This window comes from Agelaius phoeniceus, chromosome 5 (genome assembly GCF_051311805.1).
Source record: "Agelaius phoeniceus isolate bAgePho1 chromosome 5, bAgePho1.hap1, whole genome shotgun sequence".
NCBI classification, from domain to species: Eukaryota; Metazoa; Chordata; class Aves; order Passeriformes; family Icteridae; genus Agelaius; species Agelaius phoeniceus.
Window position 1 is genome coordinate 18,220,589 of NC_135269.1, and position 276,738 is coordinate 18,497,326.

The 276,738-nt window shown below is 42.7% G+C and overlaps 4 protein-coding genes and 2 long non-coding RNA genes across 21 annotated transcripts; 3 read left to right on the forward strand and 3 right to left on the reverse strand.

Annotated features, from left to right (window-relative positions):
* Nucleotides 1-5,567: 5,567 nt before the first annotated feature.
* VWF (von Willebrand factor) lies at nt 5,568-123,435 on the reverse strand. The gene is made up of 52 exons (XM_077178437.1): nt 123,308-123,435; nt 121,746-121,800; nt 121,063-121,221; nt 120,342-120,444; nt 120,045-120,253; nt 112,797-112,921; nt 105,508-105,724; nt 103,358-103,480; nt 100,693-100,804; nt 98,854-98,900; nt 95,816-95,952; nt 94,351-94,489; nt 93,653-93,753; nt 91,047-91,242; nt 90,255-90,470; nt 84,186-84,426; nt 83,299-83,393; nt 81,462-81,622; nt 74,663-74,766; nt 71,305-71,443; nt 69,680-69,814; nt 66,247-66,396; nt 65,449-65,589; nt 63,727-63,846; nt 63,025-63,181; nt 62,305-62,463; nt 61,260-61,395; nt 56,847-58,192; nt 56,270-56,389; nt 54,893-55,036; nt 47,228-47,371; nt 45,913-46,077; nt 43,595-43,638; nt 39,204-39,381; nt 36,076-36,296; nt 34,963-35,155; nt 33,972-34,313; nt 31,592-31,797; nt 29,000-29,102; nt 28,793-28,867; nt 28,162-28,266; nt 27,489-27,694; nt 26,087-26,236; nt 23,108-23,218; nt 21,621-21,804; nt 20,565-20,605; nt 15,857-15,967; nt 12,886-12,984; nt 11,359-11,487; nt 9,744-9,783; nt 7,310-7,407; nt 5,568-5,907 (listed from the first exon to the last, which is right to left on the reverse strand). Exons 1-52 carry the CDS (start codon nt 123,335-123,337, stop codon nt 5,719-5,721), a joined length of 8,451 nt encoding a protein of 2,816 aa, XP_077034552.1. The 5' UTR covers nt 123,338-123,435; the 3' UTR covers nt 5,568-5,718.
* Nucleotides 123,436-151,254: 27,819 nt separating this feature from the next.
* On the forward strand, nt 151,255-171,795 carry CD9 (CD9 molecule). Its single transcript, XM_054631622.2, has 8 exons — nt 151,255-151,426; nt 161,603-161,702; nt 164,517-164,614; nt 166,226-166,300; nt 167,267-167,359; nt 167,848-167,937; nt 169,529-169,612; nt 170,345-171,795. The coding sequence occupies exons 1-8, from the start codon at nt 151,361-151,363 to the stop codon at nt 170,408-170,410; spliced, it is 672 nt and encodes a 223-aa protein (XP_054487597.1). The 5' UTR covers nt 151,255-151,360; the 3' UTR covers nt 170,411-171,795.
* Nucleotides 171,796-186,000: 14,205 nt separating this feature from the next.
* NOBOX (NOBOX oogenesis homeobox) lies at nt 186,001-201,774 on the reverse strand. The gene is made up of 9 exons (XM_054632171.2): nt 201,708-201,774; nt 198,694-199,317; nt 198,202-198,308; nt 197,949-198,067; nt 196,903-197,036; nt 190,750-191,014; nt 189,949-190,256; nt 187,599-187,901; nt 186,001-187,069 (listed from the first exon to the last, which is right to left on the reverse strand). Exons 1-9 carry the CDS (start codon nt 201,772-201,774, stop codon nt 187,044-187,046), a joined length of 1,953 nt encoding a protein of 650 aa, XP_054488146.2. The 3' UTR covers nt 186,001-187,043.
* A 3,332-nt stretch (nt 201,775-205,106) lies between these two features.
* Nucleotides 205,107-238,427, reverse strand: ARHGEF5 (Rho guanine nucleotide exchange factor 5). 8 transcript variants are annotated; one of them, XM_077178444.1, is made up of 16 exons: nt 238,298-238,418; nt 220,138-220,221; nt 216,161-219,704; nt 214,695-214,776; nt 214,263-214,327; nt 213,718-213,977; nt 212,700-212,860; nt 211,712-211,864; nt 210,950-211,079; nt 209,923-209,997; nt 209,035-209,124; nt 208,566-208,720; nt 207,736-207,897; nt 207,290-207,360; nt 206,855-206,959; nt 205,107-206,658 (listed from the first exon to the last, which is right to left on the reverse strand). In XM_077178444.1, exons 3-16 carry the CDS (start codon nt 219,690-219,692, stop codon nt 206,504-206,506), a joined length of 5,196 nt encoding a protein of 1,731 aa, XP_077034559.1. In that variant the 5' UTR covers nt 219,693-219,704; nt 220,138-220,221; nt 238,298-238,418; the 3' UTR covers nt 205,107-206,503. The 8 variants fall into 8 exon arrangements, with proteins under 8 accessions (XP_077034559.1, XP_077034558.1, XP_077034557.1 ...); XM_077178443.1 differs by lacking the exon at nt 238,298-238,418 and adding an exon at nt 236,677-237,245; XM_077178442.1 differs by lacking the exon at nt 220,138-220,221 and having other exon boundaries at nt 216,161-219,707; nt 238,298-238,427.
* Nucleotides 237,304-262,158, forward strand: LOC143694102 (uncharacterized). 9 transcript variants are annotated; one of them, XR_013182321.1, is made up of 7 exons: nt 237,304-238,392; nt 250,450-250,529; nt 251,711-251,809; nt 252,759-252,850; nt 256,654-256,772; nt 259,133-261,149; nt 261,897-262,158. It is a non-coding gene; the product is annotated as an uncharacterized LOC143694102 (long non-coding RNA). The 9 variants fall into 9 exon arrangements; XR_013182318.1 differs by having other exon boundaries at nt 259,133-262,158; XR_013182322.1 differs by having other exon boundaries at nt 260,965-262,158.
* LOC143694103 (uncharacterized) lies at nt 238,399-242,725 on the forward strand. Its single transcript, XR_013182327.1, has 2 exons — nt 238,399-238,623; nt 239,755-242,725. It is a non-coding gene; the product is annotated as an uncharacterized LOC143694103 (long non-coding RNA).
* Nucleotides 262,159-276,738: the final 14,580 nt, after the last annotated feature.

The following is a 276,738-nucleotide window of genomic DNA, read 5'->3' on the forward strand; positions in this document are numbered from 1 at the left end:
GATGAAAAAAAACCTACTTGAACTTACTGTTTCCTTGTAGCTTTACTCAAACATCTTTCAAAGGACATATATATATATATATATATATATATATATATATATATATATATATATATATATATATATATATATATGAAGAGATGGTTATACACATGCTCTTTGGGTTCTCAGTAAATCATGAATTTTCAGGTCTGAATGTAGATGTAGAAGTTCAGCTCATGCCAAAATTAGTTCTTGTGCACATCTCCACCAAACTCAAATATAATAAAGCATGATTTCCTCCACTGTGTCTTCAAAACCACCATTTTAGTGCTTTTTAAGAATATATGAATTAGACAGACAAGGCTGTTTGGGTTGTCTCTAATGCCATCTAATTTGCAGCCTCTGTGTTCAGGGCTCACACAGTACCTCTCAGACTGCAGGTGGAAAGGATAAAACAACAAACCCTGACTAATGCCAAACTAATCTGGACAGTCTGAGTGCATCTGTTTGTCTGAACCCCATGCTAACACTCAGTTTGAAATGTCCTGAGCCTCCAGGACACCCAGCAGGAGAATCTCTTAGGTAGAACTCAATATCTCAGTTGTATTTCTCTACATTTGTCTGTACATAACGCAGATATCCTTTGTCTTTCCACCTCCAAACACGATTGGAGAAGAAATACTCTTTATAAAGAGAACCATCCAATTCTGAGTTTACTTATAGGACTGATTTTAATAGAAGCAGTTAAGCAGCAAGGGACTAAACACCTAAGTAGTTCTTGAACCATTCTAAAGAGAGAAATACAAGAGATAGCTAAAGAGCATTCTAAAGAGAGAAATAAAAGAGATAGCTAAAATTTAAAGGTCAAATTCTATTCTTCTATTATTCAAATAAGGAATTCGAAGTTCACAGGAGAGATACAGCCCCAGAAACAATGAGATAACATGAAAACAACCACAGAGCTTTTGACTGTGACAGCAAAAGAACAATGACTCAACATCAGCACTGAAAGTTATTCTAAACTCGTATACTGGGAACTCCAGCATGAAGGTTTTATGCAAATAAAAGACTCAGCAGATTTGCTCCTTTTGTATGGGAATTTAGAGCTCAAGGCTGCCCATTTTCTCCTGGAAAAGGATTTTGCTTACTCCCTACAGCTGCAATGCAATAAGGCAAATGCAGGGGGAAACAGCAGAAGACCAGCACAAGGCATTTGCCTAGTGATTGTCTTTTCCACGTGGATCACAACACTGACCCACAGCTGCTCTTCTGAGGCTTTAGGAGAAGTGAACTCTGCATATTTTATCTCTGAGCTCTCTGTGTGTAACTAGGCTGTGGCTGCAGATTTCTCTTTATTTTTTTTTTTTTTCCCTAAAAGAAGACAGAGAAGTCCTTCCAAAGTACTCCTTTCTTTGTTCTCCACCCCATCTTGGCCTATCCCTCTTCATAGGCAGCAATAAGAATGAAACAGAAAATAAACTTACCAGGCATATGTGCTTCCATGTTGCCTGGAGGTTTGGCTGGAAATTGCGTCAGTGCTAAAATAGGATGTGGCTATGCTGTGCACAATCTGCTTCTGCACTGGCTTAAGGAGAGAACAGCACCAGCAGCTATTTCCATCCTGCCTTGATCCTGCTTTAAGCAAACCACAAACTGAAGCTAATTAGTGAGATCTTCTGGTTTGGTGATTACCAACCATCATGGAGGGAAGAGAAGGAGAAAAGACCAAACTTCCATGACCTGAGAGGCCATGGCAATTCTCTGCTGGAGAATTTCAGCACTTTGTCCTCATGTTCCATAGCACCTCAAGAAACAAGGTATCAACAGACATACTTTGTCCAGAAGGCAGTGGAGAGGGAGGAAAAAGGCTAATGCAGATCCAGGGCTCTACAGCAGAGCCAGTTCTGTGCAAAGAATCAGCGCTCAAGGATCAGATTGTCTTGGAGGTGGTTTCTGTGGGGAGGTGTGTCTTTGTATCTACAGAGCTTCCCAGTGCTTCCAGGTAGGAGGTAAGTGCAGAAGGCTTTTTATAAGGCTGTTTCAAGTACTCAAGTTACTTCAGTGCCTGCATGCACTGTCATTCCTGCATGAAATATTCAGGGGATTATCTTGAAATCAATGGTCTAATCAGAACAGGTGATGGATCCTGCTCAGCCTTCAACCTTGCAATTTAAGCAACTATAGGGAAGAAAAGTTATTGATGACCAATGCTATCTGAGAAAGGACTCTTATTTGCTAATGATAACTGAAGAGAGATGTAACTAATTCGAGTCCAAATCTTTTTTCTTTAAGCCTGTTTATGACACTATGATGGTTTTTCTAATGTGACAGGGAGAAATGGATTTATTCAATGCCTGAATAAAGTCCAGTGATTCTGCGATCTTGTAAATCAGGGTAGTGCACTGTGTCATGGCTGGCAAGGGTAGAAGTTGTCTCTGTCACAACAGGGTTTGATGCACCCTGGTTGTGCTATCAAACCTGCTGAGTACATAAAAGGAGCAGTGCAGCTGTTGTTTCCCAAAACTTGGGCTGGGTGATGTAGAATGTTCCCAGCAAGACTAAGAAATTTGTATGGGATTTTAAATTCATTAAACCCCTCCACTCTTCTTGGTCCCTACTTTGAAATGGCATTTATTATCTTCTAACCAAAATATCAACAGGTATCAAATACTTTCTCCTTTTTTTAGCACTATCTTATAGTACTCTCATAACTTCTTTCAGAAGTTTTAAAAAACAATTAATCTGTTTCCTAGACAGGCAACAAATCTCCTGCTTTCTACACCTATCTCAGGGAGAAGGAAATGAAAATGTTCTGAAACTTTTGCTATTTTCCATCCACAGTCTATGCTCCTCCAACTAAGCTCAAAACCAGAAAGGCAAATCCTGGCTAATTCTGGAATAGTATAGGAATGTAGATCCAGGTCCTGCTGGGATCCCTGTCAACTTATAGCTCTGCCTGCACAAGTTCCAATTACCAGCTTCTATAAGCCATAAGGATGGGTGTGTTACAGGTAATACACTTATCTCAGGTAATAATATACACAGCAATATGAGAGGAAGCAACATCCAGGTGCTTAGAATGGAAGTAGTCTATTTTTAAGACTTTCCAGCAGAAAAAATGTGGAAATCATCTTTCCTGAGGTACTTGGGTATGGTGCAAATTGATAATGCAGAGCTGTGACAAATAATACCAATATACCTGCTCGTGTTTCACCTGCTGTAGGGGAGTGGTGCTTGCAAGTCTGTAAATTTAGCAGAGAGATTAGATGTTTTGAATTATTAAGGAGTTATATAAAACTCCTCCCCAAATCCATTCAGCATTCCTGTAAATCTATCCTATGGCAACACTCAACAACCCAGCTGGTGGTCTGAAGCAGTGGGATGTGCTCCTAATCATTGGTGGAAAGATAAAGGCCAAGGTTGTTCAAACCCATCAAGGCTCACAAACAGTATGTATGGACTTGAGAAACAACATTCTTCAAAGCCTGGCTTCTGCTGGAGAATGCAAATGGAGCAGGGAGATGTAGAGTACTGTGTGATGTGCTGGCACACTTGATCATACGCAGGACTGTGCTCTTCACTCCTGCCAGGGAGAAATGCTGATGAAAGTATTGGAATTGCGCTAATTGCAGTTGCCTGTGTGAAAGGCAATGAAACCTGCACAGAACAGGTCTGAGCCCACTGGCTCCTTGGGCAAAAGCCAGACAGTTCTTTTGGGGCAGACTGCCTGAAAATGTTTGATTCTCACGCAGGCAAGTAAAAGTTACAAATGTATTTACCTCCTCAGCCTGTTAAAGAAGATGGTATAACATTCCCTTCTGCTTTTTCTTCCTTGCCAGTTTTTTTCTACAAAAGGATTTTCAAAGAAGATTCTTCTGGTCTTGCTCATGACGGGGGGGTTGGAATACACAGGTCTGAGTAACAATATGTAGACCACACCAAAGTCCCCAGAAATTCCAGCTGTAAGTAAAGCCAGTAAGTGCTCTTCTCATGGGCTGCATTGTACTGACTCAGACAGTTAATTATCTAATTAGAAGACCAGTCTGCAGCCATGAAACCTTAGGCTGCAATCCTGTCAGCAGCTTTCATGAGCTAAGAAGGGTCAGTCTGGGTGAGGGCACAGGCTGAAACAAAGGGACATCCCAGCCATGGTAAGTGGAAGAGGATGACATTTGCCTTTTACTCCCTTCTCTCTTGCTCCTCTCTGATGTTGCAGGTTGCTATTCCAGGAATTGCTGATCTTCAGCTTCAGATGAACTGTTGACTACCTGGGTGATCCAAATGCATCTGTCAGGGAGCTTAATATCTAGAGGCAGCTAGAGGAAGGAACTGGTGTAAGGGTTGAGGTAAATTGGTGACAAATCTACTCCAGCAAGTGGGGCTGGTGCCAATTAAAACCGGGTTTCTCTCTCTGGTATTACTGTGGACTATAGCAGAAGACACAGATGCATGGAAGGCCTGCACTTCTACCACTGTGCAGCAATAAAGGTTGTCTTGAAAGAATATTAAAAACAAAAAGGGCTCACAATTCAGGGTGTGTTGAATCCACAACTGACTGACAAGAGAGAAGCAGCAGGGATCTGCCTGGTTCCTCTAAAAAAGAAATACAACTTAGCTTTTTAGTAGAAAGCACAGGAGTTTTTGTTTGCTCCCAAAGGGAGCTTTCCTTGCAGTTCGGGAGATGCTTTCACCCATTTAATCATGTCAAAGTGCCATTCATTATTTTAAAATTGTTAGTTAGAAGCTTAAATAATTCTTGTCTTTCAAAAACACATGTGGCAATAACAGTCCTCCCTCTCTCATATTTTTGAGAAATTAGTACTTCCCAGTGAAATTGCTTCACTGACACAAGATTCCTCCAGGACCAACAACACTCTGCAAGATCTTTTGTGTTCCATGGCTCAACTAGACAAAGTAAAATTTAAATCCTTGTAAATATATACCTGGCAGCAATAACTAAATTACACCTGCCACTGCAAATTCTGCATCTAAATTAATTCCAACTTTTGGAACAAATGCAACAGGTGAAGTCCAGGCACCTGGAAATAGGTGAGATAGCCACGGAGCTTTCTCCTCGAGTTGGTCTGGGCAAGGGCTGAAGTAAGAGCTGTCCTTAAACCTGTACGCATGTCTTGAGGATGTGCAGAATTTACACAGTCTGTCCTCAACACACAGTTTCTTTTCATTCAGCTTCAGGAGAAACATGTATATGCATTGCAGAAAGATATTTGGTTGTCTGAGCCACAACCAGTATTGTGTGTGTACTATGAACATCCTATTCTTACTCTGAAGTCTTATCCCATAATTACTGTACTCCCTGAAAAGAATGGGAGGAAAAAGAGCAAAAAATTATAAGTCCACTGTGTGTCACTAAGGACTGAAGTGGGGAATGAAAGTGTAATGTCTCTGCAGACAACATCAAATGATTTGGGAAATATTCTTTAAGTGTAAGCAACTGCTTCTGAGCATGATTTATTTGTGGTTGTCCTTTTGGGATTTTTATCAATAATGTGAATTAATTTCCACAGTGAAATGAAGATAATCTCTTTCCTACAGTCCACCCCAAGATGAATCAGACCGCGATCTGTTGTGCTGGTAAGCTTTATTGTTTGCTGTGTCTATACAATTTTTCAGGATTCAAATGGATAAGGCAGTGTACAGAGAATATTAGGCTTGCATTGTGAAGTTCCTCCATCATAAAACTTCAGATTAAGCAGCTGGGCTTCAGGGCAATATTCATGGTGTGCACGCGCGAGCATGGCATTCGCACAGCGAGGCAGAGGGGATGTAGAGTTGCACCATGGTCCCATTGGGACAGCGCAGTGGGATCGTCACCGTGGTGGTCTGAGTGGCTGTACAGCAGCTGCAGTGGTCTTCCCACTGTCCTGTATGAGCAGAGTACCTGGTGGTGCTTCTGCACTTGCCCTAAGTGGAAAAAGAAGAGAGCTGAAGTTTGAACAGAACCTCATGATACTCAGAATCCTGGTTCCTTCCTTCAAAATATCCATGGGTGACTTTGTCCGGCTTCCATGCTCTGCTGAAAACATGAACTCAGAAACAGGTGCCTGGGTCCAGAATGCAGGGTGCTGTACAAAGAGTAACTTCTTATGAGCATAATCAGAGCAAAGGAGAGGTGAAGAAACTGCTCACACACACAAAAGAGCCCGGAATTTAAAATCTTATAGGGAATGTCCAGAGCTATGGTGTTGGCTTCTGAGTAAATGTGGTTATCATGCATTCAGAAAGTGCTTTAGCCCAAATGCTGCAATCCACACACCCACTATTGTCCTGCTGGTGCTATTATTTCTTGTTCTGCTTGTCTGGCCACTTAACTAAATTAGACCAAGCTGTCAGTGCCTGTAGCTATAAGCCTTCATGATGTCAAAATAAGTAGCCTCACATAACACTCTCTCAGAGTCCATTTCCTTTGGTGGCTTTGTGCTCTTATTTCCCAGTCTAATTAAATTAAAATATCTTACCATTATCAGGGACGACTTTAGAAAAAATGTACTTAATATTGTTTATTCCCAATGTAAAATCTGGACTTCTGCAGGAGAAAAATCAATACTTATGACTTTATGGCTAAGGACCATTTACTTTGTAGACAGGACAAGAGGTTAAGAATTATTAGTTATGCCATAACTTGGATTGCATACAAGGGTGATTAAAATCCTTGTATGGGGCTTTGTTATCTTGGAAAAAGCAGAGATGGGAACACCCAGAAGGGAAGTTATGCTCCTGTCTTAAAAGGAAGTTGCCATATAAGGTGTAAGCAGTGATGGGCTAGAAATTAAACTTTTAATCTGATTTGGAGGATACAAGACATGTAGAACACAAGAGCTTGGTGCCAAGGCTAACTGAGGAATCCCGGAGGTTTTAAGGCATACAAGTCAAATCTTGGCACTTGGGTTTAAAGGTCTTTTAAAATGCCATTTATCTAAATACTTATTTAAATTCCCCTAATCAACCTAGAGGCTCAGTGCTTAACTACATACTCAGAACTGAAAACAAGCTTCACAAATGTGAAGATAAATATTCCTCTTTTTAAGTAGAAAGTCCTAACAGAGCTACTTCAGAGTCATTAATTTCTGATGGAAGCAAGAGAGTGGGATGAACAAAGCCTTTGTGTCTAACATGTGCCATTTTTCATGCTGGTTTGACTAGGGAAAATTCAGCATCAGCAAATTACTTCAGGAAATAAGTGCCAGTGAGGTTAACACTAAGCTAATCAATGAGAAACTGATGCTCCACTTACTGAAGTGAAACCATGGTGGAAGAAATGGTTTCATTTAGGGAAAGAAAAAGGGGGTTGATTTTTGTTATTTACCTCACAATGAGAAATGGGCACCTCCTTTTCAGCCACACATCCATTGATATTCCCATACTGCAGTCTGGTACTTACTGGATGGCATTCCACCTCCACACCTACCAAGTAAAAAAAAAAAAAAGAAAAAAAAAAAAAAAGAAAAATATAAAAAGTGTTTGACACTGCTGGCAATTGCTTGTTATAACTTATATCCCTTTACTCCTGAAACTGTCGTCAGTGAAATGTTCTTCCTGGTAAAATCTCTAACTGGGTGTGTCTCAGAGTAATTCATGCAGAGCTGTGTGACTATTTCACACTACAGCCCTAAAATTCCACTAGAGAAGGGTTTCCCTCATGTTTATTTTCAATTGACTGCTTTGTTCCAAAGTCACCTTGGCCATCGAACACCAGCCTCTCCCCTGGTCTTAAACGATTCTCCTAATTGGTTACTGGTTACTGGGACTCTGTTCCCCCCCCCTTTCAAAGAGAACCTCATCATTAATATGCTCAAATATAAACTAAGCCAGAACATTTTCTCTTGAACACTTGCATGTTTTGGTCCTGCATCTAAAGACTTGTGAAGGAGTCAATGCTTTTTTCAGTGGGTATTTTGTGCATAGACAACAGCAGCTCTGTGTAGTGTTACTGTAGTTTTATGTCGCTGTGAAGACAGACGCCTACTCATACCCATTTCTAACTAACCAACGAAATTTCTGTTTAACAGACTGATTTTTTAGTACTACCCCAGAACACTTCAGAAAGTTTAAGGAATTCAGCAGGGCAACTGCACAACTAAGTACATACACAAAGGGAAGAGAAAGGTATCCATCTTCCTACCAGCAAACACAACTTTCCGTCAGCATGTTGGTACCAAATTGACTCTGTGCCTTGCTAAAACCTTAAATTTCATTAAAAAAAATACAGCTCATGTCTGGTTCCGGGGCTGAACTGCCCTTTCTCTTTTAATGATTTCATCACTCCTTTATAAAAATTGTCCACCTGAAAGTTGGACAAGTTGTGCTCACACACTTGAAAAGCACAAAAAAAAAGAAGTCATCAGCCTCACACAGATCCATTCTGTTTTTGATCCTGACTTATCAACTTGTTTTCTAGTTACTTTACCTCTGTTATTTACTTTTTTTGTTGACTGCGCCTCCTCTGCAAAGCTAGTGCTTGTAACTTAACAAGACATGTGAGATTGAGATCAACAGAGAAAAGAGATGCAACTTCTTTGTTAAGTGGGAAAATAAAAATCTCATGAGAAAATAGGAGCTGTTCCCTTGTGTGCTTCCACAAACCTAAAAGCTGGAACAATGCCCTCAGACACGCTAAAAAAAAGTCCAGTTGTGAAGGCATAACATAGGAAGGGAAACTGACTCCTCAACCAGCTCCTTTGCCCAAGGACTTGTTGGACTCTGCTGAGCCAAAGGCATCAGCCTGGACTTCAGGGAACAAGTTCTTTGGCCAATTCTTTATGACACAGAGACATCTGAAAGACAGACTCTCTCAAGACGCTGGAAAATAATGTAATCTATGTCCATGAGAAACTGAGAACTGAGCTACATCCAGGCAAAACACCATTGGGAAGAAGGATCTGAAGGTCCATTCAGTATGGGAGGTTTTAGGCAGGCAGCACATCACTTAGATCAGCTTGCCTTTGCAGCTGCAGGGAGGTATTGCTTTTAAATGATTCTGTTAAATAAATCTATGCATTGATCTCTGCTCATTTGGAACTAGTTTCTCCTAAATTACAGTGATTGGCACTAGCTGCCCACCACCCTGTCTTTTAAATCTCAAAATCTGTTTTTGTTAATAAATAATTTTGAGTATTCCTTACTTGTAGCCTGGTAGATTAAAGCTCCTTTAACCAAATTACCTCTTTGATCCATTTGATGACAGTCTCTCAATAGCTTTCTGACTTCTATCTCTCAAGCCAGAGTTCAGTGATTATCCAGACAGGTAAAGGCTGCAAACTCTCAGTCAGGCTGTTCCATAAGAATGCATTTCCCCCACTATTTTTGGTTAATATGTTATCAAAAAACATTACTGCCACCAGGGTTGGGCTTTTTTGATTAATTAATTTAAAGTTGATCTTTTATTCATTAAGTGTTTTCCTCACACATTCAGCAGTATCAGGTTATGTGACTTGACAGGCTGTCTGTGCAGGACTATTCCTGTTATCACCAGATGAACAATAAAATAAAACATTCATAATTAACATCTGCATGAAATATGGAGAGTATCTATTTCATTCTAAGCACTTGGGAATACTGTCAAAACACGTGTTCTAGATGACAAAACATGACAGACAGCAGCATGTCAGAGGGTGGGCTTCTTTGATGGTTTATTATAACCACATTGCTAAGCTCTGGTTCATTACCCTGCATATTATGGAAAATGTAGGTACTTACACACTCTGTCTTTTCCATACAAGATTTCTGGATTATTTACTTACACGTGTCACAGCAAGTGTTGCCAATTTTTGCTATTCTGCCCTAAAATTATAAAAAAAAAGAAAACTCAGATGTTGACATAAGTGATACACTTCGGATCTGCTGGAAGAAGATGTATAAAGCAGGATACTAGGCAAAAAAAAACCAAACTGAATTTCTATATTATACAAAATCATAAATCTACATTAATAATTTTCTCTTTATCACCTTTAAGATTTTGAACTTGTGATGATATTTGCTGGTCGCTAACTGGAAGTAATTGACTTATTAGCACATTCAACACCTGAAAATATTGCTCTCACCTGCTATTAGGAGCTTTCTAAAATAAAGACATTAAATACAAATAAATTCCTGAAAACCAGAAGGATACAACCAGTAGCATTCAGCTTTCATTCTGTTTAAGAAATATCACATCTGTCAAGTAAATTTTAAAAGCCATAAAACTTTATGTTTTGTTTCATTGCTATCATCCAGAATAAATTCTCAGAAATATATGTATAGTGCAAATTATTGAAAAACTATAGTAAAAGGCAAAATGGAGAAATATTTACACTGCAGGGTGATGCCATTGTTGCACTCAACCCCTGAGCTTACATGCAAAAGTTTGGAGACTTTGTTAATTAAAAACCCTAAAATTTTGATCTGCAACAAGATGAAAATCACTAATTTTATAGCTGAAATAGTTCTGTTTGTGGGGGATCGGAGAAGAATAAATGCAGTTTGTGAAGTTCTGTTTAAAAAGTAAACTATTTTTCACTGATTTTCCATTAACATCACTTGAATATGATAATAACCCAAAGCCCATAATGTAACGCAGCATTCTTTTCTAAATCTTTGTTTATACAACAAAACCATGTATTACAATTACACAAGTGAGAAATGCCCTGTAGAAGTTTTATTTTTCCCACATTATACATAAATTCTCCATTTGTTTCATGTGTATGAGCAGACTGGTTTGACCACAAGCTTTACTAAAGGTTCCCTGCTTCCTGCCATGCCCAAGAAAATTGGAGCAGGTGGATATAAACACCTGTAAGATGTGTAAAACCTGACAGATAAGCAAAAACAGGGCCCCATGTGCTACACTCACACCTCACTCTGCTCCTCAGTGTCTAATTAACCTCAAATCACAAGAAAGATGGATCAGTACTTTGTGCAGGGCTTTTTATCCTGCTACACAACTGCAGTTGTGGAAGTTTGATCTTTCTACGGCAGTGTGAAAATTCCTTTCCCTAACATCATATAATGGCAGAGAAAAAATACCATAGCATTTCATATGCATATTTCTCAGTTTGTGTCATCGTCCACACAGTTTTGCTCTGGATCTCAAACTGAGAACATTGTTAGAAGAACCACTTGCAAATGTTTGATACTTCAAATATTCAGCTTCATATTCATAATAGAATTAGGGTCAGCAGTCAACACAGTCCCACAAAAAAAACAGCTTATATTTTCAAACAGAGAAAACCTACATCTTTCTGAATTTCAAAGTTCAAATTCAGTTTAGCCAAGGTGTTGAGAGAGGGTTGGGGTTTCCCAGCCCAGCACACAGAAGGTACCAGAAACATGGCAGAGTCCATTAGGAAATCTGGGAAGAGGACCTGTTTCACTACTTACTCCTTCAGCCAAGCATCTTTTGGCATCAAATGGAGGACAGCCAGTGATTCTCCTTTCCCAGATAAATTCCCCTCTCTCATTTACTCTGCAGGAGTGACTGTCACAGCCATCCTGAAGGGATGCGTTTGCCTGGAAATATTGAAGGGCTGTTAGCTTTACACAGAAACAACAGAGACAGGAAATTTTCAGGATATTACTTTGCTCATGTCTCAATTAAAGTACCATGGTGGTGACAGTTATAAAACATAGAAATCTTTGCCTATCCACAAACTTGTTTTATTCTGTTTAATTCCATGGCCATATTGATCATAGCTCTGCCCAGACTGCGAAAACCTGACTTTTTCAGCTCTTAACAGGGAAGAAATTTCCATTAACTTAGGAAAAAGCCTTCTCTAAGTGAGAGATCTGGGGGTCTGGCCTATGATCTGTCTTTCAAAGAGATATAGATAAAATTATTTACCTTCTGGAAGAGTTGGAAACTTCTTTAGAAAACATATATACTACCATACCCCCATCCCCCCACCAAATCATTTAGTTTGAAATAAACCCTTAAGAGCAAGTCCAGCTGTTAACCTCCCACTGCCAACCAAGTCCACCAGAAAACCACATCTCTAAGATCCACATCCACACATTTTTAAAATCCCTCCAGGGCTGGTGACTCAACGACTGCCCTGGGCAGCTTGTGCCAAAGCTGGACAATCCTTCCAGCGGAAAAAAAATCCAATCTAAACCTCCCCTGGTGCAACTTGAGGCTGTTTCCTCTTGTTCTGTCCCTTGTTCCCTGAGAGTGGAGCCTGACCCTGAGAGTGGAGCCTGACCCCCCCCTGGCTGTCAGGGAGTTGTGCAGAGCCAGGAAGTCCCCCCGAGCCTCCTTTTCTCAAGGCTGAGCTCCTCCCAGCTGCTCCTGGTGCTCCAGACCCTTCCTCAGCTTCGTGGCTCTTCCCATACTCTCCTCATTTAAGATTTTTCATACGAATGGAATAAAAGAAAACTTTAGATCCTGTCTCTGGTGACAGAGGATGGGGTTTAACCAGAAAAATATCCACTCCTGTTTAAGAACATATCCTGCACTGCCAGGTTGGAGGTGGCTCTGGGCAACCTGCTCTACTGGAAGGTGTCCCTGCCCATGGTAGGGCATTGAGACAAGATTATCTTTGAGGTCCCTTCCAATCCAATCCATTCTATCATTCTGTGCTGGAGAAGTTTCTCAAAATTCACATTCTTAATTTAACTATTTCACATCTTAAATGAGGGTTTTCATTTCCTCTGTTTGAGGTCATATTCCAGTTGAAGTTCTGTGGTAACATTCCTGAATCTAGAATGCCCCTCTAGGATTTTGCACTGGGGTGTGTAGTCACCCATTTTTTATTTACGAACAAATTAACTTCCTTGATAAATTATTCTAAGATACAAAAAACACTGGTAATACCACGTTACCTAATCAAAAACATGATGATACATTTGATTTATATTTGATGATACATTTACATTTACTCATAAATAAAATAAAGAGTGCTTAAAACTTACCTGAAGATATTGAACCCTTCCATCTCTCAGCCTGATGCTACATGAAGTTGGCACACATTTTCCACAGCAAGAGCCAGGGATTTCCTGCCTTCTGTAGTTCTAGAAGGTGAAGGACATTTTTCTGGATTTATTTTGTTTTAAGCATGCATCCTGTATTCATTTTAAGAAGCTTTTTTTTAAAAAATAAGATTCAGAGGACAAAATGACAGCCAGGAAAATGCTTCTAAGTAAAACCAATGGATTCTATACAAGTGCAACATGGAAAAGCAGTTGGAAGTGCTGAAACTGGAGAGAAAAGGGCAAAGTATCCAGTAAGCATTAGGCAGGGAAAGGGCAGAATAAGGAAAAAGGAGAGCAAGAAAGAAAAGGGGAATAATGGAGCCTCACAAACAGCACTGAAGGGAAAATCAGTGGCAGGAAAAAGAGCATGGGAGAATGAGCAGCACTAAGTGGAGAGGCAGAAAGGTATAGAGTGAATAATGATAAGGAAGAAAATCAAACCAAGCAGAAAGCAACTGAGCTAACACATGAAGTGTCCCACAGTAACGTCCCCAGCTGCTCCAGATAACCAACAGCTGCTTATGATGACATGAACATTTTTAAAAAAATAAACACTTTCTGGTTCAGTTAAGGCATGCATGTTATCCATATGGTTTTTATTGAAGAGAATTTGGGGAGGGAGAGTTACGATTAAATCAGTGGGGGAAAACATAGTTTATTGTTACTTAGGCGAACTTTCCCTACTAGCAAAAATATAAGCACCTAAAGCAGGTCATAAAATGACCCAAAAAATGACCCTCCTGAGCAGAATATGCTGGAGTTGGCTGCACTTCAATTGCCAGTGCTTTTCCTTACACAACTTCAGCATCCAGGAGAACGCAGGTGTTCCTGAGAGAATTGGTACTCTTAACCCATTTGTACTCTTAAATTTTATCCATTAGCAAGGAATTGCTTTTAATCTAGGTATAACATGAAGTCAAAGGCTTTGAGACAGGAAAGATCCTGTGAATTGTGTGAATCCCACTGGCCTTTAGGGAGATGAAGACATTCTGTATCTTATTTGATTTTTTTTTCCCCTCAAGCTCCACAAATTCATTACAATGGCTAGGAAGGGATATATACTCCTAGACCTGCAACTTCCCTCGTGTAGCTTTCATAGTTCAAGTTCACAGTCCTTAATAAGCCCAACTGAAAATGGCCCTTTCTTCAGGGTTTTCTGCCTAGTCTGTACTTTCGTGTTACATGGGGAAAAGGAACTGGTTAAGTAATGTGTGGGTGGTGAAAGAAGCAGAAGAGGAATGTTCCCCCCCAACCTTTTTTTTTTATCATGTATTATATTGATTCCTCTACCATTAATTTCTACAGCTGGATCCTTGCATTCAGCAGCGAGAATGGATGCTCGTGTATCTTTGTGTGAGAACATACACATGCACACATGTCTCTGGCCACAAATTCAATCTGGTGTATCTGTTTGGGTTTTCTTTCATGGATCTGCCAGGTTATATTTTGAGAAAGATGCTCAGCACTGAGCTTGGCCATTTGTTTTCCCTTCAAAAGCCTATGTCTATAATCAAACCTTACAGAAGGGGTGATATTAGGGTCTATAACCACAAACGGTATTCCAGATTGTCCTCTTTGTCAGAGGCTATATCCACACCACCAAATAAAAGGGATCAAAGCCAGTTTGATGGCCTAATGGGCAAGTGGAACACTTATGAATTATCTGAGCTGCATTCTCCACATAAAACTGGCTGGCCTTGTGTTGCCCTAACCACTGACCTGTCCCTGGACATCATTTGAAAGTCATATCATCATTTTTCTACTCACAACAGGCCTGCTGGGACACTGTTGACAATTCTTCAAGAAAAAGAGTTGCAGGAAATAATTTGAGTCTGCAGTTTTGCTCTATTTTTTTATTGGTAGAGATTCTCTCTACAGAAACTTAACTACATTTCCAGTCCTTTCCAGTTCTACTTCAGGATGGGAGATTGGACTCATCAAAAACTCTGCCCCTCTCTGTTCCAAGGACCCTATCAGTGTATGTCCCTTCTGGACATCAGCCAGAAATCCCACATGATCATGTTAGAGATGTGGATCTTGGGTGCCAGGGCCACCACTTGCACACACACTGGGTTTGGCTGGGGCCATTGTGCTCCATCCACTATCCAGGGAAAGGATGAAGAAGAGGAAGAGGCATATAAGTTTTGGGGTTTTTTTCTGTGAAACTTAGCTTCTGGTCTGTGCTCTTTGGACACAGGGCAATCAAACCAGCCTCTGCACCTCACTTAGATCTCCTTCTACTTGAGGTATTGGTGCTAAGAGAAAAAACTACAGAACTGAGCAGAGCTAATCAGGCAATCCTGTCACACTGTTGGTCAGTAGAGCAGAAATGGAAGATATATCTCTCCAGCTTTCTCAGCCAAAGTCATTCCTTGCAGGTGAGGGCACCAAAGCAGCAGCAAAGACTTCAAAAACCAGTGGTAACTGATGGGGACCATCACTTCAAATCACCAAAGGAAAGGGCTGAGAACCAAACAAATGCTACTGAGCCCAGCTTTTAGACAATTTGGAAAATTGTCATAGGAAAGGCCTGAAGCATGGAGATCTGCCTGAGCTGCCAGTCCCTGGAGGGACAGGTAACACTGTAGGAAAGAGGACTCAGCAGTTCGTCTTGCAAATGATTTGCCAAACCTTATATTGCCCTAAGGGTAAGTAATCTAAAATAAACAATAAAATATGCCTGTGGAGCTGAGTACCATCTAAAGTTATCTTTGCTACCCTGAGGATTTAGATCAGATTTAATGCATATCATCTACTTCATGGAAAGAACACAGAGCAAGACTTCTCAGAAGAACCTGAAGAAAGGCCAAAGGCCCCAGAGCTGTACCAGGCATAAAGTGGTGTGTACAGTGAAGAACATAACTCTCATCAGACACATTCCTAGCAGAACCCCCAGGCTGCTCCCACTCACCACTGGGCAGGCCTGGCAGTTGAGTTTGGTGCACCTCAGGGTATACTTCCGAGGTGCTGATTGGAAGCACTCACACGTTGTGCACTGATCCACCATCAGGCGCCTCCCGTGCTGAAACATCAGAATCAGTTTGTCAATGACCATCTCACCAGCAAAATCCAGACAAACAAGTGATTTCAGGTTAAATCTCTTTCATTAAATCTTGTACTGTAGTTCTTTGCTAGAGAAACAAGAAACCCATGCCGCCAAGTTTCCAGAGACCTTGATATTTTTCATCTCTAATTCCAGAACAAGCAGCATGAGGCTTCCTTTTTCTAGGAAGCCCTTCAGAAGTCCTTAATCTGAGAAATGTCATTGGCATTTCTTTGTTGCTTAAATATCTAGCAAGCAAGAAAGGGATTCTTGAAAGTTATGAAGATTTTTTTTTACTCTGTCTACATGGTTGCCAAGAGTTTTTTGAGTGCAATGAATTTATTTTGCAACAAGTTTTTAATCTAGAGCCATGACAACCCACAGATTATGGGCAGAAATTATATTCTTTTTGTAACAATTCTGCATGGAATTTCTAAAGGACTAAAAGCTTAAAATTAAGAAAATACAAAATTTTAAAAAGCAGAATTAGTGATTGAAGAACTCCACTTTGTCCATAGTTACAAGCAAATCAGGCTGAACACGATTCAAATGCCCTGAGCTCTTGCCCAGCACCTTGTTTTCTGGATCCCATCACCTTTTCAAAGGAAGCAAAAATGACATTTAAAATGCAGAGCAAAAATGCCAAACCATTAAGAAACAAAAGTATCTGGAGTCAGTAATTGGTTACCCTACTCTGAAAGGAATCCTAAGACAAACTCTTTCTTCCTCCCAGGTGCAAAGGCCTTCATTTCAACCTCAAAATAACAAACCACAAAGGTTGAAAGGACAAAGTGGGAGTAGCCTACTCAAGATTTGCACAAACTTCTAAAAACTAATAAAGAAGGAAAATAAATAAGGTAAATAGACCATTTTGCTAGATTATGAAAGGTTTGAATTGTGCTTCAGATATTAGTGGAATGCCACCATTGATTTCACTTGGTACTGTGCATATCCTCAGATTCCATTTTGAATTGTCAAATGCTCAGGAAACAAGTGGATCAAAAAACAAATAGCTGGCCAGAGTAACAGTGTAAAAGCAATGCATTTATAGGTAGTTTCTACTGTGAAGTAGAAATGTTCTGAGCACAGAATTTTAACTACATTCTTATTCTGTGCCCCAGGACAACAGAGGTGCTCAGGTCTCTATAACCAGTAACAACAATGACTCTCTCCTGAGGTCTAGAAAAAAGATCCTCTACATAAAACATGATGAAAGAGGAAATACCAAGGGGGAGATTCCTGTCTTTTAACAGCTTAGCTTGAGACCTGTACATGGGATTCCTCAGCTTTCCAGGTTTAACCTTTTGTAGTGACTATCATTAATCTGGAGGGTTAAAAAACCTCAATGGAGGCAGGTATGGTGATACACTCAAAATTTTGCTCCTGGAGAGGGAGGGCGTGATGATTTTGCCTGGGGTACAATTTCCTTCCCAGTGGCTGAAATGGGGCTGTGGTTTGGATTTGTGCTGCACACAGAGTTGATAATACAGAATGCTGTTATTGCTGAGCAGGGATTGCACAGAGCCAAAGCCTTTTCTGCTTTTCCTACTGCCAGACTGCAGAGGAGACTGGGGGTGCCTCATAGGGTTGGGAGGAGACAGAGCCAGGACAGGTGACCCCAGCTGACCAAAGGGATATACCAGACCTTATGGCATCAGGATCAGAATATACAATGGGGAAAAGAAGGAGCACCATTCTGCTTGTCTGGGAAGGCTGAACACCTGCCCAACCATGGCAAGTAGTAAATTAATTCCTTTATTTGCTTGGCTTGCACAGCTTTTACTTTTACCCTCTTTATCCCAACCCAGAAGTTTTCTCACTTTTACCCTTCCCGTTCTCTCCTCGATCCTGCTGGTGGGGAGGGAGTGAGTGGCTGCTGGCTGGGGTTACACCACAACAGATGGAGAGCAAATATCTTATGAAAATTCATATTTCTTGTTTGATCTCAACACTGGAAAGCAGTCAGACACCAGAGTGACAGTTCTAGTGCAAACCACATGACATTCTTTATCAGAGAACGCCTCAGTGGCTCTAGGCTACAACATCATAAAGAAAAGGTCTACAAAGCCACAACTGATGTCACTGATATCCTCATGGATTCTTCTAATAGTTCTAACATTCCAATTAAACACAAAATAGATAACTCACATGATTATCACTCTGAGAGGCAGGAACATAGGGATTTACTAGACATGAGTTGAAATTAAATCTTCACACACAAGTGCCTTGAGCTTTTGGGGGAAGATCTAGCCCTGATCACAGATTTGCTTAGCATGACAGAACTGAACAAAATAATGGATTGATACAGATTTTTCCCTTTATATAACACACCTATCATGTGCTTTCTTGGCTACCTTGGAACAACATGTCAACACCAAAATAACCCAGAGCCACCAAAATAACCTGCATAAAGCTCAAATCTACTCAGATCACCTTCAAAAATGCCAGTCAGTAAAAGCCTGAGAAAACAGATGAGAGATACAGATAATCCTTTTGGTAAATACAGCCACCTGCTTGGAAACTTGCAGTTAAAATCCACAGCATTGTTAAGAACAGCAGAGTAGATACAGTACACCAAATTACTGGAATATCATATTGATAACCAAATACAATATAAAAATGCGAAGGGATTAAGGACACGACTAGTCAATCACCAGAAATGCAGTAAAATCTCAAAACTTGGAACTATTCAGGGAAGGAGTTAATGAAAGAAAGTTTTCCCTTGACATAAAATGAAACTTGAAGCTTATTCTTAAAGGACCCAACATAAAAGGTTTGAAATCCAGGAAGTATAAACTTCTGTGGACACCACATCTTCCTTCCTGACCAGGACTCTGGAACCAGTCACCGAAGCAGAGAATAGTACAAAACAAAGCTGTGGTGACACCAGGTGCTCAAAATATTTCAGACAGGCAGCTAATTAACTTATAGTAAGTCATTAAATGAAGCTAGTTTAAGAAATTTTAGGATTGTTTTTTCAATATTGCAGAAGCTGAGACATTTTATTTTGAAGTTTTCAAAACACAGACACTTCTCATTTTGGTTTCAATGTGACATTTTGTTTCAAAATTTCCTTATGTTTAATTTTAAATTATTTGTAAATATTTTCAAATGCTTGAAGAAAGAAAAGTACTTTACTTGACAGATCAGGTGAACATTTTTTTGGAGGAGAAAAAAATTAGTTGGTCATGGCAGAACAGCACACAAGTGGAAACACCTTTGGTTTGCAATATATACATATATGGAATATATAATCCTGTATAAGAGAAAGTGGCAAGAGCTGCTAATTACTGTCCTGCTTGACATTCCCTACTAATATTGTCTTTATAGGATGCTAACTAGTTCTGACAACATACAAAAGAGGAAAGAAGTAGAGGGATCAAAGAGAAAGTAGATTATTCCAGAATTTATCACTTTTAAAACCAGTGTTCTGACAAGAAAGCTTTTCTTTTCTGACAAGAAAAACAAGAATTTTTCCTTTGATTTAATTCTACAGGGAAGTCATCTCTACACAGAATGATGGATGTTTGATGACATGGCTTTAGCTCTAAAAAACTTATAAACTTGTGCCTTTGGACTATACAAAAAAAAATCCAAACCACAAGAAATAGATAGAGAAAGGTTCTCTCTGCCACACCACTAAAATATAAATATAAATGTTGAGTACATTTACTTTTAAATAAATGAAAAAGGAAGGCACGTGTTGACAAAGCAGGAATGAGTAGGTTAAAGTTAGGTTAAATTACTAAAGAGAACCTGTTTCCCTGGGGGATGGTGAGAATATTTAGAGCTCTTTGACACCAGAGGTGCTGCCAGAATATGGATTTAGGGAAACAATGGACAATTGACAGAGCTTTCCAAAGATAAATTCGGCATAAATGAGATCAGATGCTTAACATCATTCCCACTACCGCAGGCTGGGTTAAACATGTCTTAATCTATCTATTAAATACGCAGTGGAGAAAAAATTTCCTCACAGGGCATATCAGCAGGGATCTTGAAAGAGAAAAGAGGTCAAACAGGGAGGAAGCTCAAGAACAGGAAGCTTTCCTGTTCTTGCTAATAGCCAAGGAGGGATACCTCTCCTTCCACACAGGTGGAGGAAGTCTCCATCCTTGCTTTAATATGCCTTATCCTCTAAGCAGAATATGGGAAGGTTTTGCTTCCCCAAAGTGGGCAAGGATCGCTAGGGAGATTAACCCTCATAGAGAGTTTCCTGTGTGTTTGGTACTCTGCAAACCACTACAAAATGCAGATTATCACAGTTTTTAAGCACTAAGATTATCACTCTTTTCAAGCATCCTTCAAGATAAGGAAACTTTGCTATCCCCATTTTGCAGAGATGTTCATTGTCATATAGGAAGACCCTGGCAGAGTCAGGAGCTGGACATAGACATACTGAGCCCCCTGGCACTGCTTTTACTCCAAGGTCTTCCTTGCAGAGATTCTATCTGGAAAAAAAAAGCTGCCCTGTATTCTGTGTGTGACTATTCTGACAAGTGTGTGTCTTTCAAAAGCTCATTCATATATTTAAATATCTAGCCATCTCAAAAGGTAAAAGGAATTTGTGTCTTACCCCAATAACAGTGCCATTCAATGGACAACCATTCAGGGGCACTGAAAAAGAACAAAGTATTCCTCTTAGCATTACCATTATAATGACAATTCCAAGATTTAATCAACCACAGCTATGCTCTTTTGACTCAGTACAGTTCCAGCTTGAAGAAATTTGTATGCAGTTTCACTGTAAAGAGGCATAACTGAGCCCTCTTACATTACACACTGACAGGCAACAACTTGTCAGAGCTATACTTGATGCTACATAAAATTATCTCTGGCTGAGCTCTTTTTGAACAAGTACATGGCAGAACATAATAAACTTTCCCTTCCAGTTCAAGCCTCACACTTTCAGAAGATGAACTCCAATTTTCTGTAACTTAGAGAGCATATATCCTTTCCTCCTCCTACTGTTCCCTCCTCACCCTGTGGTTGCACACATGCGTGTCAACTAAACACCACTGTGAGTCTTCCCAGAGTGAGGCCAATTAACCAAACGTTTAGCTTTAGACTTTTGAGTCAAGACTATGTTAGGAGTTACAGAATCATAGGCTTGGCTTGGAAAGGACCTTAAAGATCATCCAGTCCCAACCCCCTGCCATGAGCAGGGACACCTTCCACTAGCCCAGGTTGCTCAGAGCCCCATCCAACCTAGCCTTGGACACTTCCAGGGATGGGGCAGCCACAGCTTCTCTGGCAACCTGTGTCAGGGCCTCACCACTCTCACGGGGAAGAATTTCTTCCTAATATCCAAGCTAAACTTGCTCTCTGTCAGTGTGAAGCCATTCCCCCTTGTCCTGTCACTCCAGGCCCTTGTCAGTAGTCTCTCTCCATCTTTCCTGTGGGCTCCCTTCAAGCACTGGAAGGCAGAATCTCCCCCTCCCCTTTTGTCCACAGGGCTTTGGATGCAGCAGCAGGTACTTCTGTACTCAGTGTCTGAATTACATGGGAGCCCTTCAAAGTGGGGCTATGCTTCCAGAACACACACTTTTAAAATTGTTGTTGAGAACCAGATAGTCACCCCATGAAAGAATTCATGCTGGAGTGATCCCATTTGCCATGCCCCAAACATTACCACATCTGCAGGAAGGACAACAGTCGATCACTTCGTCACAACGCAGCTCAGTTCCCTCTGGACAGGAAGGCACATCCATTTGGGAGCAAGAAACATTCTTCTGCTGCACAAAAACCTCATTGTTCACCCGGACACACTCGTTGACAATGCAGTGGTTCCAGGGGGATCGCCACTCCGTTCCAACCTGAGGGGAAGTTGAGAGTGGATTAAACACAATCAGCCCTCGGATAGAGGGATATTTGTGCCCCTGGACAGTGGGAAGGCCACCCCAGACAGATGCTGGCTTGCCAAAAGCACATTTACTACATCAGGAACAGTGTCACTCAACAGGTCTCCACAAACCCTTTCCGTGACAATCAGTTTATAAAGTATGCTGAGTTTGTAGAGAATAAGAATTAGAGAAGTATCCTTCAAAAAGGACAGGTCAAATAACATGTGAAGAAGGAAAAGTACTCCTAACTGGAGTTAAATCTGCTTTTATTCCCTGGTGACCGGCTGCACTGCACTGCACTGCAGCTGAGCAGCCCCTTTTTCTGCTGCAATCTGCTGCAAATCTGCTCTGCTAAGCCCAAAGGAGGCTTTAGCAACAGGCTCTGGACCTGAAACTTGCAAATGCAGAAAAGACAAGATCCTGTTGATAGATCTCTTATTATCATCACCCACAGACCAGACGAAGCAGGAACTTCAAGTGCTGTTTGTGGGAACAGACAGGGAACAGCAGCCAGGAGGAAGATGCTGCCACAGTTCAGTGCTGGGAGAAACTCTCACTGCTTTTTAGTTTAATTCCTTCACTGATACAACTCTGAAAACACTTTAGGAACAGCAAAACTCAAGATTAGATCCCCAACTGCAGTCAAACATCTTTGCTCAGAAAGTTTGGAAACACATTCTTCTAGGGGGTTAAATGCTTAATTCTTCACTAATGACAGAAGAGTTACAAGAGAACATAGCACGGAAAAGACTGCAGAGTATAATTATTAATGTGGTAGGACAAAAAAAAAGTCAGTGAGAGACAGTGGGACACAAAAAATAGGCCTTCCAAAGGCTTGTTTGATGAAGCAGAGAAGCATAGTGATCCACATTAAGAAATCCTCATGCTAAAACAAGGAAAAAGGCAGGTTGCAAAACAGCACTTTAACAAGATTCTTTCTTTAAGACAGCAGCAGATTGTAATACAAATTAACTGGGATAATTTAAACAAATAGCTGACAGCTGGGGAGGCATTATACCCAATGAACATTCTTTCAAGCTACCATGGCTGAAATTAGTGATTGCACACAAAATATCTGGCCCAGACAAGGGTGGGGAGGATTCGCACATGGGAATTGACTGCGTAGGTCACAAGAATACCCAAAACATTGTCTCTCAGTGCTGCTTGATGTGTAGAAGAAAAAGCTGATATCATCTTCATCTCCTTCCATGGAACACAAAATAACTCCAGGGGGCTTTTGTGAGGAGGGAAAGTGTCCATCCCACTGGCACCTCACCTCATGCAAAGGAGGATCTTCATCACCCCGAGGCCAAAAGTGCAGCTCCTCACAGGCAGTTTTCTGACATCTCCCACAGCACTCCCCTTCTGGCACAATGTACTTGTAGCCCTGGGGGAGGAAAGAAAATAAAAGAACTTCCTTATCCAGGAAGAGGAGGCAAACAAGAACATCAATCCCAGCATTTTCTTTTAGGATCCATGTTTAATGTTAGCAACCTTTTATGAAAAGGAGAGTTTGAAAAAGGACAGATAGAATTATGAGGGGGTTTAAATATTTTTTTAAAACCCTTTTTCATATAGAAGTATTTTACAAAGGCAAATTAAAGGTAAAAATTGCTCTTGGGGCATCTTGGAGGTTAACCAGCACTCGCAACTGCCCTTCCCATTCCAGAAAATTCAAGGGTATGATTCAGTCTGAGCACACTCAGACATCTGTGTTTAAGCAGAGAGAGGATGCAGGTTTCTTAGACATGTAATCCAGGGACTGGTTTTGACTGATCATTTTATCTTTTCTTTATAGAATCATTTACATTAAAAAAACCCTTTAAGACCAAGTTGAACCATTAACCCAACACTGTCAAGTCCAACACAGTTACAGGCAACAGTTTACCTGCAAAAGGCATTTGAAAAAAATTCTACAAAGATAACAAAATGAAACTACTATGCAACACTAGAGATTATGTATCTCATCAAAGTCTAACACCTACTTATGGAAAACTAATTAAGAAGCATGAAAATTTAACAGTAGGCCCTCTGTTACTAAAGAAAAATCTTACAAATCCAGCAAAATAGGTCAAAAAAAACCCGACCCACAGAAACAACAGGAATCCCAATTCTCACTTTTAATATATAATAATCTCCAAAAGCAAGCAGCAAAATACTGAAACAGTAAAATATCTAAGTGCAAGAAAGCAAAAAGCTTTAATCTAATTAGAAATAAAATATTCTATATGTAATAGCCAGGCAGTGTCCAAGGGGCAAAACATAACTCTGATCTCAGCACAGAGTTCAAGGAGAGATGTACTGTCACATAATATTGTTCATTGAAAAATGCCTGTAAAATATAAGCATAATTTTATTTTGGTCAAACTGAATTACTCAGGGATTCCCAACTGCTCCCTCCCTTCATGAACAATCCCTGATTTGCAATCTGAAGCACATTAGCAAACCTTGATAATCAATGGTCTTTGATATGGAAGTTTATTTCATATAACATCATAAAATGTGATGCCAGACATTGACCCAGCTTTGTGAGAGAAGTTGTGCTGTTGAGCAATTTGGTTTTACATTACTTTTATCTGCTAAATACATGTCTGAAGCATCTGAAGTATCAGATGCCTCTTTCTGCATGGCAAACACAAGAGAAGTAAAAATCCAAGAGCTAATACATGTTATGGAGTTGGGGTTTTTTTGGGTTTTTTTTTCTTTTCCTTTTTTTTTTTTTTCGTGTAACAAGACTTAAAAAACTCCAAGATGACACTGTCAAAAATGATACAGCACAACTTTAACACCTGGCAATGAAATTAATAACCAGGAGCAGCAGAGAGTCTAAATATCATCCTAATAATGATTCATGATTGAAGTAAGTATTTGATATCAATAAAACTTTTAATGCCATCTAATCTGAACTGAAAAATAATTTTAAGGTCATTTCAAACTGGATGACAGCACCACTGACGTCCTTGATATGTATATCCACTGAATCAGGAGTAAGCAAAGGAAAAAAATCTGAGGTATCCAGGTAGTCTATCAATAACAATTTTGGTTGTACAGCCTTGATAACCATTAAGGGAGCTGAAGAAATGACAAATTCCCATAAAGAACTGGCATTGTTTCCACCAAGTCTTTTTATGTGTTTTTAACCAGATTTTTTTGATGCTGCAATGTCAAGGACCTGTAGCTCTGCATTGATGAGATTTTATTGGAATAAAAAATTATTGATAAATTATTGCTGTGAGCTGAAACACAGCTAGATACTTTAAACCTAATATTTCATTAAAATTGCCATAATATAGAAAAGTCTTTTCTACACAAGGAAACTGAAGGGATTGTATTGCAACAGGTAAATCTGCCACATCTATTCTCATGGTTTTTCCTGCATTTGGCATCCTCAAACTTACTCATCAAACTCTGCACTTGCTTTGCTGGTTTTTTCCTAGTGGATTAGGGGTTTTTGGTTGGTCCTAGAGAATGATGCAGTATTTAAGATCCAACAGGATCATCGAGTCCTGCTCCTGGCCCTGCACAGGACACCCCAACAAGCCCACCATGTCCCAACACTTCTTGAGCTCTTCCAGGCTTTGGGCCATGACCATTCCCTGGGGACGGTGTCAGTGCCCGACCAGCCTCTTGGAGAAGAACTTTTTCCTAATATCTGGCTTAAATCACATTTCTCTACCAACTCTTTGTACCAATTATCTGTCTATTCCTGTTTGACCATCTAAGTCAATATAACAAAGTGGCTCACACTTCCTTTGCAGGCTTCCAAAAGGAAACCACAGGGTTTTATAGGATTTAGCAGATGTCTGAGCACAATAAAGGTCCCAGCATGAAGCGTTATTACTGCTACAATAGGCAGAGCTTAGCAATAGACAGAGCTGAAATGGGAACTTCAGAAAGTGAACTTGAGCTAGAACAGACATCTGCAATTGAACTTCAGACATCATGAACACTTATTGTGCAAGTGGTGTAAGTGACATACACTTCAGGATACAGTTTTTCTTCTATCAAAACATAAAATAAATTTGTCACTGATTTTCTTGGCAGCAGGATGCAATCCTAAAACAATTACCCTAAAATGAAGTCAATAATGCCCAGACTCATGCTCTTAGGCTCTGCTCCCAAGATAATCCATTGCTACAACACCTATTTTTCTAATTTTCTCTGGTTACTTTCTAAACAAGGAGGCTTAAAAGGGATCATTGCAGGTCCCCACCAGGGCTCTGCTGGGCAGTGCATTGGTTTATGTGTTACTTACCTGAGAGCAGAACGTGTCACATTCTTTGTCATGACACTCTGTCATCTGAAGTCCTGTAACATCATCCCTCAGACTGCTGCAAGAGCACTCCCTGCATCCATCTTCCCAGGTTGTCCCAACAGGATAGACTATATTGTTGTGCACACACACCTATTAAATGCAATAGTTCATACATAAAAGAGCACACTGCTGCTGTCAGGGTACACTGTTGGTTCCAAAGGGCTGCATTTTAAGGTGTGAAATCAATCATAAATTCTATGGAGTATTTTTAATCCCTTAGAAATGCTACAGGTCTTAAAATTGTGGTCAGCCTGTTGAGGAAACAAAAATAAGTACAAATAAAGCTACTGTTTTACAGAAAATAAATTGGAGAGTTTTATCTGCAGTCAGTGGAGTTGCCCAGGGTCTCAGTTTCCCTGTAAGTATAATGTGACAATATTTAGGGATAATAAACAGTAAGTCCTCTAGAAGGAGCCTTGAAGACAAAATTTCTTCCAGCTAAACCATCTGATCTGAAGAGATCCTACTTGGAGCTAAAAGCTTTCATCCTCTTGTATCATCTGGCCACCACAGCTACCCCTAAAAAGCAGAGCCATCCCTTATATTGAACTTCCTATTAATAAAATTACAGCTTGGTATTAAAGAGAGAACATTTATTTTTATAGCTAGAGCAAGTAAGTCTCAGAGACATAAAATGAATTATGAAAGGTCATGAACTACTTAGAAATGGACAATAAAAGGTAGATGTCCTGTTCTGCAAGATAAGGTAACCCTATGTTCAGGTTTAATGAAAAAATTACATTGCCCTGCAACATCTTCCCTAAGCAACTTTATCTTAAAGGTTAACATAATATAACAACTTAATAAAAGGTTGGCAAAATAAGAAAAATATACCCCAGTGAAGCTTTTGCAGAATAATATTTTGGCAAAAACTTAAAAGTGGTGATATAGTTCTTAAAAAACACAACACCTTCTCAGACGGAGACAAAGGTAATCAATGAGCCCAAGGAAGTTTAGATCTAAGGTGTACCAAATATGTCAACAAATTTAGTATGGGATTGGAAGAATATATAGTAATGGTAGTGGTCCCAAAGTATGTGTATGTGTTACCTGAAAACAAAAATCACCTCAGAAATTCCTGATGTTTGAGTAACCTTTAAGTTTCAAATGGTTTTTAATATTATCTCAAAGTTACAAAAATTGACTGGTTATGTCAAAATAAATTACTGTAATAAAAGTAACAGTATGAAGTAATAGTGTGTTTCTTTCAGGCACTTGTAAATTAAAACTGCCCTGGCATCATTTTCCAGCAGTCTCATTGGGGGTTTACTCATATCTAGCTGTCTGCCTGCTTGCTCTGGTACTGCCACTCGCTGTGGAAAAGACATTTCACTTCCCTTACCTGGTCTGGAATGCAGGTGGTTGACACACAGCCACAGTCATTGGTGAGAGACTGGGAGAGATACCCCAGAGGGCAGCTCACTGTGGAGTTCCTACAGCTGCAGGTACACTCATATTTGTCACAGCACTCGGTCTTGACAACAGTCAGCATCCGGTGTGATGGGCAGGAAAGGCTTGAGGTGGAGCTGCACATTTCCCTGTTGCAGGCTGGCAGGAAAAGGTGGGCACCATGTCAAGCTCATAAATTTTCAGAGTGCTGCCAGTGAACAGAACAGTTCACTGGCAGCAAGGCATTAATCAGGATCTCAAACTGTTATAAACATGTTTAAAGCCTGAGTAACACAGATATAAAAGGCTCTGGTTTGGGAACTCAGAAAAGTTTCTGCCCTGCCAAAAAAATTCTTGTGCCATTAACAAACAAGAAGATTTATAAAATAAGCACCAGGGTCAGAGAACACATGCCCAAGAGTAAAGTTTTTCTCTTGTCCTTAATTTGAAAGTGTACTCCAAGTGCCAGCAATATACTTCTGCCAAGTCTGGGAAATCGTTACACATCCATTGGCACCAAAATTAAACCTTTCAGAGGGGGGAAAAAATAATGCCTAAAGGAAGTCGTCAGTGTTGCTCAAATGCAGTGCTCCAGAGTCACTCCCTGCTAGGAAAAATTATCTTACCACACGTGTAATTTGGTCTGCATTCTCCAGGGTTAGTTAGGGCAAGCTGCAGGCCAAACTCACAAACAGGGGCAGGAGGCAAATCACAGGAAACCAGGTCACAAACTAAGAGCAGAATTTTAGAGAGCGGTTAAAACCATGTCTACTTAGTCCCTGAGAAAACACACACACACACACATGCACATCCCCATTAAACTCACACTCAATTGCTGTCTTAAAATATGAAGTATATTAAAGTTCAACAGGTCAGAGTTTGTTTTCAAAATAGCTCAGAGAAGTGTTCAAGCTCTGGCTAGGCGGATTAAGGTTTCTAATGTTATATTTAATGGGCAAATATAGATGATGCAAAAATAAATGCTTGAGAAAAAACCATCCTAATGTCATTTAGACAAAAAAATTTGCTCCATTCGCTTCCTCATCTACTACAGAAAGAGATACAAAGTTGGAAGTGAATGGAGACTCATATCCTTAGGAGCTGTTTGGTTTTTCACATGGATGATTGTACAACAATTCAGTGGTATCAAAAGTGAAGCACTGAATAATTTTATTTTTTTTTAAAGGGACTGTATACCTTAGAAATATCTGGAAAAAGTACAGACCAAGAAGATTCCAAAAGTGTACAAGAACCTACCACACTCGTACTCAGGACAGCACTGGCCAGGGCCCCTGCGCAGGCGAGCGACTTCACATGGACCACACTGGACAGCTGGAGAAAACATCCATAAAACAAGTTTGAACAAAAACTAGGAAGCCAGGAACCAGAGCATCAATTCAAGTCCAGTCACAGAGCTAAATTTAAATAATATTAATTAATAATATTGAATAATATTGAATTTACATTGGATAGTCGGGCAGGGTCGGACTGTACAGTTGATCCTCTTGTTATCGAGACACGTGCAGATCTTGCAAGGCTCATTCTCAGGAATCCATGTTTCCATGTGCTGAAGGAAAAAACCCCAACAGAGTGTTACATAGAAATCCCATGCTCTGGTATGATGGGATGGGAGGATGGAGGTGGGTGAGGATGAGTAACATTAACCTGGAAAATCAGAAGATTCATGAAGATTAATCTATGAAGAGTTGGTTGCTCTGTTAACAGTAAAAAACTATGGGGACACATAATTCTGCAATGACTGTCATGTGCCAATTTAGCAAAAGATGTAAAGAATGCGTGGATGGGATGAGGAATTACCATTGTTTTAAGCATCAAAAATGCTCAGGTATAAATGCAATTGCAGGCTATTGTGAGTAACAGTGGACTGGTTCTACTACATACCATGATTGCATGTTCAGTGGTAAAAAGGGAAACAGCATTATTTTGGGAAATACAGAGAAGTGTCCGCTTTCCCTAATTAGTAAAACAGAGAAGAATTTCCTATGCACATAAAAATATGCACTATTTATTTCTCTGTGTTTAGTTTCCCTAATTCTTCAACACAGAAAAATATATTGTGCATATTTTTATATTAAGACTATTTGGAGTGTCACTTGATTCTGCAGTGGACTGAAGACTGGAAAAGCACTATTACACCTCTAACACCAAAATCATCACTGTGGAGACTACCTGGGGTTAATGAGCACATTCAGAAACCACCAGTAAAGATAATTTCTCAGTCACTGCTCCTTCCCACGAGATTGGAAATTATTGATATTAAAGCTTCAGTCAAAGTTACCCACACATTTAACACCCATGTGAATAGGGAGGTAAGAGTGGAAAGATGCATTATGAGACATTTTAATTTGCACAACCAATCCAGGTTCTGGATGACAACATGTAGAGGAGGTCAGGATGCCACAAAAAAAAATGCTGTCATCTAGAAAACTCTGGAGCTTGGTTTAAAACTAACACTCTGCTGAGGTCATTAGAGATAGGAAGAAAAAAAAAAAAAAAGGACAAATCTAAGCATACTGCATCTATACTCAGAGACAGTTACAGGTTTTAAGCCACCCTGTTTGAGTGTTGGGACTAAAATCCCATAAGCCCAAACACAATCTAGGGTAGAAAAGAACAGAGGAATGAACACCAGAAGAAAAGAAGGAGTTTAAGGAAATCCTGACCCAAGTGCCTATTATATTGCTCATAAAGCTAAGCCTGCAATGATGGAGAGGCAAAACGGGTACATGAGCTGATCCTCCCCAAAAATCTCATTACGGATCAAAAGCCCATAAAACACTGCAATTAAAGTCCCTTCTCTTTCAAATCCCATAACAAAAACGTGGATTGAAGAGGACTGGCTGATGCATGTGCAAACTCTAAGAGCTGAGTAGCTGGGAGAGAAGAGAAACCACCCCTGCACTTGGAACAGGGAACACACCCACTGTGTGATGCTGAAATCAACAGCGTCTTTCACTGCAGCTGTGGAAAACCATCCACACCTTTTCCCAATCTCATACTGCCACAGAGAGGGCTGCCTTAAGTAAGCAAAGTGGATTTTCAGTAAAACCAAAATTAATAATTTCATCGAAGGAATAATTCTCCTCAAAAAAATAAAATATATAGATAGATATAGATATAGATATAAATAGATATACACAAATCACCACTTGATAAAAAGTTGACTTGGTCTCACCATTCCCCATTAACCACTGGAAATATTTCATACACGAATTGGAAAGGACCCACAAGGCTCCGACCACCTACACAACTTCAACCTCCTACAATGCTAAAAATTATCATCCCAACTCCTCCCCTTAACCCTCCTCTCCTCACGCAAGCATCTATGAACTAACATTACATTATACAGCCTACTAATCGCCACCATCAGTCTCCAATGACTTACACCAAGGTTCATCAAGTCCAGCTCCTGGCCCTGCAAAGACACACCAACAATCTCACCCTGTGCCTGAGACCATTGTCCAAACGCTCCTGGAGCTCTGGCAGCCTTGGGGCTGTGACCATTCCCTGGGGAGCCTGTTCAGTGCCTGATACCCTTTTGGGAGAAGAATCTTTTCTGATATCCAGCTTAAACCTCCTCTGACACAGCTCCAGCCATTCCCTGCATCCTGTTCCTGATCACACAGAGAAGAGTTTGACACCTGTCTCTCCACTGCCCCTCATAACGATTTCAGTGAGCTTTGCAAAGACAAGACATTTTAAGTAAAGGATTTATGATTAAATTGTCATTACTCATAAAATTCTGCTGAATGAAGATGTTTATCTTGGTAAATATTCACTTATGCCATCACTCTTCCTCTCTTTCCTCTAAACACCCCTCCACATGGAATTGTCATGCCTTTCCAGGTCTGTACAGTCCCATCTGTGATCTTTATATCCAGTCCCAGCCAATTTCACACTAGGGGAACTAAATAGGGCTGACAGCCAGCAGATTAGGAGGAACTGAGCTAGAAAATAAAGTATCCAAAGGGAAAACAGATTTACTTTCAAAGCTGAACTCCAACCACTGCCAGAGTTTGCTGTGCTCGCAGTTACCTGGTGGTGTGTGCCATCCTCACTGACACACTGAGTGCAGACTTCTTCACTAACACAGCTGTCACCAAAAATCACCTTTCCCTCTGGGCAGAAGCAGCCTTCCATGGGATAATCCTTGCAGACACTGACTTTGGTATTATTCTCACAGCTCTTCACACAGGACATGTGGCAGTGGTTGTACATCAGATGTGGAGCACATTTCATTGCTGAGCAAGACAGAAGAAAACATCAGCTTTATTTACGAGATCTAAAGAAATGAAAATCAATCTTTCCTATCTAGCCTTCTTCAGCATTTTTTCCATTTTAGAAAGCCATCACCCAAAGAATGGATCTGATCCCTTGCAGCACAAATCAGCGAACGCTATTTTCAGGCCACATGAATCAGCAGCAACATATGACTCACCAATACGTTGGTTTGGGTGAGCATTCACTTGTCAAAATTTGTTTCCAATACTGGGCCACAGACAAGAATTTAGAACCTTATCTGTATGGTAACAGTGCATGGTTAAGAGATAGTCAGGACAGAGTAAAGAGAGTAAAGCATTGAAGAAAGTTTTCTTTTTTTTCTTTTTTTTTTTTTAATTGATAGGCTGCAGTGTTCCCACACAACTAAAGAAAGCTAACAAACAGAACATTTTGGTACTTCAAAACTGAACCTGCTGGATCTCTGCATATTTTTAACTAAATTGTCTTATTAACAGAATTAATTGAATCAAGTAGCTGTACAGCCCTGTAAGCTAAGAAAGTTTTTACTGATGTATTCACAAACCTGAGGATATTGTCTCTGAAAGCAAACACAAAATTAGGGCTACAGCTATTCAAAAAACCTATGGACACAGCTTCCATACTGTGTGTTCCCTTAAGTCTATTTTTCTCTACAGCTTCAATTAGAAAAAGTGTTTCTTATTTCCCAGCCTGTGACTGCTGTGAGGTTTTTAAAACTTTCTTTCAGTCCCCTGACAAAAAACATTGAGACAAAACCCAAGCTCCCAAACAAACGAACAAGAAAACATTCATCAGCTAAACTGTCTACACGTAGTCTTCTAGCAGCCAATGGTGACAGAAAAAAAAGTCTTTAGCATTAACCCTTTCCATGTTAAAGCATGACTTCCTATCCCATCATTCCTTCAGTCTGAGTTTAAAACATGAAAAAAAGCAAAAAGCATTTGTTTTACACTTTCTTTTTTTTTATCATACCTTTAGGATACTGGTTCTTCAGTTCTGAAATGAAAAGTATCCAGGGAAAGAAGGCAAAGCAACAATAAAAAACTCAACTAGAGAGGCAGGAGGTGAGAAAACCAACTGGAACATCAAGACACTCTGTAAGGAGGTAGCTGGGAAAGAAAATTCCTACACACATCCACATCTAAGGCACTTGACTAAACAGACATGCTGAGGGACTATCTGAAGGTCTGCAACCATCACTGCAGAAAGGTTAACAGGAGAAGGTGGAGAATAAGCCACCTCAAGAGTTATTTACTTGTATTTAATGATACCTTGCATTTTTGGCAGATCTTTAGGTATGCCTCACAACAGGAACAAAAAAAAAAAAAAAGAAAAAAAAAAAGGAAAAGAAAGCAGAACTACTTGTCTATGAGCATTTAGAAGAGAAGGTATACAAAGTCTGAGTTTGGGTCTAGCATGGGTGTCTTGCTTGCCTTGGTTGGGTTCTGGTAATGTGCAATACTCACATCCTGCTACATAGCACAAACTTTTCACCTCCAAAACACAAGCAAAATCCAGGCAAAAGAACCAGATTTGCAAAGCAAATTACAGCTGGTTCAGTCAGCCTAACAGGCATGTTCTGGCAAGAAATGACACCACAAAGACAGGCTATTTCCCCAATTTTCCCTGCAGCAGAAACTTAAAATCACACTGGCTTTTCCACCACATTCTCAAAAGTTTCAGCTTTTATGGAAATTGAAGGATTTGGGAAAACTGTTACAAAGAAAAGTCTTATTTTGTGCCAGGTGTGACAGTGACAGGCTGGGAAGCAATTCCACTAGTCCAAATTATGAGTTTCTCTGTCCACCTCAGACCATCCAAAGTCTGTATCAAAAGCAATGATATCTGCTGCTAAAAGAGCCTAGCAGACTCTCAGCCCAAACCTGGTGCCACAAAGGTTTGGTGGCTGCAGAGCCAGGTACTGTGGTTATCTGTTCACAGTTTATTTCCCCTAGCCTGGAATTTTATCAGTTTACCAAGAAACACTTATTTCATAACATTCAGCTTAGTAGGTGATCAACCAGTTACAAGATCTGCAATACCACTTGTACAATAAACTTGATCTGGAACATTCAAAAACTTAATATTACACTGATGAGATGTCCCAAAGCAGGGAAATTTCTCTATCAGTTTTAGCACAGAGTAAAACTCTTACGGCAAAGATCAGGTGTTCTCCAGTCTACACAGACGCCATACTCCTGGCAGATGTGAGCGTAGGAAGTGATCATCTCACAGGCCTCCTCCTCATAGCAGCTGCTTTCCATGCAGGCCTCGTAGAAGATGTTGGGGGTGATGATCCTGTGGCACTCCGCAAAGCGGTCCGAGAGCAGCAGGTGGCAGTGGTCGGGCGCGCGCTCAGAGCACCTGTCCTCCCTCCGGCTGTCACAGACCTTGCCCAGCTCTGCCACCGTCCAGTCTTGGATAAATACACTGCTGTCAGCAGTGGCAGAGCCATTGCGCAGCGTGAAGTCATTGACGTGGTTCTGGTCACACAGCCCTGGCAGGGAGAGTAACGGGAAAAGAAAAATCTCTGAATAATCAGCACTAAAATAAACCTAGAAAAAAACAGGGATGGGGTGGATGACGCTGGTTGGAGTGGCTCAAGGAATTAATGATATTCCTTATAGCTGTTGTCAACAGAGGCCTAAACACCCGGGGTCTTGTTTCTCATTTCCTCACTAAAGGAGGTACAGGTCAAGCCACAGAGGTACAATCTCTGTATAGATTACATCACTAAGGATACTGTAGAATTAACTCACCCAGATAGCAGTTGCCCTCTCAAATTTTTCACCTTCACTGCAAGCACTGGTCAGATTTCTCACAGAACTGAATTCATAAGTATCTAAAACTAAACCCATATCCAAAAAAAAGCACAAATCTCCTTGAAAAGATAACTTGAAGCAAGAAAAAACAGAAAGTTGTCTCTGCTGTTCTTTCTAAAGTATTACTGGGCATCAGTGAGCTGTTACATTGGGGATGAAAGTAGAAAAACCTACACAGACATCCAGTATTCCCCCAAAAGTGTGGGACCAGTTCACCCAGAGAGTTTATGGATTTGGAGATTCACATATTTCAATAAATAAATAGAAATTCAAGCCCAAATAGGAAGTTGTTAAAAGTACTAACTTACTAACTTTCAAACTTACCACAAAGCCCTTTTGTTCCTGAAGAAAAGCTCTTTGAATTAAGTCTAAGAATAAATTCATTGTTTCTTGGAGTAAATGTGAGATTATGTCCAAGAAGCGAGAACTTGATTTCGTGCATTATTTCTCCATAGGCAGTGATTTCAAACAAGCTGCTGGAATAGGGGATAAAAACCCTTTCACCATTAACAGTCACCTGTTTAAAAAAAAAAAGGTGAGGTCATCACATCAGGTCTAGCAAGCCATTACAAATCAACCCAATTTTACAGTTGAACCACATTTTGACTTGACAAATACCTGAAGATCCAACTAAATCTGGACATAAAAAACAATTTTGCCAGCTGGAGGTTTCTATTGAGTCTAAAAATATACAGAAATACTTGACCTGCATCCTGTGAATTACATGAACTCTTCCAACATTTTCCTATATAAGCACACTCTCTGAGTGCCTCATGTCTACAGACTAACAACCTCATACTACAAGGTTCAAATGATGTCTCAGTGGAAGTCAAGGCTGTCCAGCACCATGCAGAACTTGCTGTAGGTGCTTTGGTCCACTCTGTTTTGCTGCATGAGTCAGGAGAGATAGTTTTGGCAAGTTGGCCAACACCTGTATGTCTGAGCAGCCGGAGGTTGAAACATGGGTTGAGTTTGAATATTCTCTGCCTATGAAACAGATGTAATGCATACCCCTTCTTCCAATGCTGAGGTCCATTTGCACACAAGGTGAGAAGCAACTCCCTAGACCTTCAGCTGGCCAGTCAGGCGCAGCTCTGTGAGGGACAGAGCACTCTCCCATGGACTAAACATAGTGTGAGGGACCAAAAGAGGGAAATCAGTGTGCAGTATGTCCTGTCTGTAATCCTGCCTTTCTGGCAGAAGTGTCAGGGACACATTGCCAAATCCCATGTTCTTGACATTGGCACACCAGTACAACAGGGAGAACAAGAGGGGAAACTTGTCTGGCTCATTAAGCAAACACTGATTGTATCATGAAATGGAGAAGAGATGTTAAAAATAGGCTGAAATAGGATCAAGAGATGAAATTTGTCCCCATAACCTGAATTCTGCAGCATGAGCAGACAATACACAGATGAATTCATGGTGTTTGCTTACTGCCATGTCACTGAAGAGCTGCGCTCCTACACCATGATGCTTCACTTCGATGGAGTCCATGCAGTTCATCCTGGGTGCTGCTCTGCAGGGCCCCTCATGGAGCAGGACTTCAACATCATGGTGCAAGTCTTGAAATAAGGTGTAAGAGCAGTTGCCAGTCAGCTTAAAATTCAGCCCATCAAAAGTGACAATATGTTGAGATGAACTTCCTATACAGACACCTGAAAATAAACAACAACAACAAAAAAAACATGTAAAAACATTTTTAATTTCACTGTTTCTTCACAACTGTTATGGGCATGGGGAACCAACTAATTGGGAAAGAGGGGAAGGTAATGAATTGCAAATTCATTGACAAGAAACTTTGGTAAATACTTCATCACACATGGAGGTTTTTTGCAATATCTTTGTCTGAGAACAGTATTAAAACCGATTTGGATAAACTTTTAAAAAATCCCTTTGCCTAAAACTTTTTCACATTCAATATGATTTAGTAACAGATTTTATGTAAAAATTAAACAGGGAAAACTCCTTTACTGTTTGTAGAAAGACTGTAACACTCTGTTCAACCTTTGCATTGCATGATATTCAGTACAGTGTTACATCTGATTCCAAATGACACTATTTCACCCTTATCAGACATGTCACAAGTTGACACCCAGGGACTGTTTTTCAGACAGGAAACAGGAAAACTGCGGAGAAATAATATGCACAGGATAAACCATTGGCCAGCTGATAGTTGCTCAGTGTCCTGGTCATTGGGTTATAAACACTTTCTTGTCTTCAAAAACTGGAAAACAAGGAAGATTATAACCCCAGAAGAACCAAAACAAAACCTGATGCTCCTGGTTCATATATTTTCAAATCTCTTGCTTAAAGGATAATAAGGACAATAAAATCAATGCCAGCAAAACATGGAAGGGGGGGAAATTACCATTGTTAATAATTCAGTACTTTGCTTCTAGCTGAGAATAATCTTTTTCCTAATCAATGACCTTCAAATTTAATTTCTAAGGAAAAACAGCATGGGAGGGAGGGAGAGAGGGAGGGAGAGAAGGAGGGAGGGAGAGAGGGAGGGAGAGAGGGTGGGAGCCTGCCCCTTGGAGTACTGGGGGATCTTCAGATATTTTATCATAAATGCTTATAAAGTTTATACATAAATAACAATGAAATGAGTTAGCAATAAAACCACATTTCTCAATCTTCTGTGAACATTAAAAAAAAAATTAAGGATACTGGGAATCCTTTTAAATTTCTCATAGGTTTCTGTAGCACAAAATGCACTAATGTGATCCATTTCAAAATAGTCTAAGAGCACACTGCAAATCATGCTGCAAATCACATTGTAAATCATGCTGCTGTAAAATTGGTAACTAGTTCAGCAAGCAAGCACCTTTGCACTGTAACTCCTGAACTATCCTCAGAACTCAGATGACCTAAGAACACTTTTTCAAGGACTTCCTCTTTGCAGGAGCATTTGTCACATCATCCACACTGTCAAGCCATGGCTGGAAATTGTGTTATAGCTCTCTAAATGAGTGAATCATGAGTCAATTTAGCAGCATTTTCATGGGTGCCTAACCAGCCTCCTTCCATAACAACAGAGGTGTTGCCTCACACAGAGCTCCTACTCAGCACCTCCTCTGCTATGCCCATCCCTGCTTCTCTGATTGCTGAGAGTTTTGTTTCACACAGCAACAGAATCAACCTTTCCAGCTGCTATGGATGTTGCTCTAGTTGGCACAGAATCACCATGTTTGCACTGAGCAGTCATTAAAAGAGGACTTGACCCATGGGGGTTTTTAATCAGCTGGGGGTGGGGGGAGGGTTGTTCCCTCCTTCTGCAACATGAAAGCTACCTACTTTTCCCTCACAAGTTTGACAACCTCAGGAAAAAAAAAATTGGAGTACCATGGCTCATTAAATTCATAAAGAGACAAACAATTCTTAGCTCATCTTAACTTGAGTGACCTATAGGGCTTTTCCTGATAATCAGCTAACAGTATGAAAGGTTATTTTCATTTACTCCTTTCAGAAGGTTTTTTATGAAGGTGTATCTTGCATGCCAAAAGTAATGCCCTCATGTTGCTAGCTTTGTGTTTAGGATCAAGAAATTTAATAAAGATGCACTCCTTCAGGGTAGGTATCACTAAGACTATCTTTTAAACATCTTCAGATGGATAGTTATAAGTATTTTAGATATTTCCACTTCTTCAAAATTCTTGTAGCAAATCAGAAATGGTAGATTTCAAGTGTTAAGCGTTTAGATCATCAAATACACTTTTAGGAAATGACAAAACAATGGGTGTAAAAAATTTTGTATGTCTAAGAGTTCAGGGATCAAAATCCAGCTATCAGCTTTGGTATTTCATGCACTGTCTGGAAGAAATTGTACTTAAATCAGCCAGCTCAGCAGAGGACATTTTAAATTGACATTATATGTTGTGAATAGGAGGTGTGTGTATATATAGAGAGTTCAGATCTACTTCTAAGAAGTAAGCATATTAATTTAGATTTAAAACCACTTATGTTTTGATAAATAGATCACCAGCCTTAGGGCTGCATCCCTCTAATCCTGTAAATGTGAGTGGGTACACTTAATTCCTGTTCCTGTCATCCCAGCCCAGGCGCCAATCACACATCCTTTCTGCTCAGATACTCCGTGTGAGGTTATCTGGTGGCACAGAGAATTTCTTGCTGATCTCTTTGTACTACACCTCCTTGATTGAGGGAAAGCCAAACCCTTAAGCCCCAAGATGGACCAAGAATCCATTGCTAGCTTTCAGCTTGCTGAGATAAATTCCTGGTTTCTCCTGTACTTCTTCCTTCCCAGCTCACACAGCTTTGGAAATGGAGTGTGAGATTCCCTGATAAAACACTGTCATTCTGCTAATGCAAAAAAATCATTGGCCCTGAACTTCAAGTAGCATTAGGCATTCCAGCATCAGTTAGGCTCTTACACTCCCAATTATTTGCTTAAACAGCTGTATAACAATTAAATGGCAATTCCCGCCACCCTGGTCACCTTTGAAGTGTCCAGTGGCTGAGAAGCTCCATTCAGCATTACACTTGTGGTCGAAACATTTCAGGTGATAGGGAGGGAGAGGCACCCACAGACAGATACTCACATGGGCACATCCATCGGCAGCCGCAAGTTTCCTCCACCTTAACAGCAGGAAGGCTGCTGTGACACACAGGCTTTGGCATCCTCTCACAGTTGATATGGTGGCTCTCCAGAACTGTGTAATCTCCTGGGAAGCAGGTCACAGTGTGGCACTGGTCTGGTAATGTCCATTTATCACCAGGCTAGGGAGGGAAACACAGATATGGAACAATTGAAACCATTTCAAATGCAAAGTTTGGCTGGTATCATGGAACTACAGCCAGAAAGTGAAGTGACCCTGACAGCAGTGCTACTCATATTAGCCTTGGGAAAATAAATGGAATGTACTGTATTAAGGACTTCATGAGGATGAGAAAGTTTAAATTAGAAACAGTAAGAAGCAGGCTGAAATTCCAAGCTAAAGATAACAGTCTACAATAGGAGACTTTTTATTCCAACCACCTATAGTTAGAGCGTAGCCACCCTACAACACACATGGAGAGCAAAGTAACAAAGACTTCCCCTCAGCTTTACTTTAAATTTCAAATCCTTTACTTTTCATAAGCCACAGATGGTCAGAGCACAGCAGGAATTACTATTTGTTCCAAACTAGGAAAGCGTGGAATATCGTATTTTGTCAACTCTGAAACTTTAAAACAGCTCCTTTCTTCCCAAAGGGAAATTGTTCCTATACCAGATCACTGTTATTACACGTACATAGTGGATTTCTAGAGCTAAAGAATTAAATGTAAAATATATTCGTGTTTTCTAAAGGACAGTCTGAATTTTAAGGCACTGGGATTATGTACTAATAAATGACAGAGAAATAGAGGTGCAATGTCTCAAGATTCCTATCTGCAGAAAGCTAAGCTCTCTGGCTCCAATCCTACAGAGCTCTAAAGTCCATAAGCAGGCTGAATGAGTTTTAAAACAGCATTCATCCCTGAAGTGGGCATTCCCAGGAATACCCCCAAATGTGGGAAACAGCACTTCCCAGAGTTCTCTCCAGAGGTGAGTCCAGAAACACCAGTACAAGTGAATTGGTGCTTCTGTGAGCTGGGTAACATTCCTTCATATTCACAAGCAGAAATGTGGAGAAGAAAAGAGAATTGATACTGGATATGGACATCTTCCATCCTGTTCTTCACAGTTTAACCATCACTCCCATAGAAGAGAAGAAAAAAAGGACAAAAATACCTAGGTAACAACATCATTCACAGATAATTCTTCTAATTATGAAAGTATTTCTCTGTATCTCTGAGCTAGAGGATGCCATCAAGTCTAAACAAGAGCTGCCAGATTTGCGGCAACAAAAAATTACATATTAAATGCAGGTTAATTTACTGGACTTGTTTTATATATTTCAGGACTTTGAGAAGGTAACTGAAAGTTGCTTAATATTTTTTTACGGCTTGTGAGCCTAGAGAAGGCTGTGAAAAAGTAATAGGAGGAGCTTTAAGGACAGCAAAAGTATTTCTACAGAAAGAGATAGAATGCTTTTTAATTACAGTTGTCCCTCCTACAGCTCACTGAAAGTGGAAGCACCTGGAAGGGTACATATACAGCTGTGCAAGTCTGGCTTCCATACATACTTAATTGGTTTTAATCACTCTTTAATAGGACATTTACTAGAAAACGTCTAAGATCTGGACAAGAAAAGCACAAGACATTTAAAAAAAATAAAAATTGAGGGATAAAAAAACCCCAAGAATCTTAGTGCAGAGAAAAACACAGGGACTCTGAAGACAAAGAGAGCCTAAATCCCAATTGATATGAAACTGTAGGAGCAAAAGCAGGACAGAAAGGAAAGCAAAATCAGGATTTCTAAGCTGTGAAGGACAAGTCTGCCAGAACACTGCAGGAAGCCCCAGACTTCCTCTCTGAGGGAGCTCTGAACCTACAGACCTGGACGTGCACACTGTGTCTTGCTGTGCATCTGCAGGAGGGAGACCCACACACCTCAGCAGTTCCCTTGGCTGTCATCTCTTAGATTAGATGAGGTTATTTGTTTGTTTGTCTCTTCTTTAAGCCAAGAGCTGAACAATACTAGAAAAGTCACGGTAATAGTTCAGGAACATGGGGTTTGCCACCTTAAACAGCCTAGAAATGCAAATTGCTCTACAGATCACTTCATGAGGAGATAGCACTATTATAAAACAAATACCTACACTTCTTTACCACCTTTATGCCTGCTTCTAAATTTCAAAACAAGACTAACAATGAAAATTAACTATGTAAAAAAAGTATCCAAAACCAAAACCTAATTTATCATACTTGTCCTGATATTCTGCCAACTGTCAAATTAAAACATTAAACCAGTGGTTCTTTACACAGCCTATGTTTGGCACTCCTGCAACCCCTTGCCACTGGACCTGATGAGTACTAAAGACTTCCAAGGATTCAAAGAACAGCTGAACAAACTCACAAACCCAAACATTAGCAAATACAAAAAGGTGCCACTTGCAGCTCAGAGTAACAAATTGTTTATGGCTAGGACAGTTCAGGGAATTTTTATACGTATTTATTAACACTGCTTCCCTGGCTCCTATTTTTGGCCACACAATAGAGGGGATTGGATGGATTTTTGGCCCGATCCAGCACATTTGATCTGCTACTAACAATGACCTTAATCAAGAATATTCCTTCCACAGTCACTTCCAGGGTAAGGGTAATAACAGAACAAAACATTAAAAAGTAACAAATCATAATATTCCAAACACTTATAGGATTTAGGCTGAGATTTTTGATCCTGAGAACTCAGATTTCCTCGCACACTGCAGGAGATTCCCACAATCTCCAGGTGCGTGACAGACATCCCAGTTGGGGAGCTGAGCCTCCTGGAAGAATTCTCTGAGCAACGCCTGAAAGATTATGAAGCCGATATAAAAGCCTGTGTTTTCTGACTCAGGGAAGGAAGAGCCTTGATTCTTCCTTCCTGTGAATTTGTGGGATGTGCTGGAAGAGGGGAGCAGAACAGTGGCACCTTAGGGCCAGTGAGGCACAGCAGAGGATGCTGCACCACAGAGGCAGGAACTTCCACAGTGGGCTGTAGGCTCCATGGGATGGATGCTCCAGAAGGCTGTGGCCTCACAGTGCCTTCCAACACCTATTTTTCCTGGCTGACAGAAGAGGCAACTCAAAATGCCCCTAAAGGCTGTCATTTGAAAGTGTGGTTCATATGGACTGGAGCCCGGTCCACTTCCTTCTAAAAGCATGTCAGCCAGAACAGAAATTCTGCTTTAAGTTTATCACCCCCAAAAATGAAACCTGACATGTCTGAAGTTCAAGTTTAGCCTTCCCAGCACTTATCTATACATACCCGTGTCTGCTTCTAAGAGCCCAGAGGCTTGGTCACATTCAGTTCAAACAAAATCTGATTTTTTTTTTTTGTCTTAATAAAGAAGTATTTCAAGTTTAGTTTTTGTTTGTCGAGTTGTTTTTTTCTTAATTAAGCTGTCAGCCTCAAAGATTATACTTTGTGTCCGATTTAGCTAAAGCCTTCCTGTATTCTGATCAGCTGATTAGGGCCAACTACATAAAGCAGCTTTGATATATTTCCCGTGTTTAGGTAATTCATATTCACTTATTAGCCACACCCTTCCTTCACAGTCATGTCTTCACAAGGGAAAAACCAAAGGAATATTTTTTATGTATTGGAAATTCAAGATGAATCCTAGAGAAGAATTCATAACTGATCCCTACTAGAAAACATGGCACAAGTGTACGCTAATATTTTTAAATGCATGTAGTACAATATACTCTGAAAAATCTTGGCATTTCACCTGAGATGAAGAATCTAAACCATTTATAACATCTGGAACACCAATTTCTTAGAATGGGATCACTTTTGAGAGATCAGACAAGCTTACTTACACTTCTGAGCATTTTCTCAGGATTAATGAGAACTTTTGCACAAACAAACTCCAAGAAATTTGATTTCCTTGCTAAAGAGATGATTTTACCTAGAGACATAACTATCACACAATAATTATCTTCCTGTAAAATTGCCATAGGGACAAGGTATTTGTAATTTCAGCAGAAGGACAGTGGCTGGACAATGAGGTTGTCCCTGCACATGCACCTTTATTTGGCCACTTCTGTCCCAGAAGTCCTCTCACCAAGAAATGAAAATGCATTTTTTGCTGTCAGGGAAGACAAACATTGTCACTGTTCTGCAGTGGTTCTGCACTGACTTCAATAACATTCAACACTCTGCAAGATGAAATAATGTTAGAGGAAGCCTCCTCTGTATGCAAAGTTATCCCACCAGTTCAAAATCCAACATTTTCTTCTTCCAAAATCATTCTTGATATTGTCTCATGCTTTTTTGTTTTAGGTTAACTGTGAAGATATTCATGTTCTTGTACAAACTTTGCAACTTAAAAGTCAGATGGCCAAACCAGGCAATGCACTTACTCTCCTTTTGTTTCCATCCTCATCTATGCATTCTCTGACTGGGTCTGAAAGAGAAGCAGACATCTTTTAGTCATCCTGTTCCCTTATCAAGCCTTTTAAGTGATGATCACCAAAATACAGATTGCTTACTTAAAAGCTTGATTTAAATTGTGAGAAGTTTGGGGGTTTTGTGCTTGTGTGTGTGAATCCCTACCTGAAGACTGCAGGCATTTGTCCAAAGAGCATAAGAATAAGTCACAGAAGGCATAAACAATGTCCGTGGTCCCAAAATACTTCATGAGCAAAAACTAGGCTGCAATTCTACAGCACTTCTTGTACAGCCACAGCTCTGCCCAGATGGTGCTTAAAGGATGACCACAGCTTTGGCTCTGAGGCACCGTCCAGCCTTACCTCAGAGTCTTGTGATCCATTGAGGACATTCCTGGGAATTAGCAGGTAATGACAATTTCCACACTCACATTTACTAAAGGCAGGTAGATCAATACAGCATAACTACACAAATAGCTGTAATAAGAACACCCAAATTCAGTTTCCTTACATTTAGTCATGACTGTGATGAGCATTTTTTTCACATAATCAGTTAAACAGCCACAGGGCACACACTGAATTGCAGCTTCTATGTTTGTATGCTTTCACTACACACCTAAAGATATTTTGGAAGCAATTTCATTTTTGTACTATGGCATGACAAAATCTCTAGGATATTAAGACACTGACTAGCAAATCTTTTGTAGAATACTAGACTATGCTAGCCCTATATACACACTCTGCTCTGTCTTTTCCAGGATAAGTAATGTATTTTGAAATCATTTAGGAACTCTTTAAAACCTTTTTTTAATGGTATTATTTTTGGTACACTTCCATACAAAAGGCAAGACTCCATCTGCATGAGAAATCTAACTGTATGAGTCAAGAGGGGAAAATTATGCTTTACAGATTGTATGAAATTTATGTAAAACAAAACAAACAGGAAAAAAATCCAAACAAAAAATAAATCCCCACAAAAAAAAATATTGTTTTTCGCCCCCTAGCAAAGTCTTCAGCATCAGCAAGAGAGCTAAATTTCTCAGATCTTAAGTGTTGAATATGTCTATAGTTCAAGTTTGTCTATAGTTCAACAGCTTTTTGAGCTGTTGGAAAAGCTTTCATAAAAAATACAAAGCTTTCACCTCTAGTACTGATAGGTTATAGCACAGATTGCAATAAGAAAATAATTATTGGTTTCAAATTCCTGCTCCCCATTCTAAATCTTGCATCAATGTAATTTACAGCAAGAAAAATCACATTTTACAGTGTGAAGAGAATAAATGCATCTTTAAAAATTTATTTTAAAAGACAGGAAAGAAAATGGCAGCTGTTTAAATCTAGAAAATGGCAGCTGTTTGATTCTCTGGAGAGATTTTAAAACGCCAGAAGTGATCCCAGCAGAGGCTGATCGGATATCTCCAAGCTGGACTGTGAACACTCTGCAACTTCCTCATTCTCAGAGCTCCTTGGCTCCACAAAAAAAAGTCCATTTATTGTAGTGGAGATGTAACTAAGCCCTAGTAATGCTGGCAAAAACCTGTGCAATGACTAACACCACGAGGCAGTGGCTTGTGGTGAGAACATGTGGATGTTATTGGAACAGGAATAACTACAACAAGATGAGGGATAAATATCTATATCCAGATCAAGGAGGTAAAGAAGTAAAATCCTGGTCAGTGTTGAAGCAAGGTTCCTTAGAGAAGAAGCGTTGTCATCTATAAATAAGTAAATGCTTGTTTAAAACATTTCACGCTTTTTTTTCCAGTATCTGTTTCCCTGGGAAAGGAAATTCTTTATTATTTTTCTTTTTGCCTTCTATTTTGGCTGAATTTTCTGTAGACATGCACATAACAATGTCTGAAAAACACATAACTTGAAATCTTTGCTCACAGCATTTCTGAAAGTTCTGAAACATGCCCCATTCATTCATGACAGCTTCAACTTTCCTGGTGTCCTTCAGTTATTGACCAGTCCTGAGTACTGATTATCAAGATTTTTACTAAGATTGATTTTTATTAAGACAGAAGCTTGAAAGTTCAGGCCTAATCAGTTCTAAAAACTTTGCTGGAATTGGGCTAATTGGAATAGCAGCTGGATACATATTTAAAGGGCTGAAATTTGGTTTCACACCTAAGTTATGAAGGTGGTCTAGGTCAGCATGTGATGGTTGTGAGTGGAACACTCACAATAGATCATCTGATTGCCTTCTCGTATCAAGAAAAATCATCCTGGTTTGGCATTTCAATTTTTGTGTTTTGCTCCAGACACAAGGTCATGACTTTTTGACTCACCCATGCACACTTTTTTGATAAATTCACTGTTCAATGTGATCATAGTGGATAAATCTTCAAAATTCTGGAGCTTCATGATTCTGTTAGCAGCAGATGGCCCAGCCAAAGTCCTTAGCTGCCCTTCATCATATCTGTTTCCAACACCAACTGGGAACAGGGATACTCCTAGGAAAAGAGAAGGAAGGGTTTGAAATAGGCAAGGCACAGGAGAAAATCATTGCTTATGGACATGGAGTGTTCATTCCTGCAACTATTTAAAGAATGTGGCACTTGGCAGTGCTGGGTTAATGGTTGGACATGATAATCTTAAAGGTCTTTTCCAACCTAAAGATGATATCACTTTCATTTTTTCATTTGTTTCTAAAAAAAAATAGAACTGGGAAAAGTTTTTCTCTCAACACTTAATTTTCATGTGTTACTTGCATCATTTCCCCCATACTGGCAAAAGGCAACTAAGGGCTGAAATGCTGCTGTAATAATCACTCTGTTAGCTAAGATGAGCTCTATTAGTCCCAAGTATAATAAGATCATTCATGATCTTATTATGAAATTAAACAAAACAAAACGCAGCTGCAGACTTAATGACATCTTCACTCTTTTTTAATGAAAAAAAAAGAATCTCAATATGCTGTTTTCTTTCTTCAGTTACACAGCAATTGGATTATTTTCAAACCATTTAATTAAAAATAACAGTTGATAGTTGTAATACAGTCCATGCCTTATTCAATACCTCCCAGAGCAACCTTCAAACAAAATCAAAGTTCCTCAGCTGAACACCTGAGGAACCTGAGGTACTGAAAAAACAGCCAGAAAACTTGAAAAATCATCAGGCAGCACACTGATAGTAAAAGTATATTCCTGTAGAGGTCAGTGAAGAATCTGATAAAAACCTCTAATTATTATTATAACTATTTTCTTTATGATGATTATTTTTATTTATCATTATTGATATTACTAGAGTGAACCTTTCAAGTTTCACTGTACTGCAACAATACTGAATTTATGATATTAGATCCCATTTCTGTTATCCCTGTCAACCCACAAGATCTCAGAAAACGAGACGCTACTAATTTGTAAGTCCTGGGGAAGTTGTCAGCCTTAATTGCAGATGGGTCCTCAATTTCCAAGTACCTCAAAGGCATCTTCACAGGCCATGTTTTTTTCAGGTCTGCTTCTTACCACAACACTATGCACAGTAATTCCAGAACTTACATGAACACACCAGTGTCTTGTTTTTCCATCTTTTGTTCTAGCTCATTACTTAAAAAGTAATAACAACTCTACTGATAAATAGTGACAGTGAAACGAGGTTTACTGTTCACTCTTGCAGAAAGGGCAGCAGCCTCCACAGCATCTTGTGAGCTCCCTGACATGATGACAATCACAACCTTTGATGCGCTGGGTCTGCCCCCGTAGGATTCTGACATTGCATTCTGGACCACAAAATCAATGGCATTTCCTAGGAAGAAATGAAGAGAGAAATGAGAGATATAATAGAAAATTCACAGGAGACCATAGAACTAAATTTTATATTGCTTTCGTGTGTTACACTGTTAGGTAATGAAAAATATTTATTTTTAAAAGAATCTTAATGTCTGATTTATTGCAGATTCATAAAAGATCACAGCTATTAAAAACCTTCCAGTATTTATTAAGACATCCAAACACAAGAGGACCATCCTTAACTCCATCTGTAGACTATCCCAGTCTCTGCAGTGATAGGAATTTTTTTCTCTTTCCTTAGCCATGATAACAAAGTCACGCTCCCCACTTAAGTAGTTACCTTTCCCAGAAGTATTCCCAGCCCTAAAGAATAGAAGACATTGTGGGGATTATATTCCTGCTTCAAACGGCTGAGCAACACTGACATCCAGTGGCGAGCTGATCCACAGCTTGGCATCATCCTGAGTTATTCACACAAGTTGTTCTGACTCCCATAAAAGATCTAGTGCTTCCTTAATTTCATCAACTTTCCCTACGGGTGTGAAAAGCCTATCTTGCCTCCACACTACCAGCAACCTTTCTGAAATTTAAACTCTGTAAAATCCATGATACAACCAGGTGATCCTAATTAAAATAAAAACAAAAAAAAAAACAGACCAAACCTCACAAAACTCACAAAGAAATTCTACCTGAGCTACCAAATCACAAACTAGCTTAAATGGGAAGCTGCTGCCCATTCATTTTACATCTGTGAACACTCAGGCAAATTTTGTTGATAATTATGACCTCAGCAAGAAAGCACTTTGTTAGCACTTGCATTTAGACATGTACTTGCACAAATATTTACACTGGGACTCATGATATGCAGCTTTCTTAAAAGCTCCTTTGGGCCTGGAAGTTATCAGGTCAGGAAGTAGAAATGAAACCGGGTGACTGATGTGACGTTCAGGGAAAACAGTGACTGGTGAACAATAAACACTTGAAAGAGTATTTCCTCTGAGTAATCTGCAATAACTGTGGAGCAAAAATGTTTGCCTGAGGAATTCACTGTAACAGGTTTGCCTGAGGAATTTATAATAACAAATGCATTTGTAAAACACTGGAAGTCAACCTGTAGATAATTCACCAGCACAGCCCCAGTACATCTTAGCGCACCTGAACACTTTGTACTTGATGTACTTGATGATTCTTGCACTTGCAAACTCACACCTGTTTAGTGATAGAAGCAAAAACCCTTTTCCCAAGCTGCTGCAAGCATGGACAAACTTTAGGAATCTCACTCAGCACATTGATTATTGATAAGGCTTGGAGAGCTGGGATTGTTCAGCTTGGAGAAGGCTCCAGGGAGACTTCACTGCAGCCTACAGTATTTAAAGAGAGCTTATAAAAAAGAATGAGAGCAACTTATTTTAGTGGTAGGTAGGGATAGGACCAGGGGAAGAGTTTTAAAGTAAAAGAGTGGAGATTTAGATTTGATGTGATGAAGAACTTTTTTACTCAGAGGGTCCTGAGGCAGCAGTGGAACAGGCTGCCCTGGGAAGTTGTGGCTGCCCCAACCCTGGAAGTGTCCAAGGCCAGGTTGGATGGGGCTCTGAGCAACCTGGGATAGTGCAAGGTGTCCCTACCTATGGCAGGGGGCTTCAACGATACAACCTTTGAGGTCTCTTCCAAAACAACCCTTCAGTGATTCTATACCATGGCAACAGCAGGTGGATATTCAGTGAAAACCTTGACATTTTGGATGTTTTTCTACTTGCAACAAAACACATTTTAAAACACCATTATTTGTTAGGTGATGATTGCATTTCACAAGCTACTGTTCCTGACCACAAAAAAATAACTAACCTCAGGCATTACCTCATGTCCTACACAGCTTTCCCACAATCCTTTCTACAAATGGTTTAGTGTCTGTCAAGGTAAATATTAGATATAGAATGGCACATTAGCTAGAAATAACTAAGGATAAAACAAAATACAGCAAATAAATCTCACTATATTCAATATCCCTGAGATTACTTCTGGATGGTCACTGTGCCAGAAGATTGACTCATTCCCCTTTGGTCCTACAATTACCAAAAAAAAGTATTTAATTTTCAAACATATTTTAGGTTAAACTTTTCTGCAGTAAGAATCACAAATTATTTTTCATTCATTTGTGAAAAGTACTCGAAATTTCTTGGTTTTTTTAATGACCCTTTAACTTTTGTGTGGTTGGTGTGGTCGGCAGCCAGTCCAGCTCCATTTTTCTTCTTCTCACATTAATTTTAAAAATGTTCCAAAACTCCATACATATTTGCAAATGGAAAGAAAAAATACATTCTTTTTATAATTTCTCATCATGAAATCAAGTACTGTCGTATAGAATCAGTGACTATTTCAAAGGCCCCAAAAGCAGTTACTCCATGCAGTTAATTTAATGCATGGAAAATTGGATTTAGCATAGTAAAAACTCTTTGGATTTCTCCCTTTATTTTTAAGCCAGCACTGGAGAAAAGAGCCAGGTGTCTGAAGACATCATCAAATGAATGCTTTCGTCCTGCTAGAGGGATTCAGAAAGTCATCATATCCCAACTGGAAGCTGTCACTTCTCAGCTTTTCGTCTCTCCATATCACCACTGAGGGAAATAACAAATCCCTCAGAGGCCACAATAAAACCTATTCATAGCTAAAATCAACCAACTTCAACATTTCCCTACTGAGAGACCACAACACAACAAAGACCTGACATTTTCATATCAGTAAAGCAAATATGAGTATTTACACTGAATTAAACAACACCGTGCACAAGGCTTTATTAAGACTGGAAAGAGTTTTCACAGCATGGAAACATTAAAAAAACCTCAGAATGGTTTGGGTTGGAAGGGACCATAGAGATCATCCAGTTCCAGCTCCCCTGCCATGGACAGGAACATATTCCTCTATCCCCAGTTGTTTTCAGTCATTTTAGCCCTTCCTTCAGCCCATGAAAAGTGGTGAGCCCCCAGCAGCCTTCCAGCTCAGTCAGTAGGATATGACTGCCACTCACTGGGCATGTCCAGGGAAAAAATGCAAATAAATAAAAAGGGAAAGCAAAAATCCAATTGAACCATACAAGCTCCTTTAGAAAGGACAGACCAATCAATCCAAGCACAGAACAGCACCTTCTCCCCATCCTTCAGTGCTCATTAATTAATGACTATGAACATTTGATGCTGAAATTCTAAGAGTCAGAAAAGGCTTCTTAAGAGCCTTTTCCTGGTTGACTTGACACGTGATAGATTTTAAATTTAGACTTGTATTCTGAAGTTACAACTCAGAATGGTTCACACACTGGCTCCTGCAAGGACTAAACGGACATAAACAAGTTTTAAGGACAAAAGTCCATCTGTTGAATAGGTTTGGAGGGGTTTACTATGAGTCTGCAGGGAATTACACTAGATTCTACCTTATGAAATAGTTTCATTAATGATTTAGATGGAAGAGTTAAAATGTATAAAAAGGCATGTTAATCTGAATCACGAATATTGGATTGGGAGCAATCATGGACATCATGGAACTAACTGAATGATCACAAAGTGCCCTAGAAATATTTAAAATATATCCAAGAAATAAAAATGAAGATTCATCCCAGAATTAGCCAATCTGGAACACGCAGACATTTAATGTTTTGGTGGATGCCTCAGGGAAAGCAAAAACTTCCTAACAGAAACATTTGCAATTATTTTCTTTGGGTCTGTAGGGTTGTGACAGACAAGGGATTTCAATTAGATTGAGGTTCCTGCTGGGAACTCATAATCTGTGCCTTAAAGTGGCCTCAGTGGTTTTTTCTAACATTTCTGCAACATCTTGACCAAAAAAAAAGTACCACAAGAGATCTTAATCTCCCACAAATCCTGAAAGCAGCCTGGGAAAGGAACGATATAGGAATGGTCCCTCAGAACCTGAAGTGATACAGAAGCAGCCAACACTGTCTGGATGGTGTAAGTATTCCAGACTGCAACTACTTAACCAAGGACTTGTCTAACCAGGAACAACTCTCTACAATGATAATCACAGAATCATAAAATCACAGAATGGTTTGGGATGGAAGGGACCTTAAAGATTATTTCATTCTAACCCCCCCTGCCATGAGCAAGGACACCCTCCCACTAGACCAGGTCCATAATCCTGAAGCTGGTCTTTTTATCTTAATTTAGGCTCTTCACTTGGCACCTAATTGGGATTTTTCACTGAAAATAGCAGATTATTTTCATTTTGAAATAAAGTTCAACATATTGAAAACTGATCCTACAGTGCTTTAAGTGGTCAGTTCTTGGCACATGAATATTGACATTTTGGCATTAACACACATAAATTAACGTGTGCTGAACTTTTCATGACCAGCACAAACCTATCAGTCCCACATCACTACAGGCCCCAAAAACATCTCCTCTACAGGTCACAAATCCTGCATTTCTCTTACCACCAAGGGCTTCTGATGAAGCCAGACTCCACCAGAAGCTCATTTAACTCACAAACCTTGTAAGAAATGAACTAGAAAAAAAAAGCAAACAAAAAAATCCCCTGAAGGGCAGTTAATTAAAACAGCTTAAGGAAGATACTAGTGGTACCTAAAAATGGCTTCAAAAAGGAGCTGGCACCACCAGTTCAGCAATATTTGCGGGGAACAAGTGAAGGCCTCTGTCAGTGGGTGGGAGCCTTCTGATCAGGACAGCTGCTGGCCTTGGGTGACAGGGGGCAAGATTTTGGAAATTTGATATAGAGTGCAACATTTGGGGAGAGATATGAATAAGGAAAAGTGTTATGGGGTGTCGCAGACATTTTTTATGAAAAGTCCTTTCCTTAGGATTTTTCCTCCTGAGAAGCTGAGAGGCCTCAGGAACAAAATGTAAACATTGATTATCTGCTGCTGTGGAATGCAACAGGTGGATCTTTGATTGGCCCATGTTGGTTCTTTCTAATTAATGACCAATCACAGCCCAGCTGGCTTGGACAGAGTCCAAGCCACAGGCCTTTGTTATCATTCCTTCTTATTCTATTCTTAGCTAGCCTTCTGATGAAATCCTTTCTTCTATTCTTTTAGTATAGTTTTAATGTAATATATATCATAAAATAATAAATCAGGCCTTCTGAAACATGGAGTCAAATCCTCGTCTCTTCCCTCAAACTAAGACCCCTGTGAATACGGTCACAATGGGGAGCCTTTGCTTCCAAAACCAGAGGGGAGGTTTAGGAAAAAGACATTCATACCTTCTGAATCCTGACAGCAAAGCTGAATGCTACTAATAAAATATATTAATAATGATGGAAAGTTGGAGGAAGAATATAAATTTAAGGTAGTTTTTTTTTTTTTTTCTTGGAGGGGGGAAATATTTCTTTCCCTAAAGATGCTTTTGTACACTGAGCCACATAGAGCATACTTCCTCCAAATTTTGAGGCTGAGGCAGGAAAATGTCAGCTTAAAAGAGCAACTTTTACAAGGGCTATAAGGAAGCAAAAGAATGTTTTTATAAAGTGTTAAGCAGTATTTACTGTAGGGATTGCTCAATCTGCTCCCTGTGACTCTCCTAAACACCCACAAATGCTGAACAGAGACACATTTATGTGATTCTCAGTTGTCTTGCACACATCACTTTAGCGTTTAATTAGTTTCCTTTTTTTTTTTTTATGGTTGTTTCTTATGTGAAGTTGTACACTATTTCATGATGTCTGAATAGCCCCAGAGGTGCTTCTTGATAGGTTACTTGAGCCAAGATTCGCCTGATGTTATTGAATGGCCCCACTGCACAAGCATGGGAAAGATTTGTAGTATAAGCTGCTTTTTCTTGTTCTTTTTATGCCCTCACATACTCAGTAGTTTTTCATAATTTCTTTTTACTAAAATCTCTCCTGGAGTTTCCTTATGGCTAAATAATGCAGGAAAGGGAATGCTTTCTACAGTAAGATTTTTGCAGTGGTAGCAACAATTGGCCTCTGCACACAGAGCTTTTTGAACCAAAAAAGCACGATTTGGATCAACAAAGATGGAATAAAGATTTCACTGAATTGTTCTTCTATCATCAGGCAGCCAGTGCAAATAAGAAGAAACAGCTCTGGTCTGATAGCAATGGTATTTTTTGCTGGGTAAATTCAGATCAAGCAAAGGCTAGAAAAGATCTCCTAAGAAAATGAAGCATCCAGACTGGGCCATCTACATTTGTCAAGCAGCCTCTGCATTTCCAGAGGCCCGAGCACAGACAGAAGGGCCTGAGTGACCATGCACTTCCTGGGAATGCTGTCTCCTGCACAGCCAGCCACATTCACACACATCACAAGGTGCAACACAACACCATATTTTCATGACTTCATTTGAGAGGAACTACTTCTACTCTATTTCACTTTCATTCATTATACCACATCCTCGATCATGGTCTCTGAGCATTTTCCAATGAGACATAAACAAATCACTAATGAGGATGTCATGTGGCTGCCTGTCCCATTTCATTTCCCAAAGGCAGTGTTTGCTCTGTTTATCCTGCAGTTCCATGAGGCTTTCTCTACACATTACACGGAAGGCTTCACAAAACTTATCTATTTATATGCAACAATTCATCCCACAATGAGCCTGTAGAAGTCTCATCAGCCATCTGGTATTTTTTATTTCTCCAGGTTGAGAAAGCAATCAGAGCTAATCCTCCTGTGAACTATGGAAGTCAGGTTTTATTTCACACTTCTCTGTACAAATAACTTTTTGTAGTCCAAAGACTCCAAAAATCTAGATATTCCTCAACCCTTAAAGGACCCTGATGCTAGGTGGCTGCCAGAGTAAATGTGGTTCCAATCCAGAAGAACAAATTTCTCAGGGTAGCTGGTGTAAGATGCTGTAGGAGAATAGTTTTTTGCTGAACCCTGCAACTGATATTTGTGTGTGCACCAAGTTTCCACAGACCAGTGGGAAAGCTGATGTTTTCGCACATGAAAATGGAAGTGGACCTGTCTGTCTGGAACAGAAGATAGTATTTCACAAGTAACTCTTCAGCTGAGATGTTGCCTCAAGCAATCCTTGTTCTCTGCTCCCTGGCACCATCCCCAGTCTTCTGTCAGCCCAAGTCCCTGTGGAACTAGCATGGCAACTTGGGTAAAGGAAGTGAACCATACAGAATATAACTCTTGTTTTGCTATTTTTCAACGAGATGGGTTACACTGGCTCAGCACAAACATCTGGTAAGGGCAGCTCATGAAGCCAGTATGAGCAGCTCTGCTCCTAAATGTCTAATCAACTAAACAGCACTGAAAGGTTAACGATCAAAGTCCTTCTTCATTATGCTTTGCTTGCTTGAAAGATATCCTGAGCATTACTTCAAGGCTTCTTTCCAAAATACATTAAAGACAAACCATAATTTGTGTAACCTACGAATACATTTTAATAGAGAAAACTGAACCATAACAAGAGGTTGAACCTTAACAGGAAATGCCACCACAATGACACAATATATGCTTGTAGCCAGCCTGTATTTAGCATTCCATGTGGTTTTGTTCCTCCTCTTGTTTAAACACCAATGTTCACAAAATCACTCACCTAATCTGGTAGGACCTTGCTCCCTTTGTTGAATAGACTGCACCATCTCTACAAGCCTGTCAGTCTCTTGAGGCATGTTCCATGAAATTTCTAGATTATTTTCCCTGGCATACTGAAGAACTGACACATGAATTGAAGAATTGCCTGAAGCAGAAAATAAACACTTTAGGCAGTGCATGTGAATGTCTTAAAATAAATCTAAAGAAACGTTGGCATTGTGATTTACATTAGGCACAACTGGACAATGGTTTTCCATCAGAGTGTGAAAAGACCAAAACTGAACTATTCCCTGATGAAAAAACATCCAAGTACCGCTGGAAACAGTTGCTTTTCTGTCAGGAGTCAGCATGCAGTATTTTAGCCCAGATCAATATGACAGTAACTGGAGAATTTTGTTTTCTTGATCTCCATTCAGGATTATTTCTTTTCCATTTTAAAATTATCTAAACACCCCCACTTTTTTTTTTCTCTTAACATGCACCTTGTTTTGCACAAGCAGTAGATTGATGCTCCATTTGTCAGATGGGCCAAGCTCCCTGGATTGTTTCATGCGCAATTCCCTCTTTCATACAGCACTGGAGTGATGTGCATGGAACAAAGTCGAATCCAGGGAGCTTGACCTGTGAAGGGGAATGAAGATAAATTCCAAATTATTGTCCTCTCTAACACCCTGATTATACATTATGTAAGAAGTACAAATAAAACTATTAACAGAGCATTTATATAGACAGTTTGAAATACCAGATTTGCAAAATTAAACCAGGCAAAATGTTGTCTATAGTGATTGGCTATACTTCTCTTCATGGCCTCCTACTGAAGGTATTTATGTATAGAGCACAATGAGTCTTTATCAATGCTTTGTAAGACATATATGAACACTACCAATAACAGCAGTTGCTCCATGGAAATGGTTTAATGCTGGATCAGAAAAATATAATTCTGACTAAAAAAAAAATCCATGTTTGTTAAATACAACTGGGAAAACAAAGGATGCAGATGAACTTGGTACAACCCATACAATGTCTTAAACTGCTCCCTGTGCTACATGATCCCTTCATGTATGTGCAGGATACAATGCATTCTGCCAGGGGGGCTGCACTGATAATGAAAGATAAGGAATGGCCTGACCAGAGGTGTACCCCCCTATCAGTACACACTCTACAAGCACAGTGAGCTTAGCACACCCAGAAAGTGTCAGCCATCCCACAGGGCTCTGGAAATAAACATTGAGCGGTCAGTGCTTTGAGGGATTAGAATGAGAAATTTAAAATTAAGAATTGAAAAACCTCTAATGAGAAGCTGGTTTGTACCCTACAAGCAATTTCTTTTGTTTTACAAAACATATTTCTGTGTTTGAGCTGAAAGGCAGATACATACCAATCACAACACTTTCAATAAATGTCTGCACAAAGTTTTTCATTTCCTCAAACTCTGATGCTCCAATATTCAAACTTCCATCCAGAAGAAACATGATGTCCATGGGTTTGTTGCACAACTCTGAGGGTGAGAGGGGGAGAGAAAAAAGTTATTTTATATATATAATAACCAAAATTAATATCTGCTAGTGTGGTAGAAGGAGAAAGGGTAGGTACAGTTGCATTTTGGGAAAACAGAACAGGATAATGACCATTTGAAGTAATTAGTGATGCCCCTTGAATGAAAGCCTTGAGATTCATATCCAGTGGGATACATGGATATTTCAATTCCTGCTGTTCTACTGATTCTGTTCTAGTCCCAGTGGACTAAAACAAAAAACAAACAGCAGATGACAACAACAACAAAAAAACTCAACTCAAACCAACAACAAAACAAAAACAAACAAAAAACAAGGAATATGAGAGCAAGACACCAAACCAGATAAGGGAACCCTTCAAATTTCAGTGATGCACAGGGTAAACACAAGAGACCCAACAGAAGAAAGAAGAAATCACACAGAAAATTCATCCAATCTTACCTGTGATTTCAGTCCACAATCTCATCCCATGAGTGCAGCACGACTGCAGTACTAATTCAGGTGCCTCTTCAATAAGACTGTTATAACTATTCAAGATAATTGGGTCATTAGGCTGACTGATCTTTCTGAGCTCTTGGATATTAGCACTGGGGGTTATGCCTATGGGAATAACATTTATGCTCCTGGGAGGTCGTGTAATAACATCAGTGGAAGGACTGGATGACACCATATATACCAAGTGAGGAACATCTTGCCTGCCTCCATTCACTGATGTAAATGTATGTTTGGAAATATAATCAAGGGCATTGCCAGTGTTGGTAGCCCTCCCTCCCTGGAAGGGTATACTCCTCACTTTCTCGATAATATTTTCCTTTGACTGTATTTCCCTAAAGGAATACTCCAGACTGACAGTCTCTGAATACTGCATGACTGTAACGTGAATATTTTCCTGTCCCACATTCATCCCTGTGACAACCTTCTCAATGAATTTCTTGACCTTATTGAAGTTTTCCTCCCCAACATTGTCAGATCCTTCCACAATAAAAGCAATATCCAGCCTGTTGGGATGGGACTTTTCTGAAAGAGGTGGTAAGGCTGTGAGTCCCAAAGGGGGGAATAGGACACTGGACGTGGTTGGAGCAGATGTAGCTGGTAACACAAGATTTTCTTGAGGTCCCAGATCGCACAGGTGATCAATGAGGAAGTCTCTATGATCCATTAGCTCCAACACATTGCTCACTAGGAAGGCTCTGCTACCTGGAAACATTTTTGCCATGAATTTGACTTGCTCCACATTGATATGTGGCCCAATCCCCACGGGTATTACTGTGATGTCTCTATTCTTCAAAAACCCAAGCATGTCGCGGATTTTTTTTTGAGACCTGCTTGCTATAAATATCACTGCAATTTTGGCAGCATTGGTCCTCTCTGCTTTTCCAAACACATGCAATGCAGTGTATTTAAAGACTTCATATGCAGATGCTTCTTTATCACCTGTGTATTTTATGTTCTGGACAATTCTTCTCATCTGGGAATTTGTTTTGATATCTTTAAGATTAAGATAGATGGTGGGACCAGCCCTATACACCAGAATTGACACTCGGATTTTTTTCTGAGAGATGTGGAGTTTTTTCATCACACCAATTATGAAAGTCTTCAGCTGTTCAAAGTCATCCTCTGAGAGTTTATTGGAGCCATCGATCAGGAAGGCCAAGTCCATCATCTTGCTGCATGAGTATGCACTGGCTGGTAGCTCAATGTCCTCCTCTGGAATAGGTGTTGTCAGAGTTAGGATGTCCTCCATGGGCTCACAGTCCACACAGGTTAAGTTCTTCCCTTCACACAGACTACAAAAATCATCAAATCAGAAAAACATCAAATTTAACTGTAAAAAGCAATGCTTATACCAACAAGTCATCCACACAAGTCATCCACACATTATAAAAGAACACCAATGCAAAACCAAACATCTCAAAACCACAATGAAACCAAAACATGATGTGAATAATTTTTCCCCCCACCCCAATTCCCCACTACTTTCCACATGATATTGTACACCTAAATCCCCTGCGTTCATGGATGTTTGTTTAGATCCCGGAAACATGACCAACTATGGTGTGTTTGTCTGAAGAAACTCCTTAGAACAGTCTTTGGCAGAAGGGGTAAAATTCTGGGTCTGGAAACTGTTTAGGAACCACTGAGTATCAGCAGTACAGAAACCAACTGGTTGGACTGAACTGGCTGATCAGGTCTGCTTCACAAGGAACCAAAACATGAGGAAAACTGCAGGCAGCGAATGCCAAGTAAAATCCTAGAGTAGGAGAGATGTTTTACCTTTGATATGACTCAGCGAACTCTGTGCAGGGGCCAGGTTTACACAGATTTTAACCTTACTGAAATTAACAATCTTTTTTCTACCTCTAAAGTGCTTTACTTTCCTGGTGGTTTTTTTCCTGACTTCATTTTAGTTTGGATACAGCTTTGGCACATGTTCATCCTCTACTCCTTCTCTTATCTCTTTTACCTTCCAATTGTTTACCATGATTTCTTCTTCAGTCCAGTTTCTCACATTAAATGCTTTATTTCAACCATAGATGTTATCTCTTTTTAGTCCTATGTCTTCCCTCACCATTTCTACTCACCTCCAGTAGTACATTTTCCCCTTTCCACCTCAGCTCCCAATTTTCTTTCCCTCCCTTATTCATCTTTTCCACTATTCGTCCTTCTGCACCACCATGAGCTTTTTCACCTCTGTCACCCTCCACCTTTTATGAACTCATTTAAAATTCATCCATCTTTAGCAAGGCTTTAACACTTCTGCCCATCTAATTCCTGGCTGCATATTTCTCTTTACTTCCTAGAATCACAGAGGGGTTTGGGCAGGAAGAAATCTTTAAAGTGTATCCTGTCCAACTCTCCTTCAATGAGCAGAGACATCTTCAACTAGATCATGTTGCTTAGAGCCATGTCCAGCCTGACCTTAAATATTTCCAGAGATGGGACATCCACCACCTCTCTGGGCAACCTGTGCCAGGGTTTTACCAATCCCTTTGGTAACTTCTTCCTTATGTCTCATATAAATTGAACATCCTTCAGCTTAAAACCATCACCCATTGTTCTGCCCCAAATGGCCCTGCTAAAAATTTTGTACCCATCTTCCTCATAGGCTGAAGCACTTAAAGGTCACATTAAGATGCTCCCAGACCCTTCTCTTCTCCATCCTGAACAATCCCATCTCTCTCTCTGCCTTTCCTCACAGGAGGTGTTCCAGCCCTCTGACCACCTTCGCTTCTCAGAGAAAAGAACATTCCGGCACTGAGGCAGGTGGAACAGAACTAGTCCATATATTCTCCTTATCTTACTGGACAGTCCAAGGAACAGAGTAGGAAAAAGAGTTACAAACGAGTAACCACCAAAAAACATTTGCTTGCACTGCCAGAGAAAACCCAGGGTGTACAAACTACATGTGTCAGTTCTGGAAGAAGGTGCCATTTTCCAGGAAAAGACTTAATTTTACATGTGGCACTTTCATTTAAGTTCTCTTAACAGAAGTGTTTTGCTCTTTTCGAGCTCATTTTAGTGTTTTCCTAATTGCAGAATGCACAGCTACTTTTGGCATTAACATACAGCAACAGAAGATTATTCTAATCCTCGTATGAACAAGACTCTTCTAGTTTGCAATTTCTTTTGGATGTTTGCTATGAAATTCATTTTTGTGCAATATTTTCTGTTGTTTGTACAGATGGTGTAGGCATCTAAATTAGGTGACAGCTATGCAAACGGATGTTTCTCTAGTGAGATAAGTTTTCCTAATGTCCTGAAATCTTTTGTGAGCAGCAGCCAGTGTATCAACATTTAAGATAAATTATTATTAAGAATTACAGAAATTAGAGAACAGAGACCCATTTAAGAAGACTCTTTTTTGACCTTTTGCTCTTCAGGGCTCATCATATATACTGTCTAAAAGTATGTATTTAATTGATGAGCCTAACAGTCTCATGCCCTGTGTTTATAGCTCAGTTGCACACCAGCCCTGGGTAGAGAGCAGGAATTGTAAGCTTTTACCTATTCTGAGCTTCTGTGAGGTTCAGAGCACTTGGAGGTACAGTGCTGGTTTGTGATAATAGCTGCTGCAGTTTTACAACTCAGTTTCCATTAAATCTGATCAGTTTACAAGTTGGAAAACTCTCTTTTATTCACAGCATTATAAATCACTAGTGAAAATATCCATCCATGGTCGTCCAGACATCCAGAGAATGACAAATTTTCATAATATGCCACAGGGCATTCAACAAAATGCAAACAGTCTCTGCTGCATTGCAGCTGAAGGCCCTCATCCTGCACAGTGCACAGTAGTGCACATTCTCTGCTATTCATTTCATCCTATTAGGAAACACCTGTATGCAGGATCAGACCATGAGTATCACCTTAATATCTCATGGAAATTGGTTTTCCAGTAATGGGACACAATTCCAACTGCTAATAATCTCAGCAAGTTCTAGACTGAGTGCACATTCAGACCTTGCACCTCACATAGGAATTTTCTAGCACTGGCAGATGGAAGGAGTCTAACAGCTTTATTGATGTTGAATCACACATTGCACATAAAGAAGTTGAACATCTGAAGCCAGTAGGGCCACCAACACAGGGAAAAGGCCTTTTTTTAGAAAGGAATTTCTAGATTTTACTTGCTTCAATTAGGTTGACATCCTATAATCCCTACTGCTGTCATTGAAAAACTTCAGCCCTGGGTTCTCTGTGAAGGGGTATTGACATAAAAGATGGTTTTCAAGCTTCTTTTTGAGTGATATATTTAAAGTTACATCCATTTACTTATTCATGAGGATGTACTTCATCCCTGACCCTTCATCCTACACAAGAGGGATGCTGGTTCCCTGCACAAGCCCATCATACCAAGACTGACAGTGCTGTGGATCATCTCTGTTCAAAACCACTCTCTTTCCATGTGGGATACTGTCACCTCCAACTGCACACACGGGACAGTCTTCTGGACTGACACAATCCAGGGACAGCTCATCAAGGATTTTCCCTGTTTCAAAACAGCAGAGCAATGTAAAGATGCCAGTTGTCATGAACTGTAAAACTAATCATGGGGTTAAAAACAAAACAGTGCTTCTGAGGTGGGCTCAAACCTCCTGAATACTCTGCTTGGTGTTGTGGCCACTGCCAATTTGACATAGAGAACTATCTCCTTCCCTCATAATGGCTTTTATTTAGATATTGAAACCACCTAACCCAGTGTATACTTTCAACAGCCACACAGAAGGTAAATATATCTTCAGAACAAAACATGGAAGATGTCAGGGTATCAGTAACATCAGGGGAAAATGGCATTTTCCATTATACATGTATATTATTTATTCCTCCTCCTATCCTCTACCTTGTTCTGATCAGAAATAGCAGGGCCCAGAATAGCTACTCGAGATCTTAAAATACTTTATTGCTTCCCTTCTTCATTTTCTTCTCCCTGTCCCATGTTTCCTGTACTTTTTCCTTTCCCTTTTCCACAAGGTAGTTGTTGGAATAGTTCATCTGGAAGCTCATGCTCATGGGAGGATGACAGCTGGGCACTCTCAGGAGCATCTTGGAGGTAATAAGCAGGTAAAGGCAATGGGTTTCACTACTGTAGGTGCTCTCGAGCAGAGCATTTTATCAATTTTCAGCACAAATTCATGCTCTACTTTAACCACAAAGTCAACAATCCCACACAGCCCCTAATCCTCCAGTCTCATCAAGCTGATCCCATCCTCTCTCATCCTTGCTGGCAGGGGTTCACACTCCTCTTCTGGGCACCACTTCATGCCCATTTCACAAATCCAAACTGAGATTTTGCCCAATCACCTCCCTCCTCAGGCTGTAAGGAATTGTGGTGAAAACACATCACTGAACCTGTTAAGAAGAAGAAAAGCTGTTTAAATAAATCAAAATATGCACTTACCTGCAGGACAGTGCACGTGGCATCCTTCCACACACTGCAGAGGACACTCTAAAGCCTGGGGGTGTTGGCATGTGACAGGACAAGCAGGTCCACAGCTGTTATATCTCCATTCACACTGATAATCTAATTCCTGTTTATTCAAGTCCTCACAGCTTTGTGCTATGCAGGGACAGAATCAGAGGCAAAAAAAAAACCAGAAAAGTCAAACCAGAGTGTATATCCACCATGCCTCTCAGAACTATGGCACCAAACATTGTACAAAGTGGACCACATATATCTAAAAAAATAAAGATTTCCACTTTTAAATAAAGATTATTGTTTTATTATTGTTTGACTACAGTCAGGGCAGACCACCTTTTCACACTTACATCTTTTTTCACACAATGAACTACATGCTTTAGACCAGAAATTCTTAGGTTTGATAACAGCAAGTGCAACACAAACTGCAAACTTTAATTGATGCACATGTACATATATATTACTGAAACTATTTCTTCATCTAGACTTTGTACCACAGGCTACTATATCCCCTGATTGATGGAACAGGTTTGCCAGGTACAGAAATAGAACAGGGAATGGGAGTGTCAGAGAGAGCTGCTAGCCCAGCCCCATTAACGTGAAATTCTCTGCATGTCAGTGGGAACAGAGCTAAATCTGACCAGTCTGAGCCAAAACCTTGCACGTTTGCACCCAGTTCTGCCTCATGTTTTCTGTACTTACGGCACAGAGTTGGTGACCTCCAGTGAACAGCCACCCCTTTCTGTGCGCAGGCATGCGCGTAGGCCGCAACAGTGTCACAGAAACATGCGCAGTCCCCAACAGACTCACAAGCACAGGTGTCATACAGGCAAATGTCAATGTAGGGCTCTGGATTCACCTACAGGAGAGAAGGGCAAAGGACACTCCAAGTCCTTCATCTCCTCCCTATACATATTAACCTTCAGATGGTTTGGCTGCTCCACTTGCCAAGGGTCAAGGCGCCACATAAATCAGTGCAAATCTTTCTGCTGATGTCAGCAAGGACTGCAGTTTGCAATCACTTAATATTTTTAAGCCTTGTCCCCATCCCTCTCATGCAGCAGCTTGGGTATAACACAGCCTGAAAGGCATTGCATTGGCTCAACTCCCCCTTCCCTCAAATCTCAACCCCTAGGCTTCACTTCATGTGCAGTCCCTGGACCATACAGTAAAATTTCCCTTGGGAAGATGTTACTTCATAGCTTAATAGGTGTGTTTTCCCATAAAGGTGCATTTTCCCTTAAAGCCTCCACTACAGGACAAGGTGAGAGATGAGAACACCAGCCAGCCTTCACCAAGTCCTATGTGCTGTCAGCACAACCACACTTTTTCCCTCATCTGTAATCAATGCCAGCACAGATCATGCAGAATTGAAGAATGTGAAACACATGACCCAATACTCACCAATTTCGTGCATTCTTCAAAGACACTTCCAGACAAAATGTTGCATGATGATTCTACCATCATCTGTTTCACTATGTTTCCACCACACAGTGGAGACATCAAGGTCTGTTCCAAGCTGGGCTTAATATTGTAAAAGACAAGCAGAGATTGTTTTAGCCTTGTCTTCAGGACCTTGGGACTCTTGAAATTGAAGTAAGAGACCCACTACCAAAGGAAATTGTTTCTCTGAGTAAAGTTTCAACCTATTGCACAACACACACAGATCCTGCTGCAGCAGAGCAGATCACCTCCTTGATTTTCTCCAGCTCCTACTTGTACCCTGAAATTTTAACTCAGATTTAGATGACAGGAAGACCCACTGTACCAAACACCAATCTGACAAATGATCATCCACAACTCCTCAGCAGGTCCACGAGGCTTAAAAATATTATCAGATTTCAGCAGACAATACCCAAGGCAGCTGCTGAATAAAAATAGCTCAGTAACCTTCCCTCCTCCCATTTAATTTATCTAAGAACAAGGAGCACTAGTATTGACACAGAATTTAAGACACCAACACCCTGCAGGTCCCGTCCTGTGCCTATGACACTGAAATGAGAAGCTGCTCCTTTTCAGTCTGACGCTGTGGCCTCACTCCACAGCACTGCAACTTTTTATTGCATTTCAGTCAAATGAAAAAAGTTACCTTCAGAAATGTAATATTGTGGCTATGTCACGCTTGCACATAATTAGCAACTAACCCAGAAGATTTCACGTGATCACAAACAAATGCTTCAGTGTGTTTGTCTGGGAATTCAAATCTTGTAAGAAAATATCTAGAAAAGGCTTTTTCCACCCCCTGCCCTGATCACTTGGACAAATTTTCAAAAGAAAAGCATTAGCTGAATGAAATGCTTTGTTTTACAAATGTCAAAACAAGTTGTTTTCAAGGTATTTTCTCGCACATTTCATTTAGAAATACGTTAGGCTTTATTTGTCAGCTACTTACAAATTTCTTATTCAATTTCATTCTTTCAAAACTCTGTATTTGGAAAATAGGAAGTAGACTCTTATGTGTAATATACTTAGAACCCCAAGAAATTTCCAGCACTGGGACATAGATAACACTTTCAGAAAGCAGCTACCCTCCCCAAGATTCACATGCAATGATGGATAGCAATAAGCTCTCCCATCCCCTCCTTTATCCTGTTTTTTTTTGATCAAGCCTTTCCAACCTGAAAATAAAAGCAGAATTAAACTTAAAAAAAAAAAAAAAGAGAGAGAGAGAGAATCATATAGAAAGAAGTTAAAGAAATTAACCTGTGCATTCCACTGTTTGTAATGGACAGACTAAGATTTGGGATATAGAAATTTGAATAGGGAGAAACAAAATTTTTATTTGAACCCACCCTGACCGAAAATTACAGTGATTTTTTTTAAGATTAAACTCTAAAATGAGATTTCCAGTGATAGCTGGATTTCAAACATCTGGGCTGGATAACTCTAGGAACAGTCTCAGCTAAACAAACTGGCTACCTTAACATTCCACTGAAGCCAGGCAGCCCAGAAGCCTTACATAAGTTAATTGGCCTTTTACCAGATTTAAAAAAGTAATATTTTTTGGCAAAAACATGGAGGAAGGAGTTAATTTCTACTTATTTTAATCCTTCCAAAGCTCTTTGTCCACTCTTCACTGATAGTGTAACCCACACTAATTAGTTTTCACAGTTCATTCACAATTACCTTTGCAACATCAGCACAGTGGGAATTAACTTTCCAAGAATTCCCAAAGTCAACTGGATCTACTTCAAGATGTTCACTGCTGCTGGTCAAATCATTGTTTTGAATTCCATCAAAATTTCCACACAGACCACACACTCGATCCTTGCAGGGAAAGAAATATAGAAAGCATTAATCTTACAATTGTAGACCAGCTTAGGGTTTTGTTAAGAAGTCTTTTTAGCCTGGTGCTTTAATGCCATGAGGTTCAAAAACTGAATTACCCATGGCCTTGCCAAGGCCACTCAGACAGACACAGTCTCTCTCAGAGAATGTGTAGCTCCCATTCCCACTCTGCTTTGCTAAAAACAGGACCACGCTGTCCCCAGGGACTCCCAGAAAGAAGGACTCCTCTAATCAGCAGTGCCCAGTGGCTCTGTTTGGAGTGTGTCCCTACAACCCCATTTCATTTTTGGAGATTGCTGTCCTATCACCATCACCAGTAAATCTGGCTCTTATGCTGCTCTTCTTGAATTCAGAAGAAATCACTCCTGGTTATTCTGAGGTCCCACAACACTCATCCTTTTCTGTCGTAACTCATTTCCAATGATCCAGGATTTGACCCTTATAGCTGAACAACCAGGAAAATAAGGCAATTCTACAGTACTACCAAACAACCCCTCAATTTTTGAACAAGTGCCTAACATACCATGAAAATCTACATTAAAAAAAAAAAAAAAAAAAAAAAAAAAATGCCATTCCCCAGGGACAGGTTAAGTGCATTCTTTAGTGAGAATAAGAGGTGGAGCAAATACCACTTACTTTGAAATTGCCTTTTAAGATAATGGAGACCCCCATGGCCAGGTCCCAGGTCACACTGATGCTTTTACCCAGTAAAATGATGTAATAACGGCCAGACTTGATGACATCTAAATTATAATTTTCACCCTTAGGAGGTACCCTGATGTTTACCTGAAGGAGAGAAACACATTGTACTATCAGCAGTGTCTCTAATTATTATTTAAGGTAGGTGATTTTCTCAGTGGGACATGTTAACAGGTGCTTCCATTCATGCTGTTCTCCAGAGAGTTTCCATATACTATCCAGATGCTCCAGAGAAAACCAGAAACTTGGGATACAAGTACAGACTTTCAATCTCATCCCATTTCCAAAGTCTTTGAATGTGGTCCCAGGGTATAACACACAATGCCAATATATGAAGCAGGGCTGATAAAGACAGGGTATACTCAATTAATCACCAGTTTAGTATTGGTCACTGGTTCACTGAATAATTACTTGTTGGTTTGGGCTTTTTTTATTTCAGCTTTTTAGGAAACTTAAGAATTCTGTCCTTCTGCTGTAGTAAGAACTGGCAGAACCACACATATCAGTGGCCTCTGAAAGACCAGTCTTATTCTGGAGTCAGGAATTTTCTTCTCAACTAATTACACCTACAGAAAAAATGCAGAGAGGTTCCTTTTGGTATCTATTCTTTTTTTCCACCACTTTCCCTTCCCCTGTGTGCCTCTTTCATTTTCCATTTGGCTGCAAATTCACTGCCTCCAGCTACTAAGAATTTAAGAGATTAATTTAAAATGCTCTCTTTCACACCACAATTCCCTTTCAATGGGAACTCTAAGAGGAATATTAAACACATTTGAAAAGAAAAGTCTGGCATGGCTGTTACTTTAAGCACCATATTAATGCATTAACTGCTTAGTTCTGGAAGTTCTTTTAATCAGTAGAAATAGCAATTAATGTAAGGGAGAAAGAAAAGCCCAGAAACCATTTACCCACTCTCTTACTTTGAGGGCAAAATACTTCCTTATCCCACTATTCTTTCTTGCTCAATTCAGTAAAAGCTCAGCACAGTAATTAAATTCTTTTAATCTCTGAGCTATCATCAGAAACATTTATCCCAGGAAAGAAAGTTTACATCTTCCATGGATTTCCTAAAGAAGGTCTTCATTGTCTTTAGGGAAGATATTAAAAGATATTTTAGGTACCAAAAGAGCTAACTTTTTAATTTTCTCCCATGCCCAACATATTACTACACTTGACCACTTAAAATTCTTCAACAGTCTTGGTCTTTCCAAATTCAGAGGGTTCCAAACCACCAAAGAGGACAAAGTTGAGCTGGGAGGTTGACTTAAATTACAGAATTTTTATGTTTACGGAGGCTTTTTGCCCAACCACGAAGTCATAAACTTTTGACCTTGCAAACTTGCAGATTTGTTTCAGAAAATAAAAAATTATTTCATTTTGTTTTAAATGTCAGCCAGAACTGTAGCATGTCAATTAAACCCTCATTTACCAGCAGCAGTAGAAGCTGCTCTCAAAACATATAATCTTAAAACAATGTTAATTGGAAACATTAAAATGGCTAAAAGAATACCTGATTCTTCTGCTTGCTTCTAAGGATTCTTGCAGAAAAAGAGTGTAGAAAGTCATTACTGAATAAGAATTTGCCTAGGAGTCTCCATATCCATTGGTTTTCTTTAATGTCTCTTTTAGTTGTTGTTTCTAAGAAAACTTGCTCTGTATATTATTACACTGAGCCCTAAACTCTCCAAAAAGACAACTGAAAATTCACTCAGGGTCATGTGGACAGTGCTGTAATACAGACCCAGGTCTCACAAGGACAGGCTCTCTCAAGAACATCCTCTCATGCTGGAGCTCCTGGATGCCTAAATCACCTGCTGTTATCTTCTGGCCCTTTCTTACATATCCAAATGGAATCAGAGCTTTTCTGAAAATCTGTCATCTAAAGAAGCTTTCAGTCAAAGTCCAGCTAGATGGAATGATCCCTGCACTGCTATTTACCCTCAGCCAAGTCAAGGATTCTTTAGCAGTAGAAATTAAAAACTGGACAACCAATATGGCTTGTGTTCATTTCTGCAGCACCCAAAAGCCTCTATGGATCCTATCCTGTCACGGTGCACTGCACAGACACCTTTAATAAAGGTCATGTTTTTGTGTTCCTGCCAAGGCATGGTGGCAATTTGCAGGCAATTCCAAACCTGGTACAGCTTTGTCTGTTAACCCAAAACCAGGCAAATGTAGAGTGGTTTCACTGGGAACATTTTTGCAAATGTCTGGTCCAGACACCAGCTCAGAGCACAGGACTTCTGAAAAGGCAGTGACTGAAACAATAATCCACTACACCCCTGCAATGGCTAAGCTCACAGGCAGTGAAAATTGTTACAGTGCTCGAGGCAAAGGGCTGAACCCTGCCCTCTGGAAAGGTCATTTCCTGCTGGGAAGGGACATGGGAGATGGAAGAGATTCTTGGTCAATTCTTCCATGTTTGTTGGTAGCAAAAAGGAGGAAAAAGAAGAATATAGCCAGGTGGATATTCCATCCAGCAATTTAACAGGACAAAGGACAGCTAACATTCCAGTATCAACTTGTTGGAGCAGTGACTCTTTTTTTTTGTTCACGTGTGTGTTCAGTCTTTCAGCTTGCTAAATTAGTTCTGATGTTTTATTAGCCACAGGTCAGTCGTCTCTTAGCCCTTCCTTGCACTAAAGTTGCTGGAAACAGGCTTTGACAAACCATGTTTAGAAAGGATCTGAAGCACCCAATACATGAGGGATGTGGAGCTGTTGGAATGAGTCCAGAGGAGGCCATCAAGATATCAGAAGGCTGGAGCATCTCTGTCATGAAAAAAGACTGAAAAAGTAAGAATTGTTCAGCCTGAAGAAGAGAAGGTTGCAGGGAGACTTCATTGCAGTCTTTCAATAGCTAAAAGGGCTACAAAAGAGCTGGAGAGAGACTCTTTACAAGGGTCTGGAGTGGGACAAGGGGAATGGCCTCACACTAATAGAGAGCAGGGTTAGATTGGATATGAGGAAGAGATCCTTCCCTGTCAGGGTGGGGAGGCCCTGGCATAGGTTGCCCAATCCCTGGCAGTGTTCCAGGCCAGGTTGGATGGGGCTCTGAGCAACCTGGGATAGTGGAAGGTGCCCTGCCCATGGAAGGGGAGTAGAACTGAGTAATCTTTCAGGTCCCTTCCAACCCAAACCATTCTATGATTATCTGAGATGAACTGATTGGCATCAAGAAACAGCAGAAATACCAAAAAAGCATTATACCTCTGGAAGCAAAATGGATAAATATAATCCTGCTAACCTGATCGTTTTATGATCAAGAACCCCTGAGTGTGAGGTCATTCCTGCTTCAGCTTACTGAACAATCTGAAATTATTTTCCCAAATGAAAAAACAGGAAGGAAAGAGAAAAGAAAGTGTACATACGTTTCCACTGAACAGCTCTATTTCCCCTCCTTCATACACAATGATAACCCTTTTGGTGCACTTTTCTCCAGTGAAGCCACAACCTTCATTTGAAATGAATATCTGAAATGTTCCAGAGTCACCCTTGCAGAAATCCTATCAGATAAGAAAATAAATGAGTCAGTAATGAAAAACACACACAGGGAAAAACACAGAGAAAAAAGAAGCCTCAAACAACACTGTAATCTGTGGTCAATAGGATATATATTGTCATGCTAACTCTTCCCATGTTCATTTAGTTTATTCTTAGCACTGATATTCATGTCTTAAAGAGTGAGGCACACTCTGCCAGTGACACAGATATGCATAATTTGGAGAGTATTTTTTTGGCAGGGAGAATCCACCATGTTACAGTATCTGTGATATTTAAAAATGTATGATGGGCACAGGGTACATCTGAATACACAGATAGCCTAATGTATTGATTTTCTTCTAAATCCAGAATTTCTGAGATCCTTGGAGAGTTCCTATGACATTTACATAATAATTCACATCTCTCTGGCCTTTTAGATTTTATTTTTTGGTTGTGTTCATTTTTTTCAATACACACCTTTTCAGAAAAAGGCCCTGTGTGGAGCTCTCTGTGTCTGTCATTTAAGGAAAACCAATCTGAATTCCATTTTCAGTGGTTTTGTAGTAGCCTATGGTATTGCTGCCCATAAGACCTTTACACAGAGCTCTCAGTGGTGGCAAAGCAATCACTCCTCAAACGTAATCCAGCTGGAATCAAGGTGGGAGCATATTTCAAAGACCTAGGCAGAGGCAGGTTGATCACACCTTCCTCCCTAAGGAGAACTGCAAGGACGAATGTGCCTCATAAGGACTCTGTGGGAAAAATAGTAACCCACCCAAGAAACACATCCAACTGTAACTGCAGAATATTGTTGTCATCAATCAGCAGTGAATCCATCTAGTTTTGGAACAAATTTTCAGATAAATCCTTGTTTGCACAGACATTTCTAAATACATGATGATCTGCATGTAGATGAGTCTTTATCTTAGTTAACTCTACATTCTGGCTGATTCTGCAAATAAAAAGTTGGGTTTAGTGTGCTCTGCATTTATCCCCCTCTCCTCCTTGCTGTGAGGAAAATGGATATTGTCAGGGGACTCCAAGCAGGTGGTGCATGGAACAAGACAGGGATCATGCTGAAAGGAATGAGAAGAGCCTGTGCTCTGGATGCATTTAGGGAAGGTTCATTGAGCATTCCTTGTCTCACTCAGCCAGACAGCAAGCTACCACTTCTGGATAAAAAGCAAAAGAAAAAAACATTGATTTATGGATAGCCAGAATTCCATTTGGGAGATGAGATTCAGACAGCTCTGCTCTGTACCAAAGTGCTCTCATAAGGTTCATGATGGCCAGCTGGACACATGACAGCCTGATTTCTATAGAACAAAATTCACTTTTCAAAATTCTCAAGACATCTCTTAAAACATAAATAAGCTCTATTTTTCTCTACTATACATCTGGCTTAGTAATTAGAAATAGTTAACTGTGATTTATCCAAACACTGGGCTTCTCACCTGGGGTAAAACTGTTTTTATATATCAGGCAGCTTTAGTATTTGACATGCTCTTCTTACCTGAGCTAGCACATACTGGCAGTTTCCTGGAAACTTATATTTCAATCCATCAAATGTCAAGTAATGAGCTGTACCAATAGCAGTGCAGGTGCCATCACACAGATTTTTGGTGCACTCCCACTTCCTCCCCTGGCACACACTGTAACAGAGAAAAGGGGGCAATGACAGTTGTCCTTATGTCAATGTAAATTACAAGCAAGAGAACGCAAAGTGCTTTAGGCAAATGAAAGTGCCACAGTCTCTGCCTCCAGGAGCTCTCTACCACCAGATGAGAGGCTCTCTCATCAACATAAATCAGCATATGTTAGCAGTGGGTGCATAAATCCAAAGAGTGCAAAGATTAAATGAATAAGGGATGTGTTTCTCTGCTTCTTACAAGCTGCAGTGTAGGACTCTGGGTGGTTTGAATTTCCCTGTTACAAAATAGGTCAGGACAGAGTCTGCTGGAATATTCTTTTATACTAGAATTTGCTGGAATATACTTTTATACTAGAATTTTATTTAGGATATGCTGCTCTGCTCCAAGTGCCCTTGCTGCAAAACAGAGCATCCACCACTCTTGCCCTTTTCCAGAAGTATCCTGGAGGAGCACAACCTTGCTACAGAAGCTGCAAATATGAAAGGGGAACTCTCCCTTGACATCCACAGGCTTTTGATTAGTGAAATAAATTGATTTGCTAACTAGCAAAAGGCTGAGCAAATAAAGTAAAATCATTTGATTTGCTAACTAGCAAAAGGCTGAGCAAATAAAGTAAAACTCATAATCAGTGGAGAGTTAGAATACCATTTCACACAATATCTAATAATAAATATTTAATAATTAATAAGCAATATATTGCTGAAGGATGGCAAAACATTCACCCACTAAATGCTCCATGAATACAGATGGACATCATCACTGCCCCAGGAATTTTCTAACCAAGCTCTGTGAGGGCAGGGAAAGAGGAATTATATCCATACTTTACAGACATAAAAACTCAGGGATAAAAAATGTGAAGTACTTTCCCAAGATCAAATTGCTACCTGAAGGAAAAACTGTGCACTGAACTGAGTTCTCTAATAATGCCTTAACCTGAGCACAGATATTATTTAATCTTGTTAACATTTTGCATCATAATAAATATTGGGCAAGAAATTTTCTTCAAAGAAGAAACTTCAGTAACATGAAACCTCTTTCCCCCTCTCCTCTGCTAACAGTTAGACAAGAGCAAAATTTTGTAAATACGCGCATGGACAGTTTATAAGAGACGTGGGGTGGTTAAATTCAGATTAGCAAATTTCTGCAGTGCACTGCTGCACAAGTGTGACTTCAAAATTTTCATTGAGCTCCACAATGAATTCCCAATACATTGCATAACAGAAGGTTTGCCACTGGCTTAGGCTTGGAGACATTCCGGTGTTCATGAATTAGGGTGTCCCATATGTCAAGTCAGATGTAAATGCCAAATCTGACACCTCTCACTCATATATTGCCTTTGCAGGTGTTCACATCTGGCTAAGAACAAGTGAGAATGAGAACTCCTGCAACAGCAGTACAAAAGGCAAAAACAAAAGAAAAGGAAGATCTCAACCTCCAAAATGCAGACTCTCAATTCTTATTAATTCTCAAAGCAATAGTAATTTCCTATACGACTTTCTATATTACATTTTCAAAGTCACATAGTGCAAAAAAGCCCTAGTGACATTTTTGAAGGGACCTTATCTCCAATTTTACTTCCATTCATGAAAAACACCTAAAACTTGAGGAAGAGCTTTATATCAGTGAGAAAAAGCCTGATTTCTAACATTTCCTTGACCCTAATATTGAAGGAAATTCTATGTATTTGATGAAATATAATTTACAATGATATTGCCAGAATTGTGGGCAGTTACAGCAATGAAGCAACATCATTATGATTACCTTAAGGTCAAAGATTATATGAATACTTGACAATAAAAAGGCTGATCATGATTATTGTGAGGAATCTTGCAAACTTTTTAACACTTGGAAGTTTCACACTGTACTCTTCTTGTTTCAATAAAATTTTCATGGTGCCTGTTTTTCAGCTGAGTCACTTTTACCTAAATGCAATGTAAGCACATTACAGAGTATGTACCTAGACAAAAACATCAAATTCTCTTCCATCTTTTTCCCTTTCAAACCTATTTTTCCCCAGATTTAATTACAGTACATGGATTCACAATGTTATATGTAGCTGCAAAGGAAAGAAATTAAACAAAGCACTGGGAGATTAATATTTCCATACAAAACCTTCATCCAAGACTAACTCGTGCTATTTAGGAGTGGTCCCACTAGTTAAAAAATCTTGAAATCACTGTTATTCAAAGAGCAGTGTACCAAACAAAAATCAAGCAGTGGACTCTCTAGTGGTGCTGATTCTCTGACACAGCTCCAGCCAGTCATACAGAGGATGACAAACATTGTTCCTGGGGTTGCCACAGAGCTGGGCAGGAACATTTACGGTAGAATGCATAACAGATTCTCAAGTCTGAGTTCAAAAAACCCCCAGGATTTTCACAGTGCTGGTAGCTGAATGTCCTACACCCTGGACTCTTGGAGCTCTGAAGGAAAAGAGCACCATTCCCCCCCACCACACACATGGAAAAAAAGTACCTCAGTGCAGCCAGTGTGCTGTGCAGGAGAAGGAAAAAGTGGCCCACTGTACTTTACCAAAGGCTGTGCTGAGGGCTTCCCTCCATGCAAATTGAGCAGCCCAGAACTCCCCTTTGAAACTATAAATCCTTTTCTAGCAACCAAGCAGGAAAATGGTGAAAGACATGGAGCACTCACTCTTTTCTTCTAAGAAAGTAACAGTTTTCCATCTATTTTCATCTTTTTTAATATATCAATAGATAGAGCACTCTTTTGAGATATAAGAGGTTGACCCTGTCTCTTCCTAGTTCTTTATCATTTCCCTGAAGAGCTCCTATCACATTACAGCTGGTGCATCATGCCCCTTCTGGCTGAAAAGTTCTGATTTGACGGGCCTCAGACAGCCAACAAAAAGGGAAACACAACTGCAAAGCTTAGTGAAAAAGCCCAGGCTCCATTCCTCCCACCCCAGAGCATATAGGTCCTAAATTGTTATCTTGTGTTGCAAAATCCACTATCTAGTGCCTACAGAAGAGTTGAACAGACACACAACTATTTGTAGGGCACAAGGCAGAGGTTGCCAGGCATTGCAAGGAATTTTATTGGATCTTTATGCAACATGCAAAGGGAATGTGCTGTCTGTGCAATTATTAGGCTGCAAAAACTAGCTTTTGCTAAAAGAGATCTGTTAAATAAACAATATTTGGTGTTACCAGAAACACAGCAGACCCCCTAAAGAGAAAAAACATTCTTCCAGTGGCTCACCAGGTGTTGCAGTCCTTAGTCACTGTTTCTCCTTTGGAATACTCTCTTCCATTGTGGAAGCACGGGCACCTCTCAGGAGCAACACACTTGTTTTCATGTCGTACCTAAGCAGAACACACAGTTTGTCACCACCTGGGGTTGCTGGGACATGGTCACGTGCAGGGCAAGCAAGCAGCCAGGAACAAGCACAGAACGTGTGGATGGAAAATAAAAGAAAGGTTGAACAGAATAAAAGAAAGGATGAAGGCTATCCAAGGTGAGAAAGGTACAGTACTACTAATACTTTTAGCCATTAACATAAATAGAGCTGTAGATATATAAATCACAACTCGCTCCCACCATCTCAAGCTACTGGGAGAAGAGATGACATTATAGAAAAATGGCACAATGAGAAAGTCCAGGATGCAGTGGACCAGGCTAACGTGAGTATGGAGAGCAGGTGAATAGCTTCTCACACACAACAAACTGGAAAAGGGCCTACTATAAAAGCAAACAAAGGGCCCAGATGGACTAAAAATGGAAATAGGAACATCAAGGAGACCAGAAGCCGCAGTGCCTGACCCACCCATGTGCAAATGCAGGTTCTGTTGTTACAGACAACAGCCCCTTGACAAAGCCAACCCTCTATCAACTCTCCTCTGAAAATTGCAGTAATTACTCATTTTCTTTCAAATCCCTATTTATTTCCTGGAAGGCTGCATAAATATCAGTCCACTTGAGGCATTACTCTGCTCTCTCTGCAACAGGTCCTGTTGCTAGGATATAGGACATTATCTTCTATCCAAATTCTAATTTTCACCCTTCTGATCCGAGTTTCTCTTCATATAAGAAAAAATCATTTATGCTACTTAAACAAAAAAAAAAAAACAAAAACAAAAACAAACAAAAAAAACTACAGCCAAAGAAAAACAAGTAATGCCTTTAGACTATTCCGTTTTTTAATTCATTTTCTGTTTTTGGGGGGTTTTTTTTGTGATTACTTTCCATTTTTAAGACCCCTAGTTTGCAAGAATCAAACATAACCAAAGCTGGCTATCCTGACTTTTCACTCAATAGCAGTTCTGGCAAAGCCAGGATAGGTTTGGCTCTGGTTTCATGGAATACCTAAATGGAGAGTCCTTCCCCTTCTTCGCATTCAAAAGTCACAAAATATCACCTTCCCACTTTAAACTCTTTCTGCAAAATCATTAAAATAGTTTCTTTTTTACCATTAAATATGGGCCAATGAGATCAATGTAGTCTGAATGCCAGGTTAATAAAGAAGAACACCTTTGCCTCTTCCCATGGGGACCTAGAACTGCCACATGGAACAACTCACAAAAAAAGATTGCACAGCGCAGAGACCCTTCCTTCATATGCAGCCCCACATGCTCTGTGGCTTATGGAGAGCTGCATTATGCCAAATAAAATCACCTTAATAGAAGCAAGATGGAAACAAATAAATGCTTTTCTAGACAATGGAGCTACAGCTCTGCCTTCACCTTTACAAAGGATGATGGGAAAGTCCAGAGAAGAACAGAAAGAACAGTTCAATACCTTCTTTCCTTCCTTCCTGGTGGTATTTAGGAAAAAAGCAGGACTATGACCTCATATTCGTGGCTACATTTCTGAATTTTTGCAGAGTGTTCAGCAACACAGTTCACAATACACTTGAGGGCTTGCCTCTGGATTAAAAACTAGGGATTAGACATTTGGTTAGTAAAAAGAGAATCAGAATCTCTTCTCCTTGCTCCATAAAAACTGGTAGAGACTGGTATTAGCATTTTTATCACAACCAGCGCAGCAGCCATAAAGCCACCAACAGAGGGAAGAGCACCTTGTCTTGAACACTGACAGAGTAGGTGGGTGGGATTCAGCAAGCAGGACACAAAAACCCCAAGTGGACTTTGACCAGAAGAATGCTCATTTTTTTCTGCAAAACTCAATGAGTTATGATTTTGTTAACAGTAACAGACAATCTATTGGGCCGATTAACACCCCATCCAAAATCTGGGGCATATCTGGCAGCCTGCTGCCATGGTGCACTACAAGGACCATGTGGTACTACAGTACAAGGACAGGAGTACTATTCATAAGCAGCTGGATTTTCTCTGGAAGTCTCTCAATCCATCAATAGACCGCAGTTAATACAGGAGATTTAGCAGTCCTGAGTGCTTGAGATGACAGGAGGCAGCAGCACTGGGGAGGCAACTATACAAAAAGACGGAGGTTTGTAATGAAAACAACAGCTGTTTGCACCATTTAATGTCCTTAGGATGATGCTCCGCATCCATGGGATTACAAGTGGTTGACTAACAACTCTCCCATTACTTGGGGATCAAACAGAAATGTCTGTAATTTCCTTGCTCTGTGTTTTTAATTGCTAAACCTTGAAAAATCTTGCAAAAGGAAGGACAATATCACAGGTTTCAGAACCTTTAAGATTCTCCTTACCCACACTCATAGGAGGTGATTGTTCTGCTCCGCTCTGCATGGTGCAGCCTCACTTTGAGTCCTGGGGGCAATTTTGGGCACCACAATATAAGAATCTAAAGCTATGAGAGGGTGTCCAAAGGAGGCTGTAAAGATGGTGAAGGGTCTGGAGGGGAAGACACATGAGGAGTGGCTGAGGGCACTTGGTCTGTTGAGCTGGAGAAGAGGAAACTGAGGTCAGAGCTCAGAGCAGTTCTGCAGATTCCTCACAATGGGAAGAGGAGGGGCAGGCCCTGATCTCTGCTCTGATGGACGAGGGACAGGACCTAAGGGAATGGCTGGAACCGTGTCAGGGTAGGGTTAGGCTGTTTAGGAAATTTTCTTCCCCCAGAGGGTGGTGAGGCACAGAACAGGCTCCCCAGGGAATAGTCACGGCCCCAAGGCTGCCAGAGCTCCAGGAGCGTTTGGACAATGCTCTCAGGCACAGGGTGGGATTGTTGGGGTGTCTGTGCAGGGCCAGAAGTTGGGCTGGACAATCCTTGTGAGTTCCTTCCAAGTCAGGAGATCCCATAGTCCTGAAATCCAACTCAACCTAAACTTTGAACTCTCTTGGTCAACACAATTTGATGAGTATCCCTCTGTCAAGGGAAGCTCAGACATTGCTCTGTTCCTCCTGACACATGCGTGGATTTCAGTGGAAAGTCAGCCAAATATATGAAGAAGCATGGGATTAAATAAAGTAGGTCAGATGAGAACCCAATAGTTAATAGGCTTTAGAATAAGAAATTGGTTTGGGGAACAAGGGACCTTAAAGATCACCCAGTTTCATCAGCAGGAACAACTTCCACTATCCCACGTTGCCCAGGCCCCATTCTACCTGGCCTTGGACACTTCCAGGGATGAAGCAGCCACAGCTTCTCTGGGCAGCCTGTGCCAGGGCCTCAGCACCCTCACAGGGAAGAATTTCTTCCATAATTTTTTTTTTTTTAACTAAAACAGCCTCTCACTCTTACTGTGCAAACAAAGAGAAATTAACAACATGTCAGAAGATCGAAATGTGTTTACACTTGACTTCTCTTTCTTAGGTTAGCTGCATGTCTCTAATATTTATTTGACATGTCCATCTCCTCATGAAGACATTGCAACATAGGATAGGCCCACACTAAAAAATATACAATAGAGAAATCAAAATAGTCAGGTAAATTTCAGTTTAACAGTTAGAAAGAAAAAAAAAAAAAAGCCTTCCAAACTTTCCTGGTTAAGATGTTTAAGATTTGTAGGGTTTTTTCCCTTTTGATACTAATGTATCAAAGTTTTAGAAATAGTTTTATTTCAGCAGTCAGAATGCAATAAAATATTTCATTTAAATTTTAAACCGTAGTTTTTTGTCAGTTGTTGGGAATAGAAAGAAAGTAATTTTCTACTTTTGGAATGTCTGGATTTTATGCTCTGTGATTGTTCTGTTCCTCTCTTTCCCCAGAAAGGTGGTTAACACTCAATTCGTATATTTATTAATATTTTCCAATGGGAAAAACTGAAGTGCAGTAAACTAATCTGAGAAAGCCTATTTTCCCCCACACTTCTGCACATATGTTATGATCTCTCTTTTCTGCTGTGCAAGAGGGTGACAAGTATGGAGAATTTCCCACCTTCCAGATGATCAAAGACAGAAGAATTATTTTTATGACATATTGAACATTTTTTATTTGTTAGAAATCAAAGCAATATAAAATTCTAAGTCAAGATGAACCAGAAAACTTTATTTGAAAGAAATTGAAAGAAAGTTTGAAGCTGAAAGTTTGGAAGAAGTTAAAAGAAATTGTGTTTTGTCTTCAAGCTAATAAGTTACCTGTGAGCATTGATAACTTTCATATGCTACTGTATCACAAAAGAAAAGAAAAATCTTCAGTAAGAGGGCACAATTTCTTCCAGCATGATAATATGTGCAAATATTTATGGGAACACGTGTTAAGTAGCCTGTTACTTCCCACAGACTTTCCTGCAAACAGCAGCTCACCTCTGTGAGTTGCTTGTAAATTAGGCAGGATTACAGCAGACTGACAAGTAAAATAGTAATTCCTTTTTCCAGTCCCTTTATTGCTCACCTCTGTTGTACAAGCCTGGAAAACACAGACTTTGATTTGACTCTGAAGAGCTTTGTCTCTGTGCTCCCAGAGGCTCTGTGTTAGAAAAGGACAGGATGGAAAGGAGATCCTGGTCACCAACCAAATCCTTCTCTAGTGGGGGAGCACAAAGCCTGATTGCAGAGCACAGAAATAAGAAAAAAGGCTCTCCCAAACCTCATCCCATTGGGTGAGGAGAAGGAAACTGCTCTTTGAGAATGAGCCGGCAGCTCCTGTGAAGCCAGGAGTCAAAGACAGGGCAAACAAGACAGACCTGAATGGGGACTGGGCTTGATCCTGACTTTGCATGGCAGTGGTTACAAGACCATTTCTACATGGGCTTCTCCCATTGTGGCTTGGATGCAGCTCGTGATTTTTATTCTCTGCCACAAGGGAAGCCAATGAGAACAAGTAATTCCAGACTGAGTTTAGTGAAGATTAAACCATACTGTCATCTAGTGGACAGAGAATTTATTTTACTTTTTTTTTTTTTTTAATAGTGAGCCTGATTCTTCAATTCAAAACCTGACAAACCACCTTGTTGAACTCAGGTGTGTTTCACATCATTGCAAAGTCAGCTGGAGTCTCCAATTCCAAAAGGCCAAAGACTGCTCTCTTGGCAACAATTTTATGAAGAAATTATTTGTTTTAACTCACTGAAAAAAATGCAAAATACTGTACCAAACATTAAAGTTAGTTACTATGGGGGTTGGGGTTTTTTTCCTGTGGAGTAATTGTCATAATTTGTTTTCCACAGTTATGTCAAAAGTGTACTATTACCATGTCCCAGAACTGAAACCAAAAATCTCAAGCTCCTTTACCAAATCAGCTGAATGTTAGATGCAAAGAAAAGCCTGTTCATCCTGCAGCTCTGGGAACTTTAAAGTGGAGAAGCTTTTCTAAGTTTTCTTATCTCACTACTATTTAGGAATATTTTTCACTTAAAGGATAGGCATTTACAGACTGAAATGTGAAAAGAAGCAAAACTTGTTTTTAAAATCATGGCGAAAATTTATGGGTGACTTCAGATTCTGTTCTTTTTCACCTCCAAGACATTTCACAAGCCTTAGCTTTTTTCCTAGAGCTGGCATTTTATTCTAGAGTAGAATCTATTTATATAAATGGGTGTTTATCAGCAAAATACAGTAGCAACGTTCAAAATATATGTTTATATTATTGCTAAAAATGATTGCATAATTTGGGAAGAGCTGTTTTTCTAGAAAGATAATTGAAGGAATTCGGAATTTAATTAAACTTATTCTTATATTTGAGGGCTGCAGTGGGATATAACCCTGGACCCCAGAGAGCCTCTTTTCAGTGGAAAAAAAAAAAGGTGTGCTTAGTACAACACCTGCAACTTTGAGACACACTCTGACATCATCTTAGCAAATTTCATATCCCACATTCCTTCTCACAGGGTTGTTCAATTTGGTACAACCCACAGGAGGGCAGCTGAAGGGATGGAGACTTGACAAGGAGGAACCAATATCAGCAGGAAGGATGGCTGGATCAGAGAAACCCAAGAATGGGTTGGGTTGGAAGGAACCTTAAAGATCATCTTGCTCCAACCTCCTGCCAGAGGCAGGGACACCTTCCACTAGCCCAGGTTGCTCAGAGCCTCATCCAACCTGGCCTTGGGCACTTCCACGGATGGGGCAGCCACAGCCTCTCTGGGCAACCTGTGCCAGGGCCTCACCACCCTCACAAATAAAGACTTTTTACCTCACACCCAATCCAAATCTGCTTTCTGTCAGTGTGAAGCAATTCCCCCTTGTCCTGTCACTCTACGACCTTGTCAAGAGTCTCTCTCCATCTTTCCTGTGGGCTCCCTTCAGGCATCAGAAGGCCACAATGAGGTCACCCCCAACACTTTCTCTTTGCCAGGCTTAACAATCCCAATTCTCTCAGCCTTTTTTTGGAGGAGAGATCCTCCATCCCTATGATCAACCTGAATATGGGTGTCTCTCTCCTGTCTCTCTGGCTGACAAAGTTCAACAAGACTGAGAAGGACTTTAGGAGCAGAGCTGAAGGAAGACATAAAACTGGTCTTCAAGGCAGGCTTTGGAATTTTGATTAATAATTATTTTTGCAAGCTAAAGTTCATCTTCAATGCTTGTACATGTTCTTTAAGCCAGCCACAACTTGACAGTCAGTACTTCACAACCACTTATTTCCAAGCTGCAAGAAGACAGAGATGGTAGCAGAGAATGAAGGCAAGAAACAAACAGGACCTGCTTCTTGCTGCTGTATTGAAAGATGCTTACCATCCCTTTTGGACAGAGGCATCCAGATATGCAGCCATGGCTGATGCACTCCAGGTCATAGTTTTGGCAGGTCTTGGTACATTCCACTCCTTCTGCTCTTGGGTTGTTGGCAGGACAGATAATTTTTTCCATGGGGAATCTGCATGTCAAGCTCCTTTTTACTTTTAAAAAAATGAGTTCACAAAAAGTGCAATTAGAACTCAAGTACTCATTGTTGGCACAGTATTTTTCTAAAAGGTGGATCTTTGATTTGAAAATTAATTTCATTAATTAGAAAATTAATTTAGAATATAGCCTGAAGTAACATCACTACACATGACATAGCAAAGGAAACAGCCCCTACTTCCCCTGGAGTCACCTCAGTTAGGCTGTCATGAAAGCAGCTATTTAATACTGAAGCAAAAAAGCTGCACTAAACATATAAGTGCAATTCCAGACTGCACTGGGGCTATGCAAACACCCCTAAGCACTGTACAAAGTTAGCAGAAAATTGATATTCTGAGAAGCAACAGCATCTCATATTATTGCATTTAGACCCATTTCTCACACTGAATATAGCTACATTGGTGACTGTAAAAGCAGTGCCCTGAGCTTTGATAAAAACTGTTTGAGACTTCAGGATCTGACAGAAGATCAGAATGTCCCAAGAAACTCCAGGGTGCTATTTCAAGTGGTACTAGCAATATGCCTCTCTGAGGTTTTGTAATTCTTGACATCCTATTATCAGGAAAATTATGTCTTAGGAGCATTAAGGGAAGAGTTTGGTGAGATATTCACCTGGAAGGCTTCACCTGAAGAACAGGTGACCCAACCAGTGACACTGTCACTGGTGTCCTAGCAAGCAACATTAAGCAGGTCACTGCCCTGTACCTACAGAGGCATTTACAGTGTTTTCCTCTAGAAGTTGATTTACCCTGAGAAGGTGCAAAGACAAACAATTACCCTTTGTCTCCAATGCACTGGCAAATATCAACCAGAAATTTCCTCCAGACCCTATGTACAGGTGCATTTGTCAGAGTGCCATGGAAGTCACTGTGGTTAGCTCTACTGGTGTTCCCATAGGGATCATAGGTTATCCTGAGCTGGAAGGCACCCACAAGGATCACGAAGTCCAACTCCTGGATATTCTCAGGCCTCCCCAAAGCCCCACTAGCCCTTTCCCCTCTGAGATGCATCCAGTCTCAAACCCCCTATGCCATGAAAATCCCATAAGCTCCATCCATGTATTAGTGGAAAACCCCAAAAGATCCCAGAGCACTGCTGGCCTTTCTCCAATACTACAAACCCCAGTTAGATGCTAGAAGTGTTTCCATGCACCTTTCACAGCCAAATGTTAGATAAACCTGTCCACTGATGGGAAACATGGTAGCTGTCAGTCTCCAGGAGGTTTCATGGAGATTCCTGCTGGCTGGAAGGCACACTGGAAACCTGGCAGCAGTGTAACCTTCAGGCCACTAAAAGCCTCATTAACACCAGGAAAGAGTTTGCATCCCACTAGTGAGAAACAGAAGGTATAAAACTGATGAGTTACTGATGTCTTGTGATCCTCAAATAGCAACTGGGGACCTCAGATCACTGGCATAGGTGATCCTTTAACCTTTTCAGCTCAAGAGAGACTGCAGTGGCTATTTATAATTTTGAGAGGTGAGATTCAGTGAGCCCTGCACCCTCCCATACATCCCTATTGTTTCTATCCCATAAAAAAAAAAATTGGAAAAAATCTCACAATATCACAGCTGTTGCAACCTCTGAAATTTCTTCTCCAATCAAAACTACCAAGAGACTGAATAGAAAAAAAAAATCAAAATAAAATATTGAGATTTTAAGGCATACTAACTTCTGGGAGATGGCCTCTCATCAGCAAAAACATCAGCCAGGAAGGCACCAGGAGCTCTGTTTGTACTGCAGTGCATAAATCCATTCTCACAATAGCTGAGAAAAACAAACAGAGCTTATATTTAATGAAACAGCATTCAGCTTTCACTCACACTGACTTTTAGTCAACAGGGAACTTGTCAGAATACAAAACTACACCTCAGCGGGGCTGAGCTGTTGCTCTCCATCCACTGTGTCTACCAACATTAAAGGCAAAATTTCCTTAAGGGAGTTGATGCCATACAGTGGCATGGAAACCCAGCTGCCTGCTGGCCCTGACATGCTGGATCCAGTGCAGCTGCACAGGGATAAAGCTAAGCAAGACAATAGTCAGCTTTGCTGAGGAAAAGAGGTAAGGGACCATCTAGTTCCTGAAACTTGGGATTTTTGTGGTAGAGAGGAAAAGAAGACACTGTTCCCAAAACTGAGCCTGTCCAGAGATTGCATTCCCACTCCAAGTGTACTGCTACTCAATTTAACAATTAGAAATGCTTTTTAATACTTGTATCTTTGACAAGAGGTAATTAGGTTTTAACAGTTAAGAATTATAGCACAGTACATTAAAGTGACATTTTAAAAGCCCACAAAGTAGCTACTGTCAGTAATTAAGCTCCATTTCAAACTCGCAGGAACTGTTCATAGGACAGGGCTTAATACTGAGTAAGGTGGTATTTGAAATTAATCAGAGCGCGATACAATAGCAAAACTCACCGTTTGGCTTCTTGGAGGCAAAATCTTGCCTTTTCTTTAACTAGTTTCAGTGGAGGCACCGGAACTGACACAACAACTCAAGCCCTCCAAGAAGTGAAGCGATGGTGTGTAGGGAAGGGTTAGGAATAGTGCGCTTACCACATGGAGTAATGGTTCGAGAAGACATCCTCTGGCTGGAAGATCTCCCCATCATAGTAACAGGAGCACTGGGATTTGGGCACACACTGCTCATGCTCATCCAGGTAGTGCCCGGGGGGACAGTAGCACCCCTCCAGGCACAGCTGCTCACAGTCCTCCTCCGGGTAGGACAGAGACTGGCACGTCTGGTTGCACGGCGTCCCACATTGTTGGTACACCTGGCCTTCAGGACAGGCCATTGCTGGTGAAACACATGAGGGAGAAGAGCATTTGATTCAAATCCAGCTAAAGGAACAGCTGCCTAAAACAGACTGGGAAGCTTGGGATTAAAAGGTGTTTGCTCAATTTACTTGTCAATGGAGTGTAACACCATCCCTCCTTAACTGCAGCACTGGTGTAGCCTAAGGCACTGCTTATATATACACACAAACAAAACCTTACTAAAAGAAATTCCCCATAAATGTCAGGACTGGACTACCCTGCACTGTGATGGAAATTTAGCCACAGAATTTTGCCCAGAACATGAAACACACACTCTGTCCAACCTCTATTATTATCTGGATCACAGTCAGGATAACCTAACTGAAGCTCCCCTGAAGGGAACCTACAAAAAAGATGGAGAGACACTCTTGGCAAGGGCCTGGAGTGACAGGACAAGGGGGAATGGCTTCACACTGACAGAGAGCAGGTTTAGATTGGATCGTAGGAAGGAATTCTTCCCAGTGAAGGTGCTGAGGCCCTGGCACAGGTTGCCCAGAGAAGCTGTGGCTGTCCCATCCCTGGAAGTGTCCAAGGCCAGGCTGGATGGGCCTTGGAAAAACCTGGGCTAGTGGAAAGTGTCCCCGCCCATGGCAGGGGGTTGGAATGACATGTTTGGGTCCCTTCCAACCCAAACTATTCCATGATCCCATGCATTAAGAGCATTACAAGTGTCATGTACACATTCACACCTCTCTTCCTTTGCAACATATTTAGGGACTATTTGGTCAAAATAAGTAGAAAAGTATTTTTCTGCTTTGGTAAACAGGAGTGCAGCAATACACAACAGCCTCACATCCCAGAAGAACCCTGTGATTTCTATGGAAACAAGTGCAAATAATGAAGGAATTTAGCAATCATGGAGCCAAACCTTGATACTAACAATTTTTGATTATTAATTCTTTCATATGGAGACTAATTATGGCCTTTGTAGCCATTTTGGCTTCTTTGTTTTTAAAACCACCATTTCTACAGGGCCGATTTTGAGGCATTCTCCTCTGCACACATCAGCATCAGCACTAGGTGGCAGTTATGACAACACATTGCAGAAGATGGGAAACAAGCTTGTTTTATCAAGAGTTAGAATTTAACAGGCCTCCTGATAACCAGGGGTTACACAGTCGTTTGTAGCAACCTTCCACAGCAAACAGTTGTAAGGTTATGAGGAACGATGTTGGCACATTTGTACCTTGCTGAAACCAAGATCAAAGGGTTAGAGAGAAGGCCCTTCCCCTTGTCATTCCTGCAGAATGATGTGATAATCCCTACTCTCTTCTAGCTCACATCCCTGGGAACTCTGGCAGGCATGAAATAACAGGATAGTCCTGCAGCTTCAGCCAGGTGTTCGCTGGACTAGCAAAGCAAGGCCTATGTGCTGACCAGTGACTCATGGTCACCTTCACAAAACTCTTCTGAAATGAAGAATTATTCCTGCCTACTGGAGAGAGACGTGGTTGCACTAGCTTCTCTTGAGGCTCCTGCAGCCCCATACATGGGAGTATAACACCCTAAACTGAAAATCCAGCCCAAAAACATCTAAGGTGCCCAAACTACTTAATGTACCTTTCAGAGCACAGTCCAAGAAATGTGTGCTCATCAATACAGCAAATGCTTCCTAATTCGGGACTAAGCAGAAGATAAACTCATTCACTGTTACAGGAATTTTTGGCAGCATTCACAAAAATGTGCTTCTGACTTACACAAACCTGATCTTTGCAGTAAATCAAACCCTGAACAGGCACAGCCCAGGGTTGAGGACCATTTTAAAAATAACTCTCATTATTAAAGGCAAATCCCAGCAGGCGAACCATGGGGCCTCAGCCAAAAGTACAATTTGTTACACATGAACCTCTGGAAACATGGAACTGGTTTGGCAGGTTCCAGATGGGTACATCAGTTTATGAATTTCAAGATTCAAAAAAAGGATGTGATAACTGAGCCCAGCATTCTGCCCTACTTTCTAGTCAGTTGTAACACTCCCTATCCACGGGACAACTTTGCAGTAGATTCGTTTCTTAGATAAACCATTGTAATCCATGTGTGGGAATGGCTTCAAAGTGAAAGAGGGCAAGTTTCAATTAGATATTAGGAAGAAATTTATCCTTTTGAGGGTGCTGAGGCTCTGGCAGCAGTTCTCCAGAGAAGCTGGAGCTGACCCATCCCTGGAAGTGTTCAGGGACACGCTGAAAGGGACTTGGAAAAACCTGGTCTAGTGGAAGGTGTCCCTCGGAACAAGATGATCTTTAAGGTCCCTTTCAACCAAAACCATTCTATGATTTTCCTTGTCCATGTACCTCCTAAAATTTTTTGAACATCCCCTGTTTTTCCAGTTATGCTTCTAAATGCCATTCTTACACTCCACATCCCAATACACTGCTCTATCCCTTACCAGCAACATTTGTTTTTAACAACAAAAAGGCAAAACAAGTGACCTGGGAAAGGCCTGATGTCTGTACACTGTGTAATACACTGCCACTAAAAAAAAACCCATCCCATTATTGACAGGAAAATTAGAGAAAAAGGCAAGATGCCTCTAGTCCCTGTGGATGGCTTCTATAAAACCGAAACAGCTTAATGCTGTGCTCAAAGCACAGCCTATCCCAGGAATAAGATGAGAAACAGTGGGAAAGCATTGGAAAAAATGTCTTTGCATTGAACAGCTCATGCAGCTCATAGGGGCAGGTTTTGAAATCAGAGTGAAAGAGACAAACCATGGCCAGTTCCTCAAGTAACACAAGGTGAAAACGTTGCCACCTCTGAGTGAAGGTGGACCCTGCCAGAACTAGATTTAACACAGCTTCTCTGCCATGCTGAGGCCCAGCATGCCCTGTAGCCATTCTCATATGCTGCTCAGAGCCTGTCCTTAATTCCCTCCTCCAGCACTCTTAGATTTATCCTATACAAATCCTCTTACAGAAAGTATGCAAAGCCACCAACTGCCCCAGCACTACCACATTAAGGAACATAATGGGATTAGCAACATGTCCTAAAATCTGAAGGAAGATCTAGGGACCTGCTGATGGATTCCCCTGTGCCACAGAACAATACACACATGGGACAGGTGAACATAGAAATATATGGGTTGGAAAAGACCATAAGATAACTGAATACAGTCATTAACCTCACACTGCCAAGTCCACCACTAAAGCATGTCCCTAAGTGCCACATCCATGTGGCTTTTAAATACCTCAAGGCATGGTGACTCAACAACTTCTCTGGGTGGTCTGTGTCAGTGCTTGATAACAATTTCCATGAAGAAAGTTACATAAAACCTAATCTGTACTCTCTGTGAAACCTGAGGCCATTTCCTCTCCTCTTGTCCCTTGTTCCCTGGGAGCAGACCCCAATCCCCACCTGGCTGCACACTCCTGTCAGAGTTCTAAAGAGTGAGGTCTCCCATGAGTCTCCTTTTCTCCAGGCTTAGCCCCACCTCAGCTCCTCCTCATCATATTTGTGCTCCAGAACCTTCTTCAGCTCCGTCCCCTTCTCTGGACAGGCTCCATCCCCTCAATGTCTTTCTTGTAGTGACAGGCCCAGAACTACCCCAGGATCTGAGGTGTGGCCCCAGCAGTGCCAGCCCAGGGGACAGTCACTGCCCTGCCCCTGCTGCCACACCATGGCTGGCACAGCCCAGGTGCCATTGGCCTCCTGCCCCCCTGGGCACACCTGGCTCCTGTCCAGCCGCTGTCCCCAGCACCCCCAGGGCCTTTCCCAGCTTTCCAGTCCCTCTGCCCCAGCCTGGAGCTGTAGGGGGTTGGTGTGACCCAAAGCAGGACCAGGCCCTTGGCCTTGTGGAATCTCAGAGCACTTGCCTGGGCCCATGGATCCAGCCTGTTCAGATGCCTCTGCAGAGCCTTCCTGCCCTCCAGCAGATCCACACTCCCACCCAGCTGGGTGCTGGACATGAACTTACTGAGGACGCACTCAATCCCCTCACCTAGATCCTTGATTAAAATATTAAATAAAACTGGCCCAACTACTGAGCCCTGGGGAACACCACTGGTGACCAGCCCCCAGCTGGGTTTAACTCCATTCACCACCACTCTCTCAGCCCAGCCATTCAGACTGGGTTTTAACCAATTTTTTACATGCAGCTGCATGAGAGACACAGCCCTTCACAGTGTGGCCTGTCTGCTCCTCCCTTCCAGCATGAAGGGATTGGCTTAGTGCTTATTCATGGAGGTTACAGGGGTATGAGTCAGGTCTTAAATAATCAAACTGCAACTAAAATAATGTCAACGATAGGGGAGCTGAAGGCACTTCTTAGCTTGACACAGAGCAGAAATGTTGTGCTACACTAATGACTTTGCTTCCTGATACTTATCCACTCCAAATCAAGCAAACTGGCTCTGTCAAGTCATTTCCCAAGAAACCAAATCTCTAGGGATGAAGGTAGGAGTGCAAGACATATTCAGTGCTTTGGGCCACCAGCACAAATTACACAACCTGCACATTCACATCTCAAACCCATTAAGAAAGAGGGATTGCTCTCCCTCATGTGTCAGGAGATGTCTAGGGCATTAGGATTATTTAATGAGGGCTGATGGATCTGCAATCAGGGAAATTGTCACTTTGTGCAAGTACAAAGCTCTCTGTAATGTACAGAAAGGAAGAAGCAGCTCTGCACTATTAAAGATTAATTGTGAAAATTGACTTGTTCAATTACAGAAAGAGCAATGGGGCATTATCGCTCCTCTTTCTTTCAGCCTCCAGACCTGCAGAGTTCTGAAAGGATTTTTATTACATTACTGTTCCACTACCTGAACATTTACATAAACTAGGTAAAATATTATAAAACCATGCAGCAGTTTAATATAAACTGAGTTTGTTCTCATTCGCAGCAAGCACTCTACAGCCTGAAAAAGTTGTGGTTACTGACCTTGCAGACCCTACCAGGTCAAAGGCCAGAGACGTCTCTCTTTTCCACTTTCTGCACACTCAGTTTATAAATGTTTTTCCCACTCTCTGCTTGGGTAAATGTAAGAGAACAAATCTGGAGAGCTGCCAAGCACACATGCTTTCCCCCAAATTTTTCAATTGTCTTCTTTCCTTTATAACGAAGTTGCTCAGGAAAATGGAAAAATATTCACTTCACAAATATTTATGGGAAAAGTATGTCTGTGCTCAATCGAAATTACATGACAATGGATTTTTTCCTACCTCACTGACCTAAGAGAGAAATAAAAGAAATGAAAGGTGTTGGACTGTTCTGCTCCAGCCTCTTGGCAGTTTGGTTATTAATCTGGTCCTGGATAAGAGAGAGACAGATGTTGGAGAGGCTGTGGTACCTCAATTTTTTGGAGATATTCAAAATTTTTCTGGCCAAAACCTCAGGCAATCAACAGTAATTTAGCCTTGCTGTGAGCAGGGGTGATGCCACAAGACTGCCAAAATTCTCTTCTGATACAAGTTTGTCTTGCCCTTTTGTGCTTCCTCCATAACCCCACGTTCAGGAGTCATTGATGAGGTCAGGACCTGGGAAGCTTGGGCCTCAAAAAAAGGCAGTTCATGGATTACTACAAATCACTTGGGAGATTCCCACCCTAGGACATTCAGAAAGTTTCCAGGTGAGTAGCTGAAAATGGAAACCAAGGGAAAAGTTCTGTGGAGCTGTGTCAGATCAACGCTTCTCTCCCCCAGTGCTGAGCAGTCCCTGGGAACACCTTTTGCATCCTTATCAGTGTGAAGGAAAGATTTACTCTCATCGTTTGCCATAAGGAAAATCTGGCATCTCATTCTTTCACACAATGTTGCTAGAAAAATTCCTTCAGGAGGACGACAATAAGTGGGTTTGAGTAGCAGTGCACTTACGGCAGAAATCAGGTTGTCTCCACTCCACCAGGATGCTTTTCCTGGCACAGGCTGCTGCATAATTAGCAATGGCAGAGCACAGGCAATCCTTGCCACTGGAGCAGGAGCAAACATCAAAGCGGCAGTTCTTAATATACGGAGTGGGACTCACTACATGGTGACAAGGTTCAAAGGCAGGAGACATCAGAACTGAGCAGGAATCCTCAGCATATTTGGCTAAAAAGAGAAAAATTACATGCTCATACTGAATCAGTCAATCAACGTGGCTTTCAAGGAAAGCCAGAGGAGCCACAGTAAGCATTTTCTCTTCCTTTTAAAAAAGAAAATATAACCAAACAAATCCCACAAGAATAAAACAGGATCAGGCAGGCACAGATAGCACCATAGTTCATACATCATGAGCTCTACTGAAAGAATAATGTCTCAATAGTAAAACAAATCAAGGAAAAGCAATGCTTTTATATTCCGTTAGCACTATTTTTGGTGCTGTAATTCCCTTTACAGGGCCTTTGCTTTCTGCTACCTTTTTAAATTTGCAAAATTAAACTAGTTTTTGTTTTCAATTTTCACAAAATATTATGTTTTCCTTATGAGGCTGCATCAATACAAGTCTCTGTGTGTGTGTGTGGTTTTTTTTTTGTTGCTATTGTTTATTGGGTTTTTAAAAATATATATTACAGCCACCCTGGTGGCAATGTTAGCAACATTAGGTTCTTCTCTTTATTTTCCTTTTTTGTGTAAATGGAAGATCACCATTTGCTGCACATATTAATTTTGAATAGAGTTCAGTACCTAAATGAGGATTGAGATTGCAGGGGTCACTGTCTTGTTTTAACAAGTCCTGGCAGTCTGCATTGAGCTTCCAGGAGTTTCCGAAGTCCTCCAGAAGAGATTCCACCATGCCAGAAGGTGTAAGAAAATCATCCCCTTGGTTCCCATCATAATTTCCACACAGTCCGCACATCCTTTCAGAGTAGACTGGGGACACCTAAGGAACACAACATCTGCCTGGTCATCTTCTAGAACAGGTTACCACTGTAGAGGAAGATTTTTTTAAGGAATGAGCCATACACAACTGAATAGTCCAGAAAATTCTCGAACACAAAGCAAAGTGCTGCAGACACAATGCCATTGTACTGTATTTTCAAACTTCTAACAAAATTGCTACTGTTAGTAGCTGCAGGACAATTTTTGCACACTACAATGAATTTCAGAGGGTGACTAAGAGAAAAATAGCTTATTTTTATGCCTTGATCAGCAGTCCAGTTTTGTCTTTCGTTGTTCTCACCGTTCATTCATATAAATGAGCAGGGTAACAGTGGGGGTTGCATTTTTTTTTAAATGCAATTCCAATAGCACCTGGGAGCATTTCACATTTTAAAGGAAGATTGGATGATGAAGGAAAGATAAACTAATACTCCCTAAAGCTACTTCATATTAGATATTCCTGCTGCCCAGAGGAACTTCAAGCAGACTAAAAGCAGAATTTCCAACAATCCACAGAGAAGGTGCACTTTTCACCTGTTTTATTCCTGCTGCAAATCAAGGAGCATCTGAAAGATGACCCTAAACCTAGAGGTAAACAGGGAGAAATCTTCTAAGCAACACTTGCATCACAAAGGCACCAATACCTTTTCTTTTAGTAGGAACTGTCAGTTTCTGTTAGAAGTAAAGCTCAGGTACATTACAAACACCACATTACAGGTACATTACAAACACAGGAGCTCTGACGCTACATCAGCCCTCTCTATTCATGTAGCTGAGTGCTAGTTTAGGCAGGCTTGCAGGAGTAACCAGTGAAACAAACAAAAAAAAAAGTTATAAAAATCCACATTTTTCAAAGAAAACAGTTTTTCTGTATAAATAAAAATAAAAAGCATCCTCCAAAATATAACCTAATACTACCCAGCATTCAAACATGGGGGTCAGAGAATAAATATGGAGCATCAAAAAGAACAATTAGAGAATAAATATTCTTACTATTAAGAGTATTACTGCTCCTTCGCGTACTCTGCAGATGGAGCAGTGATTCACACAAGTCCAAATTGTGCAGTATTTTGGAGTGGAAGCTCAAATCACAAATATCAGGCAGTCACAGAAAGGAGAGCCTTCTTGAGGAACACAGGAAGAATTTTTGCCAGAACAAGGTAATGGAAGTGTATCACTTCCTCCAATTATTATCAGCAATACTTGGCAAGAGGTCAGTCTCCAAATCCCGTATAAAATAACTCTCCAAAAGCAATTAAAGAGATGCTTTAGATGCCCAGCAAGGGAAGGAGCAGACAACTGGAGAAACTGCCACTGCTTTTATGGGTAGATGATCTGGAGCAGAAAATTAGGTTTGTTTTCAATGGGACAAAAAATTTGCCCAGTTGTATGGGTCTCTGACCAGGGAGAAAAATATTTTGAATACTGAGGAAAGCCAAAACTCCTCAGATGTGCTAAGGGCTGAAGTGAATTATTCTAAGCCCCAAAAGAACTTTTAGGACCCTCAGAGCACAGAGATACAGGTTAAATCAAAACAACAACCACAAACCCACAGATGCTTTCTAAAATTATTCCAGACTTTTCTTATCTGTTTTCTTTTCAACTCTTGAACTCCGTTCTGAACTGGCTTTCATAACCCTTGGTGCTGTGCCAGACATGACATTTAAGCCAGATTTTGGGGCAGGGAAGAAGAATGCAAAAGCAACACCATGGTTCAAGGAGGACAGCATTTACCACTCGGCAGAAAATCCCAGGAAAACTGGTTTTCTTGGCAAGACTCCTCTCAGTGAGCAGACTCCTACTAAAAGGGGGATTCAAAGGCAACAGGGCTGTGGTTACACTCCCTTACAGATCATTTCTGTTAAACCTAGCTCAAGTTTTCTACACTTTGCTGTGTCTGCAGCACCAACAAAACCTAATTGTTAATCAAGGCTGACTTAAAATATTCCTCACAGTAGAAGGAGCCCACAACACATCTATGAGCTGATTTCTATTTCCTGGAAAATATGAGTAACTGTGTCTCTGGGGGCCTTTCCTTCCCTTTTTTTAAGTCATTCACATCTGTTGGTTTAGACAAGGCAGTCAAAGCAAACAAAAACAAAACTCCAGTTTGGAGGATATCTGCTGAACAAAACACAAAACTGTTCATGGTTAATAACGGCTGTCATTACACACACATCCAAAAAAAAAAAGAGGGGGAGGAGAAAAAAGCTACCAAGCTGCTCTAAGATGAAGTGTTTGTTTCTGGAATACAAAAGAACCTGTATATTACTCTGGGAGTAGCAAAAGAGAAAGGAATTCCTAACATGCAACAAAAAGCAATTTCTGACTTCAGATAAGAAAATCTTTGTACATATATGGGTGGAAGGAGAGAGGGGGCAAACAGGCAGAAAAAAAACCAGAAAAACTACCTTCACTAGGAGTTGTCCATGACCATCCCAGTCAATCTGCAGATCATCCCCATAGGTGAGGCGAACTGAACTCCTCACCACACGCTGGACACGGAGAGCACCTGAAGGCAACCACAGGGTGCCAGTAAGCTTTTACAAGATGTAGTGACAGGACAAGAGGGAATGGCTTTACATTGACAGAGGGCAGGTTTAGATTGGATATCGGGAGGAAATTGTTCCCTGTGAGGGTGCTGAGGCCCTGGCACAGGTTGCCCAGAGCAGCTGTGGCTGCCCCATCCCTGGAAGCAGCCAAGGCCAGGTTGGATGGGGCTCAGAGCAACCTGGAGTAGTGGAAAGTGTCTTGCCCAAGGCAGGGTGGTTGAACCAGATGATCTTTAAGGTCCAAACCAAATCACTCTGTGATTCCATGATTTCAAGCTTCTGTTGAAAAACAGTAATTTCAAAAAAGAATAGACCAACAGTGATTTTCACAAATCTCACAAGTGCAGACCAGCTTAATTCTTCTGATTTTAGAGGAGCCAAGTCAAGATCCGTCTGCTGCATGGAGAGAAGCTGAAATGACAGAGCTTCTAGAAGACACTGCAAGAGAGTTTGGCATTGAAAACACTCTTTGATTAAGCTGGGCTAAGGCATGTCTAAAACCACTACTAAGCAGGAGGCTTTCAGTGGCTGGCCAGAGTCAGCCCATGTGAACACACCTTGCAGTGAAGGGATCTGTATGTCCTGTCCATTCAGCGAAACTCCTCCTCCGTGTTTCATTTTAATGATGCTGTTGTCCATATCCCGGATCCGGACAGAAGCTGAGCGAGTGCACACGGCATCAGGATCATCTGCACACTGTGGAGAAGGGAAAATCTGCCTTGAACATCAGGTTTTCATTTTCTTGGTGACTTAGTCCCAGAAGGCACTTTCAAAAAATTTGAAAGGTGTTGAGTGTCACACTGTTTTTATAGATCTGGTTTCTGCCTCCCACAAACAGCAGGATGACAGCCCTCCCCCCACTATCCCACTAATCATGCACCAGGGCTGAGCTCCCCATCTCAGAACTTGGAAAAGGATCTGTGGGTGTTCCACCAGACCCCTGGCAGTGACCAGCCCCAGAGCTGTGGCAGGAGCAGGAAGGACACCTGACCCATATAGCCTGGGAAAAAAGCCACGCAATTCACATTACCCAAGACTCCTGAGGTGTTTGTTTTCCCGGCTTTGGGATACCTAGATGAGGAACAAGGATTGCAGGGGCCCCATGTCTCCTCCCTGGTTTCAAAAGGGAAGTTTCAGTGGAAACCTGTCCTGCAGCTTCCCAAGCACTGATGGCTATCAGAGCTCTCTAGTGCAGGAGAGAGACACAGATGGTATGGAGAACTGTCACAGCCCATTTCTCCAAAGCCTGCAACTTCCCTGGTGCTGCTGGATACTGATACTGATCTCCCCTTCCCTCCTGTCAGTGTCCTGTCTCCATTGCACCTCTCCCTGCCTTCAGTTCCACTGTCCCCGTCACCTTTCTTCCCCTCTCCTTGCCTCAGGGTCCTTTTCAGTCTCTAGGTTTGTTCACCTTTTCCCAAGAACAACTGGTCGATTTATTTCACAACTGTGTAAACCTCCCTGTGACATCCCCCTTCAGGGTCTCCATCCCTCCCTGCACTGGTCTGGCTCCCTTTCCTGCCTCTCTGCAGCTGTCTCTCACCCATCCATCGGGGGGGCAGCAAAGAGAGTCAGAAGCTGCTGTCTAAGTAAAAAAAAAAAAAATCACCAGCCAATCGGACTAAATGGGAAACAAAGCAAGGTACTTCTCCGCCAGTGCACCCTGCTTGGTGTCCAAGGAAATGTCCTTTCCCCACAGGCATTAGGGAGGCACCAGCAGCCAGGGTGTTTGGCAAGGAGTGCACCCTCGCCTCTGTTTGTTTGTTCAGCTGGCAAAGAGTGAAGGCCCATTCTCCAAACATCATCATGAGTCTCCATCCCCAGACAGGCTCCTGGCAATGGTGGTGAGGAGAAGCAAAACAGTTATTAACTAAGGAGAAAGACTGCATCTGTTATTTAAACTATTTATCTCATAGGGAAATTACTTCCGTTGGCCTGCGCATCTGCAATTCATGTCATAGTCCCACAGCCCCGCCCACTCTCAAGAGCATGCGCAGAGGCACCAGCCGAGGCTGCTGCTACCTGCACCGTCTCGATGATCACAGAGAAGGAATTTTCCACACAATCCTTGGCAAATAAGTACTGGCAAATCCCACTGAAGGTGAAATACTTGTTGTCAAAGCTTTTGAAATGGGACTGGCCGGTGACAGAGCATTCCCCTAGAAAAAGCAAAAAGCCATTAATCATCCCAGTGCCAGATTCAAGCAAAATCCTGCTCAGCCCCCACAAGTCTCTGAGGGGGAAGAGCAGCCCTGGTGGAACAGGTTGTACAAGGCCTGAACTCCCCACAGACCAGAAAGCACCAGCAAGATCCTTATCTCACTGTTTATTTCTGTAAGACATTACCAGTAGTAACAGAGGAACCAACAACAGCTGGGGAACACAGAATAAACCACAGCCAAGAGCTGAAATTTGTGCCTATGGAAAAGCCTATATTCTTTTCTTGGGATGCCTTAAATACCAATATGTTATTTTAGTATAAAATATTTTATGAGAATGAAGAGCTGGAAGATAATGTCTGTGTGAGTCCTTCCAAGGGTAGAATTTATGTTGGACTTTACCCTGAACCATCATATCAACAAACAGAAAGTTAAAAATCATTCTATAGTTACAATAGCTACATCTAAAGTCCTCACAGAATAATGTGAAAGATGGCCTGGCTGGACCATCTTTCTACTAGAAAAAGGAGCTATTTAAACATATCAACATTTGAAGGTGTTTTGTTAAGTTGTGGCTTTTCAATTCCAGGAAGGCAGTATCCCAATACCACAGCTGGGATTTAGTATCCTGTCATGCAAACACATGGAAAGGCTCCAACTCCACAGAGCTTGCAAAGAAAATCTTCCATATGAGAAGACCATCACACTTACAGATGATCCCATGGCAAATAAGGTGGGCAGCCACTTCCTCACCCAGAACAAAATACAAGCGCTGGGCCTATACTGGCCATCACCAGCCAAACGTTGGAGAAGGCTTAAATGTTACAAGTTGGCAGGTGAGCTCCATGAGTTATTCTCTCTTTGCTGCCTTTGAGTCCCACAGAAGATCTGTCTAATGAACATCATGTGGAAATTTCCCTCTTCAGCATATTATTTAGTGTTTACTATCTTAAACCAGCTGATGCTAAAGTACAGATCCTGAGGATTCCCAGCCTTACACAGCTCTGATTCACCCTAAGAGAAGTCTAGCATCTCCTGGATATTTGTCATCCCTTGGAGTTTGATTCTCTGCAACAAGGAAATGAGGACAGGTTTGAAGCAGAGAACTGAGGACTGCTATCTAAGACAAGTCCCAGCCTTTGGCACTGCTTCTGAAAGGGAATTTACTTTTCTGTGGCCAAGTCTTTACTAAGGATCCCTCTGTCTACACCATTTGATATAATGCATCCCATAAAATTTCCTGAAACCTTCTGCCTTCATAATTATTTCCGTTATGATATCAGCTTGAAAGCCTCTTGGTAGTGCCAGCCAGCTCCAGCTTTGGATTCACCTTATCACCAACTTTAAAGCTGGGCAATTCACTCCCACAATATGAAAGCAATCTTTCCTGACAACAAAAAGTTGGTCAAAAGAAAAACAGAACTACCTAAAGTTTATACAAGTAACTACATAAATTTTCTGGACATATGATTTTAGAAATATTTGTGGTAACTAATCAACAATGAAAGTATGCTGCAATATTACTTCAAGTAGAGACAAACAGCACAGGTAACAATATAAATTTGGCTACTCTGGGAGGCTTTGCTACCCTCCCATACTGTCTCAGTACAGTTTATAGAGTTTTTAGCAGGCACATGTACAACAGCTGCAGGTATACAACATTCAGTCTTGAACAAGCCTAGTAGAAAACTGATTTAGATATATTGGCAGAAGGTACAAAAATAAGCTGCTTTTCTTTTCCACTTCTGCTCATTTGGGACAGCTTCCCAATTCAGGAAAAGGCTGCAATGCTATATTGCCTCTTGCACAGAGCTGGAGATCAACATCGGTTTGCAAGCCTCAATACCAAATCTATCTTCACTTCTATAATCACTATGAAGAAAATGTGGAGTTACGGATAAAAATTTGGCCCACAGAGTATTCATCACAGCCCAGAGAGCAAGGACATTAAAAGCTATAATCTAAGGAAAAACTGAAGTTAGAAAAGCACCTATTTCTTGTTTGTAATCATGCTGCTGGCCATTAGCTAAAAGATGTCATGAATCAGCCTGGGCTGTGTCCTTGAAGCTGTGTTTTAGACAGTGAGATTCTCTGCACTTGAAGAGATCCTTAATAAACAAGCACAGGGGACAGCTCACTAAAAATGTCATCTCCATTTTGAATATTTGCATACACCACCCCCCATCCTCTTCCTTAAGTGTTGATACTTTGGGGGAAGTGCTCTTTTGTTCTAAAGCAGGAGGAAAAGGACCATTGATGGGTTAGGCAAGTTTCATGTTACCAAAAAAAGACAGACTTTTTTGATAGAACACCTTAGGATTGTTGCAATTTCCCTAACCTGTGAAGGTTGCACAGTCTCATCTCAACAAAAAACCACTAAAGCCCACAAATCTGCTGTTTTCCTGTCCAGCCATAACCCCAGTCTGCATCTGCAGAGCTGCCTCTCCAATCTGCCAGCACCCATGGAAGGCAGGGCAGCCACTTTCTCCCTGAGACTGTGGCTCCTTCACCCACAACATGACCATGAGGGAATTGTGGTCGGTAAGGTACAATGAGAAATTGTACGTGGTCAAAGAAAGCCAGGAGTGTTCCTCTACCTGCAAGCCAATCCTCTGAACATACAGACCCTTATAACTGGCAAACTAAGTAATCAAAGCAGGAACCGGCCTTCCCACCAAACAGGATTTTACGTTGCTACACATAAACCACACAGAGCAATGTCTGACTTGTCTCAAGAGAAGAACTTAAAAGTAGGATCCCAACTGGACTGTACTGGATCGAGCAAGGAAGAACAAAGATTTGCTTTTTTGAGTAAAAAAAAAATACATAAGTGGGGCATGAGTGGGAGGGACGTAGGCAAGGCTTATTTGTCAAAACCTGAAAAGAGTGAAGCCAACATACCTGGGCATTCCCCATTGCTGCAGATCCACATGCCATGTCGACAAATGCTAGGAAAGAGATAGTAGCAAGTTAAGTAAGAGTACATGAATATAAATTTTCTGTTGCACATTTTTCCCAAAAACCTGAAAATGGTCATCTGTCCCAGGGAAGTTAGATCAGTCCCCAACATTCCTTCCATCTCCCATAACTTCATTTTTTAATGTATTCATCCCTTCTTCTCATCATATGACAGCAACTGCTGATAATATGAATGGGTATGGTGGCAGAACTCAAGGATTTCTGGGTTTCCCTGTCAAATCTCTGTGTTTAATGGAATTTTCAGCTATATTCCACTAATGTGGAATGAGTTCAATGCAGTTCTCAAGGTATATCTATCAAAACAACAGAATCACAGGGGAAAAAATGTTTGAAGGGACTTCTAGGAAAATAATTTTACTACAATCCCCAACTCAGAGAAAGCAATGTCAAAGCTAGATCAGGTGGGTGAGGACCTTGCCCATTTGAGTTTAGAAATATCCAACATGAGGTCCCACAACCTCATTGAGCAGCTGTCCCAGTACAGCACTGGAAAAGGGAGAAGAATTTTTCTTTGTGCCAAAACAGAATTTCCTTTTCAGCTTATCTCCATTGCTTCACAGCCTTTTGCTGTTTGCCTCTGAGAAGAGTTTGACCCCATCCTCTTCACAGCCTATCTTTATTAGGCAGTGAAAATTGCCTCTCTAGCCCTTAAACAAATCTATTCTCCTTTACTTCTTCTTACATCAAACTCCCTTGCTGTGATCAACTCCAGTGTCTTCCACAACCCCCTCTGCACTCCTTGGTTCAAGAGCTACTATATTCTTCTCATTCCTTTAATTATCCCAGCCCCTGAAAACCATTTGTGGGGAGGTAGATTATTGAGGATGTTAAATGCAGAGTCAACGGAATGACGTTCTCCACAGCAGCATCAATTTTGAATAATAGGAAGCAGTAACAAAACACAAGCAATAAAAAACCCAGCCTGTCAGGCTACACTCATATCCCAAGAGCACTAAGACTGAACAATGTGGCCAAGCTCAAAGCTGCAGAGGACTGCACAGAAAAAGATAAAATGCTAATGTCGTGGTTATGGCTTTTGTTCTGGGACATGTGGTGCAGGTAATGAATAGCTGCTGATTAACAGGGATGATGCACAGACCACCTTTCTTCTGCATGTCATGGCCTTCATTGAGTTCCCCTCCTTCTGTGCTCCAATTGGAAACTTCTGAGTAAACAGTTGTCCAAACTCCTTGCACAAATATGTCCACACTGAAGACAAAACCAGATCAGGAATATGTGACTAATTCCTCTTCCTTTCTTTAAAGTGCTGTTTTTTCCCTCCAGTCTGGTACTCAGGAGTGAAAGAAAAATTGTGGGCCATGCTAGGAAGACTCATTAGCCCTGTAACAATTTCCAAGGACGTGCCTTAGGCTAACTCCTCTTGGAAAGAAATGGGGTTTAGAGGTTAAATACACTTAGGAAGTCAAAACAAAGACACCACTGCTGACACTACCCAGACATGGGAACCTGCTGGTCTGTCTTATCCACAGGAAACAGGTAGTTCTCTGCTCTTTGAAGGAGTGTGACCTTCATGTTGTTCTATCAGATCAAATCTCCCTTTGAAAATAGAGCTGATTTTGCCTTTGTGAACAGCTCACTTCTTGGAAGGGGCTGGGAATTCCAGTAAGAGAGCAAGCCCTTTGCCAGTGAAAGGAAATTTTTTAAAGGTAGAGAGATTTCTAGCAAGATAATGCAAAGCAGTCACTGACCGGTGTGCAGTACTTATCTACAGCAACCACACCAGAGCAGCACAGGGTTTACCATGAGTTGCAGTCCTGGGAGATGGTGAAGCCAGGAGGATAATGTTTTCCAGAGTGGATGCAGGAGCAGTCAGAGCTTTCAATGCAGTGGTCACCATCAAGGAGCAGCCCCTCTGGATAGGTCAGGTAGCATCAGACACCCATATCACACACACAGGGACAGAAACATAAATACAATTAGATTTTGTTGTTCTTCATGGACTTTGCCAAGACTTCATATGCATTATTATCCATACTTAATCATAGACAACAATAAAAAGGAATGAGGCTTGCCAAAAAGCCTCACACGGGCAGGTGTCTGCTTCCCTTCTGGTGCTGCCTCTCCCTCAGACCTGCTGAACAAAGCATTCCTGGTGCTGCCAGAAAAGCTCCTTGCTTAGCACATCCTCAGGTCTAGAACACATGTTGGGACATAGACAAATTAAACACAAGGAGCACAATCAAATTTGATAAAAGTTGGCCTGGGACTTGACTGTTGGAAAAACCATGAACTTCACTGGCTGCAGTAAAGGGTGGCCACAGAAGGTCTTGTATTCTAAGAGAACCAAAGATGAGGCAAAGTGAGGAATGAAGAAACAAATTTGGACACCATTTAAGTCCAGCAGAGACTTAAAGTCTCAGACTCTTAGCAGAGTCTGAGAGAAAGAAGCCACTTCTGAACATCTGCAGAGGCAAAAAGCAAAAGGGCCAGCTTCCCAACTTGAGTCCAGCTGCTGAGGTTTCTATATTACACAGCTATAATTACCTGTTCTATAGAGAGAGCTCTTTGTACTCTAAGGATAAACAGAGGCACAAAGGAGTTAAAAGGTTATTCTAAGGTAGAAACTTGTCCTTGCTTCTATTGCTAGTTTATAGTGCTTTCTATTCAACCCCCATATTGAGAGAGAGTTGATATTCTGCCATTTTCAAAAGAGCTGCTGTGGCAAAACATTTGTTTTCTTGAACACCCCTGTCCCTTCTCTTTGAGTGACTCCTTCCAATCGCCTGCAGAGATTTTGGCTCTTTTCCCTGGAAGCAGCAGTCATCACTGATCCCAAGACCCAGATAAGTCTCCTTTCTCTTATTCTTCCTATAAATCTGCCTGGAAAGATCTTGGCTGTTGAGAAAATCCTTCCAGTGAGAGAATCACAACAAGGTCTGAGCATTTAAGAGTACTGTGACTCTCCAGAGAACACAAGAAAACAGAATGCCTGTCTTTTTTTCCTGGCATGAGTAATTCCATTTACAGCAATTAATGTAACCATGAGGGGCATTTAACAGAGGAAAAAAAAAAAAAAAAAAAAGACGACATTGGTCAAACATACTTCAGATCCTGTTTGCCCTTGGAGCACTGGAAGCTAAGTGAAGGTAGAATCCTCATCAAAAATCCCTCTAGTCATCTGTCAGATCCTCCTGGTTTCCTCCAGGTTCTACTTTTCTGGCTGTACAACAAATAGCAGTAAAAGTTTTGAACTGCTGATTGTTATTCTCATGCCCTTTACCCTTTCTGTGGAGCTCCTACTTCTCCACCTCTCAGTTCCTCTCTCCTTAGACCTTTCCCATGCTGAACAGACCAATGCATCTACCAAAGGAAAAGTACAGCAAGAGCCCTTGTGCAGCCAGAGGATTAATTAAGCTCCTTCAGCTTTCTCCAACACTTCCAGGACTGCACAAATACAGTAGCTGGATCCTTCACAAATACAGTAGCTGGATCCTTCACAGCAAAATAATCTCCAGAGTCTGGTTACATCACCTGTCTGTCACCTTTGCAGATCCTGCCACACTTCTGAACCTCCAGTAAGGAAGAGACTGGCAGCTGAATGGGAAACTAGCAAACTCTGAATGTAGTGACTCCTCAAACAAGGCTGACATTGTCATTATTGCCTTGTTTTGGAAAGCAAAGCTCTGCAAACCTCCGTCACACTTGGCATCTTGTACAAGGCGACCCTAAACACCTGTGTGCATTTACAAAGCCCAGACAGGCTGAAATGCAGAGACAGTCCTATTCAAAACAAACAAAGCACCCAGTGAACAACAACAACAACAAAAAAAAAAAAAAAAACAAACAAAAAAACAAAACAAAAAAAAACCACCAAACCAGCTATAAATGGAAGCAAATGGAGCTTTGGAGCCAGGAACCAAGCTCTCCTCCTGCAGTTAAGTACAACAGACAGAAGTAGAAAATGGGTGTGGCTGGGCTGTTCCCTTTAATCCAATCAAATCTCCTGTATGGAAGATTCAATAATAAATTAAATTATTCACCCAAATGATGAAGAACTTTGAATTTGCAGTGCAAGCTTTACATGTACTGTTTTTCTGCAAGAAATTCCTTCAGTGCATTCTCTGCTGTTTCTTCCCCTAACTGTATTTGCCTCTAACCCAAGCAATTCAGGAGTACATCAAAGGCAAGCAGTCTCTCACCAAGAAATAAAGGCAATCTTGGAATATTAGTTGGTACTGATTTTCACAGAAACATTTATTTTTTAGTTGGCCCTGAAAAATGGCCCTTTTGTGGAGTGAGCATACAGGTGCTACAGAAACTGGATTATTCTAGGGCATGGTCCCAGAAAAAAGAAGTGTTCCTGATTTCAAGAAAATTTAAGGGAAGACACAGCTTTCTTTCTTCTAATAAAATAGTAGCTTGACTGCCAAATTTTTCTCTGTAAATAACCCAGTAAATAAATTACCAGGGCAGCTGCAGCCATCAACACATTGTCCATGACACACTTCATTGATATTCAGACTCTGGCAGGTTTTGGCACATGGGGATACACACTCCTTATATTCCATGCCAACTGGACACCTTGGCCCTGAAACAATTAAAAGAAATTAGAAATGCAAATTCCTCAGTAACTCTTAAACCAAAAAATCCTTTCATTATCAAGGGCTGAACTACAGAGACAAAAAAAATTCATGTCAGTTTCCAAATGATTATTTCTTTTTTAGAAGCAGAACATTTTAGAAATATTTGATTTTCAATTTGATGCAATATCATCTGTCAGGTAGCATAGTAAATACTCAGAGGTTAAAGCCAATTTGCTTTCTAATAAAATGAATCTTAATAACTAAACCCAAGTGCATAAAGAATAATAAACCTAGGGAGAAGTTTTGCAATAATATCTAAGCAATTTGGACAGACATGGTTGTTTTGCACCTTTAAGCCATGCACTTACTCCACTCATTTGTGAAATTATCCTGTTTGGTGTTTCTCCTGGGAGAACCAGGAGACAGTTAAAACTCTGAAATCCCATCCTCCTTCTTCCAGAGAACCACCAGTTCAGGATAACACCCATGCCTGGTATCTCCACTGCTGCCATTATCTAGGTCAGGCCACTACGCAAACACATTATTGCAGGCATTCCTTCTCTTCAGTGCATACACACACCATGTCCTACAATACTGCGGGGGCATGAAGTGGGAAGAAAAAGTTAGAGACTGCCCTTTCCAAGCCAATCCTCTGCTGAAGTGGTGGGAGGGTAACGAAGGAGTGATCTTGCCCTGGGTGCCCTCGGCTCGGGCACCAACTCACACTTGCACAGTGTGCCCAGCACTAGAGCCCTTCCCACACAGCAGAGTATTCCATACTTTCATCATCATCATCATCTCCTAAGAAAGCACCATAGCACAGATGAAGGGTGATAGAAAATTAAGCTCCCGCTGTGGCAGTGGGACACTTCCCTCTTTCCTGACTCAGGAGAAAAAAACCAAACTGCAGCTCGTGAATTCAAGGGTTAGAAATGAGCTCCAAAGCTCCTGGGATTACAGAAAGGCTCATTTAACTCGTGGCTTTTAATCTGACTTACAAAGAGCCCCAGCAAAAATGGGTTACCTGGCTCACACCCTGAGCAAGGAGATGAGCTTTAATAGATCCCTTAAATGTCCCAATGGAAAGGTAATAAATTACTGCTAGAACTCAGACTGTACAATCCCTAGAACAAGTGGCTGGCAGCATCTTGCTGCCCTAACCACAGTCTGAAGGCACAGATTTCTTCAGTGGCCAATAGCAGAATATCTTTACCAGAGAACAAAGTGTTATCAGTACAAATCAGACAGTTTACCCCATGTAGTCAATTTACACAAACATCCCAAGGAAAATGTCCTTTCTCATAACAAAAAACCATGAGAAAAAGCACTGAGAACATGACATTAGTGGATTTTTTAAATTATTTATTTAATGCTCTCTATTAAACCACAGTTCTCAGCAGTAGGTGGAAACATGACTTTTCCTCTATAAATACAATCCATCTCAGTCAGTCTTAGCACTTCCTTGTTGCAAAACCTCAGCACAGATGCAATCAGGACCTCTGAATTCAGCAAAATTGGGCTAATAAAGGCAGCAGTTCAAGATGCAATCAGGATCTCTAAACTAGACAAAAATTAGATTAGAAAAGGCAACATCTCAATTTCAAGGCAATTGATTCAAGCAAATAAAGGGTGAAACAATTATCTTTATGCAAAAATGTTAGAGAGCATTTCACAAAGATGCTGACTTAAAATACAGGCTGGAAAATGCCATGCGTAAAATAGCACCTAAACATCCTAGTCTATACGTGTGTGTATCAAATAAGTCTTCACTGACTGTGTACACTGCGGTGGGACATGTAACAGCTCAGGATCTTCTTTGTAAACAGTTCAAAAAATACTGCATTAGGGACAAGAACTTCTAGTAAAAGATGGGTGATGGAGAGCTGAAAGGGGGAAGTGAGCAAAGGCACTTCCTATAAATGAACCAACCTCCTAAAATACACCATCTGCTTTTAGCTGCAGGACAAAAATCTGCAAGACAGGCACAATCCTATTGGGGACGAGCAGCCTAGGAATAAATCTGCCAGCTTACTGCACGAGCTCTCTTCAGGCCACCCCTCCAAAATGACTCCTTCATGAGCGCAGCTCCTGGCATACTCTTGGAAGGCAGGGCAGTGACAGTCCACACCCTGGGGACAGACACAGATGTCTCTTTCACAGAGGCTGATGTATGGCTCAGGATCCACTCGATGGTGGCACCGGGAGAAAGTCAGCGATGTGCTCAGCAGCTGGCAGGTTTCCAGGACGCCCTGCACAAGAAGTGAGGAGCAAAGGGACAGAGAGAGAGAAAAGGAGACAAAATTATCTCCTGTAGTCTCAGGAAGACGGGAAAACTCAACTTTTCCAAACACATCATCACCACTGTTGTTAACAACATCACAGCTCTTATTTAAGAGCGAGCTCTACCCATTTATTCACTACATGCATGGATACATTAATATACTGATTATTATAAAATGGAGCATCACATAAGGGATGCTTCACAAAGAAACACATCAGTCAGTCAGTCAGCAAAAGGATGGAGGCATTCTACTTCCTTTGGCTTCCCAGAAAAGAACTGGATTGTGCCTGGATTCCCAGGAAAGTCACACAGCAACAGAGGGGAACTAAGGCAGGTAGGAAGAAAAACAACCAGACAATCTTTTGGATAACAAGTGGCCAGAGCAGGTGTCAGAGGGAAAGATTGAGTCTGACTGAAATCCCAGGAATGAAATTTGTTTTCCACTTCTGGCCACACATTCCCATTGCTCCTGCTGGAACAGGATAAATAGGAGAACAATAGCCCAGGGAAGAAAAGCAATTTGTTCTGCTCTTCTCCTGAGTTAAATCAGCGTGGTGAGAGCCAGTGAGGGAAGGACACAGGGAGATAGGAGGAGGTATCAAGACCTCTTCTTTCAGACAGCAGAAACCTGAGAGGAAACTTAACTGTATGTAGAACAAAACTTAAGGAAAACGTAGAGTATGATTAAATTCCCCAGGGGAGGCTCCCACATAAACTCTTTTGTGCACATTATGTCACAGTTCAATGAGTCTGAGGCCCTCAGCACAACTTTCTGAAAGGATGGCACTGAGTTTAGCTAAGTGAAAAAACAATTTTCTGATACAACCCCAGCACAACAAAGAGTTGGAACACAACTTTCTTCTACTTATTTGTCAGTGTTTTATGTAAGCAAATGTAAACCATGGTGTATTTTTTAGGTGTTATACTCAGTGGTTAGAGGGGAGGGCATATTCTTCATAGTGGTTCACAGTTACAATTCATTACTTCTAAAAAACTTAACATGTACCTGGGGTGACAGCACATACAAGCTGCTGTGTAAAAAAAATTAATAATAATTATATTATAATTTGCATATAATTATAATAATTATATGTAATTTAAAAGCATCTCATTTTCTGGGAGATGAAAAATGTAGATCAAAAAAAACCCCTAAAATAAAAAATCAAGATGTTTTCTCTGAATGGCAGCTATGGTGCCTGTATAGGAAAACTGCTGAATAGAAAATACCTTTTTATTTTGTCTAAAAGGTGTTTTGTTCAGGTGATCAACTCAAGCTAGTACATGTCTGAGCCTAGATAGAATTTCTTGCTTACAAAAACAAACCAACCAGAAATGTCTACTCTGTTGGGAATGTATTCCAAGTTTAGCAAAGGACTCAGGGAACAACCACATGTGCAAAGAGGTTTTGAGCTTTCTGAGAAAGGACTCAGGGAACTTAAAACATGACAGCTGGACATGGTGAAAATCAGAAATTCAGCTCCAGCCTGGGATAATTCTGATCCCCAGACAGCACCCACCATGATGAACCAGATGGGAAAAGATAAAAAGACACTAGAAGCAGGGGGGAGCAGGAACTACATAAATGGTGGTTGGTGCTGCTCTAAGACTCACAGAAGTACAGAAAAGCTGAAAAGATGCCCTAAGGGTGGAAGTAACAACAACAGAAGCAGCCAAGAAAGCTATTAAAGCAGGGCTTGGAGATGAAACTGATAAAACCAAAAGTGAGCTCAGAGCCATTCAGAGGATGAGCAGTACAGCAACTCCTGGATCAAAGCCTTGATCCACATGGTATCAAGTGCAGTAGAAAACCAGTATATGCAACAATCCTGTTTAGGGGCTGAGCTAATGAAGTTTCTCAAGGTAATACAACTCCAACAGCAAAACTCAGACTGTATATTCCACTAAAAGGAACATTTTAGATAGAAAAGTGACTTAAAAAACAAAGGAAATTACACACCAAAAAAACTAACCCATTTTTCTTTTCCTCTAGTTCTTTGGTCTTGGATTTGTTCACTAACAGCATAGCTAAAGGCTGTGCTGAGCCCCAGCTGATTATCTAGAAACCAAGTGATATATGTTGAAAAGCAATAAACAGTTCCTTTTCTCTGTGTAAAGGTTTTCTTGCCGTTCAAATTTCATCAGATTTCCAGTGACTTTAGGCAAAAAGTTATAGCAGAAATTTTCCCATCTTTCAGACATATCTCAATTATCATGATAAATAAGCTGAAATATGGGTAAATCTGAATAGATACAAAACCAAAAACTTTCCTCGTGAGGGTGGTCAAAAAAAGGGTATGGAACCATCACCCTGGAGATATTCAAAATGTGAGTGGACAAGGACCTGAGCAGCCTTACCTAGGATGGCCCTGTTGGAACCAGGGAATTTGACTCAATGACCCCTTCCAACTCTAACCATTCTGCAAATTATTTTTATTTTCATTCCTTCCTTTCTTTAAAACTCACTGGCCAGGCTGGACTAAGAGAGGTCCTTATTCTTTAGTTTAGAGGACAGTGGTATTAGATATTTGGCAGCCTCAGCCACTGCTGTAACACTCCTGCTCATGGAAGCTGCTCTACACAAAGTATTTAAACCCAACAGACTGGAGAGTGAAGCCTCAGGCTGAAACAGTGCTTAGGCCAAAGGTAGCTGTAAGATTAAAATTGGCAGGACTGACTGCAGTATCTGAAATGCAGGTGAAGGTTGTAAAATTCCTCCCTTCCCTTCTGCACTCGTCCTATTTTAAATGTTTCTTTAAATAGGTTGGCGGGGTCCTGGCACTGGCAATCCTCAGTAACCGCAAAACTTGCTGACCTTCCTTCTGTCCCAGGCCCACCGCACAGAGCTGGAGGTGGAATTTTGTACATTCTTCCCATTTCTGTGGCATTTCCTTCTGCTGCTGCATGAACTGCATTTGTCCACAGCTTAACAATTACCATTAAAGAGAGAGAACCTAACAACAGAAGCAATCAAAGACACCCTCTTGTTCCCTTGAATTTAAAACCAATGGTATGCAGATACACATATGGATTCTCCAGAACACTCAGGAAGGGTATATTTTGGTGCCATTAACTGATTATAGTTTTTCAGAAAATATATTTCATGGAGAAAGATTTAGCCTCCCACCTTTTCACATTAAAAGTATCCAAATCCAGTATGTTTAATACACCAAACAGTGGCTGTATGTTTGAGCAGACTAGGTAAAAACTGAAAGAAATCACTTCCCTTGAATGCTGATTAATCTGATGAAGAAAAATGAGATTTTAGATATATTGGGCCTCATTTTCACCCATGTAGTATATTATTATATTGTATAGAATGATTTGGGTTGGAAGGGACATTAAAGATCCTCTAGTCCAATCCCCTGCCATGGGCAGGAACATCCACCACTAGACCAGGTTGCTCCATCCAGGGACAGGGCTGGACCTGTGGACCTTTGCTGGACCTGCCTCTGACCCCAGCCATGATGAATTATGGTCCAAAGCTGAATATTTCTACTTGTTTTCAGATCTGGGAATAATGCTATTTCTTTATTACATATGGAAGTATTCCATGGGATAATGGGGGACCTGTTTTTTACCAACTGCAGTAAGAGCTGAATTTCAGCAAAAGCAGAAATTAGATTAATTTTAATTTCAATAATTTTCACATCTAACATACAAGAGGTATAATTTCCTAATTAGAGAAGAAAAAAGGAAATAATACAGTGACCTCTGGCCACCACACACCATTTCTATTAGAGGTGAAATCTACAAAATAAAGGTAACGTATAAGAACACCATAATTAATTGCAATGCTTTAAACCCTACACATTTTTGTTTTCAAAGCTGCCTTGTTGCTATCCTTTTCCAGATCACCCATTTATACTTTCAGATCCATGTTACCCATACTGTTGGTCATCTTAGAGCCTGTTAAATTGCAGTACTTTGTTGAACAGCCTAAACCAGTGAAAAAAGGATAAGACAATACAGTGAGTCTCCTTTTGGGTAACTAAACATCAGCTGCAGATGGTAGGAAGGCTTTATTCCTCCCTCCACCACTGCCCAGTTTGGAATAGTCTCTGGATCCTGAGGCAAGGCAGCTAATCACACTAAGTGTATGTGTGTTTTAGAGGTGGAAGGCAGAGAAAGGCCCTAGCAGCAGTGGGATAAGAATGTGAGGTGGTTCAAGACTTCTCAGCTGACACACAGAGATGTGTCAAAACAGAAAGATGATAGAAACTTCCAAACAAGAAACAAGACAGAAACTTCCAAAAAATATTTAACATTTTTAGGATTTAAAGATAAAGGAACAGCAGGGCTTTCTGTTTAGGTTTAAAGAATCATGATTCCACTGCACAGAATCATACAATGGTTTGGGTTAGAAACAATCTTAAAGATCATCTCATTCCAACCCCCTGCCATGGGCAGGGACACCTTCCACTATCCCAGGTTGCTCAGAGCTCCATTCAACTTGGCCTTGAACACTGCCAAGGATGGGGCAGCCACAGCTTCTCTGGGCAACTTTTGCTACGGCCTCACCACCCTCACTGGAAAGAATTTCTTCTTAATATCCAGTCTAAACCTGCTCTCTGTCAGTGTGAATCCATTGTCCCTCATAGTGTCATTATAATTCCTGCTGAAAGAAGCCAGAAGCCATCTCTCCAAGGATGCTATTGGCCAGGGAGGGGGGAAACAGAGAGGGTAAAGAAAACCACAGACCCACCCAGTGTGGGGGCACTGGGGTGGGAGGAGTGTCTTGAAGCAGAGCTTTTGTTTCCCTCACCTAACAGCTGACTGCCTGGCAGGGAGGGAGGCAGAGAGACCAAGGAGATTTACATTCCTGAAGCTGAGGCAAGCAAACAAAGCACACGATTAAAAAGCCCTACATTCTTCAGCAGGCACTTGTTTGGCTGGCCTTCTGTTAATAGTGCTGTGTTTATTCTTGCACAATGAATAAATTAAGGCAATGTTTAATGCTGTGAGCTTATGAACTCACATTAGAGAAAATATATTTTCATTCAGTTTGTGGGAAAGAAAACTTTATCAACAAAGCATCAATATTTAATAGCATCTGTATAAAATCCAAATTAGTTGTACGTGACCAATGGACTGAAATTCACCCTACATGCCACTCCCCAGCCTCAGCTGCAATGTTGACACTTTCTAAACTTGCCTGAACAGATTAAATTCCAGGGACCACAACCAGTCACAAGAACTACCCTTTCTCTAGAGCTGTAACCAGGTTTAAAGAATCATAAAATGGTTTGGGTTGGAAGGGACCTTAAAGATCACATAGGTCCACACCTCTGCCATGGGCAGGGACAACTTCCACTATTCCAGGTTGCTCAGAGCCCCATCCAACCTGGCCTTGGACACTGCCAAGGATGGGGCAGCTCCAGCTGCTCTGAGAAACCTGTGCCAAGGCCTCTCCACCCTCACAGGGAAGAATTTCTTCCTGATATCCAATCTAAACCTGCTCTGTCAGTGTGAAGCCATTCCCCCTCGTCCTGTCATTCCAGGCCCTTGTCAAGAGTCTCTCTTCATCTTTCCTGTAGGTTCCCTTCAGGCACTGGAAGGCCACAATGAGGTGACCCCAAAGCCTTCTCTTCTCCAGGCAGAACAATCCCAATTGTTCACACCTCCACACACCATCTCTGCCCAAGCAAGAAACATCAGCTGGAGATTTCCAACCTGAAATAACTGCCATAATTCCTCAGCCAGTTTTGCAGGTAGTGAGGCTTAAGTGCTGAGGAGCACAAGCATCCTTCACTGAATTTCACAACACATCTGAAGCATCCCCATCCAAAAGCTTAATGGAAGTATAGAGTCAGAAATTTGCAACTTGTCCAACTCTTAGTTAGCCTTTTTCAGGTAGGTAGGAAACCAGCACGCAGGTTAGCTGGAGAGCAGATATATTCCAGGAAGTGCTACTACACTTGAGAAGCTGTTTGTGTCTAGTTTAGCAAATACCCGTCTGCAGGAATTGAATAGTGAGAAACTCACAACTACATTTCGGCCTCAATTACTCTGGTATAAATCCAAACCTGCCACCCAGGAAATCGTTCTGATTTACAACAAAGTACATGGAATCAGTTGTAACCCCTCAAGGGATGAAGTCTCAATTTACCACAACAGCCATAATATTCAGTAAATATTCAAAGGTACTTTCTTCCCTGAGCTGGTGACCATCTGCCTGCATCCACACCCTGTCTAAGGGAAACAAGAAGCATGTTTGTACTTATAAAAGAAGAAAAAGGTTGATGCAGCAAAGGGGGTCACAGAGGTGGCCAAGGCAAACAGTTCTGTGTTTCTTCACTAAATCAGCACTATTATGTGTACACATAGCTGAAAGAACTTCCTCCTGGGAAGGGAAATAGCCTGGTGACACAGAGTTTTTGGAACACCAACAGAAAACATATCCTGTATCAAAAACAGCCTGGCTGGAGCATCTCCCTCCTCTGCTGACTCCCAAGTATATAAACTGCAACAAGTTCCATTGGGGGAGGCAGTGCCCACAGAGGCTTCAGAACTGATGCTTCCCTGCTGGCACAATCAGAAAGGGAATTAACTAATTCCTCATTTTGCAGGAATCACTGAAACACACCTTTCCCAAGTAACATCATAATTTCTTTGGCAGTAATTCACACTTCAGCCTCAAACAAGCTGATGTTTTCTTTGTTTGTCTATTTAGTGTTTGGGCTGGGGGAAAGGGCAAGGTGGTTATAGGTAGGTAGGTAGATTAGATAGACAGATAACAGGTTTAGGTCGAATATCATTAAGGGTCCCTCCCCCAGAGGGTGCTGGGGCACTGAACAGGCTCTCCAGAGAATGGTCACAGCCCCAAGGCTGCCAGAGCTCCAGGAGCATTTGGACAATGCTCTCAGGCACAGGGTGGGATTTTGGGGCTGTCCTGTGCAGGGCCAGGAGTTGGATTCAGTGATCTTTTTGGGTCCCTTCCAAATCAGAATATTCTGTGATTTCTGTTCTTCTGCCAAAGGGCAGGGAAGTTGCCTTTCAGGTAGGGGAGGACTGAAACCAGAATGCCATCTTGCAGCACCAACCTTCTCTGCCATATCAGATGAAATGTTGCAGGTGTTGCTCGGAGTCTGCACTCTCTTGCAGTGCTTCTTTTCACTGTGCAAAGCCCAGGAGTTGGCAAAATCATAACTGTTCCCCACCAGGGTCCCTGGGAATGAAGAAGAGGAGAAGCAGCATGCTGTTTGAAGGGTTTTAGCAACAAATGGGCATCAATGACTGCTATTAAGGTGATAGTCTGCTGAAAGCTCTCTTTAAAAATATAAACTGTTGTATCAAATAGATTTTTATTCCAAACAGATTGACTGTAGGAAAGCCATGATCAGTGATACGGATTTTGTTCTGCTAAGGATGTCTCTATGCTCAAGGACAGACTAAAGCCTGCAGAAGGCAGCTCCCACCTCCCTCACACCTGCATGAACATGGTAGGAGTTGCTGCTGGTCAGCTACAATCTGCAGGAGCCAAAGCATGCCTGCACATCTTCTTACCACTTAAAAGTTGTCAATAAAACACAAAACATATTAGACAAACAAACCCATCTGCCTTCCCTAACTGAATAAATCATTAGAACTCTTGATCCCAGCTAGCCTTGATTTTTCTTCTGTCCAAAACTAAACCTTGTATGCAAAGAAGCTTAACATGCACCACCATTGTTTGGGCCCATCGTCTTCCTGGGTAAGATGTCCTGAAACATGCTCCTCTGTCCAGGACAAGCATCTCCTGGCCCAGGCTTACCAAAATTTGCATCAATTTTGCATAAAAGCAAAGCTGAATGAGTTAGTATGACTGTGACTTCCCAGGAGATGCAAACCACTTCTCTGCTGCTCTTGCTCCATCCTTCTGAGAAGGGGAACCCTCCCAGAGAGGGAATGCTTCCTCCAGCCTCTTTTGCCACCCATGACCTTGCTGGTTCCAGGACTATCTCTGGCTTCCTATTATGGGTACCTGCTACTAAAAAATTTTGTGACCCTTTTTAAATTTTTTTTTAATTTTTTTTAAAATTCTTTTAAACCCTGTGAGACTATCAACTGCCAGTGTTAATGCATTCCCAAGACCTTATGCAGAGGATATATTGAAATACAAACCTGGCTGTATCTGAAAACCAAAAGAAACCAAAAGAAATTCTTCCCAAGTATACTATAGACTATTTAATAATATACACGTAGAGATAATAAAGATTCCATTGATCTCCCTGTTTAGTACAAACACAAGGAATATACAGACCACTCTTCCTAAACTATGGTAGTCATGAAAACTGCACTGAGAATGCTAAGGCAGAGGTATTAAGACCTGTAGACTTTTTGTAAACTAGAAATTAGGGGCTTTTAGAGGTAGCATGTATCAGGCCCACAGCAGAGAGCAAAGAACTCCCAGGGAAAGGGGATAAAAGACACAAAATTGTCATCTATGCAGCCAGGACTTGGAACAAGGAAAGAAATGCAGCAATAAGAAGAACACAACCCTTTAGTTTACCATGTATTATAAACATTAAAGCAGCAATGCAAGCTGGCCTGAGGAGAAGCAAGGTGCCAGATTCCCTATTGTTTGCAGTAAGGCAGCCTTTCCCTAGCAGGTGTGTAACAGGAGCTGGGTTCTGCTCTGAAGCAGTGTTTCTCCAGCCCTGGACACACATCCATGCCAGGATTCCTGCTGGCAGCTACCCCCAGGGGCTCCATCACCCACAGGTTAATATTTGAAGGTCGGGACAACTGTTGGCTCTAAAATACTGGTCACTTGTTTTTTCATTTCTCTCCTTCCATTAATTTTTCTTTTCTTTCTTTCTTTCTTTCTTTCTTTCCTTCCTTCTTTCCTTCCTTCTTTCTTTCCTTCTTTTCCTTCTTGCAATGCTTGTAAATTTATACCTCTTATGCGGTTCTTTTACACAACATTTGCATTATGTGATTATACTTCTTTGTTTGCTGTATTCTATGACTCACATTTCAAGTAAATGAAGGGTTTGGAGAGGCAGTCACGTGAGGAGCAGCTGAGGGGCTCAGCCTGGAGAAAAGGAGGCTCAGGGGGGACCTTCTGGCTCTGCACAACTCCCTGACAGGAGGGGGCAGCCAGCTGGGAATCAGGCTCTTCCCTTGCTCCCAGGGAACAAGGGACATGATGAGAAGAAATGGCCTCAAGCTCTACCAGGGGAGGTTCAGGTTGGACACCAGGAAGAATTTCTTCATGGAGAGGATTGTCAAGCATTGGAACAGGCTGCTGAGCAGGGTGGTGGAGTCACCACCCCTGTAAGTGCTCAAGAAATGACTGGACGGGGCACTCAGTGCTGTGGTTTAGTTGACAAGGTGGTGATCTCTCAAAAGTTGGAGTCAATAATCCTGAATGTCTTTTCCAACCTAAATACTTCACTTATTTGAAGAGGCTTCAGGAAGAAAAATGGGGAGGGAGAAATATCCCTAGCACATCTTACTGCTATGGGTAGAGGGAAGAGCAGCTGCCAACACCCCTGGCCTTTCCCACCTGACACCTCCCTTTCCTTCTGCTGAACAACTTGAGAAGGGAGAAGAGGAAAGGCAGTGGAAGGGACAAGACAAAAGCCTAAAAAATAACCTGGGGGTTAAGTGGGCAGGTGATGCTGTCAACATAATCTGCACTGCAATCCCACCACACAGCAGGACTACCCTCATCTCTTGCACAGCAGAGTTTTGTTTTGCCTCCTGTCCTTTCTGTGGTCACATCTTCCTGGAAGCACCCAAGACTCTGCAGAAACAGCTAAACAACTCCCTCATAGGGCTCGTCAGAGCTCTACACCCAGAAGCCCTCCATGCAGCCTGGGTGGGACTCTGGCTGAAGCACTGGTTTTGCCTAAGACTTGCAGGAAATGTGTTGAAAACAGATGTTGTCACAAAACATAATGAAAACAAAGGATTTGGACAGAAGTGCTTCAAGAAGGGATGATCAGATGCCTGATATGGATCACAGTACACATCCCAGCAGGTAAACTTGCTGCTCAAAAGCCAAGACCCCCAGGCAGCCAGCTAGGGTGGAATCTCCTTTTAGCATGCAAGATGGGCTCAGGAGGCAGATATTAAAGATAACACAAATCCCACCTGCTCCTAACATCCCAGACACATCACGACACTATGACCTTGCAGAGTCTTTGAAGAGAGGGCCACTCCCCCACCGCCTGAGCAGCAGGCAGGGTCTCCAAGATTGTCCTGCTGGACTATGCCTTTAGTGCTCCGATTGCTGCCCTCATGTCTGTCTCCCTTCAGAACGATTTTCAGATGGCCACTCTTCGCAGCAAAATCCTTGTTCACTATGATTATCTGAGCCTCCAATCACCAACTCTTTCTGAAATCTGAAACTGGCACCACCTTGTTTACTTTGACACTGATGATCAGGCAAGCAAAGCATCAGGAATAATCACCTCATGCTCCAGGCACGGAACCCTGATCTCCTTCCCTGGACCTCCTGAAGATTTTCCAAATGGCCACAAGCCCATCAGATAACTCTCTCAGGCTCTGTTAATTCATCCATAAAAATAAATGCAGAAATTTGGTCAAGACACTACAGTCCTGTGAGTCTTAATTGATAAATAGAGTCTCAGTTGGTAAATAATCAACTTTCACATGTTGGTTATTTATCAAGCAATTCCAGGGGAGGAATGAGGGTGGGGTTTTTTGTTTGTTGTTTTGGGGGCTTTTTTAACACAGTTTTACATTATTCCGACAGGCAAAACTATTGGTAAGGCTGCCCAAAAATTGATTCATACTTTGCCTCAAATTAATGACATGAAATAACAAAGTCATGGACTATAAAATCTTTCCTGCCCTCTCCAGTTTGTTACAATGAATGTAAAATCAGTAATACTGAACAGGAGAGGGAAAGAACCCCCTCCAGAACTCTACAGCCTAGTGATGCAGCCACACTCCTCACAACAGAAAGGTCTAACTTCAATCCCAGACCCTGAATCAAGCACATGGGCTAAAGGTGGCCAAATAGATATCTGAGCATCTAGAAAGAACTCAGCTTCATTTTTTTGATATGAGCAAAGGCTGGCAACCAGTTAGAAGTGCATGCTGAGGTCAGAAAGCAGAACCTGATCAACTGGCAAGTCTTAGAAGCCTTCACAGAATGGCCATAAAGGACCAGACCTTATCTGTCAAGAAAGAGCAGAGAGGAAAGCTTTCATTAGGGTCTAGGAGAAAAAACAGACAAAAGACCAAACAAAGACCCTAGAAAGCTTCTGAGACATTTCTTTTTATATTTTAGTTATGCTTAAATTGTGAAAACAAAGTCTCAAGGTTAGGCTTGGTTTTGTCTCCTTATCCAATAAACAAGCAAGCCCATAGAATAAAATCAATGTTGTTTGCCAGTCTGGACAGGACATGAGCACTTCTCCACAGGACGAGCTATTGTAGGAACCATGTCAGTGGCAGTGACTCAGCACCCCAACCTGTCTGAAGGACAGTGAGTCTGCAACTTTGAGAAAAGGTTCTTCCCCTGCAGGGTGGTGGGTCACTGAACAGGTTCCCCTGGGAAATCATCACAGCCAGAGCTCAAGATGCATTTGGACAACACAGTGGGATTGTTGGGGTGTCCTGTACACGGCCAGGACTTGCTGATCCTTTCAACTTGCTAAGTCCCTTTCAACTCAGGATATTCTATGAACTCCAAAACCTACTGGAGAGGCTTTTTTGGGGAATTCAAGAACTAACACCTGAGGCCTTCAAAGCTCAGTCCTACCAGTATTACTTTAGCAGGGTATCAATTTTATTCTCATCTTTCAGAGCTCCAGACCTCAATAGCTGAGCATCCAAAGTGTACACAGAAACAATGTGTGCTATTCTTTCATCAGATTCTCATCAGTTCTCCACTTCCACACTAAAAACACAGCAAGGAGTCATAAGAGCATCATGACAACGCCACATTTAAATAGATTATAGAACAGGAATATAAACATATCAAGAGAAAAGAAAACCCATTAGAGTGTTCATTAAGTTTTAAACACCCTTCTGTTACTGCCTCCTTTACTTGCTATAAGTGGTAATATCCACTCACAGAACAGGTGCTTTGCCTCTTCTTTCACCACCACCCTAAAAACAATTCAGATATAATCAGTGAAGTTCCATATCATTTTCCACTTTCTTAAGTGAAAAATCAGATTAACTGTGTTCTTAAACCACAATAATTTCTTTCCCTAAAACAGGGAAAAATCAAATTTTCATTTGTTTCCACTGCATGTTATTCTGAAGCTCAAGGATCTTAACACATCTCTTACCAATAAAAATCCATCCCAGAAATGTGATTTATTAGAACTGAGACCCCAGTCTGATAAATTCCAGGTTTTAACAGGAAGCAATGGACACACCAACAGGACAGTTCAGCCTGCTGGCAACCTTAAGGTAACCCTTCACTGCCCTCAGATCACTAAGTCCTTACACCAAGCTCACATCCTGGGATAGGCTGACCTTTGGAAGAACTAATCAGCCTGAAAGGAGAACAACTAAAAGCTTTAGTGAAAAGAAAAAGATGAAATGCTTCACAGGCTCCCAAGAGGCTGCCTACTTTTTCTGTTTAAAAAATACTACTTCTCCCAGCTGTTTGCGTTGCCCCCTACCTGGAAGCTAGATTCAAAGGTGTATGACAAAGCAAACAAAAAAAAAGTGATCTGAATTATTCCATGACTGATTTGCTTGAAGCAAGTTAAGAAACGCTCCAGTGAACCAGCAGAGCTGACAAGGAAACAAGCAGTGCATGGGTGTAGTGACATCCCTCACTGATACAACAAATTCAAACATAAATTTAGCCTAATTCCTTCTAAATTGGTTTAAATGAAAGGTCTTTTGTATCACTGGAAAAACTGTCAGAATTGCTGACACACAGTTCTATTCTTCAGGCTAAAATCACAGATCTGTGTATCCACACAGGTGGATAAACATGAGGAGATCCCTGACTTTTCTCCCTGACAGAGAAAACACATTTTCTCTGTCACCTCTATTATTTTACGGCTCCTCCAAGCAGAAACCCTGTCATGGACTTTATTACATTCCAAAATCTGTGGCTGTGAATGGACTGGTTTTTTTAAGAGGGAAGATACAGCCTCCAGCATGTAAAACAAATACAGCATGAAACACATTTAAACATGAGCAGCAGAGGGGCCTTTTCTACATTTGAAAAATCCAAAGCATTACAGTCTCCTTTTTTACTTCTGCTTTTTCTAGGGGCCTTACTACTACTTCCTGTCTCAAGAAAAAGCCATAAACTTCCTATCTCATCTCATTCAGACATCAAGGGATCCAAGCCATGGCAAGCAGTTTTGTGACCAGAGTTTGTTTCTTATTATTTACATTGCTGAAGGACAGATTAATCATTTTAAAACACCATCTCTTTTTATCATTTTAACACACCATCTCTTTTTATCATTTAACACACATCTCTTTTTTTTTCTGTACACTGAAGTTATGCTTATGTAGCCTGAGTGCCAGTAGGACACATCTCTGGAGCACTGCCAGGCTCCTTTCCAAGCTGCTTTGTCTCCCTATCACTATCATTTATTTTTAATACACACTTCATGTTATCAATCTAATATATCAATGTATTAACTAACTTCAAACGTCTCCTCTTCAGGTAAGCATTCAGAATTAAAAGACACTCTGAAATACCACAAATCAAGACCAATCCTTCAAAGTCTCATTCAGGGCTTTCCAGAAACTGAGTCTTCACACAAAGGTGTACTGAGCAGCAAAGGTGTGTCCTTTGCTCCTCATTCTCACCAGGAACTGCTGTGATACAAGGTGTACCCCCCCATCCAACAGCCCTTATAGGTGGCGAAATGTCATTAAAAGGTAACACCTTTATAGAACAGCATCCCAGGCCAAACCTGCAAGCAGCAGGAATTTAATCTTCTGCTATTGTATCTTTCTATTCTTACACTATCTATTCTTACTACCTCTTGGCTAATTCATGAAAAATTAGATGTTGAATCAATGGGTATTTCACACTGCTTTTTTATTGGGTCTTCTTCTAGCCAGTCTCCACACATGAATTAACCTGTAGCTTTATCTTTGCATTTGAAAGTTTCCAGGTTTCTAAACATGCTACATTCAGATGCCTGGTCTTTTCTCAGGAATGAGATGTGACTGCCATTTCCTTTCAGGAGAAAGGAAGATGAACGGACTTAGCTTTTCAACACACCAGCTTGAGGTATCTGACAGGTTCTGTAGAAACATTTTTGCTGGATCAGCAACATCTTTGTTGAATCGGGAAAAGTGTGCAGAGCTTCCATTAACATACAATCAGTTAGTGGTAACCTTACCTTCCCGAGTTCTGAAGTCATCCTCAAGGAATTTATTAAAATTGCCACACAACCCACAGGTCTTATTATAGTGCTTTTCTTGAAGGAGTATCTGAATGTTTCCACTGGCATCAGTCTTCACCACAAAGCCATGCTCATCACTGGATATTTTATAATATCCTGCCTCCTTCTCTATAAATATACCATTGGAGGCAAAAGGTATGGAAACCCTGGGGAGAAAAAACAGGAAATTCTCAGCATGTGATACACAAAACCCATCAGGTTGTTTTCTGCTAGAATAATAGTTCCTAGAGGTACCTTTTTTCTTCCTGCATCACAACTCCATCTAAAGAGAGGCGAAGACTGAAATATTCTCCAAGATACATAGATAAACCAATTTTGTCCCCATCCTGGTAATCACCTGAGGAGATGAAACACAACCAAATACTCTTAGTTCTGGGACTCAGGAAGACAATTTGTGGCCAGCAAAAACCTATTTTAAACTATGACCAACACAGAACAGTTATTACTGAATATAAAAACATCTACCAAAGCAGTTGGTATGAAAGTCACATACAGTTTTGGTACATATATCATCACTTCTATGCCCAAGAATAACTCTGCAGAGGCCTATGCTAATTCCAAGGCCTGTCCTAGAAGGTGGGATTTTTCTTACTGGTGTGGTTTAGAATACAGATAAAATTCGTTCTAAAGGGTTATATAGCTCTTATTCCTGGACTCAGCTCAGCCACATCCCCCTGAAAAATACAAAATTAGTAAAGGTCTTCTTTTTAGTAGGAGTAGTAAGAAAATCTCTGCTTCTCAGCAGCTTATTTATGTATGAGCTACATTACCAAAGGACAACAGAAGCCCGGGAAGTAATCCCACTTTTCAAAACAAGCCCAAAATACCCCAATACAACCCACAGACAAACAAAAAACCCCCAACCAAGACCACTTTTTATGCAGTGGTCCATCCTATCTGACAAAGGGGAACTATTTGTCTTTTATTCCAGTGATGGAACCCAGTTCAGACTCACCTAAGAGGGTGAAGGAGTGCTTGTGACAGTCCCCAGCAAGGAGGTAGCTGCAGTACCCAGCAAAATTGTACAAGGAACCATCAAACGTTTTGATGTGATCATTCCCAAAAAGGCTGCAACGGGCAACTGATGACTCCTGAGGTGAAGCCCCTGATGACCCTGAGTATCAAAACACAACATTAACCTGCAATTTAAAGCAATCATTTTGCAGTTCAGGAATTTCTCTGCAGGAATTTATCCCCACTGGTGTCCTGGTGGCTTCTAAGCAGACCGTAAGCCTGGCATGGCAGTCCACATGATCACAGGTTTTTTTTGTTATTATTATATGCATTACTGAAATGCCTTTTGTTTTTTATTTCCACCAGCCCAAACATTGCATGAGTAATTTAAGTTCTGATCCTTTGAGGAATGCCATGTGTTCATTTGTGCGTGCCTACAATCCCACTAAAGCCTATAGGACACTAGGAAAGCCCTATTTCTTGTTCAGTCAAACCTTCCTGACTTCAGGGAATGTTTGGGACTCAACACAGTGCCTGTTTCGAGGTAAACAGACAAAAGGAATGACTACTGATGCCTTCAGCATGGTGAGAAAAATCCCTGAGTCAGTACAAAAAGGGGAAGGGGGGCTCGTATCTCACAAAAAAATTGTGAAAATATATTCTAGTCCAAACCTGTTTTCTTACCTGTGATTACAGTGCCCAGCAGTAGGCTTGTTTGCAGCACTGTCAAGAGGAGCATCTGTTAAAAATCAAAGAGCTTAGAATATTCTTTGTTTGAGACATAGTCTGTTTCACAACTCCTCATCACTTTCTATCCTTTCTTTATAAGGAAAACTATTGTTGAGGCTCTGCAACATTTCAGCAAGCCATAATCCATGCAGACAGTTGTGATAATTCAGCTGCCCTGCATCCTGCTTTAACTAGATAATCTAGCAGAGTTATCAATTACTCTTTGTCTGCATTTTCACTTCTCATAGCATGGAAGTCAGCTACCTCCATGGGAAATGCAACCCAACACAGACACATATCCCAATTCCCCTCAGCTAACACTCTGCACACAAAGCCCTTCAACACACAACATTATTTCTCAGTCAGCCTGATGTGAAGATGCACCCCAGACTGGCTCAGCCAAGCTGGCTCCAGTGGAAGTCCCCTCTGCAGCACAAACATCCACAAAGGGAAAGAAAGAACATAGAAGTTTTGCACCAGCCAGCAGGTTTGTTGGCAGACCATTGTAACCACATAATCCACTGATTTCAGGGTGATAACAGGCTTGAGATAAGGGGCAAGAAGGAAAGGGAGGAAATTGTGCCGAGATTAGAGACCCAGGGTGAAAATTTTCATTCAATAAAATCAGTTTTAGCATTGTCTCCTCCTATGTTCTAGCACCACAACATCAGTCTTTGTTTTCCGTATGTCTATAAACTACCTCCAGGATGACCAGGCCTTTAAAAATAATAATTAATAATAGGATAGGAGGGTCATGCAGATTGTGAACTACATGGGTTCAGTGGCAAAACATCAACTGTTAAGTATGAAAGCTGCACGGAGCTCTATCTAAGGGAATTAATTTCAGTAATCATATAAGCAACTAGAGAAGCTTAAATATACTAAAGTTAAAATATCAATGCCAGAAGACCAGACACACCTTTTCCTAAAGGAACCATCCAATTAAAGACTAAAATGCATTTTGCAAAGACAAATTGAGATATCAGTATAGACATACACTTCTTATTGCTGTTAGTTATGTAGGTCCAACTCTCAGTCAGATAAACACTGAGTTTGACTCATACACAAGACAGAAAAAGAAAGATCTATTCTATAACTCATAATGCTGCAAATCCCAAACTGACATAAGGCTGCAAGACAGCTCAGAAGTACCACCTGTGTGGGAAAACCACTACAAAGAATGGTGAAGGAAACGGTAAGCATCATTATTCTCAGAATACACACTTGCTACTGTATTTTTGGTGCATGCACAGTGCATGCAGGTATTGTGGTGAATCAGATATTACTGACCTTTGTCAACCCTTTTGTTTTACAAAGCAGGCAGAGAAAAAAGGCAAGTTATAAATCCCTTCCCATCAGTCCCCATCCACCTCCCACTCTGTTCTGAACTGCAGATGGAGTTTCCCCCAGTTCTAATGGAGCAGGTGCCACTAACAAATCAGAATACAATCCAGTAAGATCTGCCGGTATAAAACCATCTACAGTTTTATCACTGGCTTAATTAGAAACTAATGTACCTTCTTCTGCACGAGACTCCTCTTGCACATGAGCAAAAAACTCCTCCGGTTTCCACCTCAAGCCTACAACATCATTGTTCCCCTGGTGCTTCAGAAGTCAAGACTGGAATGACTTTGGTCTGAAATCTCTTGTTTTGTACAAGCCAGGAACTCTTGTTCATTTAAGAGGAAAGATAAAAATGCAGACGTCACATCCGCCTGATTCTCAAGACAATAGATGAAATTGCTATCGTGGAAATCAGGCACTCTTAATTGCCAGGAAGGTACAATGAGGGGAAATAGTTTTAAAAACTGACAGATAAAGTCTTTGAAATACATTTCACATGTGTATGTGTGACAAATCTCACTGGTTGAGCCAACAGGCAGCATATTTATTTGACAGAACATTATTCAAAGGGAATAGTTGGATCCTCCCCACCTCAAAGGCCGCAGAACCATTAAGGCTTTTTTCCTAAACAACTGCCTTAAAGGAGAAAGAAAAATTCAGAGCTAGTAATGCCCTGAATTTATTGTCTAGGTGAAAAAATACTCGAATTTTGCCACCTTCTATCAGAGCAATACATTTGCTCCTTGAAAAGTTCCTCTGGAACAGCACACCCTGCTCTGACTTGTTTGCAGAGTAGGCACCAAATCTATGGGCATATGTACAGCACTGAGCAAAAAACACACAAAAACCAGAGTTTGTCAAGTCTTACTTGACTTTCCATGTCCCATTCCTCACATTTTCAATAACTTCTAGGATTAACAAAGGCCTTAGGAGGCAACACATTGCACTGACTGGGAATTGTTTTCTCCTCTTGGATCCAGCTGCCACATCTCAGCAGGTCCTTCCTAGCCCTGAGAGCCTGAACATGAGTGATCACAGACAGATGTTCCCTAAACCGTTCCTTATGGGAATGCCAGCACTACTTAGGATAGGGGAATTAGATCTTCTATGACCATGGTCTCTTAACATCTTCTCAGTTCTAATCCTTTCATTTCCTGAGCCCCAGATAAGTAATTTCATTTAGCAACTTCCTCTTGCAGATCTAAATCCAGCAGGGCTTTTTTTGTTTGGCACATAAGGAAGGTAGAGTGAGATTGCCTGGGAAAATTCCTTAAAAATAAGAACAGTGGTCAGATAACTCAGACCTTGTGACACTTCTTAAGTGTGTTAATGACCTTGGGGAACATAACAAACAGAATTAATTGAGATAGACACACAAGGAATAAACTTCCCTTTTTCATCCTGGCTCTTTTTTCTCCCCCCAAAAATAAGGAAATGGTAATTAAAGAGTGCATTTATTGACTGATATTGTACAATGTTCAAACACAAAGCTTAGTGATGCTTGGGTATTTCTGACATGCAATTTTCCAAACAATACACCTGAGACACAGGAGAAAATATAGAAACAGCTATGAAGTGTTGCCAAAAAACATCTATAGTCCATTCTCATAAACGGCACAGGAAGGACTTCTGAGAAAAATTATCCATAATACTGTTTTTCATTGGTTTGTTCAAATACCAGGCTGCATGCAACAAGTCCTCGCCCCGCTACAAGTATGTTTAAATTGAAGGATTCTATCCTGGGCAAAGTCAGTTTGCATGAGAATCACTTAATTTCTGCAGGCAACTGCACTAATTGATTTTATGGGATCTAACAAAAGTCTTCCCAGCATCTGGAGTAAACAGAAACCCCAAATGCCACATCCTCTGATGCCACACAAAAAGTCAAATGAAGGAAGGTGCACACAGAAATGTAGGAAAGGACAGAAGGAGAAAAGATAAAATTATGATTAGAGGTAGGAAGCAACTTCTCTGTGAGCAGAGGAAATTTCCAGTCTTGGAAGATGAGAGGAATTATAGAAGGTCCTTGTGTGTCCTATTACAAGTAGTACAGAGAAGGTAAGAAATCAGTGCTCCTCTCTTCTCCCAGGGTAAAAGCTGGGAGCAAGCAATGAAATCCTCGGGGGTTGCTGCCTTTAAAGCACATAACTGGAAGGTATCAGCACAGGTCACTGTGTCAAGGAGTCAGACAAACTAACAAAGGGCCCCTGCATCACAGGGATCAAATCTCAAGGATCAAGTGCTGAATCAAAGACAGCTTTTGGCTTAGAAAGTCTTTACCCTACTGTGTGTTAGAAGCAGAAATCCCATCCTTTAATGTTACACTTCATTTCTGCCTTCTCCTTTCCTAAGCAACTGCTGCTAGCCACCAGAATCCTACTTTTTGGTCAAAAAGAAGCCCAAAAAACAAACCAACAAAAAACACCGAAATAAAATAAAATCAACTAGACAGCGTTCTTTATCCTGTCCCAGTCTGCAAGAAGATATGTTCCAGTGTTTTTCCACAAGTGAGATTCAAATTAACTTCCCGTTACAGATCCAACAGTGAAACAAAGCAAAAAGCTCAGGAGAGGGGCAAAAGAAAACCCCCCAAAAAATAAAAACAAAAACCAAAAAACCCCAAAACAGGAAAGGGGGGGAAAACCCCAAAAAACAAAAAACAAACCAGGAAAGGAAAAGGGGGGGGGGGGGGGGCGCTACTAAAGCTCTAGGGGTCATCAGCGCTCAGTTCCTTTTCCTGGCACAGCTAACGATCATAGTTTAAAGGAGGACACCCCTCAGAGAGGATGGGAGGCAATAACGACCCTCACTTTGCATTTGAAAGCCCCCAACCTCCGGACATCCTTCCACAGTTTGGGAAGTTCACTCGGGAAAGCCAACACTTGAACACTCTCCCTCCTGACTGGGCAGGGAAGGGCTGTATCCGAGATAATCCTTTTTACCAGTTTAAGTCCTTTCCTGGTGGTAAACTCACGGGATTTCCAATTTCACAGCCCTTCCTGAGGTTGTGACTGGAGTCAGCCGAGCCGTAAGGACCACAGGCTGCAGCGGGTGAAGCGATACTCTTGGCTGCTGCTCTTCAGGCTCCAAACCTGCCAGGTGGCATCCCGACCTGGAGTTTATGAGCCAAGGTGCATCCTGCAAGCCCTGCGGTCTGCAGCATCACATCAAAGCAAAATACCCCGCCTCTATATGCAGGGAATAAGGACACTAGAGCTGCACAACATAATTTTCAGCTGGTGCCAGCTAGTACTGCTCTGCTGAAGTCGGCTGCATTACTCTACTCTGTGCTGGCTGAAGAGCCAAAAGCCTCACACATTTGCATTACATTACAAAGAGCCGCCAGAAATTAAACAGAAGGGCAGGGGGTGACGATGATTTTTCGCCTGGTCTGTGGGCGATTTCTTCCTTATTTGAGGTATCACCGCGCTGAGACGCGCCCGACTTCTACACGGCAACTATGCAGCATTCCCGGGAAGGGCGTGTGCTCCTAGGGCAGAACAGCATCGGCCACTTCCAGCCGTCTCCTGGAAGAGCTTGAAGACAGGCGGTCACTTCTCTCTCTCTTTTGCTTGTTAATGTCTTGTACCTCCACCCCGGGCTGAAATTCCTTGCATACAGAGAGCCAGCCAAGGCCAGTTCAACGATTTCCTCCCCCACCCCTGGAATGGTGTTTTTCCTATTCCCCACCCCACCCCCCCCCCCCCACCCCCAACTAGTTAAAAGTCTATAATCTTATCCGTTTACACGGTGTATAAAACGCAGCTGTTATAAAACGCCCAACTCAGGAGCCAGGTGGAACTTCTGTGTTCAAGGCTGACCCCTGTAGGTTTGTCCCAAATTAATTATTTTTCAAACAAGAATAGCACCAGGAGTTCACTTAAAAATTCAACACAACTGTTAAGCAAACTGTTCTGATAATTAAAGCCACACCATGTTAAAAACACTCACTCTAACTCGGTTTTCTGCTAGCCTAAGCTTTAGACAGCAACTTAATAGAAATTTAAGAAACATCTATTACCATGTTTTCTCTGCATCCCTTCCTGGATAATGAGTTCAAGACAATTCTCCACCACCCCCTGTTTAAGTTCAATGAACTGAGCTTCCAGGTTGCCTCTCTAAAGTGCATTTCTCTCCACTTTTTGTGGTTTTCACGGCTCATCTCTAACTCCAGTTACCAGAGCTAGGGCCAGGTTTAAATATTTAACACTGTTGCTATTCCTAGAATGCAGCATCATCCATATCCCTTCCTCCCTTCACCAGCATCTCCTACCACTTCAGCAGTTTAAATAGCACAAGAAAGAGATGGATACTATCAATAATCAGAAACAAAACAGAAGCGTAAATTATCATTTGGGAACATATAATCAATGTGATGAGCGCTCCATTGTTGGTGTGTTTTCTACTCACCTAAATGATGGTATGTCAAATTTTAAATCTCAAATCTTTAAGCACCTAATGCATGCATGATTGCATCAATACAATTTGCCAAAGTTGTGATTTCACTAAAGAGCTGTAAGGTTTGTTATACACTGTGTTTTTCATAAACCCATCAAAATTAATTAAAAAAACATCAAGCAGCATAAAATAAATACTAATCTATCAAACAAAACAGTCAAAAAAACTCAGGAACAGTGCTAGGAATTCTACTGAACTACTGAGAGATGCCAGTTCCTGTTGAATAATAGGGTGTTTCTGAAAGTCTTCGTCAGGAAGAATGATCTTGGTCCCTTAAGATTGAAATTTGGCCTATGGAAATTCCTTGCATTTATAGCATTATCTGAATCACTTTTGAAAAGGAAAGAAGTCATATCCATACAAAATCTATTTCACTCATTTTTATAGTGCCAAGGAAGAACCAACTCCAAGAAAAAGCTGATCACTAAGACAAAAATCACATGTTTCTCCTTCTGAAAGGCTGATTTACCCCAGTACAAGACAGAGCATGTTACTCATTGTGGAGGACAATTAAGTCCCAGAAACATTTACTGCTCTGCTGGGAACAATTGACACCATTATGTGATCAACAAATCTGTGTCTTGTGTGCATTCTCCACCACCACCCTTTTTTTCCTGCAGTCATCCAATATAAGCACAAGGAGTAGGGGGGGAAAAAAGCAAAAAGCTCAGATAGTGAAATTTTCCTCATGCATTGGTATACAGTACATACCCTAAAATCACAAGAGAAGATATCAATCATAAGACATCAACCACAATACAAGGACTCTGAAATTCTACAATATAAATTGTCTCTCTCATATGCCTTTTGATTCTTTTCTACCATCAAAGATTAGCACTTATAAGATTTTTCTCCTGAAATGTGAAGGGTAGAGGCTTCAAGATGAAAAACAAAGCTGAGACATTCACAAGAATTCCCAATCTCCACATTTAACATCCAAATAAAAGATAAAATTCTCCAAATACTCTACAATTTCAAAACATCATCAAGCAAGTTGACAATAGAGATAATACAGGGATTGGAGTCATAGAATATCCTGAGCTGGAAGGGACCAAGGATCATGGAATCAGCCTGATGTCACCCTAATTCCCTATAACTCTTCATGCCCAACCCATCAGACAGGTACTCACCCCTCACAGACTGGAGGTAATGGACACTGAGTGTGTGTTTCTCCACTGGACTGTTCCTAAAACTATGGAACTTTATAGAAATGGCATTAAAAATACCCTCCAAGTTTGACTTAAAAAAATGTACCAAGTAGTCCAATCTTTTTCCATTTGCTATGGGACAAGAACTGTACAAAACTGCATCCTAATCAAGATTTAGTTTTTTAACATCGCAAAGCTGAGAGATGCCTTGAACTCACTATTTTATGAGCCCATGGCCAAAGATTTTATTTTTAGAAGCACTATAAAAAGACAGGATCTTGTGTGTTTGAGTAACAAAATCATGGCCATAAATTGTTCAGAAAAGACAGTTAAAAATTAGGCTTCCTTTCTTTGTCAAACAAAAGTAATTGGAATATATTCCTTTCTCCTTCTCTTGTTTAGCAGAAAAATTCATGGCATTCAGAGGGACAGTGCCTGAGGGTATTTTCAAGCATGAATATATCTGTATATTTTATTGGCTTTTTATTTCTGTTCACATCCTTCTGGTTCAAACAGTTCCAGAAATCCTCAGGCCCCAAGGCACCTACACACCTGAGCTATGAATCCCAGCAGTCTGCCAGGCTTTCTGGAAGGACAGATTCACACATGGATATGGAGAGATCTCAGGAACATTAAGGCAGATTTTACAGAATACACAGAATAGCAAAAGTCAGGTTTAATTTGAAGCTGGTGGGATGTGAGGAGAATGCACCCACCCTTGGGATTTGGTATTCTGGTAGATTACCATGGTGGCTGCAGTGCCTTTCCTGCTCTTTCCTATCCCATCTTCCAACACTGGGAATGAAAATCATCTTCCCTCAAATTTCCTTCAGAAAATGAAGGTTTCCAAAAGTCATCTTCAGCCATTTTACTTTGTAATACAGACTGTTTAATTAACATGCTGTGACACCCATGCATTCATCATTCCATATATTACTCTCTTTTTTTCCTCTCCTGGTCCCCTGGTTTAGGAATCACATCCTAGGTCACATCATCACTTTCAGGTGGCAGGAGGCAGAGATGCACAGTAGGTGCCACACTCGTTGCATAAAGACAGTTTTATAGCCATTACAGTGATAGAAGTGCCTAAACTGCTTCCTAACCTTTTACTCACAAGTAATAAGCAGCCACTAGTTTAATTACAACTGTAAGCCATAAACTAAAACAAGTTTCACCTCAGCATGAGGGAGAATTTCTTTATCTTGGAGGTGGCAGAGCACTAGAACAGCTGTCCAGGGAGGGTGTGGAGTCTTCCTCTCTGGAGACATTCCAAACCTACCTGGATGCATTGCTGTATCACTTGCTCCAGGTGATCCTGTCTGGGCAGGGGGGTTGGACCAGGTGATCTCCTGAGGTCCCTTCCAGCCCTAATTATCCTGTAATTCTGTAAATAAACTACTTCTTTAAGATATAGAGCCATCAATTCCTCTATACAGGATGGTGGCAAAAATAGAACAACTTCCCTGCAAATAAAAAACATTGAAAATACTTTATAGCCATTATAAACACTATAGTATAGTCATTTCTTTGGGAAAACAGAAAAAGAAAGAATAATATCTTCTCATTCTCTAAATCAGGACCACAGTCACATCTTGTTTATTGAAAGACAACATGGAACTTAGTTCTCATAAACACACACTGATTTTCCTCCAGATTCAAAAGCATGGAGCCAATTGCATAAATCTCAAAATGAAAACACTTTCCACATTACATTTTATTTATAGAGAGGAAAGAAAAGGAGTTTTATTAATTTTTTTTTAATTAAAGAGTTTCATTTATAAAGAGGAAATAAAAATACCTTAATTTTAGACCCCAGGAACACCTACAAGACCCACAGCCCAGTGCCCCACTGTGTTAAGTGCTGCACAAACAGGACAAAAAAACTGTCCAAACCAAAGCATCAGTAGGAGCACCACAGAAAGAAGGCTTGAGAGAGGAAGTCATGCTAAAAAAATTACACAGATCATTGAGCAGACCTCAGCATGGTGTGGGAATCTACTGGCTTTACAAATAAATTAAGCTTTAAATATTTTAACACTACTTTCAGCTATTTGTAGCTTCACAGTCTAAAATGTGTAACTTGAGTTAAAGTAAAAAGGACTGTTCAGAGAAGGCAAAGCAAAGAAAGCATTCCTCAAGGAAAAGCTGAAAAGCACTGGAGCCTGAATTTCCAGTAACTAGAACCAACGAGAATCAGCCTAGTGTTGGGAGCAACAAAATTACTAAATCACGGATTTAAAAGAGACTCCAGAGACTTAAAAGCATCCAGGTGTCATATTTGTTAAGCAGCAGAAAACATCTGATATGACATTTTGTTATGCCCAAAGCTCTGTGTGCCACTACACTATGGAAGAGCTTAGACATGAAGGTGGTTCTGGGGCAGTGAACTCAAATTCATGCTGAGCTCTTTATGTGGGACCCGGTTCTTTCAAATCTCTTTCAAATCTCCTGACAGACAGGAATTAATAGCACTGGAAAGTAAAATTCAAAATATCCTAAAGATATGTACTTAAAGCCTAATTTAAACTTTATTTATGTACACATTTTATTATATATTAATTCTTCAGCCACTTTTGACCATATCATGGGGGTTTATATACTCTCTCAGAAACCCTGGGGGAAGAGGGAATCTTGTTCCCAGAAAAGGAAAACTGAAGCACCCACTCAGCAGTTACCACAGGATTGCCTCACTACAAACCAGTCCATGTTTGGGTTTTTCCCCAACTGTAGTTTGTAAACAAAGAAGGGATATATAACTCTGCTACTATTTCAAAAAATATTTTTATATGAACAGACATTTTTTTTTTAGTGCTTCACCTGGAAAATCTGACATGGGATTTGCAAAGTTCCTGTCCTGCCTCCTGATCAAAGAGACAGAAGCACAAGTCTGGAAATTCCCATTAGACCTGCAAATCTCCACAGTCTGGTGATAACTGAGCTAAGTGGGGGGAGGTGGGGGGGCGGGGATTAGATAATTTTGCATTTCCAGAAAGTTTTCATCCCAGTTTTGGAGGCCTCCTGAGATCCCTAGGAGTCTGATCAACCAGTGTGCTGAAAAATAAGGGAACTGGGCAATTATACCTGAACCAAAAGTGCCACAGGCACGTTGTACCCTCTGAAAATCTAGAATTTTCCAGTGATAATGCTAGAAAGCCTCTGACCAACTCAGGAACCACAGCTCCTGTCAAACAGTGTCCCTTCTGATCAATTAATTTGCGTAACAAGTAATGCACTAGGAGAACAAGGAGGCCATTTGAAGGACTCATGGTGGGGACAAAGGAAGGCTTGTGAACTTCCCTAGAAATGCCACTCAACCATGCAGGAAGATAACTCTGATATGGATGTTCTGCACAGAATAATGCTTCCAGCTGTTCTCAGTCTGGTTTTATCTGGTCACTGCTGAATTGTACCAGAGCTGAGCAGTTGAGTGGCACCAAAAAATACAAATACTACTCACAACAAGGATCCTGACAAAGATTAAAATGTGTCACGGCAGGGTGATCTGCTCAGACCATCACCTCATCAGGGCAAAAGGACAAAACAGGACTGCAAGGACTGCCAAAGACATGTACAGTAGTGGTTCACTAATTTCTGTGGTCCTCCTGGCTACCAGGAATTTTTGTTTCATGGTTTTCATACACTGCAAATGATTTGGAGCTGGTGCCTTGGTGCTGTTTTCAGTTTGTGCAGCACTTGAAGTGGGGACTGGGTCCACAACTCTGCCTTACAAATAGCATCAGCACCATACTAAATAAGGAATAAAAAAAAAAGCCATCTAGAACAAAACAAAGTCAAAACTGAGCTCTGCCACACACATTGAACCTGTCAAGTTTAATCCCCTGGAATGGAGGGAAGGTAAAGCCTTTGCAAGTGATGAAAGACAAATTCATGCCTAGGCTAGACTTTACAGACACCAAGGAGCTAATCACACAAATGACATAAATCCTTGTTTAGATAAAGCATTGTACACTGAAAGGAGTAAAAATACAGTACCATAGACTGAAATACAGCTTCACACCCTTCAATAACAAAAGCTGGGACTATTTCAGAGAAGATTTTAAGCACCAGAGGTTCATGCTGGCTTCCCTCCTCCTTGTCAACACACCAAGAGCCCCTCAGATAAGAGTCTACCAACGCCACCTCAGTTATTTACAAATAGGTCATTTTGCATATTTGGGGCCCAACATTTTGGGACACTGCATTTGTTAGCTATTGCAGTGAAAACATGATGGTCCTCAAACATATTTTCTAGAAGTCCTTACTGGATTCATCACCAGACCAGCCAAGGCCCCTGATTCTTGCTCTCTTTGACCATTTTAACCAATTAACACATCCTAGGATGCCCCGTGTGGGAAATAACAGAAACTGTTGCACTAAGCCAGAAGAGGGAGTGTAACAGATCAAGAAACAGGAAAAGAAGGAGCACAAAGACAAAGTACTGTGTGTCCCACACAGTCACTGCCAGGAAGCCAGAGACTCCAGAATAGTCAGCCTGGGTTAAAGAAGTATTTTGAAAACTCCCTTCAAAAAATGCACATCTGTACAAAACAGCAATTTTCAAAAATCCTTGTTCACGGAAAGGTAAGGATGGGCAGCAGTAAGTTTTTCCCTGTGTTAAAGAAATCTCCAAACCCAGGGCCTAACAAGGTGCTCTAAATGCCATCTGCTGAGAAGCAAAAAATATTGAGTAGAGATTGCTTTTTGGGGAGATGGGTACTTTAAATCCATCCTGCTCTATGGGAAGCAGGAATAAATTTAAACTTCTCTTGCTGGTGTTAGAGAGGCTGCCAGGTCGTTTCTGACCTTAATAAACCATTTCTACCAGAGTAAGAGCAGAGACAGAGCAGGAGAAGCCCAGCCCCAAGCACCCTGAGCTTTCCAGCCCAGCTGTGTTCACTGACAGAGAGAGGAGGGACAAGTTCTGAGGGCTTTCCCTTGCCAGGTGCCAGGACTTTTCTCCGACTCCTCACTTTTCCTACTCCTCAGCAAGTCTGTTGTTACCCTTCTGCAGCTCCTGCTGCCACAGAACCAGTCTTGCTGTGAGCAGTATCTTGGCACATCTTCAGATACAAGGAAAACTCCCCTTCTGACAGGCACAAGCCCCTGGAGCATCATGAGACCAAGTCCAGCAAGAACCAGATTAAACCTGAGGTTTATTAATACCGATTTTGAGCAGAAGCTTTGCTCACTAGACAGCACTAAATTTGCCAGCCCAGGATGTGTCAGGGTGAGGTTGCTCTGAAGCACAACTGTATTTGCTATAATCCCAGATCACATGCTGATGTATTAAGATAAAAAATGTCTTTGAACTTTTAAATTTATTTCCCTGGATTTCTTTTTGGTACTGATTCAACACCAATACTAGGATCACTGTGATAAGAGAAGGCAAGTTACATTATTCTAACTGTGCAAATACAATTCCAGCTGGTTTGGGGGAATATTTTCTCTGCAATTTTAACTGTGAAGTTTTAAAATTACAAGAGCACACCTGGATTTGGAACCAGTGAAAAAGTACCTATTGGGCTGCTGCTAGCTGTGCTGAGGAGCCCTTGAAATGAAAACAAACCAACCACAAATCACACTAATGGGAAAGCTGTCACTTCTGGATTCAACCCTAAGAATGAAATATAACAGGAGAAAAGAAATATTTGCTTTAGTCCCAGACACAGAAAGTAAATAATCTGCAGAGAGACTGATATTCCCCTCCTCCCCTTTATCCCAGACTAGACATCAGATCTATTGATGTTAATAAAAGGAAGAAGAAAAGAAGGAAAAGACAAACCCATAACACAACAAATAGAACAGCTGTATATTCCTTGCAGACTATACATATCCATTATACCTATTAAATACACCTATTTAATACAGTTAACCAGAAAATCAGATACCTCAGTCTATCCAGTGTGCCTGGCAGTGTTTGATGGCATTGGCGACTCTCTCCAAAGCCTCACAGGCTTCCGGCGGTAACGAGCATGGGGAAGCTAGGTCGCCATCTCCTCGTAGAAGGTCAAAGAGCGGTGCCAGTACTTCTGTGGTGAGGCCCAGGAGAAGTCTGATCCACGTGATGATGCTGTACAGCTGTTGCATGTCTCTTAAATGTATGGGGGTGCTCGCTGATGGATAGAGTTTGAGGCGCGATGGTCCTTCCTGTTACTAAAAACCTGAGGAACTTCCATGGGCTTGATAGCTGGATTTTCTCCTGAGCTATCTGAAACCCTGCGCTTTCAACAGCTGCAACAGTCTTGGAAAGTGCTGCATCTAAGTCTTGGTGGAAGCACAGATTAGTACGTCGTCCATGTAATGTAGGATTATAGCTTTGGGAAGCATTTTATGCATCAGAGATAGTACTTGTGCAACAAAAGTCTGGCAGAGCACGAGGGAATTTTTCATTCCCTGAGGCAAAGTGACCCAATAGTACCTTTTGAAGGGTTCTCCACAGTTGACAGATGGGACGGAGAACACGAACCTGGGAGCATCTCTGGGGTACAATGGGATGTTAAAAAAGCAATCCTTGATATCAAGGAGCTGCCAACCCTGGGGAAGCACGGAGGGACAGGGGAGGCCAGGTAGGGGGCCCTTGTCCTTGATAACCTCATTGACCTTACATAGGTCTTTGAGCAGGCACCACTTGTCTTTGCTGGGTTTTTTAATAACAAAGAAGGGGGTGTTCCTAGGACGAGCAGATGGTACAAGGTGTCCCGGGCACACTTGCTCTTCTACTAATTCATGGAGCGCTGTCAATTTTTCTTCTGGGAGGGGCCACTGGTCCACCCACACTGGCATGTTGGTCTTCCAATTCAGAGGTGGGGTGGTGCGCTCTGCAGTGGCCCATACTAAAATCCCATTGAGGGCTGGGGATATCAAGGTGGGCTCCCCACTGGGACAAAACATCCCTACCGAGCAATTTAATGTCAGAGGAAACAACAAAAGGCCGAGTGGTGGCAATCTGCCCCTCGGGCCCCTCCACGCATACCAGGTGTTTGCTTCTCAAAGAATTGACAGCTCCCCCAATGCCAGAAATTGTGCCACAAGGGGGCACCAACTCCCAGTCGCGAGGCCCCTCTGCCTTGGGAAGGACGGTGACGTCCGTGCCAGCGTCTGCCATCATGTTCAGTTCAATGGATCTTCCCTTTTGGGAAATAAGAAAAGAAATGAGTGGTCTCTCTTACTTAAACTCTTAGACAAATAAACATTAAAGTCAATATAATCATCTAAATCATCATGTCCAGATAGGATATACATTAGGGCAAAGGGGGACCCTTTGAACAGGGTATAGGAGGAGTCATAACATTTTATTGTAACCGTGATTTCATTCCCAGGATTGATAATTACCACTTCAGGGAGGATGGCAAGTTTTTCCGGTGTATGGCAAGTGTCTCTGAGGTGGAGCACAGTGGTGATGCGATCGGGGTGAGGGGGACCCAAGTATCCTGCAGAGACCCTTACCAGGTCCTCGTCTGCAAACAGTAGATGGATGGAGCTATATAAAATCCAACAAGTGTCTTGGTTCAGGTTGTGGGTTCTCCTGAAGAACCTGAGTCCCTCTTCATGGCTCTGATGCTGGGAAAATGAGCTGTATGGGAATTGGGTGTCCTGGATGGTCGGGAGACTTTGGTGATACATCTTGCTATTTGGTATCTCTGCATGGGGCCGCCTCGCACTCTGACATCCATTTCTCGGGGTGGGTGTGGGTGCTGGTAATTTCCAGACATTCTTGGAGAAGGCATATATGTTTGATTAAAGCATCTGGGGGGCAAATGAGGGCAGTGAGCTTGGAAGTGGCCTAATTGGCCACAGTTAAAACACTTCACATTGTTTATGTTCACCATTGCCTCCCCCACTCCTTTACTGACAACCAATGCCAAAGTGTGTTCAGGAGAGGAGGCCTTAGTGCAACCATCGACCATCTGGGGGATGGTTGGCTCGGGCTCTTGAGGAAGAGCTCTGAGGATCTTTTTCATTTCTACACTGGCATTGGTCACGACCGTTTTCCTCAAGAGCTCATCCCTGGCCTCAACATTATCAATTTGGCGCTCAATGGTCTCTCAGAAGCGGTTTCTCCAATCCCCTGGTAGATTGAAGAAAAGTTCTGGAGGGGGATAGTTCCATCAGAGATCTCTAAAAGAGCAGCTTTGATATCATCTAGAACACCTGTGGGTAGCATGACCTAGTCTTCTGGTCTGGAGAACTCTCCCTCCCCCACTAAGGCCTCAAGGTCTTCTTCCCCTTCTCCTAGCACAACACTTATATCATATTTAGAAAGAATGGGCTTTAAGAACTTTTTCCATTGCATCTCCCATCATAAAATTTCAGTGGGAGAGAGTAATGCAGTGGCAATTTATCATAAGTCATGAGAGAATAAGACGTGTCTAGTAAAAGTCAGAACATTTTTAAAAGAAGGTGAGTTGTGGTCATAATCTTTGGCCGCCTTTCTCAACTCTTTCACCTCGGCGTAAGGAATTTGCTCCCATCGCAGTTCCCTACCTCGTTTTACAATGACTGGCACCGCAAAACAATCAAGATCCCGCACCAAGCCCAAATCACCCTCCCGTAAGGCTTCCTCCCTGATTCACGTCCAGCTTCCTCTCAGTTTGATGGTGCTGCCGGGGCTGCTACCATTCTCATCCTCCTCAGAGGATGGGACCAGGCAAGCTAGGGCACAGAGTCTCCAACTGACCGGCGGGACCTGGTGACTTGGGTCCTGGCAGGCCAAGATGGCCTGCTTCCAGCCAGGCCTACTTCCAGTTCCAGTGGCATGGGAACCAGAAGAGGCTGGAGAGGGAAGAGGAGGGCCTGGGGGTAGGCCTGACTCACCTACTGGGGTGTGGCCTTTCTGGAAGCCAGCACAACCTATAGGAGGCTCATCTGAGGGTGTGGTGGAAGGAACAGAAGGGGTGGGTCCCGACAGTGACACCATCAATGCATTCACAACCAAAGGGGAGGGACCCAATTGAGGGGTGGGGCTTGGTGCATGATGGATGGGAGGTGGAGGGGCAGGGACACAAGGGGGCGAAGGAGGAGAGACACCATTTTGTGGAGGATAATCTGGGCGCCCGACCACGTGGCTGGCACTGTTTTGTACTCCACTATTAACATTTTTAGAACTGGGGATCAAACTGGGAATCAGGGAGTTATGGAAAAGGGAGTGGACAGGGCTCAGGCTGGAGTGTCCAGGTCCAGCACGAGAGAGGGACTGAGTGGGGCAGGAGGCAGCAGGGAGTAGGTGACAACCCTGTGCCTGTGAGCAGGTTCTGGCTCCCATCCCACTCACAGGGGAAATGGGGTTAGAATCGGGGAGGGAGGAACATGGGAGAGGAGAACCCGGGACCCTGTGCTCCCGCTTAGATTTTACTAACTTAAGAATTGAATCTAAAATAGTATAAACTTGCCCACTTATAATTCCCCTTAACTTGTATATAATAAATGCTTCACCCAACTTTACCCCAAAATGAAACCGAAGAAATTACATCCCGAGTAATATCAGGAAAATGTTCAAACAAAAGGAAAGCAAAAGATTTGAGGTCCCTCTTTAAAAAAGAAACATTTCCCAAAACAAGGGTAGCTTTAACTTGGACATAAAACTCTCACTGGGCCAGGGACAGACAATTACCCATCTTTCCCCAAAACCCAAAATCTTTCCCCCACGAGACAAAAGAAATAACTTAAAAGGATGAGCCTGTGTGTGGTGCCCTCCCCCAGGCATCTGGCAGCCTTCACTGCAAGCACTCACCAATCGAAGACACACAGGTGAAAAGAAGATGCCTCGGAGGGGCTGGTTGGCTCCTGTCAGTCCTTTGGCTTCTGGAAGCTTCCCCCGAAGCTGCAGTCTTCACTCAAAAAAACTAAAGGGGCGCTGACAGGCCAGGAGCAACAGTCCTCACAAAACAAAGGAAAAAACTCCTCCTGGAGCTGGTCCCTTGGCGCTTTTTTCCTGACAACTTGAAATCACAGATCCGTGGACTCTCAGGATATGCTCTGCAGGACTAGACAACTGCCCAGGGTCTCTGTTCGGGCGCCAGCTGTGGGTGGCCAGAGTAGCTTCCCCAGGCAGGTACTGTCGGGGTGCCTGCAGCACCGAGAGCATCTCCACTTCGGGCTGCCTGGACAACTCCCTCAGCCCACCAGACACCTGAGGCTGGATGGTGTAATCAAAGCCTCACCAAAGAAAACTAGAACACTCCTCGCATGGCAGATCCAGCAGGGTTTATTGAGGGAAGATCCAGAGGTCCAGGTGGTTAGGTAAGGGTGAGGAGAGAAGCAGAAGCAAGCAGGAACACAACCCCTGCTAAAGGGAAACCAGGGGCAAAGCACCAGGAGCAGGGGTGAGGCCCGGCTATATAACTGAGGGAAGGTAGGAGGGGTCAGGGTACAAATTATCCAATGGGGAAGGGAGTCAGGGGTGGAGTTAAGGTGGGGTGACATGGGACATGCCAATGGGGGAGCAGAATGGGAGGAGTCTCTCAGGGAAAGGCAATGGAGGAACGGGAGTACAGAACTTTCTGGAACTGGGGGACAAACAGCAGTCAATAGACACAGCACATTAACAAGCAAAGAACCATGGGAAATTGTACCAGTCTTTTGCCCTAACTTAAACAGTGGTGTCCTCCCATGGCATTCCAGGTTCATCTTCTCCATGGCTGTCTCCCACACCTCAGTTTAGCTGCAAGTTTTCCACAAATTCCTTGGAGAAACTGGAGTGGGGGTGTTCCATATAGAAGGCACTTTGTGAAATTACATACATAAACATCTGAGGATTGAAATAGCCTCGTTTTCTTAACCAATTATCTCAAGCTGGACACCTAAGAAATAGAAAGCCACCCACCCTGGGCTTGAAGCTCCTCAGTGTTGTGTCCTGTTTTTGGTTTGCCCCAGTTCCTCCCCATTCATCTGCCAGTGGTCCTGCCCGGAATTCCCCTATCCCAGATCGTTGTCTGCCAATCTCCTAGTCCCTCCCCTGTTGCTATGGTTTCGAAAATGTATCTTTGCTTTCTCCACCCCAGGCCCCCTTTCCATCACCCGGCTTCCCTTCCCCTTCTTCTAGATTCTTCTTCCCAGAGCGTCGGGTAATTGGTCAGGGGTCAGAGGCCCCTCCCCAGAGCTAGCTTCATTTGATGATTTTGCCTGCCATTCAGAAATGTATCTATTTCTTCTGTACTTTAATTGGTTGCTGTAAGTCTCCACCTGTGCCCACCCCCCTGCATTTATAAGTGAAGGGCATCCACATTTTTCTCGTCTCCGAGGCACCCCTCCTCACCTGTTTGCACCCGTTCCTGTCTCGCCCGGTTGGGCTCAATAAACCCAACCTTGTTCCAACTGACCTCGGAGTCCTCCCTTCTTTTCTCCGTGCACTTCGCCGTTGTGCCCGTGGAGCGGCCAAGATCCACGAAGGCGCAGACTGGACTTCGAGTCCGGCAGGCGCCCCTCCACTGCGAGCTAGGCTGGTGAGCTTGCCAGGCGCTCTTTCGACACCCAGAGACCAGCGCAGCCGCACCTCAGAAAGCACAATTCCCCCTCTCCATTCCCCACCAATTCCTGACCCATTACACAGCAGCCAGGGCAAGGCAAAGAGCTGCCCCCATTTAGGTGCATGGCCCCTGACTTTGAAAGGACCAGAACATATCAAATGGCAAAAAAAAAACTACTAATAAAATCCTTCACAAATATCACATCATTGGCAGTGGGTTTTTTAGATCATCTAACTCCAGGCTTGAGCCCAGTTGGATCAAGCACTTGAACAACATACATTTAGATGCAAAAATAACAAATTACCTTACATTTGAATTACACGTGGCGACTTTTTGAAATATGCATTTCTAATCCAGGTACTCAAATAGGATGTGGGACTTTCCTAAAGGTTTGCTTCCAAGTGGCAGCTGAGAGTGGAAAACCCAGCTTTGACATAATTGTTAGTTCTGGGGTTAGAAAAGAATAGCTGTGTAGTCAGATCTCACAGCCTTCTGAAGAATATATTCCAGTCATCCAGAGCTCTAGTATCTGGCAAATCTTCAATATCACATACTTGCTGACTATCCTAGTGTGCTCCAGGATAATGCTGAATTATGAACCCAGCCTTTTGCACAAAGTGTTCCTGTATTCTTTTCAAAAGACTTCCCTCCTCCACCCAGAAAGTTAAAGAACCAATTAAAGCCCTGCTGTGGAAATACAAAGTTTGTGGTTTGGCTAAGAGGAGTGTAAAGCAGGGACAACAGAATTTCACAGAGAAAAGGGGGATAAACCAGCAGCTCTGATGAGAAATTAGAGCAAGGAGGATGCTGAGGCTACATGGCAAAAAAAGCTATGTCTCTCATCCTTTCCATTCAAAGAATTGAGAGTGAAATGCTCAGGAAATGACAGTTTCAGGCAGAGTGTCAATTGCTATGCCCTAAACTGCAACCTTAAGCCATACCCGCAGGGAATATGCCTACTTCTGGCATGTGACAGGCATCAGGATATTCATGCCAGGTAAAAGGGTCCCATTCTGCAGGTCTCTTAATTTCAAGGTGGAGCCACAGTAAATCCATCGTTACAACTCATGCTGCACTCCATTGGTTTCTGATCTATTCCCATTCCTGTCTCTCCTCTACCTTTTATGATTGCTAAATTCACAAAAGTAATCTTTAAGAAAATCAAACACCTTTTTCAGATTATTTTCTGTCATTTGCTTCTGAATAAAGATACTTGGCAGAATCTTCAAGCTTAGCAATTCCAGTTAAGCCCTTAATTCCAAGTATAGAAATTTAAATTCAGATATCCACACACCTGAGTCATTGCTAAACATTGTTAAGAGACCCTTATTTTTAATGAGAGCAAAGCCCTGTGATTTGAGGACATCTGAGCACTACAGCCTAAAGTCAATACCAAACTCTGCAACTGAACAAAATATATCCTTTCTTGTTTTATATAGAGCTGGCAGGTTAGAAATTCCAGCCAAATACTCCCTCAAGTTTCTGTGATGAGTCACAGCAAACACTGGTTACCTTCATGGCAACAAGTTTTCATGCAAGTAATGGAAGGTAAAAATTAAATCACTAAAAAAAAAAAAAAAAAAATCACAAATCCACAGTATTTATACAAGACCTGTATCCAGACTTAATTTCAACTAGACATATCAGGTTTTACACCATATTAAAGACCATACCTAGACAGGCAGAACTGAGGTTTGTTTTGTGTACAGGTGTGTCCAGCTTCAGATATACAATAGGTTACTTTCAATTTTCAGGAGCAAGTTGATTTGTTTTATGAAAATCTAATATCAATGTACTCACAAGGAACCACACAAAGCCCCCAGACAAGTAGGATCACAGTATTCTATTAGAAAGGTGACTTATTACTCGGTATTTCTTGAAGTTTTGGAGCCATTAATAGACTAAAACCACATGCCAGTTTTGAGACACACCTTTCAATCTGCCTCTGTCTACTAGCATTTGAAGACTTGTTTGTTAAAAATTCCACTCCTTTTTTTCCCAAGACTCTCTGAAAGATCTACTGCTCCTATATTTTTCTTTTTCCTCAGGTCTGGGTCTACTTTATTTCAAACCTGTATCCCCTCTGTGATCTGATGAGGCTATCCCTCCTTCCTCCAGAAGGTGTTTTCACAGATTTTATCAAAGCCGCTAAAATATTTTTAGAAAATAAGAATACCTAGTCTACTCTGAGAAAGCACACCTTCAGCTATTTCAAAGGATTTCTGAAGAGGAAATTAATCCCCCCTGCATCAGTTACACTAATTATTAACATCTTTCCCCCTCAATATTATAGTTACGCACAGTATAAATATAATTTCAAATTTAGTAGCGAGCTGAACAAGATGACTTCTTAAATCAAACCCAAAGGATTTTAACTCAATGCAAAAATAACCAAAATAATATAATCATGCTTATTTACAACCTCTAACTTCTCAGGTGATGATTCATATCAGAAAATATTTTTTAAAATATTTAAAATAAGAAAATAAACAAAACTTCAGACTTAGAGAACGCAAGGCTGCTTCCTTGCAAAAGTGAAAACAAAATCCAAAAATGCTTATAGCATTTCTAAGGAGGCTTTTTGCCCTTACTTCATTTGATAGTCATAAAAGGGATGATCTTCAATTAAGCCTTATCTTGAGCCTTATTTTTATCCACTAGTTTCATCAGAGGTTTAATAAAGGAGGTTGTGGCACTGCAGTTATTAGTACCAAATTTAAACATGCCTATGGGTTCACCAAACAATCAAAAGTCCAATAGTTTTACTCCTCAATAAGAAAGTTACTCATGCTATGCCAGCATAGAACATAAGTAGAGCAATAGCCTTTACAGGAAGATTTTCAGTTTAACATAACTCAAGCTGAAGTTGAGAGAGGAAGAAGCACAATGCCAAAGCTTTAAAAATATCCCTTAGTCTCTGAAAACCTTCCCATGAAAACAAACCTCCCTAAGGCATACCACAGAGTATGTACAGTCCCAGCTCCCTTCAGGAGGGTTTAACTAATCATCAGTTAATTAATGGTGATTTGAAGCACTTGGAGAAGTGTGTCCATCATTTCAAGGCAGTGTGATTCATAATAAGAAACACATGAGAATAATTGTAAGCTATAGTAAACATGTTTATAAATATGTAAATATTGTAAGTAGTAAATATGTTTACTTTCCTATAAACATGTTTACTATAAATATATTTACTTTACCCACCACATCTTGTCTTTGAGGAGGGGATATTACCTCGCCCCTGAAGGTATCACATGGAAAAGGGAAAGCATGTTCAGCAACCTGTGCCTTCTTGAATATCATGCTTAGTTGCTGGATTTAATGAAAATACATTCACTGACAGAACACTGAGCAATCAGCTCAAATTTGGTGTGACCTCCCTTGTCTTAACTGAATCACAACATCCAAAATTTCCTCATCTTGGCTTTTACACCTTTTACCTATTCTAAAGAGCAGCCCCAGTACATGATGTATTCCTTTTCCATGTTATTTGCTGAACTCTTAAGATTTTTACAGGAAAGGTGGGAGTTGTTTCCATTTTACAATACTTCTAAAGTATTGTAAATCACAATCACAGATTGATTGTAGCAGCCTTATTTCTCCCTTATGCTCTGGAAGACATAGATTGGTTTGCCTCAAGCAGGTCTTGATGATCTATGCTTCTCGATTTCCATCACTGAAATAAAAAAATAAATGCCCAAGGAAGCACAGGCAGCAAAAGAATCAAAGCAGATGGATTTCAGCTGGCAAGATCACATCCATCACCTGTACAAAGTCTCCTTCAAGAACTTCCCATCTGATTTACATTTGACAACAGCAATTCTGATTGCTCAAAGGCTCCAAAGTGCTGAGAGCAGCAAAGGCACCATGTTTTTCATAGCAGCTGGGGTGAAATAAATTACATAACATGTTGCATATACTCACTGGAGGCCTGCCCACTACACTTTGCCCTCCTGACAGCATTAGAAACAAACAAATATAAAGATGGCAACACTGTATGACATTGGCATTATTCACCAAAGCTTGAGAAGATACTCAAGTACCTCCTGGTAATTTCAGAGATGAATGCTCACCTGCAGTTTAAAAGATGGGCCCACAAAAAGCACACTTTGTCAGCTGATTTTCAGCATGTAAAATAGGTGAGATGGTTAGAAGCCTCCCTTCATTAAAAGATAAGATGCAGCCCAATACCAGTGGCAATTAAAGCTCTGTTACCAGTTTTCTTATGGATAACAACAACAGGCCTCCTGTGACACCAGCTGAGATGACCCATCCACTGTGATCTAAAGCAACAGCTCCCATCTGCAAACCCTGAACATCGTTCCAGGTCTGCAGGAAAAATTTTATGAAGTAAAAAAAGAGAACCTGGTGGAAAGGGGAAGTGATTTTTCACAGGCTTCCCAAGCTATGGAGCAATCTCTGGTGTGATCAGCAGGAAATGACCAGAGACCTCACGAGGACACAAAGAGTCTGTAACCAGAAATACGTGGAAACTCTATTCTTGCTCATTTGACCATCTCACAGAAGCTATTAATGTCAATGACCTCACTAGAATGGCAAAAAATAGACAGTTCATTTTGAAATATTGTTCCATACCACTTTTTTTTCTCAGAGACCTCACATGACATCCTAAGAACTGACAGCTTCAAAGGAGCAATATTCAATACTGCAAGTTCTATTCAGCAATATTTCCTCCTCAGTTCTCAAAACAGTGAGAAGAAACTGAAGGGAGAAAAGGAAAACCACCAAGAAGAATTTAAGAACTAAATTGGAGTGGGGAGGGTAAGGAATAAGAAAGAAAATTCAATAGAATAAAACACAAAGTTCAATCCTACAAGCAGCTATTTTTTAATCCACACACTTTAGACCATGCATAGCTGCTTTAATTACCAAAGAGTGAAATGCAAGTTTTAAACCAAATCCATGTTTGGAAAATGAAGTTGAAAACAAACCCAGAAAGCAAAATCAACCTTATCTAGTCCAACATAATTAGACCTGTGTTGGAATATATGTTTAGATCAGCTCCCTCAGATGAGTGCTGGTTCAGAATTAAAAATTATTTGACTTCACCTGCAAGTGCTGTGTGGTTACCCAGAAATAAAATCCTCTCCCTTGCAGACAGGGAGGAGGTTACTCCGTGACAGCTTATCTAAAATAGCCACTAAATAATAAAGTCATGCTAATTTTCAGAAAGGACAGAGTTAAGGAGCTTTTTTGTGTACCAAAACAGATCCTAATATTAAACCATTACTGCTAAAATTGAAAAGCATTTTGTGGTTGTGGTTTTTGGTTTTTTTTTATTTTCATGTATGACTATTTGGGGTTTTGGATAATTTTTTAGTTCTTGGCACTTGCATAAAGAAAGCTTATTTTCACTCTGAGAGGACAGGAGGAAAAATGTCCTGAAACACTTTTGGATAACTGAAAAACGGAGGGAAACATTCCCCCTTTCTCCATTGTTGAACATCATTACTTTTCCTGCTTTCTTAAATTGACTGAAAGGTAACTCCCCAGAATTTCAAAGCTCAGTTCCATAACTAATGTTTCTAGCTAGGTATGAAAAATATTTCTACTTATACATACAGAAGGATTTATAATACAGTTAATTGAGACTCTGCCAGAGTGTTCAGATTACTTTGCACCAGAAATTTAAATTGTAAAATTCTTAATGGAACCATGAATCTAATTATAAATAATATCTTGACAACTTCCTAGTCATCCACCTGACAGCACTGGGAAGAACAGCCTAACCTGTGGTCTAGGGATCCATGAAACTGGGACTGCCAGGGGAATTTGAGGAAAACACCTGGAAATCTACCTCTGGCTGGAACAGAACAAAGACTAGAAATATTTTCAGATTTGAGACTATTGTTACTAATCATGTTTAGGAGGCATTTGTACAGCACCCTTAATACCATGCTTTAATTTTTGGTTAGCCCTCAAGTGCTCAGACCAGATGGATGTTGTATGTCCCTTGTAAATGAAATATTCTATTCTATTCTATTCTATTCTATTCTATTCTATTCTATTCCTTTGAAGAGGGAAATAAAAGCATCTAGAGAGACTATTAAGACTGTTGCCTGTGGCTTTCTTGTCTGTTAGACACAGACCTAAAGCCATCTCACTCTCTTCTGATGCTCCCTGTATTTCTCTCTCACATGTGCTAGAAAAACCAGCATTTTTCCACAACAATATTTTTCCACAACAATCATAGCTGAGCCTCACATACCTGATTTTTAATCTGCCACATAAAAAGGTTTGCCCTAAGTCCCCACACACATCAGAGTGCTGTATTGTGGCAAGGGAGATGTGTTACATCATGGGGCCCAGTGCACAAGAACCTGCCTAACCTGCCAGCACCTCCCTCGACAGCAGCCACAGCCCGTGGCCCCACTCCTGTCCCCTGCTCCTAAAATAACTTCACCCACACAGAAAGGTCTGACACATGCAGACATCAACATAGCAGTTAGATGAATCACCCTTGGAGCTGCACATATGTTACAGCCATGATTTCCAAAGAGGCATTTTGATATCTTCCAGAGTCGCAGCATTTGTTTGGTAAAGCTTTGGTCCCCTGTCCTCCAGTCACAAGCTTGCTCTCACACTGACCCCAGGTACTAATGCTATGCATGAGGGGCTTGAATAGTAATTTAACTTGAAAAGGAGTTAAACCATTGGCTACACTTCCAGTGATGTCAAACTGCTGCTGTGAAAATTTAAGGGGCATCCAGGCTATTTTTTGGATTTCACAACAATTAAAAAAGCAAGTGTGTTTCCTTCTCTCTAAGTAATGATGAGATATCCCACATCCCAGAATGGGCCAGGCTAGAAGGGACCACAGTGACTTATCTGGCCTCACCTCCCTGTTCCAGCAGGGCCATCCCAGAGCACAGGGCACAGGATTGTGTCCAGAGGGGTCTGGAATATCTCCAGTGAGGAGACTCCACACTCCACTCTCTGGACAATCTGTTCAGTGCTTGGTCACAGCACAGAGAAGAAGTCCTCCTGTTCCTCCTGTCCCGGTGGAACTTCCTGGGCATCAATTCCTGACCATTCCCTCTTGTCCTATTGTCCAGCACCACCAAGCAGAGCCTGGTTCCATCCTTTTATCACCCTTCCTTCCTGAAGGAGTCTACTTTCATCATTGGTAATAGTAAGAACGTCTGAATTATTTTGACTGGATGCTCTGTGGAATTTTTGGAATTTTTGCTTTTTATCCCATGCTTTTTATCTCAAAATTTGAAAATTATAACTGATTACAAAGCAATTTCATAAAGGTTCTTAACTTCACATTGAGATTTTCCAGTAAAATGATAAGTGATTATGAAACAATTTTGTACGGGTTCCTAAATTCATATTGAGATTTTCCAGTTGCTCTCTTGACGTTATCACTACTCATGCATCATACATAAATGTCTTATGCCAAATATTTGCAAGGATGTGCCCAAATCACTTCTTAACTTATTCAAATCTCAGTTAAAAAACCAAAAAGGTGTTTTAAAAACAAGGATAATTATGAAGTCTGGCTTTGGGTTTTCACTTCAGTTATAGCAGAAGACCTAATTTCTCGTAAAGTCCCCCAGGGTTTTGTGATTTCTTCATAGCCTTTCTCTCGTGGCAGAAAGCAGACATACTTCCGGCATGAGTTCTTCCAGAATCTATCTGCTATGGATACCAAACACCAAACACATTTCTACCAGCACTGGAAAAAAGGCCAGTGCTTTCCACATAGTGTTATCAGCATAAGTGACCGTGTAAGTCATTTTTGCAGTGACTCATTCCATTTTGCAATGGAATGCCAGTCTTGACTCTCCAGCTTCAAGACCAGCCTCTCCCTCACAGACCCAGATGTGGAAGGAACCACTCACCCATCACCATTCCAAAATATTGCTGTGTTGAAATAAACCAAAGTACCTTAAAATTTGTTTGGAAAGGTGAGACCAGAAGTAAGGCACTTTGTGTTATGTTCCATGGACAAACTCAAGAGTTTAGAATGACCCAGATGACATCAGCATAGGGTCTGCAACTTCCTATTCTTCTTTCCTCTAAAAAGCCATCCCCAACTCCCTAACAGCAGAGAAGTGATGTGTTTGTACGGCCCCACCAGATAGACAGATACAGCCCAGCATCACAGTCACTGCTAAAAAAACAATCACTGAAGCTAAAATGCAAGCAAAACAACCTTTAGGTTTTTTCTCGTGTCTGGCTTGTACAGTCAAAGATGTTATTTCTCTACAAAAAACAAAATGTTGTTATTATATTTCTCCATTAACTGACACTCAAGAAATCTATTAATCCCTGTCCTTTGGTGGGGAAAGCTTTGTACTTTATCTCTCTGCAGTTCCAACCATTTATGCCTGGCTTTTTAAGGGAGCTGAAACCTTTTAAAAGACTTGGAATTGTTTATGCAAAGAAGGCTGAAGGTCTCAAGCCAGCTGACACTAGTCCTTCCACATGTTCTAAAGGTAGTAATATGGGGAAAACAGGTCAAGGAGACAAGAAATTCTGCTGTTCTTACCAGAGAATCCCACCATCCTTTAATACAGTCAGGAGAGAAACCCCTACTCTCCTTTGCCTTCCTATATAAATCAAAGGATCAGGGTCCTTTGGATTGTGCAGTCTGAGAAGAAAATCTTTCCTGGTGAGAAGCAAATGCTTCTCCTCTTCACTATTGGCCAAACAAGACATTTAGTTTCACATTTAAACAAGATAAAATAACTCAGCCTACCTGTAGAGAAAAGCTCTACAGATAGTTAGTGCTGTGTCTTGATTATTAAAAGTGTAATTTTAAAAGGGTTCTGGTAAACGCTGATTTCTTTTTATCAGCAATATCCTGAATTTGCTTTTCTTTGTGCCAGTAGGACAAAATAACACTTTAGCCACACAGGGCAATTTTAAGTGCAGATAATAAATATTTCATGCAAAATGCCTATTATCCCATGCAAATACAAAGTTTCAAAATAATAAATCAGTTTGAAGTACTTCTACAAGGGTCATGAATTTCCATTAGTGATTTCTATTATGCAAAAATTCAGTTGATTACTATCTCATTCCACTAGTCAGAGAAGTTCAGGTGTGGTCAGAGAATTGCATCTATCAGATTGTCACACCCTGGAAGAGTGAAACATAAATGTTCTCTCCAGATCCTTTGTATGCAATGAAAAAAAAAAAAAGTCACAGCATTATTTTCCTTCCATATTCTCAAGAATACTAAAGATGTACAAACGCATTTCACTTCCTCATAACTTAATTTGCCAGGTGAATGGGGAGTGTTTAATTTTTTACAAACTCACTGGAGGTTTTTATTGAGCAGGTCCATTTCTTGCCTCTGATCAAAAGGTTACTGCCCATGAATTTTAATGAGAGTTGCTTTAATGCAGTATCAGCATAAAATGGTTAATAATACTAAGGTGGGAGGGGAGTTATCCAAAGTTCTTCTGTGATCCTTAATTTTCAAAACTTAAGGGAAGCCATAATACTGATGCTGACTAACAGCATAAATTCCTAATGGCAAAGTGACAAAAGAAAACCAACCCAAAAGTCACACAGAAAACCAGTCCAAGCTCAAGACTGAGACATAGGACCTCCCCTTGCTCGGTTTCCAGTTACCACAAGAATGTAGTCACATGCATTTGTTAATTCCATCCTTGCTGGATCTATATTGGTGGCCAGCCTCCACCCCTCTACTTCCCTTTATTTTATAGGAAAGGTATTCTTGTTTTGTAACCTCCTCTGGGAAGCCGCTGCCCAAGCCAGCAGCTCCCCCTCCATATTGCCTATGGAATGTGCTGCATCTTATAATTTATTTTGGGAAGAAAAACTCCAATATGTTTTTATTCGTATTTCAGCATGGCTTGTCTGTTTTTACTGTTCTGCTTGGGTGTGTTTTTGACTCTTGATACCTGATTAATTTCGAATCCCACAGTAGGAAATTAAGGTACAAGCCCTCAATTTTCATCCCTGAGCTAAAAGGCTCAGAAGCTGAGTGCTGAACGCCCTGTTACGATGAAAGGGAAATTCTTAGTTGAAATTTAACATGTTTTTTCTCACAACTGGGGTGACCTAAGGGCATGTGCATAAACAGTTACCATGGATCAGCTGGTGGGCTGAAATTTATCCCACCTTATTTTCCTAAAGTTGATGTTTGTAACTTCCTACAGACATATTTGAAAGATTACAGGAATTAAACTATGCTGTAAGTTTATCTTGTATGAGAAAACAACTATTTAAGCCAGACTGATGTATTCATTTTAAACTAAACATCCAGCAGAGGCAACGAAGGTGATGAGAGTTTTGGAGCATCTCTGTGGGAGCTGGGCCTGATTAATTAGAAGAGCCAGAAAGGGGATCTCATTAACGCATATAAATATCTCAAAGCAGGTGTCAAGAGGATGGTGCTGCAGATGATGATTCTCTTCTGTGGTGCCCAGCTACAGGACAGGGAGCAATGGCCATAAGCCAAAACTAGAAGTTTCACCACAACACAAGGAAGAATTTCTATATGGTAAGGATGGCAGAGCACTGCAACAGGCTGCCCAAGGGAGGTTGTGTGGATTCTACCTCTCTGGAGACATTCCAAACCCACCTGGAAACATTCCTGTGTCACCTGCTCTTGGTGACCCTGCCATGGCAGGTGGGTTGGACTGGATGATCTCCAGTGATTCCTTCCAATCCTAAGGATTCTGAGATCTGTGCAAGAGCAGGTCGGGTTGGGATGAGGGGGTTGATCAGATATTAGGACAAAGTTTTTCACTCAGAGGGTGGTCGGGCACTGAACAGGCTTCCCAGGGAAGCAGTCACAACCCCAACCCTGCCAGAGCTCCAAGAGTGTTTGGGCAACGCTCCAGGCACAGGGTGGGATTGCTGGGGCGGCGCCGTGCAGGGCAGGTAGCAGGATTCTGAAATTCCTCGTGCTGCCCCTCCGTGCCGGGACACTCCAAACCCCAAGGATGGCCGTGCCCGGCCCCGTGAGGCGCTGCTGGAGCGCTGGGAGCCCGCCCGGCCTGGGGCGGAGCAGGGCGGCCGCAGGTGCGGGGCGGGGCCGGGGGCGGCCCCGGGGGCGAAAGGGGGGAGTCCCCGAGCACCCGGGCAGGGCCGCATTTGAGGAGCGGCGTCGGAGCTCGGGAGCCTGGTTACTGTGTCTATAGCCGCCACCATGCCCGTCAAAGGAGGCACCAAGTGCATCAAGTACCTTCTCTTCGGCTTCAACTTCATCTTCTGGGTAAGGCTCCCTGGGCTGTGTCCCCCGCGCTGCCCGGCGGGGAGCCCGCGGGACGGGGATGGAGGGGAGGGGAGGGGAAGCGCTGGGAGCCGCATTTTGTTAGCTTTTCTGATGCCTGGTTTTGGCTGTTTTCTCCACTAGCTGCCCCTCCCCCCCACCCCCCCCAGAAGGAGAGAGGCGTGTGCCCGGGCGCTCACCGCTTTATTTTTCACGTTTTTGGGGTTTATCGTCAGGCGGGCAGGGGGTGTTGGGTTTGTGGATAGCCCGCCCCCACTGAGCATCCCCCAGCACTTCACACAATCCTCGCCCTAAAACTCTGCGTAGGTCGGGTTCCCTGCTGGCTTTCCCGGTGCTGGGGCTGTGCCCGGGGTGAGCCGGTTCCTTGCAAGCCTGTGGTTGTCGTGTGTGTGAACTCCTCGTGTTGGTGGGAGCTGTGGCTTCCCTTCGGGTTTAATCTGTCGGAGCAGACCGGCACCCCTTGAGATCACGTCTCCGGTGTGCTCACTGGCCCTACTACGCCTTGTTGGATAGGCGCCATGAGAAAGTATGGCTGAGCCGAGAGGTTTGGGCTGTCCTCCAGCACTCGGGGCGTGGGCACCTGGATTTAGCGCTGGCTCATGCATAGAAAAGTACTATGGGAGCTGTTTGTGTGCCTGATGGATAGGAGCAAAGTGTATGGTTCAAAAAGCTGGGTTTTCTCTGGGCTGTTTGCCACGGTGGAGGAGTGCGTGTGTGACTGTGATGTGGCGGTATGAAGTTGGAGTGGCGGGAAGGAGCCGCGTCTGGAGTTAGTCGCAGCGCTGCCCGTGGGACAGTGGAAGTTGCCATGTTAATGGGTAAAGTGCTCGGGATGTCTCGATGTCGAAATGGGTTGCAGCAGAGTTGAGAATACACAGCTGGGTTCTAGTTGAGGAACGTTGTGCAGAACTTGACCCAGGAAAGCTATGTTGCCACTCGGGACTCGCCGGACCGTGAGCAGGGCTGTCGCATTTGCAGGGTTAGAGCTGATCAAAAGGAAAAGCCTAATAAAGCACTGCCTGAAAGTTATAGTGAGAGAGTTTCTAAACTTCTTGTTAAAAGAGACTGAAGTACTCATGGTTTGCCTTGTGCTTGTTTTGTTTGTTTATTTCAAAGCTACAGACTTTCTGCAGAGTATTTTATGGGACAAAAATTCTTGTGACAACAGCATTGCCTCAAAGAAGCTCCTAACCTGAGCTTCACCACCTTGTTGTCTGCAGATAGGCTAAGAATAGGGAGAGGAGTTTTGTTTAGCTGGGGATGTACCTGTTGCTTGGGAGTGTCATGGTTATAAAGTGCTGAGGCTCCTACCTTTAGGGGTGCTCATGAGTACAGAATTGTACTGATGACAGAGTGGATGGAAGAGTGGTGCTGCTGTCCAGAGGAGATGAGAGATGATGGCTTTTCAAGTTGGCTTCTTGAGGCTGGCAGTATCAAGCTAGGATGTGGGAAAGAGAAGAGGAAGAAAAAAGAATTAAAGGGAGACAAATATATGCATTTTGGAGATCCCAGTAAGTGCCTGGAGGCCCCAAGAGGCAGTGAAATGCAAGCAGCTTGGCTCAGCCAGAGATAAATGTGTTTGACCAGCTGGAGTGGTCCTTGGCTCAGGCGGGCCACCACATGTCATTGTGGCCTGCTGAAAACAGTTGGAGGGGCGTTTAGGGGGTACAGTGTTAGCAAACCTTGTGTCATCTATGGAGAAATAAAGTAGCTGGGTCTTGGGTTATTCCACACTGAACAGCATAAAAAGAAAAGTGTTCTGGGTCTGCCAGCATTAAAAGGCAAGAACCACCCTAATAAGAAAACAGGTTCGAATGGTTTTTTAATGGCTTTGCCGATGTGAAAAGTCTGTGAAGTAATGGAAGTATGTTGACAAAATTTGCTGTGTCCAAGTGCAATTCTGTACCTCCTTTTTTTTTGAAATAAGTTGCCTCAAAAATATAGGTCAGGAATTTCAGGTCTGCACCAAACCTGCAGATGGCTGTGGATGCCGCATTAGGTGGAATGTATTTGCTTCCATCAAGGCTTGAACAAGGGTAAGAGGAAGCAAAAGGCTCATACAGTTTGGTAAAGGAAGTTACTGAAATAAAAAGAGAAACCCTCAAAGTTGAAGCTGTATCCAAAGGAAGGAAATAAAAGTTCATAAATGCTGGTGAGCCTAATAAAATAACAGTAACATTAGCCAAAGGAAAGCTTTAGGAGTTATTTGCAAAAGCAAACCTAAGTAACATACCCCTCTTCAGACACATGATGAAAAGGGAGTTTCTCAGGGAGTCCTTCCAGGCAGTAATAGCTCCAGGTATAAAAGTTTTGGGAGCCAAGTTCGGCAGGACTTTTTTTACTGGGGAAGCCTTTGACATAACCTGTCTTTGACTCTGAATTCTGCACAGGCTTGAACTGACCTCTTGATGCAAAGGAGGTGGAACAAGAGGAGCAGCAAATGTTTGATTAACAATTCCCGAAAGTCACAAAACACTTCAGAACTCTTAAGTGAGTTGTGATTAGGTAACTCCCCTCACCATCCCTTCTCTGTGCTGGAGGGCTGGAATGCAGTGAATTGGAGGCTGGGCTTTTGCTTTATGGTAGTCTGGGATACCCAGAGAGTAGCACATATGGAGTATCTGGAAAGAGCCAAGGAGAAGATTCTTTAAAAGCTGGTGTACATGTATAGGAGGGACATTGGCTACTGCACGGGGAAGTCAGACTTCATGAAGCTGCTGCCTCGGAGCCTTTAAAAGCCTGAATGCTGGAGAAGGCAAGGACTGGTTGGTGTTGGTTCACTTGTTCAATGTCATCTGGAAATCTCAGGCCTCTTGTGAAAACCAGGCAGTCCTGGAGTAAGATCCTGGCAAGAATGAGATGGCTGTTGGAGTGGAGGCAGGGCTGTGGTGAGATGCAGCTCTGCTGTTGCAGAGAGAAGTAGTGCTGGTACAAACTCTGTGATGGTCAGTATAGCCCCACCTCATCTGGAGGAGCACAGGGGGTGCTGGCTGGCATCCATTGTACAGGGTGATGGAGGTGATGGCTGCCTGCTGACACAGCAGGGTGTTTGACACAGCACGCTGAGACTCTCTCCAAAGTCAGGCATCAGGTAATTCCCATGGGAGGCACCAGCAGAAAGCTGCCTGGAGATAGGAATTAAATGATTCAGGGGCAGCTGCTGCCATGGAGCAGTGAAGCCTTGGGAGAAAAGAATCTATAATGGCTTTACAAAAGCACCAGGTGAGTGCTCAGTGTCAACAGAGGGAAACCAGCTTCAGAAATGAAGGACTGAGAGAAAATGGAATATGGTGTGTAAAACTCACAAAATCTATGGCATCCTGGTGTCCCACAGTGCTGCAGGCTGCTCTAGTCATCTGCCTGTCTTGAGAGGATCATAGTGGAACTTGGTAATGTTTGGGAAAGAAAGAGGAGGGTTTCTGTCATCAGCAACTCTTATCTTCAGCATGGAAATGTGCTAGAGATCCTTAGAATCATGATTGTCCAGGCAGTAGGTAGGGCTTGACTGTATTGAAAGAGGCAGTGAGCAAGAGCTGTGGAATATTTAGCCAGGAAAGAGGACCTTTTCAGAAGAAAAGTGGGTACAGTGGTGATACCTTCTCCTTAGCAGATGATGACAAATAGGTTGGTCAAGGGATAACTGGCTAATCACAGAATGAATTAGGTTAGAAAACACCTTTAAGATAATCTAGTCCAACCTGCTAACGTGGAGTTCAGCAGCCGTTTGTTAATTTTTCTTCTCTCAAGGTGCTGTGTCTTGGCATAAGTGCTCGACATGTAGCCCAGGAGGTTGGTCCTGGGAAATGCTACCTTCTGTCCTGTTCTCTTAACCCTTCCTGAGGATCTTGTGTTTGATTAATCTGATGGCCTTTCTCCAGCCAGGAAGGCTGGATACTAACGTGGTATTATCTGAAACGTTTGGGGCTTCAGAGTTTGGCTTAAAACATGCTTGTGGCCCTAATGGAAGGAAGGGGACACTTTTGGATGTTTGCACCAAGTCCAGTTAAGCATGGATCTGTAAGTTTTGGGGTTCATTCCCCTCTCTGAGGTGTAGGAAGTAGGGATGGCTGTGTTTTCTCTTGGGATGGAGTACTGCAGCAGGCACCAGGCTCCTTGCTGCTATTGCGCTGTTCTTTCTGGGGCTGATGTTCTCCCACATAGGTTTGCAGATGGCTCTGCTGTCTTGGCATGGCTAGTGCTGGCCCTGGCATCCCTGACAGTCTGCCTTCTAATAATACAAGTTTTGGGGCTGTTTGAGGGTGTGGGAGGGAGGTGTCAACAAAATTTTGAACTAATTTTTTTTTTCCACCGGGCTGGCTTGAGCTTGGCAAGAAGTCAATGGACACAACACATTTTGTTCCTTAAACCTGAGCAGTGGAGGTGTCTTAGCAGAGTTGGACCAACCTTAGTGTGAGCAATGCTGGATTGCCTTGAGTTGTGTAATGAGTGACTGCCTTTAGCTGTGCTCCTTTAGCTCCCTGGGTTTGCTCAGGCTTGTTGGTCCTGGTCATGAAGTCTTTTCCTAGGCAAACTGTGGGCTTCTGAGCAACTTGGATCACACAGGCAAGTGCCTGCCTGTTCTCCCACTGGCTTCCTGCTGCTGAACAAAAGCAAGGCCTTGCGTTAAATTTCAATGCTGGGTTTTCTCCTTGTAGATTTTGTGGAATCTGCTGCTAATATTTATGGTTTCATGTATTTTAGGCAAGCAAGTGTTGTAGCACAGAGGCAGAGTTCATGTTGAAGTTTTGAGCAGTCATTTTCTTGCTCCTTTCCAATATTGGGCAGTTCTCTTGTCCTGACTTTCCACTCTCCGGAGTGCCGTGTTTTATGAATAAATGCATTTTTGTGTGATAGTAGCTGCTAAAGTAAGATGAGCAGAATTAGGCCTGGAGTGCCCTTTTCCTTCTGTAGCTTCTGTGACTTTGTTCTGAGCCATAATCTCAGCTGCTTTTGTGCACCAAGAACAGCAATTCAGAGGGTCTTTCCTCCTCCAGCAGAGGATTTGCAGGATGGGCAGGGAAATATGCATGTGTCTGTTAGTATGTATATATGCAGGCACATATGAAAAACTCAGAAATTAGTTGCTTTTGCTTTCTGTAATGAACTGATGCAGTTGCTGGGTTCAGTGTGAGAATCTAATGCTGCTTGGGCTCAGCTCAGTGTATATTGACTCTGGTAAGTTCTGTGAGGTCAGGAATGGAGTTTGGAGTTTGTTGCCTTGAGAAATCTGATGTGAAGCTACTTAGAGTTCCACCAGTTCTGGCTCCTATTTGTAATTCTAATTGCAAATATAGTAGACTAGCCTCTGAATAGGAACTTGTATGAAATGGGCACTAGTCTTGGCAGTGATTCAGGAATTTTGTAATGCTTCTCGTACTGTACTGGAGCACCATTTTATTGCAAAAGGTGCTGTGGCATTAACATAGGCCACAACATTTTTGAAACTTGCTAAGCAGAAAGAAAATACTTCCTTTCCAATCCACTATTTTCCAAACTAGTTTGAAAATAGCTGCAGTTTCTTGTATAACTGCAAGCCCACATAGCAGAAGTGTTAGGGGAGCTGTTTCAAAACTCTGAAAACCTGTGCTGTTGTGGATAACACTAATTCTGTAATTGAGGGTTTAGAGTGGCATCGAGCCTCACTTGTAGTTACTGTTTATGGGGTTTTATTTATGGAGTACTAGCCAGTAAAAGGATAGAAATGGTTCATTACTACTCATAATGTTCTCAATTTCTTTGGCTGTACTTTGCACCGTTATAGATCTAGTTCTGGCTTTCTTAGTCAGTCTAAAACAGTGAGAAGTAAATTCTTATGCAATCAGATTTTTAGCTAAAAGTTCAAGTGTTTATGAAGTGAAGGTGGTGACTTTTTAATGCCTTCTTGTCACATCCGGGTGTAAACCTAAATATGGAACAGTAGTGTTGAGCCTGACATACCTTCTTACTTCAAGAAAAAGTGTTCTGTTAGATACCATACTTAGCTGACAACACTGAAAGTAGTATTTCTTTTTGACTGATTTCTTTATTTTCACATAATGACATACCTTCTTCTGCTGGAGGTAATGCCATAAGCTTGGTAGAAGTTGTATGTAAACTTGGCCTAAAGGTGTCAAAAATGGAAAAATGGCAAAACCCACTTGCTTCCCTTCGCCGCTTCCCTTCGCCGCTTCCCGCTTCCCTTCGCCCCTTCACCGCTTGCCTTCGCCCCTTCACCGCTTGCCTTCGCCGCTTCCCGCTTGCCTTCGCCGCTTCCTTCCTTCTTTTGCCCCTTCTTTTCCTCTTTCCCCCCCACATTGTGCTGCTATGGGATGTGTTAACACAAATGGTGTTTTGGGGTTTTTTTTTTGTTTAAAACTCAAGTTTTTAACACATGTTTATGACATTGTCATTAAATCTAAGGGTATCCTGTGCAAGCCTTCTGCTGGGGGGCCGTATCTGCAAAACCTCAGGAGTCAGAGCGGGGCAGAAATCCTCTGGGAATTGTTTGGTAGTGTTCAGTGCTGTGGCACACTCCAAACTCATGCTCAGTTTAGCCAGGAATGATGAGGGGAGGAAGGCAGAGTGTTCTGTGGCTGCTGCCTCCAGGATACACAGGTTTTCTCATCTCAAGTGTATCCTGACTGGTTCAGGTCCTTTCTCAATTATCTCTTCTCACAGGGAAGGCTGGGACACACCCTTTGATTTACCCAGAGGCCAAGCAAGGGGGATGCCCCAGAGTAGTGGAATGGATGAGAGGAGGGAAGTCCTGCACAGAAGGCTCACTAGGGAACGTGCAGGGCTATGTCAGTAAGGAAGATGGACCAAAAAAGCTGGTTTTCCTGTTGCAACAGGCAGAAAGCTGTATGCAGGAGTGAGCTTTAGGAGCAAAGGGGGTGTGTTTGCATGTAATGAAAAAAAAAAAACAACCTGACAAGCTTCCACAGGGGTAGGAGAGGAGTGGCCAGGTAGTTTTATCATTGTTGCAGCCGTGGAACATCCAAGCAGAGCAGGAAGGAGCTGGGAGTAGTGGTTAGCGAAAACAAGGAAGCCTGGTTTGCTGGAGCGGGGAAGTCAGTAGTGTAATTGTGCCAGGACATGCCATTACTGGAAGATCACTGCCACAAACTTCTCCAAAACAGCGAGTGAGCAGTATCCCTTTAACTTCACATTTTGGCCAGATTGGGGAAAAAACCCAACTCTGTCTTCTGAGCTCTTTTTGCTGTAGTTGTCACTATAAAAACATACTACTTACCTGTCTGATAAGCACACGAACCTACTCTCTTCTTTGTGTGTGTGAAACCAGACAAAATTGATTACTTTCAGGAATACAGTGTTGTTCTTTTCCTACTAAATTTCTCTTTCAGCGCAGGATAGAGCTACTTAGAAATGCACAGTATTGCTCAACTCCTGTGACAAAATAGATCTGTTAGATGGGGAATCCCCTTGGATTACCAAACAAAAACCCAGCAATTAGATTATCTGGTGATCTGCTTCCACGCAGCCGAGGTTGGGGGCTTTGCACCCCTTTCCCAGGAAGGAAAAACACAGCTCCCAAACCATCCCAGCACAGATCCCATCTTGCTGGCATAGTGTGGGTGAGCAGGGAGGTGACAGTGCCTCAGCCTCTAGTGTGCCACACTGGCCAGCGGTGCTGGCAAGTGCCCGTGGGGCTGTGCTTTTCTCTTCCTCAGAGGCTGGTGTTGCTGTGTCCTCGTTTCTCCCTTGTTTTGATGGAAACTTGAAGCTTCAAGTTTCTTGCCTTCTGCTCCAAAACTGCCTTTTTTTTAGTTCAGTGGTCAGTCTGAGTAGGAAGAGCACAATCTGAGAACATAAGTCTCCTTTCCTTAAGAAACTGAGACAGAAAGTCTCTTATTCTTGCATGAAGAAGCTGCATTTTATTTCTAATCCACCATGCAGAGAATTATCAATCTGTTTAATTCTACCCCTTTTTTTAGTGCTGTGCAGCAGTTCACTGGCATAAAGTGTTATCACTGTTCTGTGATCCCGTAAGTCTCAGGTCTCCTTGGCACATTCTTAATCTTTCTGTGATTAAGTGACTGCTTTTTCAAGGAGAAAACATGCCATGTACCTATGTGTGGTGGTGGGGAAGAGTTAAAATTGTGTTTTGAAAGGAGCTATATTAGGTACATTATCTCTGCCCAATGTGAACAGACGAGTTTTTTTTTCTGGAGGGCATTAACTGAACCTTCTGCTTTGCTTGGAATTTTAAGACTATCTGCATGGCTACATTATGGTTTAAGAGTTTCTTTAGTTTTACAGTCCTTTTCTGTGCCCTGCTCCATTTGCAGAGCTCTCTATTCAAGCACTTGTCAAGCTGTAAATAAATTTGGTAGGTGAGAAGAGCTGGGTATTCAGGCTTGTGGCCTCACAATTTAGGAGTTCCTAGCAAAACCAGCAGAGGCTCTAGGCTTCTTCTAATGATGGGGGGATCTGGATCTGCTATAAAAGCCGACAGCTGCTGGACGACCAAGAAAGGGAGCCTCAAGCAGAGTGTTACTAAATACTGGGTGACTTAACAGCAGTCTCAAAGAGTTCTTTCCATCACTAAGCCTTTCTGATGTTTGAACTGAAGCACTGGGGTGAGATGAGGGTGGCAGAAGCTTTTTGAAGTGATGCTGCAGCCAGGAGGGCAGCAACCCTTCTCTCTGCACCTCCCCTTTGCACCTCTCCCTCCCCTTGGGGTACAGCTGTGGCACAAGAAATTGAAATAATGATGCTGTTGTGGCATTCTGTGTTGTACAAAGGTGCTCCAGCATAACTTAATCATATTGTCAGGGTAGCCCTAGCAAGGCAAGCAGGAGGTATGTGCAGGTGTGCCTTTGGAGTAAGCACCAGAAACACCAACAAAGGCCTTTTGCTTAGGTCTGGAATCCTTCAGGTGGGTTTGGCTCTTTGAGTTGTGTGTTACTTGATCTGTTTTCCCAGTTACAGCCCTGCAGCTCCTCTTGGAGGCAGGCCTGGCACTTGGGTTCCTGCTGTACAGGAAAAGCTGGTTTAGGAAAGCTGGGGCTGCCTGTGAGCAGGAACTCTTCCACAGCAGGGAGAAGGGGCTTTTGGGCTCCCACCTCTCAGGTGGGCTTGGTGTGGAAGGGTTGTCATATTCTTGGGTGCTCACCAAGGGAGCACTGCCCATATTCCCACTAAAAATTGCCATTATTAAACAATTCCCAGTTTCTTAGAGGTAAATCAGGAATGTTGTTTCTTTCCGCAAGGGCCTTGTTGGGATTTTATTTTTGCTTTTGATGTGTGTTTTTAATAGTTCAGTGGTCTTCAAAGGAAGAGCTGAGAAGCACACTCCAGCTTTATACTTTGTCCTGGTTTCTTCATTTTTTTACATGCAAGAAAACCCCATTTCTTTTCTTTTTAAAGGAGGATTCAGTCTCTTCCAGGCAAACTGTTGCCATTGGCCTTACCAGAGTGCCATGCCCTCTTTCTTGCAACACTTCCTGTGGCTTTTGCCAGATGTTTCATCCAGAGTGACTTGCTGCAAACACAGGCACCAATATTAAGAGGAACCTGAAGGCATACAGGCAGACATGATAATGAAATAAAACTAAATATTAACTAAAATTCTATTGTATTGCTCCCGATCAGCAACATTCTACTGCTGCAGCTGGTATTTTCTTATTCCTGTCAGTGTGGTCACTTAATGGGTTGGTTTTATCATGTTTGGCAAGAATGGCACTCTTCTTTAACTCCCTTCCATGGTAGACTGAACTCTCAGCAGTCTGTTTAATACACTAAAACTTCCGGCTGGCCTTACAAGGCACTTTTCCTTGTAATACACTTGCTCTTCAGTATGAAGCTTTAAGGTCACTAAGCCATGCAATGTCTGCATCCACCCAGAATAAAACAATGTGTGTAAGGATCAGTGAAAATACTGACACTTGGCTAAACCATGGATATTTTCAGAAAGGAACAAGAATGGCATTGATCTCCTGTGGCATTGGAGTTTATATTATGTAAATGCCTCTGTCAACAAGGTGCCTCATGTCTGGGACTTTGTTCATGCGTTGGTATCCCCATCCTTTTATGCTTGTCCTTTGTTACCATCTCTTAAATAAAAGCTGTATCCTGTGTTTGTTTCTGATTTTGTTACTAATGCAAGGCCGGGTGAATTAGTTGGTATCATTTAACAAGCCTTCCTTGTTCTTACAGCTTGCAGGAACAGCAGTGCTTGCAATTGGACTATGGCTTCACTTTGATTCACAGACCAAAAGCGTCTTTGAACTGGAATCTGACACAAAGTTTTACACAGGTGAGCTGGGGGATCACTCAGGGGATAGGTCACACTTTTGTGTCCTGATTTCCAGGCTGCTCAGAAACCTTGGCTTTTCTTAAAGGGTAAAAAGGCAAAACAGCCCTAAACACCCCAAGAGCAGCTTCCCTTGGCTGGTGTTGGGGGCAGCTTCCCCTGTGAGCTCTTGTGCAGACAGCAGTGCTGCCGTGTGAGTGGTTTCTTGGCTCTTCAGCCTTTTTCCCACAGTAGTTTGTCTCTGTTGCTGTCAGTAAACATTTTGTAATCCCAGGGGCTCCTGGAGGACACAGAGGATGTTTTTTCCTGATGCTCATCACCATATGCATCAGCAAAGTTTCATGCTAAACTGAGTAATTAATATTTTTTTCTCCAGAGTGACCAACCTGAGCTACCCAAAACACAATTCCTGTTGCCTCATCTCTCAGAAGGAGCACTGATAAGAAATGTCAGGCTTAATCCCTTAATCACTGTTGTCGAACTCTTAAAACCCCACATCTCCTAATTCATCCTGAACTGAATGCACAAACATCTTGGTACATATGAGAATTATTCCAGCCAGTGTGGATCAATGTAGCTTTAGCTGTACTATGTGGAAGGCATTTGTAAGGTCGTTAATTAGGGGACACACACATTTTTAGTTTGTTAATGTCATGGGAATTCCTAAATGAACTGGATTTTATCTGAACTTTGATTTTGGTCTCTACAGTTGCTTTTAAGCTTGGGCAGGGGAACACACATAACTTGGTTATTGTCACCTGTAGGTGCTCAGACCCTTGGAGCACCTCTGCTATGAGGAAAGGCTGAGAGAATTGGGATTGGTCAGCCTGGGGAACAGAAGGCTTTGGAGGTAACCTAACTGTGGCCTTTCAGTACCTGAAGGGGAGCCCACAGGAAAGATGGAAATCTAAACTTGGCTGTTAAGCTGAATATTTAACAAGTCTTATTTTGGGTCATCTAAAACAATTCTTTCATCTCCTAAAACATAAAAGTTTTCTGATGTGATGCTTAAGCTACTGGCTGGATGCAGCCAGTGGAACCTGCTTGAAATCTTCGTAGGTTGAACTGAGTTTTAAAAAGAAGCTCAATAGGAATTTCTGCTTTAACATAATTTTCTGAGAGTAGTTACTGACTGCAGTAAGTTACAAAGCAAGTTACCTCAAAGGCTTTCTGTACAACTCAGTCTGGAATAAGTGTTACTGATGGACTCTTTTTCTTGTTTTTCAAAATGGAAAAAGGTTAAGCTGAGGTTTAAAAGTCCATATTGGAATTTCCTCCTGATAAGAAATGTCAGGCTTAATCCCTTACAAATGCTGCATCAAGGAGCTGTTTATTTTGGCAGCTGATCTTATTGGTTTGCGTCTAGAATATATAATTTGCAAAAGCTTACATCTAGCTCCCTTTAATTAGTATTGAACTGGTTTTATGTCCCTGTTGATAGAAGTGTCCTGCTTGTTCCACGTGCTTTGTGCTGATTCTTTGATGCTTCACCACCCCTCTAATATTCTTTGCCATCCTTTGGGAGTTTTCTTGCTCACCACATCTTGGTGTGGTCTCCAGCTCACAGCTATTATGATTAGGCTGGTTGTTCCCAAGTTCAGGAGCCAGAGGATTTGGCATAAATGGAGCCTTATACTTCAGAAATGCTTATTCTTTCTGCTTCAACATACTCACTACCTTATTTCTGGGCAGAATAGTTTACAAGCTCTGACAGTTTTTATAATCTGAAGAATTATAAAATCATCTGCTTCAAGACTTTGCAGTTGTTGATAAATCATTCTTTCAGTTGTTTCTAATTCCAGTTGTCTCTATCTTCACCTGAGAAGAAGTTGATAAGTCTTGGCTCTGAGCCTGTTGTAAAAAGTGTCTTACAGGTTGTATTAGATGGATTTATCCTGCCCATTTTCTAAAGCTTGTGAGTTTGTGTGCAGTAGGGATACACATTAATTGTGTCAAAATGAAGGTTTTATATATCAATTTTTATTTATCAGATGCATTTGCTTTGAAAATTAGGCACACCCCCTTTTTCTTTTTTTCTTTTTTTCTTTTTTTCTTTTTTTCTTTTTTTCTTTTTTTCTTTTTTTCTTTTTTTCTTTTTTTCTTTTTTTCTTTTTTTCTTTTTTTCTTTTTTTCTTTTTTCTTTTTTTCTTTTTTTCTTTTTTTCTTTTTTTCTTTTTTTCTTTTTTTCTTTTTTTCTTTTTTTCTTTTTTCTTTTTTCTTTTTTTTTTTCTTTTTTTCTTTTTTCTTTTTTCTTTTTTTCTTTTTTCTTTTTTTCTTTTTTCTTTTTTTCTTTTTTTCTTTTTTTCTTTTTTCTTTTTTCTTTTTTTCTTTTTTCTTTTTTCTTTTTTCTTTTTTCTTTTTTCTTTTTTCTTTTTTCTTTTTTTCTTTTTTTCTTTTTTTCTTTTTTTTCTTTTTTTTCTTTTTTTTCTTTTTTTCTTTTTTTCTTTTTTTTCTTTTTTTTCTTTTTTCTTTTTTTTTCTTTTTTCTTTTTTTCTTTTTTTTCTTTTTTCTTTTTTCTTTTTTTCTTTTTTTCTTTTTTTTCTTTTTTTTCTTTTTTCTTTTTTTCTTTTTTTCTTTTTTTCTTTTTTTCTTTTTTTTCTTTTTTTTCTTTTTTTTCTTTTTTTCTTCTTCTGCTCTTCTTCTGCTCCTCCTCTTCTTTTTCCCTTCTCCTCCCTTTTTTTTTTTTACTTGAAACACCTCAGTAAAGCAGCTTAAACCTTGGCAAAAGCTACCAATGCTGTCTGTGGAGCAATTAATTTCATACCTTGCTGCTGAGGTCTCAATTGACCTGCACATCTTTGTTTTTCTCCTCCCTAGGTGTTTACATCCTTATTGGAGCTGGTGCCCTTATGATGCTGGTTGGTTTCTTGGGATGCTGTGGTGCATCACAGGAATCTCAGTGTATGCTTGGCCTGGTAAGTGCTCAGGGTAATACTTAAATTTTTGAGCAACATGATGAGAAATGAAGGAAAATATTACTGTGTAATTCAAGGGCAGCAGATTGTGGACCCAGAACAATCAGAGTGTTTAAACTCATGGTCACCTACGTAATACTAAACTGTTAAATATAGTTCTAATTTCTGGCCTGAAATCCAGATGCTCCTGCTGCATTTGAACAGAGGATGATATCAAGAGGCTGGATGTGTCTGACATACACTGAAGTGTCAAGGCTGGGAGTGTCATGAACACAACGAAAATATTGATAAGAGCAGTGCTATCATTGCTAGGCAGTTCATCCTGGACTCTGAATGTGGTGCAATCTTTAATCTCTGATACCAAAACTGTGGTATTTGGTGCTTGAAACAGCAAGGCTCTACTGTTCATTATCACAGGATGAGCTCTTCTAGTTGACAGCTGCTCTGCAAGCCAATTACTGGAGAGCAAGTTCATTGTTTTCAGACTGGGGGTGGGCAGTAGAGCTTACTGGGTTAGTGCACATCTGTATGCTTGCAAAACTAGTCATCCAAATAACCAGAAGACTTAGTTAATAAAAGTCAACTACTATATGTAAAGGCTGCTCTCCTGGGGTGTTCGGGTCCAATCCAGCAAGCTCTGACCCTTGGCCCCTCAGAGCCTTTACAAGGACAAAAGTAAAAGACTGGAGGCGTTCTTCTCCTTGGGACCAAAGTCCTGTTTCATTCCTTGATAGGAGTCACCTCAGGATGCAGGTGACCTCCCAGGAGAAAAAGAGGCTTGGGGATCTCCTCCCAAGAAATTTTAAGCTCAAGGGAAGGGGGTGGAGGAAGGGGGCCACAGCCAATGCGATACAAGTGAGGAAGGGGTGAGGGGAGGAGTACACCTGGAACAAACCATTTCCTTACCACTGGGGTTTGGGGGGGGGGGCACGGAATGGGACAAACCATGTGATCAGTGCAAAAACAGCAGCTAGATAAACTATTTACTATTTAGTGCAATACAGCAACTATAGCCACTGAAAGAACAATTCCCCTTCTATGTCACAGAAGAACCTAAATTCACTTATTTGTTGCAAAATTATACCTCTAGCCCTTTCTAATTCTGAGTATCTCTTTAAAGTGCTCCTAAATTATAGTGGTGTTTTGGGTCTGGTAGTCAATGAAAGACAGAAAACTTTCATTTGTGTTCTGTGGGATATACAACAAAATAATGATTAGTTCTCTGGGAGTTGGTGGCAAGCTAGGAATCAAGTAATGACTCCTAAAGCAACAGGAGTGACAAACCAGAGTAAAGAATTGGTGCCAACTGTTGTGATGTGTCTGAATGGCTCAGACAGCTTCCAAGTTGGAGTTAACAGATGATTGGCTTTAATTAACACTGATCAAAAAAAAGGGACTGGTGCTTGGAGAGCACTGCCAGACTTTCCAATGCTTCTGGGAAGAAGTGCTAACCCAGTCTCCTTTTTCCTGGTGTTACCAATGTCTCAGACCTCCAACTGCAACCTGGTTGAGTGACAGCTCCCACAAGTCTGGACAAACTTGCAGTGTACATGTGTGATGCTGGTTTGTGCTGCTCTGGCCTTCATGAATAATACGGTCTTTCTTTTCTAGTTCTTCTTCTTCCTTTTTGTGATTTTTGCCCTTGAAATTGCTGCTGGGATCTGGGGATTTTCAAATAAAGAAAAGGTAGGTTGCTTTTAAAAGTTGGGAGTGGTGGGATGCTGGAACAGGTTTCCCAGAGAATCTGTGGCTGTTCCATTCCTGGAAGTGTCCAAGGCCAGGTTGGCTGGGGCTCTGAGCAGCCTGGTCTAGTGGAAGGTGTCCCTGCCCATGGCAGAGGGGCAGGACTTAGGTGATCTTGAAAGTTCCTTTCTGACCCCAAACACTCCATGATTCTATGAATGTGCCTACAGTCAGCAATCTGCTGACATCTATACCAGTACAAGTCAAATCCTTATTACCCAGAGAATTTGGGGGAGAGGGGAAAAGGCTGATTCAAGCAAAACAACACAAAAAAAATCTAACTGTAATATTCAAAAATGAGTGTAGCAGGGAAGCCAGAGTCAAGAGGCTGTTGCCTGCTAGAGGTGCCTTCCAGAGAGTACCTGACTGAGTTGTGAGTTGAAGCAGGCTGGCTGGGAGGCTTTACCACTTCCAGAGAGGAGCTGGGTCATCTGACAGCTGAGTGTATCTGCACCTGAAGCATGACTGATATGGCCTCTCCCTCCCAAGCAGTCAAGATTCTGTCTTGTTTCAAAATCACATACTTAGTGACCAGGGTTGTTTTTCTGCTCACATTGTGTTATTCATTGGGGAAATATAGAAACTTTTGTGGTACAGTAGAATAGGGAATATTTTTGGGCAGTCAGTGGGCAAAGAGTTGGTTCTCTAGCTCCTCTTAGAAGGTCAGCGATTTGGAAGGGGAAGCAGTCTTACCTGTTTAGGTGTCGCTATTAAAGTGAGTGTACAGTTATTTCTCACCTGAAACAGGTGAGCCTTCCATCCACCCTCTGTTTGTACATGGCAGAAGAATGGGTGTTGTAGGCTACAGGAGTTTTGATGACTGACTTGCTGAAAGCAAGTTTTTCATAATTAATACAAGATATGACACTAACACACCATTAATAGACAACTCTTTTTGCTTTCCCTTAGATTATTGATGAGTTAAAGGAGTTCTACATGGACACCTACAGAAAGAGAACTCAGACAAGTGCCAGAGACACCCTGAAAGCATTTCAGTTCACTGTAAGTATATGGTTCTGCTTAACCTGGACAGTAATGCAGTAATGCAACTGCTCCTCACATGTTCTTCATCCTACCTAGTCCCCTGTACAAATTTTTTACCAGTTAGAAGAAACCAAAGATTGCAGAGATGATTTTGTGTAGTATAAATGAATTCAGGATGCTTTTTTTTTTTTTTTGTCTCTCTGCAGAACTAGTTCTTGTTTTTCTTGTTTTTTCTTGTTTTTCAGTTAGGGGTTCAGCCTTGTGTCTGTAAGGAGCACAGGCAGTTGCCAAAATGATTTTGTGTGTACTTAAAGAGATCTTCCTTTCAGAACCTTGTCCTTTAATTTAATAAAGGCTTGTTAAAATTAGGTTTATAGCAGTCATGTTGACAGGACTTGGTCTGTAATAAAAACTAATGTAAATTATTTCCCCTTTTTTTTTTTTTACCAGATTACTGAACAAAAAGATTGTTTAACCTGGGTCTCTTTCTATGTTTTCTGTTGTAGCTAAACTGCTGTGGCCTTACTGGAGCTGTGGAGCAGCAGTACATGGACACCTGTCCAGCAAAGACACTGTCTGAGTCATTCTCTATCAAGGTAAAGCTTGATGTAATTCATCATCAGCTCTGCTCAGTGGGTAGAGTGAGAAAGACACTTCAGGAAACCCTCCCAGTCTGTGGGAAAAGCCCATGCCAAACTGGTGTGTCCGTCTGTGTCTGTGATCAGACTGGTTGTGGAAAACAAATCCACTGTTACTGTGGAAAGAACAAGCAGGAAGTCTGACCTTGCTCAGGAAATGTGCGGTCTGTGTGTCACAGAATCACTGGTGGGGTGGGCAGTGGAAGATCAAAAGTTTGCCTAAAAAAACCCCTCACAGTGCCTTGAGAGCTCTCTTCTCAGTGCATCTTCCTGGTGCTTGCTCGGAGCTGTCAGCTCCCTCTTTGTTAGGGAGAAGTAGAGTCTGGGGTGGGAGCAAGTCTGAAGCTTCAGCAAGGTCAGGGAGGGGTAAGGCGTTGGTAGCCTGCTCAGGTGAGTTGGTGACTGTGAAGGCAATTCTGTAAATCAGGTTTCTCTGTTGGAGTACTGCTGCAGAGGTGCCTGTATACCACAAATAACAGGAGAAAACAGCTTTTGTAGTTTTTAACCACCTCTCTTCCTCTTTTCCTTACAAACATCCTGTGCTCTTGCTTTATGCTCCAAGACAGTTTGTATGAGTCTGTCTATGGTTCTTACCATGCAGGAATTCAGGTAATGACTTGGGTTTTTTCAATTTAATTGACAGTTCACATATCTGCCCACATGAGATTGTTCAGTCTGTATCTTTAGTCCTGTCCATGCAGTCTGAGTTGGAGTGTGTGGGAGTAGCTGAGACTGCACACAGGTTTTGTTTGTTTTTATTCTGCTGTGTGTTTTAGCTTCATCTTGTGATGCCCATTCCCAATTTTAGAAAAACAGTGGATAGATTACAAGATCAAAGAAATGTAATGGAGTGTACCTCTAAGAAGCAGTGCTGTGTTGGTATTCTGATTGAACTGACTCATTCTTACTAGTATATCCCTTTAATCTCAGATTCAGTCTTTCTTTCTAGACTGGATAAGGAACGGCAACAAAAAAGGTAGCTTTCAGCAGCTCACTGATGTTTGCTGCTGGAACAAGCAGGACAGAAGCTGGGATGAGACTTCAACCAGCTACCAGGCTCTTAAAGATTTATACCTCTGTAAAAGTGCCTTGTTCTTTTTACTGGCCAGCATGTGTCTGTTCTGGGAAAAGGACTATACTTTTTTTTTTTTTTTTTTTTTTTAGTCGCAAGGGTTTGTTCTGGCAACATTAAACTGGCTCCTCTATGAATTACAGTAGCAATTAGCAATATCAAGAGCAGCTTTAAATATCTTTTGATAAGGGATGAGCATCATCTGAAGTGCTGACAGCAATTAGTAACAAGCCAAGCCTGATAAACTGCATGTTCAGATTGAGAGGGGAATCCTGCTGTAGTCAAGGTGCTGTTAACAATTCTAAGGTACTTGAAGAGTAGATTTAAATTTTTCCACCAACTCGTGTGTGTAGGACCATCCCTGGCTCTCTTTAAGGATGTCACAGTAAAGGCCAGATCAAAGCAGCTTTTAAAAGATGAGTCTTCAAATTAACCTTGTGTGTGTAAAACACAAATGAGCCATCTGTTCCATTTCAGTCCTGCCCTGATGCCATTGATGACGTCTTCAAATCCAAATTCAACGTCATTGGAGCAGTTGGCCTTGGCATTGCTGTAATGATGGTGAGTTTCCAGATTATTTAGAGGGTGGTCAGAGGATACACAGAGCAGAAGTCTTGTAGAGCAGTGCCTGGCCCCACAGCTCACAAGGCCATTCCACTGAGGACAAGTCCCAGCAGGATCTGGGTGTGTGCTGCAGGGCCCTGAGGCAGTGCAGAAGCTGGGATGTCTCTGGCCTTCCTGCTTCTGCTTTGGATTAGGATCTGCCTCCTTGCACTTTCAGCAGTGGTGAAATCTTATCAGTGATGTGTGTATATATGGAGTGAAAATGTATTGGTCATGTTGCTGGCCCACATCTTTATCCTAATATCTGTTGGGGATTCTTCTTCTCTTTCCTTTATAACAATTACAGGCTCTGATAGAGGGCTGAAATAACAGGGCTGCTAAAAAACTTGCACTTTTGTTTGACCTCTCTGGAAAAAAGCACATGCTGGGATGATCAAAGCTTTCTTAGGAGATATGGCAGTGGTTTATAGCTGCTGGTGCTGTGCCAGGGCTTGAAGATCTTTGTGGGTCCCTTCCAACTTGACATATTCTGTGATCAGTTTTCAAGTACTGAGGTGAATGGGATTCCTGGGAATGAACTTTGGGGATTGGGGGGTGGGGAATGGCAGAGTAAAGTGTAAAAATACAGAATAAATGTGACCTCTGGGCTGTGAAGAGCAGCTTGTTCTCATGCTGATAAAAGCACATGCTTTGCTTTTCTGATTTCTAATCTGTTTGCTTTTTTTCCAGATTGTTGGCATGATATTCAGTATGGTTCTGTGCTGTGCCATCCGCAGGGAAAGAGAGATGGTCTAAGAGCTGCAAACTCAAGATTCCTGCACTATACAAATCCTCACCATTAACTTCCATGTTCTGAGAGCATTTCTAAAATGTTACATATTTGTTACCTCTTTAATGCTTTATTTGGTACTGATGTAGGTTCGCTTTTTATGTTACAGGTTAAAACGATAAAGGTTTATCTGACTCAAGACAAACATTGTACATAAAATATCTGACTTTCTTGAAACTTACATAATTTGGTTGTAATTTATGTGGAGACAATTTGATACTTAATAAAGAGTAAGATGTATTGTCTGTGGGGGAGAGGAAATGTTGCTATGTTGATTAATCCCACTGTTTGATGCATAGCAAGGAGTTGAAGTTGCATAACGTGTTAAGTGTTTGGGATAACACAGGAAAGCACTCCTATGCCAGTGCCCCATGTTGGACGGGAATGGGAGATGCTGTCAGAGCATGTCAGGGAAGGTGTGGTCATTCCTCTTTCCTTGGTGTGTGTGAATGAAAGCATGTCTTAAGTACATTCCTAAAATGTCACTGCTGTACCACTTTTTCTGTCACTTCCCTGGAGGGTGGCGAAGGCTGGCTGTCACACAGGTGATGCGTAGGCAGTGATAGCTGGATGCAGCCAGGCTGGGCTCTGCCTTGGGGGCCAGCTGGGCTTCCATGCCACAGTTGTCCCCTGACACCTGGCATGGCCTTGGGTCCTTGGCAGGACACATTGCCTAGTCTGTGCTCAGGATTTTTTCACTGGCTGGCTTCAGGCTTTGTTTCCCTAAAGCCAGTGAGGTGCAGTCTCAAGGGCTTACAACACGTGTGCCAAATCTCAGGTTTCCAAGTGGAATAAACATAAGTTGCATGAGCAGTTAAGTGAGTTAAGTGTCCAGCTCTGCAGTTGCAGAGTTGAGGCTGTCCTGTTTCAGTTTATGGGAGAGAACAGAGACACCAGTGTGGAACCCTTAGCCTAAAGAACTACCAAGTTGTCCAGCATTTCTACTCTTAAAAAGCTTTTAAGTGTTTTTTTTTGTCTCTAAAATATTTCCTGGTGGGGGCTACCTATGGGCTTACCAGCAGGTTGATGTGCTGTTACTGTACCTGGTGCTCGCTTACTGTACAATCTCATCTGTGTTCTTGGAAGCTTCTGGTCTCTGTCCTCTGGGTAATACAAATGTCTCTGAGTAGTCCTTGCTTGTTCCCCCTCTTTCTCCTGCAAGGAGGTTGGTATTTATTATGGGAAATACCAGAATTGGTGGGTGTCAGGCTCTGCTGATGCATGAATGTATTGTCACTTTTGTGTTACCCACTGTCACTTGTCTGAGGGAACCATACAGCTCTCCTCTGTAACACCTTGCACTGTTCTGTGTTCACAGGCCTTCTTGAAAAAAAAAAATCAAAAAAGTCAAGTGGTAATCATGCTTTTGTGTGTCTTGCAGAGACTGAAATTACTCCAGAAAGGAGTTATCTTAATTTCTTTTGTGGCTATATGTGACAGTCTGGAGGGGAAAATCTCTCATGGGAATTTGAGAGCAGCCATGTCCCCACTGAGTTCTTGCAGAACTGAGAAGTAGCATTTTTGTCAGCTGGGTAATTCTGGAGATGCAAATGAACCTGGCACCTGGAAGAGCTGGAGTGAATCACTGTCAACCATCAGGAAAGTTTACTGCTGACTTTTTACTTCTTTTTCACAGAATCATTTAGGTTGGAAAAGACCTCCAAGATCATAGAGACCAACCTTTGACCAATCACCCCCTTGTTAACCATACTGGAGCACTGAGTGTTGTGTCCAGTTGTTCCTTGGACACCTCCAGGGGATGGAAACACCACTTCTCCCTGGATAGGCCCTTCCAGTCCAGCAGCTCTTGGCAGAGTCCAAGAAATTCCAGTAGGTTGTAACTAGGGGGAAGAGAACTCAGCTGTAGGCTCAGTACCCCAGATCATGAGGTTTGGGCGGTAACTGCAGAGGCAGCTCTTGATCTGGCATCCAGGTGATCCAGAAGTGAATACCTGCCCCTGTTCTTGGATTCCACAGAAGCTGGGGAGGGGTTTCCTGGGATTTAGTCTTTAGCTTGCATTGCTGCTGCCTTCCCCACACTGTTTATGCCACATTCTGCCTCTCTGATATCCACCCTCAATGCACATGTGGTTTATAAGTGCTATAGCCCAATCTTTTACCCTTTTGAGCATCTCCTGCATGTGGGTTGGTGTTGTCTGAGGAATCAACAGATAGGTAATTCTTACTTTATGTGAGAGGGAAGAGCTGATCTTTATTACTCATGTATTACTTTCCTTTAGGCAAGGACATGGATTACAGATGCAAAACCTGGATTTCCTTTAAGCAAATCATGGATTATAGAGGCAAAAACTCAGCCTCAGACTTGCAGGCTAGTCTGGAATGAGTACTGCTTCAGTAATGAATATTGATGATGTCAAGTTTCACCTTACTGTGAGCAATTGTGATGAAATTTCCTGAAGAATTGGGATCTAAGGAATGGTAGCCCTAAAAATCTAAGTGTGTGGCACTGACTGTCTAAGCAGGGAGCAAGTTCCTGTCTTTGAGTTAAGTCAGGAATAGAATGTGACTTGTGAGGTTAATACAGAGAGACAAAAGGGGCAAAAATAGATTGTTCTGGAAAACAGGAATGGGGGATTACAATATTGAATGGGAAACAGTGCTTAAGACAGTGTCAGAGCTGTGGCAGGAGTGACTGACACCAGTGAAATGCTTGTGGAGGGAGGGAGAGAAGGATCCCTCTGAGGAATACATCTGCTTGGATTCAGAGGGTCAGCAGAGAAGCAAGTATTGATGCTGGGAAAAATTATTCTAGAGATGGCATGTCTATTGGGAGGAAAAAATAGGATGGAGGAAAACATAGAAAAGTAAAACACTGTCTTTTCCATGTCATCCTTCCCTATCAGTAAACAAAGGTGCAGCTATGTCAAGACCTTGAAGTCTATCTGGAATGTGAGGAACCACTCTAGAAAGAAAAAGCAGCTTTGTTTCTAAACAAAAGCAGATTTCTCCTTTACATATAGGTGCTGCTAATTCTTTGTTGTAAATGTGCTTAAAATAGCTGTGGTTTATGGCCAGATGTGACACTGTATATATTACAGTATCTATGGGATGTGTTTGTGGATAGCAAAGAGCTGTGGGATATGAGCAATCCTGGTCTAGATATTTTCTTGGATTTGGATGGTAGAAGAGGTAACTGGTAATGTAAATCCTGTAAAGGACTAACATAAAACACTGCCTGTAAGTCTGTTAAATCATGAAATTACAGAATGGTTTGGAGTGGAAGGGACCTTAAACATCTCCTTCCAACCACTTGCCATGGGCAGGGACAGCTTCTGCCATCCCAAGTTCCTCAGAGCCCCATCCAACCTGGCCTTGGACACTTCCAGGGATGGGAATTGCTCTGGAGCTGCTCTCAGCTGTGCCCCTTGGCTGCTGGGAGGAAAATAAGAACAGATAAAACCAAACCAGTAAAAGATGTGGCTATTCATTTGTTGTAACAGAGCACCATGCTCTGTTCCCATCAGAATATGGGAGTTTGTACTGGGAAACAGCTGGAAAAAGCTTAAGAAAATAAGTGTTTGACTAAAGGGAAGGATGTAGCAGTGAAGTCCTGCGGAAGGCTGTATTTTGTTATCTACAAGGTAATTTTTCCAGAAGATTTTTAGACTTACTTTGGAAAACTGGAGCTAGCCTGCCTCAGGAATGGAGGGAGTCTCAAGTTTGCTGTGTGGTCAGCTCTGTGAGAAGTGTACCAAGGCAGGGAGAGACTGGTTTTCCAGGGAGACAGAGTTTATTGCTGGGAAATGTCTTCCTCCTTTACAATGGAGCTAAGTCATCTGTGGTACAGCATGTTGTCATTTTACAGCAGCCCTGGCGCATGAGCATCATAATTGAGTACAGGGAAAAATTACAGTGGGCCCATGAAGTGGGGAAAGGGTGTGGGAAGCAGCTGGCTACAGTGGAAAGAGAGAGGTGGGCCTGAAACATTGGGAGGGTTGGAATAAATGCTTTCCTCTTGTACACTTCAAAGACTTAAATCCCTATGTTTCAGCATTTAATAGTCTTACTCAGAGAGGGTGTAGAGATGTTTGCAGAAGGGCAGGATGCCATTACCTACAGGGTGACTTCCAAAAGAGCTCCTAAAGGAATTGCTCCAGCTAGAAAAAGCCTGGATTTATTTGACAAGCTCTCTAAGTCATGACTACACTTCTCCCTCTCCACCCACCAAAAGAAAAGAATAGCAAGTGCTTGCAGACAGTTTTTTAGGAACTGCCAGTACCTCTCCACTATTTTTCTTCAGATAAATCTCCAAGCCCAAGCAAGCCTTGCAGAAGGTGGGTTCAAAGCAATTGTCCTGGAGGGGGGGAAAGCAGTTGAGGCCTAAAATCACAGTGATAGATGTGAGTCAGGCACCATTTCCATGGGGGATGTGCCTGAAATTCAGGCTGAGCCCTGCCCTGTTCTCTTGCAGGCATTTGCAAGCCTCTGTTGCCCAGCCGGCCTCCATCTGCAGGCAGTGATTAACACATTGCAAAGGCTCCCTCTGACTGCTCCAGCATCTTTTTCATCCTGAAGTGTCTGAGAGGGACCTGAGAGTCCCATGAGGGATGTCCCATGGGGACCAGGGCCTGCTGTCCCTGGGTGAGAGATGCTGCTCCAGCTGCGGAGTGCAAGCACAGCCCAAGCTGGGGTTTGTTGGGTTTCTATGTTTAGGGGGTGGTTTATGCTTATGGCCGCTGTATAATTATGATTATAAAATAGCCACCTCTTCAGTTCCTGCCTCTTGGCAGCTCTCAGGAAATTACCTAATTTGAACTGCCAGCAGTGAGGACCTTGAACCCTATCAAAAGTCAGTCTTTTAACTGAACCTAGAACCTCTAGACATTTGCCAGACTCTGCTGGCTGTGACAAAGACAGTTAAGTGAGATTTTTCCACTGCTGGACACAGGCTTCCATATGCAGGGCTCCCACAAAATGAATCCACAAGGCAGCTATTCATGGCATGCTGAATGCCTCCTCTTCTCTCACTGCCAATTTTGGGATCAATAGAAATTCAGGCTGGGGCTGAGAACTGACCTTTTATGCCTTGTTCTAATGCTGGCCTTCAGTCCTTGCCTTGCCATGAACGAGGCAGCTGCGCTTCTGCTCTGCCTGACCAACACCACCCCTCCCTTTCCAACACCAGCGGGGCAGGTCCTGCTGGTTGAAAGGAACTGCCATCTCCAGCTGCTGCTTCGTGGCTGTGTGTGAGGAAAGAGCAGGGTGGAGAAGAGCTGAGGAAGCTGCACCTTGGGACAGGTTTTTCGGCTTTGGACTGGCTGCACCTCCAGCTTACACCAGCATTGCCTCTGCTTATGGAGAGCTGGGGGAGCCCTCAGCAGCCCTTTCCAGACCCACAGGCTCACCTCAGCTGCAGGTCTGTAATTAAAAAAAAAGCAGCTTTAAATATCCTGGCAGTGGAGATGCAGGGCAGAGCGAGTTCTCAGCAGGCACTTTGACATGGCTATAGCTCAGGTCCCACCATCATCAGCAGCCCAGCAGAGTAGAGGTGGGGCCAGTGTTCAGCAGGCCAGAATTCATGGCTTGGTCCACTTGCACAGTGTGAGTTCAAACGGATGGGGAAGGCTGCAGTGGGTGTTCAAAAAAGCTCCTCTTCTTTTGTGGGGTTAGCCACTCCTTTGCAGCTCTCTGTGACTATTCTGTGTGGGAGTGAATGCAGAAAAATTAGGGGTGCCATGGTGTCTGTCACTGTTTCCAGGTAGAAGCTACATAGCTGTGCTGTGCCATTGGGGTGGGGTGGCTGCTCCACAGGTGGGGAATGGCTTTATTTGCAGTGTGAGTTTGAGGGGCAGCTGCTTATCCTGATTTTTAATACAAGGGGATCCTGCCATTACAGGGTGGCTGCTTTGTAGCATGGGGCCATTCTGATTTGTACACCCTCAATCATTAACATCACTAGAACACCAAGTAAAGAAAACTATTTTCATTGTGGTTTTACTCCTATTTTCCTTCTTTTTAAAAGTTTCCTGGAAGACCTATAAACATTCAGCTGTTTGGTGAGGCGCAGAAATGGACTTTTTCCCCTCACACACAGTCTGTGGCTGTAGCCTTTGTCCTCAGCGCTGAGCTGAAGGTAGTGCATGGTATGTGCATCAAAAATGCTCTAGAAGAGAAATCAGAGTTGCAAATATGATGTAAATAGATGGAAGAGGGAAGACTAGGTCAAGTCACCCCCCTCCTGATTGTGCAGATCATGTTTTAATGGCAAGTGTGTGAGGTGAATGAGTGAGGCCTTTCCTCCTGTTCATAGCAGGGTCAGCCAAGTCAGAGCAGGTTACTCAGGGCTGCACCTAACTCAAACTAGAAAACCACTGAGGATGGAAACTGCACAAGCTCCTGGTCCCCTGCTGAGCTCGTGTCCTGATGAGAAAGCTTCTCCTCATGAGTTTGACCTTCTCTAGTTTCAACCCATGCCTGTTGTCTCACCTAGCTCTTTTTGGTTGTCTCCCCACAGCTACTGCAAGACTGCCCCTCCCAGCCAAACCCCCTCTTTTCCAGGCTGGACAAACCCTGTAGCCTGACCATGGTAATGCAGCCCAGATTCATCATTGCCTGGTGGCCCATTAGTAGCCAAGGCCAGAAGAACTTTATCAGGGGAAAACAATACACAGTTCCTTTGGTGTTTGATGGCTTGTTGAAGGAGAGTGTGTCATCTTCCAGGACTTAATTGTGGAAAAAGAAACAAAACTAAAGGTAAAAATGGGGCAGAAAAGCTGAGCAACCAACAAACACCACTTGTCAGGTTGTTCCCATCAAGGATTGTTAATCCCACATGCCAAGGTCCCCTACACAGAGTGAACTGCTTCTTCTTGTGAGGGCCAACCTTGCTCCACCCTTGGCTTGGCACTGCAATTAGGAAAAGCTGATTTTGCCGCCACCAGTTCCCCTTCCTGAGCCTGTTAGTGTATCTCATGAGCTGCCATCTCTGTTCTTGCAGCCCTGTACACACAAGTGACCACATCCCTTCCCAGAACAGTGAGCCCCTTGTTCACTGCTGGGTCTGCTGGCAAAGCTCTCATCTCACTCCTGGGGAAGGTTTCTATTAAACAGTGTAGATTTTCCTTCTATAAGTGGTTTGTTTTACAAACTAAGTCACATTTATCTGTAAAATTTGTCTTGCAGCTGGTCCTAGCAGTTCCTCCCTGCTTTTTGTGATGGGACTCTGTTGTCAGCACCTCATTGTTTCCAGAGTTCAAGTATCTGGGCTAAGACTTTCTCTGCTGCCTTCCTCGAAGTGAGTGGAGAACTTTTTGATATGTACTGAAGTATCTTTGGCTACTGCCTAAAATTATTTTATCAGAAAAATGTTGTTTTGCCTGTACTTAAATAAAAGCACATCAGCCATTTAACTTGAAGCTCAGCCTGTGTTTTGGAAGCAGTGCCTGAGAATTGTGGACGGTTTCTGCCTTCTGTTAGAGAGGTGCCTATGGCTTTTTAGAAAGGAAAAGTCCTGGAAGTGTGAGCTTCTGTGAGACACTTTCATCCATACAGTCCTCATAGACCAGGAGGGGAAGTCTGGGCATCTAGGCACCTAAACTTGTCCTGAAGAGCTTCTCCTATACTCAGCCTCCAGGCCCTGGAATGTGCAGATAGTCATCAGGTTCTGCCTGGGAACAGGAGCTGTTCCCTAATGCAAAACAACTTTCCTGAGCCTGCTCAGAGCTGAGTGGCTCTTGCCTCAGACTTGCCCCCAGGGAGGAGGGGCAAGGTGAGGCTTGCCCTCACCTGCCTCCCTGGGAAGGTCTCCCTGTGTAGGAAGGTGCTTCCTAGATGCTTATGGGCAGCTATGGACTTGCCTGGAGGATGGGATGTGGTGTAGATGCTCCAGAGGCAGATTTGCTCAAGGACATGGCAGGAGGAAGTACATTTTATAGAGCAGATTCCCCTTGTCTGCCCAGGGAATGCATCCCCCTCACCTCTCTCTACATGAGCACCCAAATTCCTTCTCCATGTGCAATCAGTAGAGGACACCAGGCTTTTTTTCCTTTTTCACAAGGCTCTGGTTCACCCAGGTGCCCTGCACACCTCTGCTATCAGCTTTGTGGGGGAACACAAACTCTTCTGGAGGGACGCTGTGATGAGCAACAACCTGAAAGTACCACACCTGCCACAGCCCAACAAGCAGCTGGCCTTCTGACACATATCATGAAGTGCCAGTCTCTCAGGCACACCTGGAAATAGCCCTCTGCCCTGGTACAACACCCTGTGGATTTGCTGGTTTCATTTGGATTTGCCTGTTTTTTCCCTCTGCCACCCCCGGGCTTGTGGAACACAAACAGAATGGATGTAGCAAGACTTAAAGCAGGGTTTTGTCCTTAGGAAGAGGAGTTTGGGAATGTGAGGTTTCAAAAAAGACAGTCCTGGCTGGTCACTAACCTTTTACCTCTCCTGGCTGGGAGTCACCTGGTGCCAGGCATTGCCCCAGCCCTGGATGCCTCACTCTGGAGTTTTTGGAGCTAAGGCCATTGAGGAATACGGGCTTTGGGGATCCTCATTGGTATCCCAAGTGCTCAGCTCTCCATCTCAGAAGGTGCATCTGCTGTGCCAAACCTACTGATCTGGTTTCAGGTGACCTGGTAAGGCAGCCTGGAAGCTCTCTCTGCAGTCAGGCCTCCTGGTTAACTGGTTCATATCAGTTCTCTCAGCTTGATACCAAACACTCCACGGCAGCTTCCCAGACAGGTCTGCTTTCCACACATTGTTTTTCCACAGAAAAATACAAAATCCCATGGTAACCAGTGACCCCTTTCTTTGTGCCAGTCCCTAGAGCTATCAAGCTGTGACAGAGCCATCCCAAAAATCCTGGGAGAGAGCCACTATAACTGAAAGAGGACGAATAGGGGCTGAGGGCAGCACATTCTCCTTTCACTTCTACTCCCCTTTCTGGAACAATTTTAAAATATAGCAATACATCATTCCCTGGTTTTGCTAGGAGAAGCATGAAAAGCTTCCCTCAGGTGTCCTGCTGGGACCTGGAGCAGGATGTTGGGAACAAGATGGGACTTAGGGGAAAAGAAGCTGAAGACAGGGGCTTGGAAAGGGAAGGGAGAAAATAGGAGAGGGTCAGTGCTAGAAACAGAGCAGGGAAGGCAAATGCAGATCACAGATATGAGGATAAAAGTGAGGGAAACCACTAAGTTGTGGGGAATAACAGGAACAGGTAATATTTAGGAGAAAATGTAATGGCCTGGTAATACAGGAGGTCAAAGTGTAAAATACAAGGGCACTTCCATCTTGAAAGGCTGGCAGCACAACAGGATCTAGCAAGTGGTTCTTTAGTTTAGAAGATGAAATTAAAGACTCCAACCTTCTGATGGTCAATATGTGGCAGCACAACCCCACAGGATAAACTAGATTTTTCCATTTATCGAAAAAGAGAAAAAAAAAAAAAAAAAAAAAATCAAAACCACCAAAATACCCCAGACAGAAGCAGAGCACAAGTGAGATTAAGACTGCATCTCCAGTGATGCTGGTATGAAGAGGAATGTGCATTGCAATAAAGATCTGCAAGATCTATGCTTCTCTTGTGGCAGGAACAAATCTAGGAATTCAAGGAAGAGATAAAACAGTTTTGTGATGAAGGTACGTTGATGTTGTCCTGCTTCAGGTCCAAAGTGATGCAAGGCAAGTCAGAGGTTCTTGAGCTAAAAATAGTCTTTACTCACCACATGAAATGTGCATAGGCACAAAATAAGCTGAATAAGCTAAAAAAAGTTGTGCCTTCCTAGCAGCCTTTCTTTAATTTTTGGATTATTGACTGATTTTCTGCATTTTTTTGAAGTGAAACGTTTACACTTTTCAAAGTGCTGTTTTACCCTCTAAAAAGTGGCTTTGTTAGGACTTCCTGTCACTGCCTGCTTCATGGAAAGTCTCTAAACTGGGTTTTGTTTGCTGCCTGCCAGTTCTGTTCCAAACAAGATATTTTCTATTTTGCATGCAACTGCCAGTAGAGAAAGTCCCAGAGAATTCCACGCATGCCTCTATGCCTCTCCAGATAACAGCTCCTTTTTATGTTAGTGCAACTATGTTGAAGCTAATTTTGTGCAAATACCTTTGAGGCCAAAAGGTGCTCCTGAGCCAGAAACCTGAGCCAGAAACTTGAGTTGGTGCTGTGTGGGCTCAAGAGTTCCTCACTTGTTTTCCTCTGGCTAGGTCAGGTTTTGCAGATCCAAGAAGTTAAACAAATAATTCTTATTTTAGTATTTTATACTAAAATATTTAATAAAGTATTTATACAGTCACTTTTCAGAGCAGAATAAGGAATTCCCTATTTTCTTCCTCTTCCTTCTCCTCCTATTTTTTTTCTGTGCTTACAGTCCCTGAACCAGGGCAGGATGGAGGATGTTGGTCCAGCGCTTCATTGACCATGAGTTTTGCCCATGGCAGGAGTCCTGCCACCAGCCTGGAACCTGCTCAGGCACCAAAGCAAACACTCCTAAAACCAGCTTTCACAAAAGCCAAGCCTGATGAAAATGCCATTGCCAAAACCAGCAAAAAGATTCTTTAAATCTCTGTAGAACTCGGCAACCTTCCTCCAGCCCGGAGGGCAGCATCTCTGTGCTCTGTGTTTTCACAGATCCAATCACCTTCTGCAATGCCAGAGGTGCTGCTGGAGACTCTTTGGCTCCCAGCAGCCAAGCAGAGGAACGATGTCACTGAAGTCTGCACCCACACCTCCACAGAATATGAGGATGGCTTGGGCTGGAAGGGACCACAGTGGGGCAGCTGGTCCCACCTCCCTGCTCAAGCAGGGCCATCCCACAGCACGGGATTGTGTCCAGAAGGGTCTGGAATATCCCCAGTGAGGAGACTCCACACCCTCTCAGGATAATCTGTTCAGTGCTCGGTCGCTGTCCAGGACAGAAGTTCTGCCTCCTGCCCAGGTGGAACCTCCTGAGCTCAGTCCCTGCCCGTTCCTCTGGTGCCATTGCTGGGCCCCTGGAGCAGAGCCTGGGCCCTGCTCGGAGCCCTCCCTGCAGGCAGGGACACCCAGGGCTGAGGGCCCCTCTCAGCTGGGGCTCCTCTCCAGGCTGGACAGCCCCAGCTCCCTCAGCCTTTCCCTGCCAGAGATGCTCCAGACCCTAAATCATCTCTGCAGCCTCCGCTGGCCCCAATCCAGGAGCTCCATGTCTCTGCTGTCCTAAGGAGCCCAGGACTGGACACAGCACTGCAGATGTGCCACACAGGGCAAAGCAGAGGGGCAGGATCACTCCCTGACCTGCTCTTCCCAATGGACCCTGGGCTGCGTGTCCTGTCCACCCATCCAGGGAGGCTCAGTGTAGCTCAGCCCTGAGGCACAAATTATTTCATCACACAAGGAATTGTCAGAGAGAACTAAACCATTCCTGCAATTCTTATGACCAGCCACATGCTGCCCACTTCACCCTCACTTTTCCACCTTTACCCAGTTGCTTCTTAGCCACAGTACAGAGACTCTTTCTACATATTCCTTCAATTACTCATTCTTCCCCCAATGGAGAGCCTCTCCCGTGGGAGCAGCTCAGCACCAAGGGGCTAGTCTCACCTATAAGGAGGCAGGGAGATGGGGATTCCCTTTCCATTTCCTCCCTTCGTGCAGACAGAGTTTAAAACAGTGTTTACAATCAGTGGAATGACTCAGGAAAGAAGCTCTGGCAGGGTGGGGAACCTAATTTGAAAAAAGAAAAAGGCAATGACTTCTGCTTTATGATACATTGGCCGATATTCAGCCATCAGTATACAAAGGGCTTTTCTTCCTGAGCCATTAGCTAAATGAATCAGCAGAGATTTCCAGCAGAGTGTTTCTCCCAGCAGAGTCCCATCTCCTGTTCTCTGCAGGCTGGGAGGGCATGTATCCGTCTGCCACTGCAGGGACAAACAGGATACAAACAGGAAGGTGTCTTTTCAAAATGTGAGGTTACTGTAAAAATAAATCATGACTCTTCTGTGGAGAGCAGCAAACACAAATTATGGGAAATATTTTCAGCCTTTGCTGTTGCAAAGGGAGCAAATGTAAACAGCCCAGCTGGCACAGCAGGCTGACACAGCGTTCCCAGTGCTGCAGTGAGGAGAGTACAGCCCCTCATGCTCCCCAGGGCTCTGCTCCAATCAGCCCAGCACATCCACACCAGAGCAAAGGACCTAGACTTGGGGTGGGGATCTCCAAATAATTTCAGTTCCTTTGTTCCCAACAGTGGCTGAATGACACTTCACACAATCCAGAAGTCATTGGAGCACCTTCCCTATGGAGACAGGCTGGTAAAGTTGGGGCTGTTCAGCCTGGAGAAGGGAAGGTTGGTGTGTGGACACCTCACAGAACTTTCCAGTAGCTGAAGTCACTACAGGGAAGCTGGGGGACAACTTTACATCAGGAACTGTAGTGAAAGGGCAAGGGGAATGGCTTCAAACTGACACAGAGTAGGTTTAGATGGGATATCAGGAAGAAATTCTTCCCTGTGAGGGTGGAGGGGCCCTGGCACAGGTTGGCCAGAGAAGCTGTGGCTGCCCCATCCCTAGCAGTGTTCCAGGCCAGGCTGTATAGGGCTTGGAGTAACCTGAGTAGTAGAAGATGTCCCTGCTCTAGGCAGGGGAATGGAATGAGATGATCACTAAGGTCCCTTATGACACAAATTCTTCCATGTTTCTGCAATTCTAAGGCTCCCAAGGCACCAGGAAGGTTTTGGGCACCTTCTGGAGCCTTGCGTGCTGCAAGAACTAGGCTTGCAGCAGACAGGCAGGTGGCATTGACATGGGAACATGCAGGTCTGCCTCCCCACACTCCCAAAGAAGAAAGAAAAAAGCACCCAACTTCCCAAAGCAGCTGGGTTGAAAAGAAGTGGCCATGTGACTTCCCTGTTAAAGGTGAGAAAGGAAAGGATGAAATCATCTTCCTAGAGAAGAAAGGGAGATTGGTTCCCCTCCCCAAAAATTATGGAGAGGCTTTCATCTGTCACAGTAGGAAGTGCTGAAGGATCTGGGTTCCCTCTCTGCCCCAGCACCAGAGAGTGATATGGACCCAAGTGGCACTTTGCTCCAAATCCCTGAAAACAATCAAGGGACAAACTTCTCCACCTTGTTTAAAGTACTGTAAAAATCTACAAATGAGCACAGATGGCACAAGAAGTATCCCAAGAGGGTGTCTTCTACCCTGTATATAACTGGAACTTTTAAACTCCTAGCTATTTACAGCTACCTCACTGTAAAATCAAACACTTCTCAGCAGTTCTTTTCTCCAGCCACAGCCTTTAGGAGACAGCTATCACAGCCCTGTGCTCTGAAAAGCTGTTGCCTTAATGTTCAGAATTTACCAACCCTTTTTTTCTGATGGATCAGGCAGATGTGGGATGTGAGACACACAAGATCAGGAATGTATCCCTGAAGTTGGTTTGATGACTGAGCCATGCAGGCTCACCTGGCAGATGCATTATCAATACTGAAGGTGTGATTATCATTAAGCTAAATGAGGTCTCACAGGTGTTTTCATGCTCAGCACTTACCTACGGAGATGGAGTGCACTGGCAGGTGATTGATTTGGGTTTGGTTTGGTTTGTGGGTGTTTTAATGTGTTCTGCTTAGCACAGCTGCATGAAGGGAAATCAATATTTACCACCCAGCAACAGATAATTGTCTCATCTGATTTGTAGCAATCTTTATAATAAATGCCAAAAATTATTCCTGCTGTTGAACTAAATTAGTCCTGATACTTTCTAATGTATCCCACCTTACAGAAACTAAGAAGCCTGTAAGAAAAGGTTTCTCTTGTAAAACTGAAGAGTTAGTTCACACAAGTTCATGTATTCTCATCACAGGAAACAGGACTTGTTTATAGAAAATAGTATTTTTTTGCTAGCCAAGGCACACAGGAAAAGGTTAATAGACTAAATTTACCAGGTTATACATCAGCTATTTAGGAGTAGCAGAAATTCAAGAACTAATTACACTATAACATGCAAATAGTGGATAGACACACACATATGTGCACTGTCAGCTGAACACCCTCAATTTTGGCAACTGGACAAAACCTCACCATTCTTTTCTTCTGTGAAAGTAAGTTTGTGACAGTACCCTCACTCCCATTTCCAGTCTTGCAGCCATGGTACTGCATGAGTCCAACAGAAATACATCCACAATCAGCCCTGTCACCTCGAAAAACAACTCAAAAAAACCCCAACAACAGTTGATAACACACACAGCTTTCTCTATTTGCACGAAGTCTGACTCACTCCAAAATCCCGCCTGCTTGGCACTTCCAGTTCAAATGACAATACAGAGGCAAAACAATTCTCCACACTTCAAAGGAGGTTCCAGTCAGGCAGCCATGGAATTTGGAATTTTGACCCTGCTCACTCTAACAAAATGAGCCTTGTTGAGACTTAACATGAAAAGGGAGTAGCTAATGAAAGCACCCATGGCATCTTGTCCAACATACACCTAATTCCACTACAAATTGCAGCAGGCAGAACCGCACAAGGAGCCTGGAATGCTGGGATTCCAAGATACCAGTGCAGCGTGGATTGCAGATGTAATAGGGAGGGTCACATAAGGATGGATGGCTCTTCACCTTGGTGGGACACCTGCCACATGGTCAAGGGCTGTCACTGCTTCTTCCAGAGGCAGCACTGGGAAAAAAATCCTGTCTGTGGTTAACTCTGGTTTGGCTCCAAAGCCAGCAGAAGCACAGAGAGGATCAATCTGGCCATCCATGTACTCTCAGGTACCTACCCTTTCCTCCTCTTTCTGATGGGAAAGAAATCACCATTCAAAAGTCCAAGCCAAATTGCATCTGGCAAGTTTAATGTCTGAGCATGGAAATAAAACAGACCATTCCCAGTTTCTATTTTATCCAAAAGCGTAAATGCAAAAGGATTGGCCATTTCAAAAATTTCACAGTGCTCATTCACTCCTCAAACCTTTCAAGACTGCAGCACAAAAAAATCAGTGCTCAGTGTCACATTCAGATTGGGAATGCTGTAGGCAGATGATGTGAGCTGGGCTAGGGACTGCCACCAGACCACATCCAAAAGCCTCTTTCTGAAAATGCACATTTCTCAAAAAGGACACAATTATTTTCTTCATTCTAGGTGAAGGGGCAGGTAGGGCTGAGCAAGCTGACATTTTGTTGGCTTTGTCCTCTTCCAAACCTGGAAGGGCTGGTTTGGGATCCAGGCAAGATTCCCAGCCAGTCTTCTGATGAATTTTTCAGTCACCAGGAATAGCTTTCAGAGTGGCTTGTAACTGCAATGAGAACTCCTATTCACACCTCTTGAAAATATTGGTTTAGGCTGTTCAGCTGAGTATGAATGAAACAAGTGAACTAATGCACATTCCCAACCATTCTCAGCTTATTAGAGGCAAGAACTAACTTTTGCTGTAGGAAACGGAAATTCTCGAATAGCCACACAAAGCTGTAGACACAAAATCTGTCCCTGGCTATACTACTTAGTCCCTCAGTAGAGTTCAGCCACTGCCAGACATAAACCAGTGTTGTACAGGAGGAAGAAAAAGGAGAGGAGCTGCAGCATCCAGTTCCGGCCAGACACTCCATGGCCAGACTGAAACAATAGGCATTACCAGGTCTTATTTCACAAGGTACAAGAGGGACACTCACATCACAGTAAATATAAAAATGATTTGGGCATTGTCTGCGTCTAAAAGCCAATGGAAAGACTCAGGGTTAAACACAGCAAGTAACAAAAGAAATGCCTGGCCCTCTTCTTACAACATGATGGTCCTTCCTCACAAGAACAGAGCCTGACATCCATTTTAGCCATTCATGTTACACATCCTACAGATCCAGGTGGTTACAGCTCCTCTGGGAAGCACAATTCCTGGGGACTGCTCTCAGAATGAACAATCTCTTCACTGGAGTCCTCTGCTGCTTACCAGTGATTTTAGAGAAAAAGATTAAATGTGTCCCAGGCAAAGCAGGAGCCAAGACAATCAAGCCAAGTTCAAACAGATCAATTCAAATGGGATGCTAAAGCAATTAATAATAGGGATCTGGTTACACTGCTAGCATTTATAGTTACAGTCTTGCTGCTGTTTATTGTTATAGTTTTACAACAAAAATAATTGTTTTAGAAGTAGTTCAAGGCTAGCACCAAATGAGTGGTGGACTTCCAATGACACTTTTTTTGCTGTCTGGAGTCCCAGTTGCTAGAGTTTCTCCTCCTGTTTTGCATATATCTTATTCCTTCTGGTTTATCTTCCTGTGTATTCCAGGAGAGCAGCTAGACCTTCTGACACTTGTATGATCTGAAATTTTCACCCACGGGACTCTGGCTCCTGTATCAGCTCTTTCCTGTCTGAGGGCTGGTCAAGATTAGAATTTATAAAGAAGGAAAAAGCCAGGAGATTTGCAAAAAAAAAAACGAAAAAAAACAAACAAGACAGGGCAGGAACTTTGATTAAGTGAAATATCCCTGCTTCTTTCTTCAGCAAGAAAATAATCATGGCAACAAGAAAAAATAATACAACCAAAAAAATAAAATAAAAAGTGCATCTGTTGCAAATAATATTATCCTTGTCTCTTTTTGACTCTTGTTTTGCAGAGTTTAAAATAGCAATTTTTCCTCTTCCTTTTTTTCTCAGAGTGCCGCTTCAGTCATAAGTTTCTTCTTTAGTTTCTGAAAAAAACCCCAGACTCATAAGAAAATGTGACACCTTGAATTTTTCAAATGTTTCATATCTCAAAATTAGATATGCATCCCCCACAAAGACATCCTTTCAAAGAATATTTATGGCATATGACACCTTTCAACAATTCTAGAATAAGGTAATTCTGTTTCCAAAATAAAAGCCTGAGAATCCAAACAGAAAACCCTCCCTTCCCCTTCTCCCTTCTTGGTGAAGTTTTGCCTTGAAAAGAAGTGTTCATGTCTCTGGAAGTCTTAGAAATAATCAGTTCTGTGTAGCCATACAGCTCACAGCAATGATTTCTGAGAAAATACAGAACTTTGCCACCTGTTTTACTGAGTCTTCTGTCCCCATTTCAAAAAAACAGATGGATCTAAGATAGGTGTAACATCATGGGAACTGTCTCAGGCAGCAGATCACAAAAAATATATGCCACAGTTTTCATTCAGGGGAGCTACTGCTGTCTTGGAACTCTTTCCCCTCCTCCTTCTCCAAGAAAACATTTAGCTGGTTACCAACCCGTCTCTCCTTTATTGCTGCTCCTCTCTAAGTCCTCTTTTTCAGCGAGTGCTGCCAACTCTGCCTCTGTTTGGTAGCTCTGGTAGGAACTTTGCTCTGGTGGTGTCACTCCCTTTTGTCTTCCAGTCTGTGGCATGAATTCCAGTACTGTTCTGTTGGGCACTTGAAGGAGATACGGCTCTGTGAAGTACTGCCCTCCTGCCATGCTAGAAAAAGGCATTTGGGAATGCAACTGATTGGAGAAAGGAGCTCCCTGCATGTAGAAATCACTCCAGGGCACAGCTGGATAGGCAGGGATATCTGCTGAGGGAAAAGCCACCAAGAAAAGAAGAATAATGAAAATAATATCTATGTAGTACAAGATGTGTGTGTTGTGCTTTACTCAGTGCAAACACAGCACTGCTGTGCAGCAGACATCACACACAGAGCAAGGATCACTTTGCTCTTTACACTGCAGTGTATTTAACCAAAACATGGTTCTTAGGAAGAAAACCTTACAAAGTTCATAGCATTGTTATAATCTAAAAAAAAATCCATGCCACTCAGCAGTGATCCTGAGTGTATGTAATGACAGTAGAGACACCCCCCCAGTTTTTTTTCCAGTCCCATTTTCCAAGTTAGTTCTGCCAGGCATAAGATGGATACTTAATCTTCACTTACATTTATAAAAGCTGTAAACCAGGAATATTTTGTTAATTAATATTCATAATTCAACTAAGCTGCTCACTTGCTTATGTACTGATGTAAGACTTGCAGGTGTGTCTGCACTGATAGACTGGTTTCCAGCCCTGTACTTTGGGAATCCTGGAACCTTTTCAAAAAGAAATTCTTCCCTTGTGAGGGTGGTAAGGCACTGGAACTCAGAGGAGTTGTGGCTGTCTCATTCCTGGAAGTGTTCAAGGCCAGCTTGGATGGGGCTCTGAGCAACCTGGGATAGTGGAAAGTGTCCCTGTCCATAGCAGAGGGTTGGAACTGGATTAGCTTTAAGGTCCCTTCCAAACCAAGCCATTCCAGGATTCTATAATTCTGTGAACTTGGTCATCGCCACTGCATAACAGAAAAGCCATTCAGTGCTGATTGTGCTCTGGACAAAAGCATGGAGTAAGAGAATATCAACTCTGCCTCTGTTCCTTTGTCAACCTTCCAACTTCACCAGCTTACACCTTTACACATCCCTTGATGCTCATACAACATGCCCCAAGGAATGCAACACACACTTGGGCATCAAGCTATAAACACATTTCATTTGATGCAGTCTGGGGCACAGCCCTCTCATTATTTCTGGCCCATCAGACTGAAAAAAACACAGAAAATAATAATTATACCTTGGAACTAGAGCAGGCAAGCAGGGCCAAGTGTGTTAGATAGCATGGGTGCTGCCAACCTGTCCTGAACAATGTCAGCTCTGAAGAGTGGGGACAGGAGCCAGCTTGCAGCCTGATGTGAGTCAGACTGAGTCAGACTTCCCTCCCTGACAAGGTCCACAGAACTGGTACAAAAACAGCAGCAGCATCTGTGGGCTAAAACTCTCTGTTCTCTCACGTCATAAGACAAGGGATGGAGCTTTTGGAGCACGACCTTAATTTAACAAACCTGTCAGTCTAAATGAATTAACTACAACAGTTTGTCATTTGATTATACTTGGGCTTGAATAACATCAAAATACAAAGCCCAAACACAAAACAAGGAGATCAACAATGCCATTTTTACCTAGGAGTTTGTTTTGTTTGTTGCTTTTTTTTTTTTTTCCAGAAAATGATGCTGAAGTGCCTTCATCTCACTGCTGTTGCAAATTCAAGTCAGAGGAAGAATCTATGTCCATACTCTGTTGGCTCCTCTCTCTCTCTCTTCTTTTGCACTACCCTAAGATACATAACATGATTTCAAACTGGTTTCTGCAGAAGCCAAACAGAGAAGGCTGTTTTTCCTCACTACCTTCAACTATCTCATCTGCTGTGGCACCTTTTCCACTTTGTACCCTTGACTTCCACCACATGCAACAAAGGGATGTTCATGTACACAACAGGACACTCCTGGAAAACAAAAGTTACTTCTCCAGTGCAGCTAAAACATCTGCACTATCTGACACATTCACATTTTATGCTCTTCCTGACATGTGCAGTCTGGGTAGCAACTTTTGATTCAAATGAACAGGTTACTCAGCACTTTAAAAAAAAACAAGCATACAAGGAAATTGAAAGATGGGCACATCTATAGATTTGTGCAGGCATGTGGACCATTCCTTCTTTCTGTCACAGTCATCAGTGAACCCACTGATCATGCTGAATGTTTCAGGGTATCATTTAACAACTCCAGAGGAGCGGGATGCCAAAATAGTTCAGAAAATTACCTGAATTGTCACTTGGCTGCTGTGGCATGACTGGTCCCCCCACATGGTTTTGTACATAGCCTCGTGTGGCTCCGTAGGTTATGGCTCCACTGTTGCCAGGTAAGTCAGGGAAAGCTGGATGGGACTCCAGGGGTGTTGGAGGAGGAAGATGGTCACTGGAGAACATATTGCTGGCCAGGTGACCTTGGTGACACAACTGGGAGAGCTGATAGATTCCCCCCTGGCTGCTGTACTGACAGTAGGTGGCCTCCAGGTTGTCTGCAGGCTCCAGCTGCTCCAGACAAGGGCAGGAAGCTGGTGAACTGAAGCTGTGGAGAGCAAGGAGAGAGGCAACCCAGAGATTAAAGGAGGGTCAACAGCTACACCAATCTATCCAATTAACAACTGTTTTATTGCCAACCCTTCCTCCCAAATGCCAGGCACAGGACAAGGGCAACAAAAGCCACTTGAGCAAAGTGCTTTCACAGCAGGGTTTTGAACAATGGGTATTAGTGGGGATTATCTTCCCACTCTCCAAAGCACGATCCAAAGCCTGAACACCCTCACTTTCACTTGACAGGCATGCAAATCTAAGACCACTCTGAGTACAAGTAGCACCTGTCTCATAGCAGGCACCCTGTCCTATTATGCACTTTATACAGCTTTTCATACTCCCTTTAAAGTATATCGTCACTCTGCCTCTCGCTTTTCATTAATGCTCCCACCTAATTCTTCATCCCTTGTCCCACATTCACCCTCCCAAGGCGTCTCCCAGGGGCTGCTTTTTTCATCTCTCTCAAAGACCTTTTCATCTGCCCCTACCCTTGATTCTGGTCGCTGTAAGAGAAGGATTCCGTGGAGCCATTTTCCTGACTGGCCAAGCTGCATTCATTGCTGGGCGTGTCCAGCATCAGGGGAACAATGTGGCTGTGGGGGTCGAAGGCTAGGCTGAGCGGCAGGCTGGCCCTGCGGATGGGAGGAGGACTGGGAAGATTAGGGAAGCACTCCACGCTGCTGGGATTGAAGTGCAGCGCCTTGCTCTGAGCTTGTGCTTCACAGGGTGCCAACATTCCTACCACCGAGGAGGCTGTGAATAAAACAGACTGTCACACTGTGCCATCACACTGGGAATCTGCAGGAGCAAGCAGAGGAAATGACAAGAGGACCAGGACAGAAAAACAAGATGCCAGTGAAAGAGTGGATGTTATTGATGGGAATAGAAGTAAATGAGTACCAGCACTGCTGTTGAGAAGCAAAAGGGAGTAGTAGCAAGCTCTCTGGAACACAGAATGATGTTTATTGGTTAAATAAAATTACCTTTGTGAATTCTGTCTCTGCATACTATCTTTATCCAGCTCTCAAGAAGGCAGCCAACTGAAGCAAAGTAGTTCTTGGAAAAGAGCCAGGAACAATCCCCAGTCATCTTCCATTTCTACTGTCCTCTGGGAGGAGTGTGCTGCACAGATCACCCTTTAGAAAAAATGAACTGTGCTTTGAATGAAACAAAGCTATGCCTTTACAAATCCACTGTCTAGGCTGTTTTGAAACACATTTTCACTCCCGGTTTGGCCTCTGATGAGTCATGCCAAAAACAAAAATTAAAAAAGTAGAAATGGCAGCTGAAGGTCCTTGGTAAAAAGAAGATGAGAGATGGGAAAGGAAACCAACACCTTTTGGTTGGTAGAATCTTGTTTGGTGACCTGCTTCCTCTGCTGGAAAAGGAGAGAGGAACAGTTTCCTACAGAACAGCCTCTGTGGAAAGACACAATAGAAGAAATGAAATTGATGATCAGAATCAGGTATGCTGGTGATCCAGAGTAACAATTATACACAAAGCTCAAGAAGCTTGGGCGTGGTGCAAGAAAATGAGTTTCTCTCTTATTATGGCAATTAACAAATGGCTTCTCTCTTCACAAATGCAGCCATCACCTGTGCAGGAAGGTGCAATGTTTTCTCCAGGGTAACTAGGCTGAACCAGCTCAAGGATGAGGAAGAGAAAAGAAAATATCACCAGCTGCCCTGGTGAAGCTCTCCCACACATTGTAAAGCTTTCAGGGAAAGTCTGCAGCTGCACTTCACCCTTACAGGCATAGAGAGTAACATCAAATGCACTCCACCAGGTGTGACTCAAAGGCCTTAAACACAAACCTAAACATAAAGATGCCACAAGTATTAGCAGCCTTTAGAGAATTTTGGAATGCATGTCCAGAGAGCTGATGAGGAGTTTTCACTTCATCTTGCAGCACTGTTTCTCAGATTGCCCAGTGTGCTGGGCAGTTTTGTGCCTCTTATTGCACCTTCCCACATTCTGGTTTTTTCCAATTCTCTGCAGCCATGGAGAGAAGGAATCAAACGTTTCAATGAAAACTTTTCAAGTTTTCAATAGCCCTGATTTTGGGCTCAGTCAGAAAACTGAAGCAAAATCTAGGATGGCATCTCTAAAGCATTTACATACCCAGGCAGTTCTCAGTGGTTTATTTTTTCTGTTTGACCACACTATTTATCCATGCCAGGCAGCATCTCAGGTGTACCTGTTGCATTCCTGGGGTTTGGTTTAGCCAGAAATGAAACTGAAGATCTCTTCTGATTTTTTTAAACCCTTCTTTAGCACTGGTTGCCCTGACCACTGTGCCCCAGAATGTTCACACAAACGTTATGGAACAGCAGCCATGGGGGGCACAACTTACCTGAAAAGCAGTCTATATCCAGGCAAAGCTCCAGTTCAGTAATGACAGCTGCTCTGCAGATGGCCCTGCTCTTCCTCAGGATGAACACAGGCAGCCCAGGAAATCATTTCTAAACCTATCTCCATACCTACTAAGAATAATTTAATTTTTTAAAAATATTTGCAACACTTAGTGCAGGTAATCTTTGTGGATCATGGCAATAGGATCCTCAGGCAGTGAGACTGTGAGACAGCACCCTCAATCTCCAAAGAGCTGGTTCAGCCTTTTCTAAAGTCTCCTCTGCTTCTCTGTCCTTTCAAAGAGACACTGACATTTTGTCTTCTAACTAAAGTCACAAATGCAGTAAGAAGAAACAATTCCCAGAGAAGTCATATCTGCTGAATCTGGCATATCTACAGAAGATTCCAGAGTTGTTCCATGAAGAATTCTGACCCCTGGCTTGACATAATGCTTACATTGTACAATTCTGTGGCTCTTCCTGATGCTGATGTTCGGAGAGAGAGAACCTCAGAAGGCTTTCCAGTGAACATGGGAATGTAACAATAGGATTTTTATTTCTTTCTTCCATTACTTCTGGGTTCTCAGTCCATGAGACAACCTTGGGAATTTTTGAAGAGCAATTTAATCATTTACACCTTCACATCGCAGAACCAGTCCTGGCACTACACTTGACTTAACTCTAGAATGGTTATTCTGTTTGCAGCCTTTATTGGAACATCAAGGGCCATCACAAAGCTTTTGATAGGTTCATCCTCATCTTGAAATTATGAGAAAAAGAAATTTGTTCAAAATTTGTTTGAAAGCTAGAGTTATATAAGTGAAGTCATTGGAGCTTGTAATTTATTTACTGTTCTTTGACAAGCCATATCCAGCTTCATCCAATTGCTCCCAAGATTTCCATTACAATCCCATTTCTGCCTGTGAATTTAATCACCTAGCTATTTGCTTAACAGAGTTACTTGGACAGGCTGGGCTCCTGACAGGTGTCCTCAGCAAGGCAAACACATGAAACAAAGGATTTCCTGCAAAAACACGAGTGGGGCAGAAAAATCTCCTCTCTACCAGAGGCACAGAAAGGAACTTTTCTTTCTAATGGGTTACCTCTAAAGAAAACACAAGCCAATTAATCACAGATACATATGTATCAGCAAGAAATCTCAGAAGACCAAGAAAAGCTTCAAATAATTACCAGTGTCTAAAAAAAAGCCATTAATTGTAATCATGCTGTCTAGCAAAAGTGGAAAAAAAACCACCAGCAAAACATTTCTAAGATCAAAACAAGCTCAAAATTGAAGTTTTGAGTCATAAGAGGCTCTTATAGCAAGTAGTGTGGCTACTATATCTAAATCAGAAGCTGTAACCGCCAGCAAGGTAACACACATCTCAAATACAACTCACTGACATTTTAAATCAGCTTGTTTGGAGAACTGGTAAAAACAGTGGGACATTTAAAAAAAAACAAACAAGCCAAATCCACATAGCAAGAGTCAGAACTGCTGGATAGAGCAAGGAAAAACAATGGAAATTGCAGCACTGTACACTCCACAAAGGTCTCATGCACTTAAGTAATTTTCTTGTCCTGCTGAAAGTGGTTAAAAAGGAAAGCATCTGAATAGCCACTCCAACAGATCACACTCTGTGGGTCCAAGTGTACCACGATGCAGAAATCCCAGAGGCTTTTGCTAAAACCATACATGAGCTGTTTTCACAAGGGACACTATTAAGCAATTGGTTTTGCCTTGTAAATTGATAACCTTTTTCATTCATCTGTTTTCTCTTTTGTTTTGCTCCTGTTAATTTGGATTTTATCCTATCCAAGTTTTGTCTCCTTCATTTTCTGAGATACCCTAATAAAGAAAACAGGCAATCCATGGATAGCCCTGCAGATCTCTCTTCTACAAGGATTCTCTACAAGTAATATCATTCTTTTCCCTCAGAGAGGACACTTGCCCTTTTTCTTCCTTACACATTGCATCAAGAATTCAGATAGGACCTTTCTTTCCTATCAGAAAGAACTGCTTGTGTTTTCCACATGGAGAGCTGCATCCCAGCGTGCAGATCCCCCAGAAAGAAATGCAAGCAGAGGACAAGATCATGTCCCTAAATTAAACTTTATTTCTCTGACAGACATTATCCAAGAGGGCAAATAGCTTCATGCTGAGAGAGAGTAGGTTTTGGTTGGATATTAGAAGTAAACTCTTCCCTGTGAGGCCCTGGCTTAGGTTGCCCAGGGAAGCTGTGGCTGCCCCATCCCTGGCAGTGTTCCAGGCCAGGATGGATGGGGCTCTGAGCAACCTGGATAGTGGAAGGTGCCCCTGCCCATGGCAGGAGGGATGGAATGAGATGATATTTAAGGTCCCTTCCAACTCAAACCATTCTGTGATTCCCTGATATTTTCTCCTGACTAAACAGTGTCTCAGCAGAGGTACTTTAGGAACCAGGAGAGGTTCCTAATGCATAAAAATCAGAAGATATTTGGTTTGTTTCCTTTAAATGAATTCTCTTGCAAAACCTTGGTTTCTATCCAATTAAATACAGGGCTCAACAGACTTCACCATTTCATCACTCTGAAAGCAGAATTACTCAAACATTTTGACCATATTTACTCTGTCGCAAGAAGTGGGAAAACTGGAACTGACTGAATTATAGTAAAAAAGGTCATAGGATTGACTAAAGGAGTCCTTGCCTTGGGAAGATGACAGGAAAATTTAAATGACAGAAGTACTAGATTAGGTTATAAAGAAAGTATTTCAATAACATACTTTTAGCAACACATGAAGAATTCTAAACTTACAGTTGCTTTCCACCATACCAAAATACCTTTAAGGTAAAAGCACTATAAAAAAATTTGAGTAATTATTGGAAAATGAGTTGCAGGAACTGGCTTTAATACTGACAACTAAATACCGATATATTTAGAATACAACGAGGGGACAGACATAATGGCATGAAATTCCAAAGAATTAATTACACTGGGAAGCAGGAAAACACACACAGCAGTACCACATGTCAGCACATCTGCTTGGGATATCCATCCCTAAGAAAGTGGTGGAGTCCTCATCACTTTGGAAATCTTTTCATATTGCACCAACTTGGAAACACAAATGTACCTAGGAAATGCTTTAGGGAGCACTCCTGACTCTAGGGAATGCTCTTGAACTGCACACATCAAATAAACAATTAGACAAATCCTCTCTCTTTCATTGCCATCAATCTTTTAACAGAGCTCAGGTAGAAAACTGGTTGAACAGCACACCCCACTGACTTAAAACTCCACTGCAACAGTGATTAAATTCAACCTTCAGCTTTGGAACTCAGCTACTCTCACTCCCTCAAGGTCTCGAACAATATGGAAACCTGTCCTGCCTGGAGAAGCCAAGGAAGCTCCTTTGGATGTTTTAAGGTGTGGAGTAGCTGATAGAGCCTTTACAACACCAGCAGTTCACAGAGTGCACCTTCCTTATGCAGCTCACGTAGTTCAGACTGTAACCAGAATGTTTCCATCTAAAGAATATGGGGAGTGTGTATCTGCCACGGAGAACATCAGAACCAGAACATTCCCCTCATCCTTTACAACAGCAGGACCACTGTCAAACAGCTGTTACGGAAGAATGCCCTGCTCACTTAACCTTATGAAGTCGTATTCAGAATTCCTTGCTGGCTTCTGCTAGGACAGAAACAAGGACTGCAAATCTGTCTCCAGAACTAGCACAGAGGCACCACCATGCTGGTAGATAACTGGTGGAGACTCAATCAGCAGTGAGCTGCCATACCTACAATCACAGAATCACTGGAAGAGACCTTAAGGACCACCTCATTCCACCTCTCTGCCATGGGTGGGGACAACTTCCACTATCCCAGGTTGCTCAGAGCCCCATGCAACCTGGCCTTGGACACTGCCAGGGATGTGGCGTCCACAGCTACTCTGTGCCAGTGCCTCACTACCCTTGCAGGAAAGCATTTCCTCCTAATATCTAACCTAAATTTCCCCTCTTTCAGTTTGAAGCCATTCCCTCTTGTCCCACCACTACAGTGCCTGATGAAAAGTCCCTCTGCAGCTTCCCTGTAGGCCCCTTCAAATACTAGAATGTCCTCTGAGGTTTCCACAAAATTTTTTCTCCTTCAGGCAGAACAGCCCCAACTTTCTCAGCCTGTGGAGTGATGTGTCGCTTTCTGCACTGATGGCATTAGGCTCTGACATGGTCTTTCCTAAAGCCTTTGGGAACCTCCCAGCTCCACCAGCTAATGCTGCAGCTGTGCAAAACACACATGCTGGTCGGGGTCTCACCTGAGGCAGAGGTGGGTGATGCAGGATGTGTGCTGAGCAGGCTGGAGGAGTTCTCAGCTCCAGGGTCTCCTCCCAGCATGTCAGGCTGGTCTCCAGCAGTGTCAGGCAATGGAGGCACGGGCAGAGGAGGTGCCCTGCAGCAGACACAGAGGACAAGGCAGGGCATTATGAATAGTCATGCACTCCTCTGTCAGACAAGGAGCAAATCCTACATCACCAGCAGGTGCAAAGGGAAAGCACTGTCTGACTACAAGTGCAAGGAATGCTGTATCAAAAGTCTTCGGGGAAGCAGCCCCAGGTCACGTGAATAGGAGAGGCAGCAGGAACAGTGCAATGAAGTAAGGTGCTCTCCAATCTTCCACTTTAATTTATCCTCTTCCACTTAACTTTTCCCCTTTTCATTCTGTTTTCTTCATAAGAAGACACTCCAGATTGCCATAAATACATCCCCATGGAGATTAATTTCTCTCTTCACACATTCACTATCCCTTGAAAGACCATCTACCCTCTTACATATTCTCTTTCCCCCCAATAATGTCCTCTGCTCACATATGAGAACTGCTACCTTGGATTTCCTCAAAGAAGTCCATGACTTTCTAAGGCTGATCTAATCAAGCAGCATTTCCATCACCAAGTGAAAATCCATGGAAATGGAAAGTAGTAGTGGGAGAACTGGGTTAAAAGAATCCCCAAGCACACCCAAAGCACCTGGCTGATGCATTCACAGAAACTAAAAATGAAGAGGTGATTCCATAAATCTACTATAAATCTTTTCTACCTCATCCCTTGCTCTTTACATGATTTCAGCCAGAGCAATTTCAATTGTTTTAGTTCAAAATTAATTTGATTAATCTGTGTTACAGGTTAATCAAAAGGACTTTTAAGAGGGTCCATCACAATTTGCCCAGAAATCTGACAGGCTACCTAGGTCCAACTCAGTGCTCAGCTATTCACTGTTAAAAGGTGAAGGGGAAATGGCAAAAGAAAATATTTAATTGCTTAGGTATCAATTGTGGAAAAATGAGAAAACAGAGTAAGTTCCTTACCCATAGCCCTCTGATCCAAAGGGGACTGACAGAGCTGATGATGCTGGATATTTTCTGTTGCCTTTTATGCTCAACTTCTGCAATTTCCTCCACTTTGCCCTGCGATTCTGAAACCAGACCTGAAAAATGGGAAGAAAGGAACACATTCAGGGAAGAAACCATCTACACATGGGGACAATGACAGTGTCCCAGTCCCTGCCCATCCCTTTTCTGCACAGACCCACAGGCAGCACTGTCCCCCAGCAGGCATTACCAGGATACGCTGTGGTGTCACACCAACCACAGCTGCAATCTCTCTCCTCTTCTCATTGTCAGGATAGTGGTCTTCCTCGAACATCTTCTCCAGCTCTTCTAGCTGCTCTAGAAATGATGCATTGTCAAAAGAGAGAGAGATGGGAAGTATGTGACAAGAAAATAAGAAAAAAAATTAAAAAGAGAGGGAAACAGAAAAAAAATTGGACATTTTTATTATACTAGAAATACATGAGTAAGAAATGATTTTTTTAAAAATAAACCACAAAAATAAACAAAAATCCTCTTCAGCTGTTTCAAAAGCAAAGAGCATTGCTAGTGATGCTTCAAATGAAAGACACTCAGCAACCTTTATTAGTGGAAGTCTTCATACACCTAATGGTGTGGAGTGCAATGCAATACCAGTTAGAGCACATCAGCACTGGGAAGGGAACACCGAGTGCCACTGGCACTGCCAATGTCACTGTGTGCCAGTGTGTGCCCTGGGATCTACCTGCACTATAGAAGGTGCGGGGTTTCTTCTTGACAGGTAAGGATTTTTTTCCCTTGGCCACATCACAGCTGCCTCTGGACTCCAGGACTGAAGAGCCCTCATAGGAATTCTGAGCTGCAGTGCTGGCTGGAGCACCTTTGGATTGGTGAGGGGCCAGGCCGATCTCCTCCTGCCTGCAGGCAGCTCCAGCCACTCCACTGGATGCTTGCTTAGTTTTTCCCTTCTTCGCCTCCTTTTCAATCTCAGCAGGGCAGTAACTCTCAGAGTGCTCTTGTGACCCTGACTGACCTGTGGGCTCCTGTGCTAATCCAACCTTCGTGTCACCACAGAAATCCAATGGTTGCTCACACACCAAGGCAAAGTCGTGCTGGCTATCAAGGACAACAGAGCCTTTGGGACATGACCCAGTTGCCTGCAGGGTGCTGCATCCCTCATCTTCTTCCACCTCTTTTACAGAGCTATTCCTGTCTTCTGTTCCCAAGTTGTCCTCAACTATTTCTTGTCTGACTGTGCCTGGGAATTCAGGTAGCACACTGCTCTCTGCACCATGGTCACCAACAGCATCAGCATCCACCACAAGGTGCTCTGTATTCAGCAGCATATTCTCCCTCTCATCATGGAATTCTGCAAGGCAAAAATGAGGGAAAAAAATCCAAACCCCACGCCACATGACCATTGCCTAAGCTGGATGTGCCTGGATCAGGAGTTTCAGTTCTGGGGGAAGGAAAAGACCACACAACAAAACCCAACAGTGACAAGAGAGCTCAGAATAAAGACAGGTGATGCCAGGAAAGCAACAGCAAAGAAGCTGATATGGTCAATATGGAGATATTCAAATGTGTGACTAGAAAAGCCTCTTTTTAAAAGCAAACGTAAACTACAGAAGAGGGTAATTCCAGACACAGAGAATAAAGGGAAGCTTGCATATTACAAATACAGTTGTGGGAAAACAGCTTCAGGGGTAATACAGGTCTCTGGAATAAGCAACAGAACAAAAATCAATGACCTGACAAGATCCTATCACCTTATTAAAATGAGCAGAAGAAGGACAGAAGCAAAATTCTGGTCTACTTTGTCAGCAGGGATTACCTGACAAACATAATCACTTTTTTACTTTTATAGAGTTCTATCATACCAAAGCTGGCCAAGCAAAAAACTATTAATTGTACAAACTTCTAATAACCGCCTTAAATTATTTCTCTGCAGCTTCAGCCACACTTCTGAATAACAGATTTACGAGATAGGGAGTGAAATAAGGGGATAAGGACAAAATTAGGTACAGAAATCCAACTAAGTTTAACAAAAACCCCAAAGTGTGTTACAATAAGAAAGACTAAATAGTAGAAGACAGGTCAGAAAGAACACAGCAAGATAAATAATTAAAATAGGCAACAGAATAATACAGAAGCCTTATACTTTCCCAGCTGGCACATACATTTCCAAATAAAAATTTCCAAAAATCTCCCTAGCGGCTCAGAATATGTAAGTCTGTGTGATTTCTGCTACTTAATTTTTTTTTTTAAGTTATTATTTCATAAGAATAGGAAGTAGAATAATAAACCCAAACCCACGTATTTGCCTTTGTCTGGAGAGAAGAAAGTTTGAGCAGACTGTTGGCAGCATTTCAATAGCATATGACAACGGAGAAACTTGATGGTTTAATTTTTTGGGGAAAAAGATACAAATAATTTCATTTCACTGTGCTCTGCTTTTGATATGTATTAGTGCAATGCCAAAATAAAGGATTTGCTTCTGCCTCAATGTCTCTTTCTGAAACAACTGTTAATCAAGGAAGATCCCCACAATTCCAAGCCGACCAGAGAAATTTCACAGAAGTATGAGGGGATGGCAGGCTACTCCAAGAGCATCTAATTTGCTTTTTATAGGATTAAGAGAACCAAATTAGTTGCAGGGGAAAAAAACAGAAGCAGGAAACTATGCAGCTATAATAATTTGATCTTGTTAAGCAGCAACAAGTTTCCACTGCTTATAATATCCTGATGGGGAGAGTCAAGAACTGAATGAGGAAGAAGAGGTCTCTGGTCTATATAATTCCTTTTTCCACCATCCTCCTGGTTGCCTCTGAGCTTATCTCACTCATTATGTGAGGGAAAAAAAAAAGTATTTTCACATTATTTGAGCAGGGTTTTTACCTGTTTCTATGCAAACCCCAGTATGTGTTTACATCACAAGTGTCCAAGTCTTATGTGGGCACCTGGGAGTTTAATATTCTTTACAGAAATAGTCCTCCAAGTGAAAGTAAACTGCTGTGTTTTATTTCTAGAACAGATAACAAAAATCTCACAACCATTTGGGACTGCCAAGGAAAAGAGCTGAAATGAAAACCAAGTTTGGAGAGAAAGATGGGCCTTCTTGGTAACAAAGGGAGTTATAAAACCACTCCTTTCTCCCATAATTCAGAGACCAGACTGAACATCCCTTTGTCCCTCTTTTAGAAAAATAGAAGGAGAAGGGATGTTAACAAGTGGGTGTTAAGGAATAGGTAGTGTGGAACACCTGGTGCGCTTGCAGCAAGCCAAGCCCCCTTTTCTATTTCACAGCCACCTTAGACATTCCTCGGAAAAAGTCAACCACTTCATCTGCAAGGTTTTTAGGGTTGTTTGGGGCATTTGGTATAAAACCACCTGAACACACACACGGCAGGGGAAAAGGAACAGCCTCAGAGGTATCTCCACACAAGGAGGGGGAAAACTGGACAGCGAGGAACGTGCAAATGAGAAACCCCGAGGTAGCGGGAGCCGCTCGGTATGACACAAAGACCCCCTGCCCCAAGCCAGGTGCTTTTACTAGCAGGGAACACGAGGGCCGGGGAATCCATCATTCCCAGTCGCGGGGCCCAGGACGTGGAAGGCTAATGAGTGCCTAGATAACATCGCTGAGGAGCGGTTATCCTCCCCCGGGGCTGCTCATTAGGCTCATTGCCGGGTGCCTCCCCCCGGTTATTAGGGCGAGCCGGTATCACTCATCCCCCCTGCCCTCATCCACACCCTTACCATAGCCCATTCCAAGCCCTCTAGCCGCCCGGTCCTCCGGCTGCTGCTCCTTGTCCACCCCGTCCATGCCGGCTCCGTGGCGGGCCCGCTCCGACTCGACCCGGTTAATGCCCCGCCCGGCCGCCCGTCCTGCCCGGCCCCGGCCGCCTCATCAGGGCCACCTGGGCACAGCGGGGGAGACCGCCCTACCCCTCCCCCCTCCACGGGAACCACGCTGGGCCCCTGTTGTCCACACGGAGGGAACGGGAGTGTTCCAGCCTTGGTGAGGATATTAGGAAGAATGCTCCCCGTGAGGAGCTAGCTGAAATATCGCCGTGTGCGCTTTGGTGTTGCAAAACTCGCCACCCGTGGATGGAGGGGACCTCGTTGTCAGGACTGCTAGACCCAGTTCTGCGTTCCTCAGTACGAGGACAAGGAGCTACTGGAGAGGGTCCAGCGAAAGGAAACAAAGATGATACGGCGTCTGGAATGTTACAGTGAGAGAGACTGCAGGGGCAGGGTCTGCTCTGGCTGCGGAAGACTGAGAGGGGATCTTGTAATCCATATAAATAATCTTTAATAGGTGGCATGAGGATGGTGCCAGACTCTTTTCAGTTGTGGCCAGCGACAGGACAAGGAGCAATAGCCGTGAACTAAACCACAAAAAGTTTAATCTCAACATGAGGAAGACCTTTTTTTCCGTAGAGAATGGCAGAGCACTGGAACAGCTGCCTAGGGAGGGAATGGAGTCTCCCTCTCTAGGGACATTCCAAACTCATCTGGACACGTTTCTGTGTCACCTGCTCTGGATACCCTGACTAGACCATCGCTAGAGATGCTTCCCAGCCCTAAGAATTCTGTGATTGTATTCTTTTCCGGTGGCCTGGCAGGAACACATTTGTTTTAGGTGTCCAGCAACTTCTAGTTCTTCAGCAGCTGGGGGCTGCAAGGAACAAATGGCACTTCCTGACTTTTGAGTGCTGTAATTTGTGTCCTTTCAATGCTTAACAATTCTTAGTAAAAAGAAGGCTCCTAAGAGACCAGCACCAGGCAGTGCTTGCATGAAGAATGAGACATATGTCCTGATGCACCAAAACAGAACAACCTTCATCCTCCTCCTGTTTATTGGCTCATCATCGTCTCGCTGGCACAGCACTGTTCTCCTGACTCAAAATTCCTGTCTTCATTTCAAGGTTTACTTTTGGCTTCTAAAGCCTTGCTTCTGCACATGCTTTCACCTGAATCATTTCATCAGGTTAAACGAGTGTAAGCTGAAAGATCTGTGCCAACATTTTGGAGCCAGTATAATTGGTCTAACAGTGCACCTGGTTCAGCCATCAGCCGCAAGAAGTTGGAACTAAAATGGCATTTAATTTGTTAACAGGATTCAGCTGACAAGACATATCTTGGAGGGTCATGGGACCTCTTCAATATTAGAAAAAAATGCAAATACAAAAAAAAACACTATCTGCTTTAAAAGTTGTTTCTGAGCAAGGTTGTGTTTATTTACTGAACTCTGGTCCTAATATCACCTTTTTGGTCCTAATATCATCTTTTTTTGTGAAAATAATAACCTAGGAAAATACTTTTATTTATTTTCCTTGAGGAAGGACCATCACAGGTCTCCAGCACTAGAAGTTTTGGGGGGTTTTTTGAGCCATACATATATGTGTAGATATGTATGTGTGTATATATATATATATATATATACCACATATATATATACCTTTACATATATTAAACTACTTTATATGTATTTTAAACTACTTTTTATGAAAAATGTCAGCAGTCATAAAATTTGATTTTCAGACATACACCCTGACTTTTCAGCTTCTCAACAAAACTTTTTAAATGCAGCTCATGCTTGTACTTCATTGCTGTCCTTTTCACAAAAAGAAAATAGTGTAACTGCCCTCTGAGTGTTGACTTTAATTATTTCTTTTTTTCAGAAATCCTGAATTTGTTTTGTCCAGATACACTTCGTGTCAGTCTCCACAGGTTCCCGGGGAAGATCCAGTGCCACCTCTCACAGAATCTTTGTGAATAGCAGGAAAGTGTTGGGATTTGCATGACATACCCTATGCTTCTGTTTAATACTGATTATCTGGTAAATCAGGTAATCCACATTAGATAATGTGGGGAGAAATTGTGGCACAATTAAGACTGTCATAGAACACAGTAGGCATTCCACTAACTTGATTCCTGTATTGTGATGTGCAGTTGGGAGGGATATTGTACTAGTTTGATTAAGTTTGTACAAATCAAAGATATGTCAATCAGTTTCAGTGTAGATTTGTTTATGGATTTTGGTGGCAGGATGGTGCTGGGGCTAAAAGTTTAACTAAATAGTGAGAAGTTGAGGCCTGTCTGAAATGTGAGAAATCAAAGTAACCCAGGGTATAAGCACTTGTTCTTAGAAGCGTAAGCTGACCTTTAAATGCTCCTCAACATACAAAGGCCTGACATCAGGAAATAAAGGCTGTACCTGTGACAGGGACAAGTTAACCTTTGATCCAACTAGTTAAAAAGAGTATAGAAGTGCTGTCAATTATGACAACAGTACCCTTGATGTTTCCTACATCAAGTGGAATTTTAACAACATACAGACTTAAGCACAGAAACCACTTTACCACTTTGGGAGGCTCTAATGAACAATCTGCCTGCTTGCTTTCAAGAGCAGAGTTTGAAAGAGTAAAGAACTCTCAACCTGAGATGTTGAACAAGATGACTTCTAATTTAGAATGGGAATATATATGGCTGGCTCCTCCTGGATGAAGCTGAAGTGGATGTGGGATGCCCCGACTGCCTGTGTGAGGTGACCTTATACAGCTGAAGTGATCCCATGGCAGCATTTTATGTCCCACCTGAGACACTGACAATCCTGGGGACTTGGAACTGCATAAATTCATGACAGCTTGGGACAAGCAGGCATTTGGGATATCTGAATATTCTGGGTCTTGAGGAGGATTATAACCCTTCTTGTGTGAGTCTGAGGTAGAGCTCTGCTTTGGCTCTTAGCTCAGGAACACCTCCAGTCCTTCTGGGAGGGGACGTGTTAGCAGATTGTTGTCTGACCATAGATTAAAAGTTGAATAACTGGGTCCTGTCCTTCTGCTCTAGTGGGCTGAACTCCCATTTTCTGTAGTTCATCCCTTCAGCCTACCTTCAGTTTATGGATGACTAACACCACTGTGGAAGAGCTGCAGCATCAGCTCTCTAGGGCTGGGGATAATACTGAAGAACCTTAAGGCTGGATAAACCCAGCTTTCATCGCTGCCTCTGCTAAAGAGACCTGTTTGTACTTAACGGTCACTTAGAAAGGAAAATTATAGCAAAAAATACTGCATGTATATTCAGTAAATTGAATTACTTACACTTGAGAGGAAAACCTAAGTAACAAGGCAAGCAGAAAGCTTTTTAACTGGAGAAGTGCATGAGTTTATTAGGACTAAAAGCAACTTTTTTCTTTTAATCCAGCTAAAATTATTGATATAAATAGGCCATAATAAGCTATTCTAGATACAATGTAAATGGGATTTAAAGGCAGAATGTTACAGAGACAGTAAGCTGGAGATACAAAGGTAACTAATTCTTCAAATATATTAAATGCAAGAGGCTACACGTGGCTTTCTTTGGTGTATTGATTCTTAAACTTGATCTTGCATTGACTGAACTGAACACTTTAACACAGAAACAGTATTTTACACTTGAAGGCATATCCTCAAACAGGTTCTGCACAAATGCATGTAAACTGGACTTAAAACCAGAGAGTCCTTAGAAAGAACAAAGACCCTGGTGTACATTTTGCCTTTCTCTACAGTGGCTAAATATCTCAGTGTTCTCCATAAGTGTGCAAAATGGTGCATGCAATACCACATCAGCAATCAGAGTAAGAGCAGCAGTAAAGTGCCACTTCATTGTATGGGCCTAGTCCTGGTTATTTTGTACAGGGCATGTACCAACACAAAATATAAATCTTTGTAAAAGTCACTGATCTTCCAAGGGGAGGCAGAGTAAAAAAAAAGGTCAGTTCAGATGGCTTGGTGGGATGCTTGTTCAGATGGGAGGTGACCTTTTGGAAGCAGGTTTCTCAGCATGATACTTCTTATGTGGGGGAAATCATCACAGTGGCTTCTGAAAACTGCTTAATTTCAATGGATTTTGTAATGCTGTCAAGGACTCTTAACAGCATTTGGGTACAATGAAATATTTGCCTATCTAAATCCCTGTAGACTTGCATGATCTAAAACATAACTTGCCCTAAATGGAAATTACACTATGGAGATCAATGCCATGAAGGTATCCAGAGGATATTCAAACGGAATATTCTCTTCAGCTCTGTTGTGCTTTGCACTTAGCACCTTCCTTCTCAGGAACTTGAAGCTCTCAGGCTGCTAATACTAGTGAATTTAGCCTCACAACATGCAGTGAGGTAGGTAAGTTTACCCCCATTTTGCAGATGGCAAAACTGAGGCAGAACTCTGAAGTGACTTTCATAAAGTCCCAAAACTTGTCAGTGGCAAAACCAGGAATATGTTTTCAGAAGTCCAGACCCCAGACCTCTATCTGATTTAAGTCCCTCCCTACTACCACAAAGCAAGCAATACATGCAACCTTTATCCCTCCTCTTGCTGCCATAGTCCTGCTGACAGAGAGGAAGTTTTTCCTGATTGAATTCCCACTTTCTTTGGCAAAAAGCACCTGGTCCTGTCAAAGTGCTTTGTATTATGCTCTTCACAGAGGCATTTCTTCTGAGGCACGATAGAAAAGCCATGGTTTCCCCATGGCAGGGAGACTGTACAGGTCCAAACAGAGCCTTATTTCTTGCAGAAGACCTGCTGCTTGGCATTCTTCACCCGTTGCTCCTCCTTCAGGTTCTTCTGCCGCATGTGTTTGCTGGAGATGTTTTCCACGTGTTCCGAGGGGAACCAGCCTCTCTCCCGGTCTGAGAGTTTTACTCCTTCTATCCACCCTGTGGTGTGGGGAAAAGCACAACATGAGGCAAAAGTCACATGTTTTTTTCATAAAAAAGCCCCCTCCAAAAAGACCCTAAGAGCAAAGGAAAAGATCCTCTTTCGGCTTCCAAATAAAGCACACTAAAGAAGATGAAGAATCCCTCTGCACTCTCAGTCCTACAGTTTAAGACAGGCACTGTTCATTCTGCTCACCATCATTGCTGTACTGCATAACCATGATGATATCTGCCTTCTCCAAAGCCAGCTCATCATTTTCCCGAGCCTTGTAAGTCTTTATGCACTGAACTTGTGGTGCATCTGAAGGGGAGGAAAGATCACATTGATATATCGGAAAGCAACAGTAAACCTGTGGACATCAGCTCCAGAGGAGGTGGAGAATTAGGAGCTGCCCAAATAAAAAGTTGAGAACTAGAAGGAACACTGCAGGTCTTCATCTAAAATGAAGTGTTAAAACATGTACAATAACTGGCAGCACTCAGCACTGAGGGAAAGCCCATAAGTATGTTCTTTATCTACAAAACCACAAGTATTCTGGCTTGGAATCCTTCTGGGGTATCCCACCTAACAGTGCCTGTGACTCCTGCAAGCCAGCCCACCCCCAATGCTGTAGCAGCAGAGCAGTCTCACCAGGGCATTCCAGGAGGTCCAATTCTCCCCGCGGAGGAGCCAAAGCAGAGATCCACCTCAGCTTCTCACTGCTGGAATACAGCACAGAATAGGTATCAGCATTCAGTGTGAGGGATGACAGTCTGGTGACTGAAATAGCGTGGAGTGGAGGGGTGTTTGCTCACACAAAGGGAAGCTGAGAAAGGAGGTGGGAAAAGGCAAAAATTCCCATTTTTGGAGGCTGATGGTATGACATAATGTGGTAGTATTGTATGAGCAACTATGATGAGAGAGGGGAAGGTGTTTCACAAGGAAATAGTTATAGCAAGAGGATGCTTTTCAAGACTTCTGCTTAGCAGCTGAATTTGCTATTTCAGCATTTGAATAGCTGAGGGACAATCATCAGGCTACCAGGAGGTGTCTGGCCATGGTAATGGGATATACCACAGGTAAACTTGAGCTCTTACTGTGTCTCTGTCCGAAACAAGAACTCTACTCTTTTCCCCTGGTTATTCTGAAGCAGAAAGAGACGGAACAGATTCTTGTTTGCCCCGTGGAGTTTCATCTCACACTTCTCCCCGCGCACATACGAGAAAGCAGCATGGTCAAACACAACGAAACGTCCACCCCTGCAGGTCAACAGGAGGAACAAAACAAGGGGAGAGTTTTAAGGTTATGAGGGTTACATAGTGAGTCACATAGTCTGCAGGAAAGCAAAAAGCTTTTAATGAGTCTTCATCTGCTTCACACATCCTAAGCAGTGCTCTTGTTAGAAGTCTCAGAAGACCAAAGAAGAGAGAGAAAAGATTTAATAAAAAGGGTAGAAATACTATACCTCTGACCTGTCAGAATTTTTTTTGGTAGCTTACAGCTTAAAAACAAACTCACCACCCTCAAAACCCCAACACAACTGACCAACAACTCTCTTGACAAACCAGTGATTTGCACATTCACTAGTCCTCATACTGTGCTTTAGGAAGAAATTATTTACCAAGTAAAACTAGAATAAATGGTTATTGTTCAAGTGTTTCACATTGTAGAGATGCAAAGGCAGAATCAAAATGTTGTGCTAGGGACCACAAGATATGTTATTGTATTACAGTATGTAATTAAGCGCTGGGACTATCAATTTCCACATACTTTCATGATACTTACATCAAGTCGGGACAGGAGAGTGACTTGACAAAGACTGCCACTTGCTGGCAGGCAGAGGGAAAGGACTCTGTCACCAAAGCACAGACCCCGAAAGAGACAGGTATTTTAGAAGGGGCAGCAAGAATTGTGTTGAAGCACTCACTCCTTGGGCCGAGACAGGAGCAGACGATCATTGAAAAGATGCAGGTAGATGGGCCGGGTCGTGACTTTCCATTTTGGACTCAGGTTGTTGAAGTCCAGTGCTGTCAACTCACCACATTTCACAAGTCTCCTTGACTGTGAGATGAGTGGGAATATCTGCAAGACAAAAATAAATATTTATGCACAAGTAGAAGGGTCCCTGTGAGTTTTGGATTTGCATTTTTGCCTTTCTCTTGAGGAATTGTGCTTTCAGTTCTCCAGCTGGAGAGGTGTAAGTCATGGCAGGCACCTTCATGAGAAGGCTGACATGAATGATTGGTCAAGGGAAGCACTGATGAAGAGCTGGCCTGCGGATGATGCTCTGGTTCAACAGCTCTGGGTTCTCTGAGAGGAGAACAAAAAGTGGTTTTGTGGGGAAAGACAGAAAATACATTAGACTAGAGCAAGGCCCAGGGAATGGGTGAGCTCACCTTACACTCAAATTCAATCTTCTGGCTGAGGTAGATCAGCTCTTCAGTGCTCTTCATGCGCTGGACATTCTCATTGCAATCCTTGATGAGCTGCAGAGGAAAACAGATAAGCAGTGAGAGCAGAACTGCATGGTGGGATCAGTACTACTCCCAGGAGCCCCTTAGGTGTCAGCATAAGTGACAATTCCTTAGGCATCCTCCTGCAAAAAAAGTATATATTACAATCAGAGAATATTCTCAGTTAGAAGGGGCACACAAGGATCATTGAGTCCAACTCCTGGCCCTGCACGAACACTCCAATAATCCCACCCTGTGCCTGAGAGCATTGTCCAAATGTTCTTGGAGCTCTGGCAGCCTTGGGGCCATGACCATTCCCTGGGGGACCCTGTTCAGTGCCCCATGACTCTGTGGGGGAGAAACCTTTGCCCGATATCCAACCTAACCCTCCCCTGACACAGCTCCAGCCATTCCCTCGCGTCCTGTCCTTGGTCACACAGAGCAGAGATCAGGGCCTGCCCCTCCTCTTCCCCTTATGAGGAAGCTGCAAAACTGCTGTGAGATCTGGTCTCCATCTCCTCCAGCTGGACAGACATCAGCCACTCCTTTTGTCTTCACCTCCAAGCCCTTCATCATCCTGGTGGCTCTCCTTTGGAAGGTCAAATCATTACTAGACAGAACAATCCACGTTATGAAGCTGTACAAATTTTAGATAACCATTTGTCCTAGAAAACTTTAAACCTTGCCTCTATAATAAACAGGATAAGAGGAAGGGATGCAATAGAGTAATGCTGTGGGGTTTTTTAAAGCAAGATTTTCTTGCAGGGACAAGGGTGGGAGTTGATTAATTAGAGACAAAGGTAAGGCTGCAGAAAGGGTAGGCACCTTTACCTTTTCAAGTGCATCATAGGCCTGTGTTGCTTGCACTTCCTCCACAGACCCAGGCCGAGTTCTTTTCAGGATATTCTGTGTGAGAAAAGATGATTTTCACGATGCAAACAGGGAAAGGTGGACATTACCACCACTGAAGAGTACAATAAATAATAAAGCAGAAGTAGCTGATGACATGTGGAGACAAGAAAGCCAAAAAATTGAGATGCAGAATGTCACTGTTAAGTCATACTGACCAGTGATTCCTGTAAATCTAAATTGTATTAATTATCACATAGAAGTTATATGGCATAGGAAGCAACCACTAGCTAAACCACAAATGGATGTATGAACAGAATAGACTTGTCCTTTTCTCCTGGTAAAAAGAAGCTCAAAAAATCAAAAAGAAGAAATTCATAGAAAGAACTCAAAATTAATTCTTTAGGGACTGGCTGGTTCCCTGTCTGGATGGCTCTTTATTAGTCAAATTTGCAGGCAAAGCATAGACACAGACTGCCTTCCAGAGGGCAGGCAAGGAACCCTTGCTTTGTTTTCCTAGCAGGAAGCCAGAAAGTTCAATAAAATGGAAATCAGCATGTTCTGAGAAGACTCCATTAACTCTTTCTTGGGGTACAATTAAAGTAGTGTCACAACAAAGCCCTAAATGATTCACAAATAGCAATGCCTCACACAGTGCCACATCCATCATTTCCTGAACACCTCCAGGGATGGGGACTGCATCATGTCTCCGGGCAGCCCCCAACCCAACACCTCCCAACTCTTTCTGGGAAGAAATTCCTCCTGATGTCCAACCTGAACCTTCCCTAATACAGCTTGAGGCCTTTTCGTCTTGCCCTGTCACTTGTTCCCTGGGAGCAGAGCCTAACCTCCTGCCAGCTGCACCCTCCTGTCAGGGAGTTGTGCAGAGACACAAGGTCCCCCCTGAGCCTCCTTTTCTCCAGGCTGAGCCCCTTTCCCAACTCTCTCAGCTGCTTCCAAACACAGCTTGAGGGAAACTTGAGGGAAGGCAGAGAATCACCACAGTTACCTGTAGGAGGAGTTTGAGTCGAGTGATGCGCTGGAAGGGGAGGATGAGGAAGGATTTAAGCGAGAGGCGCTGGCACACTGGATCACTTTCCAGTCTCTCCAGGACTTGCTGGAACCCTGCATTTCCATTTCTGTGGGAGTGGCAAAGAAAAAAAAGACATCCAGGCATCAGAGTAAATAAATAACCTTCCTAGTATCAGGGAATGCTGGAGTACTCCCGACAGTCAGGTTTTGTCCCTGGGCCAAGAAATGTCAAGAAACTTCACCACTCTGCTACTGAAGAGCAACTACGGGTTTCTAACAGCTACAGGATGACAGTACAGCTGTTGTTATCTCTATCCTCTTTCCACAGCTCTCTGGAGTAAAAGCCAGAAGTAACATCTACATTTCAACTCCCTCTATCAGCAGTGCTCCTTTCATGGGGACAGTGGTGATTTGCACTCTGGTTCTCAGTGATCAAGACTGAAAACCATTATCCAGGATGGTCATTTTTGCTCTCTTCAGTAGAGGGCAGACAGAGAACAGCCTGCAACAAGATCAGATATTACATATTATTTTTCTCCCCAATGCTATGGGACAGAAGCCTGCAGGAGCTCTGTCCTGCTGTCCCAAATGCCATTGAACTGAGGAAGGTTCTTCTGGGGGGTGTAGCAAGAGCACTACTCAACAGCCTTTTCCTGCAGTATTGCCCATCGTTTGAAAGAGTAGGAAGCTATTCATGGAAGTAAGGGGGAGAAGGGTGCAGCAAATGAGAAAAACTTACAGTAGTCTCTGGAAGGTTTGCTCCTGATATGTCTGGTTTGTCACATATGGCAGATACACCCGGCGGAAGTCAGGGGCATGCTTCAGAGCCACGTCACACACACGGAAGGTGAATATGTCCTCTTCAAATTTTTCCTCCAAGTCAAAGAGGAAACTGCAGCACATGGATGTGGTGCCAAGAAAGGAGAGGGAAATATCAGTGTCATTTAGTCTTCTAAAACCCTGACAGCCCCCACAAGCACAAAACAGCTCTTTAGTTCTAGGGAGAGTGTAATGTCTGGATAATGACAATAGGGCTTTGAGGATAATGATAGGGCTTTGTATCAGCAAGGAAAAAGCAGAGGCAAAAGACCTCTATTCTTGAGAGGTCATGCTTCTACAGGCATGGTCAGGAAACAGCTGAAAACTAAGACCTCACCAGAATAATCTTGCTAGTAGAAATGGAAAAGGTAGCAGCAAACCTTACCAGCTTAGTAACTTATGTAGTCAAGCCTTGCAGGAGGAAAAGCAAAACAAAATCCTACAACATACAGGATTCCTTGCATGTGGGGTCATGTCCACATTTCATGAACTACGCTCTATTGATTCACATTAGTTTCTGCCAAGTGATGGTTGTAACTTACTGTTTTTCCTTTTTTACCCCGCTTTTCATCAGGGCTAATGCAGCTGCCCCTTTTGTCTTGTATTTGGCAGGAGCTGGTTTGGGTTGAGGTCTAGTTAGTCAAGTTTAATTGTAGTTGAAAGCAGTAGCACAAGGCTACATTACCATTTTGATCCCCTGCAGTGAGCTCTGTGCACAACTGAGCTATAATATCTGGGATTTAACACCAGAATTCACCTAAAAAGGTGAATATTCCTTTCCAGGCAGTGTTGGTGTGTCATCACTAGGTGCTGTATCTCCATTGAACAGTGCAGAAGAGGAGTGAGAAACATTCCTGATGGAAGCACCATGTGCCTGTTAGACCTGGAAGCAAAGGGCCACGTCTCACCTGGCACTGACATCACGCACATCGGAGAGCCGGGAGAAGAGCCACTGGCGCTCCTGGTTGGTTAGCATCGCCTGGAGCTCTGCCGAGCGCTGGAAGTGATCCACTGCCACATTCAAACTGCGTAGGTAGGAAGCCTCAGATATTATCAGCTCAAACTTGGCCTTGGGAGAGAAAACAAGGGAGCACAGCATCAGTACACTGCGCAAGTCTGTGAGGAATCTTACAGAGAGGAAACGTGGCAAAGCAGGAAAACCTCCCAGCACATCTTGCAAGGAGTGTGTAATTAGAGAAGAGAGGCTTTAGAAAGGAAGGGCAAGTATGCACTTACAGACTTTCTTTAAGAAACAGACTTGTGTTATGACTTAAAAATAGCTACTTGCTCTCATTTTACATTTTATTTCCCCTCAACACCACTTTCACAAGCTTCTATAAAGTCCAGCATCCATACCACAAACCTTTTCCCATGCTGTTGTTTTCACCTCTTTCTCTGAGTCCTCCTGTCCACTTCTCAGATCCTCTCATTTTCTTTACCCAATTTCTCTGAGTACCATTGTGCTGAATCCACACATCTCCAGGTCTCCTCTCAGCCCTGCAGCTCACACAGGTCAATTTGCTAAACTCATATTCTACTACAGAAAATAGAATTTACTGTGGTTTTATTAGCATTTCTCACAAGCTTATGTATGGGAGAATGCTGCAAGTCTTCTACTTTTACACACCCTTTTGCATTGAGCATACTCAAAACTCCTTATCATGTTCTCACTTTTCCCCATGTCTGTTTACTTGGAGTTATTTACACAGTGCACAGTCTGTCCTTCAGTGCTGCTTTTCTCTAAAATTCAGCACTTCAGCATTGCTCTACTTCATACCCCATGCTGCTTCCAGGAGTAGAAGTGACCTCTGCCTCAACTACCTGCATTCCCACATCACAGATTTTGCTCTCTGCTTTAACCCTCCTTCCAGAGACTCTTTCTTGACTACAAGACCACCCATTTACTTTGCCACATCTGCCCCATACCTCTTGCAGCCTCTGTTCCTCATGGGACATGTTAAGCAGTATTCTGCTGCCCCGTATCATGGGGATGTCCTGCCAGAGGGATGCATTAGATGAGACTGACAGACGTTGCAAATATGAGTCCTGGGGAGACAGCACTTTCCTCCGTAGCCTCGGGGAACTTGGGAAACTTGACTCTATATCCTCTGGATAATCCACTCTCTTCTGGCTTTGGATGGCCTTGTTCAGAGCCACATCACTGTACTCCTGATACAGTAATCTTGCTGTGGAGAAAAACACATACATTTTTCTTTTCTGTAGTAGCAACTCACCCTCTGCTTCAACTTGGACAAAACTCTGCCCCAGACTGGGACAGCCAAATTCAAGCAAAGCTCCTCAGCTGCCTGAGTTACTGCAGGATTCCAGAGTGTACTGCCTTCCCTGCTCTCTAACACTACATCCTCACAACCACCACGTGGCAGAAGTCCCTCTCCTTTGTGCTCACTGCAAGGGTGAAAGATACTGGTGGAGAGGGGACTGCCACAGCACCCCAGGCAGGAGGTACTTACAGGAGTTGATTAGTTTGGAGTGCCGGCGCTTGAAGTTCTCTGTTGTGTCTGCAGATTTCTTCTCTCTGCCAAGGAATAAGGGTTTCAAAACACAGAGTGAACAAAGGGCACAGCACCAGAGAAGGCTTATCCAAACCTTAGAAACTGCTCTGTCACAACAGGGACCTCTTATTTTCCAACAAGCTCAAGCTCCACAAGCTTTACTTGACACAAAGGGAAAAGTTTGGCTTAATGGAATGGCTGTCCTGAAGGCACAGAAATACCTCTGTTGCTGTAGGACCTCTTCAAGAGAGCATAGACTGAAACATAGGCCTATGGCATTTAATTAAAGTTTTCCACTCCTTATCATCATCTTTGGTAACTCAGAAACAACGGAGGCTTCTGTGCTTCACAGGGATTGGGGCAAATTCTAAGAATCTTTGAGAGACTCACCTCATTATAACTGTTTCTGAGATGACTGGTGGTTCCCTGTGTGCCTTGTGAGCTTCCTCCTCTGAAGGAACAGAAGAAACCTCTGCATAGAAGGCAATTGGAAAGTAAACACATCAGTCAATTTTTAGACTTAATCTACAATCCAAATGACGCACAGATACCACTTACCTATGCCCCACCTAAGTCGCAGTGTTGAATTGGAGTACAGGTGCCCTTGTGGCATTTATTTCTGGGTCAGAAACATTCTAGTTTTAATAATTCTTGACATTACTTACACTTTACATCTGTTAGCCACATTTACTTTTCACATAAAGAAAAAGGCTGATATTTTAGGCAGCAACAGTAACTCTAAGAGCTTCCCTCTCCAGTTATGCAAGTAAAGAATTGCCTGTGTGCCTTGTTTGGTGCTGTCCTAACACTTTCAGCTACTAAGGCCAGGCATCAGATCAGTGGAGCCAAAGTGTAAAACTGGAGAAGTCCTTTTGATTTGTGAGGGATTTAATCAAATAAGGTGTGAAGAAATTCTAAATCTGAAATAACTGGAAGCAGAAAAAGGAAGAAAGTCCAAAGACTGAGCTGCAGTTATGGATAAGGGGAAAGACAGTACTATTGCCTTAAATATTTTAAAATTTGGAATCAAGAAATTACAGGTCAAACACATTAACAAATCTTGAGATTCAAGTTCTTCCAAACCTTTTACACCCTTCCATACCCCCCTCCTTTTCCCCTGTGCCAAAAATACAGCATGTTTCAGAGCTTCAAAAATAGACTAAAGCAAGAGCTAAAATGAAGTAATTATTAAAAGAAGTAATGTAAGGTATAGTAAAGAACATATATACATCCTGATAGCAAGTACTGCTGAATGAGCTGTAGTACAGAAGATGCATGTTTTCCACTTGTGACATCAGTGATTTGACTTCTGTGCAAGCTGAGACCTTGGGTTTGACAAATTTCCCTTCTTATCTGTACTCTTAAATCCTGCGCTCACAGGAATATAATCTTTTTTAAAAGGCCAAGTGGGAACCTAAAAGTGCCAGTTGCAAAATAAGGGGAGGCAGCAAATAAACAACTGATAAGAAATATGGGCTACTGAGGGTGTGTGCATGGATCTTCTTTATTGCCTCAGGAATCCATGAAATAAGTTTATTGTAGCAGGTATTAGTGTGGCATGGGGAGACTGAGCGCCAGAGTGCATCCCTCAAGGATGCATCACTCAAGGGAACAAGCAGGATACAGAGGACAGCAGAGAGGAAAGAGGGGACAGCTGAAAAGGGAAGCTTGGGGCAGGATAGGAGAGGGCTGTAGGGCTGGAGCAAGAAATATCACCAGAAAGGCACAAGAGCCATGCTAAGCTCTCTACTGTCATGCCTCTCCATCATATTGTTTATTTAATTTAATCCTACTTCTTGATAACTGTTCTAAGTTGGAGGGAGGAAGAAGGAAGGGAAATGGAAGAGAGGACTCACGCTGCAAGATGTCTGGTGGTACTGACATCCTCTTCAGGCCCTGACGGTGCCAGTCCTTGGTTTTTACTCGGCTTTTAATTGGGTTTTCTTGATTGCCTGCTGGGTCCTGCATAGCTACCCCAATAGTTTTTTTGTCTGGCCAGCTAGATGATTTTTCCAAGGGTGCATGTTTGACCTTTTCTTCCTTTGGCTGGTGTTCTCCTCCTTCCAGCCCTTGCCTGACTCTCCTCTCACCTTCTGTTTTCTCTGTGACTGCCAGTGAAGCCTGGATGTTCTTTGTGTCCCCACCGAAGCTACCTGTGGGCTGCTCCCATTGCAGCTCCTTGTCCTGGCAGGTTGTTCTGGTGGTTAGCAGTGATGGAGTGCTGAGCCGGAGGAAGTGAATAGGATTGGTGAATGCAAGCATTGGAAGGAGCTGTGCAGACTCTCTGCTTTTGGAGTCTGGGGATGTTATCAGGCCTTCCAACGAGGGCCAAGAAGGGTGGTCAGGTGAGGATTTTCCACTCTCTATATCCATGTCGTGATCTGCTGTTTCAGGGCTATTGTCAGAGCAGCCAACCAACATTTCGTTTCCAAGAGCCAAAAAGCTTTTGGTCAGCAAACTGACCCCTGAGTCATCAGAAGTCTCTGTATCATGGGGACCTGAGTCACCAAGATCCCACACTCCACTCACTGGAACAAAGTCATCTCTCTCTGCTAGACTTTCTCCATCAGAAGCAGAGGCCACGGAGTTGGTATCAAATGCAGAGGTGGCAGTCTGGAGAGGACGGCTTGGAGCAGGGTGAATGGCTCCCAGCTTACCATCATCCATCCCACAGCTGAGGGTGAGCCTGGAGTGCAGTTCAGGAGCCAGCAGCTGGTGACCTTCAGGGACTGGAGGTGAAACAAGGTGATTTGCGTGGAGTGCAGGGGCTTGAGCTTGACTGGGCCTTTGGACATGGGAAGGAGGATGAGGAAGCTGTTTGGCATCAGGCTCAGACACCAGAGGTAGGCTTGAGTGGGACACAGGGTACAGAGGTTGTCCCTGCTGGTTCACAGCAAGGACCGTATCATCTTCGGAGGGCCAAGTTAGGGTGCTCAGGACACTGGAAATTCTGGATCCAGGCTCTTTTTGGTATAAACTGCAGTCAGGCTCATCAAATAAAGGCACTTGTGCTTTACGATCCACATCTGCTGCTATTTCTTTTCCTTGTATAATGGCACTTTTTTGGGGAGAGATTTGCTGAATTGTCTCTGGGTGGATCAGGGGAGTGGAAGTCCTTCCTGGTGTTTGGGATACTTCCAGAGGTCCTGCAATACTAGCCATAGACCTCCTATCTCCAGGAAAACCCCCTTGTGGAGGAAGGGAGCTAGTGTACATTACAGGGAAAGAAGATGGGCCACTAAGGTCCTCATGAAAGCTTTCCTCAGAAGTAAGGAGTTCATGAGAAGTCTTGGCCTCCCTTGCATCTGTCCTTACAACAGCAGTTTCTGCTGGTGTTGGGTTCCACTCTTGTGCAGGAGCAGCTTGTTTGGGTGGTTTCCCTGCAGAGTCTGGCAGCTTGTTCAGGCTGGTGTCAGGACAGTGCTCAGAGGTCAGAGAGGCTATTCTGCCACCATCCTGCTCTGGAACAGATGCTGACACAGCTGAGGTGATCTCTGAGGGGGAAGCTGGAATGAAGTCCCAAAGCTCAGCTTTTCCTGTTATAGGATGAAGATCTAGGTGATCAGGTGGCTCCAAGTTACTGGTACCAGAGGAAGGGTATGCTGGAACAAGAGCCTCTGGGTTCTCTGCTCTAAAAGGTGTCGTCACCCCTCCACAGAGTGATGCATCTCTTTTATCAAACCTCTGGACAGCTTTTCCATGATCATCACTGTGCTCATTCTCCCTGCCCAGTCGTGTCTTATCATCCCAGTGAGCTTCTCCAATATCCTGACCACCGATGGAAAAGCGGCCAGAGTCCTCCAGGTCTTCTGCTTGGTCAGAAACATGGCACATGTGTGGAGTTTCCCCCCCTGGGTTCTGATTATTTGAGGACAGAGGGCCGACAGCAGGTGGCTGACATCCAGAACCTGCTTCTGTGACATGCGCTTTCAGCAGCACATTCTCACCAGGATGCTGATCCACAGAGACAGGTTCCCTAGGAAGAAGTACTGATCCTGTTTGCTCAGACAAGGAAGCATACTCCAAACCACACACATCCACATTACGCCTGGGAACAGAAGGTATCTCTGACCCAAAAGCTGATGATAAAGCCTCTAGATTCAGCTCTTCCCCCAGTCTGAGCTCTTCCCTTTGCAGTTGTTCCTGCTCATTTTGCTTGTTTTTCTGATCTTTGAGTTCCAAAGGTTTGCCTTCTTCCAGCAAATTCTGCTCTTTGCACTCTTCCTCCTCCTCTTCTTGTTGAAGTTCAGACACTGCCTCCTTCCAAGCTGGCTCCTTATGCCATGAAGCATTCACTTCCTCTGTCCTTTTAGAATTACTCTTTCCTTGGAAAGCACTCTTTGTTGAAGGGGCAGGTCTGCCCTCAGTTTTTCTGTGATCATCTTCTAGATGAAAGCATTTGGAATCAGATGAGTTCTTTTTAGGAACCATTCCCTGGTCTTTGACCATCATGGTATTCCCTGTTTCACCAGATGAGTTGTTTCCTTCTGCTTGTAGTGAACTCATTTGGCTGTCACATGTTAAGGTGGAAGTCAGCTGATGGGAAGAGGAAGATTCTGTATTCTTTTCCAAACCCTGGGGTGCTCTTAAGCTTTCCTGAACATCTTCAGAAGTGTAAGGTTTAGCTGTGTCTTCTACTGCTCCCTCTGAGGTAAGCTGCTCATCAGGTGCTGGTGCCAACTTTTTGGTGCTTTGCTCCTGCTCTGCACCAGCATCAACCTCCTGCAAAGAGTCCTTCAAGATATTACCCAGAAAGGGTTCAGCCTTATAATGTCCTTCTGAAACAGTTTTGCACACTAAAAAGCACTTAGGTGTGTCCCTCTGAGAGGCAATGACATCAGCCAAAGGGGATTTCATTTCCTGGGCCTGAGGGTCTGAGCCATGAAAAGCCCGTCCTGCTTGGCACTGAGGAAACTCAGTGCTGAGCTTCACAGCCTGCAGGACTGGGCTGCCAGGGGCTGGCTCATCCTGGACTCTGCTGTGAGAGGAAGGGCCCTGGTTGCTTTCCAGGTCAACCAGTTCCAATTGCCTAAGTTTCAGAGAATAATCCAGTCCACCCTCCTCTATAAGCATTTCTTCTTCCAGTTCTGAGAGTCCCTTTTGGGGCTCTGTATCCCTTTGGCCTTTTTCCAGTCCTGCTGGCACTTTCTGCATAGAGTTAGAGGGTCTGCCCAGCATCTCTGCTGCTTTCCCTGGAGCAGCAAGGAAGTCCTTGGGTGTGCTGAGCTCTGGTCCCTTTGCAGAGTTAGATGGGCTGGTGCTCATTTCGGCTGCTATATGAGTGGCATGATACTCTCCTTCCACGGCTGAAGAATCCCAGGCTTCCCCAGTGATCCTGCTGGCTCCTGGGGGAGTGGTACCTCCCTCACTGGTTTCTTCAGACTCCATTAGTGACACATCCTGCTGAAGAAAAATGAATTTTTCTGTTACTACTTCACAATGATACATGGATCTAATTCACTGCTTCTACTGCAGCTGATAAAAACCAAAACACACACCACATACCTAGTGGGTGATAAGAGCTGGGAAACAAACACAAAGACTGAGAATAGGCAAACACCACATGTAAGCTTGAAGATGAGAGTAATACCAAAATAACCTCACTTTTTAGTGGGGTGTCTTTTTAGTTTCACATGCAAATGCAGAAAGTGACTGGTCGAAGAGCAGAGATGCTGAGCTCCATGCAATAGCCACAGGGCAACTTATGGAAAGTGGTGGCCATGGCTGGTTATCTCACACTCAAAAGGGGGTACCAGAAGGCATCCAGAGAACAAGAAAATTTTCAAAAATCTCCATTGATTTTCATGGGGCAAGGTGGACAAATACTACTGGCCTCTTCTAGCCGAGTTTAAAAGTTCTCTCTGATTTTGCCTGTTCTTTGGAGCTGATGGCTCTCTTTGCAGATCTCTGTGTAGGTCTGAAATTCATTGCAAATGATCATAGAAATTAATTAACAAAACATAGGAAATACAAATTAGATTAACAGGTAACTAGTATATGACACAAGACACAAGATATTTGAAAGCTGTAAACCACATGGGTTGAGAGGAGTAGCTCTGGTGTGTGTGGACTAATCTATAGACTAGAGAGAAACTACATCATCATTTAGTCTACTCTTTTAGGGAGGGGAAAAGGAAAAGAAAAAACCCATCTCAGGATTGCTGGACAGTTTCCCAAAGGATATAGTGGAATTTCCCATCAACTATTGAATTTGAAGTTCAGACATGACAAAGCACTAGGGAATGCACATTTGGGGTATGTCTGTGAAAAGGACAGAAAAATATGATTCACCACTTTTACCTCTCTGTCTTCTACCATGACCCACAATCCTTACCTGGAAAAAACCTGAGAAAGAGACAAACTGCTGTGGCTGCCTCTCTTTTCTTCTACGGTGATTTCCTTGTGCTAGAGTGGCTCTGTAGTCACAAGTACCAACCTCTGATCCCACACAGAAAGTAAAAGCAGTAAGGGCATAATTACATCTGAACTAATTGTCCCAGTTAGCTCCACGGCCAGGGCACGCCTGGCCTGAAAGTTGGTTTAGCTTCTGTTTTGCCTTACATCAAGTGAAACAAAACACCTGCTCTGAAGGCAAGGAGTGCATGCTCTGGAATTAGAACTGAAGCATTTTATACACCTTCATCACAGAATTGTATTGTCATCACAGAATGGTTTGGGTTGGAAGGGGCATCAAAGGTCACCCAGATCCAACCCCCGGCATGGGCACCTTCCACTATCCAAGGTCGCTCAAAGCTCCTGAGCAAAACATGGCCTTGAACATTTCCAGGGATGGAGCAGCCACAGCTTCTCTGGGCAACTTGTACCAGTGCCTTCCACCCTCATATTAAAGGATTTCTTCCCAGTATCATATCTAAATCTCTCCTCTTTTGGTTTAAAACATAACCCCCTTGTCCTGTGACTACCCGCCCATGTAAAAAGTAGCTCTCACTATTTCTAAACACCCCTTGGTGTTTAGAAATAGGGACAGCTACTTTTTACATGTATCTGGAAGGCTGGAAGGCTGAAATGAGGTCTCCCTGGCGCCTTCCCTTCTCCAGGCTGAACAACCTCAATTCAAAAAAACATTAGGAAAAGAATTGAGTTAGCTAATTGAGTTAACTCATCAGCTAACTACTTCCTGTGTGTTTTTTCTCATGTAATCTTTAATTTTTGTTTATAGTGAAAATACAGTCTTTCTTACAAAACCAGGCCAAAACCAGGGTTTTTCAGAAATTTGGATTGTTCCTCCCAAGCACCGAGTAGTTGTAATAGCTGTGATTTTAACAACCTGTTTGTTTCAAAGAGGTATGTCCATTCAGGGAATTCCTACGGAGTTTCCAGCTGCTGACAGCTGCTACTAAACTACCTGGATACTGCTAAACTGTCTTTTCAAAGGTTCCACATCAGATCCCTCTTGTACTACACTGCTCTTGGCTCTCCTGGCTACCCCACTTGAGTCTACTCAGCTCCAAGCCTAGAAAAGTACTACTTCTCACACCTAATACAGACAGTCTTCGAAAACAGGCTCCCCAAGAGCAGAGAGACTATTTAGGGAGACATAAGCTGCTGGCTAAGGAAGGTTTACTATTACTAAATGTAGGATGGCTCATAAAGATCTGAATAGTAAAGTGCTCAAGCTCAAGCCCACACTTTGTCAGGGGAAGAACTCCTGCTCACTGTGCTGTTTCATAGATATACACAGCCCTGAATTTCCTCTTATTAAGCTCAAAATGCTAGTTTCCATCTCCATGGCTCTGTTGCAAGGGATTTGGACAGGCGAAAGGACAAGTTTAACTCCGCATTTGGAGCAGTTCCATGATGATACTGGGAGGCAGGGTACAGGGAGGTACACAGCACATCAACACTGGAAGCTGCCAAGTCAGATTTGTCTTATCTTAGTACTGCCAGGTGTCTTGCGCACCTCAGGGAGAGCAAGAGGAGCTTTGAGAAGTGAGGCAGGAGAAGGAGCAGGCAAACTTTCTGCAGAGACACAAGGGGAGGACATGCATTTCACCAGGGAAACTGTTAACTTCCCGGTCAAAGGCTGGGTACACCATAGTAGAAGACACATGTCTGCAATAAAGATTTCATGGAGATGGAAGGGGAAATAATAAAACAAGACTGGCAGCACCTGTAGTCTTCATATGCAGAGCAGCTATGTACAAGAGCCCAGTAATTACCCAGAAGAGAGTGCCTGTGGAGCATAGTCATGTTAAACTCCCAATGCAGGTCTGCTCCATCAGAAGAGGGCCCAGGAGACCCCCAGGAGCTCAGCTACCCATAGCAAACTTTCAATTAGCATTTTCAGCAGAGCCAATAATGTGACAGAGCAGCACACAGGACCTATCTAGCCTCTGCCACTAGGCAGGATATACAAACTCTCAAAGATAATTCACTGTTTCCCCTTTTGGGGCTTACTGATCTTTCACATCTCTCACTGCATCAGATGATCAGCTGGCCATCACTCGTCATATGCTCTGTCTGTGAAACAAGGTAAACCGATGTTCCCTGTTGAGATAAAGACACTCAAGCTCTTCTCTAGAGAGGGCCTAGAAACACCAGACTTCAGCTCCCATGCACTCAGCTTTTAGGTGATTCTGGGAGCACAGAACTCCTCCAAGCTGGAACAGTGAGAGGGAGCAGTTGGCCACATGCCAGCACAAAAACAGAAGGGCAATGCTTGGTCCTGCTGCAGTCACAGGCACAAAATCTGAGAGGAGAATGGTGAAGGAGGTGGCCTGGTGAGCAAGAAAAGGACAGCAGTGAAAGTATAAGGGCACGATCCATCCACAGCTTTCCCAGATTACAAAAGGCAACGTAAATGTCATACTTCCTTCCACTGTGGGTTAATTCACCTGAACAGAGATGACAAACACTTCTGGTTTTAAATAGAAAGTACCTCACTTTCCCTCCCCCCCTCCTCCAACAAACAAGAAAGGAGCAGTAACAAGTACTATCAAGCACAGACAAGCCCTTTGGCTAGCCAGGAACAAGGCTACACACAAGTGGAGCCACAAGATCTTCCTCCTCCAAAAGTGGGGAGAAATTGAGCTTTCTGCCTGCCACCTTGGCCCTCCCCACATGGTGCCAGGTGCCGCCCGGCCGCCCTCGGCCCCACTCCCCATCCTGCCTCCGCTGCCACGGGCCATGGAGCAGCCCACATGCCCAGACTGCTGCGAACACGCTCCCAGCAGAGAAAGTCCTGCCCTGTGACGTGGGGATGGAGCTGCTCCGGCCCAGCTGCAGCCATGAGCTTCTGGCAGTGAGAGGAGAAAGGCGTTCACGACAATGTTTGAGCGGCATGGGTGAGGACACCCTTTTTCTCATTGAAACAAAGGGTTTCCCAAGTAGTCCCCAGGGTTTATCCTTGCTAGTGCAGCCACAACGTGGTGTAGAAATGCCAAAGCTGGCTTTAAGGACTGCAGCTCAGGCAGGAAAGAGTTTTGTGTTTGGCTCTAACACCCACCCAAAAAACAACAAGGCTGCCCTGAGCCTTTTCCTGCTATCTCAGTTTGGTTTAATCATCTTGGTCACACAGTTCAGGTACACTTTACAAGAAGCTGAAAGAGGGGAAATTTAGGTTAGATATTAGGAAGGAATTCTTTCCTGTCAGGGTGGTGAGATTCTGGAACAGGTTGCCCAGAGAGATTGTGGCTGCCCCATCCCTGGCAGTGTTCCAGGACAGGTTGGATGGGACTCTGAGCAACGTGGGATATTGGAAAGAGTCCCTGCCCACAGCAGATGGGTTTGGGACCAGGTGATCTTTAAGGTCACTTCCAACTCCTTATCATTCTATGATTTGAATCAGCTCAGAGCCAGCCTTTCTCCTTCCAAAATCCAGAGCTCAGTGTGCAGGACAGCACCATCTCTCCCAGGAAGCCACACACTGGACTTCAGTTTGGTGAGACACCCAGGAAACTGAACACAAAGCCTGCCCTGCCACAAGCCTCAATTTTTGTATTTCCTCAGCTAGTCCTGCCATGCTTAGGCTGGCTTCCTCAGCTGCATGTCCATGTGAGAGATTCCCACTGCACATATTCCTCTGCAAAGAAACAGTCACCAATCTTCACACACCAGCCTGGGCTGCTCTATCACTGTACAACCCATCAAGGGAGGTGAAGGAGGGGGGTCAAAACTCTTGAGCTCAGGAAGAGATAACACAGGGTGCTAGAGATAAGAAGGAAGGAGGGAAAAAATGTCATGTGGAGTCAGCTTGAGGGCATAGAGAGTAGAAGGAGCTTGCTGAAGGAAAAGACTTAAAAGGAAAGTAAGATGATCTAAAATAGCAAAATAATGTAGAGTCTACTGCTGTGCTACACAGTGCTGGTAATGTTCTGGGAACCAGGAGTTGCCTCAGGTGTCTTAGGCAGGGGAGAACAAAACACAGCTGCCAAAAGCACCTGATCTCCTGGAAAATGCATCTGAGCTGCTACTGAAGCTTGAGAAACACAGGTGAGACCTCCCAGTCACACCAGTGCAGGGAGTTTCAACACACCCAGCTGCAGCTTTCACTCGTCATAGGCACACTCAAGATACACTGAGCCTATTAATTATCTAATGACTCACTAACTGAGGGGGAAAAAAAAGGATACTTTTCCATACTTTTCTTACATTGGTTGCTATTTAAGTAAATTAAAATACTTAATGCTAACAAAAAAAAAAGTGTCAGAGAAACATAATTTTGGGTTGAACACAATTTCATCTATTTCATCTTGGAAATTGCTACTGAACATTTGGCAAACAGCAAGTGAAGAATGTGGCTTGGATTGTACATTGCACTTCCCAGAGATGCAATAAAAGTGATTAATTCTTAAGGTAAAATGGGGTCACCTGTAAAGCAAAAAACCCAGTTCACTCTAAGCAGAGGTTAAGTTTATATTCATAAAAGTAATGGGTAAGCCTCGATATTCTGCAGTTTTCTAATATGAGAGTAAACAAGAATAGTGTGTGATTCTCACTACTAGAGCTCAGTAGAAAGATAATTGACACTACTTGGTGAACAGCAGAATTCCCACAGTGGAAGTAATGTATTGAGTCACTGCAAGTTGCTCTGTTCAGGTCTCTCCACAAACTCTGGGGATGGAGACACAAGTGATAGAAACATCTGGAGCATAAAAGGAGGCAAGAACTTCCCAAATTACTTTCCCCATGACATTTTATGCAGAGGTGGCTGCTAGCAGCATGCTGTACACATTCCTAAATGGCATGTCTGCCATGAACCCCAAGAGTTCTCAGTTCCTCTTTGAGCAAGATGATTCAAGACTTTCATGGGACAGATTCTCCAGTTAGAGGCAGAAATCTCAGAGTCTCTCACTACACTATGGATGTGTGAGCCGGAATCCCACACTGTTGTTTTTGAGTCTCAGATTAAAGAAGGCTCATATTTGCACCAAACCATTCTGACAGATGCAAATGCCCTTAAGACATCAAAGGACCTGGAAACACACTTGAAAGCTTGGCCTTGCCCAGTCTTCACACTGGAGCCATTTGTGTAACCTGTACCTGTTCTGAGCACAGTTAAGCTACAGGCAGATAAGAATGAACAATATTGAGCAAAGTGAACTGGGACAAACTGTCCTGCCCTGCAGAGAGGCCCTTCAAAGTTATCCTGTCTGATGCAAACACGTGATATAACCTCTTTCACAGCCAGATCAAGTTCCATCTGGAAAATTGTCAAATTTCTGGTAGCTGTCAGAGTCCCACAGAAAATAAAGCTGGAACATTTTAGTAGTGTGGGATGACTGACAAGCTAAACATTGATATATACCCAGCCATAAATATACTGGCAAAATCCTGCTTTTGTATCAATAGGTAAAGCACATCCTATGCAACTAAAAAAAATGCTAAAATACCCATAAAACTGCACTTTCCATGGAAGTGATAGTACACTATCATCAGCCATAACAACAGCAGAAAACTGTCATTTTCTGGCTTCAATACTGTACCATCAATTGGAGAGAAAAATAAAAAATTGTTGGATTCAGAGTCCCATGAGATAACAACCACAACAACAAAACCACACATTTATCCTTGTGTTGTGCCCTCAGAATGCATGTTTTCAGCCTTAACTCCCCATATCAGTTTTAATTACCTTATGACTCCAGCAATGAGATTTATTTTAAAAAGTTATGAGATTTGTATCACGATCAAATCACAAAAATACTTGGCAATACTGTAGCATTGATGGAGTTTTGTACTGAAAACTGTAGCTAAAGAAAGAAAAAAACATCCATCCAAAAGAGATGTAGGGATGTATGTGGGAAAAACAGGTTTTGGTACAACCCTCCTCTAACCCAGCTTCTCAGGGAACAAACCATTTTTTTCTTGGAAATTTAACTGGTGTCTTTAGATTGAAGAAGCTACCACGAGACAAGTTTGGTATTGGAAGCAAAAAGTATTAAATATAAATAAAATGTCATAAGAAATGTAAACGTGGGAAAGCAACAGCGGGGACCCCTCTCCCTCGTGGTAAAATAGCTTCACACACCCAAAGCCACAGGAATTGTGTGGGTGCTGAATAGGAAGGTACTAATGCAAACACATGGAAAACTCGTTGTTCCTCACGGTCTAAGACTTGTATGGCCAACTGTGCCAGTTGGCCATACAAGTCTTTATTGTGCACATCACAACATTTTCTGTTTCTCATACAGTCCCACTTCCTAGAATCATATGATTAGGTGAGGGTTTTGGCTTACAATTAAGAAAAAAATGGATGTATAGCCTTTAATGGGTATGGAAAAGGCCAGAAAAATTAAGTATGACTCAACAATTAAATCTCACTGTCTGGGTTCATCTTAATTTCTTAATCCTAAACCTTTATTCGTAACTAAGGACTCCCCATTCCCTCTCTGCCTGATCTCTATTTTTCAAAGGTTGGGACTCATAACAATGTAGCCTATTTAGGCCTGATGCAGTGAGTTACATGAGCTACCAGAAACTAAAAAAAGGGCAGTGAAATACACTGTGATATAACTGGGTTAACAAAGATGAATAATCAAATTTGTCAGGCCCAATTTAGGTATTTGCAGATATCCTGCAAAGTTCATTTGTTTATACTCCATTCCTTTAAAAAAAATGAAAAAAAGGAAAAGAAGAGTTTCTTCAATTCCTTCTGCTGCTGACTGTACAAACTATCCAACACCACTTGGATCTTAATAAATCTCCATTAAGACCTGACATGGAACCCTGAAAATCCAGAACACCTGAAATCCAGAACAGACCAATTTACTATGCATCCAAGTTTCTACCAACATCTCCCTCGTGCCAGTGCACACATGACCATGTATGAGCCATCCCAGGGAGCTGTCAAGCCAAAAAAAACAACAACCCTGGAGCAGAGTGATGTGAGCAGCCATAAAGGTATGACACAGGAGAAAAGATAAGTAGTAAAGGTAAATTTTATCAGCTCCCTGCAGTAGTTATATATGGAATCAGAGAGTGGTTTGGGTAGGAAGAGTCTTTAAAGCCCATCTCATTCCCACCCTCTGCCATGGGCAGGGACACCGTCCCCCTTCCAGCCCCATCCAACCTGGCCTGGAACACTGCCAGGGATGGGGCAGCCACAGCTTCTCTGGGCAGTCTGTGCCAGGGCATAACCACCCTCACAGGGAAGAATTTCTTCCTAATACCCCAAGTAAACCTACTGCCAGTTAGAAGCCATCCCACCTTGTCCTGTCACTCCAGGCCCTTATCAAGAATCTCTCTCCATCTCTCCAATAGGCTCCCTTCAGGCACTGGAAGGCCACAATGAGGTCACCCCAAAGCCTTCTCTTCTCCAGGCTGAACAATCCCAACTCCCTCAGCATGTCTTCATAGCAGAAGTCCTCCATCCAGCAGGCCCATGTCCTCCATGTGCTGGGACCCCAAAGCAGCTGTACAAGCTGCACAAGAGGACAAGAACACAGGACTGGGCAGCAAAGCAGAAGGAGGAAAGCAGAAACCTGGACTTAGCCCTATGTTCTGGTTCAACCACACCCAGGATCCACAGACCAGTCCCTGCCACTCCAGCGTAGGTGTCTCTCCGTGTGTGACTGCCAAGCACTCCACACACAGAGCCAGGTGCTCCCTTGGCAGCCTACACACACCAGCAGCAGCAGAGCAGGGGGGTTTTACACACTCAGTCCTGGCCCTCTGCTAGGAATATGTCTGCTGCCCTCCCAGGTGAGAGGCAGGCACCAGGGGAAGCAGGATATTCTAATTGGATCCACAACCATTTCCAAATGAGTGATTGTTTTTATGGTTGTATGTTTCCTTGTCTCCTTATTGCCACTGACTGTGCCACTCCGGTGAACCCACAGCCAGCCTTCTTCCCATAGGAAAGGGCTGGCTCTGAGGGGATGTTGCATGGAAAAGAGGTGAATTAGGAGACAGCCCTTGTGACCAATTCTGAAAATAAGTAACAACATGTAGGAGATCCTCAGAAAAAGCCCTGGAAATCTCAAATCACCTGCAAAGTTTAGCAGGGAAATAATCGGAAGGGAAGGGAAGGGAAAGACACTCTTGTGACCTTGTCTTTCAGATCAGGCTGTGAAAAGTTGTATAAATCAGGGGTTTAAATGCTGTTATTGATATACATCAGTCTTAGAAAATACTTTTTATATGCAGCTTTACCAATTAGTACTACCTTATTTCACGGTTTATGGTAGTAATTATAGCCCATAGATGTTGTAGTTAAGATTTAGCATTAGTTCCTAATACCGTCATTAACACAGCATATTATAAAAATTAAAAAAAAAAAAAGAAAAAGGTAGAGCAGTACACCTCCAAGTGTGGATTAATTTAAAGCATTAATTTTAATTTTATACCAGCTCAGAAATATTACTAACATTTCTTTGATGCATTAATTAAAATATTTTTCCCATTTTGATAATTAAACAAGTTTCAATGCATAAGGAAAACTAGAGATATTTTTATCCTTCCTCCCCTCTATTTTCATTTTTCTGCATATGAATGAGGGGGCACAGCCCCTTTCCCACCACCACCCTTCCAGATTATCTAAGACTGCACTCCTTGCTGGCATCATGATCTTCAGATATTAGCTGAGCAATCAGGATCCTAAGATTACCCTTTGGGAGTCTTTGAAGACATCAACTCTCTCTCGACTGGCCTACGGCTTCCTTTTGCTCAGCCCTGTGGCATGTAACACCACTTCTCTTTCCCCTCCCAGGTCCCACCTTATCAGATGGCAATGCTTGGGAGTAAAATAAGGTCTGTGTGCCTCAAATTCACCCCAAGCTCCTGAATTCAGTGTGGCAATGAGAAATCAGAGGATGAGGCAACTTAACAGTGGCCTGTGAATAACTGTAAAGTCGAGCCGATAAAATTTCCTTCACCTTTTCTATGACATGGTGACAAAACGAGAGCTCTGTCTGAGAAATGCCAAGTCCTCTCGTCCCCCGGCCTATACAGGCATGCATGGCATATTCTAATTGGACTGGTGCATACCTTCCCATCCATGAGAGACTTCCCCCGGGAAACTATAAGCACCAGGCAAATGAAATCAGAGACTTGGCTCCTTCGCCTTCCCATTACCTGCAACATGCTTTGATCAGCAGGGCATAAATAAACACATAAATGTCCCATCTCTGCCAAGGTCAATGAGATGCAGCAGAGTTCCTTCAGTCACCTAAAGGAGTTCATTGGACCTGGGATGGGGCAAAATGGTTTGCTCTGCTTAAAAAAAAATAATCACTGGACGTAACAGCAAAGAATATGATGTGGTGTGACCACTGTGGTTTGGGAAAGCTAAGAGCAATAGAAAGCCTGAAAGGGGAAGAGGTGGGATTGTCAGCAGATCATGCCCAAGAAAGAGCGAAGAGCCAGAGCTCTCCTTCTTGGAGTCCTCTCCCCAAACACGTTCCTGTACGGAAAATTTGGTCTAACCTCTGCCAGACTGATGCACCTGAGGAACCCAGCTTTCAGCACAAATCTTTGCGGCCCATTACTGAAGCAAGCACCTCACCTCTTCCACTTGTGCCAGTGAAGGTGCAGTTACAGTATCCCCACAGCAGGACAAGCAGCATTGCTGTTTTTGATGCAAACATGGGGAATACCTGAACATTCCAAACTTTTGGCTATTCCTGCACTTGTCCTAACAGAAGGTGGCAAAGATGCACACTGCTGTTTTAAGTCTTGCCTCTCCTCACGGCTAGGGCTTATGAGCAGTTAAACATGGGTGCAGTCACTAGAAATTTCAAGCCAGTGGGGCCCACAAAGGATAGCTGTTATCACCAGTAACATAATCCAGGCTGGAAGGGGAACACACATTAGGATACCAGGGGCTCTCCTTCTTACAGTGCCCCACTGCAGTCATTCAATAAGAGTCTCTACAGAAGACTTGGATTGTAACTGGTTTTGGCATATTTTTAGGGCAACCAAGAATGGCCCCATCCAGCAGAATTTCCAATTCTGTATTCTAGCTCTTTGCAGCAGTTTCTGCCTGTCTGAGGGTCATCTGTGCAGTTGGGGTAATTGTAAACCCTCCTGCCTCCCAGCCATACTCTGAGGATTAGGCAGGGAGTGGCTGCTCAGTGTACTGAATATGCAAAGGCCTGTTATAAACCCCATATCTGATTGCAACCATAAGCAAAGTCTTATTTAAGCAATCCTTTCCCCAACAAAAATACATCAGCTGCTCACTCTGTTCTTTCTTTCCATGTCTTTTTTGCCTCCAAGTTCTTCCAGATAACAAAACACATTACTAAGATATTTTCCTTTTGTGATGCAAAGTTGTTTACTACAAATAATAAAGATTTTTCCCACCATGTAGGGTACATACTTAGTTGTTTTGGCTCATTCTGTATTGCACTTGTACTGGAGGAGTCTCACTGCCCAGTCAATGAAATCCCCACTCCCATAATCTCACACATGTCAGATATTCACATTCTAATAGACATATCTAATAGATATGTCTATTAGATAGACCCCTTCTCCACTTCCATCAATTTTATGAACTTAGGACAGAGAGCATTAGTTATTTCTTGCTCCCATTAAACACAAAACTGTATTTCTCTACCAAACCATAGTTTAAAACCAAGCTGGTGTTTTTGCATGTGCTTTGCCTGACACTTCTGTATTTGTCTCCCACATCAGTTAATACCTTTTTTTCACCTTTCAGTGCACTTTGTTCACTCTTTTTATCAACACAACAAAACCTTTTACAATGCCACCTTTTAAATTAAGCTTTCAAAGGCGACATTCTAGTAAAATGCAGTTATGATACATTTCAGGGCAGATTTGCTTCCATACTGCCTTGCTGAACATGAGATTTCTGATCATGCCACTTAGCACTGCATACACAATGCAGCACATCTCACCTTTTCTTGTTCTGGTCTCTTCTAAAGTCATCTGCTATGACTATCAGAGTCAGAATCAATTCATCTTTCCCCTTTTATACTCAGATGCTTATTTTCATGTCTGATATCACTGTTATCACCCACTCAGCAACTAGATAGACAAAAATGACAAAAATGACACTGGTAGAGAACAAAGGAAGAAGTGTCTGTCGTTCATCTGGATAACACCCACTGGGCAATTCAGCTGTCATGATTCTTCTAGATGCAGAGACACAATTTTTAGCTGCTTTTCACAGCCCTGACCCTGCCTTGTGACAGAATGACATAACTTGCATGCCTGGCCTTGCTCTTCCAGGATAAAGCACATTTCATTGCTCCAGCATACCTCCAAATTGCTCATCTTCCTCTCTCTGCCCTCTCCGAAATGAAACGGCTCAGTTTATTCATTATGCAGGGGCAGAAGACAAGGTGAACGGCAGGAGTGATGCGAGAGGATGACTGCCTTCCCAGATGGCACCAAAACAAGCAGTGTTCACCCTGTGCCTACAGGAACACACCCTACAGCCTCCCTTTCAGCCTTCCCCGCATGCCCTGATAGAATATTCCCTCTTCCCAGCTGTGCTCAGGGATGAGAAGAGAGTGACATACAGTCATGTAATCCCTATACACATCACCAGTTGCTATTAAGAAATTACTGTGTGACTTGGAGGGGTAAACCCATCTTCCTCAATCATTTGCACATTTCAGAAAGCATGCCACAACCTGTAATTTGTTGTAAAAATATGGGATGGTCCCACTTCCCTTTGCCTGTCTCCCCACAGCATCCTCTCTCTGCCCCACGGTTTGTCACAGCACAGAGTCACAACCAGGTTGTGTACTGTACTGCAGCCTTGCCAGTGCTCCCCGCCTTGCCCATCCTGAAATTCTCCTTACCTGTACCTGGGACGTGCCTTTCCAGGAGAAAACACCTTACCTCAGAGTTGGACTTCAGTGATCCTTGTGGGTGCCTTCCAACTCAGGATATTGTACAGTCTTGTGGGGAGGAGTAGAGAAAGGAAAGAAAAGTGCAGCATTCTCAAAGCACTCTAAGATCTACCAACTTTATTGTAGCCAGACTCAAGCCTGAAATATCTTCATGTGCAAAGTAAGTCACAGAAAAAGAGAACAAACAATGAGAAGAGTTACTTGAGCCATGAGCCATACCAACCATCAGGACTGAATCCTCACTGTTCTAAATACTGTGCACTACTCCCGTCCTGAAGAGCTGGCAGCATACTCAGAACACCCTTTCTCCCCTAAATCCAGCAACAGAATGGAAATAGACACACTGCACCTTCACAACTTCACCAGCAGCCTGGCAGCCCTCACCTGTAAAACCAGACTGTGATCTTGGAGCACCTCAGAAAGAAGACTGAGGTCTTCTTGCAACAATCAAATGTTGCAGATGGATTACATTTCAGTCTAGAGTTACCCTTGGATGCCTGCACTATGGAATACCTACAACAAAACTTCTGCATCTAAACTCAGGCTTAATCCAAGGATTTAGCCTGGAGCCCAGACCCACTAAAGACATCTGATGCTACAGCATCAGAGCTTTGCTATAGGCACTGGTATGGTATCTTTTTCCTGTGAAAGCTATAATCTTCCCATCTACTCTTTCCAAGTTTCCACGAGCCCCTCATATCAGACAGCAATCTGTAGTGAAGATTTAAGGGCCCAAGTAAGATTTAAGCTAATCAAACAATCTTTGTAGGCATTTTAGATCATTACACCTGTAAAGGTGAGTGTAAAGCACACATACCATATAGCTTACACATCCTGATTTTTTGCAGCTGCCCAGCAAGATCAGAGGCAAAGCATCTTCTTCTAGTCCTCCCAGCAGTGGCCTTTGTGTTAGCTTAAGACTGCTTTGTGCACCTATTTCTATTATCCAGTGAATATGAAAGTGTAGCCATGGCAGCCACTTTGTGGCAGATGTGAACAGGGATCATGTCCAACTAGTTACAAGTCGCCTTGTAACCCACACTCTGTCCCCTGATTATCCCTGGGCTTCTGCAACCTGAACAAATCATGCCCTAACATGACCAGGATCCTAATCCCCTCCCCTGCCTCCAGAGGAGTGTATTTTGGATTCATAAACTCTACTGCTGGATTTGGTGATGAAGCAGGAGTTTTCCCTCCCCTCACCTCCTCCAGTCACACCCTGTGCAAGGCTGGGTCTGCTCACCAGTGCACAGCTCTGCTCTGCCCATGGAGGGGATCACCCAGCTAGTGGATCCCACTGGTGGAGATATGGGAATTTCTGTATATGATCAGCATTAGGAACCCCAGTGCTTAATGACTCTGAGCACCAGCAAGGCCATGCACAGTCAATCTCACACACTGAGCCCCTGCCTGCAGCTGGGTGTTCAATCTGAGATCACAAAAAGGTGGTTTGGAGTCCAAATGTCACACACTTCTCTGTGACACTGCAAAAAGGATATGTTTTCAGGAAGGGAATTTATGGCCATCTCTGCTTTAATGCAGTATTCTCCCAGCAGCAGGTTCCTGTGCTTCCTCCCATCTCGGTTCCCTCCTTGTGTGCTATCCAATTACAGTTTCTTCAGCCACTCCTCCTCAACCTCTCCTAGCATCAGAACACCCTCTATTTTGTATACATTTACATATGTGTGTCTGTTTATCTATGTACATTTGTACACATGTCATGGTAATCACCTCCCCTCTTCTAAATTTTTCCCACTATCAAAACCAATAGCCCTCTCCCTGACCTTGCACTGAACTTGTACTAATTCATGAGAATTTCTTCTTCTGACTTCACCTTGCTTTTAATCCAACCCCCCCAACATGAGGTCAAAACAAGTCCCCACCACAGGCTCTGTTCCTCATCTGCAGTGTTCTTGAAGGAATGGTGTCTAAAATAATAGATGGGGAATGGATTTTGTCTCAGTAAACCAATTCTACTCAAAGGGCAAGAAAGCTGGAGTCACTTGTTAATGGAAAAGACAAGATTAACGAAGCTTTCCCAAAAGGGCACCCCCCATTGCTCAGCACTGAGAACTCACATCTAGAATGCATGAATGCATTAACTTAGAACTTTTCTGCACCACTGAACCCTTCATAGGAAGCAGTGTGTCACAGCCAAGGCTCAGACCTTCTTCTTACACTAAATGCTCTTTCCCACACAACAAATTTCAACACACGCTTCTTGACCAAAGACATAAAAGCAGCTGACCTAAACCCAGTCCTGGGTAAACCCAGTTCTCCCAAGCCACACAACAGAGTTAATCCGCACTACTGAGTAAATCAGGGCAGCTGCTCTCATACATCAGCTGCAGAGGGAAGGCAAAAAGATACACTGCCTTCTATGAAGATTTAAAGGTAAGGCATGCTTGTGACAACTCCTAGTTTCACCAACTCTTCACCTTGCCAAAAGGAGTTCTATCCTCTGTCCTTTCTCTCCTGGTGGTAGAGGTGCATGTATGGTCCCACAACAAACTGCACCAAAGAACCAGTAGAGATGACAACAGGAAGGCACGACGGCTTCTTTCAACAGCAGTGCCAGCTGAGAGGATTTGTGCAACCACAGCCTGTTTATCCAAGCACAGAAATGTAGGAACTAAATGTGTGATTCCCTCTGGCATCTAATTCTGCTGTTGGAAGAGGTGGTCCCTCACCACATTTCTCATGTGCAGTGTCACGCTACACTTCTTCAGCAATCTCTCTGGCCACAAGGCAGGCTAATCCAACTTCTATACTTTTTTTCTTTAGGGAGGGAGGTTAATATTCAGTTGGAGCAGTGACTGGACTGATCACTTGGTCACCAGAGCTAATCCCAGGGAAGCGGCAGGAGCCTGCAGTCAGGACTGGATGAGAACTGGATCGTTCCTTCAGCAGCATCCTGTTGTGCTGGGCTGCTCATCATGTGAAGCCCAGCTCCAAGCAACAGAGTTATTCAATCACAGTTCCCAGGAAGCCCTGCCTGCACAGAGACACCAGGCCAGGCACCCTCCATCACTGCTCTAAACCATGCTGATCACGCAGACTCCAGCTCCACAGCTGCCTCTTCCCAGAAGGAAGAGTTCAGCACAGCTAACAGCCATGGCCTTGCAGTACAACAGACCATCTTTTAGCTGGAATGTGTCATCCTGGCAGCAACAGGCTTTCATGTCAACCTGACATGAAAACTTGTAGCAAGACTTTGTGGTTAGGAGCCAGGCCAGACAGATGGAGATAAGAAATTAGCGAGGGTAATCAGCCATTGGAATAATTTATCCAGGAAACCACTGCAGCCTATCACCTGATATCTTGAAATGAAGACTGGGTACTTTTCTAGTAGAATTTTTGATTCGATGCAGTGATAACCAGCTGGGAATGTAAATACCTGCCAGGGGTCAGGTGAAGGTATCTGTCTTCAACTGGCTGATACTCTGAACATCAACTGTGTGATTACCTCAGGAAAGAGGGAAATATACTCTCTGTAGAGCCCAACTGTCAAAACAATAGAGCACAACTGCATTTGCACTGAAGTCACTTCTGAGTACTTCAGTAAAAGATTCAACAGGAGCTCAGTGAGAGGCTGCAAAGCAGCAAGGAATTGCAAAACTTCCCAGGCATGACTACTGAAATAAACTAGCTGTGGATAATTTAGCCAAACAGTAACTAAGCAAACAACATCAACTGGAAAGATACCAGATGAAAGAAAGCAAAGTAAATACTTAGAATCAAACATCCTTGGAAAAAAAAGTGATTCCAATTAAGAATTGGAAATCCCTTGTGGGCTGTTCCTTAAATTTTGCCTGGGATAACTATGGAGAGTGAATGTAATATGAATACAAACTAATTAAATAAAACACCCCATTTTAAACAAGACTCTAAAGCAGATTACATTAAAAAGGAAAAAAAAAAGGAAATAAAAAATCATCAAAAAGCTATAGCATAATTTGGCTCTTTCCTAGTAGAAAGCACATGAAATAAGTGTACCATAAGAAATGATAAGATTCAACAGACCAAGCACAAGAACATCCATCTAAAGTTAACAGAATGAAAAAAAAAAAAAAAAGCCTGAAGAACAGACTTACCATCTAAAATCTACCAGGATGCACAAGAAGTTCCCAGAGGAAGTATTTGTGTCCCACTATTTCAGAGAGCACGAGCATCAACCTCAAGCCCAGTCACCTGCTGTCACAAGCAACTGGACCTTGTAATCCCACTGAGATTTACCCAGACCACGAGGCTGCTGTACAGGCAGGACAGGACAAATGCCACCCTCAACCACCAACCGGCAAAACAAGGTTCTACACAGAAGCCAGCTGAGCTCTTCCCAACATGAACAAAAACTAAGAAGAACTCAGATTTCTTACAACTTCAAGTCTGATTATGGATGCCTCCTCCTCACCCAATTCAGGTACAGTTCTGAAATCTGGGTCACCCACACATTATTCCTCCAAACCAAGCCACCTCCCTCCAGTGCAACCCTTTAAGCCCTTATCCAAGCCATCTCAAAGTCATTTAGGTTATGAGAAACTCCAAAACACCAAGGAATCAGGTCACAAAACTTCCAACAACACATTACACATGTGGCTAGGTCCAGGAGGAACAGGCACTCAGCTCCAGGAGAAGCCAACACGGGCATCAATATCCAGCAGCGCTCTGGCAAAGTCTGCAGCAAGTCAACACCGATGAGCTGAGCTCAGATCTCTGACCCCATAACTCCTACCAGGTTTGACGCAGTCTTAGCCAATATCTGGGAATAAACGAAGCATCAAGCAACGATAAACATGGGTGCTGGGAGGATGATGGGCCAGGTGAGAGCCGTGGGACCTCCGAATCCCTCCCCCGGCAGGTTGGTTGGGGCGCTGGGGTTGCCATCGGAGCTGCTGCGGTGGCCGGGGCTGCAGGAAGGAGGCAGGAAGCGAGCAGCAGGCAAAGATCTCGCCTTTCGTTCCTCTGCCTTCCCTCCGTGACAGGCCATAAGAGTCACGAGGCAAGGAGGAAAACAAGGAGGTGTCCAGAGTTCAAGCACAGCACCCCCGCGACTCCCGGGCCGCAGCTCCGGGCGGAAGCTGAAAACCCGGCGAACACCGTGGGATCTCGCTCCTGCGTGGGAGGCACCATTTCTGCGGGAAGAGGCTCCTGCTGCTGCTTGGCAGCCGAGCCTGGGATCGGGCCTGCGCTCCGGGCCCTCCCTGCTGCCAGCAGCGGGCGGGGGAACGGGGGGCGGCGGGCGGGACGGGCGTTGCCGTCGGGGCGCAGAGCCCCCGCCAAGCACGCGGCCCTGGGCTGGGCGGGTAGGAGCCTCCTTCGCCGTCCCCTCGGGGAGCTCCCGCGGCGCCCAGGACGCCGAGGGGCTCCGCGCCCCGATGGCGCCCGCACCGCGCACCCGCACCGGGCCCGCCGCGGGAGGAGCGACGCTCGCCTTCCCCGGAGATCCCTCCTCCCGTCCCCCTCGGGTCCTAAAATGGTGGGTCGGCCGACCTCCCTCCCCTTCCTTCTCCCCCTGCTCCCGTCCCGTCCCCCCACCCGCCCCGCGCTCCCGGAGCCCGCCTGTCGCCCCCGCCCCAGTCCCGCGGGGCAGCCGCCCTTCCGTCCGTCCTGGCCCAGGCTCCGCAGGGATCCGGCGCCAGGCCCGCGCCTCTCCCGGGAATGCGGCAGCGGCGATCCCGGGAACACGCCAACGCCGCCCCCGGCGGCCGCCCTTACCTGCGCTGGGCTCACATCGTGGGGCCGGGGCCAGCGGCGACCGCCCTCGGCCCCCCTCGGCCGCCGCCTCGCCGCCGCCCTGCGCGGGGCCGCAGGTATGTCATGAGTGCCGAGCGCGGCTCCAGGTGAGCCGGGCACACCTACAGGAAGGCAGGCGGGCCGCCCTGATTGGCGTGCGGGACCGGCGGCCGCGCTCCGACGGCACCGCGGCGGGGCAGGGCAGGGCAGGGCAGGGCAGAGTGGCTGAGGGGCTGCGGCGGACACGGCGGCTCTGGCCCCGCTCCTGGCTCCGGCCGGCCACAGGCCCTGACACGTCCGAGCGGAAGGTATTTTCCTTTTTTTTTTTTTTTTTTTTTTCTTTCTTTTAATTCAGTAGTGAGTATATGGGTGCAGGTCCTAGAGGGAAAGCCATACGACGAGCGGCTGAAGTCGCTCGGCTTGTTCAGCCTGGAGGAGACTGAGGTCAGAGCTCACAGCAATTCTGCAGCTTCCTCGCAAGTAGGAGGGGCTGGCCCTCAACTCTGCTCTGTCTGACCAGCGACAGGACTCAGGGAACGGCTGGAGCTGTGTCAGGGGAGGGTTAGGGTGGATTTTGGGAAATGTTCTTCACCCAGAAGGTGGTTGGGAACTGAACATGCTCCCCCAGGTAGTGGTCACAGAACCCAGCCTGACAGAGCTCCAGGAGCGTTTGGACAACGCTCTTGGGCACAGGGTGGGATTGCTGCGGTGTCCTGTGCAGGGCCAGGAGTTGGGCTGGATGATCCTTGTGGGTCCTTTGCAGTTCCAGACCTTCTGGGATTCTGCAATAACTCTGTCCCTCTCAGGTTTGGAAACAGCACTTGTTTGCTTTGCCTCTGGAGTGCAGCTGATCCACCAGCCCAGCCTAAGACTCGGAGATGCTTTTTAATTTTTAAACTTCCTTCATTATCTGAGTCTCTTGTTTTCCCACTTCTTAACTTCACATGTGTGAGCCCTTTGTGTTTCCTCCCAGCAGGCAGCTGAGGGTTCAAGGAAAAATGTTGGGTTGTCCTAGGCTTTATTAGGATTACACAATCCCAGGCAGGATCACATCCAAGATCATAAAATAAATGAAAATTAATGAAACACCTGAATTCAGAAGAAATTGACCAGGCCATGGGTAGAAAAAGTCTGTAGGCTGCATTAAGAAGCTGAGTCCACAGCTACAATTCCTGGGCTTTATGTCTCTTGTAGGTACACAGGTGCTTAAAGGGATACAGGATTTATGTGAGGGTACACTTTGCCATGGTGTATTATATAGGTCTTTGCTTACCAAAATCACAAAATGTGCAAAGAATTATCTTAAACAGGTGGCTGAGGAAGGCATTACCTATATTATATATTTTGTCTCTTAAGTTGATATCCAGAGTTGTCTCTTTGCTAAGTCTGCTTTTTTTCTCCTGATCATTTCCTGAGGCTTACAGGTGTGTTTCCTCCAGGATGTGCTCTGAAGATTTCAGCAAAAGAGAAAGAGGGAGCTTGCTCAACCACCAGAGCAACCCTGCAGCCCACACCTAGGCAGTCCTGAACCCTCCCTTGCCTGCAAGACCCATGTGGAGTCTCCCAGGCAGGAAAACTCCACTCAGAAGTGGAAGCACACTGAGAACTCTCCCCAGCCAGCCACAGAATCATCCTCGTGCCTGCTGCTGCCTTCTGATTCAATTACTCCTTTCATTCGTTTGTGTGGGTGCCTTTTTTCAGCAGAGTGGATCAGCTCCTGCAGCTGAGATTCCCATTCCACATCACTGCATTTAAAGTCAGATGCAAGGAAAGGGATGCTTCAAATTTCCAGGAGCTGACTCTGGATCATGTCTCTCTTAGTTTCTTGTCAGACTTTTGGGAGATTATATAAATAGCTTGTCACTATAGGACATGAAACAACATGACACGCACGCACCGCTGCTCTCAAGGTGAAAAAAAAAGAAAAAAAGGGAAGTTTATTTTCTGACTCTAACATTTATAGATCTCTAAAAGTGACAGTGAATTGGAGGGTGAAAGTGCCACCTCTCCAATGACACTGGACAAACCAACAGTCCATTAAATTTCTCTTCTTCCATAAAAGAATGTAAAACAATAAGCTATTTACAGAAAGCGTGTGAGAAAGTTTGTTACAAGAATGTAAACATCAGAAGGTTTAGAAAATCTAAAAAAATCAGGGCCACAATAGCTAGTGCATCTTCTCACTGCATTTTCTAAGTTCCTAGCAGCTGGCAGCAGGTTGGAGTTGGTCATCCTGACTGGAAAACTGCTCCTCTTCTATCCAGAAAAGGGCAACTTATTGTCTGACGTGGGCTTAACTTCTCCCCCTGTCCTTGGCACCTCCAGCAGCTGCAGAGGCAGTTTTCTGTTTGATTTTGAGAATCATGTCTTGAGATACCTTGCTTTCTCTGCCTGCTGCACAGAGTTTGAGTGCCTGAACACATCTGGAACCCAGCAGAGTGTGAGCAGGGGAGGGCTTGTACCATTGCTGTGAGTATCCCATGTGGATTGGGCTGCACAATCTCTTAGCCCCCCCAAACTCTGGCCTGCAGCAGCTGAGTATGCCCCTTTCCCTTCAAGGACATACCTCCTTGGTGTGTATACATATACATGTATCTCTGGTGTGTCCCTTCCCTGCAAAGAGGCCCAGCAGCATCAAGAGCAGGGCCCTGTACCCTGAAGTGCTCCTGCTTCCTGCAATGCCTTGTGCTATGTCGGGCTGAAGGGCAGTTGGGATATTAACCTCCCACTCTGACATCCTCCTTGTAAACATCCTGTCCTACTCAAGTCCTGTGCTGTCACATCCTTTCTGCTCTGCCCAGACACTATTCTGGGTTTAGTTCTACGTGCAGAGCACACAGCTGGGCATGCCAAAATCCAGGCAAGCAGCAGGAGAGAACAGTAACTTGGTTCAGCTGCTGACATATTCTTAAAACTAAAATCATCTGCTTGAACCCTCCTTGGAAAGCCAGTTTGCTTCCCTAGGCGTGTTCAGCAGCTGTACCTTACTCCAAGCAGATGCAAACCTGTGCATATGGCATGAAGAACCTTGGTAATAATGGAAGGGAGCAGAACAGAGAGCTTGGAAACTGCAGCACAGTAAGTTTACACAAGCAGCAAGTAAAACACCCATCCCCTGTGAGTCAGTCCTGGCCGTTTCCTTCATTTCCTCCAAGGTTCGCTGTGAACATCCAGCGGTAGTGGCCCTTCTGAAATCCAGTCATCTCCTTTCCTGCCTCTTGTTTACAGTCTCCAGTACTGCATTTTCACTGCAGCGGGCTGAGAGAAGTGCAGACTCTCCCCTGGCCTCAGCTCAGCTTTGGTACCGGAGAGCTCTTACTGCTTTTGTGGGTGCCAGCACCTTCTTGAGCTACAGCAGGTGCTGAAGTAAGAGAGGAAAAAGTGTCACAGTTGCACAATAGGTTTGGTTTTTTTTTTTAATCTTGAACACAGCTGTATCATTGACAGAGGTTCTTTATCCCTACAGCCATACCTTTGGATTCAGTCTGGTAGGGTAGAAAGAATGCAATGGGGTATTAGGTTGTTCTAAGTGTGCAAACCATCCCTCAGAAATATGGGTTGGATCTTCCCTGCTTCAGATTGAGGTGTATCTCATGCTCTGATTTCCCCACATGACAGCAGCTAGGGAGGAGGACTATTTTTAGCTTTTGTTTCTTGGTTTGTTTACAGGAAGTTCTTCATTTGTGGGAGTGAGCTTGGGTCTGTCTTAGTCTGAGAATCCACTTCAGTGCCAGTTGTGGATGCAGTTACAAGGGTGAACTGCTGCTGTTGTCTGGGAGAGGCATCATTTATCCCAAGTGTTCAAAAAACTATGGGCTTCACACAGACAAATACTGATTTCTGGGATGTTTCCTGAAATTTGTTCAAGGAGATGTCCAGGCAGCTGCAACAGAAAAGTTTAGGAAAATACAGAACTGGGAAATTCTTTTGGGTAATATGGATAGAAATGCTTTTCTGTGTGAAACTAGTTATAAATCTACATTGCTGCCATAACCTGAGTTAATGACAAAACTCAAAACCCATATTGTCAAAGAACGTGAACATCCCAAGACAAAAACAGACCTAAATGGGCTTCCCCCATTTCCTTCTCAAGTGCCCTCTCCTGGGAATTCCAAATAGCCTGCAGCCAACAAGTGACCTAGATATGATGCTGTGTCTGTTCTTAGGGAGTAAAACCAGGAGCAAAATAATCCACCAAAATTATATATCTTTATAATCATTACTCAACTTCATCCAGGTTTGGTTTGTTGCTTTGGTTTTTTTTTTTTCCATACAAAAAGCAGCAAGAATTGTTTGTACAAATGGATACCTGCATATGAAGCATGAAGGGATAGTTTTTTGTCATGATGAATTATGTACCAATTACAGTGAGGGTGTACATTGGATGGATTAAATGTGAATGGCCTGTTTCATGTGTTGTACAAATTTTTTCCAAAGTAATTGCAGTGCCTGGCCTGATGTGCATGTCAGGCCATTGTCCCATACAGCTAAATTTCCCTTTTTTAATAGGGTCTGCCAGGAAAATTTAAACAAATGGACAAGGCTGCAGACTGACTTGAGACAAAGGCTACTCTTAGGGGCATGAGAGTAAGGGATGGTCTGGAGAGTCCCTGCCTGTCAGCCATGAAAGGTGGTAAAAGGATGTTTTTATTTGCACATATCCTGTAGCCTGACATTGTCCAACAGTTCACTTGATTATAAGCTCCTGCCTGTTCTGAAAGGGATGAGGTGGTTCTGAACTTGTTGATGTCAGTCTGGGGGAGGCTGATGTGCTTTCCCAGTTCAGTTTACAGCTGCAGTCCAGACTGATATCAAAGAAAATGACTGCTCATGCCACAGCTTCAGAACAGTGTGGGCTGCACACATGCAAATGTTGGTTTTGTTGACCTTCACTGATTTGGATGGAATTGAGGGTAGGAATGGCCAGTCTCAAACAGCAAAAGCAGTCAAGATCACCTCAGATGTTACTTCAGTTTTCCCAAGGATGTAAAAAACGTCAGCTGGGCAGAAAGGAAGACAAAGTACTACTCAAAGCATAGCTACAAACTGAAGAAAGAAATTCCCACAATGTATCTCCTGCTCAAGATTTCACATGAACAACTGCAGCAAAACATGACTTAAAACTTCACATCTATTTGCTTGTATGCTATTTTTCAAAAGACAGAAGGGAATAGCTTAAAAGTTAGTCCAATTCCATTAAAGTCCTTTTATTTGGGATTAATAAAATATGGATTCCTTTCACAAGCAAGAAGCTCTTTTGAATAAATATTGGGGAAAAAAAGGAGCTATGCTAAAGGGGTTATAGTCTCTGGAGCAGTTACCAGCCTTTAATGATACATACTGTGGTTAAAGCACCCTGTTTCCTGCTCACCAGTAGCATTTGGCAACTCAGTGATGGAATTCTCAGTGGGAGAGTAGTAAGCTCTTACATTTTTAGGAGGATTTCCCTCAGCCAAACTTGCAAAAATTGCATTTGATATATGTAATGCAGTATAACATCACATTCTGGCTTCTTAAGCCCTATTCCCTCCCACCTGATTAATATACGGAGATTTATATGGAAGTGTCCGTGTAGGTAAATAACACAGACTTGAATTTAAAGCGGTTTTTTTTGAAAATATATAGTGCAGGGAAAGGGTGGTTTATGAGCAAGAACATTAATGAGGGTATTTTTGGTACTTTACACTGAAGGTCATTTACTGAACAGAATTACTGCAGTAATTTCTGGCCTGGAGTCCACATATATCAGGAGGTCCATGGGCTACCTGAGGAGGACTCACAAAAGATACCCAGGAAACACAAGGCAATACCTGTAAACAAGGATCCAAAAAAAATAAAAGCAGGTTGAAAAACCTCAGTGCTTCATACTATTAAGATGCCTCCAAAAGGGCAAAAAGACATTATGGAGAAAAAAAATGTGTCCTGAGGGAATGAGTAGTCAGACAAAGAGGAAGATAAGAAAGCTTTTAGTGGGCTTTGCCTTTTCTCCATCATCCAAAGTTTTAATTTTTGGTTATCCAGGATCACAACATTGATATATCCACACACAAATTTTGGAAAACCTTAATGAGAACTGGTTATGCAAACATTTCCAAACAGGTGTTCTTTTACAGCAGCCAATATAGGCAATTCCAAGCTCAGTTATAATTTCAAGGAAATTTTTGGGCTTATCCTTTTTGTGCCCTGAGATGCTCCATGCAAAGGATACCCCAAGTAGCCTGTTCCTGGCAGGTGCCTTTCCCAGACTGAAATCCCCAGTTGCAGCTCCCAGAGAGCCTTTGGGAGGCAGTTCTTGGTTTCTTGCAGTGCATTCCATTTCTGTGTTGTGGGATTCTGAACTCTGCAAAAAGCTGGATTTTTTTCCTGAATCCTTCTGTGATTCTTCTGTTGCAGCTAAATCCCTTTGCAAATCTGAAGCAGAGGCCTCATGCTGCAGTAAATTGTTGCCCAGCCCATGGTACTTCACACACCCCTGTGCAGGTAATTGCTGGACTGGGGTCTTAGCCTTACCTGCACCTCACACACTGATGTTTCCCTTCCTTCCTTAGCAGTGAGAAAAAGCCTAAAGAGAGAGGATCCAGGAAATTGAGCATTGTCTGCTTTTCCCCTTAGAGAAGTCCTGGAGAACATTACTGGGACTCTTAAAATACTTCTACTCCATTTGGAAATGCTAAAGCCAAGAACTTCATCAGAGTCTTCCTCTGTACTATTATATATGGGTGTTGATGGCAATAACTTCAGTTGGGCTGGGGCAGGGGTGGGGGGGAGGTGACACTCAAGGGCTTCTGTAGAAATTATTCTGAACAAACCAATCCACTCACTACCACAACATCTAGAACACTTCATTGTGGTTTTCTGTTTCTTTCACATTCAGGTAGGCCACTCACCCTGTGGTCATTTCTTCAGGCTTTTCTGCTCCAGGTATGAATCTAGAAATAAATTACTGTAAAGGAAAGGTGGAATTTGGACAAAGTCACACCACTACAGGTACTCTTATTCTAGTCCAGACATGCTGAAATAGTTGGGACCTCTACAAAACTGAGCATGGAGAGCAGAAATGAAAGCAGCATGCTGCCTTCAAGGGGCTTGCCAAATATTCCTCTGGTTTCAGCTGAAAGGAAGATGTGGCTGTGTTGGAGCTGCACATGTGCAGGCCTTTCCCCATGCAGGCAGCTGCAGCGCCTGAGTGAGTGCAGCCAGGTGGGAGGATGACACTCAGCAGCTTTGCCCCATGCTCAGAACAGCTGCCTCTGCCCCAACCCCATCCTGCCCATCCCCCTGCACTCAGAAACCACAGTGCCAGGAAGTCACTTCTTCCTAGCTGAGGTCCTCATATAATGTCCATTTAAGTGTTGTTGCTTGTGGTGTAGGTCAGTAGTAATGACTCAGGCCAGCCCTTCACTTTCCTTCCTCTTGTTGGCTAGACACAAAATCCAGCCCACAAATTAATCGGTCCCATTTGCCAATAAAGAGGACCCCTTGTTCATTAAAAAATCGCACACAGAAGTCCTTAGTTTGTATTAAGGTCGTCTTCAGTAACTGTGAAATCAAGTCCTTAAAAGTTCAGAAATCTCAAATTCTCCTTGCATTCCAGATTTGTGTTTGGGATTTTTTGTTCTGGTTGTCTTGGTGGACAGAATTACACATAGTAGTGTAGCTTTTTAACAGGATGAACACAGTAATTCTTCATCATCTTAGTTTTTGCAGAGGAGGATAAACAAAGCTGAAATGTGCTTCCCTCTCTGTTCAGTGTCTTTGTACAAGTCCTGGAGGTGGAGATCTCCAAGCCTGTAGTGTAGTGCCCCCTCATGGGAAGCTGTTCCTGATGCTGATTCCTGGCTGCATCCAGGTGAAAGAACGTGAGCCCAAACACCATTCTGTTTGCTGTGCCTGCTCTTCTATGTTGGTTGTCACACCAGCAGGTTTAGAGAGCAACTTCCCTTTTTGTCCCTAAGGTAGTTTTTGCTTTGGTCATTGGATTACTGTTAAGGCTTTCTGTCAGAATGTTCAAGAAATGTCCACCATTTTATTGTAGTTTCAACTTTTTTTAAAAAATAAAATCTCTGGGATTTTAGCCAGACATGGTGGCTTTCCTGGAGGTCCTAAACTTACATAACATGAGTCCTGTCATTAGATAACCAATCTCATAATAGAAAAATGAGCACATATTCCTGAATCACCTCCATGATGCTGGCCTGTTGTATACTGAGAGAGGATTCCCTGTGCCCCTCACACCCCTCAGTTCTCAAAAAAGCAACCTTTCCATAGGAGGGGTTATAATGATGGATGTGAGTTTGCACAGAAATACAGTCATGTACAGGGTGGGGAAGCATTGTTTGTTTGGAGTTCTGATGCTGTTGTTGGAAGGGCGGACTGAAGCAGGATTGTTTCCTGTGAGCAAAGGCACATTTTTAATGAATTGAACTTTTGTCCTTAAAACACAAAAAGGGCGGTTTTTGTGATTCACACTGTGTGATATTTTCAGTTTTCTTTGCATTTACTTAAGAACAGCACAAGAATAATCCTACGAATAAAACATAAAAGCAGAATGACCCTATAAAAAGAGTGGGGTTTCTGCCTCAGCAAAAAACTTGCTGCATTACTGTGGAGGTTCAGGGGATAAAGTGGCTGTGGTAGAGGCCACATTCTTGTCCTGTGGTCAACATGCATTGTCACAGACTCTTCTGACATTTTCACACCTCCTGAGACACATGAGTTGAAGTCCCCAAGGAATCAGAGAATGAAGAAACAAAGACCAAAAGATTGTTTAAAAGGTACCTAGTCACAACCATAAGTAGATGGTTAATCTTCCATTCCTAGGACCTCCCCCTCCCTTGTTAGTGATTCTCAGAAAAACCATGAGGCCCATCATCTTAGTAGGGTGTTCACATCCAACCCCTGCTACCCCTGTGTCCTGGAGCATTTTCACATTGTTCTCTGTGATTTGGGGGTTGTGCCTCATACACCCTGCAGGAGTCCCCACAGTGGCTTGAATATCTGTGCCTTTATCCCACCTCTGGTGCTGGAATGCTTTCCTGGCAGGTCTCACAGTGAGCACATTTCATTCAGGAGCTGGTTTCCTGCTGAGGTGCTGTCACTGATGCTGAGTAAGGATGGGATGAATCCTGGGCCCAGGTCTTCTCACTGGAGCAAACAGGTCAAGCTTTTCTCCGGGGTCAACCAGCTGATTCTGAGTCAGGTCAGAATTCCCATCAAAACCCTTTCCAAATATATGCCCTATGGGAATCTGCCTAGATTGTTTCTGCCTAGCTTAGATACCCATTCATCAACTCAAAAAACCCCTAATTCTATGTCCTTTAGGTACTCCTTTACAATGGAGTCCTAGTGGCCTTAATTACTCCTGATGGACTGGGAAGGTCAGAATGCCTCTCTGTCTTGGGAGTATTCTCTGCAGTGGATCCCAAAAGAACCATATAGTCTAGGTTTTCTTCCAGTGCCTGAGGTATCTTATGGCCCTATATCATCAAATGGTGGAGAGATGACTCTGTGATCCTGATGTGACACTGGCCCAGCCCACAGACATTTCAACAGGAGTAAAAGTGCTCCACAGAATATAAAATGGCTGCTGCTTCTCTACATGGGAGCAGAATATAACAGAGGAGAAAGGCTGATTGCAGGAAGGAGGTGCCATGGGACAGAAATAGCACTAAAAGGTCTTGGCAGCATTTACCTGCTCAACGACTGCAGATTTCTTTGAGAGGAAAGATCAAAGTTTTCTATCCAAATAATGTTTTGAATTTGAATGCCTGCATTGAAATCAGGATTTGTAAATCTACAGTGGCTTTGTTATCCAAATGCAAAACTTTTTACTCATCACCCATGTGTTTAATGATCCATGTGACATGCATGGGTGGTTTTTAGTTTATTTTTAAAAAGGGTAGATGGATTTTTGCTTTCCAAAGGCCAGCTTGGGGAATAGCTCAGCAGTCCATCCTCTACTGAGAGAGCATGGTGATGTCTGGTTAACTTCTGGTGCAGGGGGTTTCACAACCTCCCATTTAATATTTTCCAGCTCTGGCTTATGCAGAGAAAGTTTTTGCAACATCTGCTCTCGTTCTTTTCTCCTGTCTTCTTTTCTTTCCTGGAAATTAAATTGGTTAGATCTTACCTCTGTCCTTCCAGCAGTGCAATCACTGTCTCCCTTAACAGTAACCTCTCGTGTACTGCAACTGCACTGTCATGTCTTGCCCTATTTCCAGCCTTCTCCTCTAGACTCAATAAACCCAGTTCCCTGCTTTCTTCCAAGAGGTAGTTTTTGCAAACCTCTTATCGCTGCAGATGTGTTCCCACACCCAGCCTGCACCAGACTGGCTGTTAGCTGTTCCCTGTCCTGTGCCAGTGGTGGCTTCTTGCTTCTCCCTGGCCGTGTTGTGCTCCACCCCCTTCCCTGTTCCCAGTGGCTTCCTGCAGTGGGGTTGGCCAGGATTCCTGAGTGGGTGTAGGGGGCCCTGGTGGGCCAGGTGCTGGGAGCAGGTGCCAGGCCCCCAGGCCCTGTCAAGCACAGGAACCAGTATGTGCAGCTCACTCCTTGTGCATCCCAGTCCTGCCAGGAAACCAGAGTCCCTGTGGGGCTTCAGGGCTTTGTTCTCAATTCCCAGATTTGGGAATGTCATCAGCTCTCTCCTCATGGGCTCCCAGATCACAGCATCAGAGAATGGTTTGGGTTGGAAGGGGCATTAAAGGCTCATCTCATTCCAACCTCCTGTCATGGGCAGGGACACCTTCCACTAGCCCAGGTTGCTCAGAGCCCCATCTAACCTAGCTTTGAACAGTTCCAGAGATGGGGCAGCCACAGCTTCTGTGCCTTCTGCCCTCACCACCCTCACAGTAAAGAATTTCTTTCTCATACTTAATCTAAACCTAGCCTCTGTCAGTGTGAAGCCATTCCCAGTCATCCTGTCATTCCTGGCCCTTGTCAATTGTCTCCATCTTGTCTCCTGTGCATATTGAAAGGCCACATAAGGTCTCCCTGGAGCCTTCTCCAGGCTGAACAACCCCAACTATTTAGGTCTGTCCTCATAGGAGAAGTTAATTAATTTCTGACTGATTTTTGGTAATCTGCTTTAGATACTCTCCTAGGGGAAGGAGGTTCCCATCTTCTAAGGAGTGTGAGCATTTCAGCAGCCTCCTGAGGAGGAAGGGCTGCCAAAGAACAGGTGTAAAATATCTCCTTCATTTTAGGAGCACCAGCTTCCAGGATCAGTTGGAGTTATGTAGCCTCCTTGTATCAGCTATTTAGTGAAATCATTATCTTATATATCTATATATATCTATATCTATATCTATATCTATATCTATATCTATATCTATATCTATATCTATATTTATATCTATATATCTATATCTATATCTATCTATCTATATCTATATCTATATCTATATATCTATATATATATATATAATGTAATCCTTCCAGTCTAAAGAGCACAAACTGCCTGGACAAGATACCACTTAAATTACTTAAGAGCATGGACAAGGCAGGTTCTCCCTGCTGATCCTCCCATGGGGATGCCAGTAAGAATTCTCTGCTGCACCTAGCCACTGATCCCTGGCTATAGGAGCATTGATCCCTGTTTAGAGGAACATTGATTCCTGGATATAGGAACCTCCTCATCTCTGATTCCTTTACATGCTTGTATTTGATTAAAATAAGACAGTTGGTTCCTAATGGGCAGCTGACAGTGGGATAAAAAAAGCTGTATTTCCTTCAAAAACTAGAGGAAAAAACCATCCCCAAGCCTGTCAAAACTACACCATGAAATTCATCCCCAAATCTGAAAATATGTATTAAAATCAAAGAGATCTGAACTATCTTTGATTTTGAAACTTCTTGGGAGAAATGGACACTATTAGGTGGTGATTCATCTGACCTGTTTCAGGTGTCTACCTTAGGAATAGGTGAATCATGCCCTAGAAAGGCTGCTCCAGTATTTGACAAAGGGGCTTTCCTTATTTTGTTTGATGATCTATTCTCAATTTGTTTAATTATAATATTTTACCATTTTTTTAATACTCAGTTAATCTTTGCTCAGGACGAGGATGGGCTGATAATATATCTTTCTCTGAGAACTGTGGTTTCAAAAATCAGCAGTTTCACTCCTGTGATTTTGCAGTTTGTCTTCTGGAAGGGATGTGTGGAATAGAAACAGTGAAGTCGTAAGACCAGAGAAGACAGAAGCCCAGAGGGGAAAAGGTGAGCAAGTCAGAATCTGAACCAACACAGTCAGGAAATACAGATTGTGTGGTTTGTCTAAAAAGCTTGTTGGTTCAGTTAGAGGAAAATGGAATTTGTATATGTATAGCTGTAGTTTTGCTAACTGTATATGAAAAAGGCAGATTAATTTATTGCACACACTATCCAATGTCATTATATTAGATATTATACAATACCAGGATAAGCAGCTTTACAGAAAAGGGCCTGTGTGTGGAAAGTGGTAGAATAAATAATTTTTTTTCTTACATCCAGTGATCCAGCTTTTTAAAGTTGCTGAGACAACTCTAACCCTTCAATATAGCTAAGAAATACCTGCAGATGGGACGTCACTTAAGGGACGTTCCTCTAATGTAAAGATTAACTCAGTGGGATGTAGACTTGAGCTCTAATTAATGTTCCTGTGGTTGTCTCCCAACCGTAGGCCAGGTTTAAAGATTCTTCATCACAGATAATTTATTCTCTCTGTTGTATTTGCTTTCCCCTTCCTCTGAGCCTTTGTCAAGAGCAACTAATGAGCTCCAGTCAGTGTCCTTTTTCATGTATAGGCTGTTATGAAACTTGTATTTTAAAATAGAAATGTGTTCATAAACTTTATGTATCAGAAGGGTGATAGACTGAGGGATAAAAGTAATTTCATTGGGCAGAAGTTAATTTACAGTAGATGAACATGCTGTTATTCAAAGTAAACAGCATCCAAGCTTTCATGGAATGGCATTTGTCTTCAGTAAATATTTTATGTAATACATGCAAGTTATTCATGGAATAGAATTCATTTTTCATAGAAGTTTTATGTAATGCTGGCCACTTGGGACTCCCAGGAATTAAAGATTTGATAAAAACATGGTCTCTCATCTTATTTTCCATGATTTTGATCTCAGAGCTACAAAAGTCGTTGTAATGTGAGGGATTCTGTTTTTTTTAAATTCCAAGCCCCCTGAACATTTCCAGTCAACTGCTGTACATCAAGGTGTATTAATAAACCTTTGTTTTCCTTTGTGACTTCTCACAGATCACTTGGTATTTGTCTTAATGCCCTTCTCCAAAAAGTCAGCAGCTTGTACGTTGGGAATTTGCGATGTGTCTGTGATGACTTCAGTTTTGGGAGGTATGGGATGCTATTTTAAAGCATAACATAAATGGGGGCGCTTTCTCTGTTGCAGGTACTCATGACGAATTCCCCTGCAAGTCCCTCAGACATTAATCCTTGGGAAAATTAGTGTCAGGAGCCTGGTTATGGAGCCATGGGGCCATTTATGGAGGTGGGTATGGGCTGCTGCAAACTTCAGCCAGGAGGAGCAGGAGATACTTTGCCTACTGAGTCATGACACTAAATGTGCTTTTTACAATTATTAATACTGAAATTCAGTGGAAGAATGAATCAGGTCATTGGTATTTAGTCTGAACCAGAGTTGTGAAACTTCAGGTGACTGTGCAGGAGGGAGGTTGCCATGATGGATGTGCATCATCCATGGAAAACACGTCCTTGGGCTTACACCTTTCCTTGTATTTCTTCTTGCTTATGTAAAAAACCTGTAGGTATATTACCGGAAAGATTAAAAGGCTTTTAAAAATTTCCTAAATGGAATTGCTGCTTGTCATCCCTGGATGCAATTCTGAGATAAAAAAGGTGCCAGTATTTGCACAGCTTTGTAGAAATTCCTAGGATAACCCCAAAATAAGCGGTGGTTTTGTCCACATTTTCAGAGTGCTGCTGCAGTCATGATCATCATAAAGAAAGGAAAACACACAAATGAACCATGCAAAGTAAGATGGTTTGTGGTTGGACTTAATGACCTTAAAGGTGCTTTCCAACGTAAAAGATTCTGAGTAGTTTTGTTCGACCTCATTGCAGCCTTCCAGCATCTGAAGGGAGCCTATGGAGAACATGGAGGGAGACTATTTAAAAGGGCCTGGAGTGACAGGACAAGGGGAAATGGCTTCACATTGACAGAGAGGAGTTTAGGTTGGATATTAGGAAGAAATTCTTCCCTGTGAAGGTTGTGAGGCCCTGGCACAGGTTGCCCAGAGAAGCTGTGGCTGCCGCATCCCTGGAACTGTTCAAGGCCAGGTTAGATGGGGCTCTGAGCAACCTGGGCTAGTGGAAGGTGTCCTGTCCATGGCAGGGAGGTTGGAACCAGATGACTTTTAAAGGTTCCTTCCAACCTAAACCATTCTATTCTGTGAATCCTTTCTGTACTTCTGCCTTAGGATGGAAGAAAGTCTTCATGGAACAACATCCCCACCATTCCCTGCCCACAACAGCAGTTGGTCAGGCACCAAGGAGCATGTCATATGCCTCAGTAAGTGATTTTAACTGACTAAGTAAATTTTTTTGCTTCTGAATAAATCGCTAAATTTTTAATTATACTTTCCATCTTTGTGTCAGAATCACTGTCCATTAGTAGTGGCCAGTATTTAGTATGTGTCTCAGGCATGGTTTTTGACCACTATAAACACATTTTGCACACTTCTGGGTAGCTGCTTATGGCTGGTGTCCTGGCAAATTTTGGTCTCTGCAGGACTTGACCTTTAAATGTACAGGCTGGCTAAACTACAACAGGCAAGGAAGCTGTGAGGAACCCTGGCTGCGTTGCCTGCCAGCAGACTTGTTCAGGCTCCCTGCATTCAGCTTGCCTTGATTCATGCAGAAAGGGGCAGCTGTATCAGGCAAAGGGCCATTTCCTTTCTGTGGCACAGAGTTGGGAAGTTCCCTAGGCTTTGTTTCTTACATAAGCAGACAGGGAGCTGTAGAGAAGTTTAAATAACTGCTGCCAGGCATTAGAACAATCATTCATGATTGTGGTTTCCCACTTGGTATCAGTGATGATTAAACTCAGCTAAGCCTCTCCTCTGCTTCCCTCAAACATTTTCCTTCTGTAACACTGACATAGCTGTTTGTGTGTCCATATAGTGAAGTGGATCAGGAACTGATCCAGCCAAAAATAACCAAGGGTAGACTGGGAAACCATTACTTTTCAGCCAATGAAATTTCAATCTGCATCCCTCTGCAGCTGCACACAGAGCTGCACTGACACCACAAGCAGAGCTCAGGAGGAAGTGACCACAAGTACACACAGAAGAGGAGATGAGGCTTTTGGAAGAAAAGAAGGTGGAACCAGAGCTCCAATGGGATGAGCAGAGTAGTACAAACCTGGCAGCTCCACTCCTCAGAGGTACTTAGTAAGAGATGCGCACAGATCCCAGCTGTGTGACGTCCACTTGGAAAAGATGCCTAAATCAAACCTCTTCTGAGGATACTCCTAGTGTGCAAAAAAGGGCACATTTCTGTTTAATGCCTTTGTTCTGCTTTCTCTTAACTCCCTGCTGCTCCCCCCAGGCTCCTGTTTGATGGCATAGATTGTATGGTGGCATTACCAACTTGAAGAATCCTGAGATGTTCGTTACCACCCACCCAAGACTGCAATTTTCCCTTACTTGTGCCAGCCTTGCTGTTTGTGGAGCTGTGCTGAACACTGGATCAGCAAGCAATCCAAATTAAAAATAACCCAGTGGCGTGGCTGGCGATGGCAAGAGCTTTAGCCATCCAGGATAATCTCCAGTCACAAATCAGCAAGAGCTGCTTGCCATTTCAGATGTCATGAAAGCCTAGCCTCAGAGATACCTATTTAATACAAGGAATATGAACCTTTCAGCCAGTGAAGGAGCCTGGGGAATGAGGAGGCAGGAATCTTTTGCCCATGTTCATAAGGGACACAAGAGCAAACCTCACGGTGCCCAGATGGCAGCACAGAACATCTTCACACAGGCTTTTCTTTAGCAGTCCTTCCTTCACATGATGCTTTTCGAACAAAAGTTAGTGGCAGTGTGTGCCATTCCACTGATGGATGTTCTTTATTCTGTGGGTTAGGGAGAAAGCTACGTGGATTTTTAAGGGTACTGCAAATATGGGCGCTGTGCCATCACCAAGAAAGGGAATAAAAGAGCCTTCTTCACAGACAGCTTCATGGTACAGAGTGAAGTAACAATTTGTGGATGCATTCCAGAAGAGGATGTATTCCTCTTCTCTGCTCTAGAGAAACAATGCCGCTGCTGTGATGCACAAGCACTAATATTCACGATCACACCAGCAGTGACATTACTGTCACCTAATGACAGACTTGGAGGAAGCATCTGTAATTAGTAATTTTCTCTTATATTCCAAGCCATGTCTCATTTCCTTCTGGCATCTCTCTTCAGTTCATGGTTCATGCCTCCTGGGTTGAGTATTTTTAAGTACCAGTCATTTATTTCCTTTTCCTTTCCCTCCTGCTTCCAGCTTGGCACTTCACCTCTGCTCCCCCCAGGAATATTCCTGCTGGGAGGTGACTGACTTGAGCACTGATGGCGAAGGTGGTGAATTCAGAGACTCAGAGCCTGAGGAGTTTCAGGATCTTCTCAGGTTACATTTCTAGAGAAAGGAATTAACTTTCTCTCCACATGCATTCATGGCTATGGTCAAAACAAGGTGAAAGATGGAGGAGAAACCTACAATCACATTGGCAGCTGCATCCCAAATTAGCCAAAGGAAAGGCTAATTTTTTTTTCAAGTGCCTGAAGCTTAGGGCAAGATGTGGCTGCCCTGAGGCAAACCCTGAGTGCTTTCACAGCAACACCTGTCCTCAGGACAGCCCTGACAGGTAACATCAAGGCTGACCATGCCAGGGAACTTGGATTCAAGGGTCCAGACCAAATACCATAATGTTTTAACCATCTTCTTTCACTCTCTAAAAATATGAGGAGCTGTGTTCACTGATCTTAATTCTTCCTTCTCTAGACACAGGAAAAATGTTCTGTTTCAACCCCTTGATCCCTGCATTCCATTGCTGCTTCCCTTTTCCCAATAATTGTTAAAATACTTTTTTTTTTCAGTAAAGCATCTTGTGGTTTCTGTTTCACCCTACGTTCACATAAAGGCTTGATCATATGTCCAAAGAATTGAGAAGATGCCTGAAATCCCTCTAATGTGTACTATATGTAAACTCTGTTTTTCCTGTTTTGTTTGGTATTTCTGCCTGAAGGCATCAGGAGAAATCTGTTAAAGAACTCAGGCAAGACAAGAAAGCAATTGAACAGCAAAGAGGCACCTTCTTACGCACAACAGCCAGGTGCAAAGCTGTGGGAAGAAACTTCCCAGTCCTTGTACTGGAAAAGATCTGCTAAGGCTGGGAAAAGGGACATGGAAGGATACATACAGGCCTGTCAAAAGCTCTGCCATCTGTAAAAGCAGGGGCACGTTCTGTGTGCTTAGAGGTGCTCTGGGGAAAGCAGGACAAGGCAGCCTTTTTGTGAGGGGAGACACTGACAGAACAGGGACGGACACAGAGAAGTTTCCTTCTGCGGTTCTGTGCTTGAAGATGGGAAAGTAGAAACATGTCAGCCACTCAACTCAGGCAGGCAGAGTTCAGCAGCATTGTGGGGAAGGTCAGCTGGAGGGAGAGACAGAGCAGAAAATGTCACAAGGCAACACATCAACAGCAGGGCAACTGTAAGAGCTCTGGAAAGCAAAAAGAAGCAAGTCCAGGTATGAGGGATCAATGGGGGATCTGGAAAGTTGTGACCCTTCTTCCATGCAGCTGTTATCACCCCCAAATTACATTTTCCCATCAGCTTCAGGAAGTCCATCCCTCCTCCAGTCTTCCTAGTTGTTCATCTGCTCTCCTTTCCCCTCATGTGATGGCCTGGTTCAACCATTCACCACTGCAATGGCAAAATGTTTCAGGGCACCTTGACTTTGGGTCTGTTGCCTCTTCTGGCCTCCCTTTGCTAAATCTTCTGAAATTTCCTTTAGTTCCTTTTTTTTTTCCAGAGATGGGGGCTCCTGGTGTGTCTCTGGCTATTCAAACCAGTGTTGCTGAAGGAAAGCACTTCATACCAGAGCCTGAAGAAAAAGTCTCCTGTGCATGCAGGGACACTTTTGTTTGATATATCTCAAAAACTGTTTTAGAGAATAGGCATAAAATACTTCTAAATATTTACTGGACACACAAACCCACACCTCTTGTCCAAGATCAAAAGAAATCTGTTTTTCCAGTCACAATGAAGCAAAAAATGTGTAAAAAGCTGTATTTCAGTCATCACTATTACATGTATTTTTTTTTCCTAGCAGCGGACTGGAAAACTGGATCCCATAGAACCCAAGTGGCACTGAGGTTCTTCTACCAGCAAGATGGTGTGTCGCTGCAGAGAAAAAAAAGATAAACCACTTTCCCTTATAAAGGAAAGGTGAGCACTGAGTGCCCTCCTCTGGCTTTTCAGATTTTTTCAGAAATGTGAGAAAATTAAGACCAATTCCAAGAATGTCCCTCAACTCCAGATTCTTGGGCTGAGAAACTGATGGGAAACTCACTCTGGGGAGAAAGAAAAATAAAGCAAGCAAGCAAGAAAGAAAGAAAAGGGAGGGAAGGGAATGATAAAAAGAAGGGAAGGGAGAGAGAGAGGGAGAGAGTCGGGATAACAACACCAGGGTGACAGATTTTATTTCAGAGACGTCATTCATCCATTTGTCTCTCTCAGGTATTTCTCAAGTGCCACAGTCCCACTGCAAGATCTGAGCACTCTTAGCACAACAGAAATTTGCAGTATTCTACATCCCACAGCTGGCAGGAGCATTTGGGCACCAGCTGGTGACCACAGGTCTGGCATGGAGTGTGCTAGGGATGCTCTGCTGGAATCAGAGTAGCTAATTGGCTTTTTCCAGTAGCCTCCCACTGGTCCAGAGGGAGGACCTGGCTGGTAGTGAGCTGGCTGCCAGTGAGGTGACTGCTGTCAAAGTGAACCTTCTAGTTCTTTCCTTGTTGCACATCCCCAATATGTTCTGAATTTGTCTTGTGAGTTTATGCTGCCCACAAAGGGATGAAGTCCCAGGAAGAATAAGAACATACCCTCTAAGTTCTGCAGCAGCAAGGGTCTCAGATTCTCCTCTCAAGCTACATAGCCACAGAAAGTAAAGTGCAAACAGGCCAGGGGAAATTAATTATTTCAGCCAAGTGACACTGAAGGGGCAAAACTAACAGTGGCTGTGGAAAGGAACTCCAGTTATGTGCTTAGACTGGTGAGCAATCCCATCCTAGCTGCTAGGGAACAGCTGTGAACCCTAAGGCCACTTTCATCTGGCATAGTTCAAAATAAATGAATAAAGATCTTAGAAATAAATCCATGTCAGTCCTTTTAATTTATAGAGCATTGCTAAGTATACACAGTGCTTCACAAAGCATGGGGAAAGGAAAAGAAATGCCCTGAGGGTTGATGTGAAGGGGCAGACACCTATCACGAGGAAGGGTGAGGAAACACCTGCACCTTGGCCATGTGGCAAATGGCATCTGATTCTGGTACCAGGGAAAGAGGATGGTGGGGCTTTGGGATGCAGAACTACCCCCTGCAACCTCCTGCACAATTCCAGTCCATGCTGGGACTGAAAAGCATAGAGTGAGCTAAGGCCATCACCATGTCCAGCTGTCTGGAATCCAGGCGATCTGGTGAGGTTACACCCTTGTACCCCCACCTTGTACCTTAGACCTGGACCAGGAGCTGCACCTTGGCTCACCCCCAGACCACACCCAGGGATGCTGCCAGCACCCTTGCCCCTCTGGTGTCACATAAGGAAAAGTTGTGATAGAAGCCCTTCCTGAAGTGGCAGCATCTGAAAGGTTTCTTCCCCAGTGGGTGAGGGCAGAGCTGTCACTCAAGCAGGTCTCACCTTTGGGTTGCTGCTGCCCTGCAGCATCCCTGTTCCTCTGAATCCTTTCTGGGACCAAGTCTCCTGCAGAACGGACATATTCCTGTCACAGCTTGGAGGAGAAGCTGCCCTCATGAGAAAGTCCCCACAGAGCTCCCCAGCCCATCTTGCTGGAGACCAGGCTTTCCTTAAACACCTCCAGTTGACTACACCTCCTCCCTGGGCAGCCTGTTCTAGTGCCTCATCACCCTTTCAGTGAAGAAATCCTTCCTGATGTCCAACCTGAACCTCCCCTGGTGCAGCTTGAGGCCATTTCCTCTAGTTTTGTCCTTTGTTACCCAGGAGCAGAGTCCAACCTCCACCCATCTGCTCCCTCCTGTTAGAGCCTGAGCAGAGCCAGAAGGCCCCTCTGAGCCTCCTTTTCTCCAGGCTGAGCTCCCCCAGCTCCCTCAGCCACTCTTCATCAGATTTGTGCTCCAGACCCTTCCCCATCTCGGTTCCCTTCCCTGGACATGCTCCAGCCCCTCAATGTCTATCTCACAGTGAAGGGCTCAGGACTGGACACAGGATTTGAGGTGTGATTTCACCAGTGCCCAGTACAGGGCTGTCCTGCAGCCCCTCCTCTGCTATGCAGCCTTCAGAAGCTCCTTTGCACTGCCACATTTTTCTGTTGTCTCACCTGACACTCCCTGGCATCTCTTTATATCACAACTGTCTCTGATTGGGCCCTCACAATTCTTTATTCCACCTCCAGAAAAAAGAGAAGGCTCTGGAGAGACCTTACTGGAGTCTTTCAATATAAATAGTTTCCACCTTTCATGTAGGCTCCCTTCAGGTATAGCACAGGGTAAATCTTACCTGACTTTTCAGAATTTGCCAATGTTTTAAGAACCCTCTGTCTTTTCAGGTGGGGCATTTTGGACTTATCCCATGGCTTCGGTGGGTTTTATTCTGCCAGCTAGCCCTGACAAGACTGCAACGGATGTCTGCCTGCATTTGAGTGCAATGCAGTTTCCTTGGTGGCAGATTTGGAGTATATAAAATCAGTCCTTTCAACCTGTTTTGCAATGGAACCAAATTTTTTCTACATGGGCTTAAGATGAAATTGTTACTCTTTCAATCCTCTGACAACATTTAAATGGCTTCCATTTAAAATGGGTAATCTCTGCTTTCAAGTATAATTAGTCTCTAAACCCAAGTTATCTTCTATCTGCTGTTCTTATTCAATTTCTGCTAAATCAAACTTTATTGACTAGACTTGTTGGGGAAGGGCTATTTTTGACTTTGTTTGAAGTAACTAATTAAGTGCTATTGATTTAAAGCACCTGTGTGTGGATTTAATTCCTGTGTCTGCTGTATGATGCAAAATATCCACAGTATTTATTAAGGTTTCAATAGAATTTGGAGGGGTACCAGCATTAAATAACATGGGGCTTTCAGAGGGAGGGTGGGCAGAGAGGATGCCTATGATAGTTTGATTTCTTGCTTTCAAACATGCCAAGGAACTTCTTGGGTTTAGTTCTTTCTTCAAACCCAGCAGCTAAGCTGTGACTACTGTACAAGTTTTCCTGGATGACAAATATAGGGCGAATATTTTGAGTTTCTTTGGGTTTGTGCAGCGTTCCCTGGTTTTTGCTCCTGTGGGCATCCCAGCAGCACCACTGGAGGTTTTGTTGTGCTGATACTCACCATTGCTTTTGAAGTCTTTTCCTGAGTCTGTGCTTCCCATGATAGATTCTCCATTCCTGTAAGTGTAGTCTACCATCACAGAAAATTAAATCCTCTTGCCTCTGAAAAATTCACTTCATTATCCTTCCTTGAAAAACAAGAAAATCCTCAAAACCAGGGAGCCTGCCAAAATGCATCTACAATGTACTACCCAAATCAAAATGCATGGAGTAAAAATAAACTTGGTAAATTAAGCTTTAATCCCAGTCTTAGACCCCTTTGATGCTTTTCTAATTGTTTGTTCATCCCAATTTTTCAGGAAGCATTCATTTCAATAGCCATACTATGTGTAACCATGCTTTGTGTAATTCCTTCATTTCCTTGGGAATATGGTGGGCTCTCTTTTTTCCTGGAGATTTTGGAAAGCTGAAATTTGGGCCATATTCAATGACAAAAAGGCAAAACCATGCAATAAATCATGCTAGAGTTCATTCTCTATGAAAGTGCTTCCCATTTGAGGGAATTGCATTAATGCTGCTCTAGACTGAAAATTGTTTGTGATAGGAAAGACCATTGCACTTTGTATTTGTACAATATTTAAGTGCAGCTGCCTCTGCCCAGTTCAAGGTCCCTAAGAAGCTGCTGTTGTATAAATAAAACACAGTTGTAGATCCCCACCTGCTGGGTTTTTCACATATTGCTGCTAAAATTAGACTGAACTACTGAATTTGAGAGGAAAAAGTTTGGCCATAACTCCTGCTTGTTAAGGAAAGAAAGAACTGTATATAATATGCAAGCTGATGAATTTGTTATCCTCTGGTGACCATGCCATTGAGATCTTGGGCACATTCCCAATAGCTCTGCTGAGATGTAAAAGCAACCACTTTGGCCTGGGTTGGAAGGGACCTCAAAGATCATCTCAATCCTGCCATAGGATCCTCATCAAGGAAGACAAGCTGCAACACAGCCGTGTCTCTGTTCTCTGTTTAAGCTCTGTGTAAGTGAAGGGCAAATGTGCAGCTCCTTCCCTTGCTGGTGTTTCAAGTTTTATGATTCGGCTCAATTTTTCAGAGAGATTAACAAGAGAAGACAATGATGAATTAGAACCAAGGCTGCCTAAAGAAACAGCAACGTATCCAGTCTCTGAGTTGGAATCCCTGCACAACTAACTTGACAAAGTGCTTGTTACACAAGGACCTGTTTATTAAAACTGAATGAGGATTTGAAAGATGAAGCACCTCAAATTACCACAAAAGGTACCCCATATACAGATACTGAATTTTTTAAACTGAGAAGGGAATATAGCTGGGAATATGCTGAGTTTATCTGGAACTGAGTGTTGCATTACCATCCGTAGTGCACTATCCTCCACAGAGGAGGCATGAGCTAAGATGAACTAAGTGATCAAGCTGGAGAATTATTTCAGTCTATGCAACCAAGAGCCTGGTTTAATGGATTAGAACCTGGATCACGGGTTACTACCCTGCTAAAGCCTTTAGGGCTTACAGGCCAGAGAAAATGGTTAGCATGAGTTGGAATTGCAATTGTCACTAGAGTTATATTTTTAAATATTGGCATTAGCCTAGATAAGTGCATCATCACATGCTTATTTATCCTTGGCATTTTCTACTTTTCTATTTTCTCCCTTCCTTTTCTCCTTCATGAAGAAAAAATATAGGTGAATAATTGCTTTGGACCCCAACATTTAATCTCATTTGTGTTTGAATCTCACTTTGCATGTGTTGAGAACCTAACTCCTTTCAACAGCTGTGGATTCAGGCAAAACTTTGCTTTTTCCCAGTAGAGTACCAGAAAATCCCAAAACTGATGCAGAGTGGAGGTGTCTTCCCCATCACCACTAATGACTGATCATTTTCAGCCCTAAAAATTCTGCACTGAAGACCTTTGTAACTTTTAGAATCTAACTAATTAATGTCTTATATGCAACCACATCACAAAAACCACAATGTAACTTAGCTGAAATAATTATCCTTGTTTTACAGGATTAAGAAATCAGGATCCAATCCAGATTAACAAGGCTAAAAACCTTTAAGGACTGCTAGGCCACCAGCCACATCAATCTTTAAATTTATGGATCCACGTTAAAACCTCCTAAATGTCATCCAGGATTAATATTTCACACTGGCTGTCTCTTTTTCCAGAGTTATCTTGCCATAATAAATTGTGTGATTAAGGTGTAATATGGGGTTATATGTTCTTTTTAAATTATTCTAGCTGTTGACCTCCACACAGCTAACAGCTTCAGAAACTTCCACTCACAACAGAAACACCTCAATTACCTGCCTGAGTGCATAATTTCTTCAGATGCACTTTAATTGGCAAATTTTTTCAAAATTCTCTCCTGCTATCAGCTTAGTAACAACTTCATGAGTTATTTTATTTTTCTCTGATGAGAAGAAAATGCTTCTGAAGACTGACAGGTTAAAAGCAAAATTGGGCAAATTAGTGCCAGTTTTACAGATCTGGAATTCCAGCTGCTTCTTAAAAAAATACCTTCAATTTCCTGTATTTTCAGATCATTATTTCTTATACTTGTACCATTCCATTGTTATTATTATTATTATTATTCAAAGAGAAGAAAATGGAACCAGGATATCTCCAGATTTGTGATCAGCAGAGAAAAGGAAAACCCAGACAAAAGCTGCCAGGACCAACAGCTCTGGCTGGCCTTAGATTCCCAGGGGCCACATCTATATAGTATTTTAGGAAGGACAAAAATTCACCAAAGATTCATTTCTAACAGGAGTGGAACATTTAAATAATGAACACCATAAACCCAACTGAAGTACAAACTTCAACCACAGATTTCATGAGGGAATTCTTCTTTATGCAGAATGACACTAAACATCAAAAAAAGTTATGAACAGTACCCCTGAGTTTCCAGGATACTGAAATGCTCAACTGATGGAAATTACAGCTCAAAGATACCAACACAAGATCACATTGAAGGGATGTCCTTTAAGACCTCTTCATTTGGTTTAAATTAATATCCTGATGAAGTAAGACTAATCCAGAATCCCACACAGTAGAAACAAAGGTGTGATTTTCACAGTCTGTAGTCACACAGCAGAAGTGACAGACCTGGCCCCACAGTTTTAGCTTTGGGACAGAATGTGACATTCTGCCAACAAGAAGACGACTTGTTAAGAGAACTAGTGTTTCCCATCCCTAAAATTTAAACCTTATTTTATTAATTACTAGGAGTGCATCCTTTTAACAAGGTAACATAAAAAATACAACTACAAACCACAAAACCAATCATGCACAAACACAGCATCAGTTCAAGAGATAAGACTTTCTGGCAAAGGTACAAGCGCAAGTTTTTTTATCCCAGTTCAAGGGTAAAGGAGCTTTTTTTTTACACCTTTGAAGCTTAAAGGTTCTGAGACTGCCCCAAGTCTGTCACTGATGGAACAAGGTAGACCAGACAAACATGTCTTAAAACTCTGCACTTTCCAACCCTGACAGACCCAATGTCAGAGTCCTACAGGGGAAAAAAAGAAGAAAAGAAAAAAAACTGTTTCCTCTGCTGTTTTCACAGGATGATGCACCTGAGCCTCTCAGTCTTCATTATTTACCCCACTCCTACGCTAATTAATACATAACAGCCAAAACCACATAAAAATCCAAATACGATATGACAAAGTAAACCCAGGCTCAACTGAGTTTACTTTTGAACTAAAGAATAAGTTAAACCAATAAACCAATTTGGCTTTTCCTCATGAACTCTTGGTAAGAAAGGTAGACCTGAAAGGTGGTATTTTGGTCAGGGCTTTTTTGTTTGTGTTTTCAGTTAAAGTTTTTTTGGGTGATGGTGGGGGGGTTGTTTGTTTTACACAAAAAGCAGAAAGTACTTTTTTCTATTTTGAGCAGTAGTGCTGGCCTGAGAATAGGGTAAGTCAAGGACACCTAATATAAAGACTTCCTAAAGGAAGGAAGCTTTTGCAAACAGATGTTTGGAACAGGGGTGCTGTTAAACTGAACATCTTTACATAAGCATCTTGCTTCCCTCTATATAAATCATACTTAACAGGAGATACTTAAATCATCCCTGAGGACTTTATCATTAGTTTCAACTCATTAGGAGAGGTACAATTGCCCAAGTACATTGCTGAAAGACATACCAGGTAAAAAATACACTCAAGTTTGATGAATTATCTTGTATATGAATGTTGCACTTCAGTGCATCCCAGTGATAACAATCTCTTGAGCTGCCACAACAAAGGTCATTCCTGGCCAAAATCCCTGCAGGCTCCAGGGCAGGGATTTGATCAACTGCTGCTTGTTGATGCATCTGAGTGTACAGTCAGCACCTTCACAGGTACAACAACTGCAATACCACAGCCCAGAGGTCACCTGCACCGAGTGACAGAACGGTTGAGAAGAGTCACAGATGTTTACACTGGACACATTCACAGCACATTGCTGAGAAAGCTGCAGAAGCCACAGAGTTTTGAGCTGGGAGCTGAGGTGAAGGCAGAGCTCCAGAGACAGATGAAAAGGACAAGGCACTGGCACCTTCACAGGAGAGGAGACTGCTGGGATTAAGAAGAGGGCAAGAAATAGATGCTGCAGCAGCCGCCTGCTGTCCTAGCAGGAGTCCTACGCTATAAACATTGGAATTCAGGAGAGCATTGCCTGCGAGCAGTATATTCAGTTGCTTCTGAATTTCCTGAAGCACCTGCAGCTGACTTCGCTGATTCAGGAGAAGCATATCCATGTTCTCCCTCATTTTCTTTACTGTACAAATAGAAAGGAATGTTAATGCCTGCTATGTAAGAACACAGGCAGTTCAAAAGTGTTTTTCTACTTACACTCTTCAGAAACAAGATTCCAGTGATCCATCTCACTTTCCTCTGCACCACATCTATGCTCTTCTTTCTGATGCAGAGATGTAAATTCAGGTTGATTTGCATCTAAAAGGAAGACACTGTAAGTCAAAAGTTGCAAGGTCTGCATTCCAAACATGGCAGCTCAGCAACAACCCTTCCTCTCATCCACATCTTAAAATTCAAACTTCATTCAAGTCACAGGTGGTCCAAAACCAAAGATTAGGCAGATACAGGGTTGTTTGTTTGTTTGGGTTTTTTTTGAGGTGGGGGCACAGGGGAAGGAGGAAGCAAAGCTGAAGCAAGGGATCTGCTAAGGAAAGGGGAAATTGAGATTTAGTTAAAAAAATGTTTGTATTTGCATGGTTTCTTTAGAAGCAGATAGTGTTAGACTAATCTGATACTACTCAGTGTCCAACTGAAAGGGCAAAAATGAGACTTTTCTTCAAAAATTATAAACGCATCTGAAGAAAACCCAAGGTTTAGGAGTGTAAGATTCCATGCTTAGGGTTCTTAGGCCACTCCTCTGTATCTATGGACTGAGAGGCCTCAAACTCTATGTTAAGAATTCAGTTTTGCCATTCTAGTATAAACCTGATTATAACTTGTCCTGGTTCGAAAAGAAAGTGAGTTTTTTTGAGATGTGGTCAAACCAATAGGTGCTCAGATTTGAATATTGGGACCTGGTGTGGCCATTGAGGACATGGATATGCCTCTGAGAACACAGGGAGTTAAAAGCAGAGAACCCCCAGGGGGAAGGTCTCTTGGGTTCTCTTGGTGAAAGAGGTCAGAGCTCCCCTGCCCGCTGCGGGCTGGGCGGGGGAGAGGAGGCCATGTGGCCGGGTGAGGTAGGCCGGGCTTTGGGCAGAGAGGGGAGGTGAAGGCCCCCCGCAGGATGGAAGGGTAGAGGAACATTGGAGAGGCATCAGGCAGCCACTCCCCCCTCCCCCGCAGGGGGGGGGGGGGGGGGAAGAGAGAGAGAGAGAGAGACAGAGAGAGACAGAGAGACAGAGGGAGAGAGAGAGAGAGAGAGGAAATACGGTGCTTGTGCCACCTTGAAATTCGATAGCACAGCCAGCCAAGGAGGAGAGGGGGAGGGGGTTGCAGCAAGAAGGTGCCCCGCAGGGCCTGAGATTTTTAACTCTTTTCTTGGATGATGGAAACCTTACAAATGAGGATCCTCCTGGAGTTGAATGAGAAGAGAGATAAAGATGAGATAAGAGGAAATGGGCCACAAGAGAAGTTGAGAAGAATCTTAGGTGGGAGGGATGATGGAATGGCCTTTGGCTGGACTTTTCTTATATAGCCATGGACAGAACCATTTTTCCTGTGACACGGAGACTGGATTTAGGGGGAGGCAATGGCTTGGAGCCAAGAGAGTGCAGTGATGTTATGTGAAGGAGTGCGTGAACAGAGACAAAGGGTGAGGAGGGCGGTGGTGCCCTCCATCTTCAGGGAAGATCTCTGTTCTTGAGACCCCTCAGCCCTAGGGGGTGAATTTGAGGGGGACTGGTGTCCCAAAAGTGAGAGACTGTGCTTTTTTTTTTGGAACTGGGCAAAGCATCCTTAAAAGGGGAACCCTAGAAGCAGCTCTGGTCCATGCGCAGTGGTGACAGCACTGGGCATGGAAGGAAGATGTCACCGTGGCAAATGATCTCTGGGCAGTGCCTTGTGTGACATGGAAACACAAGAGGTTTCAACTGTGTTTCCAGGGGAAGCCTATGGCACAAGAGGGACTCCTCTCTCCTTGATGAACTGAGAATTGATTATCTAAAGCTTGGTGATGGACTGAGAGTTGATGATCTGAGGGGTGGATGTATTGGAAATTTGGTGGGGGGAGGAGGAATGTTTGTGGAAGGTTTTAATTCTGAGTTCTGTGTGTGTTTCTTTTTATATATAGTTGTAGGTTAATCAAGTTTTTTCTTCTTTATTCCTAAGTTGGAGCCTGCTTTGCTCTATTCCTGGTCACATCTCACAGTAGACACCAAGGAGAATATATTTTCATGGGGGCACTGGCATTGCACCAGCATCAAACCGTGACATAACTTCATTATTCCCATTGTTAAGGTGAAAGGCTCAGGGTTGGTTTGTTTTTTTTTTTCAGAAGAAACAAACAAAACCAAGTAAAACAACTCCAAACAAACCAACCACAAAAACCGAAGAAAAACCTCACACACAACACACCTGCTTCTCATGCCGACACCCACGACAATTCTGTGTGTGTCTAGGCAAGACCCAAGATGAAAACCTAAAATATTTTTGACCAAGGATAAAGGGACTTCACAAATAAAGGTACAACAACAGGAAAAAACACCCCACAATGCCAGTTTTTATCCCTGAGTTTCAGGTCACTACTAGAACACAAAATATTGCAAAATCCAGAAAACTCCCTACTTGAAACAATCCACTGTCTGTCAGCCTGTGATGTGCTAAGAATATTCCAGAGGCTTCCCACTGTAGACAACAAGAAACTAGGATTCAATATCCACATATAACAAAATTTGGCTGCTAGAGATGACCAAGGCACTGCTTACAGCCTTTTGCAAGTCAAAATTCCTTACATCTCCCTAAGCTTAGCATTTTGGTGGCTGAGCTTAGATCTTCTGAAGATCTAAGGCTAGACATCAGGCAACATTATGAAGCTGGAGTTAGTGAGATCTTTATTATTAGTAGGATCTGAGAGCTTTGGGGACTCTAAGGTGCCAAGCAATCTTTGTGGTAACACCTAAATTTCAACTTCAGCTTTTTCAAGTAACTTCCTCAGATGGCAGAGATAAATATTAGAGATGGGAAAAAAAAAGTAACAAAACCAAATCAACAAACCCCCAACACTCATATTCAGAACAAAGAGGGAGAACTGTTTAGGAAGAAACAGAGAGCAGAGTATTTTATGTATCCCTTGAAAATTTTGTGTAACTTGAAATAAAGACAATTCATTTACCTGCTGTGTGTTCACTGGGTCTCTCTCTCAGATGTTGGTATCTGATGAAGTTTGAGCTCACACTGAAGCTATTTCCATGCTCTGAATGCCTACAGGGCTTCTCATCTGTGTGGACTCTTTGATGCTGCTGCAGAGCTGTGTTCCCACTGAAGTTCTTTCTGCACATAGTGCAGGAAAAGATTTTCTTTTTCAGATGGGTTTTGTGGTGAGCAAGGAGACTCGAGGCACGGCTGAAGGTTTTCTCACATTCCTTGCACTTGTAAGGCCTCTCCCCTGTATGGACTCTCTGGTGAATCACCAGGTTGGCCTTCCTGCTGAAGCTCTTCCCACATTCTACACACACAAACACCTTTTCTCTTGTGTGGATTTGCAGGTGGGTCAGGAGCCTGCAGTGCCCCTTGAAGCCCTTCCCACATTCTGGACACTTGAAGGGTTTCTCTTCACAGTGCAGTGTCTTGCCATCAGCATCAAGGATGAGCTTTCTGGAGTCTCTTTGTTCATGAGGAGAAACATCACAGGCTGCCCCCCTCTCTGGGCTCTGGGCTTCACGTACCTGAGGCAGCTCCTCTTGCTTAAGGTCTTCAGGGAAGCTTCTCTCCTCCTCATTGTCTCCCAAAACACAGTCCCCTGATGGAGTAGGAGACTCATCTTAACACTCCTCTTTCCCTGAGGCAGATAGGCTGCTTCTTGGAAAATAACTCAATTTCTCAGGCCTACCTTCAGCTTACACCAGATTCCCTTTTCCCAAAGAGGAACAGAAATTCTAAAGACTGAGACAAGGAGATGGAGAAAAGTGGCAAAGAGAAGAGAAAGGTAAGAAATGTTCCTCTTCTCTTCCTCTCCCCATTTCCTTGTACTTCTCCCCTTCAGAGAATGTCAAAACAAAGACTGCCAAGATGAAGGAAGGAAAGGAACATACTGAAGCAGCTCACCCATCCTAAATATCTACTTTCAGCTATTTGTTCCCGCAGACTTAGCTCAAAAGCTTTCCAGCCTGCTAAATTATCATTAACACACTGTTTCAAAGCTGGGCATTTGGGTGGGGATCTTTCAGCACAAAAGAGCCCATGCAACCTTCAATAGGCAAGGCCAACAGGGAGATTTAGGTTCTCACTTGTGCTAGTTCATATTTACCAGAAAACAGTTAAATTATGTCTTTTGTAGGTTGGCACGCCAGGTTTTCTTCTCTATCACAGCAACAGTTTTAAGTACTATAAAGATACTGTATATTTATGCATCAGAAGTCAAAGGGCTCTTTATTGATTAAAAAAAAAACCCAGCTAATTCTCAATTACTATTGGGAGTTATTCCCAATAACTATTACAATCTCTTTTCATAGCAAGATCTAACACAACATTTACTTTCCTTGCAATGACAAGCCAAATAAATTGCATTCTGAAGAAACACACCAGAAACATTCAAACATGTCCCTTTCTTTCCTAAAGAATGCAACCTGTTTATTTCACAAGGGTATAAGCACCATCATACACCCCACAGTAAGCTCTAGGTATCTTATCCAGATCGGTAGATGTTAGATGTACAGCTGTTCAGCCCTAACACAATTATAAGGATCACCTAATAGACAGTTAGCCAAAGTTGATTTTTGCAAGCAACTTCAGGTGTTTACTATTAATTCAAGCAGAGGCTTTAGCAATTAGCATCTCTGAATATAGCATTAAAACCGTACTCACACATTTAACACAAAAAAAGTTTGTTTAGTCCACTAACAAAACCAAACCAGGCTTTCTACATTCAAGATAAAACTCTGCAGGGCAATTTCTATGATACAAAGGAATAAAATTCTTATGTAACGTGTCCTTGAAGAGGCAAAATGCTCTGTTTACATGGACAGGGCCACCAACGTGTTAACAGCAGTAATAATATAAGCAAACTTGCTGAGAGAGGGAGTTCTCTCTCTTATATCAAGGAATTACACCCAAGAAGAGCTTTTTCCCAGAGGGATGAAGAAAGTTCTCTCTGGCAGGAGCACTCATTCCTGATGCTACAACTACAAGGCTGATTGTTCCCCAAGAGCCTTGCAGGTCCCTGACAGTGATGGGGAACCACAGAACCTTCCATTCTCACACACACCCAGAGCTAGGCACTTACACACTTTGGATTCAGCTCCACAACTCCCTTAGATCCACCTCACCTGTGAGAAACTCTGGAAAAGGGTAGTGTGCTGGCTGCCCATCACTCCTAATGAGCTCTACTGTCCTATTTTAGAGGAGATGCTGGAAAACCGCAGCCGAAAGAAACCCAGAATGCCACTGCAGCCTTGCCTCAGCCTGGCACGGCATCCCGGGGATGGAATGCTGGCACCATGCTTCCCTGCAGGATTTAACTAGCAAGAGTTTACACCTCACCTGGATATTCTGCAGTATCACTCCTCCCGGGGCTCTGGAAAATTGAAAATATGGACTCCATCGCTGGCTCTATCTAGAAGAGGAGAGGACAAGGAGCATAGAACCTTTCCCAGAAGATGGGAGCAGAAGGGGAGGGGCAGACGCTGGTACAGCGCTGTACACTTTGGCACTGCCCGGCCTAGGAGCTGCAAACGTGCCCAAGCCACCGAGCCCCCCGGGACAGCGAGGGCAGCCCTGCACAAAGACATGAAGCTGGGTGAGCCGTGAGCTTCATCCAGAAACCAGCGTGATAAGGAGCACCTTTCTCCAAGCTCGGTCTCCCTGGAAAGCACCAGCCAACCCTCAAGCTACAGGGCCTCCTCATCCACCCCACCTCGTGTTTCCTGCCACGCTTTAAATCCCGGCCCGCGGGCGCTTGTCCCCTCCCGTGGCGCCGCTCCGCCCTCTCCCAAGCCCCGGGTCTGCTCTGCTGGGCCCTCGCCTCGCCCCGGCCCCGCTGCTCCCCGGTGCCGTCGGCTCTTCCCGGCACAGCCCAGCGCTCCTGCCCGGGGCTGAGACCTGGCCGGGGTGTCAGTGCCGCTCCCCTCAGCCCGCGGGAGCACCGGGCGCTCCTCGGGTTCGCCGTTCGGCATCGCAAGCCCCTGGAAATGCGGCGGGAGCTCTTCCTCCGCTGCCCCGCGCGGTTCCAACCTGGCGCTCCGGCCACGTTGGCTTGCTGAGTTCCCCCGCACGGAGCGTCCGCGGGGCTCCGTGGCCCCGCTGGGCACCAGAGGGCTGAGCTGGCAGGAGGTGCAGCTTGGCAAGGTGAGTCACGGAATGGTCATCGTCCTACTCCTCTGCTGAAGTGGTGTCATCCCAGAACACACAGGATTGCATCCGGATGGTTCTGGAACACCCCCAGTGTGGGAGACTCTACACCCTCTCTGTACAATCTGATTGTGTAGTGTTAGGAATAAGGTGTAGTGATTGGCTCATGCAAATGAGGAGGGGTTATTAAATATGGGGGTGTCTTAGGTTGCAATAGAAGATGTGATCAAGGGTGTGTGTTGTGTTGCTCTCCAGGTGGGGCAGTTATCATCTGTTAATGGGCCATCCAGTCTCACTGCATGACTGATAAAATCACATCATCCCACTGTGAGATACTCCACCCAGTGGGAGGAGCCAAGCATTCCTACCTGGATAGAATCTGAGACTTGAAACACCACAGGCAGCATTTTCCCACTGGATTCCCAGAGGAGCAGCTTTCTTTTGCCCTGGATTCCCAGAGGAAGACCAGGCCCATCTACACCACCACTGGGCCTTCAGAGGAAAACTACACTCTTCTACAGGATCACTGCTGCAACAGAACCACACCTGTCACTCTAGGAGGACTGCAGTCACCATTTAATCAGACTGCCACCAGCACCCTGACGAAACAGGGTGTCAGGTCATATTCTGACTCTGTCAGTGTTATTTTGTATTACTGCATTTTTTATTTTCCTAATAAAGAACTGTAATTCCTACTCCCATCTCTTTGCCTGAAAAGCCCCCTAATTTCAAAAATACTGGTGGGAGGGGGTTTACATTTTCCATTTCAAGAGAGGCTCCTGCCTTCGTTAGCTGACACCTGTCTTTTCAAACCAAGACAGGTGGGAAGAAGTTCTGTTGAGGTTTACAGTTCTTTTGACATGTAATTTCATTATTCCAGTTTGGTTTTGTTTTTCTGTTCTCCCTTCAATCTTCCCCTCCCTTTTGTGTGGTTGCAACCTGTGCCAGGACCTCACTGCCCTTACAGGGAAGAATTTCTTACCAATATCCAACCTAAACCTGCTCTCTGTAAGTGTGAAGCCATTCCCCCTTGTCCTGTCACTCCAGGTCCTTGTCCAAAATCTCTCTACATCTTTCCTGCAGTCTCCCTTTAGGTCCTGGAACGTCACAATGAGATCACTCCATAGGTTCACTCCTCCAGGCTGAACAATCCCAATTCTCTCAATGTTTTCTCATAGGACAGGTGCTCTAAATTTGTTAAGGGAACATTAAATATCTGGGTTATTAACAGATCCTAGGGACTGTTAGAGATAAGAAACTCCTAAGACAAGACCTCTGGGCCAGTGCTGGCATTCCAGCTGTGTCCTTTTGGCTCACTACAGTTGTTAATAAAGTTGTTTAAAGGATTGTGGAGGGACTCACAGTCCATATTTCCCAGTTTCAGAAGCCGTCCTTTGCTGTGCCCTTTTCTGCCCTGTGGGATCATGGCTGCTCCTTTCAGAGCTCTCTGCTCACACACACCAGGGCCATGGAGCAGCTCTTTGACAGTGATATCCTGCAGCAAAGGGCACAGGTTTAAGTCCCATGTGCTTTCAGTAGTAGCCACTCCTTGGTTCTGCTCTAAACGAAGGTGATTCTTTTGTTTGACTTCTGGTTTTCAGACCATTTCCCCTTATTTGTCAGGATTAATTTTGGTTTGGGAAAAGCCGGATTCCATGATCCTTGCGGGTCCCTCCCAACTCGGGATATTCTGTGATTCAACAATGTGACCTTGTTTTAGGGCAGTTTCAGGTGCTGCTCATTGAGCAGGTTGAGCTTTTCCCTTTCTGCAGTTGTGTGCTTTGGAGGATAGAGGTATCCCATCCACAGTACCAGCCAGTATTTTGCAATAAACAGGATTATTTTCCCTGGCCTTCAGAGTCCATGATATAGATGTGAATGAGCTTGTTGCATTAGATGCTGTTGGTTGTGAAAAGACCTTTATGCAGCATCCTAATAAATCACACTCCGGCAAGGTCTGTTCTTCCCTGCAAGGAAAAATGGAAGCCTGGATTCACCATATTGGAAGGTGGTGAAAGAATATTCCCACTATCTAAATGAATCTGGCCTATAGACACCGAAGTGATGACTGTCATAGAAAAATGAATTAAGAAATGAATTATTTTCTTGGCTCAGCAGAGCTTGAACTGTGTGGCATGACAGCTTGTAAGACCACCAGGTAATAAAGGTGCAAAAAAGATGGTGAAGAGTTTTCTCACTCGTCCCTCAAGTTCACTAAAGAAAGCAGTGGGTCTTCATGCAAAAATAGTGTGCAAGTAATAAAGAGCTTGTTATAATGCATGAGTAGGTTAGAACACATAGCTATGGCATTTTATAATTTTATAATTTAAAATTATTGAGTTTGGGAAACTAATAATAATCATTCATATAAATTTCTTTCAAGACTGTATCTCAAATTAGACAAGTCCATGTTAGATGTCCATGCAAGTATTTTTAATTTGAAAGACATAATTTTCACTAACTTAAGTAGGAGCCTTGGGTTTCAATTTAATATTCTAACTAGCCCTGTCCCCTGCACTGTTCACAGCCTTCCCACCCTGACATCAAGGTTTTAAAGAGCCTACTCTCTATCCCAGTATTCAGATCCTTAATGAATCTGTTGAATCCTCTCATCTGGGGTTACACATAATATAATTTCCTGGGTTAACACTGAATTGCAAGTAAGTATTGTGATTTTCTGTCAGGTTTTCCATTAATTTTGCAGTGTTCTTGCCTCAACTTATTTGTGACAATGATCATGTGAGATAAAAACCTCTTAAAGCACAGACTCTATGCCATCTCCAACTCTTCAGCTTTTAACAATACCTCTCACTCTATTGTAAGAGAAAATTTGATGTGACATAATTTGCCTTTGGAATTCCACACTATTATTCTCTTCCTTTTTAACTGCTGTGTGACTGCTGAGTATTGTTCTTTTACTGAAGTCAGGCTCACTAAAAATAATTCCCACATTCTTGTCCTCTTGTATGTCCTTTGTCTTGTGCAATTTTGTCCATCTTTCCTGAGCTCTCCAGGATATCTACCAGCCTACGTCAGCTTGCTCTAGCCTATAGGTGACAGTAAAAAATCTAAATTAAGTACTCTGTAACCTCGTCTCTGTCTGCTCTGAGTTCTTACCCTTTTGATGCTGATCTTATTTTTATTACATAAATTATACTAATCTTTTACTAATCTTTCTAGCAAAGACACAGATTTTTTGGGGGTTTTTTTGGTTTTTTTTTTTTTTGGTTTTTTTTTTTTTTTTCTGTTGTCTTCCAGTCAATAATCTTATAGAATGTTTTTGGACTGTTCTGTGTTCCAGTTACTAAGTTGTTTGGCTGTGATTTATTTATTTATTTTAATACATTGTTTTATGTAATCTGACCTACTTGTCACCTCCTGTGCCATTCCTGTTCATAATTTCCAACCAGTAGGGAAATTTGTGGCTTGTCAAATTTACTCTCTTAACCTTTTTTTTTCCTTTCTCTAGTTGGAGACAATACATTTCTTTAGCAGTTCCTTAAAGGACATTTAAGTGTCCATCTTCCCACAAGCTGTTCTCCAGGGGATTTTCCTGCATTAGGATCTTACTGCTGGTTCTCTGAGTCTGCAGACACCCGATTTGTGGAAATACAATCCTTTCTTTTGTGGTGGGTATCCAGTTCTCACCATCTCTTCAGGAGAAGTGAGGAACAAGATTTTTACTTGCTTTTTGTGTCCTGGGGTAGTGGATGTTGCCTGGGATCTTTTCTCTCAGTATTTTGTCTCACTTCTAATAAGGTAAAATCCTTGTATTTCACAGTTATCACAGGATCACTGATGTTGGAAAAGACCTCCCAGGAAATAAGTTAAACTTATCTATGTTTCAAATCCATATTCATCACAGGACACAGCACTTCCAAATAAAATGCCAAATGCTGTACTAGAGCAAACTGTAAACAAAACCTTCTCAGCAGATAAATTCTTGGTTTACATACCAAAATATATTTACCATTTTGTATTGCTCATTGATTGATTTTTTGCTTTCTAAGGCTAAACAGTATCTTAATTAGAAGAAATACTAATAGACACTAGTTGGAATTTACTGCGTAATAATTCTAGCTAATTCCTTTGCTTGCTTTCACATTCTATATTGCCAGTAATTATGAAAGTAAAGACTAGGAAAACAATTTCATTTTTTTTCTGGAAATATTAATCTCATCCTAATGCCAAAGATTAAAGAATGAATAAAATAATGTAACTGTTGCTTTTATCCCACCACTGGGACTGTCATCTATCGGATGCCTAAACCCACATCCTCTCTCCCAGCTTTGACTGCAGAGTACCAAACTTGTGCCTCACTTGCCTTTTCAAGCTAATTTACCTCATTAGTCTGCTCACTGCTGAATTTGCACTTGCTGACTCAATCTTAGTTTATTTTTTTGGCATATCCTTCCTGGCAGCCTTTTATTTATCAATAAAGCTTTCCCAGAGGTGTTAAGTGGTAGCAAACTTTCCATGGGCAGCTGACATTTCTTTTTCCCCAGACCAACTGTCACATCAGCCTCAGCTGGGGGGGGAGTAACAAAATGTGCTAAAATGATCAATAATCATGCATTGTGAAGAGAGGACACAATTTTCCCTTAAAGTCAGTGTTGCATAAACACAGTCATTACCTTAATGCTGTTCACACTTTCAAGCAGCCAGTTTTATTTATTACTCTGCAGTTACAGTTGTGTTTTTTACTGTCTGTAGCTTTAAATTTTTCATTAATTCCTCAAGTTCCACAATGCCTCCATTTCTAAAAGGCATTGAAAGAGGCAAAGAGGCAAAGAGAAAGATACATTTAAATTCACCTGCCTCTCTCTGCAAGATTCTGCCATGCTATAAATCTTCTATTACTTTCTGGTCAAAAAACCTAACTGCCAGAGGCACTGCCAGTGGCCTGAATTTTGGGGGCTCTTCAGTGTCTTGCACAGCAAATACTTGGTGACAAATGTCAGTGGCAGAGGACCTGTGTTATCAGTAGCAAAATATAAGTCTTTGTGTGCCTCAGATCTTGCCCATTTACTGATCCAAATACACTTACAACCTCTTTCTACAAACATTTTTGCTGGCATTTTCACCAGCCCTGATTTCTCTGGCCAGTTTTTATAGGTTTAATCCAATGAATTATGTTTCATTAAGCCAGTGGTCCTCAAGGGTTTGTATTCTGTGGAGGGGTTGTGAATCCCAGTTGGTTGCAGAACTGAGAACTGAATCAGAAATACAAACTCAGGGCACAAGATGAGGTGGGAATTCCTGTTTGAAGGCCCTCTGCAAAGCTCTCTCCATACCTTGTTCAGGGAAGACTGGGAAAAGATGGATCACATTGGCAGCTCCAGAGCTATTGTCTTGATCCCATCTTGCCTAATCTTCTTTTACAGAAGATGCATTTCTTTTGCTGCGCACTTCTGTTGTGTCTTTTTCATTTGGGGCTGGGTGTTACTTGCTGCTTCCCTGGAAGGAGCAAGTCACCCCTGAGACTGCAGTGCAGGCAGCTGTAGGAATTTGTATCATCAAGGCAACTGTGGCAAGAGAAGTAGATGAGTGTGTGGCCCTCTCCTGGCTCTGGATCGGTTCTGGGTTAATTCAGCTTCCACTGCTGTGGTATCCATTCCATAGGTAGGGTGTGAGTCCAGAAATCCAATTTATCCACAGCACATTTCACAGCCAAATAATACTGGGAGTTAGGAACTGGGACCTGTGGGCTCAGTTCTTAATGAACACCAGTTGTCATTAACTGAGGGAGATGGGGAAAATTGGCTGGGATGCCTTCCCTTGAGACCTGGTGCTTATTCTGTGTGACCTGTGGTAATATCAGCTAAGGATTTATCCTACTTTACATAATTTTCTTCCCCCTCCCCCCCCCCCCCATTTCTGC

What these genes read in the sequence shown, in the direction of transcription:
- VWF (XM_077178437.1), bottom strand. Translation starts at nt 123,337, where the DNA reads ATGTGCAAGAGGAGTCTCGTGCAGAAGAAG. An exon ending in TGAGAGGCCATCTCCCAGAA is followed by an intron (nt 81,623 to 83,298) that starts GTTAGTATGCCT and finishes TTTTTTTAAAAG; the next exon opens with TAAAAAGGAGCTTGACATGC. An exon ending in CAACACTTGCTGTGACACGT is followed by an intron (nt 7,408 to 9,743) that starts GTAAGTAAATAA and finishes TTTACTTGGTAG; the next exon opens with GTGTGGAGGTGGAATGCCAT.
- CD9 (XM_054631622.2), top strand. Translation starts at nt 151,361, where the DNA reads ATGCCCGTCAAAGGAGGCACCAAGTGCATCAAGTACCTTCTCTTCGGC. An exon ending in GCTTCAACTTCATCTTCTGG is followed by an intron (nt 151,427 to 161,602) that starts GTAAGGCTCCCT and finishes TTGTTCTTACAG; the next exon opens with CTTGCAGGAACAGCAGTGCT. An exon ending in CTCAGTGTATGCTTGGCCTG is followed by an intron (nt 164,615 to 166,225) that starts GTAAGTGCTCAG and finishes TTTCTTTTCTAG; the next exon opens with TTCTTCTTCTTCCTTTTTGT.
- NOBOX (XM_054632171.2), bottom strand. Translation starts at nt 201,774, where the DNA reads ATGGACGGGGTGGACAAGGAGCAGCAGCCGGAGGACCGGGCGGCTAGA. An exon ending in TTTGGATCAGAGGGCTATGG is followed by an intron (nt 197,037 to 197,948) that starts GTAAGGAACTTA and finishes TGTCTGCTGCAG; the next exon opens with GGCACCTCCTCTGCCCGTGC. An exon ending in ATCACCCACCTCTGCCTCAG is followed by an intron (nt 191,015 to 196,902) that starts GTGAGACCCCGA and finishes TTTTATTCACAG; the next exon opens with CCTCCTCGGTGGTAGGAATG.
- ARHGEF5 (XM_077178438.1), bottom strand. Translation starts at nt 219,752, where the DNA reads ATGTATCATTGTGAAGTAGTAACAGAAAAATTCATTTTTCTTCAGCAG. An exon ending in TCAGAAACAGTTATAATGAG is followed by an intron (nt 214,328 to 214,694) that starts GTGAGTCTCTCA and finishes ATTCCTTGGCAG; the next exon opens with AGAGAAGAAATCTGCAGACA. An exon ending in GACTCAAACTCCTCCTACAG is followed by an intron (nt 209,998 to 210,949) that starts GTAACTGTGGTG and finishes TTTCTCACACAG; the next exon opens with AATATCCTGAAAAGAACTCG.